At 36.0% G+C, this 243,793-nt stretch overlaps 2 protein-coding genes and 1 long non-coding RNA gene across 3 annotated transcripts; all 3 read right to left on the minus strand.

Moving 5' to 3' along the window:
- Positions 1–27,159: 27,159 nt before the first annotated feature.
- On the minus strand, positions 27,160–28,510 carry LOC123553338 (uncharacterized). Its single transcript, XR_006686710.2, has 2 exons — positions 27,934–28,510; positions 27,160–27,546 (listed from the first exon to the last, which is right to left on the minus strand). It is a non-coding gene; the product is annotated as an uncharacterized LOC123553338 (long non-coding RNA).
- A 50,058-nt stretch (positions 28,511–78,568) lies between these two features.
- On the minus strand, positions 78,569–79,456 carry LOC123552809 (craniofacial development protein 2-like). Its single transcript, XM_045342551.2, has one exon. The coding sequence runs from the start codon at positions 79,454–79,456 to the stop codon at positions 78,569–78,571; it is 888 nt and encodes a 295-aa protein (XP_045198486.2).
- Positions 79,457–114,386: 34,930 nt separating this feature from the next.
- LOC123551443 (ras-related protein R-Ras2-like) lies at positions 114,387–242,915 on the minus strand. The gene is made up of 6 exons (XM_045340383.2): positions 242,749–242,915; positions 199,359–199,446; positions 179,244–179,346; positions 139,763–139,871; positions 139,005–139,123; positions 114,387–114,525 (listed from the first exon to the last, which is right to left on the minus strand). The coding sequence occupies exons 1-6, from the start codon at positions 242,854–242,856 to the stop codon at positions 114,453–114,455; spliced, it is 600 nt and encodes a 199-aa protein (XP_045196318.1). The 5' UTR covers positions 242,857–242,915; the 3' UTR covers positions 114,387–114,452.
- Between the last annotated feature and the right edge of the window lie 878 nt (positions 242,916–243,793).

A 243,793-nucleotide genomic window follows, 5' to 3' on the forward strand; every position in this document is an offset into this window, starting at 1 on the left:
TTGTTTTTTCTTATAGTCTCGTCTGATAACTTTTTCTATTCTAAAAACTTCTTGTGTAGTAGGTAAAAGTTCTTGTTCGTAAAATGAACCTTGAACAATTTCATTATTTAAATCTTTAATAGAGTATGTTCTTGGATTTGTATTATTAATTTTATAAATTATAAATATCTCCTCTGTCCAGCTTGGTGTATATCCTTTTTTCAAAATGTCTTTTAAGTTTGCTTAAGCGAACTCGATCACCAATTTTAAATTTTGCTTTACTCTTTGGTATCTTTAAACGACCATATAAATTAAAGTAAACAGTACCTTTATTTAAGTTTTTACTAGCTTCGGTTGGTGTCATTTTTATACTAGAATGTTTTGTTTTGTTATATTTATCAACCATATCCTGCAAATTATCTAAATAAGTATAAGTATTATTTGCTGTAAAATATTTCCACATTATTCTTTTTAAACTTCTGTTAAATCTTTCAATAACTACAGCCTTTCCTTCATTAAATGTATGGTACATATTAATCTTATATTTATTTAAAAATGACTCAAACTTTTTATTATAAAATTCTTTTCCTTCATCTACCCATAAATTTACTGGTAATCGTCCTTCTAAAATTATTTTTTCAAATGCTTCAGTAACAGATTCTCCAGTTTTATTCTTTAATGGAATAACCCAAGCATATTTACTAAATATATCAATAACGGTTAACAAGTACTTTACTCCTTTATTGTATTTTGAAAAAGCTTGCATATCAACTAAATCGGCAGACCAAGTATCATCAATGTCATGAACAATCACTCTTCGTTTAGGAAATTTTCTTTTAATTGGTTTGTGTAATTCTTCTGCTAATTCATCACTCTAATTTATTTCGGGGGCAGAGATACCCCCTTTTCCCGTTTTTTGACTTTCGTTTTTGTCTGGGCGTTAAGCCCATAGGGAACTGTTGTTCCTGTCCGAGACCAAGTTTGTATTTCGTTTTGATTGTGGGTTTTACAACTAAATGTTTTGCAATCTTTTCCCCAAATGTTTTTGATTTAGTATTCTTTAAATTTGATAGCATTTCTTTGTCACATTCGTTTTTACTTAGTCCACTATCATAACAATAATCATGATTCATACATACTGCATCCAGTTCGTTGACAGGAGGTCCATTATCTAAAGGATTTCCTGGCCCACAATAGTTATATCCTGGAAGTGTTAACACTTTTTTAGGTAATAAAGGAAACATTGCTTTATGGATATCTAAATTACCTGCTGTCATAGTAGTTTTAACAAACTTTGATTTCATTCTTCCACAAGACGCACAAGTAGCCCTTATCATTTTTCTCCCGTTTTTTGTTATAACATAATGGGGGTTTATATTATCAGTAAAACTTCTTTCTTTCAAACAATATATTTTATTTTGTAAACTCATCTATATTATATGTATTTTAATTTAAACCAAGACAAAACAAGTGCGCTCTGCGGTTACTATTGTTTATTTTTCATAAAAATGTTACAAGACAAAGTACCGTTGTACGATTTATTGTATAAAATACTAAAAGTTAACAATCAAAGAGCAAACGAACAAACAATTATAAATTATTTTAATAGGTTTGTTTTAAAATTAAAAAGTTGTTTTGAAAAAAATATATAATTTATAAAAATTGTTGATTTTAAATTAAAAAGTTGTTTTAATAAAATATACGTTTTAATAGTAGTATAGTTTATAGGCTGTCTGGTATACTTTTTAAATTTAATTAAAAAAAAATAATTTATGAAAATTGTTGATTTTTATAAATTATTTTTTTAATTAAATTTAAAAAGTGCATCAGACAGCCTATATACTATACTACTTTTAGTTTACAAAGTTCGGAAGAAATGTAGGTAGGTAGGTTTTACTTCTGCCCTTTGGTTCTTTATGAATGCAGAGAGCAAGGCCATAATTTTTAAGAGTTGGAGCTTAATTTCTGTCCGGTTAAATCATTTTATTCGAGGCTCTCCAGGAAAATTGTTATCGACAATGTTTTTAATTTGTGTTTTATTGTTTTAACGCAATACTTTGAGGTTTCATTTAGAAAAAATATTTGGTAAAATGAATTCTCTGTAATCGTTTTGCGCAATGGTTATCACTTTGAAATTTGTCTCTGTTTCAGCTGGAGGAAACAAAAGACATAATTTATATAAAAAAAAACAAATATAAAAACAAACAAACAACAACGATACGGTAAAAGTCGTTTAAAGATGAATCACAGTGCGAAAATATGTTAACTCCAGGACTGTATCAAGTTAATGCAATTGTTAAACATTACCAATACGGGTCCACGATCTTAATATAACCTGAAAACAGTTGAAACAAAACTCGCTTACATCTACGCCCCGGCCCTTTAAGCAAATTGGTGGCAAAGCACTTTTTACATTATATCTTTCAGTATTCGTCAGAATATTTAAAACGAATTTAGTATAAAAATAGCCTAAAAATAGGTATAAAATGGTCATTTGTTTCTTCTCACCGTTACTGTGGCAATTCCACGCAGCGATTACGTCCAGTAGTACTTATAGCAATTGATCTGAAAGAATAGATTCTTAAAACTTAAGCCCTAAATATAAGACCTGACATAACTTGTATCACTTTAAGGGGACGCATACTTTGAAATTAGAAAAAAGTGGGTGGGGTATTATAAAATTTACCTGCAAAAAAGTACAAGGTTTTGGTAAATGAAATGAATACTGTTTCAACTGTTATAAGTACACAAAGGCTTGCTCACTAAAATAAAAATGAGAAAAACTGAAACAAGAAAGTTATTGTTGAATTACATAAGACTTCTTGTGTACATTCAAAGTCAACAATTAAGACTTTTTGGTGCGAAAATAATAGTGCTTCACTTTGTCCAAACATTTATCAATGTCCTACAGATTCTAATTTAAAGAAAGAATGTGAAATAAGTTCACTGCCTTGCTTTTCATTTCCCATATGTGAGCTAAAACACATTATTTAGTTTGTTTACAAAGTAGTGCATAAGAAAAGATACGGTGGTCAAGGAATGCAACATTACAAAACTTAAAGAGTATATTCCCCTTAATACATTAAACATTTATCGTTACAGAAGTCTAGTGGCTTACAATAAAGGCCTAGAAATGTTGCAATTATTAATTTTTAACTTGGTATTCATGAACTACAATGCACTTAAATATCAAAACACATTCAACAAACTTTTGAATTGTATTGTCTTAAAAATCCCTAAAATAAGGTATGAAATTTGGTTGAGAGGTCCAATCAATGTGTATATGTGCAAAAGCAACATTCTAATCTTGTTCACAAAAGTTACTAATAAACAGCAGGAATGTCAATGATCAAAACTGGACGAATATACAGTTATCCTCACTTTAATGTCATTTATAATTTGTCCTTGAATTCTCCACCATACTTTTCATAATTCTGTTTGCACGAGTTGCACGAGAATGCTGTCATTCACGTAAAAAACGGGGTGTAAGTTGTAAATGCAATATCATCTAAACGTAATTAATGGATTATGCAGTTCAAGATAAACTTTATCTCATAACGTAACGAACATGTATAATGTTGTAACAACAATTTTACTTACACTGATTTAAGTAGCAGTCGGTTTATAAGTGACTTTATTGATTCATTTTGAGTTTTGTTATTGTTGTCAAAAAGTATAACGGAAGTGCCTCACAACTGAAGCGGAAACCAGTTTGATGCGCAAAGTAGTCCACTGTAAGTAATATTATTTGACAAATGTCCACAGAAATTAATCATTTTCTAATATCAAAGACGAATATCTGAATAGGATTCATTATTTGATAAGAAATTATAATCATCGACATGTTTTTTTTTTAAAAAATAGAACACGTGCTGACACCTAAGTTGTCTCCCGTTGTTTATTAGAGTTACCTTTCGTCCGGCGCAGTAATACAATTGCAGTGAATCGCCGAGAAGTCGTCGGAAAATTAAAAACCATGTAAACAAACTAAAATTAACCACCTTTTCAAGATGAATTTCAAGTGATCGACATTATGCATTTAACCCGCCTGACCTGTGTAGCATCTTAGATATCTGTTCTAAGGTATTCATTGTGTAGAATGTCATGTTATGCCCTTGCAATGCTAATCCCACTCTGATTTTTTTGTTTACATTTTTTATCAATGAGAAATATGGCGTCCATCCCGAGATGAAAAGACGTGGCGTTAAATTTTTACATGTTTAAGCAAACCTGGTCTGTTAGAAAGAAAATCTCATCCCTTCAACATTATTTGGAACACTGTTATTGTAAAAAACCTGTATTTTCCTTATACAAAAGCTGAATATTTGTGTTGAATGTACTTCACAAAGACCTCTGTTTTCCTATTACATTCATAGTACCACATCTTATCCACAAAATACTGAATATTACAGGTGTCCATCAGTATTATATCAGTTTAGGAATATGTTTTTTATTTTCCCACCATCGATTTCTTGAATATGCACCCCTTCCGCATTGCTGTATGAACTGTGAATGTAGCAATATGCGTCCCCTTAAGTTCATTTTAATTGATATTTCATATTTTCTTATTTTCCATGTTATATCAGGTCGTTCAATAATGCGCAGTATAACTCATACCGACGATTGTTTCTCGGAACCAGCGTTTGTTTAATTAGCTACATATAGACCCGGGTCATAATCTATAAAGAAGCGGTCAACAGTGTTGAGTTACGGAAAGTTCCATTCATACAGACATTTCATTCATAGTGGCGAATTAATTTACTATAATAATGTAATATTTTCTAATGTTTTCTTTCAAGTATTTACCGTTAGAAAAATAAAACATTATTATAACATGTTTGAGCAAATAGATCTATTGAAACAGGTAAGTTTAACAATCGTTATACAACTCGATGGCAAAATTGATAAACGTGGCGGACTATCTGAATTGCGCATGAAATTATATTTTGTGTTGTCAGTCTCAGCACCTGTTGAACTTTGCGGAAACTCCATATATGGTTATAAGGCATGAAGGGGGCAATTAGCCGGATATGCCTCTGTGGTCCACTCGAATGTAGTCCATATCAATATATAGTGCAATTTTCCCGCCTAGTAAAGGCCATTTTCATGCCATATATAAGCTTTATTTGTGCTTGATTGTAAAAAGGAATGTCCGCAGATGATTTTAAGCTACGTTATATGCTTCAGAAGATGATTGGAAGCTACCTTGTAAAATGAAAGTGAAAGTAGGTATTTCCTGATGTCTACCTACGCAATATTAACGTTTTCATCACGTGTCTCAGTCATGTGACCATGGTTTCACTGCATTATGGTCAACCCCATATTTTCTTGGTATATTTTGATTGCCTAAAGACAGACCTTCAAGACAAGGGTAGTCTCGCAGGAAGTGAAAGGCTAGAAATCTTGATAAAAATATGTTATAAGTTGTTAATTTTATATAGAAAATAGCAGCGGATGCATTTAATACCTTCATACCTAAAATTAAAAATTCGCACTTCGTGAAAATTGCTTCAAACCGATGTAAAACTGGTATTTTCTGATCAGAATTGAGCAATAAGCACCATTTTAAGACAAACATGGCATATTATTTGCATATTTTGGGCAAATTTGAGATTTTTTCGGAAAGTAGGCAAAATTCTGATTTTTAAGGTCATTCCCCACATCTCAGTTTTGCATCAGCGTCACCATTTTAGATAAGAAGGACAGAAATCGATTATTTTTCGTGTACTTCTAGCTGTTTCTTGCAAACAAATAATAGAAATAAGATAAGTAAGGCCGTATGATACTATATTTAATGAAAAATTGGTATCATCTATGCCCCTGACACGTTTTTTGCAGGTGTGGACTGTCTGTCTGAATGGGGCATAATTCCAACAGTAGCCATTCTTTCAAACTGAAAGTTGGCAAAATTGTTGACAATTGACTTACGTACAATAATTGACTGCAACAGAACGATTTTGAAAACTTTGATATTTCTTATAATTAAAAATTCGCACTTCGTGAAAATTGCTTCAACCGATGTAAAACTGGTATTTTCTGATAAGAATTGAGCAATAAGCACCATTTTAAGACAAACATGGCATATTATTTGCATATTTTGGGCAAATTTGAGATTTTTTCGGAAAGTAGGCAAAATTCTGATTTTTAAGGTCATTCCCCACATCTCAGTTTTGCATCAGCGTCACCATTTTAGGTAAGAAGGACAGAAATCGATTATTTTTCGTGTACTTCTAGCTGTTTCTTGCAAACAAATAATAGAAATAAGAGAAGTAAGGCCGTATGATACTATATTTAATGAAAAATTGGTATTATCTATGCCCCTGACACGTTTTTTGCAGGTGTGGACTGTCTGTCTGAATGGGGCATAATTCCAACAGTAGCCATTCTTTCAAACTGAAAGTTGGCAAAATTGTTGACAATTGACTTACGTACAATAATTGACTGCAACAGAACGATTTTGAAAACTTTGATATTTCTTATAATTAAAAATTCGCACTTCGTGAAAATTGCTTCAACCGATGTAAAACTGTATTTTCTGATCAGAATTGAGCAATAAGCACCATTTTAAGACAAACATGGCATATTATTTGCATATTTTGGGCAAATTTGAGATTTTTTCGGAAAGTAGGCAAAATTCTGATTTTTAAGGTCATCCCCACATCTCAGTTTTGCATCAGCGTCACCATTTTAGGTAAAAGGACAGAAATCGATTTATTTTCGTGTACTTCTAGCTGTTTCTTGCAAACAAATAATAGAAATAAAATAAGTAAGCCGTATGATACTATATTTAATGAAAAATTGGTAATTATCTATGCCCCTGACACGTTTTTGCAGGTGTGGACTGTCTGTCTGAATGAGGCATAATTCCAACAGTAGCCATTCTTTCAAACTGAAAGTTGGCAAAATTGTTGACAATTGACTTACGTACAATAATTGACTGCAACAGAACGATTTTGAAAACTTTGATATTTCTTATAGGCATGAAGGGGGCAATTAGCCGGATATTCCTCCGTGGTCCTCTCGAATGTAGTCCATATCAATATATAGTGCAATTTTCCCGCCTAGTAAAGGCCATTTTCATGCCAGATATAAGCTTTATTTGTGCTTGATTGTAAAAAGGAATGTCCGCAGATGATTTTAAGCTACGTTATATGCTTCAGAAGATGATTGGAAGCTACCTTGTAAAATGAAAGTGAAAGTAGGTATTTCCTGATGTCTACCTACGCAATATTAACGTTTTCATCACGTGTCTCAGTCATGTGACCATGGTTTCACTGCATTATGGTCAACCCCATATTTTCTTGGTATATTTTGATTGCCTAAAGACAGACCTTCAAGACAAGGGTAGTCTCGCAGGAAGTGAAAGGCTAGAAATCTTGATAAAAATATGTTATAAGTTGTTAATTTTATATAGAAAATAGCAGCGGATGCATTTAATACCTTCATACCATAATAGTCTGGCGAATATCGCCAGCCTAAAAAGTGTGCAACATTGAATAAATGTAAATAATGTGAGAGAAGGAGAACATACAACTAATAAGATGATATACAAATCGTTATTTGGGTATAAACAACATGGTCTTGTGTAAAGTAATGCTGGAGGCGCATTATTTCACATTTAAAACTGCTAACTGCGATAACTGTTATAATCAAAGCACTGAGAGGACTGATGTGGGCAGCGGTTGACAGCTTATCTGTAGGAATGCTGATCATTACATTTAGTTAAGCGCGGATATTTGAAATCATTGTGCAGTTCGACGCGATACGAATGCTGGGCCAGCAAATTGGTGGGCCTATAGGATAATGTTCATGTGTAGCAGAGAATGAGGTTACGTAAATATCAAAATCCAATGGGCATGTTTACATCACTTGTAGATAGTCTAAAACACACATAGAAGCTACAACACTATTGAAGTATGATGATATTCTTATATTTTAATGGTATAGCTTATACGAAACAAATACATTCAACAAGAAAATAATCTGTGAAAATAAAGTGGGTGGGGTAAAATATATTTTGATTATTTTACTCGTGCGAAAAATCGATGGGTTTAATTCTTCCATATGGGTCAAATTGGGAATTTTCTACAAGGTAAATTGTCAAAAAAAATTAATAAGATATACTCAATCATGGACCTTCGCTTTATGTCATGGAATGTAAACGGGGTATACACTGGTATACCATATATGTTAGAACAATTTGGTAGTAAGCAAATTTCAAGTTGTGGCTTATCAGAGCACTGGTTATTAGAATGTAATTCATCGGTTTTAGAGAAAATACACAGATATTATGAATCGCGCGTTGTCTGCTGAAAAACTCCGTACACCCTAAACGGGCGAGAATTCGGCAAAGGTGGAGTAGCGCTCATTTGGCACAAGTCTCTTAGTCAGAAGATTCAAACTATAGAAACAAACAGTGACCGTATCGCCATGTTAAAACTTATTCTACCAACACAGTCGCTGTATGTTATTCAAGTGTATCTCCCATGTAGTAGTGAAAGTTTAGATTACTTTAAAGAAGAAGTTAATAAAATGAATGATTTAATCTCGATGATGGATAACGATTCGGGATTGGTGTTAATGGGAGACTTTAACTCCAACATCCTAACTGAAAGTGACAGACAACGTGATAAATTCATATCAAACTTAGTGCGATCTCATTACCTGAAAGTAGTAACAGGAACTAGTACGTGTACCGGAAGTAGGTTCTCATTTATACCGGGAACTAACATGTCGCCAAGCCTAATCGATCATTTCGTTGTGTCAAATAACTTATACAGGGTTATAAAGTCGTGTTTTATTGAAGATGATGCCCCACTAAATGTATCACGCCACTTGCCGCTACATATGTACATATATTTCAGTGCAATAAAAGTGTGCACATTTTCGACAAACAAATTTTGCAAAAGCTCTTATAAATGGACATCAGAGAATCAAGTTGACGCCTATCGCAACGAACTAGAAAACCTACTTTAAGAGACAAAGTTCAACTTTGAAAATATTGAAGACTGCTATAATGAAATTATTTCATGGATTAACTCAGCTTCAAATAAAAACTTACCAGTGCGATCATTTAAACCATACCTTAAACCATATTGGTCCACTGACTTAAAATCCTTTCACCGGAAGATGAAAGAGGCGCGTGCGCAATGGCTTAGAGCTGGCCGTCCACGAACAGGCGATTCATTCTCAAGCTATAAAGAGGAGAAACGTACGTTCAGGCGTGTTCAAAGAAAAGTAGAATCAACATATGAGAGAAACGAATATGACCGAATCGATAGACTTGCTGAAATAGATCAGAAAGCTTTCTGGGAAGTCGTTAGTTCGAAAAAAGGAAAGAAATCAAAACAGAACGGTACAGAACTTGTGTTTAACGGCGGGAGTGCGAAAGAGCCAGAACAAATTCTGCTCGGTTGGCAAACATATTTTACTGATTTGTATTCATTTTCAACCGATAACGGATCTGACAGCCAATTTGGACAACATGTTGAACAATGTGTTAATTAAATCATTCTCTTCGCAAAACCAAACAAATTCGCTTTCTAGAGAAATAACTAAGAAAATGTCTACAAATGAAATACATAATGTGATAAAAAGTATGCCAGATGGTAAAAGTGCGTCGTACGATAACGTAACATACGAGCATATCAAAAATGGCGGCGAGACATTAGTTGACTGTACAACTATTCTTTTCAATGAAATATTAACACAAGAACATGTTCTTAAGCAGTTTAAAGAAAGCCTTACAATAACTCTTCATAAACGTAATGGGAAAAGTAAAACAGACCCGAACAACTACAGAGCCACTTCTCTTCTGCCAGTGATACCGAAATTGTTTGAAAAAACATTACTTACTCGAAATGAAAAGACTGAATTCAACAGTAAACTTAACCCCCTTCAACACGGGTTCCAGAAGGGAAAGTCGTGTAAAATGGCCTCGTTTATCTATCAGGAAGCCGTTAACTATTGCCAAGAATGTGGAGACGTCACGTATACATGCTTTATGGACGCCATGAAAGCATTTGACATGACATGGATCGATGGTGTAATATACAAGCTATTCAACTTTGGAATACAAGGATAAGCTCTCAGAATATTTCAAAATTTACTGAATGGAGCATCAAGTCGAGTTCTCGCGTTCCAACACGTGTCGCAACCATTCAACATCATGCAGGGCACCAGACAAGGTAGTATATGTGCTCCGTTTCTGTACACCGTTTTCCTTGATGAACTTCTGAATCAATTAAGCGAATCTTCTGGTGGATTGAAAACTCAGTAAAAAGGAACTGTCTGATCTTCTAAACGTGTGTTATAGATACGCGAACAAATAGCGGTATATTTATAACCCGAGGAAATGTGCAGTACTTATCCATAATCAGAAACAACGTATGCGTCACGAAGAGACAATCATGATGTATGGAAAATCACCGTTACAAGTATCTACAGAGTATAAACATCTCGGCATTACCCAAAGCAAAACTCGTAAAACACCCACTAGCGTAGACAATGTACGCCAAGTCGCTAGAGGCACTCTCTTCAGTTTTAATTGTATACATAAACACGGGGTGAATCCAATCACATCTGCGCGACTGTTCACGTCGACAGTTCTTCCGAAAGCTTTTTTTTGGCTGTGAGTTATGGAACAATATCAACATAAGCGACATGCGTCATATGGAGGCAACGCACCATTTTTGCCCTAAACGTATACAGTCGCTGCCAGACAGAACACGTTCAGACATGGTGAAGGGCCTCCTAGGATTCACATCCATAGAAACGTACATAGACCAACAGAAACTGAATTTCCTCGGATCACTCTGTAGAATGAAATCGACAGACATTGTATTAAAATTGTTATTAAACAGATTATTTCAATATCGTAATAACTGTTCGTTGAAACATACGGGTTTTGTGTCCTGTCCAAATATAACTTAGAACACTATTTGATTGAATTTGAACATTCAATGTGCTTTCCGTCGTAAATATCTTGGGAAAAAAACCTGCAAACACTCACTGATTTCGTATGAACAATCGAAATGGATGGAGCGTATGAATATATGTTCAGATTTCAGCAGATTCCGAGAAGTGCATTCTGAACTGACACCTTTAAACATTTGGCGAGTCGCGCTTATGAAACCAGACAGTATCGAACTCATGACATTCCTGGCAAAATTATGTTGTACACCAGTTACAAATATAGAAACTACTTGTTTTGTTTGTGATACAGCATATAAGGACTATATCTCTCATGTAGTGTTTCATTGTCAAAATTCTGGTCTTAAAGCCATACGTGATACATTCTTAAGACAAATTTCAGTTCTTTCCGGAGAATTTCATAAACTGTTCACAGACAATATAACCAGATCGTTACAATTACAGTATCTACTTTGATATGTCGACAATAGACTGACAAATGTTGTTACTCCGAAAAATACGCAGATATCATGTGTGCTGTAGCATCATATTTAAAACATTTATTTAATACGTACACTGTTTTACAGTCATGAATCTGTATGAATGACAATATAAGCAAAATAGCTAAAACATGTGAGGTAATAATCCTGTATCATAGCTTCGCTTTCGTCCATATTTCGCTCTTTTTGAAGCTAATGTCAATGGGTTTTATTGCTTTATTGTAGTTAACGAAGAATGTACATTAGTATTTAGCCTTAAAATGTGTGTATTTTTAAGGAAATGCTATGAAACATATATATCTTGATGTATGATATGATAACCACGTTAAATAATTTTGTAAATAACACCGAGGCTATGTACTCTGTCTTTATAAATTGATTTGCTTTTCCTTTATAAATGCAAAAACAGTTCCTCTATATTTATACTGATATTTTTGTATTTGTATTATCATATGTGACTCTTCATTAATCTGGAGGAAATAAAGCTGTATATATACTATACATTGTAACACTATTTTTTCAATGTAAATAGTTGTAGACGTTATAATGTAGATAATACAATGTATACATGAACTCATCATTAACCAAATGGATCAAATGATACATGGATTTCCACAGAGACTCGGCCAGTAAGTATCATACAAAGAAGTGGAAATAGCAGTTAATTTTTGCGGATTCAAATACAAAAGTTTAAAAGGTAACAGGGATTCATCTTAAAAATCATTATGCCATGATAAAGGCAAACTTTGTTATTTATCCATATATATATATCAAGGAATGACAATAAATTATTATCAAAATAATGCAACATTTTCAAAAAGTGTACATAATTATAGTAGTAAGTAAAAAAGTATCGACAAATAATAAACTGTGAGTTTTTAGCATTTAATTATATTATTTTAAAAGTTTATTTTCAAGATTTATGATAGGCATTCAAATGAATTACAAACCTAGAGAAATTTAGCGAATTCATTTTTCGGGATTTTTCCAAGTTGCTGATTCTATACAGACCTTGCAAAAAAGAATTACTCCTTATTTGTCATGTTTAAACTTTAGTTTACACTCAGTAAGTTTTCACCACAATAACAACTGCATTTTCTAAAAAGTAGTGTGTGTTGTGTGTGTTCGAGTGAAAAATTCGGGTAGCGAAAATATGTGGCATTCGATTTTAATGGTGTAGACCCTATCTGTCAACACATCTTTGGTACCTTATTCAATATTATATATGAATAAATGTTATTTATGTGTTTTGAGAGGTTTTTACTTACAAAATATATAATTTTCTGACAGAATCATGTATTTAATTTTTGCCGAGGTGCGACAGTCATGTTACTAAAATAGAAACAAGCTGGTTTGTGTGATTTCTTTAGCAACAAAACTTACTAAACTTTTCTTTAAATAATCAAAAATTTATTTCAGTTGGGATTTTTTCTTTGGATTGGGAATTTTTGCTTCAAACTGGAAAAATTGGAGCATATTTTGCACTGGGGATGGTGCCGATATTTGGCCCCGGAATAAAGGTGGAAAGAAACCTGATAGCCCAAGTAAATTATTCTGTACTGTTTAAATATAGACCTTTTTGCGATGCTATTGGTTGCTATGTTTTTACAGGATGCTTGATTTAATGCGCAGCGCTCTTTAGTCTGCAAAAGACCCACACAATATAATAAACCCTACAAAAAAATAATCATTTTATTACGAATTGTTTTCCATTTTTAGGCACTGGACTCTTTGACAGATAATACAATGTGTTCGCCTTGTGTCTTTCGTTTGTTGTGGTAATGTTTGAGGCTTTTTTTCGCAAAAATACATGGCGCTGAGGAAGCCCGTGTCATTGTCGTCCACTAAATATATGTAAATGCATGGACGCTCGTCAGAACTGGGACTTGTAATGAATTTGTTGCCCAGCATAGCTCTAACCACAATCACGCGCACTTCCATGACTTCTTCAAACGCCGTTATATCTTCTGAACTCGCTGGTCTATCCATTAGTTATTCTTCGTCTCGGTCCACCGCTTCCTTTTGGTAAATCAATGGAAGCTATAGAAATGTCTAAACTTCCATCAGTACAAAGATCTTAATTGCTGTCTAGTACTTTTTCTATAGTTCCCATTACTATGTCTGCGTTTAACTGGTCCCACAGCTGGAGGGGAACAACAATGGGCTTCCCGGGCTTCCTCCATCACGTTGTCAAACATCTGGTGAAGACTATATCGCACATCTGATAAATTTTGTCCTTTATACTGCTTATCCACTTTAACTTGGTAAGTGCAATCCACCGCCGCAGTTTTCGCATCAGTCTTTCTGATTTTTTTTCTGATGGTATATTGGAGTCCCTGGGCATCGGGCCCATTTGACGGACACGGCTGGGGCTCTTCTCCTCTCCCTGTCTGTATCCCTGTTGACTGAGAACTGCATTCTTTATCTTGAATACAAGTAGCTACCTTTTTCTTCCATGTCTTTGTCAAACAGTAACGCCTTAATGGATTCCTAGACCTCCTCTTGCTCCGTTACGTACTTCAGGGCCATTTCTAGATCGTCCACGTTATTATCCACTGTTTCTCTATTGTTCAGTGGCTCTCCCATATGTTGAAGTATCAAATCAAATTCTTCCTCGACAAACACATCTCCTTACTGGTGTTTTCTTAACTTGGACAACTGTATCCCCCATGTTGCCGCAAAATTCATAAGTTCATCTGCGTCGGTGAATGTATTCACTATAATCTCAAACTTTACTGCGATATTTTCGATGTTGCATGTTTAAATTCTAAAATTAGAATGACGTACAGATGCGCTGCGCTTTCTTATATACTCTCTACGGGACCGTACTTTATGGTCAATAGTTTTGAATACACAAAGAATCGTTACATCTTTTGTTCAGTATAAAGGACCATTCAATTTCAATGGGACAAAGGATTCCTTCAGATACAAAATAAAATAATGATGCCCTGTAGCATCTGGTACTTCAGACAGTTGTACAGAGATCACTTACCTCACTGTAGGACGGTGGTAATTCTACTAAGTATGTTATTTTCAAGGAAATATACAATTATCTGTGTTGAATGCAGTTTAGATACTGAATGTATTGCTGAACATCTGTTCATGTATTGTTCACAAAAATGTCGTATAAGATATAGTTTATGGTTAACGTTACAAAATGTTTAGGTAACGTAAATTACGAACGTTTCTGTGCAAAAAAAAAACAAAAAAAAAAAACACCACGGGACCAGATCATTGAAATGATATCGGGACTCATTTCATTTGAAATGGACGATACTCAGAGAGTAAAATGTTTCAAGTCTACCTTAAGGCACTTACATACAATGGCAAAAAGACTCTCTTACGCTTGTCGTAATAAATTGTTCATATAATTGACGGAGGCCGTTGTGACTGTTCTGTGTGTACTTTAATGCATAAAGGCATGAAACAATTATATTAACGGATTTTATAAGTAACACGAATATGTTTTGTATATGTATATCACGATTTGTTGATTACATCCGAAAGGAAGTGTTATGTCAAATTTTATATATAATAGTACATTGGAATATATATTGTTATTGCTTTTGCATCATAATTTTCTGCAGTTGATCTTGTATTTTAATTTTGCAGGATCATATCTTACGGGAATTAATATAACGTTTAAGATTCGATTAAATACAGTATTATTAGATATTCTCTGTTTTTCCATTTGTCTACCTTGTTTACTTTCATTTCGACCAAGATAGACTTCTTTTGGACAAAACACATACGCATTTATTCGGAATTAAACTTATCTCGCACCTTTTTTTTTATCATTTTAATTGAACAACATTTGTTATCACTAAAATGATCATGACTACTTATTTCGTCTTGTAAACGAATTATATCTTGCATGTGATTGGATTGTAGGACATTTGCCCCCCAGGACATTTGCCCCCTAATGAAAAAATGTACTACAGGACATTTGCCCCCCAGTTGAAATGGCAGATAGGACATTTGCCCCCCATTTCTTATTTTTAGAATGGACATTTGCCCCCCCAATATTTTTGTCCTATGTGCCAGTAGATATACTGTGTTTCATGTTGTTTTATTATCAAAATTACTCTAAAAGGCAATATTCAGTCAAAAAAAACTATTTTATTGATAAAAATTTGATAGGTCTAGAGTGCGCATGCGTAGCAATGGCGGGTTGAAAATTTTCGTAGTGATGTAAAACATGAAAAAATGGAATAATATTGGTAAAAGGATATTAATTCAGCAATATATTGGATGTAATAAGTGATTTGACTTTTGTTGTTAAAATGAGAAGGAATTCTGTGGTCTATGGGTAACAAAAACGTAAGAAAAGTAAGGAGTCACCACATCACCGCAGAACAAAGACAGTCAAACAAATCAAAAAAACGCGCAAATTGGATCAGGACGCAGACGTGGTTGGAAGTACTCTAAATGGACAATTGCAGCAAAATGGTATGAGCTATAATATAATCAGGCAGGTCAGTGTTTTTAAAACCCTGTGCAGAATTTGAATCCAATGTTTTCTTCACCTGTTATCATACACCTGTCGGAAATCAGGGGTCACCAATATGGCACAGCCTTACTTTCCGAAAAACGATAAATACAAACAGTGATCAGCTCTCAGTGATTATTCAACGTTTAAAAATATTGACAGTAAGCTGTCCCAGTTAGACACTATACAAATACCGTAACAAAAAAAAAACAGGCCGTCTAGACAAATAGATCAAAGGGTGATCAAAAGGAGACGAAAATACAGGACATTAAAAAAAAGCAAGAATTTGATTCTAAAATTTTGGAAGAAATTAAATCAAAACAAGAAGAAAATTTTTTTTTAACGTTTGAAAAAAAGAACGACAGGATATTAATCTATGAAAACAAAAGTGCAAAGAATTTCAGAACGATCTGGTCGTAAATAGTTAAAAAGGGAAGGGTAATAGACTGAAAAGTGAATATGGGAAAATTTTATTTTTTCTTTGGAATACCAGAAGAAGAGAAAAACTAGTGCAACTGTGCTATAAGTTTTAGATTTAAATAGAAACCAAGTTTTTGAAATAGACAATGCAAAACAAGACATAAAAATACATCGCGCCCCATAGAATCGGAAAATACGATCCGCGGAAAACAGTCCAATCTTTAGAAAAATTTCGTGGTTTTACCCCGATGGGGAAAAAAAATGCGGTTAATGCCAACAAACTTTCAAGGCCCTAGGGAAATAAGTAAACCCAGTACCCCCCTGAAATCAGGGAAACCAGGAAGAGGACTCGTTCCAATTATGTTAGAAGCTGGAAAACAACACAAGGGGGCATACCTGGTGGGAGAAAAACTCTACATTGACGGACAGTTTTACCGGGATACAGAACCACGAAGCGCAGCCACCGGAAGTCATTAGGACGGGAGCGGGAGTGTCGTAAAATGTTTGACTTGAATGTTAAGGTCTTTTGAAACAAAAAACAGAAATTGTGATTTTGCTGATTTTATAAGTGGATATGATTTATTTTTCTGAGTGAAACAATGGACAAATAAAAATTCGAAAGTTAATTTAAACGGATATAAACTTTTCCATTCATATCTTGGTTCCAAAACAGCGCGCGAAAAAGGAACAGTGGAGGCATTTTAGTGTATGTTAGAAATACACTCACAAAAGGTGTTAAGAGGGAAAAAAATGATACAGATTGATCTTTTGGGTTTGAAGTTAGACGGGCAATATTTTCAGACAGTAAAGAATATTTATCTGTGTTTTACTTACATTGCTCCAAAAAATTCACCTAACTATGACATATACAATATTGACATATTTAATGAACTGGAAAACAGATAAAAATTATTTCCACAATAAAGGTACTGTATATTGCTTTGGAATCTGAATTCTAGAACGCCGTAAAACCTACTATGTTAAATATGATGATCTTTGTTGGTCAATTAAAATTTTGACGTTGATATTCCTCTCCCAAGGACATCGTGTGACCCGCGGAACGAACCGTTTTGGCGATAACTTGTTAATTTAGTAAACCGCGGTTTAAGAATATGCAATGGTCGCTTAGGGCACGGACAAAAACTTGGAAAGTCAACCTGTTTCACACATAACGGCGGAAAGCGTGGTGGATTATTTATTGACCAAGTCGTATAATTTTGACAACATCGCGAATTTCAACGTGCACGAGTCAGTGTTTTATTCAAACCATGCCCCGGGTAACGTTCGATTTGAAAATCATGACTTTGCCGGGGAGTAATATCCAGCAAGAACGCGTACGCATAAATGGAGCGCGAGTCAAGACGCATTTATGAATGATTTTGCGCGTGACGCGGATTCTTTGTGCGATGATCTTTTGAAATGTAAACAAGATAATCACGACCCTGACCAAATGGTCTCCATATTCACAGAGTTTTTAAATGTTAGAGGTAACCTATATTTTGAGAAACGAACAAAAACGAAAATTGAAACATATTTTGTTGATAGCAGTAACAGGCGAAAGAAATGGTTTGACGCCGAATGCAAGAGAAAATATGATTTGTATATTGACTCTGTACAGCAATTTAATTCAAAAAAAAATTATGTTAATAGGCCCAACACTTTAAGCTGCAAAAAAGATTATAATACATTGTAGAAAAGCGAAAAGGAAATATCAGCAAAAGAAGCATCTAAATTAAGCGAAATGAAAAATAAAACCCACGTGAATTTTGGAAACTATTTAAACAAAATAAAAATTTCTGAAAATGATGAGAATATAAATTTGAATGAATTTACAGCATTTTAAAATTTTAATTTCAGAAGTTGTTATTGAGGAAGATACAGAGGTCCGGAATTTTTTGGACAATTTCGAATTAAATGATGGGCAATCAACATTTGATGAGCTAGATTTGCCATTACTAGAAGAAATCAGATGTGCAGTCAGATTATTAAATGTAAATAAATCATGTATTTATTTATATTGTTGTTATGTTGATCTTATGAAATGTTTTGATACTATATATAGAAATGGCTTATGGTTTTAAAAATGATAAAGTCAGGGGTAGATGGCGCCTTTTCAGAGTAATTAGGTCTTATATGATGATGGTCAAATTATGTGTTAAACCTTTAAATACGTTGTCCGATTTTTAGAATGTGATATTGGATTATTGCAAGGGGGATAAATGTCGCCGATTTTATTTTTACTGTTTATTAATGATATGAGATACACCTTCAAAAAAATGATAGTTCTTTAACATTAATCGCTTTCCCATATATTTACTGTTTTTTGCTGACGACGCAGTTAATTTTTTCAGATTCAGCAAAAGGATTGCAGAAAACTTTAGATAGCTTACATTCATACTGTGAAAAATGGAAACTTAAAGTCAATGTTGAAAAAACAAAAAATCATGATCTTCAAAAAGGAAGACGTGGTAATCAAAATTATCAATTCTATTATAATGGTGTCCAATTAGAAATAGTCACATCATTTAATTATCTTGGATTTGGTTCTATCAAATGGTGGATCATTTAGGACTGCAACGCAAACACTAGTTGGAAAAGCCTTGAAAGCTATGGGATCTTTATTTTCTGTAACCAAATTTTTGAAGTACCTGTTAAAAAAAATTTAATGTTAAATCTGTTTGATTTCATATGTAGCATCTATATACACTATTCATGTGAGTTTGGGGTTTTTCCCAGGGTGAAAATATAGAAAAAGTACATAGAAAATTTTTGAAAAGATTATTAGGAGTAAAGATGTCGACATGTAATTCCGCTTATACGGTTTAATTAGGAAGATTCCCTTTATATATAGTTAGAAATGTTAGGATATTGAAATTTTCTTGAAATTGCACTCAGAGAAAAACAACAATGGATTTTTAAAAACAATGATTATGACAATGAGACAAATATAGACGAAACGTTAACTGTAATAACGGGCCACACAAGTAAACAGATGTTTCAAAAAGCCGGCTTTCCTGATGTATGGTTATTCCCAGAATCTGTAAATGTTAATATTTTATTCCTTTATTTAGAAACAGACTTGTTGATATATATATTAGAACTGGGAGAAATGATATTGCATTAAGAAGTTTAATGATATTGTTTAAAGAATTAAAAACTACTGACAGCTTTGATATATCAGTAATCTGGAAAGATAAATGTTATAAACTTAGAAACATGATAGCCAAAGTTAGATTATCGTCACACAACTAAACATTGAAACAGGGAAAACATCAAAACATCACAAGAATAGATAAGAAAATGTATTTTATCACAAAAAAATGACATTGAAGATGAATATCACCTTGTATTGATATGTGAAACCTATAATTCCTTTTAAAGGGGTAAATATATATCTAGATTTTTACTACGAACGACCAAGCATGTATAAATTTATACAACTATTAAATCCACAAAGAAAAAGAATTATATAAGTTAGCATTTATTGTAAAAACGCTTTTAGACAGAGATTGGAATTGTTGAATAATACAACTTAACTTTGTATTGTATGGAAATACTCTGATGCAAAACTTTTTGTTATTGCTAAAAAATGTGTGACCGGGCCGTGAGGATTTGCGCATTTTAAAAATTTTATAATATTTTTACCTCTTTAAAAGAAACGTTGTGTTTAGTTACTGTATACTTTTGAATATTCTTAAATACAATTGCAAAATGTACATACAAAAAAAGCTCTATTTTTAGTGAATGCTTTTCGGCATGTTCAAGTCTTTAAAATAAACCTTGTGTTTCTTTCGGGAAGGTTTATAAATGATTTAAATTGTTCGTGTCAACCAGTATTGTTCGTGTCAACCAAAATTGCGCGTTTAAAGTAATCCTTGCATTAGGTAAGGTTTAAACCCAAAATTCTGCATAACTTTTACTTTATAATTAATACAGACTACAGGCACCACGAAGTGACAAACAGTATGTCTCGCGCGCTTTTTACATTCAATGAATGTGTACATTTTATCCTTCGTATAATTTTCTCCCTATTGTACAGTCGCTGAAGAAAGATTATCCCCGAGGGAATACTATCTAAAAATATTACATATATGTCTTTGGTTCCATGGCAGGGCACACTGCAAATAATAATATTGAATGAATTTTAACTGAGTGTTCTTTTGTTTTGTTCACTCTCGCAGTGCTATGCATGTTTAGTATATTTTGTTCTTATAACGATGAACTGTACATGTTCAAGTTACATCAATAAATTACTGTTCTGTTCTGTTCTGTTCTGATAAAAATTTGATGAATATGTTAATTACATTCAGGTGTTAAGGTAAATAATAGCCTATTATTGAGTTATAAAAGTGCTCATAACAATGTTATAATAATTTTTATTTGGCAAGTTTTTAACATTCAAACTTGTTAATTTGGCAATTAAACTACTAGAAAGATTGTAAAGAACAAAAACATTGTTCATTCTAAAAATAAATTGACTAATGCGCAATTACAATACAATACAAAGATTTTATTAGCATTAAACATGTTATAGTGTTTATAGCCACAATATGTTATACATATATATATAGCCACATATGTTGGTGAGAGTTAATACAGAGGCATTGATAGATCATTTTAACATTCACAGTGATGCACATCCCTAAACATGTATGAATTGTATTTTCACTAGCGTTCAAGTTACAGTGTTTTTTCTTTTTTCCCCCAGCAAAGTAATGTATTTTGCTAAATGAACTGAACCAACTTTTGTTCTGAAGACATCAAAATATCAAATTTATTCATAGTTGGCCAGTGACAAAAAAAATGGCCGAAGAAAACCTTCTCCTAAGGTCTCTATAAAAAGGACACACCACAAAAAATGGGTACTCTGTTTCAACTACATTTATCGAGCAACAACGGGGATTTGCGCTCCCGACTGTGGTATATTTTAATATCTTCCCGTTTTTATTGATAAATTCATGTGAAGAAACTCTAAACTTTGAAAGTGCTATTCTAAATTTAGGTATAGCTATATATCCAAGTAACTTTCAAAATTAAAGTCGTGTTAAAATACACAGTATGTTTTCAGTTTACTGGAGTTATTTATACAAACATACCATTGTTGATGATACATATCAAATATTCTCTGTTTATCATGAGAAAATTTATACCCTCATGTACATTGCTGTCCCAAACATGCTGAACCCATGTTCCTGCAATAGTTTTTTTATCTGAAAGGGCCCCGTTTCTACCATTATAAGTCTTGACGCATTGCATCTAACCTTAACATTTCATAGGTTTTATATATTAAACTATCATGTGGTGACTTAGAATTTTGAGCCAGTACTTGATCATTCTAACCTTACGGATAATAACAAGCGGTAAACCCCACCTAATTCACCATACAAAGCCGCGGGATTTTGAACGCTTCACTAATAAGATTCTTCTTAGAAATTTATGTGAACAAGTTCCAAGTCTGTGCATGGGTAGAACCAATCAGTTCACCTCCAAAATGTAGAATAGAAGACACTATTTCATCAAAAGCTTGCATTTTTTGTGAATTTGGTTTAAATTCAATTGATTTGAAATATTTGAATAAACCATTAATGCATATGATGCATGTTTAGCTATGTCTTTCTGACTCCTATACCAGTTACCATTTCTATACAGGCTAACACCCAATACTTGAAACTGTTTACTACCTCCAAGCTAGAACCATCTAAATAAAAGTCATGATGGTTAATCTCCCCTTCTCAAATATCATTTATTTTAGTTTTTTGCTGTATTAATTCAAGCCCCCGGCATTGCAATAATTTTCAATATCATTCAACAACTTTTGCAGACTGTCGGAGACCTAGCAAATACTGCCTGATCGTCAGCATAGAGTAGAAGGAATAACTTCATTTCCTCTATAGTAAATATATCATTTAAATCCGAGTTTATATTTTCATTAGATCATTCACAAAGAACATAAAAAGTAAGGAGATGACGGGTCGCCTTGTTCAAACCGAATGTGACTCAAAGAAATCTGACTGCGAATGATTATATCGCACACATGATTTTACAGTTGAATACATTGCCTTTAAGGCTTTAACCATTTTGCAGTGAAAAATTTTCTGCAAGCAATTTATACATCAGCAGACTTCTGTCCACTTATCGAAACAACGTTCGTAATCAATGAAACAGCAAATAAATTGCCACCTGAATCCAACACCTTGTTTATAACAGAATGCAAAATAAAAATACAATCCATAATTGATTTCCCCTTTGGAATCCAAACTGGTTTTACTAACTTGTCATACTTAATTGACCATTTGGTGAGTCTGTTTAGAAGTATTTGTGAGTAAATTTTCCCCAGAATAGGTATTAAAGATATACCGCGGTAATTACCCGCTAAATTTGGGTCACCCTTTTTAGCTCGACTATTCGAAGAATAGTCTAGCTATTCTACTCACCCTGGCGTCGGCGTCGGCGTCGGCGTCACGCCTTGGTTAAGTTTTTGCATGCAAGTACATACAGCTATCATTTAAAGGCATATAGCTTGAAACTTAAATTTATTCTTTTTCTAGGTCAATTACCAACCTCACTGGGTCAAGTTCCATAACTCTAACATGTAATTGAGCAAATTATGCCCCCTTTTGGACTTAGAAAATTCGGTTAAGTTTTACATGCAAATTACTATCTCCAAAACTAATGCAGATATTTTTAATTGAAACTTCACATGTGTCTTCGGGTTATAAAACTAGTTGATAGCACCAGTCCCATAACTCTGACCTTCATTTTGGCCAAATTATGCCCCCTTTTGGACTTAGAAAATTCTGGTAAAGTTTGCGTGCAAGTACATACAGCTATTACTAAAAGGCATATTAGATTTGAAACTTAATTTTTCTTTTTCAGATCAATTACCTTACCTCACCTGGGTCAAGTCCCCATAACTCTGGCATGTATTTTGGGCCCAAAATTTTGCCCCCTTTTGGACTTAGAAAATTCTGGTTAAAGTTTTGCGTGCAAGTACATACAGCTATTACTAAAGGCATAAAGATTGGAACTTATTATTCTTTTTCTAGAATCAATTACCTACCTCACTGGGTCAAGTTCCATAACTCTTAACTTATTTTGAGCAATTATGCCCCCTTTTGGACTTAGAAAATTCTGGTTAAAGTTTTACATGCAAGTTACTATCCCCAAAAATAATGCAGATATTTAATTGAAACTTAACATGTTTCTTCGGGGTTATAAAACTAGTTGATAGCACAAGTCCCATAACTCTGATATGTCCCCTTTGAACTTAAAACCTTTGATATTTAACATTTTTGGGGAATAATTTCCAGCTTCTGTGACAATATTTCGAATAGTCGAGCTTGGCTGTCTTAATGGACAGCTCTTGTTAAAAATAGGAGTTATAATACTTTTTTTCCCCATGGGAAAATGGTTTCTCGCAATTATTATACATTCTGTTGTATAATTTCAACAAAAAAGGGCGAATATAATCAAATGATGACTTTAAAAAATTCAGCAGGTAAAACCATCATTCCTGGCGATTTGTATTATTCTGAGTAATACTGCACTGTGTAACTCATCATATGTAATATCAATAATTAAAATTTTTCATCAAAAAAGTCATTATTATTGGGATTTTCCAGGGATCAAAATCATTTTGATTAGCATTTCTCCAAATAAAAGACTAAAATGTCCTGTAAATCTTCCAATGTCAAGTATCAGGTTATTTATTTTTTATTAATAGACCTTTTCACATTTTTCCCCAAAACTTCCGGGGCTCAGACTTAGCCAAATTATTAATTCTTTGTCCCTCACTTTTTTTTATAAGCCTTCTTTGACTTTTCTTTAATTTTATTATATTTTGTTCTGGCATCAACAAAATTAATGCGGTTTACCTCCGTTTTATTACGAACAAATATGTTTCTTACACGTCTAAACTCAATTCTTGCTTCGAAACACTGTTTGTCAAACCATTTCTGACTCACGCGCTTTGATTGATTGCTTTTACTATGGTTTCCTTTTATGGAAGAGTCGCGCGCTTTTCCATTCATAAAATTGGAAAACCCCGTGACTACGTCGTCAGTGGAAACATCACTCTCTGACATTTCATTGGTCAACTGATCTAAAACGTCACGACTACCATTTACACTTGCGCAAAAATGCTGCGCATCAATATCAGACCATACGATTTTATTTATGGGGGGTACCGATTCGCGGGTGGAGTTTTCGTCCGCCTGATTACGCGACATTTTTAAAACGAAATGCAGTGCCGAGTGATCAGAAAATTACAACTAGTATATTAATCATTAGAGTCATTTTGTCGCGGGACTTTGAGGGGTGAATACGATAAATAATTTCATAGTTTATTTTCTACTGGGGAGAATCTGCTTATTTCAAACATGTTTCTTTATCTGAAATAATTTCTGCTTATTTTATACATGTATATTTATCTAAGGTAAAGGCTTATACTTTTTTCATTAATACATATTGTATTATTATGTATATCTAACCATTTTAAGAAACACAATTTTCATTGATGAAATTAATATATAAATATTAATTATTGAATAATGTCTTTATACAAATGTTTTCTATACTCCCCGTCTCGGGCCGGGGACCTGACGCTAAATGTCCACCAACATGCCCGAGATAGTGTATACGAGTCAGCTCCGGGAGAATCTCATTTTCTATAAATATGAGGTCATTATAAAGTTTGTCATTCTAAAAAATAGATTCCTAACCTTCGTTTCTTTTTATAACATTGTGAGGTCATTCTTAAGATAGAAAGATGATGTCATTCTAGAAAAGATTCCAAAATGGACTCCACGCACTTGCGCATGCGCAGTTGTGCCCCCAAACCAAGAAATACAGTACTAATAAAGACTATTTATTCATTATGCCTTTTAAATCTTATGGTAAAACACTGATTGCAGCGGAAATGCCATTTGCATGCTTATTTGTGTCAAAATATCAGTTGGAAAATCAAAAGGTATTTTGCAGGAAAAAAAACTACAGGTGATCAAATCAGATATCTTTTTTTATATAATTTTAGTCATTAAAAAAACCCAAACAAATCACTCGCATATCCATAAACCTTGTCTCTTCTGTTTGTAGCAGTTTTGGCCACAAACGTGCCTTAAAGGGCAAGGAATGCCTCACAATACGTTATCTTATATGAAAGCCGTCCTCAAGCCTTTCATAACGCTGAAAGAATTTTTAAAATCGGACCACTATTTAAGAAGATATGACAGTTTGAAAATTGCTAATCATGGATGCAGCCATTTTAGTGTGTTTATGACGTCATTTACACACTGCTGAATTATTTATCTAGCAAATGACCTTTTAAATAGATATTCATTTCCTACGTTTCTTGATTGTTACACGTAAAACAGTGTAAGTTCTTCCATTATAGGTGGAAAAAGAAGAGAAATTTTTATACAGGAATAAAAAAATACAGACAAATATGTATCTAGATATTCAATAAATGCGCCATTTTGTTTTTTTTTTTGTTGTCATGTAAACAAAATGGCAACCATTTTGATCAAATATTTGAATGATCATAACTTTCTCATTTCTAGGTCGATTTTGAAAATCCATTCATATCTTTAAATGATCAAAGAAATCCTTGCAGACAAAATTGCCTTTCCAGCATCAAAATTAAACAAGGGAGTGCCGAAAGAACTTAACAACAATTGCTTCATAACATGCAATATTGATACTGCATTTTAAGGTTAACACACCAATGACAGAGTTCTTAGCAACAACAAAATTGCAATTTCCAGAAATATATCATAACTGTTCCTCATTAGAAAGAATTAAGATACATCTAGGGTTTTTAATTTTGAAATAGATATGATTATCTTACTGTTTAAAGATGCAACTTAACATACGCTTGTTTTTAATGTTTTTTTTAAATATAAGAATACGTGAACATACATAACTATGGACGGTAACGGGAACAAGGCAACGGCGTCCCTAAGAACATTATGAGAGTTACTGGTATATTGAGCGGATATGTATGTCTGCATGTCACACATTTTAACGGATATGTATGTCTGCATGTCACACATTATAACGGATATGTATGTCTGCATGTCACACATTATAACTAATATATGGTTCCAGATTTTCAATTCAAAGTCAAATGTTTGATTCTGACACAATCATACCTCCTAATAACCCTTTTAAATTAGGTAGTAACAATGTTTTTTATCTTATAATGACTAATTCTTGAATAAAGTATTTAATTTTAACCAAGCGCCATTCTACATTTAACACTAAAATCGTGCTTGGTACAACACCAGTTTTCATTTTTTCTTCGATTTGTCGTAGAACTTTAAATTAACGGTTTGCGCATTAATGAAATACTATGTTGGACGAAATTGTCAAAGATTTGAAATAAAACCCAGTTTCAATACCAAGTAATTCGCTTAAGTGTATATCGTGTGAATATTAGTTCAGATTGTTTCATGTAGAATTAAGTGGTATCTGCGAGACAGTCGGACTTACCTGATGATTGATTATAGAATAAATGACCATTATCTGTATTGATTCATGTTTTCAAATATTGCCAATTCGTTCTGGTTTTATCAGACAATATAGATCGAATGGCATTTTAACCATTTTGACCTTGTACACAAACAGAGGAGTGCACTAAAAGTTTACAAAAGCCAACTTATGGAAACCCGGTGCCCTTGGCTAATTGTTAAATACCGAATTCTAACTGCTAAATGCTTATTTAAATAAAGAGCCAAAGGGCTATATATATTCATAGACAATACTCCAACACTCATTGAGTACACTCAAATAAATTACCTAACGGTCACGTCCTGGGGACACTTTAGTGGTTCTCAAGGTCTCATAATGTAAGTTTAGATGATAAATTTAGAAAATTTAATTAATTTGAAGGTAAGATAACAGTGTCATGTTAAACTCTTCCACGCGTTTATACTACATATTAACTTGCTAGACAGATCAAGTGTCATGTATGTATTTAGAGCGAAATGTCATATTTGTGCAAGGTATTTTGGAAAAAATATATTAATATAACATGTTCTTTTTTAATACATGTTGTTGAGGACGACGAAAACGCAAAAGACCCAACAAATTAATTGACAGTAAATTAATGCAAACAGTTAGAATAGATATAGGGAATCAAATATACATCTGCCAAACCTAGCCTAACGGCGCTCATCAGTCACTCCCAGAAACACACGTCGTAGTAACAAATATTTACACCTCATAAGCCTAGATACTGGTTAATTCATACTGAAAAATACAAACATTCCCTCAAATTAAATGTCATGAAGAAAACCTATATTTATTAAATCTCATTGTTTAAATGACAACGGAAACAATTATTTTATAAAAAAAGATATGCTTTTAGTAATTGGAATTTTAAAAATTACGCGAGATGGCATTTGGGAATACAAACAATTAATGGCAGAGTTAAAAATTCAGTTGTTATAATAAATTTCAATTTCAGCGAAAATTAAAGTCATGTATTTTTAAGTATAAATTTCATTCTACTAATGCAGATGAGTAGACTGACTGACGGACAGACGAACGGACGTATTATAAAACAAACAGATGGGCGGACGGACAAACATACATCCAAGCAATAATACAAAAATAATGATCAACACTTTTGCATACCTTTGATGTTACTGTCATTTAAACCGTTATAATCCGCTAAATCCATTGTGCACACTGAAACCATTACTCGAGCTGTCCTTCCGAAAGTTAAGATTGAGTGGAATATATGAATATGAGTTTCGAACTTCACTCACACTCCCGCAAGGTCTACTAGTGATACTTATCCAAGTTTGAGTCAAGTGTGAGTTTGAGTAACGACTATGAATATAGCCCAAACAACATGTCAATCCATTTATCACTTAACATTTAGCATCATGTAAGTGCAGGACTATACGTTCTAATTGGGATTGGGGTACACGAGCAGTTATCTCCATTTTCCATTTAAAATGATGAGCGAAGTTCACTTATAAACCCTTTGAAACAGGATTCTGCATTTATTCTTGAAAATCAAATACTTTTCATATTCCTTGTTGTCTGAATTAATGTTCGCCAACACATACTTCCGGAATATAAACTGGTCAAGTTTACTGTTTTTCTTTCCGTCTGTAAAACTCTTTGGACTTGAGTAAATACTCTATTCAATGAAACAAACACTTCATCTGTGACTTCTGTTTTGCGCCTATAGGCCTATCGCTTTTATTGCTGAAACTGATATCAATTTAGTATCTTAACAATTTAAGTGTAAATAACTAATCTAAACAGAATGTATTAATAAAACAATGTCGCTAGTTAGAATGCTTTAATCCAAGTTTGATGAAGATCCATTAAGTACTTCATTAGAAGTTGTTTAAACGTATTTCTATTTTTAGCTCTAGTGGCCCGAAATGGAAATAAGTGCTCCAGCTTGAACAAAATGAAAACAGGACCTTACAATGATGTTACAGACCAAGTCTGATCCACTCAGCAGTTCGACAGCAGAAGTTGTTTAAGGTAGAACGCGACACTTCGCGAACTTTCCAGTAGCGTCTTGAAATTTTGCATGTGTAAAGTTGACCATATTTCAAACAAGATGCAGTTTATTTTATACCAATAGAGCCAACCAGTTGTTGTACACGAGACGTCAAAGTTGACCACCAAACCCCGTTTTTGAAACTGACGTTGCCGCGTATCCTTGGCAACTGTTACGGGTACTGCAACGGCAACAGCCAACAAATTTTCTTAAATTATACATTATTCGACGAGAATTAATTTTTCCTTTATGGTGATGTAAAAATCATTGTTTTACACCGACAAATATTTGAAAAATGGAAAGAAAATCGCCGTTTTTGACTAAAAATTGACGTTCAGTTTCGCAGCATTTTTCGGCTTTAAATCAACATATTACAAAATCCCTGAATTAAATTTTTGAATTTTTTCAATAAACGGTGTTTAAAATGTATACCGAATCCAAATGACAAATAAAACTGGGGGGTCACCGACTTAGTTTTTTCGGTGCATGTGATTTTATTTCCCCCACCCCCATGCGTAAATTTTGTACCATAATTCGACGTCTGCAGTTACGTTTGAGACATAATGATTTGGCCATTGTGTTTAGCTTATCAGCTGCACCATTTAGTGTTTTACTGGTTCTTAAAGAACTTTATACAAAACAAAAACAAACATTTTGTTCCATGGTGAGACGTTTATATATAAACAATGATGAAAACGTATTAAAAAGTGAAATCTTATTACATTTCAATATATTATATAACGTGCCACTGGTGCAAAAAAAAAAAAAATCCGAAGCGTTTGGTATCTTGAAATGCGTCAAGTGGACATAATTTGCTATAAGTAAGGAGGAATGCGTCTAAATTCAGAAGTTATTGGGTTCTGTTTCGACATTTTGTTTAATTTAAAATCCAGCATATTCCTCATATAATGCGTATTTTACATTTTTGATATTCCTGTAACTTTTTTCTCCGCAAACCTTAGACGTCCATTTTTGATGAACCGTGATTTCTCGTCCGTCGGACTGTTTTCGTAAATCGTTCTGTTCAGTCAACAAATATCTGCATTTAAAATGGTATATAATTTGTGGAGATCACTTAACCTTAGACCCGATATTTACGTTAAAGTTACGTCAGAGCGACAAATATGACGTTGAGTTTTGAATAAAAAATATGCTTTAATCTTGTCTAATGTAAAACCCAATCCATATAATTTGACTAAAAAGTAATATGATGATGAGAACTTATTTAATTGCAATGAGTATATTTGTTTCTGTAAATCTTCATTTCAAGATAAACTCTACTTTTAGATCAAAATAGCCTTTAAAACACGGTTACCATGGGCGAAATTATTACGCTGAATTATATTACTCTACCCCTACCCCAGATACAAATACGTAATTAAACGGGTTCTCATATGTCTTGTGATCAATTCTTAACATATTTTAAGAAGAATTTAGTCAACAGAGTCCTTTACAACTTTGTAAGGATTTCTTGAATTTCCTCTTAAGTTCATGATTACACATAATTGATACACACGACCTTGCAAACATTTACAAAAATAATAAGAAAAAAAAACCTAATATCGTTGGAATAAACATCACAAATTTATTTAACTTTATTATAAATTTTACGTTTTGTTTCGACTGTTTTGAGAGTAGTTAGACACCCCGATTTCAAATAAAGTGCAGCCACGGGGAAACAGAATGTATATCCATTGTACGGAGGCTGTTGCTCTGAAAAGGTTAATTTATTAACAACGCTAGATAGAAACACCATCCTTTACAAAGAGGTTTTAGCTCTCCAGTGTTTAAAGAAAGGTTATCCTTGTATTCATAGACACATAATAGAAACATATTCCATATATAATATTTTTCCTAATATTAGAGACCTATCAGACATAACAAGTACGAGTACATACTCTGCTAAAAATAATAAATATTCCATAAAATAAAAAAGAAAGAAAACTGTTGTTTTAGGTTTAGCGCTGTTTTCTGTTACGATAGGCGGTTAACCTAACCAGTGTTCCTCAACAAGTAACTTTTAACTTCACCACATAAAATCGGAGGTGGAGGACAAATACCTTCTACCAAATTGTCACGCCCTACCCAGGGATCGGAAAAGCGATTCATAGAACTGAGCTAAGCGGATGGGGTAAAAGAATGAAACACAGAAAACAGTGGTTGTGATGGAAAATCGCTGTAACTCATCAGCGGTTAAACATGTATAATTCTATGTTGTAATTATCTATATGAGCGCCTCAAGAATCGTAACATTGTACATAGGACCGACGGCTCAAACTTGCTAGTCCTGGTTTCGTATGTACGAGATACTAGGATTTGTACCAGTATATATGTGTAAGATTTTATATTTTATTTATTTTTATTTTAATAAGCGTCTGAGATATCAACATTCAGAATGTAACAATTTTCAAACATTTTAGCAGTTTACTCATCAGAATTTTATAAAGCTACGCTTATGCGTTAATGTAACTTTAGGATAGTATTCAAAGCGATACCTCTTATTGAGCCGTGCCATGGGAAAACCAACATAGTGCATTTACGACCAGCATATATGACACTGGGATGTGCGGGCGTGCGTGCGTGTGTGCTTATGGAGGAAAAGGGATAATATCAAGAAAAACTTTACTCTCGTGGAGGGCAAACTTAAAACTATATGAAACTGCTGTATAATACTGATCTATGATATTTTACAATAATTATGCTTTAACTTTTGTTTCAAATGTGAAATCTCCGAACTATCTACACAATTGCATATGTATGAATTCTTCATTTTAGCAGTGTATTCGTGACAACGGAAAACTTGTTAATTTGGTTCTTTGAATAAGAAAAAGATTTTAAAAAATCATTATTATATAGAAAATATATTAAAAGCGGTTTTCAAAATGACAGAATTATGATGTCTCGAACGTATCTGCAGACGTCGAATTATGGTACAAAATTTACGCATGGGGGTGGGGGGAATAAAATCACATGCACCGAAAAATCTAAGTCGGTGACCCCCCAGTTTTAGTTGTCATTTGGACTTGGTATACATTTTAAACACCGTTTATTGAAAAAAATCAAAAATTTAATTCAGGGATTTTGTAATACGCTGATTTAAAGCCGAAAGTGCTGCGAAACTGAACGTCAATTTTTAGTCAAAAATGGCGATTTTCTTTCCATTTTTCAAATATTTGTCGGTGTAAAACAATGATTTTTAAATCACCATAAAGGAAATACTAATTCTCGTCGAATAATGTATAGTTTAAGAAAATTTGTTTGCTGGTGTCGTCACAGTACCCTTAACAGTGTTGACAAGGATACGCGGCGACGTCATTTTACGCATGGGGGTGGGGGAAATAAAATCACATGTACCAAAAAAACTAAGTCGGTGACCCCCCAGTTTTATTTGTCTGTTGGAGTCGGTATACATTTTAAACACCGTTTATGGAAAAAAATCAAAAATTTAATTCAGGGATTTTATAATATGCTGATTTAAAGCCGAAAAATGCTGCGAAACTGAACGTCAATTTTTAGTCAAAAACGGCGATTTTCTTTCCATTTTCTCAAATATTTGTCGGTGTAAAACAATGATTTTACATCACCATAAAGGAAAAATTAATTCTCGTCGAATAATGTATAATATAAGAAAATTTGTTGGCTGTTGCCGTTGCAGTACCCGTAACAGTTGCCAAGGATACGCGGCAACTTCAGTTTCAAAAACGGGGTTTGGTGGTCAACTTTGACATCTCGTGTACAAAAACTGGTTGGCTCTATTGGTATAAAATAAACTGCATCTTGTTTGAAATATGGTCAATATTACACATGCAAAATTTCAAGACGCTACTCGAAAGTTCGCAAAGTGTCGCGTTCTACCTTAAAGTTTTTCTTCTAATTAATCTCTAGCGGCTCCTACAAAGGGCAATACGCTCCATTTTGAAAAAAGAGAGTCCCTTTACGTGAGGGTATGCATCAAGTTTGATGAAGATCCAGCAAGCGGTTCATGATTAGAATTTGCATAAAAGTGTTGTTGTTTTTTCTATTTTTATCTGGAACGGCCCCTTAAAGGTGCTAAGTACCCCCATCTACTCTGAGAGGGGACCTTAAAATTATGCTATAAGTAAGGTTTGACGAAGATCATTCAAGTGGTTCATGAGAAGTCGTCCAAAGGGTTTTCTACTTTAAGCTCTAGCAGCCCCTAACAGGGGCTAAATGCCCCAGTTTAAATAAATTTGAGAAAGACCTCACAATGAATTTACAGACCAAGATAATCAAGCAATTTATCAGAAGTAGTCGTCTATTTTTTTTCTAATTTTAGCTCTATCGGCCCCCAACAAGGGGCATAACAAGGGGCATAAAGCCCTAATTAAAAATATAGGAGGGAGACCTTATAATGATGCTATAGACCAAGTTAAATGAGGATCTATCAAGCGTTTCATGAGAAGAAGTTGTTTAAATGGTTTCTCTATCTTTAGCTGTAGCGTCCACTAAAAGGCACGAAGTGCCCCCATTTGAAAAAAATCGGGAGGAACTTAAAATGACGTCACAGACCAAGTTTGATGAAGATCCAACAACCTGTTCATGAGAAGAAGTTGTTTAAAGATATTTCCATTTTAAGCTGTAGTGTCCCCTAAAATGGGGATGGGGCAATGCCCCCAATTGAACAAATTATTATTATTATTATACCAGATTTATATAGCGCCCTTTTCATGATAAACACGTTCAAAGGCGCTTTACATATTAGCAAACGCAGCCATACAGGGCGCGAAATTTATCCTCTACTAGTACAGACACAGAGCGATCTGACCGGACAGACAGAGAAAACAGAGAGAGATACAGGCCTGTCCGGCTAACTTAGCCTAGCTCTTTGCGAATAGACAGTCAGGTTCTTCAACGTGCCCGATGTATAGCACCGATATACGCGAAGCCGTCTTTCCTGGGAAGAACCAGTACAGGCCTCTTAAATTCGGGAGAGGAACTTATAATAATGTTTCAGACAAAGTTTGATGTAAATTCATTGAACAGCATTTGAAAAGACCTCTGAGTCTGACCTTATTTGATGCAGATCGATCAAACGATTCACAAGATGAAGTCGTTTAAACAATGCATTTCTAATTTTAGCTTTTGTGGCCCTTAAAACGTGCTGGGTGGAACCTTTTCAATCAGAATGTGGAGAGGACCTTATGACAATAATGCTACAGACCAAGCTTGATAAAGATCTATTGAGTGGTTTATGAGGAGAAGCTGTTTAGAAATATTAGTATTTTTCTCTCCTCCAAGCGGCCCTTTAAGGGACCAATTGCCTCCAACTGGGAGAAGACCCTTTAATTATGCTACATACAAGCATGTAGCATAATTAAAAGGTCTTTTTTGCTTGTTTGTTTATATTTCGCGAACATAGCTTTACGTGCTTGATCAACTAAATGAGCCTTAGTTCTACAAAACTTGCCATCGGATGAAAATTGAATACCCAGGTATGAAAAGTGGTCAACAATTTCTAAAATATAACCCTCAAATTGAAATACTGGAGCATTACGTATACCTCTCTTATTTTTCTAGAATATAACAACTCAAGTTAGTGTTTGCGGTATGTCGTATACAGTTCCGGTAAGATGGCGACCATAGTACACTGAATTGTTTTTACTACATGGAAAAAATGAACTTTAGATTAGATAATATGACATGAAAACTGTTAAAAGTGGCTAAGCTTGGAAATAAAATAGTTATGTATAATTTAATGAACATTCGAGTAGATATTTCGTCTGTTTTATAGTGTAATAGTGGACTTTATTTCTTAACCGGACTAAACAAAGAAATCCGCCATCTCATTCTTATTCAGAAGTTTGTACGGTTAGTGAGGACTGGTCAGAATTCATCATAACGGGAGACAAAAGTGAAAATAACGGATTCAGCACACCCTACATCAGTAACAAGAAGTATCTTTAAAAAAGATACACGGCCGCATTAATTAGTCAATGCACACTTTAAGCTACAAAACGTGTATGCACTCTGCACTTTTACATACGATCGGGTATTTATAAAAGCAAAACAAAATGTAGTTTTTAAAATAAATTTTCATGTTTTTTATGCAGAACATATTTTACAGAACACATATTTTACATCATAATTATATATGTATTAACCGTATTTGTATTCAGTGTTGTTATATTTTCTGGTCCTTTGGGATCATAGAGTCCATTCAATATTTGTGAAATAGAGTTCCGCTTAATCCGGTGCTAGGGGGCGTGAGAGATGTTGTACATTTCATTACCTCTCATAAACAGACTCAATCAAACCGAGTCTGTTATTATTCTGCTTGGTTGCATTCTATGCTTCCAAAGGATCTTTTTACAGATTTTATACTAGTAATCTAAGAAACTTTGACAAAAAACAGGACTAAAAGGAGGGACCGAAAAGTGGGTGATGACTGTAAATCTTTTACGGGAGATCACTCCGTATCAAAGTGGCAGGTTTGTAGTTGAACTCTTCTGCAGTTTCATCACCGTGGGGATTCAGGTGTATGACGTAAGCTATTTCCACAGAAGTCTTGTGACGTATTATACTAACAAAACAGCTTAGAGCACCTGCACATCCCTTAAAAAATACTATCTATTCCACTCGAAAACCTGTGGAAATTATCATTCACCAATCAAAATGTACAGTTTTAACCAGCTGTTAAATGACCTTCAACCCAGATACTTACAGGAAGGTAAAATCAATACCGGCCTGCGGCCGGAAAAGCGGACTATTGACAAAGCGGTAAGTTCTTCTGATTGTCCTGCTGGTGAACAAGTCAATGCTTAAGATGTGTCATAGTTTGGGATCAAAATAAATAATCATATAAACTATATTGCTGATAGATACATACTGTCTATTGTTTCATTGTCCATCTTAAATACCATCTAATAAACACCTCTGGTTCGTAAATGTAGTGTTACAGTATTTCAACAGTAGCTTTTACTATAGTTTAGTAAAATTAGTACTTGCTTCCTCTTGACCATAAACGGACACGTACTGTTGACAGTTAAATCACATGACCTAAACTGAATATTCACATTCGCACTCGCCATTTTTACAAAACATCAGTGTAACGCCATATTTTTGTGCTAACAAGTATTCCAACATTCTGTTTGTTTGTTTGTTTGTTTTGGGTTTAACGCCGTTTTTCAACAGTATTTCAGTTATGTAAAGGCGGGCAGTTAACCTAACCAGTGTTCCTAAATTCTGTACCAGTACAAAGCTGTTCTCCGCAAGTAACTGCCAACTTCCCCACATGAATTAGCAGAGGTGGAGGACGAATGATTTCAGACACAATGTCTTTTATCAAATCGTCACGGAGAACATACGCCCCGCCCGAGGATCGAACTCGCGACCCCGCGATCCGTAGACCAACGCTCTCCCTACTGAGCTAAGCGGGCGGGTCTCCAACATTCTGTAGACATATATACATATCTGCAGGTATTTATTATAAACTTGTACCGCTAAGTTTTATCTACAACTACATGTACTTATTTGTCGATTGATGTATTGTTAATTATAGCAATGGTGCGATGAATTGTTGGCATTATTTCAGCTGTCCACGTAAAAAGGTATTTATCGCGATCCCTGTGACAGGATATGGACGAACTGGGGACAGCAACTATCGGAACAACTTAACACTCATCACAATATTTACAAGTTTATTTACAGAAAATGATTATTTACAATGAATGAAGAAAAAAAATCTTATTAGAAGAAAAGAACGAACAGAAAAAATCAAAAAAAAAAAAAATCTGAATTCCGTATCTGTTTTCTAGAAGATGTACAGTCCTATAAATTATAGTTCATTTCTAGCGTGACGTATCACAGGTGTTTCCTTTTACTTCAAACTTAAAGTAGCACAAAGAACTAATCTTAAAATAATATCCCGTTAAACCGTGAAAACGTCGACTCCTTTTTGGCTCCCCAATCAGCGTCTTGGCGGTTAAGGCACAACCATGGGACGAAGGATCTCTGCGCTGGGAAATTCACATCCAGGCGAGTAAAATCAAGTGAACCTTGGGTAAAATACTTCCAGGTCGTGACATCATCACCAGGTAAAAAGTCGTCTGGTGGAAGAAGCTCGATCGAGCAAAATTTCTACCAAGAAAATCAAAGTGACATAATTTTGTCTGACTGTCAAAAATATTGTGCACTAAAGATATCTAGTCCAGTCTATTTGTAGGGTTATGTCCTGCCAAATATTGGATTTCACGGGACTCACGGCATATGCGTGAACTCGTGCTATTTCGATTTTCACGGGAATCACGACATAGCCATGAAATCCGATTACTCTGGCGCGAATTTAAGGCCCGTTATAGCGGTTTTGGGGATAAAAACATAAATTACTGACGTTTAGAAAATATCAACTTTCTTATTACTGAACCGAATTTAATAAAATTTACATGGAAATTTAAGTTATGAAATACAGAAAAACATGAGAGGTATTTTATGCGTAAAACAAAACCTCAAATTTACAAAAAGATGATGCAATACCTGCATTTAAACTACAGATACATTGAGGCCCGTATGTCAGGTTATGACAATCCCGTTATCGCTTGACCATTAATATGTTTCAAGTATTGCCCAATACAGTACTTTTAGATCAGTAGCTGTTTATTTATTATGGTATTTTGTATATGTTTCAGTTGATTTATATACTGAGTTGAGACAATACATGACACAACAAATATGAGGTGTCCTCTTCTTATGTCACGTCCAACCCCCGACCAACCCCCGACCAAAACATTAACTGGCAGCCGGCGACAAATGGCGACCAGCGTGATTGACAATGCCTCAACCGATTGGCGGATATACAGCACATGCAGGATGAATCATTGGTAGGACCTACTCTCAACATCCAAGGTACCATATGGCCAAAACATACAGCTATATTCAGCTGAACTTGTTTACGGACACCAGGGTTATAAACTTTAGCATGCATGCATTTGGTTAATCAGGGCCTCTATATCGTTAGAAATTAATAGAAAGTCGCAACTAGAGACATTATCAGGGTGCCTCGACGCTGTGTGTATTTTTTTTCAGTGGCAGGTATTCATAAATTGTTAATACCAAATTATTGTCAAGACATACAAAATGTAGGACAACATCACATTACATATTAAACAATCGACATATACATGAACGCAGGTGACATGTTTCCCCAGTTATACAGTAAAGTCAAAAGCAAGGTACCGTTAGACGTCAGGTGTTTAGTGCATACATAGGTGTATTATTTAGAGATAGGCCCTAAAATTTTCAATGATAGAATTACATTAAATAAAGTCTAGAAATTAATTTCCAAGTCCTTGAAATAACCAAAAATGATTTCACAAATGTGAAGTTTATGATAGTTTTGTTAATATCAATAAAAGAAGTTTTAATTTTTAATTTAAAGTTGTGATCCACAAAGAATGACAACTCTTGCCTTGGGCTAGTACTTATAAGTAGAGATCTATTAGTTTACTTCCCTTGCAATTACACAATTGAGTGGAAAATGAAAACTGTTTAAGACACAATATCATACTTTTTTGCACAACAAAATCATTAAGGATTTATTCATTTGTGTTTGATTTACCCCTCAAGACATGGTTCCTATGATTCTGTCAACTTACATGGTAAAAAATTAACTTTTAACAAGCCAATAATAAAACGAAGTACCAGTAGGTAAATAATAGTGCAGATAATACAGTTTTGCTTGTATCAAAATGTCACAATAGATCCACTTTTGTAATACAGAACACCTGGTAGGATTAGTAAAGGTGCAATTATATTGATCTCTATTTCCTATACCTATATTATTATTGAACTAGTTTTTTGTCCAGATATTGGGGACAGCCTCAAAATTATACTTGTTGTGACATTAATAAAATATTTTTGCCATCTTTTTAATTATCTGGTGTTGTTCAAAGATTAAAAAAAATGTTTTGCGTAAGTTTATGACATTGTGAAACTGATACACTCGCACTGCGTAACTTGTGTATTGAATACAGCGTGAAATAGAATTACACTTCACGTTGTCCTAAGTTGGGTACCCTCATAAATTTGTAAAGCCTGGTTAATAGTAAAGGCCATTTATGGCCAAAATGCCAAATAAAGGAAAAAACTCGCAAAGAATTGATTTTTTGTGTAAGTATTATACAAGATGTATGCAACAACATATAAAAAGTATAGAAAAATATCATGATGCAAAATGTCTATTTTTGGGGTTAAAATGTTTAAAATATTAATGAAACTGCGGATTTCTGGAACTGGCTCATAACAACATATTTATGCATCTAACGAGGTCCAACTTTGGCACAACATTAGATTACTGTATTGTGCAAAATGTAAACTAATTAGAAATTTAGAAGAAAACAAAATGGCGTCTTAAATCCAATATGGCCGCCATAAAAACGACATTTAAACCAGAATTGTCGTCGATTTTATGTCAAATTGTCTCATATCATTGCTTTTACATAATTTTATAATAAGCTGGTTATTGTTAGTTACAGTATGCAGTTTACCTAAGATGGAAAACATTCTGCCAGCAGATTCAATACGGGGCAATAGTGAAGTACAGAGATAAAATTGCCGAGTCATTCGGCAGTAGAAATTGTCGTAAAGCAGCAATAAGTTGAATAACTTTCTTATTTATTAACAAAATATACAAGTATGGGTACTTTTCTTTCTTAGTAAGATCATTTCCCATATGATAATCATGGTTTTGAGGCAAAATTACATTAAAAAGTGTTTTCAGTTAATTTTTAACTCGACTATTCGAAGAACAGGGGAGCTATCCTACTCGCCCCGGTGTCGGCGTGAGCGTGTGTGAGCATCACACAAATGTTAAAGTTTGCGTACCATCCCAAATATTTTCAAAGTCCATTGAGATATTGCTTTGATATTTTGCATACTTGTTGATCATCATGGCCCCAGTCTGTAAAAAGGAGGCGGCAACTCTATCAAGCATTTTGACTGAATTATGGCCCCTTTTCGACTTAGAATATGCTTATTGTAACGTAAAATTTGCGTACCATCCCAAATATTTTCAAAGTCCATTGAGATATTGCTTTCATATTTTGCATACTTGTTTACCATCATGACCACATTCTGTAAAAAAGGAGGAGGCAACTCTATCAAGCATTTTGACTCAATTATGGCCCCTTTTCAACTAAGAATATGCTTATTGTAATGTTAAAGTTTTACTCATAGCTTATATTATACTATCAAGCACTGAGAATAGTCGAGCGTGCTGTTCACTGACAGCTCTTGTCTTCTTCATTAAATAGGAAAATGGCATGAAAAATATGGTAGATACAAATAGTCCTCTTCCTTTTTTTCCTTTTTTTTTTTTGCTATGTAGAGCTATTTTCCTTATATTTTGCAATTATATTTCTGAAATGACATGAAAGATCTATGCTTGACATGTACTTAGCATTTTCACAATGAAATAATAATATGACAGAATTTGTCATGGAAATTTATATAATACACCACCACTACAATCTAGGGTCTCATTTTCAGCTATTTTTGCAATTTGTGTGTTTGACTGAAAATATTTTTCTTGCATCAAACATCACCCCCGCTTTTCTTTTGATTTTTATTCAGCACTGATAATATTCTTCAATAAATTGTAAGTTACAGACATTCTAAATTGGTCCTGATGTGTGTGCTGCAGCCATTGAAAATATGTCAATTTTATATAGTGTAAAGACGAACAGATATTTAGTGTGTTATAACCTTATGAACGACTTGGGTTAATAACAGTCATAGCTGGATCTCAGCATCGCACATTATGTTATATACAGTCATAACCAACTATTTGTTAGATCATGTACTCGTGTATTCAATGTAAAATATGTTCGAATTTGGGCCAATCAGAAACAAGTTTCATAAATAGCACCAGTCAAAGCACACCTCTGCTAGGGTATAGATGAGTGGATGAATTACAATGAAGTCATTATGTATCCACACATCAATGATTCAACTTATAATTTATCCCAGTACCTTGAAAAAAAAAGCGGTTGCAGCTACACTGTCAGGGCAGATAAATTATATAAAAAAGACGTTTGAGACTAAAGAAGAGTTGCAGTATTGTAACTAGGTCTCGAGCGTTAATGCCAGCGCATAGAAATTAAACCTTTACGGGATAGATGATAGAAAATACAGGCTGATCATTGGAAATCTGAGACAGAGACGTTTGGTTTGGTAATCGTCTGAGTCAGTAAGAGAACGAGGTTCAACGTTATCGGTAAAGTACAGCCAAGGCATTTTGGTCATTTTAATGCTATATTTTAAAGCATATAAGCGCTGAGCATCCAGGAGCATCATACTGAGTTGCAGCTTCATATAAGAGAACACCGGCTGAACATCTATGCGAAAGGACCATCGTATGTTGTCAATTCAAAGACATTGGCGGACAGGAACTTCAAAAAAAAAAAGGGTTAAACACAGTATTCCCAGCCTATAGGAGTTTGAGCTGATTATCATTAGTTTAAGGTTGTTAGTTTGAAACATTGAGTGATTCGTCTGATCCCTGAAATCATTACAGTCATGAATCATTAAGGCGAGGTAGCCAGAGAAAAAAAATTTATAAGGTACTGTATATGGTCTCACCAGCTCTACGTTTTAACATAGCACAGTCTCCATAGCGATTGGACACATTACATTGTTCAAGATGTTAAAGGCGTAAGCATTTTCCTGTGTCATATAACTCGTATCCCGATATTTACATATGTTATGTGGAAGTGTTGTTATGATATAGATTTCTATGCTATTGCGAATCGTACTTTAGTAAAATGTATTCAGTTAATGTTTTTTTAAGGTAATGACACATTTAATAGCTGTTCTTTTTTTATTCTTTATAACATTCACATATTCCCAATGACTGCAGCGCACATCAGGACCTATTTAAAATGTCTGTAAGTTATATTTTCTTGCAGAATATTGCCAATACTGAATAAAATGAAAAAGAAAAGCAGGGTTCATGCTTGATGCAGAAAAATATTTTCAGTCAAACACACAAACTGCAAAATTAGCTAACCAATGAGATCCCATACTACAGTGGTAGTGTATGATCTAAGTCAACATGACACATTCTGTAGAGTTATTATTTTATTATGAAAATGCTACCTACATGTCAAGCATAGATCTATCATTTGATTTCAGCAAATATTGCAAAGAAAATAAGGAAAATAGCTCTAAAGAGCCACAAATGAGGACTATATGAATCCGTTATTATACGACTACGATTTTTGACCATTTTCCTATTAAGTGTATGTATGCCTATAAGATCAACGTTTTCTCTAAGATTGTGCCAGTTTCATTTGAAATGTACAAACAACCTAAATACAAGGTTTCAGTTTATACCAACAATTTCTCAGGTTTTATGGCAATTTCAGTAACATGTGACAACTCGTCAAATTTTGGCAAAAATAATTTTCAATCAATTACCATAACTGTAGCCTACTTTTGCCCTGTTTTGTCATTTTCTACTGCGATCTGCTACACTGCTAGGGCAAATTACACATTTAAACTGTAAAATATGTTCAACTTTACCTCTAACTACTAGAAATTAGCAATCGTTAGAACACCAAAATGCAGTTTGAGAAAAAATACTGTGCACACACACAAATACATTGAAAATGTGGTCTTTTTATGTTTATCAATATTTAAAGCAAAATTGCAATACATTTGTCATCTTCTATCAACATGATCAAATTCTAGTCAAATTAGACCTTTCCCATCCTGATCTGGCCAGATTTCAATTTTTGCCAATGTTCCCTTGTATGTTACAGCAGACTAAATAGCTGTTCTTCGTTATTCTATATACAATTAACATATTTCCAATGGCTGCAGCACACATCAGGACCTACTTTAAATGTCTTTATCTTACATTCTCTTGACGACCATTGTCAGTGCTAAATAAAAATCAGAAAAAATGGGGGTCATGTTTGATGCAAGAAAAATATTTTCAAACCATTTTTAGAGCCATTTCTTTATTCATGATCTGTATTGTCTAAATGACCGTATGGCGGCCATTTTGGAATTGAGAAGCCATCTTGAATTTTTTAAGACTGAAGTTTGTGTGTTTTGAAATAAACTGTTTGTATCTTCTATGATGCTGGTCATTTTTCACACTATTTGAACTTTGTGAAATGCTTAAACGGTTTTCCTGTGTAATGAGATTTAATGGCGGCCATCTTGGATTTTGGCAGCCATCTTGGATTTTTTTTCAAATAGTCATGAGCTTAATTTTTTTGTGTTATAATTTTCTACTACTATGCAAAATTTCGCTTTCTTAATAAACAAGAGCTGTCCGTAAGACAGCCAAGCTCGACTATTCGAAATATTGACCCAGAAGCAGGAAAATATTACCCAAAAAAGTTAAATATCAAAAGAGTTTTAAGTTCAAAAGGGGGAATAATTTGACCAAAATGCATATCAGTTATGGGACTTGCTGCTATCAACTAGTTTTATAACCCCGAAGGCACATGAGAAGTTTCAATTCAATATCTGCATTAGTTTTGGAGATAGTAACTTGCATGTAAAACTTTAACCAGAATTTTCAAAGTCCAAAAGGGGGCATAATTTGCCCAAAATACATGCCAGAGTTTTGGGACTTGATCCAGTGAGGTTAGTAATTGATCTAGAAAAAGAAAAAATAAGTTTCAAATCTATATGCCTTTTAGTAATAGCTGTATGTACTTGCACGCAAAACTTCAACCAGAATTTTCTAAGTCCAAAAGGGGGCATAATTTGGCCAAAATGAAAGTCAGAATTATGGGACTTGATCCTATCAACTAGTTTTATAACCCCGAAGACACATGTGAAGTTTCAAATCAATATCTGCATTATTTTTGGAGATAATAACTTGCATGTAAAACTTTAACCAAAATTTTCTAAGTCTAAAAGGGGGCATAATTTGCTCAAAAAACATGTCAGAGTTATGGGACTTGACCCAGTGAGGTTGGTAATTGATCTAGAAAAAGAAAAAATAAGTTTTAAATCTATATGCCTTTTAGAAATAGTTGTATGTACTTGCACGCAAAACTTTAACCAGAATTTTCTAAGTCCAAAAGGGGGCATAATTTGGCCAAAATGAAAGTCAGAGTTATGGGACTTGCTGCTATCAACTAGTTTTATAACCCCGAAGACACATGTGAAGTTTCAAATCAATATCTGCATTATTTTTGGAGATAATAACTTGCATGTAAAACTTTAACCAAAATTTTCTAAGTCTAAAAGGGGGCATAATTTGCTCAAAAAACATGTCAGAGTTATGGGACTTGACCCAGTGAGGTTGGTAATTGATCTAGAAAAAGAAAAAATAAGTTTTAAATCTATATGCCTTTTAGAAATAGTTGTATGTACTTGCACGCAAAACTTTAACCAGAATTTTCTAAGTCCAAAAGGGGGCATAATTTGCTCAAAATACATGTCAGAGTTATGGGACTTGACCCAGAGAGGTTGGTAATTGACCTAGAAAAAGAAGAAATAAGTTTCAAAGCTATATGCCTTTCACTGATGGCTGTATGTACTTGCATGCAAAAACTTAACCAAGGTGTGACGCCGACGCCGACGCCGACGCCGACGCCAGGGTGAGTAGAATAGCTAGACTATTCTTCGAATAGTCGAGCTAAAAACTTGACATCATTATGGACCGATTCCAGAAATTCACAGTTCCAATCATATTTTTTAACTTTTTACCCCAAAACATGCATTTTGCACCATGATAACATTCTATACTTTTAGTATGCTGTTAGATACATATTGTATAATGCTTTCACCAAAAATCAATTCTTTGCGAGTTTTTTTCCCCTTTTTTTCATAAATGGCCTTTTCTATAAGACCACAGGTGGCGGTATCATTGATTGGTCCGCCCCGCCCCCCCCCCTCCCCGCCTAAGACCCCTGATACAACCCTGAAAAAAATCTGACATTCTCAGGTGTTTTTTAACATCCCCACCGTACAAGACCCATGATATAACCTTGATTTTTTTTTCAACTATCAAAACAGTACTAAGTACTGAAGTTGAAAAAAAAAATTTCAGGGTTGTATCAAGGGTCTTGTACGGTAGGGATATTAAGGAACACCTGAGAATGTCAGAATTTTTTTCAGGGTTGTATCAGGAGTCTTAGGGTGGGGAGGGGGTGACCAATCAATGATACTGCCACCTGTGGTTAAGACTTTACAAATACCTTAGTTCGCGAATTTCGCCGATCAGGAACAAAATAAACCGTGCTAAATTACACGTATCTCGTGTCAAAACGTGGAAATAAAACGGTGTATTTGTATTCCATAGCATTTTTAATAGGTAGTAAAATGTGATAGTTGTTTTAAATACACTACCGATACAAATCAATTGAATATCCTCGGCTTTCCTTTCATTCTAAAATAAAAGTTAAAGTTCCCTAGCCAGTTACACTGAAATCGGGTATCGTTAAATGCTTGTTTATCAGTACTCGAAAAATAGATAGTATAATAAAGCGGACTGCGGATAGCGCGTTAGACGTGAAAACTTTATAGCGTGATAGGCGTTGGTTTGAATCCTGCCTTTGACCAATATTTTTTTCCTTTTTTCTTCATTCAGAATTGAAATATATTATTTCAATACTGGATATAGATATATACATTTTTTCACTGCTTTATAGGACAGTTGCAGTATCCTTATTAAATATAATATGAGAGTGTATTAGTTGTCTTTATTCAGTTACAGTATTTTTATTTACTAAAATATAATACTGTCGCACTTTTCTTTATTCAATAAAATGTGCACATACTGTTATATACAAACAGAACAGAACAGTTTTAATTAAACTGTTGTGTGATGTTTCAGATATAAAAGTGAATTATTGTGTTTATTTGTGAAACTTCAATTGAAAAATGTTGAAGTTATTTTTTGTAGCTTAGTTTTATATGGTGTATAGTACAGATATTGTGTACTGTGTATAATTGTGAAAGAAGACTATTGAGATATGAATATTCACTATGGCTGACTATATATCTGCAAGAGAATTAAGGAGACAAAACAGAGAGAGGTTAGCTTTAGAGGAGGAGGAAAGACAAAGAATAGAAAGGGAGAGAAGAGAAAAAGAAGCATTAGAAAGAGAAAAGTCTACTGTTGATAAGGAAAGAGAAATACAAGAAATAAACAGAAGATATAGTCAGACAGACTACGGAGATACATACCCTGGGGACCGAGAGAACATACACTATCAGACACATCCACAAAGTAGAAGTCAGGAACAAGGCTTAACAGAGCAGGATAGGAGATAGGAAAGTATGGCTCAAGTTGAACTTGTAGATTTGAGGCTACCAAGTCAAAACACTGCAGTTAGAGACAGGGATAGAAGAAATAGTGCTTTAAAACGGGAAAAGCAAATGATTGAACTTGAAATGAAAAGGCTTAAAGAAAGAAAACAACAGTTGCTGATTAAAGCAGGAAAAGGAGATATCAGTGACATTGATAGTGAATATGAGGATCAGTTAGGTGATTATGAAACAAGAGATGTGACAGGTAACCTAACTCATGTAAACACAAGAAAGGATAAACAAAGAGTTAGTTATGCAAAAAGACAAACTGGAGATAATATTGATGGTGTACAGAGAGATGGAGAAAATGGCTTTGAATTTAAACAAGAATTAGAATGGATTGAAAAGAAAGCTGCAGAATATGATAATTCACTAGCTCTGTTAAGCAGTACAAGAAGAGATGGAAATGAAGATTATGCCTTGCAAAGTAAACAAAATCGCCTAACAGGAAGCCAAGATACAGACTTTTATTTAAAACAAGGAGGTTCTGAAGCTCATTTCGACAAGGATAAAATTAGATATAAGACAGAAAGAAAGTATAGTGACAAGTATACATATGGTGATGACCTTGATACTGTAAGGCGTTTGAAAAGAAATAACGCTTTTGTAGAGAATGATTTTGATAGAGATAAAGCAGACGATGAGAAGGAAACTGAAATAAAAAGAAGAATACAAAAACTTCAATCACAGGAGAAGACAGCGGAGTTGAAGCTAAGGAGTAAGCAAATATTAAAAGAGATGAACGCAAAGAAAAAGAAGTTAAAAGATTACTGAGAGAAAGGCAAGAGAAAAAGCGGCTTAAAGAAAAGGGATTAAACGATCTCAAAGAACAAGAGAGAACTCTAGAAAAGAGTCTGCATGAAAAGGAAAAGGCCTTGAAAGTAACTGATAAAGAAATGAGCAACGATGATGAATACGCAGGAATTCAGCCTACAGTTAAGAAAACTATACACAGAAATCAGTGGCGTAGCCCTATATTTGAAGATGAAGATAAAATAGTAGATATCGTTGAAAAACAGATTACAGAAAGAGAGAAAATAAAGTCACATATATATAAACCAACAGTACCGAAGTTCGTTGAAAGTTCTTTCGAAGAGTGGAAGATAGAGGTCGAAGTGATGATGAAATCTGGCCTGTATCAGGAGGATATACTGGGGCAATCTGTTAGAAATTCCTCGAGTCGAACTATAAGAAGGATACTTCTAACATTAGGTACAGATGTGTCTACAAGAGAATGTGTTAATAAATTAGAAACTATATACGGCAGTGTAAGATCTGGAGAATCAGTCTTAGGTGAATTCTACCAATCCAAACAAAGAAAAGATGAAACCCTAGCAGAATAGGGAATTAGATTAGGAAGTATGCTACAGATAGCACTTGAGAAAAATCAGATATACAAAAGTCAGAAAGATGAAATGTTTAGAAGCAGATTTTGGAGATACTTGTACAGTGATTATCTCAAGAATGCGACTAGACTTGGCTATGAAACAGCCAAAGATTTCGAAGACCTTCAAAAGGAATAAGTTTGACAAAAGATGCGTAAGTTACAGATACTCCAAAACAAGTAAATAGCCAGCAAGCAACTTACAAAGAACAAGTTACTATACTGAAGGACTCAGCTGATAAAATGAAAAAATGGAGACAAAGCTTGAAGAATTAACAAGAGACAGAAATCGAAGTAGACAAAATTCTGAAAGTAGATCATCTAATAGAGGATATCAAGAATCATGGAACCAATACAAAGGTAGAGGTACAGCTCCTTTTAGATCTAGAATATATGGTTACAGAGGAAGAGGATACAGGGATGATAGCAGAAGATCTGATACTAGAAAGCATTGTAAAAGAATAACGAAAGACCCGAAGATGCAAAGGCTGACACCAAGAAGGAAGAAACAAATGTTAAAGAGTGTTAGGAATGTATGTATGGAATAACTGTAAAAACTGATGTATCTAACCAAATGAAACTGACACAACTAGCGGATGATACCACCCTTTTTCTAAATCAAAGTACTGAGAGGACTGATGAGGGCAGTGCTTTGCAGTTTCAAGACTTGAAGTAACACATTCATGTCAGGGAAGTACATACAGGCATTGTGTAATACACTGGTGTGTGGCAAGAAATGGAGTGGTCACAACTTTTAAGGTGAACAACAATAAACAGAAACAAGTTCTTGTTTCAATAAATTTATTAACTTTGTGTTGTATACACTTCTATGTTTTGTTCAAAAGGTAAAGATAAAAAAAATCTAGTCTTTTTTAATAGCAATTGTTCATCGACAAACAAAAAACTTTCATTGCCAGGTATGATAAAATGAAAAAGATAAAGCTAAACAATGTATTTCAATTTCTTCAATACTTCTGTTTGCACTCTATGTCTTGACATCATGTGTTCCTGACAGTCTAACAAAAGACAGGCATATTAAAAGTTCCATTTTTCAAAGTAATATGCAAGCCCAATTTTTTTTTTAAAAAAAGCTGAGGAAATGATACAAATGGTGTTGTTGCACATGACACATCATCTTATTGAGGCAAACATTTGTGCAAAAGTATTTAAGAATCTCTCAATACATTGCTGAATATGGCCAAGACAAGCACAACAGCACAGAGATTTGACCCTTGACTTCAGATTATTATCCTCACCTTTAAGCTACCAACTTGGTTCTGACACATAGTATCATTAAGGCAAGTTATTTAAGAATCTCTTGATCTATGGATAAATTACAGCCCTAATAAACTCAGACAGACGCATGCACAGATGTACACACATCGGACAGCTATTGTGACAACTACGTCAAGCTCACCGCCAGCAGGCTCATCAACAAGAGCTGTCACAGGAGACAGCGCGTTCGACTATTTTGATGCTGGATAGTCAAACTGGGCAAATCCGAGAAAACTGGAGCTGTCTATTGAGTGTTTAATGACTCCAATGGTGGATGAAGATATTGCACGATAGCTTTCAAAGAGTCTGTGTCAAAAATATTAATAAGAGAGATAATTTAAAAGATAAAGTGTGTCAGAACTCTATATAATTATAATTCTAAGCAAAAAGGGGGCATAATTAATAAAATATTGGTGCAAGAGTTATGCACCTTATATCATATGATGTGGGCGTTGATATGGAACAACTACTTCAAGTTTGAATCAAAAGCATTTCGTAATAACTGAAATGTATTGAAAATGCATCAAAATTAACCTCAAATTCTAAGTGAAGGTGGCATAATTCATGAAAAAAATGGTGCCAGAGTTAAGCACCTTGTGTCATATGATGTGGGTGATAATGCTGAACAGTTGTTTTAAGTTCGAATCAAATCCATTAATTAATGACAGAGATAGAGTGAAAGTGCATCAGAACTTTAACACCTAAAATTCTAAGTAAAACGCGAAAATAATTCATTAAGAATTTTGTACCGGAGTTATGCACTTTGTGTCATATGATGTGGGTGATGATGTTGAACAACGATTTTAAGTAGGAACCAAATCCATTCAGTTATAATAGAGCGAAAGTGCATCAAAACTTTAACCTGAAATTCTAAGTATTCTAATTCTAAGAGGGAATAACTCATGAAGTATTTGTTATAAACCTTGATTTTTTACATGGATCAATCATCTGGCTGACACAGAATGAATCCTTAATGCATTTTTCAAAATACCTTATAAGCATTTTAACAATCATAGTTTTCAAAAAGATAACATTCATACAAAGAACAAAATATCAATAAAAAGCTTCACATTAATTAAAGACATTTCTAAAGATTTTTTACTCTTGAAATTCTAACAAACAGTTTCTTGAAATTTTGCCCATTTATAGAGATCCCAAAAAACTAAATACAATCACGAATTAGGACGGTCCGACAAAGTACATAAATATGCCTTTAAGCTTTAAAATGTTCTTAATAGTTGGTGTAAAACAGAAGTAGGCCTAATCTGTTCATAGTTGATTTTACGAATTTAAACAATTAGAGAAAAAATCTACTGCCAATTATTAGATTAGATGATATGATAATTATAAAAGATCAAACTGTCAAATTAATTCTCGCACCCCCCCCCCCCCCCCCCCCCCCCCCCCCCCCAAATAAGTCATAGATTCAATCAGACGAATAAGTCATGATTTTTTCAAACCTATTCTATTTCAAGAAAACACTGTTGTTGTTTTTTTGGTGTTTTTTTATAGTATTAATTTTTATAAATAACATGTCTATTGAAAATATTTTCTTAGACATGCTAAAAGTATTTCATTTCAGCACTGTATTTTCTGAATTAATATTTTAGAAATAACACCTGCACGGAAAAATATTTTACAGAATGCGAATCGGGATCTAGGCTACAAGTAGTCCAAATATAAATAGTACTAATCTTTTTTTCCTTTCCTAGTGCATTTTCTCGACAGCAACGTGCTTACTTCTACCCTACCGCGTTTCAGTATGTATCACTTTGCATTCTATTGAAATCGGCATGTTCCAATCGCATGCTAGGTAAAAATAGCGGCGTAAGAATTTAATGTCTCGAAAAAGAGAAACTGAAAGAAGCGAAAAGTAGTAAATTCAGCGGGTTGTATTTAATGAACTGTAGTTTTCTTATATAAAAGTTAACAACCCCTTCTCTTTTTGTTTTTCTAAAGTAGCGATCTAGTTCTTTATGGGAATATAAGTCTCTGAAAATCTGATATGCTAGAAAATGTCGTAAAACCGTTATGAAGTAAGTGGATTTTATATGAAATAAAGAACAGCTGGATTTAGTGGTGTTCAGCCTATAAGGGACAATACATGTTTTTTTTCTGAAACTCCTCGAAAATGAATGGAAATGCCATTAATCTATACTTTATGATGTCAAACGGTAACAAATGGCTGAAAACTTAAATTTCTCGTGTTTTTGGAATTTAGATCGAATTTTCGACCAGGTGACTCTATTTTAGTCCGTTTAAGGACCTAGGAAATGTCTTTTCTCGCATTTTAGCACTACAATTGTCTAAATATTATTGAAATTAGCATGTTTCTGATTGAAAATGACAAACATCGTAACGATTAAATGGATCTTAAATGAAAATTCCACGAATAAGGTAAAATAAACTGAAATATTACTTGCACAGTGCTAAACTTCGCGTATTTTTAGGGATGGGGGTGACCTGTAATGGACTGTGATTACTCTATATTTTCTCAATATTTTGCACCAAAACTAAGCAGAATCATTGTAAAATAGGTGTACCTTGAGAATGAATGCAAATTCATGGAAAAATCAAACATTTTTTTCCTTATAATAGGATGTTGCTGCATATCTACAAACTCCAACGCAGTGATCTCCCTTGCCGCTTTGCTCATTGATCACTGCCAACACAACATTCACGTGACCATTGTTCATCACGTGATGATCGGTTTTAAAATAAACTTATATGTTGATATTATACAGAAATCTACCAAACTTTTGACAATAACATATCTTGGCCAGCAGGAAAATATTCAAAAGCCTCTATCTGTTTCGGCTTGGGGTCAATGGTAGCATGATTATCGTGAATGGCATCAAGATTAACGTCGACATACTCGTTTGTTTACTTTACTTTCAGTTTCGTTTCAGGATACTTAGCAGTCGTGTAAATAATTACCCATTTTCATTCATAATCGTTATTTTTTATTATGGAACATTCGCCTGTGCTATAAGAAGTGTAAACTTCGAAAACATTGGGGTAAAATTAACTAAATAATCATATCATTAAAAGAAGTCCACTTAGCTGAATTTTAGTTAAAAACATTGTGTTAGCAGTGATCAATGAGCGAAGCGGCAAAGGAGATCATTGCGTTGGAGTTTGGCATATTTATAGATTCGTCTACTGATAAATTGTACTGATCGCTGCAAACTGATAAAGTTTCCCGATTATACACTTCCACAACGGTGTCGAGGCACGGCAATGAAAAATCAATAATCTATCGGCTTATCGGTGGCGTTCCTAGTAGTTGCTGTTTTCACACAGAATCAAGAACACATTTTTGGGATTATTAGGTTTCAGGATAGGTCACATGATCAAAACAAATGTCGGTTTCAGAATCGATCACGTGATCAAATCAAGCGTCTTTATATTCTTACGCTTAAGTAGATCTATTATCATTTATATTTACAATGCATTTTAGTTTTCTTCAGGAATAAGGTCAGTAATTCGGTCGAAAATGTGCTTCCGTGGTGTAGTCGAAAGAAGTCCATAATAAATAGATCCTAATTTTCCCATTTTCTGCGTAAATTCGTGTAGAACGAGTGCTTTCATCACACTTTTTCGCTACTAGAATACATTCTGCATGAAATGGGACGGTTTTCATGTTCATACAACCCACATGGCAAGTTTTGCAGATCGAAACCGGAAGTAGGTGTTTATTGCGCGGAGGAGAGCAAATATGCGCCATTTTTAGGGTAGCAGACCACAACTGACTGGCATTTCACTAGGAACTATTCAACCCCCTATTTTCTTTTCATTTTTTCGTTAGTTTGTGATAGAACTTTCATGAAAAATTGGTGTAGGAAAAAGTGATGTTCTCTAAAGATACGTAAAGACGACATGAAGTTGTCGTTTTTTATATGAAACAAAGAAGGCTTTGAATTACTGACCTTTAACCTTCAGATACTGTTGTTAATATAAAATGTGTAGATCTATTTAATCATATCTGGATAAAAAATGTAATGCAAAACGTCAAAAATGAAGTTATGTTAGGTCAAAACTTTGGAACTTGTTTTGCTTGTGTTGTCAGGTTGGTCATAAGCTCGACAAGGAAATTGACAGACGGTTTGTTAAATCTGGTGGCACTGTCCCCAAAAATCACAATGAAATTCCTACTGCAATCGCCGAGATTGAAGAATTTGGCAAATATTCACGTTTGGAATTAAATAAAAGAAAAAACAGAAGGTCCTTGGATAGGAAAACAGAAGAAAAATACATGCACAAATATTTACGGTGTAAATTTTAAAAATAATTACGTGAAAGCATTAGGAATGTATTTTGGTAACAAAAAAGACGAATGTAATAACCTTAACTGGAATGAAAAACTTCTGCAATTCCAAAAACTTCTCTCAAATTGGAGCAAAAGAAGTTGACATTTTATGGGAAAATTCTTGTACTGAAATCTTTAACTTTACCAAAGTTCACATATCTATTGCAAAATTTAGAAGTACCTAAAGATATCATTAATCAGATTAACGCCATATTTTTTAAGTTTCTCTGGAATGGTTAAAATGATAAAATAAGTCGTTCAATTATAATTAGCCATGACAGTGATGGAGGCCTTGATATGGTAGATATGGATTCTTTTTCTAAAACAATGAAAATTAAATGGGTAAAAAATTTAACTTCTGCTGAAAACGCGAATTGGAAGGTTATCCCTGCTTTTTTCCTAAATCAATATGGAAGGAATTTCTTAGTTTTTAGGATGAATTTAGATTCTATTAAATCACTACCACAGTCAGAACTTTTATCTCTACCTTCATTTTATAAAAATGTGTTACAAATATGGATAGAGTTCAACAGATCTCTCCACAACAATAGTAAACTAGAAACTTTTGATAAAATAAGACAAAAGTTCATATGGGGTAATAGCTTTATTAAGCATAAAGGAAAATGTATTATACTCAAAAAGTGGATGGATTCTAATATACTTTTTGTTGATGATTTATTGTCAGAGAAAGGTGAACTTGATATAAATCGAATACTCAATAGTCTCAAGGTAAAAAATAACTGGATATCAGAAATAAACAAACTGAAAAACGCAATTCCTAAGGAATGGAAAATAATTTTAAAATCAAAAGACTCCTATTTGTCTAAAGTTAGAACAAATTTAACCTTCCCTGATGTAAAAAGGAAACCATTTACTGAAGTTACCAATAAGAATATATACATGGTACTTGTTAGTAAGATAACTGAATCTCCGTATATTCATAGGTATTGGGAAACACAACTTGGTCATCAAATAAACTGGAATGCATTTTACTATTTTTTAAACAAATTTATTCCTTATAATAAAATCAAACAGCTAAAATATAAATTGATTCATCGTATTGTTGCTACAAACTTAAATCTTTTTACTTGGAAAATAATAGATAGCACGAACTGCCATCATTGTAATTGCATTGAAGACAGTTGTCATTTCTTCATTAATTGCAGTTATTTATCAGATTTCTGGAAGATCGTTCATAAAGTATTTAGTAAATGTGGTTTAAATAAATCGGTGAAAAATATGAATAACATAGTAATTGGTTACAAAATTGATTATAAAGAATACCAGGATATTAATATTTTACTCAGCGTAATAACATACTGTATTTACAAGACATATTTCTTTAGTGAACGAAGAAAGAAATTTATTAATATGATCGAAATATCACACACTGATATATTAACTGTGGTTAAATATTTGTCAAGAAATAAAAATTATAAATTACTATTTCATAATAAATTTCTGAATGCATTAAAATACTACTGCCAAAGAAATATGTAATGTTATATGACTTTGTAATGATTATCATTGTCAGGATACGAGTTATATGACCCAGGGAAGTGCCTACGCCTTTAGTATCTTGAACAATGAAATGGGTCCTACCGCTAAGGTGACTATGTGTCTAAGGTAAACTAGCTGACAAACGATGTAGAATGTCCTTTGTTAAAACGTATAGCTGGTGAGACCAATTAACTCGTATATAAAATTTTCCTCTGGCTACCTTGCCTAAATGATTCGTGAACTAATGATTCGTAAATGATTTCAATTATGAGCTAGATAATTTCAGGGATCAGGCAAAAATTATTCAATGTTTCAACAATCAACCTTCAGCTCAAAATCAGCAGCTTAAACTCCTATAGGCTGGAGGCACTATACTTGACTGGTCTTTGTGTCGAAGTTCCCTTCAGACAATGTCTTTGAACAACAATGTACAAGTCGCATAGATGCTCAGCCTATGTCCTCTTAATTGAAGTTGCAACTCTATATGATTGCCCGATACCATATAGGTATATCCCCGATGCCTTGGCTGTATTTCGCCAATAACGCTGAACCGTCTATAAGCTGGAACTCTCCTACTATCTATTAGATTACCAAACTCTGGGTCTCTGCCTCAGCTTTCCAATGCTCAGCACGTCGCTTATGCGGCATTGCGGCCACTTTTTGTGGAAAAAATTGCTTATTCGTGCGTCTCAATATATCTGGATTGATACAAATATATGTATAAAAACTAAAACGGTTTCGTTTCGCCAATTACATATTTTTCGACGTTTTTCTCGGTCTGACTAAAATTGTAAGTTTGTCTGACTTAATGTCCAGCATTTTTGCGAAGCCTGCTGTTAAGTCTAGCGAACTTTTGAGTATAACAGATGGAGTGATAATGCACTTCTAAAATACACTGGCTGCAGAACTGACATTCTGAGGTGCATTTGTGGTGCATGTTTGTGTTGTTTTCTTTCACAAAAGTCTCATGAAAACCACAGCTATCTGATACGGCCTAAATCAGTGTGTATAATAATTCATGACAGACACTGCCCAAAAGCTTTAAAAAGAAATCATAAAAGCTGAATGATTTGGAGAAAAAAGCTTGTATTATTTATTCATAGTAAAACATCTTCGATGTAATTTATGTTGTAGTTTTCGTCACAAATAATCAAAAAGGATCAAAACTATTCGTTAAAGACTGAATCAGTGTGTATGTAAACAATGACTGGCAGTGAAAAAGGATTAATTTTGAAACCAAAGCCGAAGATAAAAAAAAAATGCAAAAAAAAAAAAGTTCTTATGGTTTATATTAACAATTCCCCAGCTGTCGCTTTCTTTGTAATATTTTAAACATTGATTAGCAGCCACCATCAGCGCTTTGAGCGCTTTGATTTAATAATGTTTTAGCATATTTAAATATGTTCCCAGCTGTAATTTCTCTTCAGTTGTTATAATAAGAATAACTGAAATGAGTTGATTCCTTGTCGTCCTCTTGGCAATAGAACAAGGAGTTAAAGGTCTCTTATAATATGTTTGATTGGCGCTGTGACAGTTTTCACAGGAGAATGAAATTTGTGTCTATCATTTATTGTAACATTTCTTTCTGCTTGTCTGTTGTTAATTGCTTGTACATGTACTCTGTTTCTCCGTTTATCTTTCAATATTAAACTTAGCCTTAGAATCATCAAGATAAACATTACTGAATGATCAGGTCGGCGTGACGTCACATCCGGAGCAATCGATTATGCAAATTACCTTGGAGGTGAAAGCAGGACCTCGCAATTCGTAGCGAATTAACTAGCGGTATGGGTTGTGATGTTTTAATTCTCAAATAAAACAAATCAAGAGTCATCTTTTTTATCATCTGCAGTCCTTACGCTATGGTACAATCTATATATTTTTTTAAAAAAGTAGGGTTTTTGTGATAATTGATTTTGTGGCATTTTAAAAACGGTCTGGAAAAAGTGACAGGTTATGTATTGTCTGCTCTTCGGCGCTACGGATCAGATATGATTAAAACAAGTTCCCAAGCTTATTCAACATTTTCTCAGTTTGCTATATATATATTAATCTAAACTAAATATCTGAGAACAAAACATTTTTTTTATTCAACTTCTTTGCTTGAAATCGTAGCAGTTGTTTCTTTCATCTCTTTCAAGTGTCTTGAAATTTATTTTTTTTTCTTTTTAAGAAAGAACAGATCAAATAAACAGTAAATTAATTTTCTGATATTTTATGTCTTTTTTAAATAAGCTGATTTTCTACATGTTTTAATGCTCTGAAATAATTATATTGTTGCCATTTTCTGAAATGTACTTTGTGCGATATATTTTATTTAGTTAATGTAAAATGCTATAATGTCGAAGTACATTAAGTATGAAAGTCATTTAAATAAAGTTGAAAACTTATACTTTATTCTATATGTAATCTTATTGCAGACATTTTTTTTTTTTTTTTTTTTTTTTTTTTTGAAGAAATGTCCTTCCAGCCAAAAAATAGTTTGGTGAATTAATTTTAAAGTTTCAAATGAACTAAATGTTCGGGCATGTGTATTGGTTAAAGTTTTTTTATGTAGTAGCTCTATTAATCCCTTTGTCAATTGACACGCAAATAACAATAATGTGCACCTTCCAAATATCATAAGACCCTGAAGGCATACATCAAACGGATAAGACAGGAAATTACCATAAGGCCCCGAAGGGGTACATTAGAGGGATAAAACAAACAGGAAATCAATCTATTAATAAGTGATAGTCATTAGGAACTGGTCAAAACTGATTTTCATCAATATACCACATACTGATTGGTTTCCATAGTGATTTATGACTGGAATGAATGCTTTAATTTTGTGGTATGTGGAAGCAGTCAATTGTGACAGTCTAACAATTAACAAAAAAAAAAAAATGGATATTGAAAACTACAAGATATGACTAACATTATTCTAGACAAAGAGCTATAAAAATAAATAGATTAGCAACTTGAAAGGTATATAGAGCAAATCTCGCCAACCTCCCGTGACAAAAGAACGAGATCTCGTTTACCGGAAGTGGCGCTTTCTCCACGCGCCATTCTGTATGCGAAAGCAATTATTCATCGGTAAAATAATTATCACCATATGACCACGCTTCTTTCGATGGCCAAAAAAAAACGTGTACTTCGTGTCTTAAGACCATTTCAAATTAAACTAATTTTGTTTTAAAAGCTAACATGTATTTTAAATGTAGTTTTAAAGGTACAAATTGTAACTCCATGCTCGCCGATGTTTGTTTTTAGTAAGATAACGCCGAATCACGCTCTGACACGAGCTCCCGCGAGATTACAGCCAGTTGCCATTCTGTGAATTTTATACTTCTTTGTTCTAGACAAAGCGTGCAAATTATCGTTCTCAGTTTTAAATAATTGACAAAACAGAGATCAGTATTTTTTTTAGTATTTTCGTAATTGGAAGTCATCAATTTATTGATACGTCCTGGCTTTTCGTAAAAAAGAAACTAGCATGCAGTTATTATATATATCATTTTATCTCCGCGTGTAACACAGTAGCTCTAGATGTCATATTACATTTAAAACAATTGTAACATATAAAAAACCGCTTTGTGTTATAAATGCTATTGTGATCCTGATACCCTTCGAGGGAGAAAAAAATCCCTTCTCCAATATTTACGCATAATGTGGCATAAGCTTTAAATTATGACACCCCTCATTAAATTTCATACGAATGAGAATTTAGGTAAGAGGTGTTGATTTGATTAAATCTGGAGTGACTGAATCACTTTTGACACCATAGTATAAGCTATCTGGCTTTCAGAACTATTTTAATGGCAGGCTACTAAATAGAACGAGAAAAGTGAAACGAATGGAGAAACCTAATCAGATGAAATAGATTTTCTGTTTTATTTACTTTAAAAAGACCTCCGATTTTTTAAATTATAATTTTCATCCAGTCCGTCACAAATATGAGACCTTGCAGCTTACACGGATCAATGATGAATATCACGTCTGAAACCTAAAAAAGAAAGGTTTCTTTCTCGGGAGTGATTTCTGGAACATCAAGCTACATTATAAATTCACTGACTTATTAATATTGCCCAAAATTTTACTTTAAGCAAATGAAAACAACCAGCACTAGTGAAACATGAAACGCTTTTCAATTACAATTTAGCGTTTGCTGTCACCTCTGCTTGTTGCTACGCAACGCGATACGCTGAAGTGCCCGGATATCCGACCTGATCAATTCAATAGACTTGCACATTGAGCGCATACTATCGAAAGTGGTTGAACAGGAATAGCGTTAAAACGAGAAGGTTTCGGCGGGACAATTGTTGTACCGTGGGTAACACTTTCAAATAGGTTTCGAATGATGTACATGATATATACACAATATATTGAATAACAAAACTTATGCCCTGATTTATAATTTTTGTTTACGTTTCCACTTTCATTTTCGGGCTCAAAACGACGTAGCGCGATCATGAGTTTGGGCACACATATGCAAGTTTGTATCAAATCCAAGCATAAATGAAATCTTATATGGCTGAGAGGGTCAGAATAGAAAATTTGCCCCTTTCATGGGTAGTATCTCTTGAACATATGAATGATGGAATCTAGCTTGTTTTCAATAGGAACCGAGACCTTATTGTGACTTAATTTGTGTGTAAGTGTGGTAAAAGTCGAAAGTAAAATGTCACTGCTATCATGTTCATAAGGTGAACATTTTGGCTCCTTCAGGGATTAAAATATGTTGAAAAATGAGGTCTCTATCGTGTTCAGAAGAAATTGTGGACGGACGACGGACGAAGGGCAATCAAATAATCTCGTCTTGTTACTAAGAAAAAATCTAATTTTTTTCCTTGACACTTTGAGATTCTGTGGTAAACGTCTAAAAATAAAAGGATATTGTTGAAGAAGAGGTAAATTAGCCTATTGTAAAAAGTCTTAACTCCAGTAACACAGCTGCTCAATGGCATTTTGTTAAGATATGCTAAGTATTAGTAATTGTATTGTACTTTAGTCAAGTTGGTTTATCATACGATGCAGAAGTAGCATGTGGTAAAATCAGAAAATTAATAGTGTCACTTGATATTATGTATTTACGGATGTGCAAATCAATGTCATATTTATTCTAAACTTTCAGTTTCTGTTGCTATCTAATGTCATAGTGATTTCATGGCCCTACCCAATCAAAATTTTGGGAAAATGCTGTTTACTCCAATTTAAAGTCAACAGCGAACATTAAAGAAACAAGACCCACCGTAATGCGTTGCAACTGTACCCACCGCACACTGCGTTGGAATGATTTTTGATTGATCATTTTGTATGCTTGCAATGAAAAATCACCGATTATGGAGAAAAAGTTTCTGCTTGACATTGTCAGACTTACATTTTGAAGCGAACGTGCTCAGGGGTCGTTTTGTACAAGATTTTACCATTTCTGACAGAAATTCTACAAAAACGGAAGTCCCTCGTCAAACTGTACAGAAGTGTTTACATTAATGACAAAGAATTGCACTGAACAAGTGTTTGTGGCTGGAAGAATAAACATGTGGGCTCCTTTCTCACTGGTTGTTTTCAGTCAAACGTGAAACACTCGTTAGAAAAAGTACTGAAGAGAGCGTAAATATAGTCAGTCGGCCATATTTCTCCACCGCTTCTGCGACGAATCCTCCACCGCCGTGGTGTTGGAACCACCGCTTCTGCGAAAGCTATGGCCAGTGTGATAACCTTTTAACCAGTTTTTATTTAACATAGCAACAGTCTTTTTATTAATTTAAACATAACATTTTCACATGACTTTGCCCTAACGGATCTCTCCCTATCTCTCTCCCATCTGTCTACATCAAAATATTTTACGACATATATTCAACCAGCAGTCTGGCCGCTATCTAAAATTATGCAATTTGTCGTGCCTTTTTCCTTAAACATAATTACTTTCCCCCGAGTAAATGAAGTATATAAACAAGTTAAAGCATACCAAACGTTCCTTCTAAGTGCACATCTATATAAATATATAATGATCATCTTGTAAAATTTTGGTTGCAATGTCTGTTTTATACTGCCAAAAAATGTCAAGTAGGTATTTACGCTAGTTATTATTTAACATAAATTGTTAAATCCAACAACAAATTAAATCTGTTACCTCTTTCAGTTGAGTAAATACGGCAATAAGACACTGACCCGGTCAATCCGTTATAATTCGATGCGTGAATTTGTTACACATGATTAGAGGGTCGCAATGGGGTTTGTTTTCACATATTAAAAATGCATTTGAAGACAACGATAATATTTAGTTGTTAACATGTAAATTTGTTTGTACATATGTTATGTTCTTCAAGAATGGAGGAAATAAAAGAATCAGTCAACCATCCTCGGGTTTAGTAATATGTAATCCATGGACGCGTTCAGTCAGAGAGTCGCCTCAGTTAGGAAAGAATAGTTTTAACATCAGAGGTTATTGGAATAAGGTCAGTAATTCGGTCAAAAATGTGCTTCCGGGGGTGTAGTCGAAAGAAGTCCATAATAAATAGATCCCAATTTTCCGTTTTCTGCGCCAATTCGTGTAGAACGAGGTTTTTAATCACACTTTTTCGTTTACTAGAATACTTTTCTGCATGAAATGAGACGGTTTTCATGTTCATACAACTCACATGGCAAGTTTTGCAGATCAAAACCGGAAGTAGGTGTTTATTGCGCGGAGGAGAGCAAATATGCGCCATTTTTTGGGTAGCAGACCACAACTGACTGGCATTTCACTAGGAACTATCCAACCCCCTATTTTCTTTTCATTTTTTCGTTAATCTGTAATCACGGTGGCGATACCCTGGGTATGCAGGGGTGCAAAATGGCGGCGGAATCTCTCGATTCAGGTAACATTTTTCATTATAACTGTCTTAATACTTAACCAATTTTAACGAAATAAAGACGAGTGCCCGCTCATAAGAATACTACACCCTCGGCTATAAAGCTTGGGCTGCTGAGTTTCGTAGTTTTTGTGAGAAGTGCAACGGCGCATTCTGATGCAAAAAATGCAACTGCTATGTAGGGGGGCATTTTTAAGAAAATGCCCTAAAACCAACTATCCCGTGTGTTTCGAAAAACGGCTTAGGGCGGAACTGGGCTTGACATGTTCAAAAGCTGTTGTAAAACTTTAGCAAGTGAAATCGCCAGTTTTCGGCAATTCCGGGCGATTGAAAGGAAATGCTATGTGGGGGGGTGTTTTCATTATGTTATGTGGGAGTGCTTTTGACATTGGGGGTGACTCAAGTTAACTGGCTGCTGGGCGCTAGAGGCACGCAGTGATATGATCATTTGATATATAAAGTATATATAATAGGGGATAGAAATTATCTCAGTGGAAAAAAAACTTATCAAAAGTTTTCTTTTTGAAGGTGGATGTGAAGTAAACATTAAATGCCTTCTACGGACACATTTAGGTAATATCTCTGGAACAGATTGTAAACTCCGCCCGTTCAGATTCGTACTTGATTTTGATAATATTCCCTGTGTTTTTAGCCCCGTATCCGTTAAATCGGGGAACAGTATCTTTGTTGCTCTCTCTCTCTCTCCTCTCTCTCTCCAAACGTAAAAAATCATATAAATAATTCATTTCTTAATTGATGTGTTTGAAACTCACTACTTTACTCATTGTCATATTGCCTTTACATTGATATAAGACATGTTACAATGACCTTCAGGATAACTTTTTCATGGTAAGACACTTGGCAATTTTCCAATTTATCAAATTAAATGCTAAGAATGATTCATTTCTTTATATATAAAGAGAGGAGATCTGAAGATCCGCGTTGAACGGGTGAAACCGGTTATTTATTTTTTGTTTTTTATTGATTTTTAAATGTTTATAGACAATATTAATATTAAAGACTTGAGCATCTCCCCCCCCCCCCCCCCCCCCCCCCCCCCCCCATATTATATTCTAGATAACTTTTTCGGGGCCCAAACCACTTAGCAATTTTTTTAAGTTTTACCTTTTACTTTTTCATTTTTTTATGAAATCCTTCCATATTCAACACATCCCATTCTTTGGTACATGCCATTACATTGGTAAATAAACATTTGACATTGGTATTCTTTTTGACATATTTACACGTCAAGCACAATAGCTCTTTTTCCAGCTTCATATTTCTACGGGGGCATTGTGCTTCAAAAAACACATCTTTTTTTTTTCTTAGTTTTCACGTATTTATAGCGTTAGCGTATTTCCATGCCCCACTACCAATATTTGTTTTGTTTGTTTTGGGTGCTACGAGTGCCGTGGCAGCAATGTTTCCTTACCTAATTTTTCGTTTAACTGTTTTTACTTTTGAAAAAAAAAAAAGAAAAAACGTGTTAGTAGAAATATATAGTGAAAGTAAAAATCGTAGCACGATATTTCAAACCGAATTTTTTGTATATTTGAAATTTAGCCTGTGTATGTGAACGAGTTTGACCCATCAAAATATTGTTCGAACGGCCAATATTTCTCTATGTACTAGCAGTAAATTTATACGGGCCAACACGGTTCTTGCAATTAAAAAAAAAAGAATTGAAAGGTTCTATGCAATAATATTATGTTTTACGTACAGTTTCTTTTTAAAATAAGGAGAAAGATAGTGATACCGAAAATGTTTAAAATCGTTATTTAGGCAACTGCTTTACCACTTAGAACCATAGAATATTTTAAGTTTCAACTGTCATGACTATTTTTCAGTACAATACAATTTCTAATGCCCCCTTTAATATTTTTTCCAATTTCTTTAAAAGAGTTTTTATGAATGTTACCATCGCTGTTCCTGGTTGTGGAGATGCAGCCGATCAACTGATATAAACCCCGTCGCAAAAATTCGCAAATAATCCAAAGCGGCAACGGAGAGATATGTTTTTAGTAATATACGTCGGGGTTGGTCTTACTGAAACAGCATTTGTATTTCAAATTAAATTTTACTATTCTCACATGACATATGCACCGGTGGTAAACGAGATCGTGAAGCGTTTTTCTTCATTAATAAAGACAATCTTTGTCGTATAATAGCAATACTGAAACAGAATTGCATTCATTTGGAAAAGTGAAGTGATTACAACTTTTTATATATAGTATTGAATGTAACATTACAATAAATGACTTTTCTATTGGTAATTGCAGTTTTATTGACCTGCCTAAAAGTAATATGTGTTTTCGTCCGCTGCCACAATGTGAAGGGCTACAATAAATCACTAGAATTTGTCAAATGATACCATCGCGTATATACGCCGCTTTTTTTTTGCATGGATTGTTCAGTTTACATTACAGCCAAGTTGGTTATAAAATCTGACAAAGGTTATGGGGATTTTAATTATTTCGATTTTTAAACGCAAAAATCAAAGTAAATGAAGGACATTGTCATACTTAAATACATCAAAGTGAACTCTTGTCACAAGAATTGGTATTTGTGAATAGAGTCAAATGTGTGAAGTAAAAAAAAAAAAACATTACAGCAAAACTAACTGTTTTTAGCGTTTAAACAGTAGATGTCAAATATCAGATGGACATCAAAATGACTATGGTCCCACTTTTAAAAGTAAAGGTGAAAAGTCAAATATAGGTAAAAGGGCAAATATTAAAGAATATAATTTAAATCTTGTCAACAAGGTGTTATTTGATTATTAAAACCCAAAATTTTTCAAGTACAAATTTAGAACAAGTTATGGCCAAATTTAATATAATAGATCCAGGCCCCTTATGACACCTAAAGCTTTATATCTAGGTGTCGTATGAAAATGCACTCTCCAAAAGGGCCCTAGAGTTATCGTGATCAAGTTTCAAGTTTTAGTGCCAAAGATGTTGAGAAGAAACTGCAAAGACGAAACGGACGGACATCATCACAATATATATTGACATATAATATGCCCTAACAGTTAAAAGTATTTTTCGCTGGCTTTATTTGTCCGTATTTTTGCGTGTCTTTAGCAGGCAGTTAACTCGAGTCACCACCACATGTCAAAGCACCCCCACATAACATAATGAAAACACCTCCCCACATGCATTTCCTTTCAATCGCCCGGAATTGCCGAAAACTGGCGATTTCACTTGCTAAAGTTCTACAACAGCTTTGGAACATGTCAAGCCGGTTTCCCCCTACAAGCCGTTTTTCGAAACACACGGGGATAGTTGGTTTATTCATTTTCTTAAAAATGCCCCCTACATAGCAGTTGCATTTTTGCATCAGAATGCGCCGTTGCACTTTTCACAAAAACTACGAAACTCACAGCCCAAGCTTTATAGCCGAGGGTTTGTAGTATTCTTATGAGCGGGCACTCGTCTTTATTTCGTTAAAATTGGTTAAGTATTAAGACGGTAATAATGAAAAATGTTACCTGAATCGAGAGATTCTGCCGCCATTTTGCACCCCTGCATACCCAGGGTATCGCCACCGTGGTAATAGAACTTTCATATAAAATTGGTGTAGGAAAAAGTGACGTTCTCCAAAGATACGTAAAGACGACATGAAGTTGTCGTTTTTTATATAAAACAAAGAAGGATTTGAATTACTGACCTTTAACCTATAAGAGCTGAAATAAGACTCTTCTTGAAACACATCGCAATTAGTCTTTATAGTCATAAATCGGTTGTATATGATATAAAAGAGTGTTTCCAATGCAAAACAATAATGAAATTTGAAAAATTTTGAATTTTGACCTTATTTTATGTAGATGCGCCTATTTCAGCAGCGATTTCTGGGATTTAAAAGCCAATACTTTGTCTCCAGAATGTCAGAAAATGCACAAAATGTATCCTTCTGTGTCTTATTCATGACGGAATGAATGATATTTCAGAATCCCAGTGAAAATTAATGCAAAACACTGAAACTTTTACCAAAATATACAATAAAGGACCATAGGGCCAAAAAATTTTGCCTGTAAATTTGGGGAGGGGGGTGGCTTCAATTAAATGCCTATATTTCTATAAAATCTCGAAATTTCACAATGAAACTTGGCAATATGTTTGGTATTACATCTTTCTTGGAAATAGAGATGAAAATGGTGTGAAATTTGATAAGAAACATTTCTTATAGGAATAAGGTCAGTAATTCGGTCGAAAATGTGCTTCCGTGGTGTAGTCGAAAGAAGTCCATAATAAATAGATCCTAATTTTCCCATTTTCTGCGCAAATTCGTGTAGAACGAGTGCTTTAATCACAATTTTTCGCTACTAGAATATATTCTGCATGAAATGAGACGGTTTTCATGTTCATACAACCCACATGGCAAGTTTTGCAGATCGAAACCGGAAGTAGGTGTTTATTGCGCGGAGGAGAGCAAATATGCGCCATTTTTTGGGTAGCAGACCACACTGACTGGCATTTCACTAGGAACTATTCTACCCCCTATTTTCTTTTCATTTTTTCGTTAATTTGTGATAGAACTTTCATGAAAAATTGGTGTAGGAAAAAGTGATGTTCTCCAAAGATACGTAAAGACAACATGAAGTTGTCGTTTTTTTATATGAAACAAAGAAGGATTTGAATTGCTGACCTTTAACCTATAAGGTCACGGAGTTTGACTGGCCAGCTTGTAATGACAACAGCTTTCGATATCAGTAGCTCAGTCAAGTGTGACTAACCAAACTATAATATTCCTTCTCAAGAGAAGAAATAATGATCAAGTATACAGGCTTAACCCTTGGACTACATGTGTTGTGACAGGTTTGACAATGAAGACCTGTACAGAAAACTGTATACACCTTTTCTTTGCCATAACTCTGGAACCCATAATGGGATCTGGCCAGTTCAAGAAAGGAACCGTGACCTTATGGTGATACAAGTTGTGTGCAAGTTTGGTTAAAATAAAATCATAAATGAAACCACTATCGTGCAGACAAGGAATTATTGACGGACGCACGGACGCACGGACGACGGACGAAGGGTGATCACAAAAGCTCACCTTGTCACTATGTGACAGGTGAGCTAAAAACAGGAGTCAAGATTAACAACACTAGAAGAAAAGGTCAAAAGAATAGATTTTGGTGCTAAAGACACAATTAAAGAAGAGATGAAAGGAGTGAAGTCTGATATAATGGACGACATTGAGGAAAAAATCAACAAAATCGTTGACACCAGAACAAAGGAACTAGATGAAAGAAGAAGGCGGGAACTAAATATAGCGGTGTTCAACCTAATAGATGGTACAAAAAAAAAACTGGTAAAGAAAACAAGGAATATGATGAAGAAAATCTGAAAGAAATAGCTGAAGCAATTGGTGTACCTAATTTACTTACTGAAACGACATACAGACTTGGAAAAAAAGACAACAAAAAAACTCGTGTACTCAAGGTCATCTTAAAGGACAGGAAGCAAAGAAAGGCACTTTTAGATAACTCTTCAAACATCGGAAGTAAAGCAGGGGGCAAATATGTAACATCGGAAGTAAAGCAGGGGGCAAATATGTAAAAGTAGTCATCTTTAAAGACCTTACAATGGAGCAACGAAGTGACCTCAAAAACCGAAGAGAGAGAAACAAAGAAGAAAATGAAAACAACGTAAAAACAAACCTTCTATTAGTACCACCAACTGGAGGTAACAGTCCCATGGAGTTATCTTCTAACATCTTCAGCCAACAAGTACGTGATGTTTTCAGTGATGAAACTATAATGAATATTAGTCAAAACCGTGAGAGCAATGATGTAACTATTCAAGGGGGATTCAGGCCGGTGGTCACTATAACTTAGGAGCTCCAGTTGAAGCACGTGTGACTGACTGCAGTACCGTGCATAAACTGCAGCCAAACTGACTAATGTTTTAACTGTGAATAAGAATGAAAATGTTTTTTACTGATTGTATCTTGAGTTGTCACAGGAGTGACGAATTATACCCCCACAATATGGCCTTATCACAGAACTAAGCCAATGTCAAAGCCGAACTTGCTTGACCTTTGACCTACTGACCACAAATCAATAGAGGTCATCTGCTAGTCATGATCAACCTCCCTATGAAGTTTCATGACCCTCTGCCCAAGCATTCTCAAGTTATCCGTAAAAGGTTTAAATAACCTTTGGAACTCAAAATCAATATGGGTCATCTGCTGGACATGACCAACCTCCAGATTAAGTTTCCTGATCCTAGTCCCAAGCATTCTCAAGTTATTGTCTGCAAACTGTTTAAATGTTCCGGGTCACTGTGACCTTGACCTGTGACCTACTGACCTCAAAATCATTAGGGGTCATCTGCTAGTCATAACCAACCTCCCTATCAATTTTCATGATCCTAGGCCCAAGCATTCTCAAGTTATCATCCGGAAACCGTTTAACTGTTCCAAGTCACTGTGACCTTGACCTTTGACTTACTGACCTCAAAGTAGAACTTGACCTATATTTCATGATGTTACACCTGTGTACCAAAATTTATGATCCTAGGCCAAAGTGTTCTTAAGTTATCATCCGGAAACCATTTAACTGTTCCAAGCCACAGTGACCTTGATCTTTGACCTACAGACCTCAAAGTCAAACTTGACCTGCATTTCATGATGTTACACCTGTGTATCAAAATTAATGATCCTAGGCCCAAGCGTTCTCAAGTTATCATCCGGAAACCATTTAACTGTTCCAAGTCCCTGTGACCTTGACCTACAGACCTCAAAGTCAAAGTCAAACTTGACCTGCATTTCATGATGTTACACCTGTGTACCAAAATTTATGATCCTAGGCCCAAGCGTTCTCAAGTTATCATCCGGAAACCATTTAACTGTTCCGAGTCCCTGTGACCTTGACCTTTGACCCACAGACCTCAAAGTCGAACTTGACCTGCATTTCATGATGTTACACCTGTGTACCAAAATTTATGATCCTAGGCCCAAACGTTCTCAAGTTATCATCCGGAAACCGTTTAACTGTTCAGGGTCCCTGTGACCTTGACCTTTGACCTACTGACCCCAAATTCAAACTTGACCTGTATTTTCTGATGTTACACTTGTGTACCAAAAATTATTTAAATTGGTCTAGCCTTTCTTGAGTTATCATCCGGAAACCATGCAAAACCAATGGACCGACCGACCAACCATCCACCAAGCTCACTCCTATATACCCCCCCCACAAACTTCGTTTTGTGGGGGTATAATGAAGGGAATAAACGCACTTCAAAAATTGATTTGTAATTTTATGTAAAGAGCATGTTAAATGTCTTATATACTAATGCAGATTGTCTCACGAAAGAAAAGCAGCTAGAATTAACAACAATTTTGTCTGAAAAGAGATGTGATATTTTGGCAATAACTGAAGTATATCCGAAAAACTCTATTATTGACTGTACCCAGGAAGAATTATACAAAATAAATGGATATGATGCATTTTTTGGTGAAAATGGTAAAAGTGGAACAGTGATCTATGTAAAACAAGAACTTCGTGCCATTAGGATTGAAAAAGTTAACAATTTTAATGAATCTGTATGGGTAGAAATTGATCTTGAAAGAAATGATAAGGTTTTGATTGGCTGTATATATAAAAGTCCAAATAGCGACAGAATAAATCAGGACAAAATGTATGAAATGTTAAACCATATGTGTGCGTTGAACTATTCCCACCTCTTAGTGATAGGTGATTTTAACTTCAAAAACATTGACTGGGATTTACTTGCAACAAGTACAAGTGAACATCATCCTGAAACTGAATTTATAGAGGTTAAGGATTTGTTTTTATAACAACATGTGAAGGAGCCAACAAGATACCATCCAGGAAATGAACCGTCCATTCTAGACTTGATCTTCACAAATGAGGAAGACATGGTTGCAGAACTCACATACAATCCAGGGGTAGGAAAAAGTGATCACTTGACATTGATTTTTGATTTTATCTGTTTTAAAGAGATAAAGACCAATAATGCACCAAGATTTGACTATAATAAAGCTAACATTTCCGCTATAAAAAGAGGACATCAAAACGACAGATTGGACAGTTATTGACAATGTGGGGATTCAGATGTCTTGTTGCGGGCCTAAGAAGCGACAACATTTAACATCTAAGGATGTTCTGGCTTCTACTCTACATGAACTACATGAAAGAGCCCTTTGCAATATTTTGCGTGACCGATGAAACCATAATCCGCCATCATTATTAGTTATTGCATTCAGCGGAAGATGTAGTCCCTGAAATAATTTCTGTTCCGTTTTGAAAACGTTTCAGCATTTTATAAAAGTGTTATCTAATCTAAGTTAGTTTGACTTAGAATATTACACCACCTTCAGCTAATTTGTAAACATTCTCACCTTTGTAAAACTTCCATTGTTCAAACTGTCATTGCTTTTTTTCCTGTTCTATAATGTTCTTAAATTCCAAAATTCACATTTTTTTCACTGACCGAAATTTACATGTATGTCCATCATAGATCCGGTGACCATTCATCTAGGCTCATTCTATTTTTTTTAGAAACCCCCAATCTGACTGAAGGATACCTCCTATGCTTTGGATCTGAAGACGTGCTATTGATAGACTCGTTCTGACAACCCTTCCGCTAGCCAATCAGAGCCTTGCTTTCAACATTTTGAAAGTGAAAGTAGAAGTTTAAAAAATCTATACATTGTATTTAGCCTGGGTTTTTCATGTTTAGAATTCTCATGACGACCACACCATGACTGCGCCCTCATGTTTTGAGAGATAGTATATGTCACAGTACGGACTTGGTCACGTAAGGTGTCAGGCAGCCGGTGTCCCGGGTGAAAAATAGCAATATCGGAAATCCAAATATACAGAAAGATAAATGTGAATGGGTCATACTCAGATCTTTATTTAGAAGATCAAGTACTTTAGTCAGATTGAGAAACCCCTGTCCCCCGACTTGAAGTATTTTTTTCTTATTATTTTAATGACAAAATTGAATAGAAAGTGTTGACCTTTAACCTACTGACCTTAAAATCGATAGGGGTCATCTGCTGGTCATGACCAACCTCCCTGTCAACTTTCATGATCCTAGGCCCAAGCATTCTCGAGTTATCATCCGGAAACCATTTAACTGTTCTGTGACACTGTGACCTTGACCATTGACCTATTGATCTCAAAATCGATAGGGGTCATCTGATGGTCATAATCAACCTTCCTGTCAATTTTCATGATCCTAGGCTTAAGCGTTCTTGAGTATCATCCGGAAACCATTTAACTGTTCTTGGTCACTGTGACCTTGACCTTTGACCTACTGATCTCAAAATCAATAAGGCTCATCTGCTGGTTATGACCAATCTCCCTATCAATATTCATGATACTAGGCCTAAGCGTTCTTGAGTTATCATCCGGAAATGGAGTGGTCTACATACCGACCGACATCTGCAAAACAATATACCCCTCCTTCTTCGAAGTGGGGCATAAAAAGAGATAAAATATACCTAGTTAAGGTAGTTCTGCACGTTTGGATCGAAATTTTTCAGAATATACCTAGAAAATTCAACAAATAAAAAAGATAGGGTCGTGTGCTTGATTTTTTGCTAGACTGATTTGAAAAATTTGGACCTTATGTAATATTTCATAATGGGAGTCTATGTAAAAATCATAAATTTCATAACATTTTCGCGAATAGAATTTTTTCTACAATGTAGATTTTTATGAAACTTCTTACGGTTGTTGATAAACACATGGACTATAATTTGGTGAAATAAAACGTATAGGTCCGTGTGCTTACTTTTGAGATATTTGACCATGATTAAAGTGAAGCGGACATTTCACGCTAATTTTAATACATTATTTTGAATTTTTTAACGTGCCGTATGTTTTAATATCATATTTTAACTTTAGAAATATAGCAACAGTGCCATGGTAATAAATTTACTCATAGGTTTTGATTAGTTTATAAATTGATTTTCATTTCCGTACGCCGTATCCAGGCTTTATTCTACGTTTTCCGGATAAACAACGTTACCCCATCACTTCCGGTTTTTCAAACGTGCAGAACTACCTTAATGTTGGATATGATGTTGATATTGTTGTGTTTAGGTTGAAACTGCGAAGCTGTTGAGACCTATCACTACTGTATTTCAGAGATTGCAAGAATATCATACTGACAGTTTTCACTGAAAGGCAGATTAATCCGCCGTAATGTTTTTACCCGATTTTCGGGCTAATCGACAGATATTTTTATTGATATAAACTGTTCTCTGAACATTGTTCTACAGTCCATTGATATTTTAATACATATGTAAAGACAGAAAGGTTAACCGTTAAAGAATGCGTCATTTCGCATGAAAAATATGTTTTTAGGTCTGTTGACCCATCAATCATGGCTAATTTGAAAAGTGAACAGTGTATTCCTTTAAAACATTTCAGAAAACCCCGGATATGACCGAAGCGCATGAAAATATGCCGATAAAAATAGTTAGAAACGTATTATAAAGATTTCTCTAATTTAGCCTTTGCTATATAAGTAAGTGTTTGATTTCGTCTAAAAATATATTGGATTTTTGAATTACTTCCCTTTATTCTTATTTTTTTTCCTATTTTTGTACAGCTTTTATAATGACCGATTCAAATTATTTATTTCCTATATCTAATTCTATCTTTTTAATATTTTTTCACGATTGATGTAAAATTGAGTAAAAATATTTGTTTAAGATTTCCAATTTTTATGTACATTTGTAAATACAGCTGTAGGATATATATTGCTACGGACAATTATTAAACTTAAACATTGACTGACTGTTAATGTAGCATTATATGTACTATGTTATGCATGCAATCGTGCTGCATCTGCACGTTTTTTATGTTAAATATTTGTTTCAATATGTAATGTTACAAGACCTATTTCATTATTTACAAAATTGGCATTTCCGGTAAGTCAAGATTTGTATTACAATTGTAAAATGCCATGATGTAGAAATTTACTCGAAATTTGTCATTTTGATAAAGGCCATAAGGACGAAACGTTAATAAAATAGAGTAACAACTACAGAGTCTTTAAAATAGATCATTAAGCAAAATAGAATCAAAGCAGTACATAACGAGTGATTAGTTATGTAGGATATCACATGGGGGCGTTTGCATGATGATGTGAAGTTTCTCGATGTCGGCCTTCGTATGTTTCCCCGATTAATGAAACTGTTTGATTTCATTTATGCAAGATAGAATCAAAGCATCACAAGGGAGCATTTGCGTCTTCTCTCGATGTAACCCTACATTCCATTCATGTGACCCGCCAGTGCTTTGCTTAATGACTTGCAGCTTATATAAGTTCGATATATATCTTCTAAAAAAAACCAAAAAAAACAGGGAAAAGATCCGTATTCCTTAATTGTAAAAACATTCATAACACGATTTTTATGTATATAGTTCTTTTTTTTTTCATGTGTGGAAGTCGAAACAGCAGGATTTTCGGGAAGATAGGTCAAGTTTCTAGTTTGGTGGACCCCACCGACTTCTACAGTTGTTTTAGCAGGGTCGGTCGTTTGTAGAAACTTATTTTTAACAAAGTAGCGGAGTTTAAAGGCAACAGCCCATGAATTAAAGAAGTGGGGTTGCAACATGTTTAATGTATAGGTGTCACGATTAATTTAAGTCGTGACATCAATACATTGTATTTCTAGGGTCAGCTAAACTAGAAGTTGATTTCACAGAAATGTGTTGAATTATAGAATTATACAACCCGTGCTCCAAGAATTGTGAAAGTTGGTGTATTATGTGATATTGTGTTGAATTTTGAAAAATAATTGGATTTTTCTATTCTACTCGATACTTTTAACCTAGCTACATGGAAATACATTTAAATTTATGTCTTCTAGCTTATAGTTAAGAATAAGAGAAGGGACCCATGATCCTTATTTGTCAAAACATTATTCTATATATCTGAAAATTGTGTTTTTGTTTTGTGGAAGTCGACACAATGGCTATTCTTAACAAGAGCTCGTCGAACACGAAATGCCCCCCTTGATGCATTCAGTAATTGCACAAGGAACAGAAATTATTTGCTCACTGTAAACAAAAATTCTACTGTTCTGGTTCAATGTGACATTTGACCTATTGACCTCGAAATCAACAGGGGTCAACTGATGGTCATGATCAACCTCCCTATTAAGTTTAGTGATCCTAGGCCCAAGCGTTCTCAAGGTATCATCCGGAAAGGGTTTACTGTTCCGGGTCAATGTGACCTTGACCTTTAGCTTACAGACCTAAAAATCTATAGGGGTCATCTACAGGTCATGACCAACCTCCCTATCAAGTTTTATGATCCTAGGCCCAAGCGTTCTCAAGTTATTGTCTGGAAACGGTTTAAATGTTCCGGGTCACTGTAACCTTGACCTTTGACCTACTGACCTCAAAATCAATAGGGGTCATCTGCTGGTCATGACCAACCTTCCTATTAACTTTCATGATCCTAGGCCCAAGCGTTCTTGAGTTATCATCCGGAAACCGTTTAACTGTTCAGGATCACTGTGGCCTTGACCTCTGACATACAGATCTCAAAATCAATAGGGGTCATCTGCTGGTCAAGACCAATTATACAACCCGTGCTCCAAGAATTGTGAAAGTTGGTGTATTATGTGATATCCTGTTGAATTTTGAAAAATAATTGGATTTTTCTATTCTACTCAATACTTTTAACCTAGCTACATGGAAATACATTTAAATTTATGTCTTCTAGCTAATAGTTAAGAATAAATGAAGGGACCCGTGATCCTTATTTCTCAAAACATTATTCTATATATCTGAAAATTGTGTCTTTGTTTTGTGGAAGTAGACACAATGCCTAGGCCCAAGCGTTCTCAAGGTATCGTCCGGAAAGGGTTTACTGTTCCGGGTCAATGTGACCTTGACCTTTAGCTTACAGACCTAAAAATCTATAGGGGTCATATACAGGTCATGACCAACCTCCCTATCAAGTTTTATGATCCTAGGCCCAAGCGTTCTCAAGTTATTGTCTGGAAACGGTTTAAATGTTCTGGGTCACTGTAACCTTGACCTTTGACCTACTGACCTTAAAATCAATAGGGGTCATCTGCTGGTCATGATGAACCCCTCTATCATCTTTCATGACCCTTGGCCCAAGCGTTTTCAAGTTATTGTCCAGAAACTGTTTAACTGTTCCTGGCCAATCTGACCTTGAACTTAAACCAAATGACCTCAAAATCAATAGGGGTCATCTGCTGGTCATGATCAATCTCCCAATCAATTTTCCTGATCCTAGGTCCAATCGTTCTTGAGTTATCGCCCGGAAACCGTTTTACTGTTCCTGGTCACTGTGACCTTGACCTACTGACCTCAAAATCAATAGGGGTCATCTGCTGGTCATGACCAACCTCCCTTTCAACTTTCACGATCCTAGGCCCAAGCAATCTTGAGTTATCATCCGGAAATCATTTAACTGTTCCAGGTCACTGTGACCTTGAACTTTGAAATACTGACCTCAAAATCAATAAGGGTCATCTGCTGGTCATGACCAACCTCCCTATCAACTTTCATGATCCTAGGCCCAAGCGTTCTTGAGTTATCATCCGGAAACCGTTTAACTGTTCAGGGTCACTGTGGCCTTGACCTTTGACATACAGATCTCAAAATCAATAGTGGTAATCTGCTGGTCAAGACCAACCTCCTATCAACTTTCACAATCCTAGGCCCAAGCAATCTTGAGTTATCATCCGGAAATCATGACCCCACCGACTTCTACTGTTGTTTTAGCAGGGTCGGTCGTTTGTAGAAACTTATTTTTAACAAGGTAGCGGAGTTTAAAGGCAACAGCCCATGAATTAAAGAAGTGGGGTTGCAACACGTTCAATGTATAGGTGTCACGATTAATTTATTCAAGTCGTGACATCAATACATTGTATTTCTAGGGTCAGCTAAACTAGAAGTTGATTTCGCAGAAATGTGTTGAATTATACAACCCGTGCTCCAAGAATTGTGAAAGTTGGTGTATTATGTGATATCGTGTTGAATTTTGAAAAATAATTGGATTTTTCTATTCTACTCGATACTTTTAACCTAGCTACATGGAAATACATTTAAATTTATGTCTTCTAGCTTATAGTTAAGAATAAGAGAAGGGACCCATGGTCCTTATTTGTCAAAACATTATATATCTGAAAATTGTGTTTTTGTTTTGTGGAAGTCGACACAATGGCTATTCTTAACAAGAGCTCGTCGAACACGAAATGCCCCCCTTGATGCATTCAGTAATTGCACAAGAAACAGAAATTATTTGCTCACTGTAAACAAAAGTTCTACTGTTCTGGTTCAATGTGACATTTGACCTATTGACCTCGAAATCAACAGGGGTCAACTGCTGGTCATGATCAACCTCCCTATTAAGTTTAGTGATCCTAGGCCCAAGCGTTCTCAAGGTATCATCTGGAAAGGGTTTACTGTTCCGGGTCAATGTGACCTTGACCTTTAGCTTACAGACCTAAAAATCTATAGGGGTCATCTACAGGTCATGACCAACCTCCCTATCAAGTTTTATGATCCTAGGCCCAAGCGTTCTCAAGTTATTGTCTGGAAACGGTTTAAATGTTCTGGGTCACTGTAACCTTGACCTTTGACCTACTGACCTTAAAATCAATAGGGGTCATCTGCTGGTCATGATGAACCCCTCTATCATCTGTCATGACCCTTGGCCCAAGCATTCTCAAGTTATCGTCCTGGCCAATGTGACCTTAAACTTTGACCAAATGACCTCAAAATCAATAGGGGTCATCTGCTGGTCATTATCAATCTCCCAATCAATTTTCCTGATCCTAGGTCCAATCATTCTTGAGTTATCGCCCAGAAACCGTTTTACTGTTCCTGGTCATTGTGACCTTGACCTACTGACCTCAAAATCAATAGGGGTCATCTGCTGGTCATGACCAACCTCCCTATCAACTTTCATGATCCTAGGCCCAAGCGTTCTTGAGTTATCATCCGGAAACCGTTTAACTGTTCAGGGTCACTGTGGCCTTGACCTTTGACATACAGATCTCAAAATCAATAGTGGTCATCTGCTGGTCATGACCAACCTCCCTATCAACTTTCACGATCCTAGGCCCAAGCAATCTTGAGTTATCATCCGGAAATCATTTAACTGTTCCGGGTCACTGTGACCTTGAACTTTGAAATACTGACCGCAAAATCAATAGGGGTCATCTGCTGGTCATGAACAACCTCCCTATCAACTTTCACGATCCTAGGCCCAAGCAATCGTGAGTTATCATTCGGAAATCATTTAACTGTTCCTGGTCACTGTGACCTTGAACTTTGACATTTACTTACTTACTTAGTCCTCTTCATCCCTGGAGGGACATAGGGCCTTCACAACAGCTCTCCATCTGGTATGGTCCATGGCAACCTGTTTAGCTTCTCCCCAAGACATCTGGATTTTTTGTAGCTCAGAGTCTAGGGTCCTCCGCCATGTCTGCACGGGACGACCTCTTCTGCGACTTCCTTGCGGGTTCCAGTCCAGAGACTGATGGGCTGTGCATGATTAGCCTTTTCTAATGGTGTGGCCAATCCATCTCCATTTCTTCATCTGGATTTCTTCTGCAATTGGCCTTTGGTTGGTTCTTTGCCACAACTCCTGGTTTGAGATTCGTTCCGGCCATCTGATGCGGAGGATTCTTCTCAGGCTTGTATTGATGAAGACCTGGAGTTTCTTGTCTAGTGCTTTTGTGTATCTCCAGGTCTCTGAGCCGTATAACAGAACTGTTTTAACATTGGTGTTAAACAGTCTGATCTTTGTCCGGAGGTGTATGGCCCTGTTGTCCCAGATTGGCTTTAAGGTGATGAAAGCGTACCTAGCTTTTCCTATTCTGGACCTTATATCTTCTTCTGTGCCTCCTGTGTTACTGACTTCACTGCCGAGGTATGTGAACTGGGGTACATCTTCTATAGGTTCCCCTTCTATGAGGATAGCTGTATCCTGGGCCGCATTGATCCGCAGGCTTTTTGTCTTATTTCTGTTCACTTCCAGGCCAGTTCGTCTTCCTACAGCTTGTAAATGCTTTACTTCTCTTGCATCTGTCTGTGGGTGTGAGACCGGAGACCGATGTCGTCTGCAAAGTCCAAGTCTTCGAGTTGTTTGGTAAGTGTCCATTGGATCCCTCTAGGTTGCTCCATTGTTGCTTTCATCACCCAGTCAATCACCAGTGAGAAGATGAGAGGAGACAGTAGACATCCTTGTTGTACTCCGTTATTGACAGCAAAGGGATCTGTAAGGTTCATGTCATGGATGACTTGACAGGTGTTGTTGTTGTACATGCTCCGAATAATGTTGACGATCTTGTCTGGGATACCGTAGTGTGCGAGTATGCTCCAGATTGCAGTCCTGTCTATCATGTCGAAGGCCTTCTTGAAGTCAATGAAGGTGACATAAAGTGGGGATCGCCATTCTATAGACTGTTCTATGATTATATGGAGAGTAGCTATCTGGTCTGTTCAAGATCTTCCAGGTCTGAAGCCTGTTTGTTCTTCCCTCAGTTGTGAGTCTACTGCCTTCTTCATCCTCTCTAGGATAGTGCGAGTGAGGACTTTACTAGGTATGGAGAGCAGCTGGATTCCACGCCAGTTCTGACAATCGCTGAGGTCACCTTTCTTTGGCAGCTTGACAATGTACCCATTCTGCCATTCAGCTGGTACTGTCTCTTCATCCCAGATAGTCTGTAGTAGGCCCTAAATGATGTCAGCTGTAGCTGCTGCTGATGTCTTTAGTGCCTCTGGTGGGATGCTGTCAGGTCCAGGAGCCTTTCCGTTCTTCAGCTTATTGATGGCTGAGATAACTTCTTTCCTGGTTATGGGTCCTATGTCTATCTCCAGCACTTCTCCAGCCTCTAACTGTGGTGGATCTATAACTGGTGTACCACTTAGAAGAGAGTCAAAGTGCTCTCTCCATCGGTCCATCTGTTCCGCTGGTTTGGATAGGACGTTTCCATCTTTATCCTTTACTGGCTTGTTGTTGGTTCCTCCTCCCTTCCTGCCTGTCAGCTGTCTGGTGATAGTATACAGTGTCTTCATGTCGTTTCTATGGGCTGCTGTCTGTGCCTCTTCTGCCAGTTTATCTACCTGGGTTCTCTTGTCAGCCCTGGCGCTTCTTTTTACCTGTCTATTTAAGATGGAGTACTCTTGTTGGATGGCGTGTTTTTGTGCCCTTGTTTTTGGTTTGGAGCAGACGCTGTCTAACTGTCTGCCTTTCTTCTATCTTTATGATGGTGCCATCTGAAAGCCAGGTCTTGTATGTCCGTTTTCTGTGCCCTAGTTCTTCCCTACAGGTGTCGGTGAACGTACATCTAACCCTCTCCCACTTCTTTTCCATTGAGCCATCCTCTAGGTCTGCCAAGGCCTGGTACCTGTTCTTGAGGGATATCTTGAAGGAGTTTTTCACCTCTTCTCGTCGTAGCTTGGTAGTGTCAAATCTGGGTTGGCGTTGCTGTTCTGACTTCTTAACGCGGGCAATGCGTACTTGCAGCTTCGCTATTACCAGTTGGTGGTCTGACCCAGCATCTGCACTGCGGTAGGCCCTGACATCTGTGAGGGTTCTTCTCCATCTGCGTGAGATCGTCACGTGATCAATCTGGTTATTCACTGTATGATCTGGGGAAGTCCAAGTTGACTTATGGATATTCTTGTGGGGGAAGATGGATCCTCCTATCACAAGGTCATTCTGTCCGCAGAAGTCAGTGAATAACTCTCCATTGTCATTCATCTCCCCGAGTCCTTCTTTCCCCATTATAACCTCATTTCCTACGTTGTTGTTACCAACCTTCGCATTCATATCACCCATGACGATCTTAATATCTCTGTTTGGAGTCTTGTCGATGACGCTCTGTAGGTTGCTGTAGAAGTCCTCCTTCTCCTCCTGGTCTGCAGCATTGGTAGGGGCGTAGCACTGTATAATAGTGACTTCTTGGAATTTGGACTTGAACCTAACAGTAATGATCCTTTCATTGATGGGCTCCCATTCTAGAAGACTTCTAGAGGCTGTCTTGTTCATCAGGATGCCTACTCCATTTCTGTGAGCATCGTTCTCGCCTGGAACTTTGACATACTGACCTCAAAATCAATAAGGGCCATCTGCTGGTCATGACCAACCTCCCTATCAACTTTCATGATTATAGGCCCAAGCGTTCTTGAGTTATCATCCGGAAACCGTTTAACTGTTCAGGGTCACTGTGGCCTTGACCTTTGACATGCAGATCTCAAAATCAATAGGGGTCATCTGCAGGTGATGACCAACCTTCCTATCAACTTTCATGATTCTAAGCCCAAGCGTTCTTGAGTTATCATCAAGAAACGGATTGGTCTACATACAGACCGACCGACAGACCGACATCTGCAAAACAATATACCCCTCCTTCTTTGAAGGGGGGCATAATAAGTAGCCTTATTTATATAATACATAACAATTTGTCAAGAAAACATTCACTCAAATATTATATGTACAATAGACTGGTGATCATAGAAAGTAGTATTGATTACGTCAAGACTATATATTATTTGTTGTTGATGTAGCCCGCTGCCAAATGTAGATTTGTTCGTAAGTTTTCGAAACTCTCTAACATACTGTCATCCAAAGACCAACACGCAGAGGTACATCCTTGATGGTATACATGTGTAGCTTTTGAACCTTTCTAGAACAGTCCTCCCTTATATGCCAACTGATAACCCTCGTTTAATTTACCTATTAAGCCTCATAATTTAGCTATTGTACAAAAAAAAAGTTGAAATTAGTCTGAAATTGGGTCAGCATTTTCTGACAAGAATTTTTTTTAAAGAACCCGTTATATGCATATAGGAAATACTGCATACATATATGAAAAAATGATTGCAAGTGTTATGTAAATCAGGTAGATCATTAACCAAGCTTTTCAATGAAATGACCTTATGACCTAGTTTTATCATAGATTTTAATTAGTCAAGCATTCTGACCAAGCATCACACAGATCAGGTAAACAATGTTACCTTTCCAATGTTAATTAGGTCTCTTTCTATGATTTGACTTAGTGACCTAGTCCTGACCTAGATAATCCAGTTTCAAATCTGACCTAATGACAAACATTCTGACAAAGTTTAATAAAGTTCAAGTAGAAAATGTGGCCTCCTCTATAGAGGGTAAACAAGTTTTTCTATGATTTAACCTTGTTACCAAGTTTTGGAATTTTGGTATTTGTCTAAGTTTCATGATGATCAAGTAGACAAACGTTTTTTCTATCATTTGACCATGTGACCTATTTAAAGAACTCTATAATCCAGGGTTAAATCTTACCTAAATTTCATAGAGGCAAACATTCTATAGTTTTTTTTGAAGATAAAGGAGAAAATGTGGCCTTTGGAATCTAATAATGATATTTTATGACCTTACCTAGTGCTTAGGGAACCCAGTTTTAAATTAGTTCTAAAGGGCCTGGTATGCTTCCCTATACAAATTGGCCTAAAATAATGGGAAAAAATAAAATTAAATATTTTGATAAACAAGTATTGCCAATACATCTACAGTCATATATTGAACACCGTGGCGAAAAGAACGTTACCAGTTGTGACGTTACTGATGACGTCATTTGTGTGGGAAAAGCTATATAACGCAAGAAAAACAGTGATATTTGGTATATAATTAAGAAATAAACGATATCCGCAAAGGATAAACTTTTAACTTTTTACATGGTCATGTAGATAAATGAATATCCTTTATCATGTAACAAATTTTGTAAAGTTTACTGTTTGCAGATGAGGAGTATTTTGCGAAGATCTGACCTCATATAAGCGTTCTCTGAACATTTTAACAAGCTGTATCTTTTCTTCAGGCTTTAAAATTTTATTTATCTTAAAGAAAATTCCATTTGCTCTTTAAGAAAAATGCTCTAAATATTTAGAAAAATTATCTCTACACAATGCATTAATCGAATAATACAAAACAGCTGTTTTTATCAAACACCGATTCTTAAAAGGACTACAGGTGTCGGGAGTCATATTTATTTCTGAGGAGTAAACAAGAAAACCTAATTTAAAAACGTTTTTAGAGCTAGTGCACTATACATTTTGTGTCGCTTGATCTGAATACATGTATTTGTGATGTCACATAGGTAGACTGTAAGAATTTTTTCACTGGTTGAAGGTGCCGAAGGAACATCTGGCTTGAAGTTAACTGTTTAGGTGGTAACGAGTCTCGGCCGATTTACTGCGGAACAGTTGCCCGAGAGCGAGATATTTTCATTTGCATCTTCAGCTATAATAGACTCTTTTTCTTGCATAAAGTATTCTTCAATCAATAGAAAAAATAAGATAAAATAAATGTTTTTCTTTTAAGCACTTTAAGAGGGGCGTTCAATATGTAATGTTACTCTGTAAGTAGTTCTGTAACCGCTTGTTAGTTTTAGATGCGGTTTTCGGCACATTTTAGAGCAATTTATTGGGAACATAATGCTACATAAATTATAAAAATCGGTAGATTCACAGTAAAAATATAATCATTTGAGTGAGGTGTACTCGGGTATACTGGACAATTTTATGTCCAAAACATTGATATTTTAATATGCAATTCCTTGATTCTACTATTCAACAACTAGATCTACAGTTCAATTTTCAGTTTAAACAGATAAAACAAATCATGATCTTCACAAAAACATTTGAAAACTAAAATAAAAAAGTTTGTAACAGTTGTAAATTGAGTGTGTATATTTTTACTCAAAAAATGATAAGTTGAGTACAATAAGCCTCTGCAATTTTGTCAGGCACGATAATCATCATTAAAAAAATTCTTGTATCAGGGACCACCTTAGCCTGGAAAATTAGGGAGAAGTGACTTCTCCCTTCAGGAGAAATAGGGAGAAGTTTTGCGAACGTGAAACAGGACCTTGCTTACATAGCAATGACATTGTGTATTCAGTTTCATTTTTAGTATTATACTATTATCTGTTTATGACATATAAATAAAAACAGTGCAATGTTTCAGCAGTACAGTACACATAAAATTTTGCACTGTTTTTACTGTAAAATGTTTGACAACTTGTTACAACACATGTTTCCTCATACCACCAGTACCCACATACAACCAGTACTTATTATTTCTCGGATTTCATCCGTCCCAGAGCAGCATTTTCAATGAACCTATTCAATGTGGCATTGTTCACGTATGTGAGCTTTTCGGGTTTAAAAATTAAATATATACTTCCTTTAATTTGACAAACTACACAGTTTATAAAACTCTCGAACTTTCAATGAAATGTTGTTTGTATTGATCAGTAGATAAAGACTTAAAACTCAGGGGTAATATTTTAAAAAAACAACGTATTTTGACATAAAAATGTAATAATTGGTTAAATGTATTACCTCCCTTTTATACATATCAAATATGAACTAAAGAGTCATCTGCTATTTTTATCAAACAACCAATTTAATAGTTTGTCAACGGCATTATATTTAACTTTATATGTTTTTAATGAAAGAAATACAGACCGAGAAGTAAAGATAAAGCAGATCCCGATGGAGAAAATGTGAAATAAACGTCGGGAGTAACGGGTAGTCTACATTGTGTTCTAGATCCATACCCGGCAACCAAAATTTCGAAACGACTTTTTTCCGAAACTGTGATAAGCGTTCGGTTGACTCGAGGTTCCGGGTTTTGACCCGTGAAAATCGAGAAAAACTCGTTTTTGACCCGCACACAAAATGCCCCGTGCGTCGGCTTGACCCGTGAGAATTTTCTTTGATGCTTCTCGAGTTCGAAAGTTCTCCCCTTGTCAATAAAAATCTCGTGAATTTCAATATTGTTAGCCGCCACAAACGGAAGTATGGCAGTAGGCTGACTGACATGTAATTAAGTACTGAGTCTGACACGCTGTTTTACGAATTTTTCGGGCTCACTAATCTCCGATTTTGGTCAACTTCAATTATTACTTTTTATTCTTTTATCATCGTTTACTGCAATCACATTAACTGCAAACAATTAGCAGCTAATTCAGCGGCGTCAACCTGAAATTGAGTGATAATCTTTTGTTGTCATGGACACGTTTTGCCGTGCGTGCCTCCCGGTGAGATTCCGTGTATTGCGTATTGTGTTACAGACTTTACATAACCGAGACGTATAATCTTGGCGCACTTTATTGCTGATTATATTTTTCTTTCATCCAATTTTAGGGCGACTGGAACTTTGCTCTTTTGGGCGGGAAGGGCGAAGTGAAATATTTTAAGGCAAAGTTATCGCTCAACTTCTCCCAAAACGCAGTCCCAGTTGTATCTTAAGTTGATACTAGTATCTTAATTCTCGATTGTGTAACTAGTTCTTACAACTTTGATTAATCGCTCTCAACACCCATTCCAGACGGAATCAACCTCAAGTTTAGAATTTTAGTTGTGTTGTAAAATTAACAAGAGCTCGTCGAACACGAAATGCCCCCCTTGATGCATTCAGTAATTGCACAAGGAACAGAAATTATATGCTCACTGCAAACAAAAGTTCTACCATTCTGGTTTAATCTGACCTTGACCTTTAACCTATTAACCCAACAAGAGATTACAGAGTGATCTTAACGCCATACACAGCCATTTTTGAATGTTCCACATTTCATGCAAGTGGTCCAAATTTGAAGCCTGTAGCTTGAGAAATGTGAAAGTAGGTCACTAGGTCAAAATCAAGGTCAAATTCTATTTGGAACAAAAACCTATGCATGCGGTCCAAATTTGAAGGTTGTAGCTACAGAAATGTGAAAGTAGGTCATTAGGTCAAGATCAAGGTCAACTCATGTCAAGGTTCATCTTGCCACTCAAAACTATACATGTGGTCCAAATCTGAATGATGTAAGTTATGGACATGAAGATTCTAAGTTTTTCCCTATATAAGTCTATATGAACCATATGACCCCTGAGGCAGGGCCATATTTGACCCTAGAGGGATAATTGAACAAATTTGGTAGAGAACCACTAGATGATGCTACATTACAAAATATCAAAGCCATAGTCTTTGTGGTTTGGACAAGAAGATTTTCAAAGTTTTTCCCTATATAAGTCTATGTAAACCATGTGACCCCCAGGACGGAGCCATATTTGACCCTAGGGGAATAATTTGAACAATCTTAGTAGAGGACCACTAGATGATGTCATATACAAAATATCAAAGCCCTAGGCCCTGTGGTTTTGGACAAGAGTTTTTCAAAGTTTTTTCCTGTATAAGTCTATATAAACTATGTGACCCCCGGGGTTGGGCCATATTTGACCCCAGGGAAATAATCTGAACAATCTTGCTAGAGGACCACTAGATTTTGCTACATACCAAATATCAAAGCCCTAGGCCCTATGGTTTTGGACAAGAAGATCAGAAACCGTTTAACTGTTCCTGGGCAATGTGACCTTGACCTTAGACCTAAAAATCAATAGGGGTCATCTGCTGGTCATGGCCAACCTAACTATCAATTTTCCTGATACTAGGCCCAAGTGTTCTTGAGTTATTTCCCGGAAACCAATTTACTGTTCCTGGTCACTGCGACCTTGACCTTTGACATACTGACCTCAAAATCAATAGGGGTCATCTGCTGGTCATGACAAACCTCCCTATCAACTATCATGATCCTAGGCCCAAGTGTTCTTGAGTTATCATCTGGAATCCGTTTTACTATTCAGGGTTACTGTGGCCTTGACCTTTGACATACAGACCTCAAAATCAATAGGGGTCGTCTGCTGGTGATGACCAACCTCCCTATCAACTTTCATTATCCTAGGCCCAAGCATTCTTTAGTTATCATCCGGAAACGGATTGGTCTACATTCCGACCGACCGACATCTGCAAAACAATATACCCCTCCTTCTTCGAAGGGGGGCATAAAAATGCAATAAATAGTTTAAAACAAAAGCAAACTCATCACAAATTGCGGTACTTCGTAGAAAAATGATAGAATTTTGTGATTTTACAAGTTATTCTTTTTTTCTGAGAATCTGGATGCCCAGGACAAACCTAAATTATGATTATGGTCCAGTATACCTGAGAACACCTCACTCAAATGATTATATTTTTACTTTAAACCTGCCGATTTTTTATAATTTATATAGCATTGTGTTCCCAATAAATTGCTCTATCATGTGCCAAAAAACTGCATCTAAAAATAACCAGCGGTTATATGGAGTAACATTACATATTGAACGCCCCTCGTATTATTATGGTAGTGTATGAATTAACGCATTCATTCATAAACTACAGCACATGAGTAATCTTACTCCTCGGGGTGTAAGACGAATTATTCCATAACTGGCAAAAACACGGGAAAATCTTGTCTGACAGGCAAGAAAATAACTTCAGCAACGTACCAAATTAATTTCATAAACGGATATTTTCAAGGTATTGAAACACGTACTTCTTAGAGTAATATACCGTTAAGAGCTAACTTGTAGTTTTATAAAGAATCAACAACTTATAATTATTTCGTATCCATATTTTTCATCAATCTTTCCTTGATTCTGCTTATTCTTTCCATATAAATGAACATAATGTTAAAAACCATTCAAATGAGTTCTTGCTACTTGATTTTTAAGACATGTAATGTTTATAGTCATATGAGAAACATATGTAATGGGTAATCGTTTTGTTCATTTTTAAATTGTCAAAAAACAAAACAAAAAAAAAAACACTTTAAATTTTGTTGCACGTTACTGTTATTCTTTTTTATTCTAAAACAGGTCTGCACAATTATGCCGACATGCAAACGCAGGTAATGTATAGTACATGTATAACTTTAGGAAATGGTTCCCTTTATTTAACTGAGCATGGCAAACAGATACCTTAATAATAAATGATATACAGAGGAAAGAGATATTTATGCAGTGTATTTCCTTACTTAATCTAGAAATTAAAGATTATGTGAAGGAAAAAGCAAATACAAAAGCGGTGCGGCGGAGGATGACATCATTATTATACATCATCTTAATATGCATTTATGATAAATATTCTTTATATAGGTTCAACGAATCAAGAACATAACTTATTTTCTTTATTGTTATCTTATTATCCACTTTAGTATTAGAATGTTATATGAATGTACATCTAGAGGAACACAAACAAATCTGAGATAAATCTGCTGCTTATCTAATGATATGTGATATTTTGGCAGGAAAAAAGAGCACATGTTCCATCCATTTTCAATGAAAACAAACTGTTTATGTCAACCATTCAGACTAAAATTTATAAAAGACATCATCTTTATATGCAAAATGCTATAGAAATATGGAGTTGCGTAAAGTTCGATGATAATTTTGTGTCTTCAATATACAAGATTTCCAGTTTTGTAGTGTAAGGTCACGTATGAAAAATACAAATTATTATTTATGAATCTAATGTGAACATACTGGATCAATTGATCCCTATGTGTATCTTTTCTATGTGAGAACGCAACATTCTATTGTGTCGATTTTCCCACGATACTGTACTGAGCTACAAAAAAAGATCGCTTTTTATATTTTGCAACATCACACAATCACTATTAGGTTTTTTTTCAAACGTGATAATGGTTTGACATCTGAATTCGCATAATCCAGTACCCTTGCTGAATATTCTGAGGAAACTTGATAGAAAACTGATAGCAACTGCGCGCCCCCCCCCCCCCCCCCCCCCCCCCGTCAATGCTCCAATCCCTCGGATACAAATAGAACAAACTCGATCATCCGCAGGAAAAGTGATATGGCGACATTATTCGGTCAGTCTGGGATGAAATGATGACGGTTGTGATAACGTTGATAAAACCTGCTCTATTTGTTTTCCTGTCTTTTAAACTTTTATCAGCTGAATTAACTCTAAAACTAAACATTTACTACCATCTATGAATCACATGTTTAGTAAAGATTTCACGGAAAAACAGTTCCTCATCCGGGAGTAAAACCTGTGACCTGTAATTTGAAGTGTTGTACTTTACCAAGCGAGCTAACGTAAATGATCGCAACACTTCTGCAGAAATATTGATCGAAATGCAAGTTAACTTGGACATTCCACACATTAAAGTCTGCTTGTTAATTCTTAACGCTATCAAACGTAATAAAATTGTTTTTTAACTAATAGGAAAGACTGTAAGTTATTCTTTAGATGGTAAAAGTTTTCCTTGAAAATTGTTCTTTCCAATCATTTATATTTTATGAATAACCAAAACACTGCTTGCGCATCTGACATTCTTCGGTGGTTACTTTAAAAGAAAATGTTGAAATCATGTCTATAAACTAAATGAAAAACAAGTTTCTTTACTGTTCTTAAAGGTGATTTTTTTTCTTACAGAAATTCATGCATTCTTAAATAGATAAAACGAATCTGCTAATCTTTGTCTGAAAGAAATAAAATCAAGTATCTCCCTATGCGTAAATTATTTTGTTTTAAAATAACATATTATATGCCTAAATGATGTTTCTGACACCTAAGATGCTTATATATGTTTTATATAGTAGATTTATATTTACACAGAAATACATGTCAGTCGTATCGACTTTTGCATGACAGTAATGCACAGCCGTGAATATACCATCAACATCATAAATAACTTTTTATATTTTATATTCTTATCGGAATCAAAGAAGGGATTTGTTTTTCTGCATTAATCACGGTGTGTTTAGTAAAGTAATAAATAAAATATTTAAGAACACTAACATGTTCGCCTGCGTAATATAATTTTGTTAAAAGTGCCGGTTACTTCTTTTATCTATACAAAGGGTTGAATAACGTTTCACGTAACGTCAAAATGACGCATAAAGGTATATTTTTGTTCGGATAGTCGGGTTAAATATTGGCGTATAAAAGAAGCAATTTTTAAGATTTCGTAATATTTTTCTAAGATTTATCATTTAAAAGGATGATACTTTTTGCCATTTTAATTTAAGCAATTTGCATGAAAGGCCATTTTTCAATGCAAACCGTATCGAGCCCTTTCATACAGACAAACATTCTGACAAAGTTGTAAAAATATCAAGTAGAAAAGGTGGCCTCTAGAGAGTTTACAAGGCGTTTTCTATGAAGTGACCTTGCAACCTAGTTTTCAACCTCCTGTAACTTAATTTTAATCTTACCTACTTTTCATGGAGACAAAAGTTCTGACAAAGATTTATGATGATCAATATGAAAATGTATTTATATGGCTTTTCTATAATCTGACCTAATGACCTAGTTTAACACCTCGGGTAACCGAATTTCAGAACAGAAATAGCTTTTATAAAGACAAATATTCTAAGTTTTATGAAAATGAGATAGAAAATGTGGCCTCTACAATGTTAAAAAGGTTTCCCTATTTACCTAGTTTTTGAACCCACATGACCTGGCATGGAATTCCCAGAATTTCTTGAGGATAACAATCATGCTGATAAACTTTTGGTAAAATTTGGCCAAAATTGTGACCTCTAGAGTGTTAAAGGTCAAACTGTTGATGACAAGTGACAGATGGCAGACAAAGGACTATCACAGTAGCTCACCTTGAGCTAAAAAGTACAGTAAAAGGGCCATAGCCCTGCTAGAAAATAATAAAACTGACATGAAACAAATCTTGATTTGTACACCTTCATTTTTTATACATGTAATTAAAATGATTGAGTTATTTATAAGCATACAAGGTTTGGAAAACAAATCCAAAGAAACTTGTAAAACAATTGCACTGCAACATAAAATACATGAAAAATAAATATGCAAAATTTGAATAAATAAAACTGACATATGTACATGACATGGAAACTGATTCCTAACTCACGAACATTACGTACAACTAAATACATGCTAAATTACACAGATGTGATTAAAAATATGCATGAGCAAACTGCATGATACATTCTACTTGCATATGTGCATACTCTAGATAAAGTGTTAATGCTTGAAAAGTTACTCTCACAAAATATGTAACTTACACCAGAAGCTTGATTACTCGTAGCAAATACTGACAGATAAGGACAGCCTTGTAGTTGTTAGATATTTCTATCTATCGTGATGGGGGTACTATTAAATGTGTAAATTAAGAACTGACATACTTTTTTTGCAGTATTCATAAAGCATTGCGAGCCTTTAATAATAATATTTATACTAATATACTTTCATAAACATTTTTAGTGCAATTTCAGCCACACTTCTGTCCATTTGACATAAGCAGCTCTCCTGAGCATGAAGGGTGATTTATTACTGCCTGTCCTACATCTGTCTGCAGTTTTCTTTAAATGATATCTCTCCAAAACCAATTAGTGGAAGCTGATACAACATGGCATAGATGTTCCTTGAAGGTCCTCTACCAATTGTTCAAAGAATTTTATTCCAACGTTGTTGTGGCAATGTTAAAGAAAAAAATAAACAACAGCAGTTTATAAAACACATATGCCCTCACAATGGCCTGTCCAATATTCCGTCCTGTGATCACTATGACCTGACCTTTGACCTGCTAAACCCGCTTAACAATAGGGGTCATCAATTCATAAGCCAAATCATGCTATCAAATTTGAAAATACTGGGTCAAGTGGTAGTCAAGTTATTGCATGGAAATGTTTTTCAAGGATCAGGTCCCTGTGACCTTGACCTTTGACCTAATGACCTCCAAAACAATAAGGGTCATCTTCTTTATAAGCCCAATCATGCTATCAAGTTTATGCTACCTGGTTTGAAGGTTCTTGGTCAAATGGATCTTTAAGTTATTGAGCAGAAACCATTTTCAAGGTTCTGGCCCAAGTGACCATGACCTTTGACTTACTGACCCAAATAACAATATGGTATAATCAAGATGTCAAATTTAAAGGCTCTTGGTTAAGTGGTTCTAAAGTTGCACTGAAACCATTTTTAAGGTTCAGGTCCCTGTGACTTTGACCTTTGACCTCAAAAACAACAGGGGTAATCTACTTTATAGCCAAACCATGCTGTCAAGTTTAAAGCTTCTAGGTGGAGTGGTTCTCAAGTTATCAAGTGGAAACAGTTTTCAAGGTCCAGGCCCCAGTGACCTTGACCTTTGACTTACTAATCCCCAAAACAATAGGGGTCATCTAAATTGTAAGCCCAATCATACTTCAAATTCAAAGGTTCTGGGTCAATTGATTCTCAGGTTATCGGGCGAAAACATTTTCACGGTCAAAGCCCCAGTGAAAAATATATTTGGGGCGTTCCATGAGAAAACCTGTATTAGTGACAAAAATTTCAAAATTGAGATAACAAAATATTCATCAAGAACAGTCTTTTACTTTTCAAATCTGTAAATTTGAAGTGATTATCTTCACTATTTGAAGAGATACAATGCTTTTAAGTAAGTCACCGAAAGCATTTTGAGATTGGGCGTTAAGGTGGAATGCGCCCCAAAATTTTTTGCCGAATTTCGTCCTGAAATTTATACTGTATAAAATTCAATTTATATGCGATTGAGCTCCGGTTTTACTTTGTCGTCATATTTATCGTGTTTTTTGCTATTGTGTCACAAACATGGCCCGTGACGTCACTTTTTGTGCAACACCCAGTTCCGGGTTCTTTCGGTATTTTTCCTTTCCTGCACTCTGAATGTCATATCAATGAAAAATACAAAATATTTGTCATTTTGCATTCAGAAAATGCTACTTAATGGTATAAAGAGGGCCATGATGGCCCTATATCGCTCACCTGTTATCATTGCCCTTGCGGACAAGAAGGTCCTCAGAAAAAAACAAAGGGAAGAAATTTAACCAAAAAGAGAAAAAAAATTCTTACAAGGTATAGATATGTCAAAATACACCTAAAAATTGGAGGTACCATCCATGTTGTACCACAGAAAAGTGGTCTCGGTTTTTCCATACGGCCAATAATAAAAAAGTTACTAAAAATAAGCTATTTATAGTAACGTTAAAGGAAGTAATAAAAAAAAATATTGTAAGTGAACAAAAGAAGGATCTGCCAAATAAATCTGTTGACATAAATGAAATTTCAGATCAGTATCTTCATTAGTTATGGAGATATACCCATTTTAATTTGAAATAAAGGGAGGTAATTTGACATAAAAATCAGTCCATAGTTATCTACCCTGATTGTCTCAGTCCAACTAATAACAATAATGAAATTTCAAATAAGTCCTATAAGTACTTACTGATATAAATCCATTTTGATTACAATCAGGGGAGGTAATCAGATATAAAATAACTCTGGAACCTATGATTGGATCTGATTTGTCATGGAATCCAAGATTTATTGTTGTTGAAGATATTTTGGAAGTTTGTATCAAATAAAACCATAAATGAAGTCTCTATATGGCTGCAAAAGCCAAAATAGCCAATTTTGGACCTTTAAGGGGCCATAACTCTGGAACCCATGATGGAATCTGGCCAGTTGAAGAAAGGAAGCAAGATCTTGTGGTGATACAAGTTGTGTGCAAGTTTTGTTAAAATCAAATCATAAATGAAGCTGCTATTGTGCAGACAAGGTCAAAATAGCTAATTCTGGCCCTTTCAGGGGCCATCACTTTGGAACCCATGAAGGAATCTGGCCAGTTGAAGAAAGGAAGCAAGATCTTGTGGTGATACAAGTTGTGTGCAAGTTTTGTTAAAATCAAATCATAAATGAAGCTGCTATTGTGCAGACAAGGTCAAAATAGCTAATTCTGGCCCTTTCAGGGGCCATCACTCTGGACCCCATGAAGGAATCTGGCCAGTTGAAGAAAGGAAGCAAGATCTTGTGGTGATACAAGTTGTGTGCAAGTTTGGTTAAAATCAAATCATAAATGAAGATGCTATTGTGCAGACAAGGTCAAAATAGCTAATTCTGGACCTTTCAGGGGCCATCACTCTGGAACCCATAACGGAATCTCGCCAGTTCAAGAAAGGAACCAAGATCTTATGGTGATACAAGTTGTGTGCCAGTTTGGTAAAAATTAAATTATAAATAAAGCTGCTATTGTGCAGACAAGGTCAAAATAGCTAATTTTGGCCCTTTCAGGGGCCATAACTCTGGAACCCATAATGGGATCTGGCCAATTCAAGAAAGGAACCGTGATCTTATGGTGATACAAGTTGTGTGCAAGTTTGGTTAAAATAAAATCATAAATGAAACCACTATCGTGCAGACAAGAAATTGTTGACGCACGGACTGACGACGGGTGATCACAAAAGCTCACCTTGTCACTATGTGACAGGTGAGCTAAAAATTCAGCGAATTAAGGTTTACGCTTAGGACGTCAGAGACGATATTGTGACATGAGAAGGGAAAAACTCACATCAAGTTTTGTTACAAATTTTGCCTTAAAATCCTGTTTATAAAAATTCGACTCGATAAAAAACCGTAAAATTTTGGTATGTTGTTTCGCAGTGTATGTACGTCTAGTAGACACATAAATACTTAGGGGTCACCAACTTTAATTTTTCAATATTTGACGATATTTTACCCCTACCCCATTAAGACATGACACGTTTAATCGTCATTTTTTTTTAACAAAATAATCTAAAGAATATGCGAAGCTGCATGTATTAACGGTAAATTCGGAATGAATTGATGAAATGAATTGGCATGAAAGTATTGAGAGACATATGGTGACATTTGCTAAGAAAGTGTTAAAGAAAAATGTCGATTTTTTTAAACATGTAATAACATTCAAGTGATTACGGAGCTGAAATATCTTAATGAGATATTTGATACAGGGTGTAAATTATGTAAATGACATTTCGCATCTAAGGATATTATCGAAAAAGACTTTTGATCATTGGTTAATCAATATGTATTATGTGTGTTGATTCCTTGAAATGACTTATAATTATTTACATTTAAGTGTTCAGATTGTGAACACGAAACTACAGTTTCTACATCTATATCCAGGGCATCCGGAGAAACAGAAATGGCTTTTACTTTTTCCGTACTTCTCAAAATCTGAAAGCTGCAACTGGTGAGGGTTTTATGAAATATTTTCTAGCATTCATTATTAAGAGCTTGTAACTGCACTTGATCAGAAGGTTCCCGCCAAGAAATAAATTATTTACATCGGACCAGCATTTGTGCTTGATTGTAATAAAAAGACACCGTCTCAAGAATAAATTCTCTGCGTCTGACCAGCTGCAATACTTTATTAATAGTCATTTGAAGATCTTTTTCTAAGAATAAAGTCTGTTCGCTGGACTAGCTACTCTGCCTTACTATGACCTCACTGTCTTTGTCTCTTTGTCTGTCTCGTGCGGATGGTCGAGGCTTTGATCTCTAGTCATTTACCTAGGATATAAAAAAGTGATACCAGTTGCTCAGCATTATGCGTATAGAACAAACTCTTCTCTCAACTCGTAATCTCGTGGAGATTGGTGTCTAAATTTGTAGAATTTGTTTCATGATTTACAATAAATTAATCCATGTAAAAAATAGTAATTTCATATCAGATACAGGATCTGGTATACTGTTTTCGTGCTGATAATACATGTGAACTGGAGCAACAGTCCGACATGCGTCGATGAATATTTCTGGTAAAATCAGGCAAACCCTCATGTCATAAAATTACATAAGAACGAAAATTCTAAATGTTTAAAACATGTTTAAGTACCTATTTTCACGAAATTAAATCATCAACTGACCGCATACTAGCTTTTTTACAAAGCAAAATTAGCATTTTGCCTTAGACTGGGAAAATAAGTAACATCTTTTCTTCATCTTTTTTGAATCTGCATTTTGAAACCATCAATAGGGATAACAAATGGATGATTAAAGTGGATATATTGTCCATTAGTATTGACCTGGCCCTCAATAGAGAAATAACTACTGCGTAAGTATTCTTTATAGGATTTAAAAAATATCGCATGTGCAAGTAGCTGCGGGGACAAAATGATTAGCAATCAATCTCGGAGTTGTGGGTTGTAGTCCTCAGTCTATCATCTTTTTTTTTTTAAATTTTATCTCCAAATTTTACAGGACGGAAAATTAATACACTTATCTATTTCTTTTTTATGGTTCATTTATTGAAAGAAATATACTTGTATTCAAGATATTTTGTAGTAAGTGTCGAGTAAAATCTTTAAAGGTATCTAAGATAAAAAGAGAAATTACTCCCGAAAATAGAAACTACAAGAGAAATCAATTAGAATTTGTGAAAATCCTCGCAAAAGATTGTAAGAATAAAAGCAAATACGGTAACACTTCATTATACTGAATTCAAACAAGAGGACCATGATGGTTCTGAATCGCTTACCTATCCCCACATGACCCAGTGTTGAACTGAGTATGACATCGTTATTTCTATTATTTGACACAGTGACCTAGTTTTTGAGCACATATGACCTAGATATCATCAAGATAAAAAATTCTGACCAATTTTCATGAAGATCCATTGAAAAATATGACCTCTAGAGAGGTCACAAGGTTTTTCTATTATTTGACCTAATGACCTAGTTTTTGAAGGCACGTGACCCACTTTTGAAGACCTAGATATCATCAAGATGAACATTCTCACCAATTTTCATGAAGATCTCATGAAAAATATGGCCTCTAGAGAGGTCACAAGGTTTTTCTATTTTTCGACCTATTGACCTAGTTTTTGGCCGCACATGACCCAGTTACGAACTTGACCTAGGTATCATCAAGCTGAACATTCTCACCAATTTTTATGAAGATCCATTGAGAAATATGGCCTCTAGAGACGTCACAAGGTTTTTCTATTTTCAGACCTACTGACCTAGTTTTTGACCGCACGTGACCCAGTTTCAAACTTGATCTAGATATCATCAAGATGAACATTCAGACCAATTTTCATGAAGATCTCTTGCAAAATATGGCCTCTAGAGAGGTCACAAGGTTTTTCTATTTTTAGACCTACTGACCTAGTTATTGACCACAAGTGACCCAGTTTCGAAACTGACCTAGATATCATCAAGGTGAACATTCTGACTAATTTTCATAAAGATCCCATGAAAAATATGGCCTCTAGAGAGGTCACAAAGTTTTACTATTTTCAGACCTACTGACCTAGTTTTTGACCGCACGTGACCCAGTTTCAAACTTGACCTAGATATCATCAAGGTGACATTCTGACCAATTTTCATGAAGATCTCTTGAGAAATATGGCCTCTAGAGAGGTCACAAGGTTTTTCTATTTTTAGACCTACTGACCTAGTTTTTGACCCCACGTGACCCAGTTTTGAACTTGACCTAGATATCATTAAGGTGAACATTCCGACCAATTTTCATGAAAATCCATTGAAAAATATGGCCTCTAGAGAGGTCACAAGGTTTTTCTATTTTTAGACCTACTGACCTAGTTTTTGATGGCACGTGACCCAGTTTTGAACTTGACCTAGATATCATCAAGATGAACATTCTGACCAATTTTCATGAAGATCTCATGAAAAATATGGCCTCTAGAGAGGTCACAAGGTTTTTCTATTTTTAGACCTACTGACCTAGTTTTTGACCGCACGTGACCCAGTTTCGAACTTGACCTAGATATCATCAAGATGAACATTCTGACCAACTTTCATAAAGATCCCATGAAAAATGTGACCTCTAGAGTGGTCACAAGCAAAGTTTACGGACGGACGGACGGACGACGGACGCCACGCGATCACAAAAGCTCACCTTGTCACTTTGTGACAGGTGCGCTAAAAATGGTCTGCCGTAATTTCGTACCTGTGGTAACCTGCATGGAAGTCAGACGGTTAACTATAAAGGTTATTTGTATAATTTTAGATCTTTTCAGGGTACAATATTGTGTAAAGGAACGAAAACGTCCGAAAATATTAGCGAAGATTGATGAGTGTCAGGTCAAATACTTACGGACAATTGTATAAGATATACATTTTGTCAAAGGTGTTTCCTTTCACTAGTACATGACATCTGAAGTTGAGATCGAATATATCGTGAACATTTCTTATAATAAATACATCTCGTTTTTAACACGAACGTGAGTTGTGTAAGTTGAAACACATTCCTTTTTACTCTAACGTCATATAGCCACAAACCATGTGGGGTGAGGGTAAAGTTATGCTATATTGCAAAAAATTAAAGTCGGTGACCCCTAAGTATTTATGTGTCTGCTAGACATACACACATTGCGAAACAACATACCAAAATTTTACGGTTTTTTATCGAGCCGATTTTTTATAAACTGAGTTTTACGGCAAAATTTTTAGCAAAACTTGATGTGATTTTTTCCATTCTGACGTCACAAAATCGTCACTGACGTCCTAAGCGTCAATTTCATTTCACTGAATTTTATACCATTGAGTAGTATTTTCTGTTTGCAAAATGAACATTATTTTGTATTTTTCATTTATATGACATTCAGAGCACAGGAAAGGAAGAATGCCGAAAACACTCGGAACTCGGCGTTGCAGGAAAAGTGACGTCAGGGGCCATGTTTGTGACACAATAGCAAAAAACATGAACCATATGGCGAAAAAGAAAAACCGGAACTCAATCACATATATCCTGAATTTTGTACAGTATAAATTTCAGGACAATATTCGGCAAAAAAATTTGGGGCGCATTCCACCTTAAGAACGTCACGAAAGCAGTATGATGACGTCGTAAATGGCGTGTATATTTCAAGTCATTAATGGAACAAATTATGCGTATCACTTACCAAATATCAAGCTTATGAATATTTAGTAACAGTTTAAAGTGATTTTACTCATAAATAACTTATCCGTATATTTTTGGTTTCATCACGGGCCTTTTAACTATACACCTCTATATTTTCATGATGAATGGATGCTTTGGAATTTCCATTGCCATGACAACACAAATAACATTTATATGAAAAATATGGTGGAATTTGCTTTGCCTTAGATAACTGAATTACAATGTTTCTGCAACAACATAAGACAAGAGGGTCATGATGACCCTGAATCGTTCACCTGAGTAATATGAGCTACATGTTTCAAATGTCAAACTGATGATAAAATATTAAGAAAGTCAGTAGGTCACATTAATGGTCAATAAAATTCAGTTTTACGATTTGTGTGCAAAACTGTGTATGTCATCAAAATTTCAAGACTGTATCTTAAAAAACAAGAAAGTAGGTCAGTAGGTCAAGGTCACAGTCAAGTGACATCATATTACTTGGGGTCATCAGGTAATTATAATTAAACAGTCTTGGAAATAGGATCAGATGATTTTTTAAGTATTTTTCCTATATAACTCACATAATAACTAAGTGACCCCTGGGCGGGGCCTCTTTTAACCCCAGGGGCATAATTTGAACAATTCTGGTAGAGGACTACTAGACAATGCATCATACCATATATCAAAAGCCTAGGTTGTATGGTTTCAGACAAGAAGATTTTTTAAAGCTTTTTTCCTATATAAGTGTATATAAAACTTGGGACCCCCAGGGCAGGGCCTCTTTTCACCCAAGGGGTACAATTTGAACAATTTTGGTTGAGGACCATAAGACAATGCTACAAACCAAATATCAAAGGTCTAAGTGTTGTGGTTTCAGACAAGAACATTTTTAAACTTTTATTCCTATATAAGTCTATGTAAAACTTGGGACCCCCGGGGCAGGGCCATATTTGACCCTAGGGTGATAACTTGAACAATCTTGGTAGAGGACCACTAGATGATGCTACATACCAAATATCAAAGCCCTAGGCCATGTGGTTTTGTACAAGAAGATTTTCAAAGTTTTCCCTATATAAGTCTATATAAACTATGTGACCCCCGGGGCGGGGCCATATTTGACCCTAGGGAGATAATTTGAATAATTTTGGTAGAGGACGACTAGATGATGCTACATACCAAATATCAAAGCCCTAGGCCATGTGGTTTTGTACAAGAAGATTTTCAAAGTTTTCCCTATATAAGTCTATATAAACCATGTGACCCCTGGGGCAGGGCCATATTTGACCCTAGGGGGATAATTTGAACAATTTTGGTAGAGGACCACTAGATGATGCTACACACCAGATACCAAAGCCCTAGGCCCTGTGGTTTTGGACAAGAAGATTTTTAAAGTTTTCCTTTTGGTTGCCATGGCAACCAGAGTTCTGCATGGAATTCAATTCTTTGAAAAATTTTGAAAGGGGGCCACCCAAGGATCATTCCTGTGAAGTTTGGTGTAATTCTGCCCAGTGGTTTTCAAGAACAAGATTTTTTTAGAAATTGTTGACCGACGACGGACATCAAGTGGTCACAATAGCTCACCTTGTCACTTCGTGACAGGTGAGCTAAACAAGAGCTGTCGGAGGACAGCAACACTCGACTATTCAACAGCCTTGTCAATTGAAAGGATACAAAAGTTGAAAAAAGGGCATAATTTTGTAAAATGAAAAGTAGAGGTATTGAACCTCTGTACTGCATGTCATATCATGACAGTGAACAAGTGTGTGAAGTTTCAATCCTTTCCAATTTGTGGATACTGAGATACCAGCTTACAATACATACAAAAACTTAATAAAAAACTGCTAAGTCAAAGGGGCATAATTTTGTAAAAATGCCAAGTAGAGTTATGGGACCTTCACAGTGCATGTTAGATCATAACAGTGAACAAGTGTGTGAAGTTTCAATCCATTCCAATTAGTGGATACTGAGATATCAGATTACATACAAAAATTTAACCAAAAACTGCTAAGTCGAAAAAGGGGCATAATTTTGAAAAAAAAGAGAGTAGAGTTATGGGACTTGCTTAGTGCATGTCAGATCATGACAGTGAACAAGTATGTGAAGTTTCAATCCATTCCCATTAGTTAGTACTGAGATACCAGCTTACATACAAAACCTTAACCAAAAATTTCTAAGTCGAAAAAGGGGCATAATTTTGTAAAAAAGCAAAATAGAGTTATGGAACCTGTGCAGTGTAGATCAGTTCATCACAGTGAATAAGTGTGTGAAGTTTCAATCCATTCCCACAAGTAGTTACTGAGTTACCAGCTTACATACAAAACCTTAACTAAAAATTTCTAAGTCGAAAAAGGGGTATAATTTTGTAAAAAAGCAAAACAGAGTTATGGAACCTGTGCAATGTAAGTCAGTTTGTCACAGTGAATAAGTGTGTGAAGTTTCAATCCATTCCCACAAGTGGTTACTGAGATACCAGCTTACATACAAAACCTTAACCAAAATCGGGACGCGGACGCTGACGCATGGGCGAGTCCAATAGCTCACTATTCTTTGAATAGTCGAGCTAAAAAGGTTACTTCCCTTTGGCTCTAAGCCAATCAGAATGATATATAGTGAAAATGCATCAAAGTTAACCTTAATTTCTAAGTAAAAGGGGGCATAATTCATGAAAAATTGGTGTCAGAGTTATGCACCTTGTGTCACATGATGTGGGTGATGAGGTGGAATATCTATTTTAAGTCTGAATCAATTCCATTTAATAATTACTGAGATATAGTGAAAATGCATCAAAATTAACCTTAAATTCTAAGTAAAAGGGGGTATTATTCATGAAAAGTTGGTGTCAGAGTTATGCACCTTGGGTCACATGATGTGGGTGATAAGGTAGAACATTTATTAAAGTCTAAATCAAATCCATTTAGAAATAACTGAGATATAGTGAAAATGCATCAAAATTAACCTTAGATTCTAAATAAAAGGGGGCATAATTCATGAAACGTTGGTGTCACAGTTATGCACCTTGTGTCACATGATGTGGTTGATAAAGTAGAACATCTATTTTTAATTTGAATCAAATCCATTTAGTAACAAGAGGACCATGATGGTCCTGAATCGCTCACCTCTTCCCACATGACCCAGTTATGAGTATGAAGTTTTTTCTATTATTTGACATAGTGACCTAGTTTTTGAGCTCATGTGACCCAGTTTTGAACTTGACCTAGATATTATCAAGATAAAATTCTGACCAATTTTCATGAAGATCCATTGAAAAATATGGTCTCTAGAGAGGTCACAAGGTTTTTCTATTATTTGACCTATTGACCTAGTTTTCGAAGGTACGTGACCCTGTTTTGAACTTTATCTAGATATCATCAAGGTGAACATTCTTACTAATTTTCATGAAGATCCCATGAAAGGTATGGCCTCTAGAGAGGTCACAAGGTTTTTTATTATTTGACCTACTGACCTAGTTTTTTTAGGCACGTGACCCAGTTTCAAACTTGACCTAGATATCATCAAGGTGAACATTCTGACCAATTTTCATGAAGATCCATTCAAGGGTATGACCTCTAGAGAGGTCACAAGGTTTTTCTATTTCAAGACCTACTGACCTAGTTTTTGATCGCAGTTGACCCAGTTTCAAATTTGACCTATATATCATCAAGATAAACATTCAGACCAACTTTCATACAGATCCCATGAAAAATATGGCCTCTAGAGAGGTCACAACGTTTTTTCATTATTTGACCTACTGACCTACTTTTTGAAGGCACATGACCCTGTTTCGAACTTGACCTAGATATCATCAAGATAAACATTCGGACCAATTTTCATACAGATCCCATGAAAAATATGGCCTCTAGAGAGGTCACAACATTTTTTCATTATTTGACCTACTGACCTAGTTTTTGAAGGCACGTGACCCACTTTCAAACTTGACCTAGATATCATCAAGACGAATATTCTGACCAATTTTTATGGAGATCAATTCACAAGTATGGCCTCTAGAGAGGTCACAAGGTTTTTCTATTTTTAGACCTACTGACCTAGTTTTTGACTGCACATGACCTTGTTTCGAACTTGACCTAGATATCATCAAGATAAACATTCAGACCAACTTTCATACAGATCCCATGAAAAATATGGCCTTCAGAGAGGTCACAAGGTTTTTCTATAATTTGACCTACTGACCTAGTTTTTGATGGCACGTGACCAATTTTTGAACTTGACCTAGATATCATCAAGATGAACATTCAGACCAACTTTCATACAGATCCCATGAACACTATGGCCTCTAGAGAGGTCACAAGGTTTTTCTTTTATTTGACCTACTGACCTAGTTTTTGAAGGCACGTGACCCATTTTCGAACATGACCTAGATATCATCAAGGTGAACATTCTGACCAATTTTCATGAAGATCTCATGAAATATATGGCCTCTAGAGAGGTCACAAGGTTTTTCTATTTTTAAACCTACTGACCTAGTTTTTGACGCACATGACCCAGTTTCGAACTTGACCTAGATTTAATCAAGATGAACATTCAGACCAACTTTCATACAGATCCCATGAAAAATATGGCCTTTAGAGAGGTCACAAGGTTTTTCTATTATTTGACCTACTGACCTAGTTTTTGACGGCACGTGACCCAGTTTCGAACCTGACCTAGATATCATCAAGGTGAACATTCTGACCAATTTTCATGAAGATCTTTTGAAATATATGGCCTCTAGAGAGGTCACAAGGTTTTTCTATTTTTAGACCTACTGACCTAGTTTTTGATGGCACGTGACCCAGTTTTGAACTTGACCTAGATATCATCAAGGTGAACATTCTGACCAATTTTCATGACGATCTTTTGAAATATATGGCCTCTAGGGAGGTCACAAGGTTTTTCTATTTTTAGACCTACTGACCTAGTTTCTATCGGCATGTGACCCAGTTTGGAACTTGACCTAGATATCATCAAGGTGAACATTCTGACCAACTTTCATAAAGATCCCATGAAAAATGTGACCTCTAGAGTGGTCACAAGCAAAAGTTTACGGACTGACGCACGCACGCACGGACGGACGACGGACACCGCGTGATCACAGAAGCTCAACTTGTCACTTTGTGACAGGTGAGCTAATAATTGAGATAATAGATTTCGCGACACGACATGACGGGACAGGACGCGTCAAAACTGACTCCTATATAGCCCCCCCCCCCAAACATGTTTGGTGGGGGTATAAACAAGAGGGCCATGAAGGCCCTGTATCGCTCACCTGACCTATTGACCTAAAGATCATCAAGATCAACATTCTGACCAAGTTTCATTAAGATATGGTCATAAATGTAGCCTCTAAAGTGTTAACTAGCTTTTCCTTTGATTTGACCTGGTGACCTAGTTTTTGCCCCCACATGACCCAGATTCGAACTTGACCTAAAGATCATCAAGATTAACATTCTGATGAAGTTTCATGAAGATACAGTCATAAATCTGGCCTCTAGAGTCTTAACAAGCTTTTCCTTTGATTTGACCTAGTGACCTAGTTTTTTAACACACCTGACCCAGATTTAAACTTGACCTATAGATCATCAAGATTAACATTCTGACCAAGTTTCATTAAGATATGGTCATAAATGTGGCCTCTAAAGTGTTAACTAACTATTCCTTTTATTTGACCCCCGTGACCTAGTTTTTGACCCGACATGACCCAGATTCAAACTTGACCTAAAGACCATCAAGTTTAACATTCTGACTAAGTTTCATGAAGATATAGTCAAAAATGTGGCCCTCTAGAGTGTTAACAAGCTTTTCCTTTGATATGACCTAGTGACCTAGTTTTTGACTCCATCTGACCCAGATTTAAACTTGACCTAAAGATTATCAAGATTAACATTCTGACCAAGTTTCATTAAGATATGGTCATAAACGTGGCCTCTACAGTGTTAATTAGCTTTTCCTTTGATTTGACCCGGTGACCTAGTTTTTGACCCGACATGACCCAGATTCAAAATTGCCCTAAAGATCATCAGTTTAACATTCTGACTAAGTTTCATGAAGATATAGTCATAAATGTGGCCTCTAGAGTGTTAACAAGCTTTTCCTTTGATATGACCTAGTGACCTAGTTTTTGACCCCACCTAACCCAGATTTGAACTTGAGCTATAGATCATCAAGATTTGACCAAGTTTCATTAAGGTATGGTCATAAATGTGGCCTCTAGTGTCAACTAGCTTTTCATTTGATTTGGCTTGGTGACCTAGTTTTTTATCCTACATGACCCAGATTCAAACTGGACCTTAAGATCATCAATATTAACAATCTGACCAAGTTTCATGAAGATACAGTCATAAATGCGGCTTCAACAGTGTTAACAAGCTTTTCCTTTGATTTGACCTGGTGACCTAGTTTATGATCCCAGATAACCAAATATCGAACTCGTCCAAGATTTTATTAAGGGTAACATTCTGACCAAGTTTCATTAAGATTGGGCCAAAAATGTGACCTCTAGAGTGTTAACAAGCTTTTTCTTTGATTTGACCTGGTGACCTAGTTTTTGACCCCAGATGACCCAATATCGAACTCGTCCAAGATTTTATTGAGGGTAACATCCTGACCAAGTTTCATTAAGATTGGGCCAAAATTGTGACCTCTAGAGTGTTAACAAGCTTTTCCTTTGATTTGACCTGATGACCTAGTTTTTGACCCCAGATGACTTAATATCGAACTCATCCAAGATTTTATTGAGGGTAACATTCTGACCAAGTTTCATTAAGATTGGGCCAAAAATGTGACCTCTAGAGTGTTAACAAGCTTTTCCTTTGATTTGACCTGATGACCTAGTTTTTGATCCCAGATGACCCAATATCGAACTCGTCCAAGATTTTATTGAGGGTAACATTCTGACCAAGTTTCATTAAGATTGGGTCAAAAATGTGACCTCTAGAGTGTTAACAGTCAAATTGTTGACGACGGACGGACGGACGACGGACGACGACGGACGCCGGACACAGGGTGATCACTAAAGCTCACCTTTGAGCACTTCGTGCTCAGGTGAGCTAAAAACTGACTCCTATATAGCCCCCACACCCCAAACATGTTTGGTGGGGGTATAATTTAAGAGACCAAAGAACAGACATATTTGATTCCGATAAAGCCCCATATTCTTTGTATCTGGAGGTAGATAAATGGCCCCCACAGGGTTTGGTCACCAGCTGCAAGAGCTTAAAACAGAAATACCTTACAACAACTTAATTTCATGAATCACTTGTTGATCTCCCATCACATTTGGTCTGTGTATCATTGTAAGGGGCTCTCCCAAGTTTGTTCAAATGGTAGCACTTGGCCTCTTTTAGGGATTGCAAGAGATAAAAATGGGAAAACCTTTAAACAACTTCCTCTCATGAACAGCTCGATGGATCTTCATCAAACTTAGTCTGTAGCATCACTGTAAGATCCTCCCTGAATCTTTTTCAAATTGGGGCACTTGGCCCCTTTAAGAAGCTGCCAGAGCAAACAAGAGGACCCTATAATAGATTTCTGCTTAAGCTGGTGCTAGGGGACATGAGAGGTGTTGTACATTTCATTACCTCTCACGAACAGACTCAATCAAACTGAGTGTGCTATTATTCGGCTTGGTTGCATTCTATGGTTCCAAAGGATCTTTATACAGGTTTTATAGCTGATCTTTCAGCAAGGGGCCTGAATGTTGTGCATGACAAATTGTCCTATTTTAGGGAAGATTTGTGCAAAAAAGACCCACTAAAATTCCTTAATGAACGGCAAAGTTAAGGCGCACACAGAAAAAAGCCTATTGAACTTTGACCTCCAAGTGTGACCATGAACCTTTAGTAAGGAATCTGGGTTTTACACATCACAAATTGTCTTAATATGAGGAAAATTCAAATAAAGTAATATCAAAATCCCTTGATGGATGAAAGAGTTATGAGCCAAACAGGAAAAAAATTATTGATAACTGACCCGGAGAGTGACCTTGTGACTAAGGGTCTGGTTTAGCCCATGAAATGTCATTTTATTATGGGATAGAGTTCATTAAAATCCCTTCAAGGTTATAACACACTAAATAGTTGTTGTTCTTTATTCTATATAAAATTGATCTATTTCCAATGGCCACAGCACACATCAGGACCCATTCTAAATGTCTGTAACCTACATTTTCTTGAAGAATATTGTCATTGCTAAAGAAAAATCAAAAGAAAAGTGGAGGTCATGTCTGATGCAAGAAAAATAATTTCAGTCAAACACACAAACTGCAAAATCAGCTAAAAAATGAGACCTCAAATTATACTGGTGGTGTATGATCTAAGTTTCCATGAAAATATTTGTCATGTTGTTATTTCAGTATGAAAATGCTACCTACATGTCAAGCATAGATCTGTCATGTGATTTTAGCAAAAAAATTGCAAAGAAAATAAGGAAAATAGCTCTACAGAGCAAAAAAACTGAGGACTATTTGTATCCGCCATTATGCGACTACCATTTTTTTCGCGCCATTTTTCTATTTAGTGTCTGTATGCCTATAAGAAAAACTTTTTTCTCTGACACTGTGCCAGTTTCATTTGAAATGTACAAGAAACCTAAATGCGTGAAAAAATACAAGGTTTTAACTTGATATCAACAGTTTCTAAGGTTTTATGGCATTTTCAGTACCATAAGACAAAGCGTCAGATTTCGTCAAAAATAGCTGTCGCGACATAATTTTGAAGCAGTTACCCTAAATGCAGCCTTGTTTAGCCCTGTTTTGACATTTTCTACTCTGATCTGCATACAAATTACTCATCTGAACTGTTAAATATGTTCACTTTTACCTCTGATGACCAAAAATTAGCAATCAGCAGGCTATAGATATGCAGTTTCTGAAAAAAAAAAAAACACTCAAAACAGTGAAAATGTGATATTTTGGGGTTTTATCCTCATTTTCAACAAAATTGCAATAAATTTGTCATTTTCTATTAAATTCTAATCAAAGTAGCCCATTTCCGCCATCATCTGGCCAGATTTCAATTTTTACCAATGTCATCTTATAGGTTATAACACACTAAATAGTTGTTGTTCTTTATTCTATATAAAATTGATCTATTTCCAATGGCCACAGCACACATCAGGACACATTTTAAATGTCTGTAACCTACATTTTCTTGAAGAATATTGTCATTGCTAAAGAAAAATCAAAAGAAAAGTGGGGGTCATGTTTGATGCAAGAAAAATAATTTCAGTCAAACACACAAACTGCAAAATCAGCTAAAAAATGAGACCTCAAATTATACTGGTGGTGTATGATCTAAGTTTCCATGAAAAAATTTGTCATGTTGTTATTTCAGTATGAAAATGCTACCTACATGTCAAGCATAGATCTGTCATGTGATTTTAGCAAAAAAATTGCAAAGAAAATAAGGAAAATAGCTCTACAGAGCAAAAAAACTGAGGACTATTTGTATCCGCCATTATGCGACTACCATTTTTTTCGCACCATTTTTCTATTTAGTGTCTGTATGCCTCAAGGATGATGGAGTTATGGACTGGACAGGAAAAATGCTATCAACCTTTGACATACAAGTGTGGCTTGATCTTTGAGGTAGGGGATCTAGGTGTTGTGCAAGAAATTTCACCTCATAATAAGATACATTTGTGATTAGTAAAATTAAAATCCCTTCAAAGATGAGTTATGGCCTGGACAGGAAAAATAAACTATTGATATCTGACCTCTGTGTGTAACCTCGATGTTTGGGCTAGGGGTCTGGGTGTTATGCATTACATATCCTCTCATTATGGGATAATCTGTACAAGTAATACAATGTATTTAAATTCCTTTAAGAATAACATAGTTATGTACAGACAGGAAAAAACAAACACTATTGATCTTTGATTTCCAAGTGCAACCTTGACCTCTGACCTAGGGTTTTGGGTGTTGGGCATGACACACTGTCTGAGTTTTGGGAACTTTTTAGCCAAGTAATGTTGCAAGATGGCACAGTTCTGGACAGTGCACGAAACAGACCCTGATAATACAAGACGTCTAAGCTAGGGGTCTGAAAATTGTGCACGGCACATTGTCTTATTATGGGGACCATTTGTGCCAAGTATCATTAAAATCCTCTGATGGATAATTGAGTTAGAGACTGGACATGGATTGAGTTAGAGACCTAACAGCAAAAAACAAGAGGGCCATGATGGCCCTATATCTCTCACCTGAGTTTAATTGCTTCGTTGAACAAATTTCTTTGCTAATGCTTCAAAAACAAACAAAAAATACGTGAGAAGGTCATGGTAAAGATTCTTAAAGATAAGTACTGAAATCTGTTAAAAAATTACACAGGTGGTCCAAATCTCTTTGCTGTAGCTTCAAAAACAACAAAGTAGGTCAGTGGGTCAGGGTTTATAATATTTAAGATGAGTATTGAAATCTGTATCAAAAGTTCTACATGTGGTCCAAATTTCCATGCTGTATCTTCAAAAACAAGAAAGTAGGTCAGAAGGTCACAACTCAGACTATTCAATATGAGTATTGAAATCTGTATAAAAATATACAGGTGGTCCAAATTTCTATACTGTAACTTCAAAAAAGAAAAAGTAGGTCAGTAGGTCACAATTAAGACTATTCAAGATTATTGAAATCTGTATCAAACATTATACATGTGGTCCAAATCCTTTTGCTGTAGCTTCAAAAACAAGAAAGTAGGTCAGTAGGTCTGGGATAAGAATATTAAAGATAAGTATTGAAATCTTTATCGAAAGTTATTGACTGGTCCAAATTTCTATGCTGTTAAGATCAGTGTGCAAAACTGTATATGTCATCCAAATTTCAAGGCTGTATCTTAAAAACAAAACAAGAGGACCATGATGGTCCTGAATCGCTCACCTCTTCCCACATGACCCAGTTTTGAGTATGACGTCGTTTTTTCTATTATTTTACATAGTGACCTAGTTTTTGAGCTCATGTGACCCAGTTTTGAACTTGACCTAGATATTATCAAGATAAAAATTCTGACCAATTTTCATGAAGATCCATTGAAAAATATGGTCTCTAGAGAGGTCACAAGGTTTTTCTTTTATTTGACCTATTGACCTAGTTTTCAAAGGTACGTGACCCTGTTTCGACCTTTATCTAGATATCATCAAGGTGAACATTCTCACTAATTTTCATGAAGATCTCATGAAAAACATGGCCTCTAGAGAGGTCACAAGGTTTTTCTATTTTTATACCTACTGGCCTAGTTTTTGACCGCATGTGACCCAGTTTCGAAACTGACCTAGATATCATCAAGGTGAACATTCAGATCAATTTTCATGAAGATCCATTGAAAAATATGGCCTCTAGAGAGGTCAAAAGATTTTAATAATTTTAGACCTACTGACCTAGTTTTTGACCGCAGTTGACCCAGTTTCAAACTTGACCTAGATATCATCAAGATGAACATTCAGACCAACTTTCATACAGATCCCATGAAAAGTATGGCCTCTAGAGAGGTCACAAGGTTTTTTTTATTATTTGACCTACTGACCTAGTTTTTTAAGGCACGTGACCCAGTTTCAAACTTGATCTAGATATCATCAAGGTGAACATACTGACCAATTTTTATGGAGATCCATTCACAAGTATGGCCTCTAGAGGGGTCACAAGGTTTTTCTATTTTTAGACCTACTGACCTAGTTTTTGACTGCACATGACCCTGTTTCGAACTTGACCTAGATATCATCAAGATGAACATTCAGACCAATTTTCATACAGATCCCATGAAAAATATGGCCTTTAGAGAGGTCACAAAGTTTTTCAATTATCTGACCTACTGACCTAGTTTTTGACGGCACATGACCCACTTTCGAACTTGACCTAGATATCCTCAAGACGAACATTCAGACCAACTTTCATACAGATCCCATGAAAAATATGGCCTCTAGAGAGGTTACAAGGTTTTTCTATTATTTGACCTACTGACCTAGTTTTTGAAGGCACGTGACCCACTTTCGAACTTGACCTAGATATCATCAAGGTGAATATTCTGACCAACTTTCATGAAGATCTCATGAAATATATGGCCTCTAGAGAGGTCACAAAGTTTTTCTATTTTTAGACCTACTGACCTAGTTTTTGACCGGACGTGACCCAGTTTCAAACTTGAACTAGATATCATCAAGATGAACATTCAGACCAACTTTCATACAGATCCCATGAAAAATATGGCCTTTAGAGAGGTCACAAGGTTTTTCTATTATTTGACCTACTGACCTAGTTTTTGATGGCACGTGAGCCAGTTTCGAACTTGACCTAGATATCATCAAGGTGAATGTTCTGACCAATTTTCATGAAGATCCCATGAAAAATATGGCCTCTAGAGAGGTCACAAGGTTTTTCTATTTTTAGACCTACTGACCTAGTTTTTGACGGCACGTGACCCAGTTTCGAACTTGACCTAGATATCATCAAGGTGAATGTTCTGACCAATTTTCATGAAGATCTTGTGAAATATATGGCCTCTAGAGAGGTCACAAGGTTTTTCTATTTTTAGACCTACTGACCTAGTTTTTGATGGCACGTGACCCAGTTTCAAACTTGACCTAGATATCATCAAGATGAACATTCTGACCAATTTTCATGAAGATCTTTTAAATATATGGCCTCTACAGAGGTCACAAGATTTTTCTATTTTTAGACCTACTGACCTAGTTTTTGATGGCACGTGACCCAGTTTCGAACTTGACCTAGATATCATCAAGATGAACATTCTGACCAATTTTCAGAAAGATCCCATGAAAAACGGACGGACGCATGGACGACGGACACCGCGCGATCACAAAAGCTCACCTTGTCACTTTGTGACAGGTGAGCTAAAAAGTAGGTCAGTAGGTCAAGGTCACAGTCAAATGACCCCTGATTACTTGGGGTCATCAGGTAATTATAATTAAACAGTCGAGGAAATATGATCAGATAATTTTTAAAGAAAATTTTTCCTATATAACTCATACAAGTGACCCCTGGGGCTGGGCCTCTTTTCACCCCAGGGGCATAATTTGAACAATCTTGTTAGAGAACAACTAGGCAATGCTACATACCAAATATCAAAAGCTTAAACCTTGAACTTTCAGACAAGAAGATTTTTTTCCTATATAAACTTGGGACCCCTGGGGCATGGCCTCTTTTCATCCTAGGGTAAAATTTTGAACAATCTTGGTAGAGGACCACAAGGCAATGCTACATACCAAATATCAAAGGCCTAGGTCTTGTGGTTTCAGACAAGAAGATTTTTAAAGTTTTTTCCTATATAAATCTATGTAAAACTTGGGACCCCCTGGGTGGGGCCTCTTTTCACCCCAGGGTCATAATTTGAATAATCTTGGTAGAGGACCAATAGGCCATGCAACATGCCAAATATCAAAAGCCTAGGCCTTGCAGTTTCAGACAAGAAGATTTTTAAAGTTTTTTCCTATTCAAGTCTATGTAAAACTTGGGACCCCCGGGGCAGGGCCTCTTTTCACCCCAGGGTGGTAATTTGAGCAATCTTGGTAGAGGACCACAAGGCAATGCTACATGCCAAATATCAAAGGCCTAGATCTTGTGGTTTCAGACAAGAATATTATTAAAGTTTTTTTCCTTGATAACTCTATGTAAAATTTGGGATCCCCAGGGTGGGGGCTCTTTTCATCCCAGGGGCATAATTTGAACAAACGTCACAGAGGACCATTAGATGATGTTACATGCCAAATATTGAGACTCTAAGCTTTGTGGTTTTGGACAAGAAGATTTTCTCTAAGTTTTCCCTATATAAGTCAATGTAAACCATGTGACCCCCAGGGCGGGGCCATATTTGACCCTAGGAGGATAATTTGAACAAACTTGGTAGAGGACCACTAGATGTTGCTACATGCCAAATATTAAAGCCCTATGACCTGTGGTTTTGGGCAAGAAGATTTTTTTAATTTTTACTTTCGGTTGCCATGGCAACTACAGTTCTGTATGGAATTCAATTCTTTGAACAATTGTTAAAGAAGACCATCCAAGGAACATCCCTGTGAAGTTTCATCAAAATTGGCCTGGTGGTTTAGGAGGAGATGTTGTTTAAAGGAAAGTGTGGATGGATGCCGGATGCTGGACAGACGAACAGACGCCGGATGGTGAGCGATCACAATAGCTCACGCTCAGGTGAGCTAAAAACCTGCTGACTTTGACCTTAGAGTAAAGGGTCCAAATCTTGTGCATGACATGCTGTCTCATTATGGGAAACATTTGTGCTAAGTAATATTGAAATCCCTTGATGGATGACAAGAGTTATGGACTGGACATGAAAATGTGGACAACAGATGTAATGACAGACAGAAAAGTGCAATCCTATTGTCCCTGACACTGGTTATTAACCAGCAGAGGACTAATTAAATTTTAATACAGAATTTTCACTTTGTCACTTTAACTTCAGCAGCTAACAGGAAATACACATGCAAACCATGAGTGCTGGCCACACCAGGTTAATTGTTTTATTGCCAACAGCATTGAGACTTTTAGCCCCTCAATCAATTTTCAATACAATGCACTATTTAAGATTTACTGGCTTGAAGTTGGCAGAGTAATAGATGTAAACAACATCTAAAAGGAATCATGATATTTGAATGGGGGAAAATAAAAACATTCAACTTGAGCTTGTTTTTCACAAACAAAAAACAAGGAACCAAAAAAACTGAATGATGCTCCCCAATGCATGTGCTTGTCCCAATATGGGGAGTAACGTATTAGAAACAAGAAAAAACAAGAGGACCATGATGGTCCTGAATTGCTCACCTCTTCCCACATGACCCAGTTTTGAGTATGACCTCGTTTTTTCTATTATTTGACATAGTGACCTAGTTTTTGGCACATGTGACCCAGTTTTGAACTTGACCTAGATTTATCAAGATAAAATTCTGACCAATTTCATGAACATCCATTAAAAAATATGGGCTCTAGAGAGGGCACAAGGCTTTTTTTATTATTTGACCTATTGACCTAGTTTTCGAAGGTACGTGACCCTGTTTTGAACTTATCTAGATATCATCAAGGTGAACATTCTCACTAAATTTTTTATGAAGATCTCATGTAAAATATGGCCTCTAGAGAGGTCAAAAGGTTTTTCTATTTTATACCTACTGGCCTAGTTTTTGACCGCACGTGACCCAGTTTCAAAACTGACCTAGATATCATCAAGATGAAAATTCAGACCAACTTTCATGAAGATCCATTGAAAAATATGGCCTCTAGAGAGGAAAAAAATTTTTTTTTAATTAATTTTTTAAACCCCCCTTTCAAATTAAAATTATCAAAAAAAAATTAAAAATTTTAAAATAAAAACCCAGAAAAGTAGGTAACAGGGGGTTTTTTTTTTTGCCTCCCCCTTTTTTTTGGCCCCTGACCCATTTTAAATTTGCCCAAACATCATAACATTTGCCTTTTAGGGACTTCAAAAGTTCCTTAAGGGGACTTTTTTTAAGCCATGACCTTTTTTCCCAAAACCCCTTTTAAACTTGCCAATTCATCAAATGAAAAGCCTTTAAAGCCCAGTTTTTTTTAAAGGACGGGTTTTTTAATTTTTTGACCACTGACCTGGGGGGCCGAACTTTCGAACTTCCTAGTTTCCAAAAATTGCCAACAAAGATCCCTAAAAATATGCCTTGGGAAAATTTTTTTTTTTCCCTTTTTTTTAAGGACTGCCCCATTTTCGAACCTAAAATAGGTTCAAAGGAAAAAATTTCCATTTTAAAAATCCTAAAAAATTTTTCCCAAAAAAGGTAAAATTTTTCTTTTTTTCCCTATAAAGGGGGGGGGCGGACCATTTCAACTTCCTAAACCCTTTTAAGAGAACACGGCCCTTTATGACCCATAAAAATATGGTTAAGGAGGCCCATTTTTTTCTTTTATTTCCCTTGACCTTTTTTAAACCCCAAATTTTTAAATTGCCCAAATTCACGGGGGTTTTTTTTTTAAAAAATTTTTTCTATTTTTGGGGGTTTTGCCCGAATACAAGTTTTCTATTTTTGACCTTAAGTTTTTGAACCTGCCCGGGGTTTCAACAATTATTGGGGAAATTAACCAATTTTTAAAAACTTTTAAAAATTTTGGCCTTAAAAATTTAAAGGGGTTTTTTTTTTTTTTAATAGACCTTTTTTGAAAAGTAACCTTTAAAATTGACCAATTACAAAAAACCCCCAAACCAAAAGACCCCATAAAAGTCCCTCTAATGGTCAAAGCAAAATTTAGGAAGAGGAAGGAAAGGGAAAAAGAATAAAAATTTTGTCATTTTTTTTTTAAGCTAAAAAATTTTAAAAAAAGAAGTTTAAAAAAGGGGGAAAATTTTAAAAATAGTTTTAAGTTATGATTTTTTCCGACAGCCTTATCTCCTTTAAAAAGCAATAAACCTTTAAAATTTTAAGTTACCCCGAAAACCCTTATTTCTATATGGGAAATTAAAAAATAAAATTTTTAAGTTTTTGACCCCATTTGTTAAAAAAATTTCAAAATTTTTAAAATTTTCTCTGCCTCCTTTTTTAAGGGTTAAAAGGGGGCAAGCAAATTTTAAAAAAAAAAACCCCAAAAAAAAATTTTACTTCTTTACATATTTTCAATCCTTATTTTTTTTAAAAACAAAAATCTTTAAATTTTTTTCAATAATCCCAAACCAAACAAAAAACAAAAAAAAAAAAACACACCCCAAAACCCTTCATTTTAAAAAAAACCTTAACCTTTTCACACTCCAAAACTTTTTAACAAACACAACCCCCCCCCCAACCAAAAAATTGAAAACCCCCCCAACCCCATCCCAAAACTTTCCAAACCCCAAAAAAAACCCCTTTAAAAATACCCCAAAACCCCCCCCAAAAATTTTAAATTTTCCCCTTTTTCCCCCCCCCCCCCCCCCCCCCAAAAACAAAACCCAAAATTCCCCCCCCCCAAAAAAAAATAGCCACTTTTCCCCCCCCGGCCCTTTGGAAAAGGGGCCTTTTGGTAAAGAACGAGGTACGAATTTTTAATTTCTTAATAAAAAAGGAAATAAAAAAAAGCAAAAAATTCTCAAACTGGAAACCCCAAAGAATTTTTTTTATAAACCTTTTTTTTAAACCCCCACCCCAAACCCCTCTTTTTTTTGTTTTGGGTTTTTTTTTCCCCAAAAAAATTTTGGGGTTTTTTTCCTTGCATGTAACTTTCTGTTTAATTCACATATTCTTTTTAGAGAATGACATTTTTCAAGGGGATACATTAATACCCGCTCACTTTACAACATAATTTCATTTACTTTTTCAACGGAGTAATAAAATGTTAACTTAATTAAATTTGGGCTTGTGCCGGTGTACACTATGTTAATAGAATATATTTTTAAATGAAAACACGCTGTCTGGAATACATCATGTATGTATCCTCAAAAACTTTTCAGATACAAAAATAGAATCCAATAGGCATAAAAGTTTTAAAAGGATGTTTTCAGACTTGATGGTCCTCAGTAACAGACACATTGTTCAACTTACTGGCACTTCCAAGGCAGAACACTAAAATAATACAGTGTCATAAAATTGTACATCTAGGTTTGGATTTGTGTTTTGTCTTTGGTGGTGGTCTTTCATTTAATTCAAATATCCTGAAAGAAGAAAAGTAACAGACATGAATAGCTTTTAAAAATGTACCCTTTAAAACATATAAGTAACATTAAAAAGATGACCCTCACAATATATGTTTGTCACAGCAAAACTTATTTACTAAAGATAAATTTTTCTGGGAGAAAGGTTGTTAATTTTTCCCAATTTTTTACAAATTAAAATAGAGAGATATAAACTGAATTGATTTTTTATCAAATTTGTGAGATATAATCCCGTATTAATTTTTTTTTCCCAAGAAAAAAAGGGAACTGATATATAATTTTCCCCATGATGGCACTTGATCTTCTTCTGAATTTTTCACCTTTTTATCTAATTTCTAAAAAAAACAATCTATGGTGAATAATCCTTTATCATACAAAAATTCATACCCTTGTTAGAGGATGAAACGATATACACTATTTTTTACTATTGTATGTGGTAAGTACCGCTTGTCACACGGGAGACTGGGGGTTCGATTCCCCTCGGGGAGCCAAAAGTCAATATCAAATGTTTCAGACAAATTAGACTTTGTATTTAACTAGATGCCCCCGGGCAAAATGCCGAGCCCCCCAGCTGCAAAAGGGCTGGGAGTTGCACAAAACATCCCGCCTCATTTTTCAATAAAAAAAGAGATTGCAAAAAATTTTCAATTAAGTTATTAAAGTAACACAAAGGGACGAATTTTTAAAAAAAATTTTAAATCCAACACAAAAAATCCTCACCAGCAGAGATGGTAAAATTCACCTGAAAATTGGATGTAACACTGTTGTACTACAAAAAAGTGGGCTGATTTTCCCTACGACCAGTAATAAAAAAAATTCGAATATAAACTATTTTATAACAACAAAGGAAGTATTCTAAAATTTGGCTGACACTCCCCTTCTGATAATGAACAACTGGCCAAATTACATAAATCCCTCTTGCATCAAAAAGAAAAGCTCCAGACAAAGTCATTTAATATCTGAATTTTGACCCCCTAAGTGTGACCTTGGGCCTTGACCCAGGACCTGGGGTTTTTGCCCCCCACAATTTGACCTCATGGGGAAATTTATGCCAAGCGACATCAAAAAACCCTCCATGCTAAGAAGAAAAGTCCGGACAAAATTGTCATTCTTGTATCCTTTGACTCTAAGTGTACTTGACCCTTTGATTGGACCGTTCTTGCGCTGACACTCCATTCTGATGGTGAACAAATTTTGCCAAGTTACATAAAATCCCTCCATGCTGAAGAAGAAATGCTCCGGACAGTCATTTTTGAATTTGACTTTGCCTGAATTGTGCCTTGACCTTGAGATAGGAACCGGGGTTGCGCATGCACTCCGTCTCAGAGGTTAACATTTATGCCCAAAAATAAACAAGATTGCTCATGCATGCAAAGTTTGGGTCCCCGGGCAAAAAATCTGGACGGCGACGCCCACTGCAAACCCCCACACACACAACACCGCATGCCATTTGGACACGTTACTTGTCTCCCCTTCCCCGAGCGGGGTCGAAAAAAAAATTTGGGCTTAATGCCTCAGACTTTTTCAATCTTATTCAGGAGGGTTTTACAACATTGTTTTTCAGTTAGAAATTTCCCCGCTGATCCATTCAACCATGGGAGATGGCGCTCTGATGATATAAGAGATATATTCAAAATTCCTTACGCAAATAAAAATTTCCCTTTTATTGCAGAAAAATTTGATAGACTCAGGGAAAAATTCAGTAAAAATTTGTTACTAAAATTTTCGTAGTTGTTTCACAAGTTTTTGTCCATCCGTTGGTTGGTTGCATAATACCGGGCATTTCATCTTAACCAAGAAAATTTTTGTTTTCGGTTAGACTTTTGACTTTCCGGGCGAATTTTTAAACCCCCGGGTGGTGACGGGTTTGGGGTATGAAAATAAAATACGTTTATCTTTTCATGGGCTAATTTCTTGCAGACTTTTCGTTCAGTTTAAGATATGTTGTTAGGATAATCTTTCTACAAGTTTTTTTGCTATGATTTACATAAGTTAAGGTTCAACTTATAATATGGTAATTTTAAGCCTTGATTTCTGTGGTGATTTGTTCTTACATTATTATTTATTGTTACAGACGTTTGACGAGTTTGCATAATAGGAGATTCTTTCATTAAGAATCTTCCTTCCATTGAAGGTGTTGCAGAATATGCGTTTCCGGGTGCAATGATCAGATAATTATCTTTTTTGGTTGGCTCAGTGGCAGTTCCGCTGGAAGTCTTCAATTTTGTTATTATACATATTGGTACTAATAACATTTTAAACGGTCATTCTTTACAAAATATGTCCTCTGACTTTACTAATCTAATTGCTGCCATTCGCAAAATTAACAGGGACATTTCTATTATTGTCTCCTCCATTTTACCCAGGCCTGTGGATAGTAAGCCCACTGATTCAGCAATATGTCAGTTCAATTTTTATCTTCAGCACGTATTGACTGCTGATTTAAATTTCAAATTCGTACATTCGTATAGACCATTTTGTTTCAAGGGTGGAATAAAAAGGTACTTATTTGCCAAACTGGACGGAGGTCTTCATCTGAACACTGAAGGCTTAAATAATCTAAGATTCTTTTTTCTTAGAGTGATATCAACTTTGTCTTGAAATACTCCTCATTGCTTTTGGCTGGAGTAATCTAAATCAGCAGGTAATAGTCACTTACCGTTCATCTATAGCTACATGTACATATGCATACTTTACGTTATTTCTTAAATTACAGAATTTACAGTCTTCTGTAAGGTAGGGTTTTGTTCAGTTTTGTTATATATATATGTCTTTTGTTTTCTTTGTTTGCTTCATTACAATTTCCTGTTAGTCTTTGCTTAGTTTGGCTGAGGGTTGGCGGGTATTTCAGTTTTCAACTGGATTAATAATTAGTTTTTACCCCGTTTTCAAAAATTGATTTCGTTGTCATTCTTACATGCCTTATGTGACACTTATGCTGACATTAAATCAATTTAATTATTACCTTTTCGTGTTCTTTACCCTTAAGTCTAAATACTTGGGCTTTAATTGGTTTATTTTACATTTGTTTAAAATATTTAATTCAAGAACACCCACTTTAGCCCTATAAATGCACAAATTTCGCCGTAGTCGACCAGTAACCAGTTTTATATCAATTGTCATAGGTTATTGATTATTGTTAATACAGTTTATTTGACTGGATATTTATAATCCTTTATACGGAAAACTGCGAAATTTAACGTCACTTAGCGCTTGTTTCTTTGTTGTGTCATGACGTATTTCAAAATTACCCGCCCTCCCATGGTCAATACCCTTAAATTTTGTTTGTATACTGTATATTGATTATGTTATGCATTGTTCCGTCTTTATGTGTTGTATTGCTTTATATTTTATTTTTTAATTTGATTATTGCTTCTTTTAGTTGTGTTTCATAGTTGTGCTTAAGCAAATGATATTTGGTTGATAAAGTATTGTATGTTGAAAGTGTACATACATTTAGCTTAAGTGTTTGGTAATTGAATAGTAATTCATTGTGTTCTGGAGGTGTGCAAATAGTCAACTTTCTTTTAAAAGCGAAAGTAAGAAGAAATTCTAGGTCATTATACAAGTGACCCGCGGGGCGGGGCCTCTTTTCACCCCAAGGGCATAATTGAACAATTTTGTTAGAGAACCACTAGGCAATGCTACATACCAAATATCAAAGGCTTAAGCCTTGAACATTCAGACAAGAAGATTTTTAAAAAAAATTCCTATATGTCTATGTAAAACTTGGGGCCCCGGGACAGGGCGTCTTCTCACCCCAGGGGCATAATTTGAACAATTATGGTAGAGGACCACTAGGCAATGCAACATACCAAATATCAAAAGCCTAGGCCTTGCAGTTTCAGGCAAGAAGATTTTTGAAGTTTTTTCCTATATAAGTTTATGTAAAACTTGCGACCCCGAGTGGGGCCTCTTTTCACCTCAGGGGCATAATTTGAATAATCTTGCTAAAGGACCACTGGGCAATGCTATTTACCAAATATCAAAAGCCTAGGCCTTGCAGTTTCAGACAAAAAGATTTTTAAAGTTTTTCCTATATGTCTATGTAAAACTTGGTATCCCCGGGGCGGGGCCTCTTTTCATCCTAGGGGCATAATTTGAAAAACCTTAGTAGAGGACCACAAGGCAATGCTACATACAAAATATCAAAGGCCTAGGTCTTGTGGTTTCAGATGAGAAGATTTTTAAAGTTTTTTCCTATATAAGTCTATATAAACCATGTGACACCCCGGGGTGGGGCCATATTTGACCCTAGGGGGATAATTTGAACAATCTTGGTAGAGGACCACTATATGATGCTACATATCAAATATCAAAGCCCTAGGCCCTGTGGGATTTGACAAGGTTGCCATGGCAACCAGAGTTATGCATGGAATTCAATTCTTTTAACAATTTTTAAAGAAGACCATCCTAGGAAAATCCCTGTGAAGTTTCATCAAAATTGACCTGTTGGTTAAGGAGATGTTGTTTAAAGGAAAGTGTGGACAGACGGACGGACGCCGGGCCTTTGGCTCAGGTGAGCTGAAAATTAAATGTTAACCATACGAAATACATTTATTTGTCATATCAATTTGATAATCTGATCTACATCAAAAATTATGCATCACATTTGACTTGTTTTCTATACTTTTCGGCATTTTTCTTTACTCAAATACATCTTTTATCGACTTTGAAATCCCTTAAAATTTCCTAAAGGTAAGCACTTAGCGGTACTATCTACAGGGTATACTGTCATCACCATAGCAATGTAAAATCCTGGCATGCTAATATACAAATTGACACGTCTTACAAAGATAGAAGCCATTTTCGCGCAAATTTATATTGAAAGCGGGTTTTGGCAAATTAGATAAACGAACATTTTTGGTTATTTCATTTGGCTTTTATCTATTTTTCATGACTTTATATTTTTTCCGAATATTCAAATAGTGAAACAGTATTCGAATGTTATGTAATGAATGAATATTCGAATATTCGTTGCCATTCCTACTCTAAAGCAAATACTTTTTGAGACACATGTGACACAAACTTATATCCCAATTATGTATATTTTTGACAATCAAGGACCATAACTCTTATCCGACTGGGAGAAATCTGAAACAAATTCTCAGGTGCACATTCTGAATAATAATCCTATCATGTTTCATAAACCTAGATCAAATACTTTTCGAGATTTGTGTGACACAACTTTCATGCCTTTATATGCATATTTTTGACTAAGTCAACGGCCGTAACTTTTATCTGAGTATTATCTCAAACAAAACCCTAGCTGTACAATTTCACATGCTGAATAATATTCCTGTCACGTTGCATAATACTGGGTCAAATACTTCTTGAGATACATGCCACTCAAATTTGGCCCTTTTTATGCATATTTTTGACTAAATCAAGGACCTTAACTCTGGTCTGGCCGTGTGAGTTACATGTTAAAACCCCTGGTGCATAACCTGCATAACTTCCCATGCTGAATAACAATCCTGCGAGGTTTGATGACTCTAAGTCAAATACTTTTTGAGATATGAATGACACAAATTCGGACGGACAGGGCAACTCTATGTGCGTTTCTGCTTGATAACTTTAGATAGGACTAACTTGTGTCAATGAAACTTGTGGTTTGTTGGTAGCCTACATGAAGACAAAGTCTGGGATTGCATTATGGGGTCACCAGGGTCAAAGCCACTTCCTTTAGCATAGTTATGGACGTATCCGAATGATGGCGGTTGTGTCACTGAAATCGAAAGTAACATTTTTATATCCGTCTCCATCGGCGGAATCTATCAATTTACAAGTAAATTTATCCAGCCAATGTCTTTGTGAACGGAAGTTTTACACGTTGCTGTAGAAACATGACCTTCCTATTACATTCCCTACGGAATCTTATCTGGCCAGGCTTATAACTTTAAAGATTTTATGTCAATTTTGAAGGCCCTTACATACAGTCAAGAAGAATCATTTGAACAAACTTGAAGGAGGTCTATGCCAGGATGCTACAGACCAAGTCTGGTGTAATTCTGTCCAGTTGATTAAGTCAAATGCTGACTCCAATAGATTAACAGATGGACAGCTGTAGACATAGAGTGATCACAAAAACAGACTTAAGCAAAATTCTAAGATGATCTAAAATACCAACACTGTGAATTTTTTGATTTTTTTTGTAACTCCTGAGTGACTAAAAAACAAGGACAAAAGTCAAACAAGAACAGCCACATTCAAAGAACACAGCCACCCGTACAGCACTCCACATGGAAATATGGATAATACAAAATGTGTAATCTTATTTCCAGACATAAATTGGGGGAATCAGAGAAGAAATATCAAGAATTAGGGACAAAGAAATATTTGTCATGCATGAAGAACTTGCTTTTTATTAATTTACAAAATACTTTGAAGCCTCACAACTGTTAATGCCATTATGAATATGGAAGTTTAGGAGCCTGCATTTTGATAAATCATCTACTGGCACAGTATTTTTTTTCAATTCTCTGAGCATAGTTCTACATAAAAATTGTAACTTTATAATATAGTCTTGTAGAAAAAGTGCAAGTCTTTCATACTTGTTTTATAGAAAGCATTTCATGATGTTTCAATGTAAATTTGCTAGACCCAGACCCCTAGCTCCAAGGTGAAGGTTACACTTAGATGTCAAAGGTTAAAAGGGTCTGTTTCGTGTCTGGTCCATAACATAACATAAGTTTGGCATAAATGTTCATCATAATTTAAGAGACAACATGTCATGCTCAAGACCCAGACCCCTTGCTCTAAGGGCAAGGTCACACTTTGAGGTCAAAGGTTAACCGAGTCTTTTCCGTGTCCGGTCAATAACTCTGCGATCCATGAAGGGATATTTAGATAACTTGGTATAAATGTTCACTGTAATGAAACGACGTGTCAAGTGCAAGACCAAGACCCCTAGCTCTAAGGTCAAGGTCACACTTAGAGACCAAGTCAGATACAGAAATTACTTTGTCCGTAGCATTTCTTCTTCATGCATGGAGGGATTTTGATGGAAAATGGCAAAAAAGTTCATCATCATGAGATTGAGTGTCATGTGCAAGAACCAGACCCCTAAATTAGAATTACCTTCCTTTGCTGTTACTATAAATAGCTATTATTGTAACTATTTTATTATTAGCCATAGGGGAAAATTGGGACAACTTTTCTGTAGTACAACACGCATGTTACATACAATTTTAGATGTATTTTGACCTATGGCTACCTGATAAGGACTTTTGTGTGGACTTAGATTTTTTTTAGATTAACTTCTCTTTGTTGTCACTATAGATAATATATATATGGTAACTTTTTATAATTGACCGTAGCGAAAAATCAAGACCATTTTTCTGAGTTACTTTCAAATTTTAGGTGTATTTTAAGGTACCTCTTCCTGGTAAGGAGTTTTTTTGTGGACTTAAAAAAGCAGAACTTACTTCCCTTTGTTGCTACTATAAAATGATTATCCTTGAAACTTTTTATCCTGGTTGTTAGAATTGGATATGCTTTTGTTTTCGCTTACTGTCTACCAAACTTACAGTTTTGTACAGAAAATGTTTTATTGTAACATCTACATGACGGGCATATATTTAACATCCTGGCACTCTTGTTATATTTTGTTCATGCCAAGATGCTGTATTGGCATACAGTATGTATAATGAAAATGTCCTTATGCGGTGGACGTTGCTAACTGTTACAAATTCTTGTTTTTTTTTGTGGAGTTGTTGCCCTATTTGACCTCGAACTAATTCATCACATCGTGAACTTAAGTCCTACAGATCCATCAAACTGAATTGAAACTTGGTATACATCAACAGCACGAAGTGAATATGTACATTTTGGCCTGACTTTTATGATAGATTATTTTGTCTGGAGTTGTGGCCCTTCTTTAATGACGAATGACAACTACATTGTAGTTTCCTACATTTCTCTTTATTTCAAATAAAACTTGTTAAGCATCATAAACATTATTAGATATGCGCATTTGTTTTGTGTTCAGTTGTTTAAGTTATATATTTTTTTAATAAATAACATTATTTAGCCGTCGTTATACTAAATTATAGAATGAAATATTTTTTGTCAACACCATTCTAGTTCACTTTGCAACCTCTGTGAAGGAATATTGTCAAACTGTACTGATAAGGGGAAGAGTTTGCTTCCTTCTGTAGCACAACTTTCTACGCATAATTGTGTATTGATCATATATATAATACTTTTATTTGTGTGAACATGCATGAATATGTTATACTGCAAAATAAAACAGTCATTATTAATTACTTAACTTGTTGTCCCTTTCATCCTTTTTACCGTTAATAGCACAGTCATTCACAGAGGATGCTGTATATTAACACATTTTGTTGTGAATATGTTCTACTTAATTATTTAATATAAACAAGAGGACCATGATGGTCCTGAATCGCTCACCTCTTCCCACATGACCCAGTTTTGAGTATGACATCGTTTTTTCTATTATTTGACATAGTGACCTAGTTTTTGAGCTCATGTGACCCAGTTTTGAACCTGACCTAGATATTATCAAGATAAAATTCTGACCAATTTTCATGAAGATCCATTGAAAAATATGGTCTCTAGAGAGGTCACAAGGTTTTTCTATTATTTGACCTATTGACCTAGTTTTCGAAGGTACGTGACCCTGTTTTGAACTTTACCTAGATATCATCAAGGTGAACATTCTTACTAATTTTCATGAAGATCTCATGAAAAATATGGCCTCTAGAGAGGTCACAACTTTTTTCTATTTTTATACCTACTGGCCTAGTTTTTGACCGCATGTGACCCAGTTTAAAAAATGACCTAGATATCATCAAGGTGAATATTCAGATCAATTTTCATGAAGATCCATTGAAAAATATGGCCTCTAGAGAGGTCAAAAGATTTTTCTAATTTTAGACCTACTGGCCTAGTTTTTGACTGCAGTTGACCCAGTTTCAAACCTGACCTAGATATCATCAAGATGAACATTCAGACCAACTTTCATACAGATCCCATGAAAAGTATGGCCTCTAGAGAGGTCACAAGGTTTTTTCATTATTTGACCTACTGACCTACTTTTTGACAGCACGTGACCCACTTTCGAACTTGACCTAGATATCATCAAGATGAACATTCTGACCAATTTTTATGGAGATCCATCCATAAGTATGGCCTCTAGAGAGGTCACAAGGTTTTTCTATTTTTAGACCTACTGACCTAGTTTTTGACCGCACATGACCCTGTTTCGAACCTGACCTAGATATCATCAAGATGAACATTCAGACCAACTTTCATACAGATCCCATGAAAAATATGGCCTCTAGATGGGTCACAAGGTTTTCCTACTATCTGACCTACTGACCTAGTTTTTGACGGCACGTGACCCACTTTCAAACTTGACCTAGATATCATCAAGATGAACATTCAGACCAACTTTCATACAGATCCCATGAAAAATATGGCCTCTAAAGAGGTCACAAGGTTTTTCTATTATTTGACCTACTGACCTAGTTATTGATGGCACATGACCCACTTTCAAACCTGACCTAGATATCATCAAGATGAACATTCTGACCAATTTTCATGAAGATCTCATGAAATATATGGCCTCTAGAGAGGTCATAAGGTTTTTCTATTTTTAGACCTACTGACCTAGTTTTTGACCGCACATGACCCACTTTCGAACTTGACCTAGATATCATCAAGATGAACATTCAGACCAACTTTCGTACAGATCCCATGAAAAATATGGCCTCTAGAAAGGTCACAAGGTTTTTCTATTATTTGACCTACTGACCTAGTTTTTGAGGCTACGTGACCCACTTTCAAACTTGACCTAGATATCATCAAGGTGAACATTCTGACCAATTTTCATGAAGATCTTATGAAATATATGGCCTCTAGAGAGGTCACAAGGTTTTTCTATTTTTAGACCTACTGACCTAGTTTTTGACCGCACGTGACCCAGTTTTGAACTTGACCTAGATATCATCAAGGGGAACATTCTGACCAATTTTCATAAAGATCCCATGAAAAATGTGACGTCTAAGAGTGGTCACAAGGAAAAGTTTACGCACGCATGGACTGACGGACGGACGACGGATGCTGCGCAATCACAAAAGCTCACCTTGTCACTTTGTGACAGGTGAGCTAAAAAGTTAATCTTGGAATTTGTGTAAACAGAAATCCTTCATCCATTTGTCTATCATCAGTCTTATACAGAAATGCAAAGTATTACAAGTTCACAAAGAGGAACACAGCTAGGCATTCACACAAAAAGTACTTTCAGTTTCAGTTGGCGGTGTTTTTTGTAAACAATTTCATGAATTCTTGACAGTACTTGTTTATTAAAGCACTTGATGAATATGTACATTATGTAGAGGAAGAGCTAAACAATAAATGATATTGGTTCCACAGACATATCCTGATATGTTTTTCAAAACATTCTGATTTAACCCGAAGGCCTTGAAAAGTCGTCCAAAGTAATGCATGTTTTACCCGCCGATTGTCCTATACTCATCAAGGTTGCACCCAACTAATTAGGCAATAATATTTTCTCAAAATTCAGACCAAAAAATCCATCAGATGCCACCATTACATACCTATATTTCAAACTTTTGCAGGGGGAGAACACCCTGACTCCTACTCACGCTGGGAGCTATGCATCTCGCTGGTGACACCTTCTTCCTAAACTGTTGCCTCGCTACATCAAATAAAGGTATTTCTGGATCCGGACTAGCCTGGGAAGCCGTTGATAATAATTGTGCTTTGTCAGAAGAAATCTTACCTACATTAAAGATCCCACTTAATTTGCGCTAATTAGTGTTAATTGGCATTCATCGAGTTTCTGACATTGTCAATTCGCAGGTAGAAAAAAGTTAGAAATTGTCAGACTGGATTCCCAGGCTAGATCCGGACCTGCCCTTAAGTATGATTACGGCCTTTAAGGTCGATGTCGGAGGAGGGATCTAGCAAAGTTTTACAACATTTAAACTTATCAACGATGTCGGCAGAGGTCATGCAGTTGTTCTGTTGTCAGGCTTAAGAGGCAGGCATACTTAAACTCCAAAACGACCGCCGTTTTTGGCATATTGACTTTTATTTTATACAACAGAGCTCCATCAGGTTTGTATAGTTCAAATGGCCGCGATATGAATTTTGTACAGTAAACATTTCTGCATACAGACTGAAGCATTACAACTAGTGGATTCATAGCGGGGGGTGGGGCGCACCTGGCCCACCCCCCCTACTAAAATCGCCGGAGCATAGGTAATTTATCTTATGTTCTGGGTAAAATAATTGCAAAATATACATTTTTTTCTCGCTCACTACGCTTGCATACATAATTTGTCTTTTATTCTGACTGAAGAACATAAAATATGCATTTTTTCTCGCTCGCTACGCTCGCATTAATAATTTCTTTTGTTCTGGCTGAAAAATATGCATTTTTTTCACACTTGCTATGCTCGAAAACGTAACTTGTCTTCTGTCTTTTATGTTAGTCCTAGGTAAACCCTCCCCATAAAAATCCTCAGGAAACGGGCTAAGAAATTCCGAGATACTCGCGTAAGAATAAGTCTGACAATTCATAAGACGTGACTATAATTAGCAAGTTATTTGTGTTGATTTTGTCACAAAACCTGTCCTTTGTCAATAACAAATAAAGTACCCAGGTGAAACGGTCAGATTTTTCCCCAGTCAGTTTTTCCCTGGGGAAAAAACCAACCGGTTGATTTCTTCCAGTTGGTTTTTTCTCCCACTGCTTGGTTTTTCCCCCCTAGTTTTTGTGCAGAAACAAGGCAGAAAAAAACCGGTTGTTTTTTTTCTCCCCTAATAACTAAGTTTTTGTGCATAAACAAGGGAGAAATACCAACTGTTTGTTTTTTTTCATACCCCTGAATGTTGTTGTTGGTTTTTTCTCCCCACCTGGTTGTTTTTTTTCCACTAGTTTTTGTGCATTAACAAGGGAGAACAAGAGGGTCATGATGACCCTGAATCGCTCACCTGAGTATACTGAACCAGGTTTCAAATGGCAAACTGATGCTAAAATATTAGAAAGTAGATCAGCAGGTCACATTTATGGTCACTGAAAGACAGTTTAAAGATTGGTGTGCAAAACTGTACATGTCATCCAAATTTCAAGGCTGGATCTTAAACTAAAGTGGTCACAAGCAAAAGTTTACGCACAGACACACGGACGACGTAGACCTACTGACCTAGTTTTTGACCGCAGTTGACCCAGTTTCGAACAAGACCCAGACACCTAGCTCCAAGGTCAAGGTCACACTTAGAGGTCAAATGTTAACAGGGTCTGTTTCATGTCCGGTCCAAAACAAAGGAGTCAGTTTCTTCCCCCCTTCACTGTATGTTATTCAGAAATGCTGATACAAACCTACTAAGATACTAGGGGGGTAGGGGGGAAAGAACCAATTAGTCAGTTTCTTCACCCTACACTGTCTATTCTTCACACATGCAGATACGTATATATCGGGGGGTGTGGGGAAGATTTAGAAACAACTAGACAGTTCCTTCCCAATTCACCATGTATTAGTCATATATAGATATTTACATACTAGTGGGTAAAGTGTATCATTCACACATGTAGATACATACATACTAGGGAAAGAACCAACTAGTCAGTTTCTACCCACTTCACCGTCTATTATTCATACATGCTGATACATACACACTAGGGGGAAAGAACCAAATAGTCAGTTTCTTCCCCCTGCACTGTGTATTATTCAGACAGGTAGATACATACATACTAGGGGGAAAGAACCAACCAGTCTTATTCTTCCCACTTCACTGCCTGTTATTCATACATGCTGATACATACACAATAGGGGGAAAGGACCAGCTAGTCAGTTTCTTTCCCATGCACTGTGTATTATTGAGACATGTAGATACATACATACTGGGGGAAAGAACCAACCAGTCTTATTCTTCCCCCTTCACAGCCTGTTATTCATACATGCTGATACATACACAATAGGGGGAAAGGACCAACTAGTCAGTTTCTTCAACCTGCACTGTGTATTATTCAGCCAGTCATTTTCTTCTCATTATTCACATATGTAGACACATACATACTTGGTGGGGGGGGGGGGGGGGAAATAAACCAGTCAGTTTCTTCCCCCTGCACTGTGTTATTATTCAGACATGTAGATACATATATACTAGAGGGAAGGAACCAATCAGTCTTATTCGTCCCCTTCACTGCCGGTTACTCATACATGCTGATACATACACAATACGGGGAAAGGAGCAGCTAGTCAGTTTCTTCCCCCCTGCACTGTAAATTATTCAGCCAGTCATTTTCTTCTCATTATTTACATATGTAGACACATACATACTTGGGGGGAAAGAATAAACCAGTCAGTTTCTTCCCCCTTCACCGCCTATTATTCACACATGTAGACACATACATTCTAAGGGGGAAAGAACCAACCAGTCAGTTTCTTCCCCCTACACCATCTATTATTCACACATACAGATATATACTAGGGGGGAAAGAACCAACCAGTCAGTTTCCTCCCCCTTCACCGCCTATTATTCACACATGTAGACACATACAAACTAGCGGGGGAAATAATAAACCAGTCAGTTTCTTCCCCCTTCACCACCTATTATCCACACATGTAGACACATACATACTTGGGGGGAAAGAATAAACCAGTCAGTTTCTTCCCCCTTCACCGCCTATTATACACACATGTAGACACATACATTCTAAGGGGGAAAGAACCAACCAGTCAGTTTCTTCCCCCTTCACCATCTATTATTCACACATACAGACACATACATACTAGGGGGGAAAGAACCAACCAGTCAGTTTAGAACCAACCAGTCAGTTTCCTCCCCCTTTACTGTACATTATTCACACATGTAGACACATACATACTTAGGGGAAAGAATAAACCAGTCAGTTTCTTCCACCTTCACCGCCTATTATTCACACATGTAGACACATACATTCTAGGAGGGAAAAAAACAACCAGTCAGTTTCTACCCCCTTCACCATCTTATTCACACATACAGACACATACATACTAGGGGGAAAGAACCAACCTGTCAGTTTCTTCCCCCTTCACCGCCTATTATTCACACATGTAGACACATACATTCTAAGGGGCAAAGAACCAACCAGTCAGTTTCTTCCCTCTTCACCGCCTATTATTCAAACATTTAGACACATATATACTACGGGGGAAAGAATAAACCAGTCAGTTTCTTCCCCCTTCACCACCTATTATTCACACATGTGGACACATACATTCTAGGGTGGAAAGAACCAACCAGTCAGTTTCTTCCCCCTTAACCGCCTATTACTCACACATGTAGACACACATACTTGGGGGGGGGGGGGGGGAAAGAAAAAACCAGTCAGTTTCTTCCCCCTTCACCGCCTATTATTCACACATGTAGACACATACATTCTAAGGGGGAAAGAACCAACCAGTCAGTTTCTTCCCCCTTCACCATCTATTTACACATACAGACACATACATACTAGGGGGGAAAGAACCAACCAGTCAGTTTCTTCCCCCTTTACTGTACATTATTCACACATATAGACACATCATATTTGGGGGGAAAAGAGAAAAACCAGCCCATTTTCTTCCCCCTTCAGCCAAAATTTCAAAACATGTAGATAAATTTATTTGGGGGAAGGGAACCCAAAACCCAGTAGTTTTTTCCCCCTTTACGACATTATTCACATATGAAAAGACACATACATACTTGGGTGGAAAGAAAAACCCCAAGTCATTTCCTATCCCTTCACTGGGGTATTATTCAGAATGCAGATTTTACCCCATCCCCGGGGGTGGAAAAAACCATAGTCAGTTTTTCCCTTTGCACTGTGTATTTTCGACATGCAGATACATGCACACAAGGGGGGGAAAGGGAAACCAACTAGTCCATTTTCTTCCTCCTTCACCATTTTTTAATATTCAAAATTTTAGGATCCCATGCACACTGAGGGAGAAAAAAACCAACTAGTCGTTTTTTCCCCCCTTCCCATGTATTTTTTCAGCCATAAAGATACATGCACAAAGGGGGGAAAGAACCAACTGGTCAGTTTTTTTTTCCTTCGCTTTGTTTTATTTTTCTGGTTTGTAAAAGTATGAATACCCCAGTTTCTTTGTAACTGGGTTGCCCAAAGTCCGGGACAAGTAGATCCTTGTTTGGGGGCAAGCCAAATTTTTTCAAGTGGTGGGGCCCAAACGGCAAGTGTTTTTTTCCAAAATTTAAACCCCTTAATTTTCGCAAAAATTCCCAAAAAAAATTCAAAATTCTAAAAAGAATTTCCTTAACTAGTTTTCGTATTTTTTTGCGGGGAATTGTTTGATTTCCCAAAATTCCCAAATATATAATTTAACTTTAACAAAATTCAAAAAAATATCCCTAAAAATTACCGGGTTTACGGAAATTTTTTAACCCCGCAAAATTTTAAAGAAATAAAAAACTTTCATGCAGAAATTTTTTTCCTTTCCCACGACACGTGGGGACCTATCGTATCCCCAAAATTTTGTTTATCCCCCCAATTACACAAAAAACACTTTGTATGCATTCATTTTTAGCTCATTTGGAAATTTGTCATTGAGTTTTTTTCTAAACCCCTCAATGCCCCGCGCCCCGGCGTCTTCTTTCCGTCAACTTTTTAGCTTGTGTTTGCGATAGGGGCTGTATTTTTAACTATCTTCATAAAACTTGGTCAAAAAGGAAAAATTACCTTTATGAAATCTAGGCGGGGTTTGAAAATGGGTCAACTGGGGGGTAAAAAAACAAAGGTCACTATTTCAAATAAAAAAAAAAAACCTTGTGTGGCTAGAGGCTTTTTTTTTTTAAATTTAAACTTCATGAATTTTTGGGTCAAAATGTTAACCGGATGAATCGGGGCTGATTTCGAAAAGGGGTATCTGGGGTAAAAAAGGCCCTTTTCAAATAAAAAAAAAACTTGTGTATCGATAGAGGCGTTTTTTTCAATTGATTTAAAGAAAATTGGTCAGAATGATTCCCTTGTGAATTTCCTGGGCCCGAGTTCAAAAATGGGACACTGGGTGGTAAAAAAACTAGGTCACTGGTCAAATAAAAGAAAAACCTTGTGTATGCGTGGGGCCCTGTATTTTCAATTTTTCTTCTAATTTTGGGTCAGAATGATAACTTGATGAAAATCTGGGCCCGATTTTCCGAAAATGGGCCCATCTGGGGTCAAAAACCTAGGTCAAATAAAAGAAAACCTTTTGTGAAAGAAATTTGAGGTCTGTTTTTTTTCATTTTTATCTTAAAAAATATTATCGGGAATAAATTGCATTGATAAAATTCGGGCCCGAGTTTGAAAATGGGTCATTTTGGCAAAAACTAGGCCCACAGGTAAAACCCAAAAAAAAAAACCTTGTTCTCGATAGGGGGCGGTTTTTTTTAATTGATTTTTCAAAAAAATTTTTACCCAGAATGTTTTACCTTTAAAAAAATTTCAAGGTGATTCAAAAATTGGGTTTTGGGGTAAAAAACTGGGTCTTTAGATCAAATCGAAAGAAAAACATTGGTTGCAATAGAGGATGATTTTTCAATTGATCTTCATAAAATTTTGGTCGAGTGACCCCCTTGATGAAACCTGGTCGATTTTTGAATATGGGTTATCGAGATAAAAAAAAGGGGTCCTGGGTTAAAATTAAAGAAAAATCTTGGTATGCGTTTAAGACTGTTTTTTTTAAATTTGGGTTTTTAAATGAAATTTTGTCGGGGATGATTCCCTTTAAATGAAATCTGGGTTTGGGGAATTTGAAAAAGGGTAAATTTTGAGGAAAAAAAACTGGGTCACTTGGTCAATTCAAAGAAAAAAACTTGTTTTATTGATTGGGGTGAAATTTTTCAATTGATCTTCATAATTTTGGTCGAATGATTGCCTTGATAAAAATCTGGGTCGATTTTAAAACAGGGGTCATTTAGGGTCAAAAAACTAGGTCATATCAAAGAAAATGCTTTTTTTTATCGCAGAGCCCAAAATTTTTTTTTTCCAAAAAAATTAAAAGGTCAAACTTGTTTTACACTTTTTAATGGTGGTTTTTTAGGAAGGACCTGGGGCCATTTTTGGCCCCCTTTTGTTTAATAAAAACGTTTCCCAAATTTTCAAAAACCGCTTGAGAAGTAATACATTTTTAAATTCTATAAAGTTTTTAATAAGTATCGACAGAAATGTGGGAAAAATTTCAAAAAACAAAAATCACAGTTTCTTAAAATTTTTTTGAAAAATTTTTAAACCCAGCGCGTTCAAAATTATTTATTTATTTCAAAAAAGTAAATAAATAAAAATTTACTAGGGCCAAAAAATTTTAAAAACTTTGACAAGAAAGAAACAAACAAGGGGAAACCTGAGGTCCGAAACGCCACCCGTCCCCCCATGACCCCGTTTTGAACTGAGTATGATGTTTTTTTTTCTATTATTTTGGGCATAGTGACCTAGTTTTTTAGCTCATGTACCCATTTTTAACCTAACCCCAGATATATCAATTAAAAATTCTGACCAATTTTTATGAAATTCCATTCAAAAAAATTTTCCTCTATTTAAAGGGAACTTGGTTTTTATAATTTTTACCCCACTGGCCTAGTTATTGACGGCACCTGACCCAAATTTCGAATCGGGCCTAAAAATCATCAAGGTGAAAAAATTCTGAACCCAATTTTTTAAAGAAGAGCCCCTTCGAAAGTTTTGGCCTCTAAGAGGGACAGGTTTTACTATTTTTGACCTACTTTACCTAGTTTTTTGCTGCCGTTTACCAAGTTTCGAAATTGATCTTTGGGTATCATCAAGAAACATTCAGACCAAACTTTCCCAAAGATCCCATGAAAAATATGGCCTCTTGAGAGGTCCCCAAGGTTTTTTTTTTTTTTTTTGACCTACTGACCTAGTTATTTATGGGAAAGTGACCCGGTTTTGGAAAATGACCTAGAAATTACAAAAGGATATTTTGGGCCAATTGTCATGAAGGGCCCTTCAAAAGTATGGCCTTTAAAAGGGTTTACAAAAGGTTTTTTTTTTTTTAGAACCCACTGACCTAGTTTTTTTATCGCAGTTTTACCCCGTTTTTGAACTTGACCTAGATATCATAAGATGAACAACAGACAAAAATTTCAAACAAAATCCCAGAAAAATATGGCCCCTAGAGAGGGGCCCAAGGTTTTTTTTTTATTTAACCCACTGACCCCCGTTATTGATGGCACAAAGACCCAAATTTCAAACTTAAATAGTTTTATCAAGGTGAACATTCTGACCGATTTTTTTTGAAGATCCCCTTCATAAGTATGGCTCTAAGAGGTCACAAGGTTTTTTCTATTTTTTTGACCCCAGTTTTTGACCACATGTGACCCAGTTTCAAATTTACCTAGAAAACATCAAGGTTTAACATTAGACCCAAATTTCTACAATCCCCCCGAAAAATTGGCCCCTTTAAAAGGTCATCTAGTTTTGGAAAGGGGGTTTATCCGGGTTTTAAAATTTTACTAGAACTCAAGGGAACATTTGACCAATTTTCATGAAGAACTTTTTAAAATATGGCCTTAAAGAGGTCACAAGGTTTTTTTTTTATTTTAAGACCCACTGGGCCCAGTTTTTTTACCCCATGTGACCCCCTTTTTGAACTTTACATAATATCACCCAAGGGGAAATTTTTGACCAATTTTCATTAAAAACCCCCCTGGGGAAAAAAGTAACCCCTAAAAAGTGGGCACAAGCAAAATTTTACGCCTGCACGCACGCACCACGACGGACGTGCGCAATCACAAAAGCTTTACCTTGTCACTTTGTGACAGTAGCTAAAAACTGAATTAAACTAAATGTGTCTGTTGGACACAGGGGGGTGCCCCCCCATGGTACAATTTTTTACAAAAAGGGGAAATCATTCAAATGTTTGCATTTTTAAGGGGGGATGCCCTTCCCCAAAAAAAAATTTTTTGAAAAGGATTTTATTATTCTATAAAAAATTAAAATTTTTTTAAACATGGGGCCTTTAAAAAACAAAAAAACCACTAATTTTTGGGATTTCAAGGGCCAAAAAACTCTGTAAAAAAACGCCTTTAAAAACTCAAGCAAAAGGGTTTTTTGAATTTAAATTTTAAAAACTTTTTTTAGGAGGAAAATATTTGGTGAAAAAAAAGTGCTTTTTGACTTTTCAGGGGCCCTAACTCTGAAAATAGGGGTGGGCCCAGACGAAAAATAGGGGGGGGCGCAAAATTCATACCATGATAAAGACTCAACAAGGTTTTATGAATTTTTCAAATTAAAAAACTTTTTGAAGGGAAAGGGACTTTAAATTTTGGGGGAAAATGTGCCCCAAATTTTTTTTATTTTTGGGGGGGCCCTAACTTGGAAATAGGGGGGGGCCCAGACCAAAAAAAAGGAGGTGCGCAAGGTTTTTTTTCCATGCAAAAACTCATGAAGGTTTTATTTAATTTTTAAACAAATATTTTTGAGCTAGGTGTGTCCAAGGTTTAAATGTCCCTTTTTTACTATTTTAGGGGCCCTAACTCTAGAAATAGGGGGCGGACCCAGAAGAAAAATGGGGGTGCGCCAAATTCATATATGATTTAAAAAATGCAAGGGTTTTTTTGAATCTATATTAAATACTTTTTTAGCTAGGGTGCTGAAGGTGAAAATGTGCATTTTTTGACTTAACAGGGGAAAAACCCCAAAAATTAGGGGGGGGGCCCCGACAAAATAGAAAAGGGGCAAAAAGTTATATATGATAAAGACCATTTCAAGGTTTCATTAATTTATATCAAATATTTTTTGGGGGAGGGGCACAACCCCTTTGGGCGGACAACAGGGTGCCCCGGATGGCAAGAGGGAAATCTATATGCCCCAACCTCTTGGGGGGACAAAAAAAAATTAATAAAGAAAAAGCTTTCAAACAATTTAAATTTTAAACGAGGGGAAAAACGATTTTTTGGGAAACAGATTTTGCAATGGGGGAGAAAAGGTTTGGGGGCCCCCGGAATGTAAAAAAAACAAAAGGGTGTTCCCAAAATGAAAACATGCCCCCCATGGCACTTTTTAAAGAATATATATTACGGCCGATGTTTTGAGGTTTTTGGACCTTTTACACGTTTTTATGGGTTACCCAAAAATTTCCCCAAAAGGGTAGTTATTTTAAAAATCCAAGCAAAATGACAAAGTATGGACCGGACACGCCCAAAACAATGCACTATCATTAAAAAAAGTTTCCCTTTTAAAGTTTAAGTGGGACCTTTACCTTTGAGTAAAGGACCTGGGTCCCTTTTGTGCGACAGTCGTTTACGGGGACACCCTTTTATTTCCAAATTTTTTTAAAATTCCCCCACGATGACAAAGAAAATGGGGCCGGGCCCCCCCCTCAATGCCTATCCTTTAATGTCTAAGTGTGACCTTGACCTTTTTAGTACGGGTGGGTCTTGCCCCGGGCACGTGTCTTTCGTTGGGTAACATTCATGCCAAATTTTTTTTGGGAAAATTTCCCTCCATCGTGACAAAGATTGGACCGGGCACGGGGCCCTCAATGCCCATCCTTTAAAGTCTAAGGTTTACCTTGACCTTTGGCTTTGGGAAACCCGGGTTTTTGGCGCGACAAAAAGTCGTCTTAAGGGGGTACATATTTTTGCCAAATTTATTTGTAAAACCATCCATCGATGACAAAGATATTGGGCCCGGGCAACCAAAAAATTTCGGGCAGACTGACAGAAAAGCGAGGTTTAAAAACTAAAGCCTCCCCCGGGGGCAAAAAAAAAATTTTTTAAAAATTTAAAACATATGAGTCGTGTGGTTTTTTAATAAAAAAAAGAAACTTTGTACGCTTTTTTTACTCGACACAAATTTTAGAATTTTTTTTTCAAAAAATTTAAAATAAAATTTCCTTTAGGGCCAAAAAGGGCCAGAGGTAGGATACTTTTTCTTATCGTTTGCCAATTTTTCCTGTCAGTTTTTACAGGGTATTGCACCTTTTGCTTTTTTTAAAAAAAATTTAAGAAATACTTTTTTTTTGAAATTTTTTCTCAGCAATTTAAAAAAACCCCAGGCGGTTTTTATCCCGACAGTGATGTGTCACATTTGGGGTGAGAAAACATAATCAATTTTCTTTTGGGTTTAAAGGGGGGGGGGGCCCCCAAACCGGTTATCCCTTATTGCTGTTTTTAAAAAAACAACTACACATATTTTTAAAGGGCCCCTTCCCAAAAAAAATAAATTTGAAGGGTTTGTGCAAATTTGAACCCCACACCCGGCATATAAAAGGAAATGGTATAAGTCTTACTTTTTTCCCACAGTTTTTCCCCTAATTTTTGCTGTAGTTACTTAATATTTTCAAATTTGGGTTTTCCCCCTTTCTTGGCTTAGGGCCCCGGATAGTGTGGGTAGGTTTCTGAATACCAAATTTAAAAAAATGAATGTTGAATTAAGCATAAACCAAAAAATCATAAATTTTTAAACCCAAAAAGAAAAACGGGCAAGTAAAAAAGTTTTCGGGCAAGTGTTTTCCCTTTCCCCTTTCTTGCCCCAAAAAAAAAAAGACTTTGTGCTGAAAAAAAAATTAAAGGGGGAAGACTGGGGAAATAGGGGGGGAAAGGGGGCCCCATAATTTTCTTGTTTTTTAAAAATAATTTCTTTTAAGGGGGGGGAAAAGGGCCCAAATTTGTTTGTCATCCTGTTTTTTTACCCCGAAGGGACGTAATTTTGTTTACCCCCCGGGGGGGTTTTCCGGCTGTCGTCCGGGCCCCCCGTTTAAAATTTTGCTTTTGACCCCTCTAGGGCACATTTTTTTATGGGGGCCTTTTTTAAAAATTGGTCCCGAAGTTTATCTTGAAAGAAAAACTTGGTCAAAATTCGAAAAATGGGGGCAGTAGGCTAAAATTTAAAAAAACCTGTGACCTCCCCAAGGCCATATTTTCAAAGGATCTTCAAAAATTTGGGCAGAAGGGTTTTAAATTGATGATATCTAGGTCAAGTTCAAAAAATTGGGGCAAGTGCGGTCCAAAAAAATAGGTTTAGTAGGTCTAAAAAAAGGGGAAAACCCTTTTGACCTCTCTAGAGGCCATTTTTTTTCAATGGATTTTTCATGAAAACTGTCAGGGAATTGTTTCTTCTTATGATAAACTATTCAAGTTTGAAAATGGGGGCCCGTGCCATCAAAAATAGGGGCATTAGGGAAATAATAGAAAAACCTTGTGAACCCTCTAAGGGGGATATTTTTCATGGGAAACTGGGATGAAAGTTTTTTCTGAATTTCATCTTGTTTTATCTAGGGGCAAGTTTTCCCAAACCCGTGTCAAAAGGGGGCAAAAAATAGGGCAGAAATTCAAAAATAGAAAAAATTGTGACCTCCCTAGAGGCCATATTTTTAATGGATCTTCATGAAAATTGGTCATAATGTTCACCTTGATGATATCTAGATCAAGTTCGAAACTGGGTCATGTGCGGTCAAAAACTAGGTCAGTAGATCTAAAAATAGAAAAACCTTGTGACCTCTCTAGAGTCCATACTTTTCAATGGAACTTCATGAAAATTGGTCAGAATGTTCACTGACTAGCTGCTCCTTTCCCCGTATCAGCATGTATGAGTAACAGGCAGGGGGAAGAGGGAAGAATAAGACTGGTTGGTTCTTTCCCTCTAGTATGTATGTATCTACATGTCTGAATAATACACAGTACAGGGGGAGGAAACTGACTGGTTAAGTCTCTCTCCACCCCCCCCCCCCCCCCCAAAGTATGTATGTGTCTACATATGTGAATATAGTATGTGTCTACATATGTGAATAATGAGAAGAAAATGACTGGCTGAATAATACTCAGTGCAGGTTGAAGAAACTGACTAGTTGGTCCTTTCCCCCTATTGTGTATGTATCAGCATGTATGAATAACAGGCGGTGAAGGTGGAAGAATAAGACTGGTTGGTTCTTTCCCCCTAGTATGTATGTATCTACATGTCTCAATAATACACAGTGCAGGGGGAAGAAACTGACTAGTTGGTTCTTTCCCCCTAGTGTGTATGTATCAGCATGTATGAATAATAGATGGTGAAGGGGGTAGAAACTGACTAGTTGGTTCTTTCCCTAGTATGTATGTATCTACATGTCTGAATCATACACTTTACCCACTAGTATGTAAATATCTATATATGACTAATACATTGTGAATTGGGAAGGAACTGTCTACTTGTTTCTAAATCCCCCCCCCGCGATATATAAGTATCTGCATGTGTGAAGAATAGACAGTGTAGGGTGAAGAAACTGACTAATTGGTTCTTTCCCCCCTAGTATCTTAGTAGGTTTGTGTCAGCATTTCTGAATAACATACAGTGAAGGGGGGAAGAAACTGACTCCTTTGTTATGGACCGGACATGAAACAGACCCTGTTAACATTAGACCTCTGTGACCTTGACCTTGGAGCTAGGTGTCTGGGTCTTGCTCATATCACAGTGTCGCATTATGGTTAACATTTCTGCAAAGTTATTTCAAAATCCCTTTAAGGATGGCAGAGTTACAGCCCGGACAAGAATTAACACATGAATGTACAGACACACGGACGGACAGTGCAATTTTATTTAAATATTAAATATGGGGGGGAGGCATAAAAATAATCATGACGGAGAAAAAACCAACTGGGGGTGGGGGGGCTAAAAACCAAACGGTTGATTTTTTTCCCGGGGAAAAATTCAACCGGTTGGTTTTTTCCCCAGGGAAAAAACTGACTGGACGCAATAAGGCCATATCTACATATAGTTATTATATGTAGATACGCCCTTATTGCGTTGAACCCTCGTGGTGGAAAAACTGGGCTGTTACACCGGAACCCCCAGAATGCACCAGATGGATCCATTTTTTCATAGTTTTCCGGGGGATCATGTCCCTGGACCCCCCTATTTGCTCTACACTTCAAATATTTTACGCCCACTCTTACACCAAATCCTGTATCCGCCCCTGATTACAATGACAAGTCTGGTAGTCAAATTATTCAAAAGACATAATGGAAGTAAGATTTTTTTATAAAGTTTGGAACGATAATGGTTTTATCATATTAAATAGACCGTTTGAAAAAAGTAAGATAGTTCAATGAAGCAGATAATTTAGATTTCATTTCAGGTTGTAGAATATTTTGAAAAAAAAAAAAAAAACAACTGTTGATTATTCTTGGAATACTTTTTGACTGTACTATTAGAATAGTGTTATTGGATCTATAAAAAAGTTTGGGTAATTTACTATGCTTTGTGGCCAACCCTACCTATCTGCAGTATAATCTCTCTTAACAACACCTCTCTACAGCAAATTTCTCCATGTAAACACAGATACATTGTACTTAATTTCCTATTAGATGAAGCTGCTAGTAAATAAACCTCTTTAGAGCAACAACTCCTGTACAACACATTTTAGTATAATACAGATGCTGCACTGTATATTAATATATATCCCAGAGGCAAATCTAGAGACCTTTTCTGCAAATGAGAAATATGTAAACAAGAATATAGTTACCTCACTTTTCTTACAAGATCATAAAAAGCTTGGTCTACATTCATACGTATTTTGGCACTTGCTTCTATGTGTGTGATTTTAAGTTGTCTGGATAACTCCTGACCTTCTTCTCGTGAGATCTGAAACAATGCAAAACACTGAAAAATATGACATACCAATAGCAAATGATTGTTTCACTGAGTAACCAGAGATCTACTGGTAGCCCAATTTTGAAATTAGGGAAGACTAGAACAGGTTTGAAAAAAATGTGTTAAGTACATTCCACAGAAATGAAAACAGTACGCATATATCTGGATTTGCTTTGTGGGGTTATTTTAGTGTTTTTCAATACTTCTTACAGGTTCTACTTTTAAAATAAAATGATCAACTGTACCATGCACAAAGGAATCAGGGAAAGAAACATTCAGAAATAGCCTTCTTTGGAAACTGAAAGTGTCCAAGTATTTATAGTTTGTCTATTTGTTTGATACTAATTAAATAGTATTTTTAAACAGTTTCTCGGTGTTTTTTTATCAGTGCTCAGTTATCCAGTAATCTTGGTTTCTGTGACATATCTAGATTGTGTTCTGCAAGTTACAAACTCACAACTTTCCTCCAAAATCAAAAGTGGCGGAATGACTTCACCAGTCAAACGTTTTTAAGAAAAAAATGTTGCCCATGGATTGAACCTGTGAACAGTTAATCAACAGTTATGTGTTCTACTTTCTGAGTTTACCTGGCTGACTCTAGCATTTTTCACATATATTTTTTTCTCTCACCTGTCTTTGATGTTCAAGGTCAGATTTATTGCCGACTAGAATCATTGGAAATTCATCCCTGTCTTTCACACGTAAAATTTGCTTATGGAACTTGTAAATTTCATCAAAACTGAAAAGTAAACTTAATGCATTACTGCTGACTTGAACAGATAAACTAGGTATTCAACTCCCAGGTTACTTCAACTTGTGACATTTAACTTCTGAATTTTACATTTCAATCAGTATGACATTGTATCATATATATAACAAAGAACAAGAGGGTCATTGACCCTAAAGTGCTCACCTATGTACAAGGCTTCAAGTGTGTTTGTATAATATAATGGTACAATAATAGAGTTAGATTTCTTCTATGTTATAGTAGTCGCAACTTGACCGCGATGGTTGACCTTAGGCTGATTATTCATATCGATTATTTCATTGTAAAAATAAGAGGTGCTTAGGGTGGCCGTGTGTATTTATAGGTAATGAGTTTGTATACAGCGTTTCACGTACACACCTTTTCTATAATAGGTTATGCTTCATTATGTATTATAATACAAAGGTCAACCATCGGGGTCAAGTTGCGTCCACTATAGCCTATATTATATACATATCACAAACATTTTTGAACCTAGGGCAGTAATTTGAACAATTATGATAGACAGTACAAGTCTGATATTACATGCCAAATATAGTGGACGCAACTTGACCCCGATGGTTGACCTTTGCATTATAATACATAATAAGGCACAACCTATTATTGAAAAGGAGTGTACGTAAAACACGAGCTGCACGAGAAAAAGGAAATATAATTTTGTGTAAATATAAATTAGTGTATTGGAAAGTTTTAATTGATCAAATGAAAGTATATATACTTTGATACTGCACTGTATACAAACTAATTCCATATAAATATACACGGCTACCCTAAACACCCTTGATTTCTATAATGAAATAACCGATATGAATAATCAGCCTAAGGTCAACCATCGCGGTCAAGTTGCGTCTACTATATCAAGGCTCTAGCTATTATTGATATTATTGATTCAGAGAAGAAGATTTTCAAAATTTCTTAAACACAAGAGGGCCATGATGGCCCTATATTGCTCACCTGAGTTTAGTTGCTTGCTTAAACAAATCTTTTGCTTAAAGCCACTCGCTACAGTTTTTCCGGACGGGTCGATATTTACCCCAACACCGTGCCAATTTGGTTGTGTTTCTAATCTATGTAGCTCACTGCAGAGTTGGAGCGGTCTTCTGCGCATGCCCGGAAGTGATTATGTAATGTCTAATGGTTACAAAATATATACATTTAAAGTACTTTTACTTCAAATTGCTTCAATCCGACATATACTGCAGTCTGTAATTTATACCGGCGCTCCAACTCTGCATTGAGTCACAGCTGTTTCTAATCCCATGCCGTACCCATTCTGTACATCCGTATTCGTAAACTATAGATTTTGTTCGGAGAAAGGCTGAAACTTTCATCGTTCTATGACATCAAAATGCTTCAGAAACACCTTAAATCCGCTTATTAAGAAATCTGCCATTTCATAATTTGATATATCACTAAGTCATTTGCTCAAACACTGAAAGAGTATTTCGTACCAACCTGCGTTGTATAAATTCCCGCCACACCCCACCTTGTTGTAATTTGATTTAAGCAAAATCTAATATGGTGACCTATCAATTTTCTTTTTGTTTTAGATTAGGTAGACATAACCAAAGGTATGTGCAGAGTTTGATTAAATTCTATTATGTGAAACTCGATGAAATAGCAGAAGTACCAGCTTAAAATTGACAAAAATATGCAAAAATAGCCCTTGGGTCTGCTGAACAAGTATTCCTTTTTTTACACAAGAGATCTCAGAGTGATCTTGGCGCCCACCAATGTGCCATTTTTGAGTGTTCCAAATCTCAAGACTTATTGACTAACTCAAGGTCAAATTTTCATTTCCGTACACAACACTGTGCATGTGGTCCAAATTCAAAAGCTGTAGCTTGAGAAATGTGAAAGTAGGTCACTAGATCAATTTCAAGGACAAAGTTCTTTGTACACAAAACTATGCATGTGCATCAAGTTTGAAGGCTGTAGTTTGAGAAATTTGAAAGTAGGTCACTAGGTCAATCTTAAGGTCAAAGTTTATTTCGGTACAAAAAACTATGCAAGTGGTCCAAATTTGAAGGCTGTAGCTTGAGAAATGTGAAAGTAGGTCACTAGGTCAAAATCAAAGCAAATTTCACTTCAGAACACAAATCTGTGCATGTGGTCTAAATTTGAAGCCTGTACCTTCAAAAATGTGAAAGAAGATCACTAGGTCAGTATCAAAGTCAAAGTTTGTTTCGGTACATGATCCTATGTATGTGGTCTAAATTTGAAGACTGTAGCTACAGAAATGTGAAAGTAGGTCACTAGGTAAATCTCAAGGTCAAAGTTCATTTCGGTACACAAAACTATGCATGTGGTCCAAATTTGAAGGCTATAGCTTGCGAAATGTGAAAGTAGGTCAAAATCAAGGTCAAATTTCATTTCGGAACACAAAACTATGCAAGTTGTCCAAATTTGAAGCCTGTACCTTAAAAAATATGAAAGTAGGTCACTAGGTCAATGTCAAGGTCAAAGTTTGTTTCGGTACACAAACCTATGCATGTGGTCCAAATTTGAAGGCTGTAGCTACAGAAATGTGAAAGTAGGTCACTAGGTCAAGATCAAGGTCAACTCGTGTCAAGGTTCATCTTGCCACTCAAAACTATACATGTGCACACTGGCCATAGCTTTATCAGATCAAGTGGTTCCAACGTTGTTTGAGCGGTGAATTTTACGCCGATCAGATGGAGAAATATGGCCGATACCTCAAATTTCCGGAATTGTAAGTATGAGTTAAAGGAATTTGTACCCGTTAGATAACGAATCAAATGAAAACGATGGGTGCACCTGGAGCGCAAATGTGTCTATATTTTAGCACATGTGTCTATTTAGCTGAGATTTGTGCCGTTTATTTAAACACTTCTGTACAGTCCGGCGGGGGAAGGAGATTTTTGACAGTTTTTGACAATATCGCCTCAAATTTAGTGTTTTTCGGGAGCAAGTAACTGTTAAAACACTTTTTATGTAAAGGGCTACCTCTTAAAACAAAGCGTGTGTATTTTCATAGAATTATTCAGGGTTGTTTCTGAACAATCGGCCGAAAACCTAATACAACGCCATTTTGAGTGGGTCGCTATGCAACGCAATCAAGTGGATACCGGTCTGTGTCTTACTTGCGAAGTCTTATTCGTCTTAAAAACAGTCAATATTTTCAAAGCCTAACAATGAATAAATTAATTTGGAGAGTTTTATATCATCATAATGATCCCGCCATTTCTAATATATTGTACTTTTACATTTTTATGCTCACTCAACATTTCACATATTTTTGCGGACATTGTCAAAAAACATCAACACATTTATAAACATAAAGCAAGGATGAACATCGAACAATATCATTAAGTAAATAATAGTATTAGTTCGTTAAAACAAGAACCAGTTCACAGATATTTTTCTCCTCCACGAATGGCACTGAACAGCATGCCGAAATCGGGTTGACTCTTTAAATCAGTATAGTTACAGTTGGTCACTTTTAATCCCTTAAAACCAATACATTGTGATTTCATTACTGATTTGTTGTGCATTTAAGCTGTTCATACAAAATAAATAAAGTTTGGTCCATGATAAAAGTATTGATCAGTTGTTTGTATATATTTTCATTCATATTACTGGTGAAAAATTCATTTATTTTCAGAGAGATAAATCACAGAGACCGTTAAAATTGGCCAGGGAAAAGGCAAGGTTTTATTTGTCCTCCATAAAACAGAAACGATGTAATAAAACTCTATGGCCGCCGTTTGAAAATGAAAATACAAATGAAATACAGACACCAATGAAAAAAAAAAAGTTTTGTTGGAGACAGTTAAATAGTACAACTGTAACACGTCTCTCTTAGTATTGCTAGTCCGTTTATTTTCTTTCATTGGTGTCTGTATTTCATTTGTACATTTATACATTGATACCACACCCATTAAAATCCGTTCACTTTAGCTGTGTCTATCCCTCGCTAACATTGCCTACTCGTGTATACTAATACAAAAATGGTTGGAAGAAGGTTGGCGTACGCCGTTGAAATACGGTCCTATATTAAGAATCGTTGTACTCTTGGCATAGGGTGTAAAGACATTTTTGATGATATATGTTCTGTTTATGGGCATAATGAAATATCTTTTTCGACAGTTCAGTCCGTTGTTAAGAAATTCAAATGTGTGGTTAGTTTTCACACTAGAGTCTGACCACATGGCCGTCGGCCGTAAACGCAACGTTTGCCAAGATGGTTGCTAGAGTAAAAGAAATAGTTGCTTCTGATGCAAGATACTCGTAGGCAAATAGCTAGATGATTGGCATCCATAGACAGCTCATACAATTCTGAACGTAATGATTCCCCATCTTTGCCACGATGAGGCAGAAAAAGGTCAACTGTGAAAGCGCAAAACCTGGGTTGCTTAAATAGTTTCCAAATTACAATTGAACGGATCTTTCGCAATGTCGTCACTGGTGACGAGACATGAGTTCACTTTTTCGAGCCCAAACGAAAGATTCAGAACAAAAAATATGGGCAACAAAGTCTGGCAAAAGACCATGCATTGCAAAGCGGACCATGAGTGTCAAGAATGTAATGTATGCCATATTCTTCACAACTCTGGGTCCTGCCATTCAGGTTGCTGTTCCTAAAGGCAAATCCGTAAATTCGAAGTTTAACAAGACTAAAGTTTTTCGAAAACTGAAGAAATATTTCAAAACAAGAAGACCCGTAACTGGTTTGGCCAATGTCAGATTGCTACATGAAAATGCGTCATCGCACAAGGCGTCTATTGTACAAGACTTTCTGAAGCAGGAAAAGGTTGTTGTGCTCCCTTCATCACCCTCCTTATTCGCCTGACCTTGCCCCGTGTGGGTTCTTTTTGTTCCTAAGGCTCAAGAATACCTTTCTGGTCGAAACTTTGTGCAGCGCAAACACCTCGGTTCTGCAATATTCCAGTGTCTTCATAGTATACCTAGAAAATACTACGAGAAAGGCTTCAAGGATTGGATTAGAAGACTGAAATTTTGCAAATCTGTTGGAGGTGAATACTTCGAGGGGACCAAATAAAATTTTCATTGAAATCTATCAAGGATACATTTTTATGTGCTCAGATGCATTCATATTTGAACAATCCTCATAAAGAGTCAACCCGCTTTTGGCATGCTGTTCAGTATACCATTCGTAGAGGAGATAAATGTCCTTGAACTGGTTCTTGTTTTTACAAACTATTACTATCATTAACTTAATGATATTGTTCGATGTTCACCCTTGCTTTAAGTTTTTGTGTTGATGTTTTTGACAATGTCTGCAAAAATATATTAAATGTTAAGCGAGCATAAAAATGTATTATATATATTTAGTACAAGATATTAGAAATGGCGGGATCATTATAATGATATAAAACTCACTAAATTTATTCATTGTTAGGCTTTAATGACTGTTTTTATGACGGATAAGACTTCGCAAGTAAGACACAGAACGGTATCCACTTGATTGCGTTGCATAGCGACCCACTCGAAACGGCGTTGTATTAGGTTTTCGGCCAATTGTTCAGAAACAACCCTGAATAATTCAATGAAAATACACATGCTTTGTTTTAAGAGGTAGCCCTTTACATAAAAAGTGTTTTAACAGTTACTTGCTCCCGAAAAACACCATGTTTGAGGCGATATTGTCAAAAACTGTCAAAAATCTCCTTCCCCCGCCGGACTGTACAGAAGTGTTTAAATAAACGGCACAAACCTCAGCTAAATAGACACATGCGCTAAAATATAGACACATTTGCGCTCCAGGTGCACCCATCGGTTTCATTTGATTCGTTATTTAACAGGTAGAAATTCCTTTAAATCATACTTACAATTCCGGAAATTTGTAGTATCGGCCATATTTCTCCATCTGATCGGCGTAAAATTCACCGCTCAAACAACGTTGGAACCACTTGATCTGATAAAGCTATGGCCAGTGTGATGTGGTCCAAATTTGAATGATGTAGGTTATTCATGCTGCAAATATGGCCAAATAATTAGCTTAAAACTGGTAGTAGGTAGCTATGAATGTGCACATCAACTTCCGCATACCAAAATGTTCGTCAGAATCTGTAGCTTTCAGAACTGCCTGATGCCAGTTTCTAGTCACTGCGCAAAGTCCTCAAATTCAAGATGGCCGCCAAGATGGCAGCTGATACATGAAAATGACATCCGATATATAGAATTGCAAACTAAAAGCATTTAAATGTTGTAAATTCATTTGGAATTATTATCACATTTTTAATGTTATAGATCTGCAAAATTATATGCAAAAATCGATATGAACTAAAACTTTTTGACACATTTTATACCAATTTTATATGGACTAAAATGTGATAAATATTATTTTCTTGAACATACTGTCAATATACTTGATTTAACCATATTTCATTGATCGTATATACATGCAAGTAGATACATAGAATTACAAAAATACAAAAGCAAATGGGTTGGGCAACAAGTTCTAACAACATTAAATTAAGCCCTTCCCAGTCGTCAATATACTTTGTTTGTGAGCTTCCATTTACTGTTGTATCTTACTCTATGCAATCCCGAGTTTATTAAGTGATAATAAAATGTAATAGCATTATTGTTTTGTTAAAGGGTACATCTAAATTATTGATAACATATATATTTTAGTAGGTGGGGTAATTCAATATAAATGTATTTAATGATAGGTGAAATCAGAAACAAATTAATAATCATCTTTTGCAATGTATACATCCTACTATATATTATCATTATCAAAACAATGTAAAGTATGAAATATACATTTAGACGAAAATGTAAAACTATCAAGTTTATTTTAACAAGAGCTCGTCGAACACGAAATGCCCCCCTTGATGCATTCAGTAATTGCACAAGGAACAGAAATTATAAGCTCACTGTAAACAAAAGTTCTACCAATCTGGTTTAATCTGACCTTAACCTTTAACCTAACAAGAGATTACAGAGTGATCTTGGCGCCATCCACTGAGCCATTTTTGAATGTTCCAAATTTCAAATCTAGCTCAAGTTCAAAATCAAGGTCAAATTTCATTTCGGTACAAAACAATGTGTATGTTGTCCAAATTTGAAAGCGGTGGCTTGAGAAATGTGAAAGTAGGTCACTAGATCAATTTCAAGGTCAAAGTTCATTTCGGTAGACAGAACTATGCTTGTGCTTCAGATATGGAGGCTGTAGCTTGAGAAATGTGAAATAAGGTACTAGGTCAAAATCGAAGTCAAATTTCAATTCTGAACACAAAAATATGCATGCTGTCCAAATTTGAAGCCTGTAGCTTCAGAAATGTGAAAGTAGGTCACTAGGTCAATCTCAAGATCAAAGTTCATTTCAGTACACAAAACTATGCATATGGTTCAAATTTGAAGGCTGTAGCTTGAAAAATGTGAAAGTAGGTCACTAGGTCAGAATCAAGGTCAAATTTTATTTCGGAACACAAAACTATGCAAGTGGTCCAAATTTGAAGCCTGTACCTTCAGAAATGTGAAAGTAGGTCACTAGGTCAATCTCAAGATCAAAGTTCATTTCAGTTCACAAAACTATTCTTGTGGTTCAAATTTGTAGGCTGTAGCTTGAGAAACGTGGAAGTAGGTCACTAGGTCAAAATCAGGGTCAAATTTTATTTCTGAACAAAAAACTATGCGTGTGGTCCAAATTTGAAGCCTGTACCTTAAAAAAAGTGAAAGTAGGTCACAATGTCAAAGTTTTTTTCGGTACACAAACCTATGCATGTGGTCCAAATTTGAAGGCTGTAGCTACAGAAATGTGAAAGTAGGTCACTAGGTCAAGATCAAGGTCAACTCATGTCAACGTTCATCTTGCCACTCACAACTATATATGTAGTCCAAATTTGAATGATGCAGGTTATGGACATGAAGATTCTTAAGTTTTTCGCTATATAAGTCTATATAAACCATGTGACCCCTGGGGCGGGGCCATATTTGACCCTAGAGGAATAATTTGAACAAACTTGGTAGAGAACCACTAGATGATGCTACATTACAAAATATCAAAACCATAGTCTTTGTGGTTTGGACAAGAAGATTTTCAAAGTTTTTCCCTATACAAGTCTTTGTAAACCATGTGACCCCCAGGGCGGAGCCATATTTGACCCTAGGGGAATAATTTGAACAATCTTAGTAGAGGACCACTAGTTGATGTCACATACAAAATATCAAAGCCCTAGGCCTTGTGCTTTTGGACAAGAGGTTTTTCAATTTTTTTTTCCTATGTAAGTCTATATAAACCATGTGACCCCCGGGGCGGGGCCATATCCGACCTCAGGGATATAATCTGAACAATCTTGGTAAAGGACCACTAGATTTTGCTACATACCAAATATCAAAGCCCTAGGCCCTATGGTTTTGGACAAGAAGATCGGAAACCGTTTAACTGTTCCTGGCCAATGTGACCTTGACCTAATGACCTCAAAATCAATACGGGTCATCTGCTGGTCATGGCCAAGCTAACTATCAATTTTCCTGACACTAGGCCTAAGCGTTCTTGAGTTATCATCCGGAAACCGTTTAACTGTTCAGGGTCACTGTGTCCTTGACCTTTGACATACTGACCTCAATATCAATAGGGCTCATCTGCTGGTCATGACCAATCTCCCTATCAAATTTTGTGACCCTAGGCCTAAGCGTTCTCGAGTTATCATCCGGAAACCGTTTAACTGTTCAGGGTCACTGTGTCCTTGACCTTTGACATACTGACCTCAATATCAATAGGGGTCATCTGCTGGTCATGACCAATCTCCCTATCAAATTTCATGATCCTAGGCCCAAGTGTTCTTGAGTTATCATCCGGAAACCGTTTTACTATTCAGGGTCACTGTGACCTTGACCTTTGACATACAGACCTCAAAATCAATAGGGGCCATCTGCTGGTGGTGATCAACCTCCCTATCAACTTTCATGATCCTAGGCCCAAGCGTTCTTGAGTTATCATCCAGAAACGGATTGGTCTACATTCCGACCGACCGACTGACCGACCGACCGACCGACATCTGCAAAACAATATACCCCTCCTTCTTCGAAGGGGGGCATAAAAATGGCCACCAAGATGGCTGCCACAATGTTTTTGAACTGACTAATATTATATACTGGCAACAACTCCTTTGAAGAATATGCTTCAGCTTGTTGATTACTTTACGCCATACCAGTCGTACATAAGTTTATTATTCGAATGCATTGTGATTTACAGAGAAAATTGTAATATTTCTTTGAAATTTATAAAATAAATGAAACAGCATATTGGTGTATACATGCATACCAGGTTGTAAATATAAATATTTATATACATATCTAATGAACAGTTAATTATCAAAAGTAACATGTTATCATTTTAGCTCATCTCAGCACAAAGTGCTCAGGTTGAGCTATTGTGATCGCTCACTGGCCGGCGTCTGTCTGTCCACACTTTCCTATAAACAACATCTTCTCCTAAACCAACGGGTCAATTTTGATGAAATTTCATAGGGATGTCCCTTGGATAGTATTCTATAACATCATTTAACGAATTGAATTCCACATACAGAAGTCTTGTTGCCATGGCAACCGAAAGGAAAAACTTTAAAAATCTTCTCGTCCAAAACCACAGGTCTTAGGGCTTTGATATTTGGTATGTAGCATTATCTAGTGGTCCTCTACCAAGATTGATAAAATTATTCCCCTATGGTCAAATATGGGCCTGCCCTGGGGATCACTTTATATTGACTTACATAGGGAAAAACTTTGAAAATCTTATTGTCCAAAACCAAAGGACCCTAGGCTTTGACATTTAAAATGTAGCATAATCTAGTGGTTCTCTACCAAGATTGTTCAAATTATATCCATAGGATCAAATATGGCCCCGCCCTTGGAATCAATATTGTTAGAAGACCACTAGATGATGCTTCATGCAAAATATCAAAGCCCAAAATTGTTCAAATCATGACCTTGGGTTCACTATATGCAATGCCCAGGGGGTCCCTTGTTTTCAAATATGGTCTTGCCATTCGGGTCACATGGTTTATATAGACTTATATAGAGGAAAAACTTTGAAAATCGTATTGTCCAAAACCACAGGGTATAAGGTTTTGATATTTGGTATGTACCATCATCTATTTGGGCCTCTACCAAGATTGTTCAACTATATTACTAGGGTCAAATATGACATCGGGGGTCACATGGTTCATACAGACTTATATAGAGAAAACTATGTAAATCTTCGTGTACAAAACCACAGGGCCTTGGGAAAATTATGAAAATCTTTTGGTACAAAATCACATGACCTAGGACTTCGATATTTGGTATGTAGCACATTATCTAGTGGTTCTCTACCAAGATTGTTCAAATCATGACCTTGGGTTCAATATATACGCCCAGGGGTTCCCTTGTTTTCAAATATGGTCCCGCCATTGGGGTCACATGGATTATATAGACTTATATAATGGAAAAACTTTGAAAATCGTATTGTCCAAAAGCACAGGGTATAAGGCTTTGATATTTGGTATGTACCATCATCTATAAAATTGGGCCTCTACCAAGATTGTTCAACTATATTACTAGGGTCAAATATGACCTCCATGGTTCATACAGACTTATATAGAGAAAACTATGTAAATCTTTGTGTACAAAATCACAGGGCCTTGGGCTTTGATATTTTGTATGAAGCATCATCTAGTGGTCTTCTAACAATATTGGGTGTCACACGGTATATATAGACTTGTTTAGGGAAAACTTTGAAAATCTTCTGGTACAAAATCACATGACCTAGGACTTCGATAGTTGGTGTGTAGCATTATCTAGGGGTTCTCTACCAATATTGTTCAAATCATGACCCTGGGTTCAATATATGCAACGCCCAGGGGGTCCCTTGTTTTCAAATATGGTCCCGCCATTGGGGTCACATGGTTTATATAGAGGAAAACTTTGAAAATCGTATTGTCCAAAACCACAGGGTATAAGGCTTTGATATTTGGTATGTACCATCATCTAGTTGGCCTCTACCAAGATTGTTCAATCATATCACTTGGGTCAAATATGCCCCCAGGGGTCACATGGTTCATACAGACTTACGTAGAGAAAACTGTAAATTTTCGTGTACAAAAACATAGGGCCTTGGGCTTTGATATTTTGTATGAAGCATCATCCAGTGGTCTTCTAACAATATTGTTCAAATTATCTCCTAGGGTCACATATGGCCCCGCCCTGGGTGTCAAATGCTTTATTTATACTTGTTTAGAGAAAACTTTGAAAATCCTTTGGTACAAAATCACATGGCCTAGGGCTTTGATATTAGTTATGTAGAATCGTGTTGTAGTCCTTTACCAAGATTGTTCAAATTATACATTTGGGGTTAAAACTGGCCCCAACTAGGAGCACATGAAAACTTCTATAGAGAAAAAAGTTAAAACAAATATTGTCTTAAACCATACGGCCTAGATCAAAGATATTTAGTATGTGGCATGCTCTTGTGGTTCTTTACCAAGATAGTTTCAAATCATGACCTTGGGTTCAATATATGCAATGCCCAGGGGGTCCCTTGTTTTTCATTGATATGGGAAAAATCTTCTTGTCCAAAACCATAAGGCCATTTGGTGTTTGGTATTGTCTACTATAAAGTTTGTTCAAATCATAACTCTGGGGTCAAAATTGACTGCACTCCGGGGTCAACTGTTTTTACTTTGGCTTATATAGGTATAAGCCTTTAAAAATCTTTTTTGAAGCCATAAGTCCCAGAGCTTATATATTTGGTATGTGGCATGCTCTAGTCGTTCTCTACCAAGATTGTTCAAATCGTGCCCCTGGGGTCAATATTGGCCACGCCCGGGTGGTCCCTTGTTTTTCATAGACTTGTTTCATTTTTAGCAATCGCATAGAAACTTGGACCACAAGTATAATGTTTGATACAGATTTCAATATTCATGAATAAGAAAGAAAGAAAGAAGTCCGATTGGAAACTCTACAAGGTAACCATGTTACGTCTCTTGAAAGTGCCGACTGCATTTTATTAACGGTATGGCAGTTTTTTTAATGCTTGGAGCACCAGTTTTGTAACCTACATTCTATGATATAGCAAAGATATTCCTTGAACATATATTGGTAAAGTCAAGATGTATAACTGGAGTGAAGCAGATACATATCATTTTTAATAGATACAATTGCAAGCACCAGAATGAAAAGAGGTGACATACACACATCTAAAAATGTATATGTACAAGGACACTAACGAGTCCTTAAAGATTTGAAAAGTTTTCTCCTTAAATGGACAACACAAAGAAAACCTTGTTGCTCGTTCAATTATACAGATTATATACTGCAAAATGCAAGGAACAGTCTCACTAACAATGGAGTATTAATAAAATCTTGACGGGCAAGGTGATAAAGCAATCACATCCCTAACATAGGCAGAGGACTGATTGTGTAAAGCCTTTAAGGTGTAGGTCAGAACCTTGTACTGCACCCTGTATTTCACTGGCAACGAATGGAACTCCTTCGAAATCGGTGTTATATGATTGTGACATGGTGTCTTAGTAATGACGCGAGCTGCTGTGTTCTGGACATGTTGCAGCTTGTTAATATAGATATAAGTTACTGCAGAGCAGAACATGTATTTTATTTCTACAGAAACAGCTTATGTTTTACAAGTTATTCTTCATTATATATTGGAATATTTACCATACCAAGATGTCATAAAACATAATGTTCACTACTTTAAATTGCATATTATGCATGATTGTGTGTATTTGACGTATACAAAGATACCCTATTAAAAAGTTTCCAGATAGCTTCCTACATATGATCTCAAAGGCCTTTTTCAATCTTAGGATTTTCTACATTTTGTACTGCTATAATTACCTCATACTTTTGTAGTATGAGGTAATTATAGCAGTATAATATGTAGAAACATGTTTCCTTAATTAACAAATAAATAAAATTAAAAGTTTGGTTTTTCCGGTGTACAGGAGATAAGGAACTGAAATGTGTAAAAATGTACACAAAATACACATCGTGTATGCTAGTGACTTAGATTACTTAAATCATATTATGCCAGTTTGTATCAATCAACATTTGTTCAATGTATGTTGTTTTGTAATTTAGAATTAACATTCTAAAGGTTATTCATTCACATTTTAAAAAGATGTCATTGCAGAGCAGTATTCCATCTTTTACTGATGTTATAATATCTCACAAACTTACAAGTAAACTTAAAATGTCGAAGACATTATTACGTATGTTGTATCTGAATCATTTTTATGCCCCCGAAGGGAGGCATATAGTTTTTGAACCGTCTGTCTGTCTGTCGGTCTGTCAGTCTGTCGGTCTGTCCGCAATTTTCGTGTCCGGTCCATATCTTTGTCATCGATGGATGGATTTTCAAATAACTTGGCATGAATGTGTACCACAGTAAGACGACATGCAGTGCGCAAGACCCAGGTCCGTAGCTCAAAGGTCAAGGTCACACTTAGACGTTAAAGGATAGTGCATTGATGGGCGTGTATGGTCCATATCTTTGTCATCGATGGATGGATTTTCAAATAACTTGGCATGAATGTGTACCACAGTAAGACGAAGTGCAGTGCGCAAGACCCAGGTCCGTAGCTCAAAGGTCAAGGTCAAACTTAGACGTTAAAGGATAGTGCATTGATGGGCGTGTTCGGTCCATATCTTTGTCATCAATGATGGATTTTCAAATAACTTGGCATGAATGTGTACCACATAAGACGAAGTGCACGCAAGACCCAGGTCCGTAGCTCAAAGGTCAAGGTCACACTTAACTTAAAGGATATTCATGATGGGTGCTTGATGCTTCGGTCCATATCTTTGTCATCATGCATGGATTTTCAAATAACTATGCATGAATGTGTACCACAATAAGACGACGTGTCGCACGCAAGACCCAGTTCCGTAGCTCAAAGGTCAAGGTCTACATCGTAACATTCAAAGAGTGCATTTTGTCATGAGAAGTTGCATTTATTGCATGATCCGGTCCATATCTTTGTCATTCATGCATGGATTTTAAAATAACTATGCATGAATGTGTGACACAGTAAGACGATGTGTCGCGCGCAAGACCCAGTTCCGTAGGTCAAAGGTCCTAAACTCTAACATCGGCCGTAACTATTCATTCAAAGTGCCATCGGGGGCATGTGTCATCCTACGGAGACAGCTCTTGTTTACATTCTATTTTCACAAGACAAGAGATCACAGAGTGATCTTGGCGCCCACCAATGTGCCATTTTTGAGTGTTCCAAATTTCAAGACTTATTGACTAGCTCAAGGTCAAATTTCATTTCCATACACAACACTGTGCATGTGGTCCAAATTCGAAAGCTGTAGCTTGAGAAATGTGAAAGTAGGCCACTAGATCAATTTCAAGGACAAAGTTCTTTGTACACAAAACTATGCGTGTGAATCAATGATCTTGGAAGGCCTTTAGTTTCAAATTTGAAGATAGTTCACTAGGTCATCTAAGGTCAAATTTATTTCGTATACAAAACTATGCAGTGGTCCAAATTGAAGCTGTAGCTTGAGAAATGTGAAAGTAGGTCCACTAGGTCAAATATCAAGGTCAAATTACCCTTCAGAACACAAATCTATGCATGTGGTCCAAATTTAAAGCCTGTACCTTCAAAAATGTGAAAGTAGGTCACTAGGTCAATGTCAAGGTCAAAGTTTGTTTCAGAACACAATCATATGCATGTGGTCTAAATTTGAAGCCTGTAGCTAAAGAAATGTGAAAGTAGGTCACTAGGTCAATCTTAAGGTCAAAGTTCATTTCGGTACACAAAACTATGCAAGTGGTCCAAATTTAAAGCCTGTACCTTCAAAAATGTGAATGTAGGTCACTAGGTCAATGTCAAGGTCAAAGTTTGTTTCGGTACACAATCCTATGCATGTGGTCTAAATTTGAAGCCTGTAGCTACAGAAATGTGGAAGTAGGTCACTAGGTCAATTTTAAGGTCAAATTTCATTTCGGAACATGAAACTATACATGTGGTCCAAATTTGAAGCCTGTACCAAATTTGAAGTAGGTCACTAGATCAATTTCAAGGACAAAGTTCTTTGTACACAAAACTACTCATGTGCATCAAGTTTGAAGGCTGTAGTTTGAGAAATTTGAAAGTAGGTCACTAGGTCAATCTTAAGGTCAAAGTTTATTTCGGTATACAAAAACTAAGCAAGTGGTCCAAATTTGAAGGCTGTAGCTTGAGAAATGTGAAAGTAGGTCACTAGGTCAAAATCAAGGTCAAATTTCACTTCAGAACACAAATCTATGCATGTGGTCCAAATCTGAAGCCTGTACCTTCAAAAATGTGAAAGTAGGTCACTAGGTCAATGTCAAGGTCAGTTTGTTTCGGTACACAATCTTATGCATGTGGTCTAAATTTGAAGCCTGTAGCTACAGAAATGTGAAAGTAGGTCACTAGGTCAATCTTAAGGTCAAAGTTCATTTCGGTACACAAAACTATGCAAGTGGTCCAAATTTGAAGGCTGTAGCTTGAGAAATGTGAATGTAGGTCACTAGGTCAAAATCAAGGTCAAATTTTATTTCGGAACACAGAACTATGCATGTGGTCCAAATTTGAAGCCTGTACTTCCAAAAAGGTGAAAGTAGGTCACTAGGTCAATGTAAAGGTCAAAGTTTGTTTCGGTACACAAAACCATGCATGTGGTCCAAATTTGAAGGCTGTAGCTTGAGAAATGTGAAAGTAGGTCACTGGGTCAAAATCAAGGTCAAATTTCATTTAGGAACACGAAACTATGCATGTGGTCCAAATTTGAAGCCTGTACCTTCAAAAATGTGAAAGAAGGTCACTAGGTCAATGTCAAGGTCAAAGTTTTTTTCAGTGCACAAAACTATGCATGTGGTCCAAATTTGAAGGCTGTAGCTACAGAAATGTGAAAGTAGGTCACTAGGTTAAAATCAAGGTCAACTCATGTCAAGGTTCATCTTGCCGCTCCATACATGTGGTCCAAATTGAATGCTGTAGGTTATTGACAAGAAGATTTTAAAAGCTTTTCCCTATATAAGTCTATATGAACCATGTGAACCCCAGGGCGGGGCCATATTTGACCCTAGGGGGATAATTTTAACAAACTTGGTAGAGAACCACTAGATGATGCTACATTACAAATATCTAAGCCCTAGGCTTTGTGGTTTGGACAAGAAGATTTTCAAAGTTTTTCCCTACATAATTAAGTCTATGTAAACCATGTGACCCCCGGGGCGGGGCCACATTTGACCCTAGGGGGATAATTTGAACAATCTTAGTAGAAGACCACTAGATGATGTCACATACAAAATATCAAAGCCCTAGGCCCTGTGGTTTTGGACAAGAGGTTTTTCAAAGTTTTTCCCTATATAAGTCTATATAAACTATGTGACCCCCGGGGCGGGGCCATATTAGACCCCAGGGAAATAATTTGAATCGTCTTGGTAGAGGACCACTAGATGATGCTTCATACCAAATATCAAAGCCCTAGGCTCTGTGGTTTTGGACAAGAAGATTTTCAAAGTTTTTCCCTATAGTCCAGTCAATTTATATTTTGACCTAAAACTAATTGCAAAAGTAATGCTCACTGTGAAAATACATCAAGTATGCTTCAACATTTACAGAACAAAAAGTCTAGGAAAATCTAATAAGTGGAAAGCAAAAAATAAGACATTTTATTTCACTGAAAATTTTGCACAAAATTTTGACCCGTTCGGCTTGCCATATCATACGAAGCGTTTGACTTACACGGATTGATCATGAATGTGCGTCTGTAGTTTATATTGTAAACACGGCCGAAAATCGAAAGATAACCGACATACTTGCTATTGTTAAGGTAAGTAAGCAATAAATACGATTATTCATTTAAAAAACTTAAAAAAGACATGCTTCCAGGTTTTTAAAATAAACCCTCTTGTACTTGTTTACCTGTTATAATACGTTTTCGCGAAGTATACGGCAGATCAAGAAGGCTGCCAAATAAATGGTCATTAATCAAAACGATCATAAAATTACACTTTATTAAATCATTTTTATAAAAGGTTTTATCTTTCTGTATCGTCAAAATGATACACAAGATTTATATACCGCCCCGAGAGTTTGACAATTTTTCAAACTATGGAACGCCGTTTACGCAAAAATTACGTATTTTCTCTGTACATGTATGTTCATGAAAACGGATTATGATTCTGTTTAAATATCAAATATGTACGTTGCTGAGAATTTCAGGTGGCAAATTATTTGTCAGAGGGTTAACCCTAATTCCATCCGTTTGTTTATCTGTCCTGTCAGTCTCGAAATCTGAATCTTATTCTGAATGTGAAGTTCACTCAAAACACATTGGAGCTATGTTTATGAAATCTGGCAGTAAAAGAGAAGTGACTTCTGACATTATTATTAAAAGAAAAACCCCTTAGTTAATATCTATTTTCGTGAGAAATTTAATTGTATATTAAATAAACAATGATTATCTTAAACTAGAAACTTAAAAAACTTTATTAGAATATTAAAAAGTGACATTTTAACAAAGAATTAATTTCAGTATTTTTTCATTTCAGAATGGATTCAGCAACTGGGCTATGCATAATTTGTAACCACACCCTAGATGACGGCACAAAAACAGTTCAACTCACACAAAAGGGAAACGATGGCATAAACACCGCCAGTGAAAAACGCAAAGATTCAATATCTACTATACCTGGTCAATTCGTGCATGTTGAATGTAGAAAAAAGTACTGTAATCCAAATATAATTGCTCGTGATGTCAAAGAACAACAACAAACAAATTATTCAAGATCTTTAAGATCGAAAAATGAGACATTTATATTTAAAGAAAACTGTTTATTTTGTGGTCAATTTGCCAAGTGTGACGGTAAAAAACGGGGCTATGATGTGTATCCTGTCAGAACATTAGCATACATGTCAAGTTTCCCGGATAGTCCGGGAGTTTCCCGGATTCAGACCCAATTTCCCGGATGTACGGAAAACTTAAATATCTCCCGGAAAATCATTTTTCCATAATAAACATACCTTTAGTGTAATTTTGGACAGATGCCAGCATTAGCCAGACAGTTTTTACATTCCAGTGGTCAAAATTCCAAGCATCAAATATCAAATCACTAATTACACACTGTGGCTGACGTAATTTATCACTCTGTCGATAAAAGTTTAACAAGGTCACGCTCTGATGACATCAGTAGACAGGTGTATGTATGGGCTATTTTTAGATTGTGTTAATTGGCGAGTTTACATAATGTCATGATATGGAAATTTTAGATGGGAAAAGATTTGAATACATTTGAAATTGAGTAGATAAATTGGAGAGATGGGAATCATTACCACCGATGGCAGAAGTGTCAACAACTTGAAATAGGTTTAAATATTTTTAACAGCTATGATTTTGTATCTTTATTTTCATTTTTATTGAGTAAAAATTTTAAAACTATATAAAGTCAAAATGGTGAAATAGATTCATTTCCAATCTATTTTAGCTACTGCTCATGGGCTTAAATTCTAGGAATGTCAAAAAGACCTGCAGATTATTCACTGGACACTATTTTCCTCTGCTTATTAAAAGATAATAATTGAATAAATTTAAATCAATTCTTTTTTGAAAAAAAAGTTTAAACCCTTACCCTGCTAAATTTCTATAATGAACTTGCCCATCTTTCAATTTGGACAGTACCATTAACTGTTAAAAGAGGTGACTGACTGAATGGCATACAGTGCAGATCATGATCAGACTTCAGGTATGTGCAGGCTGATCATGATCTGCACTGGTCGCAAAGGCAGAATTAATAGTGTCCAGCATAATAAGGATAAAATGCAAATTACAACCCCTGAAACCTTACCAAATCAATTAATCAAGTCAGAAAGGATATGGTTTAGATCTAATCTGTTTTACAGTTTTATGTTCGACCTACAATTTCCTAAAAAATGCCGGTCGATAAAACTCCTGGATTTTCATCAAATCTCCTGGATTTTCAACTGATATCTCCTGGAAAATTGTCCTGGGAACTTGACATGTATGCATTAGATTTTCAAAAAACAATCTTAGACATTTGTTCACTAGAGGAGATGCTTGGGCTCAAAAAGTGTCCCCTAGAATAGAATTTGCTGCAGACTTACCCACAGCAGATGCTGTATACCACCAGACTTGCAATGTCAATTTCAGGACAAATAAAGACGTTCCAAAGTATTTTCAACCTGATGTTGAAAAAACACAGGCACGTGGTAGACCAACAGACCAGGATGCATGCACAGCTTTTATGAATGTAATAGAATACTTAAAGGAAAATGACAATGAACAAATTACCATTACAGATCTGGTGGACAAAATGAAGGAGATGTGTGAAGAAAGGGCTTATAGTGCTTCATACACAAAACAAAAGTTAGTGGAACACTTTGGTGATTCTGTAATAATCACAGAAATAAACGGCAAGCAAAATGTTGTTACTCTTAGATGGACTGCATCTTCTATCTTGCATGACTTTTATTGTCAGTGTAAATCAGACAACCCAGAGAATGAGAAAGTTAAATTAATAAAGACTGCAGCAAAACTGATAAAGAATGATATCAAATCAGTAAATACAAATAAAAACTTATATCCGAATTCACATGACATTTCGTCTGCTGAAGCCAATAAACAGTTTATGCCAGATAGTTTAGTGCAATTGTTGCGAGATCTGTTCAATGAAAAAGATGCTGATACTAAAGTGTGCTCCATAGGTCAAGCAATAATGCAGGCCTCACGTCCAAGAATGATAATTGCTCCTTTACAGTTAGGACTTGCAGTACAATTACACCATCACTTCGCCTCAAAATACCTTATTGATGTATTGAACAGCTTAGGATTTTGTGTTTCTTACTCTGAAGTCCAAATGTTTGAATCTTGTGCGGCTGTTTCAAACAGAACAAATATTGAAAATTTTCAGAATGACATGTTCATCCAGTATGTTGCAGATAATGTAGATCATAATCTTCGAACTCTTGATGGGCACAATACATTCCATGGTATGGGCATGATTGCATGTGTAACCCCTGGAAACTTCGGTAATAAACCTATTATGCGGCAAGTTGTTTCTTCAGATGATCTCATCTCTGCTCGAAGAATAGATATTTCATTCTATCGTCGACCAGAAGCTGCAAAGTTGTCAATTAACCTGTCTGATCTAAACAGATTTAATGTGTCAGACAACATCATCAAATTAACTTTCCTTGCTCAGGTGACTTGGCCTCTTAGAAAGCCAGGCCCAGAATGGTCAGGCCTTATGCAGATGGTAAGAAAGGGGGACTACACTGGAAAATCTTCTGTTGTATTCCTACCCATGATTGATATGGACCCAGGTGATATGTCCTGCATATACACAACTCTTAAATACATCAGTAGCCATGCTTGCCAGTACAGACAAACCGCTATTGTAACATTTGACCAGCCATTGTATTGGAAAGCAGTGACAGTGATTTCAAGTGAAAATGACAATAGTTCAATCAAAGACATAGTGGTGCGAATGGGTGGTTTTCATTGCATTATGAGCTACCTCGGGTGTATTGGTCAGCTTATGTCGGGCTCAGGATTAAGTGATTTGTTAGAAACAGTTTATGCACCAAATGTAATTCCTCACATAATGGGTGGAAAAGCTGTTGCAAGAGCAGTAAGGGGACATTCACTTGCAACCAATGCTTTAAATATTCTGTTGATGCGTCATTGTTCAGAGACCTCCCCACTTGTTGATGCCAACAATAATGATGAAGTCAAGGAAACAGGAGTTGAATGTGAAAATAGTACAATGAATGGGTTTTTAGATCTGTATTCAAAGTTATCTTCTGGTAAAATTACTGTTGAGGATGTATACAAGAATGATCTTCTTGATGACTTCTATAAATCATGGTTAACTACAAAGCAGAGACTCTTACAATATCCAACTGCAGCATTGTGGATTCAGTATCTAGAAATGATGGATATACTACGCAAGTTTATAACAGCAGAACGAACTGGGGACTGGGAGCTGAGTTTGCAATCGTTGAGTGAAATGCTGCCTTTCTTTGCAGCTGCGGGCCACAACCTGTACCTAAAGTCGGTGTATTTTTATTTGCAATGTATGCAAGCCCTTCATGAAAACCACCCTGATGTATATCAAGCATTCATGAAAGGTCACCATGTAGTACGCCGAAGTGACAGATACTGGGCGGGATTATCACCAGACCTTGTCATAGAGCAAGCTTTGATGCGGTCAGTCAAAACTACAGGAGGAATGACTCGTGGAAAGGGACTGTCAGAAAGTCAACGTGCACAATGGTTATTGTCGATGCCTTCATGTGTTGAAATTAACAACGCCATGCAGTTATTTTGTGGGAAAGAATTTCAGACCAGTCCACAGCATAAAGAACTAGGCAAATCTCGAAATGAAAGAGATTTCAAAGATACCCAGATTTTCTTATCATTCTTAGAAGAACGGAATCCTTTTCGTGAAGATCCTCTTCTGTTCAACATCGAAACTGGCGTTACAACAGATTCAACGGTGAATGCGCATCAGGCAAAGATGGTTGGAAACAAAGTTGTAGAATCAATGATAGGACAAAATGTTTTTGAAGTTAGTTTCAAAAAAAGTCAGAAAGCAGTCACTTTGGATGCAGCACAACAGCTCAAAGTTGATAATGATACAATAAAAGTTGACCCACAGTTACTTTTTCAAAGACTGTCAGCAGCAGCACAGAGGTTTATAGAAGATATGCCAACTGTGTTTTCTTATGAACTTTGCAGTGTACCGTCCTCTTTGTTTGATACAACAGGACTGATTAGAAAGTCACAGAAGTCACTGCTGGCGGATGCTATATGGGCACTTGGAGATTGTAGTGTTGTTGAAATACTCGAGACGAACAAATACATGTATGTCATTGACGGTGGTTCCCTTCTGCATCATGTTCCATGGAAATCAGGGATGTTGTTTCAAGAAATATGTGATGCTTACATTCACTATATCTCTTCTAAATATCCTAATGCTTTAATTGTATTTGATGGATACCAGTCTGGTCCAACTACTAAGGACACAGCACATGTGAGACGTAACCATGGTGTTACCAGTACAAAAGTTTACTTTACAAAGTCTACACCACTTGCAACAAGGAAAGAGAAGTTTCTAAGTAATTCAGAAAACAAACAAAACTTTATTTTCATGCTAGGAAAAGAACTTGAAGAGAAAGGGTATGGTGTCGTTTATGCAGATAGTGATGCTGATGTTTTGATTGTAAAGTCTGCTATAGACTTAGCTGACACAAGAGATGTTGTAATTATAGGTGAAGATACAGATATTCTTGTGCTTTTGTTGTACTACATAAACTCCGATCACAAACATGTAATATTCAAATCAGCCCTGAAGCAAAAAGCATCTAAATCACAACGAGTATGGGATATAAACAAAACCAAATATGTTCTTGGTCAGGCACAGTGTAGAATGTTGCCTGTTATACATGCATTAACTGGGTGTGATACAACTTCACAGTTGTTTGGAATAGGCAAGGGATCAGCACTGAAGAAATTTAGATCTGATGAGCGACTTGTTGCCCTTGCTGTCGTGTTTCTAACACAATCCAACAAGGAAGATGTAATCAGTTGTGGAGAGCAAATTCTTGTTGTTCTGTATGGTGGATCACCGTTGGAAGGTCTAGACGTGCTACGTTTCCGGAAATTTACCACGAAAGTGATGTCAAGTTCTACCCATGTGCAGGTGCAGACATTACCACCCACATCTGCAGCTGCCAAGTATCACAGTTTACGTGTGTATTATCAGGTACATGAATGGATAGACAGTGGGACCAATCTTTTGCCAATTGAATGGGCTGGGCACTGACACATAACATGCTCATGCCTTTGAAAACTGACCTTAAAGCTGCACCTGATAATCTGCTTAATATGGTCAGATGTAAATGTAAACAGAACTGTGACTCGAGAAGGTGTACTTGCAGAAAAAATGGACTAGAGTGTTCCTCAGGATGTGCTGAATGTAGGGGTTTAAGTTGCACAAATGTTTCAAAGCTCACAGACTTGGACTCGGACTTGGACAGTGATTAAGTCTTCATGACAAAATATACATGCAACTGAGTTTAGGTAAAACTGTAATATCACGTTACGTATTTAAATGACAAATTGTGATTATTTCATGATATACTTTTAATATACATGGTTGCAGTCATTTCTGAAAACAAAATCAAACATTTTTTTAATTGATCAACATTTTTTAGCTTCATCATACGAAACCCATACTAATTGCGACCAGTATGGATCCATATCAGCCTGCACATCCTAGCAGTCTGATGAGGATCCATACTTTCGCTGAACATCCCATGATCTCTATACTGACTGAAAAGCGAACAGTATGGATCCTGATCAGACTGCACGGATATGCAGGCTGATCTGGATCCATACTGGTCGCGATGGGCATAAGGCTGGTTTTTGCATGACGCGGCTCATTTATGGAGATTTTAAAATTGCATACTGATAAGAGATTAGTGATCAGCCAGATGTACTTCTTAGATTTAAGTGAATATGACTGCTTTGAACATTACATTCAATTTATCTGCATTTTCCAATATACGATACGTAATACTGATATTTTTCAATAAATATGTTGTGTTACCCCACCCACTTTTGCTCTTTTTGTTCTGAAAAACAACATTTATTACACTTAAATATCAAAAATATACTTGTTTTGATTAACTTTCTGTTGTAAAACGAAATTACAGTACAGTGCATATTTTAAAATGAAACTATTGGTTGCTTTTAACACTCATATGTCAATTTTTTGGAAAATGACTGCCCCAAAATATTTAAATAGTCGCCGGATTCATGTATTTTTTCCGAATTTTCCCCATATTAGATTTTTCTAGACTTTTGATATTTTGTCAAAGACAGTATCTAGATTTCAAATCAGTGATTTTCGATTCTTTTGCAATTAGTTGAAGGTCAAGGGTCATTTTGCTACAGATTGACTGGACTACTATATAAATCTATGTAAATTATAGAAATAAACAAAGGGCCATAACTTACTAAAAAATTCTTGAACCAGTCTGATTTTCAGAGGGACACAACTAGGGTACCAATACATCATTCTTGTTAAACTTGTTTAAATCCCGAAAGGTATTTGTGCTTGAACTTACCATTCTATGTTAGAAAATCACTTGCAAGATTTAGATGTTCTTAGCTAGCCATAAATTTGCTATTGAGACTGGTCGCCATTTTGCAATTCCAAGAGAAGATCGAATATGTAGATACTGTTTCATTAATTTTGATATTGAATGCATAGAAGATGAATTCCACGTATTTTTTAAATGTTACAAATATAGGCAAGAAAGACAAATTTTTATATGTTCCTGGTATGCTGGTGGAAATGAATTCCCTCATTTTATTAATCTCATGCAATCTTTAAATGATGATAGAATTAAATACATTGCTTTTTATGTTAACGCTATTATGAAGCTAAAGGATAATGAATAGTTACATTTCTGTGCACAACTCATATCATTATATTTGTTTTATTGTAATATTGTATTATGGGCCGGAGGCCTTTATTTACAAAATAAACTTTGTTCTTGTTCTTGTTCTATTCTGACAAAGTTTGGTCAAAATCCCCCTGGTAGTTTCTGAGGAGATGCGATAACGAGAAATTGTTAACGGACGGAAGGATGGACGGAAGGACGACGGACCACGGACGCAGAGTGATTTGAATAGCCCACCATCTGATGATGGTGGGCTAGAAAAAAATATTACAGGTGGTCCAAATCCTTTTGCTGTAGCTTAGAAAACTAGAGGGTCATGATGACCCTGGATCGCTCAACTGAGTAATATTAGCTACATGTTTCAAATGTCAAACTGATGCTAAAATTTTAACAAAGTAGGTCAGTAGGTCACATTCATGGTCACTGAAAGTCAGTTTTAAGATCGGTGTGCAAAACTGTACGTCATCCAAATTTCAAGGCTGTATCTTAAAAAACAAGAAAGTAGGTCAGTAGGTCAATGTCACAGTTGGGTGACCCTTATCACTTAGGTTCATCATGTAAATATAATTAAACAGTCTAGGAAATATGATAAGATAATTTTTGAAGTATTTTTTCCTATATAACTCATATATCAAGTGACCCCTGGGGCGGGGCCTCTTTTCACACCAGGGGCATAATTCGAACAATCTTGTTAGAGATCAACTAGGCAATGATACATACAAAATATCAAAGGCATAGGCCTTGAACTTTCAGACAAGAAGATTTTTAAAGTTTTTTCCTATATAAGTCTATGTAAAACTTGGGACCCCCAAGGCAGAGCCTCTTTCACTCCAGGGGCATAATTTTAACAATTTTGGTAGTAGACCACTAGGCAATGCAACATACCAAATATCAAAAGCATAGGCCTTGCAGTTTCAGGAGATTTTTAAAGTTTTTTCCAATATATGTCTATGTAAAACTAGGGAACACCGTGGCAGGGCCTCTTTTCACCCCGGTGGAATAATTTGAACAATCTCGGTAGAGGACCACAAGGCAATGCTACATACCAAATATCAAAAGCCTATGTCTTGTGGTTTCAGACAAGAAGATTTTTAAAGTTTTTTTTCCTATACAAAAGATAATAGGTAAGGGTAGAATTCTCGGAAGACAGAGCACCTAAAACACAGCCTCAGAGCCATGCATTAGCAAAGTAGGCCCACAACAAAAAGAAGCTGTAATGGAACAAGAGGGTCATGATGACCCTGGATCGCTCACCTGAGTAATATGAGCTACATGTTTTAAATGTCAAACTGATGATAAAATATTAAGAAAGTCAGTAGGTCACATTAATGGTCAATGAAATTCAGTTTTACGATTTGTGTGCAAAACTGTGTATGTCATCAAAATTTCAAGGCTGTATCTTAAAAAACAAGAAAGTAGGTCAGTAGGTCAAGGTCACAGTCAAGTGACATCATATTACTTGGGGTCATCAGGTAATTATAATTAAACAGTCTTGGAAATAGGATCAGATGATATTTTAAGTATTTTTCCTGTATAACTCACATAATAACTAAGTGACCCCAGGGCGGGGCCTCTTTTAACCCCAGGGGCATAATTTGAATAATTTTGGTAGAGGACTACTAGACAATGCATCATACCAAATATCAAAAGCCTAGGTTGTATGGTTTCAGACAAGAAGATTTTTAAAGCTTTTTCCTATATAAGTCTATATAAAACCTGGGACCCTCAGGGCAGGGCCTCTTTTCACCCAAGGGGTACAATTTGAACAATTTTGGTTGAGGAACATAAGACAATGCCACAAACCAAATATCAAAGGTCTAAGTGTTGTAGACAAGAAGATTTTTAAACTTTTCCTATATAAGTCTATGTAAAACTTGGGACCCCCGGGGCGGGGCCACATTTGACCCTAGGGGGATAATTTGAACAATCTTGGTAGAGGACCACTAGATGATGCTACATACCAAATATCAAAGCCCTAGGCCATGTGGTTTTGTACAAGATTTTCAAAGTTTTCCCTATATAAGTCTATATAAACCATGTGACCCCCGGGGCAGGGCCATATTTGACCCTAGGGGGATAATTTGAACAACCTTGGTAGAGGACCACTAGATGATGCCACACACCAAATATCAAAGCCCTAGGCCATGTGGTTTTGTACAAGAAGATTTTCAAAGTTTTCCCTATATAAGTCTATATAAACCATATGACCCCCGGGGCGGGGCCATATTTGACCCTAGGGGGATAATTTGAACAATTTTGGTAGAGGACCACTAGATGATGCTACATACCAGATATCAAAGCCCAATGCCCTGTGGTTTTGGACAAGAAGATTTTTAAAGTTTTTCCTTTCGGTTGCCATGGCAACCGGAGTTCTGCATGGAATTCAATTCTTTGAACAATTTTGAAAGGGGGCCACCCAAGGATCATTCCTGTGAAGTTTGGTGTAATTCTGCCCAGAGGTTTTCAAGAAGATTTTTTTCGAAATTGTTGAGGCCAGCATTCATTTATTTTCTGGTTTACGGGAGATTTTTTAAAAAAATTGGGTCAGAGGGGGGGGGGGAACAAATAAAAATAAAAATAAAAATCCCAATTTTGAGCAGTCGACCAAATAAATAAAAATAAAACGTCCAAAAGGATACAATTTTTTTATTTTTTGTACACCACAAAAAACAAAAGCTTGCAAGCTTAAATTGCATACACACTCACAAATAAACTATTCTGAACTGATTTATATCTCATCATCTCAGTATACTGTTGTTTTCTTAATGTGTAGCTTGTATGAATATTGCCATTTTCTAAGTCACCAAGGATATGTATTATTTGTGTTTTTGTATGTATCTATTTTGCAATAAAAATAGACTTGTGGAAACATTTTTCATAATAAAATATACAGATACCACAGTTGACATATCATAAGAACACTGCCTAATGTTTATTACTTAAACATGATTTGAAACATGAATAAAAACTACTATTAAAATGGGGATATGTAAGAACTACTTGAGGTCTTCATACTGCATACATGCATATCAATTGGCCGGAGACGCAAAGTCTTAAAAGACAGGCATTGTCATACTAGAAAGTAAAAATTACGAATTGATAAAAATTATGCACACTGGCTTTAAAATTAAATTTATTGCTTTGGTTAAGTTTCAGCGACTTGAATATTGTTTTATATTTTGTCGATTGTCAGTGCCACCTATATTGTACAACAAGTGGAAACAATCTGAATTTTGGTTCAGCTAAAATGTGTACAAAATAACCTTATTGGCTGATGTTCAAACAACAGTATCGGAGATTTATAAGACTCTTCACTGAGATGGGACTTGGACATAGTAAATTATGAGTCCGAAAAAACATTTATTACTGGATATATCATTATGTGTTCCTCAGTGTCAAAGGCACATGTGACATATAGTGTCTGAATGTCTGTCCCAAACATACTTTCAAAGGGTCTTCTTACAGATTTTATTGGCTATAATTTAAGTGAACATGGGAATGTTGCTGGGAGTTTCATGTTTGATAATTATCTTTTGAGTTACAGTACCTGGCTAGAATTTTAGTCAAACTAATTTGACGCGATCCTGATTAGATTGCCTGTCAAACATATTAAACAACCATTAATCTGACTGTCCAATTATTTTGACTACATCATGTAGTTTGAATTTTTTATCACATGTATCTTTGTCAAGCATTTGCATGGACATGTGTCATTTTACATTGAAATTGCACTATGTTTTAAAAAGAGCTACTGAAAATTGTGGTATTAATTATTTTATCTTCTCTAACCCCACAAGACTTCAAAGTAAAAAAAATGTGTTTAGCAAGTTGATACTCACTTTTGCTCCTCCATTTTGCCATTTCTTTGGTTTCTTTCTTTTTTATCAATTGTGGTATTTTTCTGACAGTCCCACATGAATTTGATCGTAGTCCAATTATAATATACAGACAACAAATCTCGTACATGTGATACGCCAGAATTTTCAACATCTGGACAGCGTTGATAGTGAAGGTCATTTTTCCTACGTGATTATTCCTAATGTTGAGCTTTAGATGCTGTAATTTCTACTCAGATCCAATTTCTTTACAAACTTGTTATCTCTGCCAACTTATTCCAAAAATTATTGTCTGTTAACTTGTATATTTTTCCTATTAATTTCACATAATTTACATTCATGGAGGCCACCATTTTTCATGCGTCTGTTGATCTTGATTAAAAAACCTCTACCTTAAGTTAAACTTTTATTTTTGGCAGCAGCAATTATGGACGGTCGGCGGGTAAAATGAAAATAAAAGTACTGAAAATGACTTTTATTTTTATTTTGTTTTGTCAAAAAATAGGGTCGGCGCTCCCGTAAACCAGAAAATTAAAAAATGCTGGCCTTATTGACCTTAAAGTGCTCACCTGTGTAAACGGCTTCAAGTGTGTTTGTATAAGTACAACAGCCTATAATTAGTACATGTCTGATACGGGGGTGTGGCCATTTTTTTTTTACCTTAGTGCAATAATTTGGACAAGTATGGTATACATAAAGGGAAAAGTGACCATGCCCCCTGGCAGCCATGCTTTTTGACAAATCGGAATAATCTGAACAAACTTGGTAGAGGGTCACACAAGAACCATTTGTGTAAAATTATATTTAAATCGGGCCAGCAGTTTCACACAAAAAGATTTTTAAAGTGTCCACTATATACATATAGGGAAAAGTGACCATGCCCTCTGGCGGCCATGTATTTTGACAAATCAAAATAATTTGAACAATCTTGGTAGAGGGTCACACAAGGACCATTTGTGTAACATTATTCTAAAATCGGCCCAGCAGTTTCACAAAAGAAGATTTTTAAAGTGTCCACTATATACATATAGAGGAAAGTGACCACGTCCTCTGGCGGCCATGTTTTTTGACGAATCGGAATAATTTGAGCAATCTTGGTAGAGGGTCACACAAGGATCATTTTTGTAAAATTATTCTAAAATCAGGCCAGCAGTCTCACACAAGAAGATTTTTAAAGTGTTTTTAAAGTTTCCACTATATACATATAGGGAAAAGTGACCACGTCCTCTAGCGGCCATGTTTTTTGACGAATCAGAATAATTTGAACAATCTTGGTAGAGGGTCACACAAGGATCATTTGTGTAAAATTATTCTAAAATTGGGCCAGCAGATTCACACAAGAAGATTTTTAAAGTTTCCACTATATACATATAGGGAAAAGTGACCAAGCCCTCTGGCGGCCATGTTTTTTAAAGAATCGGAATAATCTGAACAATCTTGGTAGAGGGTCACACAAGGACCATTTGTGTAAAATTATTTCAAATTCGGGCCAGCAGTTTTATACAAGAAGATTTTTAAAGTTTCTACTATATACATATAGAGAAAAGTGATCACGTTTTTTTGAGGAATCGGTATAATTTGAACATTCTTGGTAGAGGGTAACATAAGGACCATTTGTGTGAAAATATTTCAAAATTTGACCATCGGTTTTGGAGGAGATGTCGTTTGAAATTTTTTCTATTTTTAGCTCTGGCAGCCCTTATGTGCAACCAAGCGGAACCGTTTGAACAACTTTGGTAGAGGACCAACCAAGGAACATCATGGCCAAGTTTCATCAAAATCCATTTATTGGTTTTGGAGAAGATGTCGTTTAAACACAAATGTTAACAACGGACAGACGCACGACAGACGCCGGACACAGCGTGATCACAATACCTCACCATGAGCACTTTGTGCTCAGGTGATCTAAAAATCCACTCGAGCCGAATACAGCATCCCAGATCGAGTTACTGTTATAATAACTTTATTATATCTTTATTATATGGAGAGAAGGTTTATGCAAGAGTCATGTGTGTGTTTTAAATTAAATACTTAACGACATAGATCTTATGTAAATTATGCAAGACGGAATCAGAAATCCAAGGACAGATGACTTTGTCTAAATAACTATGAAACTTGTTGTGAAATATATTTAACAGGTATCTTTTTTGGCATACACTTATGCAATTATTGTTCTTTTCTATATTAAAACAAACAAAATGTAGTTAAAAGTGTTTTAATTCCTCGTGTTCCATATTTTTTTTAAAACTCCCTTTGGCTGTCGAATTTACGGCCCCCTGTCGAATTAGTGAACCCAACGTGGACAAAAGTCAGTCACGTATTGCACTGTGAAACTGAACTTGTATAACAGCTACAATAGATGAAATACGTGGGAAATAATTATTTTCTCTAATGCCATGTCAAAGTTGGGGCACACACAGACTGTAATAATTATTACCAAGATTTTGTCTTAACCTGTTGAAATATGGGTCCTTTGCCCTATCTTTATATTAATCTTAAGATTTTGGAATAAACTGAGGGAGTTCAGGATACAGCTCCTTTAAACAAATTTTTATTTATATTAACTCACAAAATGTATATTTTTCCTTTTATTCTGAAAATGTACGTACCGTATTTTCCCCCAAGTGTTGGGACAGCATAAAATAATAATTTTTTTCACTGTCCCAAGACTTATTTCCCGAAAAATAATTATTTTGAAAAATGTCCCAAAAATATGGACATAATAATCGTCATCAGGTAACATCCCCCACCCACCCGTGTTGAAGGCAAATAAAAAACGATAACGATTATCAGTAATTATTCTGTTGATAAACTAAGTCATTGGCCTTGTTTTCATCATCAAGTAACACCCCCTCAAAGAGCTAAAAGAAGTGTGTTAGTATCATGACATCTGAAGTGGAGATCAAAGCGGTATAGTTTCCCCAAGATTTTCATGGCATTATGTCATGTTTTCGCGCCATGTGGCACATCACTGTTTGATCGTACCGCCTCGGTTCTTTGAAGTGCTGAGAAGTAGATCTAGTGTTGTAAAAAATCAGTAAAATAGTTAAAGCGAATGTGCAATATCCTGTATAAATTGACAGGTAAACGTGTCAAACTATAATAGCGGATATCCTACCTCTGTGACCTATTTGCCCTCAAGGAAATTACATAATGGTTTCAGAAGAATATCTTATTATAAGTGTCGTGTAAAAAAATACATGTATAAAGATTAATTCAAAATTTATTAAAAAAACGCAACGACATCATTATTGTTTTTTTGTTTTTTTTAAACCGCATTTTCTATTTACGTTCACAAGGTCACGTAACCTATTCACTAACAGAAATCTAACAGAAATCTGTTCGCCAAAAATCGTTTTACTCCATGTTTTTAAATTGCTGCCGCTTTTTCATTATTTAAGATTTTTCTATTCTGTTTTTTTTGTAATTTCACATCAAAAGTCTTAATTTTATGCCCATAGTATGTATCAGCTATTTACTTTTAGAAAGAAATAAGTATTTAGGATCGCGCTGTTTGAAATTTTGCAAGTAATTTTATGAAAATTTGACCGTTTTTATAGAATTTTGCCTACATTTCTGTCGATATCTTTTTAAAATCGTTTTAGAATTCAAACTACTTCTCAATTGGTGTTGAAAATTTGAAGCTATATTATTAAACAAGAGATCACAGAGTGATCTTGGCGACCACCATTAAGCCATTTTTGAATGTTCCAAATTTCAAGACTAGCTCAAGGTCAAAATCAAGGTCAAAGTTCATTTCAGTACACAAAACTGAGCATGTGGTTCATGCATGTGGTCCAAATTTGAAAGCTGCTGTAGCTTGAGAAATGTGAAAGTAGGTCACTAGATCAATTTCAAGGTCAAAGTTCATTTTGGTACACAAGACTATGCATGTGCTTCAAATTTGAAGGCTGTAGCTTGAGAAATGTGAAAGTAGGTACTGGGTAAAAGTCAAGGTCAAATTTCAATTCAGAACACAAAACTATCCAAGTGGTCCTAATTTGAAGCATGTAGCTTCAGAAATGTGAAAGTAGGTCACTAGGTCAATTTTAAGGTCAAAGTTCATTTCTGTACACAAAACTAAGCATGTGGTCAAAATTTGAAGGCTGTAGCTTGAGAAATGTAAAAGTAGGTCACTAGGTCAAAATCAAGGTCAGACTTCATTCAGTACACAAAACTATGCATGTGGTCCAAATTTGAAGCCTGTACCTTCAAAAATGTGAAAGTAGGTCACTAGGTCAATGTCAAGGTCAAAGTTTGTATCGGTACACAAACCTATGCATGTGGTCCAAATTTGAAGGCTATAGCTACAGAAATGTGAAAGTAGGTCACTAGGTCGAGATCAAGGTCAACTCATGCCAAGGTTCATTTTGCCACTCAAAATTATACATGTGGTCCAAATTTGAATGTTGTAGGTTATGGACAAGAAGATTTTAAAAGTTTTTCCCTATATAAGTCTATACGAACCAAGAGACCCCCTGGGCGGGGCCATATTTGACCCTAGGGGGATAATTTTGAACAAGGCAGTCTGAAAGACAGCTAAATCCCCCGCCACTGCTATGGATAGTGAAAGGGTAAACCTTTGATTTTAGCTGTGACCTTGACCTTAAACTGACATGGCTGACTCATGAATTCTGCATAACGTCTTGATGAGGTGATCATTATACCAAAGTTTCTTGAAAATCCTTCAAGGGGTTTAGGAGATACAGAGCTGAAACCTTTGACCTTCAGTGTGACCTTGACCTTGAGCTGACATGGCTGACTCATGAGTTCTTGATGAGGTGATCATTTGACCCAAGTTTGATGAAAATCCTTCAAGGGGTTTAGGAGATACAGAGTGGACACAAAATGGAAGGCTCAAACCTTCGACCCTTAGTTGTGACCTTGACCTTGAGCTGGCATGGTTGACTCATAATTTCTGCACATCGTTTTGATGAGGTTATCATTTGACCCAAGTTTTATAAAATTCCTTCAAGGGGTTTAGGAGATATAGAGCGGACACGAAATGGAAGGCTCAAACCTTTGACCTTCAGTTGTGACCTTGACCTTGAGCCGACATGGCTGACTCATAAGTTCTGCACATCGCCTTGATGAGGTGATCGTTTGACCCAAGTTTGATGAAAATCCTTCAAGGAGTTTGGGAGATATAGAGCAGACACAAAATGGAAGGCTCAAACCTTTGACCCTAAGTTGTGACCTTGACCTTGAGCCGGCATGACTGACTCATGGGTTCTGCACATCGTCTTGATGAGGTGATCATTTGACCCAAGTTTGATAAAATTCCTTCAAGGGGTTTAGGTGATATAGAGCGGACACAAAATGGAAGGCTCAAACCTTTGACCTCGAGTTGTGACCTTGACGTTGAGCCGACAAGGCTGACCCATGGGTTCTGCACATCGTCTTGATGAGGTGATCATTTGACCCAAGTTTCATGAAAATCCTTCAAGGAGTTTAGAAGATATAGAGCGGACACAAAATGGAAGGCTCAAAACCTTTGACCCTAAGTTGTGACCTTGACCTTGAGCCGGCATGGCTGACTCATGGGTTCTGCACATCGTCTTGATGAGGTGATCATTTGACCCAAGTTTTATAAAATTTATAAAATTCCTTCAAGGGGTTTATGAGATATAGAGCGGACACAAAATGGCAGGCTCAAACCTATGACCTTGAGTTGTGACCTTGACCTTGAACCGACAAGGCTGACTCATGGGTTCTGCACATCGTCTTGATGAGGTGATCATTTGACCCAAGTTTCATGAAAATCCTTCAAGGGGTTTAGGAGATATGGACAGGACACGATTTTGTTACGGACGGAAGGACGGACGGACGGAAGGACGGATGGACGCAGACCATTCCTTTAATAAATTTGATATCAAAGCTCTAGGCTTTGTGGTTTGGACAAGAGGTTTTTCAAAGTTTTTCCCTATATAAGTCTATGTAAACCATGTGACCCCACAGGGCGGGGTCATATTTGACTCTAGGGGAATAATTTGAACAATCTTAATAGAGGACCACTAGATGTCACATACAAAATATCAATGGCCTAGGCCCTGTGGTTTTGGACAAGAAGTGTTTCAAAGCTTTTCCCTATATAAATGTATGTAAATTATAAAAATAAACAAAGGGCCATAACCCACTCAAAAATTGTTGAACAAGTTTAATTTTTAGAGGGATACAACTAGGGTACCAATACGAGGGCTTGGCGCAAAACTATTGTATCTTGTTCTTTATTTATATACACTTACAATAGTTTTGCACCAAGCCCTCGACTGATTATACATCATTCTGACAAAGTTTGGTCAAAATCCCCCCAGTAGTTTCAGAGGAGATGCGATAACGAAAAATTGTTAACGGACGGACGGACGACGGACCATGGATGCAGTGATTTGAATAGCCCACCATCTGATGATGGTGGGCTAAAAATGAATGCACGACGCGTGTTTTTTGTATACGAGTCGATAAACAAAAGTAACTGCGATGTAAATTAGACCAAATTTGAAGGCTATAGCTACAGAAATTACAAAAAAAAAACAGATACGTCGCACGTGCTCATGGAATGGAAAATTACCAGCATGGTGTTTTAATATCTGTACAATTCGCGGGTAAATTTCAGTCAGTGATTTACAAATAACAAGAGGACCATGATGGTCCTGAATCGCTCACCTATCTCCACATGACCCAGTGTTCAACTGAGTATGACATTGTTATTTCTATTATTTGACATAATGACCTAGTTTTTGAGCACATGTGACCTAGATATCATCAAGATAAAAAATTCTGACCAATTTTCATGAAGATCCATTGAAAAACATGGCCTCTAGAGAGGTGACAAGGTTTTTCTATTATTTGACCTAATGACCTAGTTTTTGAAGGCACGTGACCCACTTTTAAACTTGACCTAGATATCATCAAGGTGAACATTCTCACCAATTTTCATGAACATCTCGTGAAAAATATGGCCTCTAGAGAGGTCACAAGGTTTTTCTATTTTTCGACCTACTGACCTAGTTTTTGACCGCACATGACCCAGTTACGAACCTGACCTAGATATCATCAAGCTGAACATTCTCACCATTTTTCATGAAGATCCATTGAGAAATATGGCCTCTAGAGAGGTCACAAGGTTTTTTCTATTTTTAGATCTACTGACCTAGTTTTTGACCCCACGTGACCCAGTTTTGAATCTGACTTAGATATCATCAAGATGAACATTCTGACCAATATTCATGAAGATCTCATGAAAAATATGGCCTCTAGAGAGGTCACAAGGTTTTTCTATTTTTAGATCTACTGACCTAGTTTTTAACCCCATGTGACCCAGTTTCAAACTTGACCTAGATATCTTCAAGGTAAACATTCTGACCAATTTTCATGAAGATCCATTGAAAAATATCGCCTCTAGAGAGGTCACAAGGTTTTCCTATTTTTAGACCTACTGACCTAGTTTTTGAACGCACATGACCCAGTTTCGAACTTGACCTAGATATCATCAAGGTGAACATTCTGACCAATTTTCATGAAGATCCATTGAGAAATATGGCCACTAGAGAGGTCACAAGGTGTTTCTATTTTTAGATCTACTGACCTAGTTTTTGACCCCACATGACCCAGTTTCGAACTTGACCTAGATATCATCAAGGTGAACATTCTGACCAATATTCATGAAGATCTCATGAAAAATATGGCCTCTAGAGAGGTCACAAGGTTTTTCTATTTTTAGATCTACTGACCTAGTTTTTAACCCCATGTGACCCAGTTTCGAACTTGACCTAGATATCATCAAGGTAAACATTCTGACCAATTTTCATGAAGATGCATTGAGAAATATGGCCTCTAGAGAGGTCACAAGGTTTTTCTATTTTTAGACCTAATGACCTAGTTTTTGACCCTACGTGACCCAGTTTCGAACTTGACCTAGATATCATCAAGATAAACATTCTGACCAATATTCATGAAGATCTCATGGAAAATATGGCCTCTAGAGAGGTCAAAAGGTTTTTCTATTTTTAGACCTACTGACCTAGTTTTTGACCCCACGTGACCCAGTTTCGAACTTGACCTAGAAATCATCAAGATGAACATTCTGACCAACTTTCATAAAGATCCCATGAAAAATGTGACCTCTAGAGTGGTCACAAGCAAAAGTTTACGGACGCACGGACGCACTGACGCACGACGGACACAGCGCGATCACAAAAGCTCACCTTGTCACTTTGTGACAGGTGAGCTAAAAATAAATAACCACAGAAAACGGACTTCCTGGCTGCAGCAAAAAAATATACAACACTTAACTGGTATGGTTACTGTCAAGGAATATCAACTAAAAACACGACCAGAAAATGTTACAAAAATATTCTTTGGTTCTTATAATTATTTGATATTTTGATCGAAACAACACCATACAATGTATAACAAGCAAATTCGATGAATTGGAATCCCCCGCCGAAAGGGTCAGAGTTGAGGAACGGCAAAAAAATATATCCAGCAAAAAGTTAAAAGAAAATAAATGGTTTGTTTGGACAGGGGGGGGGTGAGGATACAAAAGTTTACATGTTGATTATAAATATTGGTAGAAAACGGAAAAAAAAAAAAAAAAAAAAAAAAAAAAAATGGGGGGGGGTGACCAAGGTAGGTACACAACATCACATGTTTTTAATAAATGTTCATGGAAAAGAATGGAAGAAGTTTAATGAAATTCTTCCAGTTGGTTGGTTTGTTATGTACAGATCTGTGGATTTTTAAACAATTAAAGGGCAATAACTAAATGGAAAATTGACCAATCGAAAAAAAACTTGAAGGGCATCGTCGCAGTATCTTGGTTCATGTCTATTTCAAGTCTGATGAATTCTACCTGTTAGTTACTGAGAAATGGCTGCAGACAGACATTTTTTATTAAATCAAGGGCAATAACTCTGAGGGAAATTGACCTATCAAAAAAAAAACTTGACGGGCATCAGCGCAGTATCTTGGTTCATGTCTATTTCAAATTTGATGAAATTCTACCTGTTAGTTACTGAGAAATGGCTGCAGACAGACATTTTTTATTAAATCAAGGGCAATAACTCTGAGGGAAATTGACCAATCAAAAAAAAAACTTGACTGGCATAATCGCAGTATGTTGGTTCATGTTTATTTCAAGTTTCATGAAATTCTACCAAGTAGTTACTGAGAAATGGCTGCGGACGGACGGACGGACTGACGGACGGACAACGCCATTTCAATACCCCCCTCCTGATTTCATCGGCGGGGGATAATAACGGTATTTGAGTTACATCATGAATCAGTACACAACCTTAGTCCCAACACTTAGGGACGAAAAATACATTTAGAAAATACATGTCCAAAAAATTAGGGACAAGAAAAATAATTATTTTTCCAGATTTTAGGGGTGTCCCAAGATTAAGTGTGTCCCAAGACTTAGGGAAAATATGGTAGTCTGCCAATGGACCCATTGTCACCAAATACTGGTCACACATAAAATTTATGTGAATTTCAAAGTGCAAGGATCTCTTTTCATTACCATGATAAAGCTGGTTTCTGTACTTGCATGCCACCAATTAAAACATACTTGAAGTACTTACTTCTTAGGAATTAGGAAACTATTTAATGATCAGGCTTCATAACTATATCAAAAACACAGTCAGACTTTCTGTGAACAAAGACCAACTGATTTTGAAGACAATAATTATTGTAAAACAAGATTTAGCTTACCAAAAGGATCCTTCTAGCGCATATTAAATATTCTTTTTAAGGGATTTGTTTTTTGCATTCTGTTACAGATGTTTAATAAAACAATTATGAAAAATGTTAGTTTACGGGCATTCTTATCTATTTAAGAATATTTAAAGTTATTTCACACAAACATTTATTTAACTTATAATAATAATCAAACGCCTTTAGATGAGCGATTCTACCTAAATATTATCAGCAGACAATAAATAATAAAGACCATCATTTTATCAAAATTTCGGGAACCACTGTCGAAACCTTCCATAGTGGTACAGATTAGAATTTAGCCGTATGTTTGCTCTTTATAAATTTAAAGTTTCACACAGCAATACAATGACAGAAAGTGCTGCCAAACACCCTTAATTGCATTGCATGATTGATACTTTCAGCTCCAGAATGATTAAGCCAGAAGAAATACGACTTATATATAAGTCGACACCAACAAACTAATGGGTTTGAAAAATTGCCTATAAAAAGTTCACACCTTGAATGTTACAAAACAACTTATCAAAAGGCATGAAATTATAAAGTTCAAAACATTTTATAGCTCAAAAAAGTGAAAAAAAATATGCATTATTCAGTTCTGGATAAAAACAAGAGAAGTAATTGAAATGTTTTTATACAGTGATGATGCGTAGCGTGCAAATAGCATTAAAAGACAAGTTAAGCGAAAAAATCTCAAATTACTTTATAAGTACAGTATGTTTTGATTGTAATACTTAATGTCAAAGTAATATAGTTGGTATGAAATAAAATCTGTAAAAAGATCCCTTGGAAGCAAAGAATGCAACCAAGAATAATAGCAGACAATCTTTTTGGGCGGGAGTCTATTTTCTGATGATGCATATTCATTTAGTTAATCTCTATTCTATATTATTAGGAGTTAGATGATTTAAACTATACTATTGTTTCTTGTAGGTCTGTTATAACGTAGTTGTATTTCATTAAAGATTGACTTAAAGATGCGTAAAAACACATTGGCAAAGAGGCTATTTGTAATGAATATGCACGAGTCAAAAATGGCGGCGCCCTACTGGAATTCGGATGCCTTTGATGATACCCTTGTATCTATCACCTGCTTAGTCAAGTGTGACATGTTCTCCTTAAGTGTTCCTTCCCTTGAGATGGAACAATCAGAAAAAAATTATCTCGCAGAAGATGCGTTGTTCTACAAATTTGCCCTAAGACTTACCTGAAAATAGTATTATGTATGGGCACTTAGTATAGTTCTTTTTTCATGATTAAAGCTGGAATGTTTCTATAATTATATGACCATCTAATTGCAGCTGAGTAAAACAAAAACTTTTACTAGTGAATACCTGCTTCTGTCAGTAACTGAATACACCAATAGAAACCCCATTCCAGATCTCATATATTGTTCCCTCATTGCACTGAATTCTTCCTGACCTGCTGTGTCCAAAACTGAAAACATACAGTCATATTAAAAGGTACAGGAAAACATTATCAATATAACCACTTAAAACACAGTAGGGGTACAGGAAAACATTATCAATATAACCACTTAAAACACAGTAGGGAAATGATATCAACTTCTTGCAAATTTTATTAACTTCACACTGTAAAAATTCTGTACAGTAGTACATGCTAACATTGAGCAGACAGGATCATCCAATAAAAGATCTGGGTGCTTTTCATAATAATGAGATTTTTTCTTTTATCTCAACACATTTTAATTCAGTTCAGTTTCAAGAAGTGTTTTGTGCACTTTACACCAAATCAATGTAGTCAATTTCAGTTTAATGGCTCAAGCTGTTTTGAATTCTTATTAAGGTAGTTTTGCATGTTTGATAAGCTGGGAGTCGACTAGAGCTGCTTTTGAGAAAAGCGCATGTCTCCCACAACTGCCTAATCATCTAAATAGTAAGTCAGTCTTTATAAACTGTTTACTCACTACATTTATACCTTTGAATAGTAAAAAGGCTGATTCTGGGTAATTCAAGGGCCATAATTCCGAAGTGCCTGTGGCGATTTGGCTAGTGAATGAACTTGGCTGAGGAGTTATGGTCAAAAACATTTGGTTCAAGTTTGGTAAAGATCGGATGAGAAATGTGCGACAAGAGTAAAAAAGCCGATTTTTGGTAATTCAAGGGCCATAATTTCAAAGTGCCTGTGGCGATTTGGCTAGTTATCGAATTTGGCTGAGGATTTATGGTCAAACACATTTTGTTCAAGTTTGGTGAAGATCGGATGAGAAATGTTCGACCTAGAGACAGACAAAAGTAAAAAGGTTGATTTTCGGTAATTCAAGGGCCATAATTCCAAAGTGCCTGGGCCGATTTGGCTAGTTATCGAACTTGGCCAATGATTTATGGTCAAACACATTTTGTTCAAGTTTGGTGAAGATCGGATGAGAAATGTTCGACTTAGATTTGTGACAGACACACAGGCACAGACAGGAGGAAATCAATATGTCTCCCACACCACTGTGTGGTGGGAGACATAATAATGTAGAATAAAGCCTAGATTCGGCGTACGAAAATAAAAATCATTTTATGAATTAAATAATGGCAATCCGTGACTAAATTTATTACAACGGCAATGTTACTATCTTTCTAAAGTTAAAATATGATATTAAAACATTCGACACGTTAAATGATTCCAAATTATGTCTTAAAATAAGCTTGTAATGTGTGGAGCTCTTTAATGATGCGTAAATATCTCAGAAAACAAGCACATAGACCTATGCATTTTATTTCACCATAATATAGGCCAACTATATGTATTTACAACTGCGGGAAGTTTCATTAAAATCTACACTGAAGAAAAAAATCTTTTCACAAAAATGTTATCAAGGTTGTGATCTTCCCATAGTCTCCCATTATGAAAATTTGTGTGATGTCCAAATTTTTCAAATCAGTCTAGTAAACAAGAGCTGTCTGTAAGACAGCGCGCTCCGCTATTCGACAATTTGACAGTAAAATAAATTTATGTCTCAATAAGAGACCTCTACTTTACAAGGAAGATACACCAAGATATAAAAAGACCCTACTATTCAGAGGGGTTAAAGGTCAAGTACGGAAGGGGTACTGACATACTTTATTTTGATGGAATTAAATTATATCAGAAAAAAAAAACAGTCCAAGAAACTACATGCACATAATGTTTAAAGATTTTTCTAAACTTAAATTGTATTTCATTTTATTTATTTTATTTTATTTATTTATTTTATTTATTACTATAGCAGATGATGATGATAAAGACACATTTTAAGTTTCAAGTCATTATCTTATATTGTACTAAAGTTATATCCAGAAAGCGAAAATTGCCAAAAAACTTTTAAGTATGAAAGGGGCAAAATTCTGTCAACAAGAGATCACAGAGTGATCTTGGCGCCCACCATTCAGCCATTTTTGGATGTTCCAAATTCAAGACTAGCTCAAGGTCAAAATCAAGGTCAAAGTTCAATTCGGTACACAAAACTGTGCATGTACACAAAGCTTTCAGAAACCTGATGGGGCGGAGCAGTTGTTTTGCTATGGTTATGCAGGTGAAACAATATTTTTAAATGTTATATTCGTGAATTTTGTGTAAACTGACTTGAACACTAGCGAATTTGCATTTCTTTTTTCTAGTTTTTTTCTACAGACAAATTTATTGTTGATTTAGGGTTTATTATTCCTGAAATACAGCTTTCTGAAAGACTGAAATTGTCCTGTGGATACGGAAAAACGTTTCAACGGCTTACCAACAGCATATAGGACTGATTACACCAAACAGGAAGTGACTTCTCAGTGCTACATGAAGAAGTCCAAAATGTAGTGCCATGCTGTTCATGAAATCTGGTATAACGAGTCATATGAGGATGTGGCTATTATATTTTTGGCTTAGTGTTATTGCTTATTGTATTGAGAAAAGATCTTGACCATTTTCATTGTGCATTTCCAGGTATTAGTTTTGTTCTTTGAGAAAATGTCTACATACGTGTAATTGGTAAACATCTATTTTCATGGGAGCATTTTCAGAGGGTGATGTTTTTCAGAACAGATTAATTTTCTTATATGTAACATAGCATGCCAATATTTTTCTATTTTTGATAAGAAGACATGTCATACTAAATGACAATATATGGTTTTCATATCAGTGAAATGCTCTAAAGTACTGGAAATGAGGTCTTAAGATTTTTGTTTATATAAAACAAGAGATCACAGAGTGATCTTGGCGCCCACCATTGAGCCATTTTTGAATGTTCCAAATTTCAAGACTAGCTCAAGGTCAAAATCAAGGTCAAATTTCATTTCGGTACACAACACTGTGCATGTGGTTCATGCATGTGGCCTAAATTTGAAAGCTGCAGCTTGAGAAATGTGAAAGTAGGTCACTAGATCAATTTCAAGGTCAAAGTTCATTTTGGTACACAAAACTATGCATGTGCTTCTAATTTGGAGGCTGTAGCCTGAGAAATGTGAAAGTAGATACTAGGCAAAAATCAATGTCAAATTTCGATCAATTCAGAACACAAAAGTATGTACATGGACCAAATTTGAAGCGTGTAGCTTCAGAAATGTGAAAGAAGGTCACTGGGTCAATCTCAAGATCAAAGTTCATTTCGGTACACAAAACTATGCATGTGGTTCAAATTTGAAGGCTGTAGCTTGAGAAATGTGAAAGTAGGTCACTAGGTCAAAATCAAGGTCAAATTTTATTTCGGAACACAATTCGAAAACTATGCAAGTGGTCCAAATTTGAAGGCTGTAGCTTGAGAAATGTGAAAATAGGTCACTAGGTCAAAATCAAGGTCAAATTTTATTTCGGAACACAAAACAATGCATGTGGTCCAAATTTGAAGCCTGTACCTTCAAAAATGTGAAAGTAGGTCACTAGATCAATGTCAAGGTCAAAGTTTTTTCCGGTACACAAAACTATGCATGTGGTCCAAATTTGAAGGCTGTAGCTACAGAAATGTGAAAGTAGGTCACTAGGTCAATCCCAAGGTCAACTCATGTCAAGGTTCATCTTGCCACTCAAAACTGTACATGTGGTCCAAATTTGAATGTTGTAGGTTATGGACAAGAAGATTTTAAAAGTTTTTCCCTATACAAGTCTATATGAACCGTGTGACCCCCGGGGAGGGGCCATATTTGACCCTAGGGGGATAATTTGAACAAACTTGGTAAAGACCCACTAGATGATGCTACATTACAAATATCAAAGCCCTAAGCTTTGTGGTTTGGACAGAAAGATTTTCAAAGTTTTTCCCTATATAAGTCTATGTAAACCCTGTGACCCCCAGGGCGGGGCCATATTTGACCCTAGGGGAATAAGTTGAACTAGAAATTGCTTTCGTAAACAAGAGATCACAGAGTGATCTTGGCGCCCACCAATGTGCCATTTTTGAGTGTTCCAAATTTCAAGAATTATTGGCTAGCTCAAGGTCAAATTTCATTTCCGTACACAACACTGTGTATGTGGTCCAAATTCAAAAGCTGTAGCTTGAGAAATGTGAAAGTAGGACACTAGATCAATTTCAAGGACAAAGTTCTTTGTACACAAAACTATGCATGTGCATCAATTTTGAAGGCTGTAGTTTGAGAAATTTGAAAATAGGTCACTACGTCAATCTTAAGGTCAAAGCTTATTTCGGTACACAAAACTATGCAAGTGGTCCAAATTTGAAGGCTGTAGCTTGAGAAATGTGAAAGTAGGTCACTAAGTCAAAATCAAGGTTAAATTACACTTCAGAACACAAATCTATGCATGTGGTCTAAATTTAAAGTCTGTACCTTCAAAAATGTGAAAGTAGGTCACTAGGTCAATGTCAAGGTCAAAGTTTGTTTCGGTACACAATCCTATGCATGTGGTCTAAATTTGAAGCCTGTAGCTACAGAAATGTGAAAGTAGGTCACTACATCAATCTTGAGGTCAAAGTTCATTTCGGTAAAATATAATAACCTGTCTGTAGTAAATTTAAACTAAATATTCTTAGATATGTACGGGTCATGAAGGTCATGCGTGATTTATGTAATCAACAAGTTGGTTGCAGCTTGTTTATACGACAGCTTGTGTACTTTATGGCCTTAGATCAGGGGAATTGCCCCTGAAAACAGAAGGACCGCGGCTTCCGAATATTTTATGACACCCCAATATTTTTATTGCAGCGGAAGTCTGCTGCGATGTGCCGACCTTTGATCAGCAATAAATTACGTAAATCTGATTTAATTATTATGTAAGAGGGGACTCGGGTTGGCACGGGTCGGGCAATAAAACCACAGATGGACAGACGGTTCTGCATTGGTCAATTGTTTTAGCCAATGCGACCACCGGGTTCCGTTTTTATGAATATTAATTTCTACAATGGCCAATGAAAATGTTTATGAAAAATCATGAAAAATTCTTAGTAAAAATTTCCCTTAGATCGTACCCTCAGTTCGTTTGAGAACACCTGCCGATTAGCATCTTTTCACATTTGTTATATCGTTAGCACTTTCGTATTACAAGAATGTCTGATTCTGATTCTGAAAGCTCTGCTTTTGAGTTTAATTTTGATAGTGATGACTCCGAGTTTTCTGGGTTTTCTTCATTTGAAGACTCCACTTCCGAGTCTGATAATGAGCCGGAACCCGTTGGGGACTGGTTCAGTAACTTTAGACAACCGACGGTGCGTTTATTTTCATAAATGAAAAATATTTTTGGGGTTTCAACAAACTTCAGTCATAAAAATTTATCGAGGCAGTACTTTTTGGGTTCGCTAGCATGGGTGGCAAGGAAAAAAAAGACTGTAGTTTAGGAAGTTTTATTTTGCAATAAATAAATGAAAACATTATAATAAAGTAATTTGACAACATAAAAAATAAATAAAAGATTAATATATAATAAATTATAAAGAATAATAAAATTAAATACATTTATTTTTATTCATAAAACGGACTTTATTTATTTATTTTTCATTCATTTTTATACAGAATAAAAATGGATGAAAAGTAGATAAAGGAGAATATTGTTTATTTTTTATTCATTTTATGAAAAATAAAATGTGTGAAAAAGACATATTATTCTTTTTTATTTATTCTTCAGCCATTTTTATACATAATAAAAACGGATGAAAAAATAAATAAAGGAGAATATTATTTATTTATTCATATGTTTTATATTTCATAAAATAAACAAGCAAATTCGATGAATTGGTATCCCCCGCCGAAAGGGTTTGTGGTGAGGAATGGCAAAAAGATATATTCGGCAAAAAGTTAAGGATGTTAATAAGAAGCAAATAATTTCATTAGTCAAAATCAATTTAACAGAAAACACACGTTTAATTAAAGAGTACATAATAAATGTATGATACTTTGATCCTGACTAAAGAATTTATTTTGATTGGGATATGCTTACTGTAATAAGCTTAGCTTTTAAAGGTGTTTTTCACAATTATTTCTAGCGGACAGAATTTTTTTTAACTTTGCATATTTATAGATTGATGTATGGCTAGTTAAAATAAAAAATAAAAATGATAGGTACCCGTGCTTCTTTTTTCAATATTTAAAGTTTATTAAGAACACCAAATCGGTATTTTTGTCTTAAGAAACAATACATACATGTCATAATAAAACTACTGCAAACAATTATTTATTCAAAGTTTCACTCTGATGTTACTGTTTATGCATCACAATTAATGAAACCACTATAGCTATGCATAAAATGTCAACATATAGATATATTAACTCAGAAAAAAATACTCTTGATAGATGTCGAAAGTATCTGGAACTGAGAAAATCACGAAGTATTTCTTAATGATATGAAAAATCTAGCGGACAGAATTTTACCAAATTTTATATTATGTAAGCTAAAACTAAGACAAAAAAATCTAAACCAAAAAAATAATATCAACCCGTGCTTGTTTTCAAGAAAAATTAAAAAATATTCACTCCACCCACAAAAGTATTTTTTCATTACCCCACCCACCTAAAAATTATGAACATTTTTTTCTTACAAAACAAATTACACAATCTTATTATCAGTTTCTTAACCAATTTTCTTAATCACATGCGGAACAATGCTCCTTTAAGGTTGCATGCCTCTAGGTCAAATACTTTTTGGGATACGTGCTACACAAGCTTTCACATGCCATTTACGTATATATTTGACCACGTCAAGGGACATAAATCTGTTTTTACTAAGTGAAACCTCAAATAAAAGCACTGGTGCACAACTTCGCATGCTGAATTTAATTCTTGTTTGGTTTCATGACTCTTGGCGCATATACTTTTGAGGTACATGCGGCACACATGTTTAGACCCTTTATGTACAATTTGACTGTCAAGGGCCATAACTCTGGTCTTACTATGCGAAATGCGAGATGGGGCACATAAGTATAACAACATTTTTAGGAAGTCACATTTGAACTTGAAGGAGATATGTCTACGTTAAGATTTTCTGAAATTTTATTTGACTTGGAGTCGGCTGCATCATTACTGGACGAAATAGTTTACTTTCAAATTGGCTGTCCACAATGTATTCGATTCGAGCACTTCCTACAACTACTCCTCCAATAAAACACCATCACTTTTAAAGGTAAAATATGGATGCACGACCTATATTGTCAGTACATACGATATATTTTGCGTGAGTGCCCTCATATCCGACAATTATGCACTTTCGACCGCGAATTCTGAACTTTACAGTGGATATCGCTTGCTGCGCGATTGAGCTGCGCACAAAATATTGTGATGAACTCCTTTAAAATTAAATGCAGTTAATTGAAATATGAGCTTGAAGTTTAACTGGAATGAAATATTGTCTTTGAGTGGTTTGGCACCAGGTGTTGCTGTTTTACATGTACATTTGAACTTAAAAGATCAGATGTCCTTAAGAGAACACAGGTAAGATATCTTGAACATGGCTGAGGGCAAGGTTTGTGCAGTCACAACTTAACATGTTGAAGGTTTGAACATTTAAAAAAAAAAAAAAAAAAAAGGAATGGAAATATATATTTCTATATATAGATATATGTATATATTTATTTTTTTAGGGGGTGGGGGTGCAGGGGAACGGGAGAGGAAACAAAATTTCACATGCTGATTATAAATATTGATTGAAAATTAAAAATGAAAAAAAAGAAAAAAGGTAAAAGGGTGAAGTTGGAGGGGGGAGGGGGGGGAGGCAGAGGATGCATGATCAGTGGTGGGCATGACTGGGTGGAGAAGTGAGGTGGGGGAATGGTACAACTTGGAAGGTTTAAAAATAAATCTAAAATAAGAAATGAAAAAAAAAAAATTTTGGGAGGGGGTTGGGAGGGGGGTTGGGAGGGGGAGGGGGTGTAACCAAGGCAAGTGGGTGACCAGGTGTGGGTGCGCAACTTCACATGTTTATAATAAATGTAAGAAAAGAATGAAAGAAATTTAATGAAATTCTGCCAAATGGTAAGTTTGTTATGTACAAATATGTGGATTTTTAGACAATTAAAGGGCAATAACTCTGAAGTTACAAGAAGAAATCCATACAAAATTATCTGTGCACAACCACATTATAGTGCTCTAAATTCTGTTAAAGTTTCATAGTTCTAGGTCAAATATATCAAAAGTTATGATGCAGAAATTGGCATATCTATAGATCTATAGTACCCTATATAGTTAACACTAGAAACTTCTAAGGGCCATAACTCTGGTGTTACTTGGGCAATCTGTCTGAAACTTGATGGGCCCCATAACCTCATAGTGGTGAACATGTATATGAAGTTTGTTTGGAAAAAATCTAAAATAAGAAATGAATTTTTTTTTTTTTTTTTTTTTTTGGAGGGGGGGGGGGGGGGGGGGGGGGGGGGGGGGGTGATCAAGCTAAGGGGGTGACCAGCTGTGGGTACACAACTTCACATGTTTACAATAAATGTTCATGGAAAAGAATGAAAGAAATTTAATGAAATTCTACCAAATGGTAAGTTTGTTATGTACAAATATGTGGATTTTTATACAATTAAAGGGCAATAACTCTTAATTTACAAATAAATCCAAATGAAATTGTGTGTACACAACCACATTATGGTGATCTAAATTCTGTTTAAGTTTCATAGTTCTAGGTCAAATATATCAAAAGTTATGATGCAGAAATTGCCATATTTATAGTACCCTATATAGTTAACACTAGAAACTTCTAAGGGCCATAACTCTGGTGTTACTTGGGCAATCTGACTGAAACTTGAAGGGCCACTAGAACTCATTGTGGTGAACATGTATATGAAGTTTAAAATAAATATTCCCAACCATTTCCTAAATATGGCTCCGGACGGACGGACGGACGGAAAGACGGAAGGACGGACGGACGGAAAGACGGACGGAAGGACGGACAATGCCAAAACTATATCCCTCCGACTTTCGTCGGGGGATAATAATAAATAAATAATATTCTCCCTTATTTATTTTTCATTCGTTTTTATTCTTTATAAAAATAAATGAAAAATAAATAAATAAAGTCCGTTTTATGAATAAAAAGAAATAACAGACAATTGAAAGAAGTGTTATTTTCTCTCATTTCAGATAGAGCCATTCACCGAGACACCAGGTCCGAACCTCCCTCCAGACTTCGATCCTGACACCGCCTCACCCCTACAGTACTTCTGGCTCTTGTTTCCGGTGCAGCTGTTGGCACAGCTGGTGGAGCATACCAATGCCTACGCCGTCTGGAAGATGAGCCAACCAGAAGAAGGGCCAGACGAGAACTGGCATGATGTGACCCTGACTGAGATGCGGGCGTTCATCGGGATGATATCCTCATGGGGATCAACCAGCTGCCAAGCCTGGATTTGTACTGGTCGTCTGATAGGTTGGTAGGGAATGCTGGAGTGGCTGCCATCATGACCTGCAACAGATTCAGAAAGATACTACAGTACTTTCATGCCGCAGATTGAGCGTCCGAGCCACAGAGAGGGGAGCCTGGCTACGACAAGCTCTTCAAGGTGAGGCCTGTGATCGACGTTGTATCCGATACTTTCCGGGACTACTACACTCTACCACGTGAAGTTTCCTTGGACGAGGCCATGGTAGCATTCACAGGGAGGTTATCGTTTTGCCAGTACATGCCGGCAAAGCCCATCGAGCGAGGTGTGAAGGTCTGGGTCTTGTCTGACGCACGAAATGGTTTCATGTCTCGCTTCGACATCTATCTCGGGTGTCAGAACAACACCACAGAACATGAGCTGAGATACAACATCATAACCAGATTGTCCGACCACCTGCAGGGTACCTTTTGCTGGCTTTTCTTCGACAACTTTTTTACAGGGATCAAACTGATGGAAGATCTGTTAGCCAAGGGATTGTACGCCTGCGGTACAGTATGAACTGGCAGGAAGGGCTTCCCTACTGAGTTGAAGAAACAGGCAGGTGTCAAACAACGCGGGGACTTCAACGTTCTACAGAAGGGCACCACCAACCTGACAGCCAGTGTGTGGCGGGATAAGAGGCTTGTCCACCATCTTTCCACCCTCAGTGACCCGAGGCAAGTCATGGATGCACAGCGACGCATTGGACCAACCATTTTGAACCTTCGACAGCCACACAGTGTGAACGTTTATAACAAGTACATGGGTGGTGTGGACCTTCATGACTAGCTCCGCATGAAGTACAGTGTTGGGTGAAATGGGAAGAAAGCTTGGCGGTACATCTTCTGGTTCTTACTGAATGCGTCTATCGTCAACGCCTTCATTCTTTACAAGACTGCATCCAGACGTCTGGTCAAGAAGAAGAGGTTTCGCCCACCTGGACTTTCGCATGGAGTTGGTCAGGGAGCTCATTGGAGGTTTCGCAAAGAGGAAGCGTTTACCACAGCCGGAGATGCGAGATCAGCCAGTGAATGTTGATGGTGAGAACATGAAAGCCCACATCAGCTGCAGATTACCTGGCAAAGTGAAGACCTGCAAGTACCACACTCGAGTCCTGAAGAAGAGGCGAGAGACAGTGTACGGCTGTGCTGTGTGCAATGTTCATCTTTGTCAGGAGGGTTGCCATGCTCGATACCACAACATGTAACGACGACAACAGAACTGTTTTACTGACTACGACACAGAATTTAGCGACTATAGAAGATGGGGGTGCGGGGGCCATGATAAGGGCGCCTCCTCGTGGTGTGGCCAGGATATGGCTGGATAATTTCAAAATTCTAAAAAATACAATTTTTTTAATTTGTTTTTCATTTCAAAAATAAAAAGAAAAGAAAAAGAAAACTGAAATAAAAAAGAATATTTTCAAAAATTACCAAACATGGTATTTAGAATCTACAATAATTATCCAGCCATAACTGAATGCTCTTGTAATGATATATGTAAAAAATATTATTTGTTCTGTCTTCATTTCACCCCTGACCATTTTTAAATTTATTTCAAAATACAAAATCATTGAAACATATACTGTGCAATACTAGTTATAATAGTTTGATCTTTCACCTTATTGTCTTGCCTGAATGCGGCTTGATAATTTCTAAATTCTAGTAAATAAAAACTTTTTCTAATTTTTCTTTTAAATATATATACAAAAATCTTTCTTTCAAAAATAGACATAATTTTTCAAAAAATAAACAAACATAATTTTAAAAATCATTGTCCCCAATACATGCCATATTTTCAGACGGTCAATAAGGGAGTTTTGCCTCAGCAGGGCTTTTTTTAAGGGAGATTTGGGTAAAAATAAGGGAGACTTTTATCCGCTCACTTTTTATGCGCTAAATAGCCATTTTCATGAAAAAATCATCAAGTTTTTTTTACGTTGAATTGATAAGTGGAGCCAACAGTTGTGTACAGAATGCATGATTATTACTTATAGCACTTAACTTAATCCAAGGAAATTCAGAATTCAATGAAAGATTGAACCAGGAACTTTGTTTTTGCTTTATGTGTTGATGCTTCTGCATCTGGGGAGAGTGATCTTTTTGACATGTTTAAGCATACAATACTCAAAAGATTGCGGAGATATCATGTCAAAACAGTCTTTTAAGGGCAGTCATTTCTTTACATGTATTTAACCTGGGAATTGTTCTCCTGTTAATTATTGCAACATGACAATATCACAAAGGAATGGCAGTCAATTATTTGGGCAATATGAATTGCAATTTATTTCATAAAATTCACTTAACCGAATTCATGTTTGTCCGAAATTCTGTGTAGTGTGACATTAACTCGCCAATTTTGTTAAGTTGTTGTCGATTTTTTGCATGTTGTGCAAGAATTTAAATTGAGAAACATAAACTCGGTGTTAGCACTAACCTGTCTCATCCTCTGATGGCTCGATAAATACGGGAAAAGAGTGTTTCCCGATAAATATTAAGGTCAGCGAAAACGAAAGTACACTTTGGCAGATGGCGGTAAAATGACGTAATTTTAAGACTGGTTTACATATTGTTTTGAAAAATTACGGATCAGTGGCTTTGATGTTATTGAATCAGTCTAAAATCTCGCATGTTTACAATTGCCTACGGGTAAGATTAAATGGTTAATTGTTTGCAGATGGTGACAGTAGGTGGTAAGATAATTAATGCCTCAGGCGTGTATCTCTCGATAAACAAGCTAGGGATTATAGACAAATACGAAAATTATGTTTGAAGTGTATTTCCGGGCTACTCGATATTGAATTTCAAGTATTTTCTAAAGGTCTACATTGGGTCCGAGATACGATTTTTCAACAGAGGGCTTTTTTTCTGAATTTATTTTTTTACGGGAGGTTTTCATGTCCCGGCGGGAGACCGGGAGATATACTGAAAATACAGGAGAAAAAGCCTCCCGGCAGGAGATATGGCATGTATGGTCCCCTCATATCTGAAGGCTCTGGCAATAATATATAAAAAAGATATTATCTATTGTGTCTTCATTTCACTTATGACTTTTACCAAATTCATTTAAAAATAAAATTATAAAAATATTGATACTTAACTGTTGAATTATTACAACAGTTTAAAATATTTAATATTACAGCCTAAGAAATAATTTGAAACCAATACAAAACAAAAAAATATGCCCCAAAAATACATTTCACTCACTTTAGCTCCCTATATGCTTGCAACATAGAGAGATACAGTTATGAATTTAGTACCATTGGAAAGAGAATTTAATTTCCAAAAATCTTTACATTGACATCAAAACTGTCAAACTAATAGAAAATACTAAAATAATCATATTTTTAACATAGGTGTGTGTAATCACATAAAAATGCCAACTCCCCTGTTCAGATAAGACTGTCAGGCTATTATATAACAATAGGGGTCGTCTCCTCCATAAGCCCTGCCATCCTATGAAGTTTTAAGGTTCTAGGTCAAACGGTTCTCCAGATATTGATCGGAAATGAAGTGTGACGTACGGACAGACGGACGGACAGCACAAAAACAATATGTCTCCCCCAGAGAGGGGGGAGGGGGAGACATAATAATGGCTACTAATTCTGGCACTTTTGGCTATAAAATTTTTTTGCAATTGGCTAAAGTCATGGCTACAAGGGAGGCTTCAAATGACATCTCTTAAACTAGCCTTACTCATTTGGTTTATTGGGATGACTTATTTTATAATCTGATATTTTATAGTTGTCATCCCTGTGACAGAGACAGCGACAGTCAAAAGTTATCATGCTTTCCCGAAACGTCCTATTATTTGGACAACTCTTAAACCACTTGGCCAATTTGATCAAACTTCACAGGAATGTTTCTTGAATAGTTCCCTTTCAGAATTGCTCAAAAAGCCTACCTACTCTATTTTTTTACCAATGTTACCTGAACCACACATCTGTTTTAGCCTCATAAATGGGTTTTCTTATTGGATGATCGCGTGAAATACTTCAAAGCGCCAGGAGGCATTGCTTGCATGTTGAGAGTATATTCACTGCGGGGTGGGGAGTCTAAGGGTAATATAAAGAAAAAGAAATATTTGACTTAACTTATGTCTCTTTGTCTGAAAACTGAGTATTGATTTAAAAAATAAAAGTCAACCATACGAAATCAATTTATTCATCATTTCAATCAGATAATCCGATTTACATCAACAAGAGATCACAGAGTGATCTTGGCGCCCACCAATGTGCCATTTTTGAGTGTTCCAAATTTCAAGACTTACTGACTAGCTCAAGGTCAAATTTCATTTCCGTACACAACACTGTGCATGTGGTCCAAATTCGAAAGCTGTAGCTTGAGAAATGTGAAATAGGTCACTAGATCAATCTTAAGGTCAAAGTTTAATTCAATACACAAAACTATGCAAGTGGTCCAAATTTGAAAGCTGTAGCTTGAGAAATGTGAAAGTAGGTCACTAAGTCAAAATCAAGGTCAAATTTCACTTCAGAAACAAATCTATGCATGTAGTCCAAAATTGAAGCCTGTACCTTCAAAAATGTGAAATATAGGTCACTAGGTCAATGTCAAGGTCAAAGTTTGTTTCGGTACACAATCCTATTCATGTGGTCTAAATTTGAAGCCTGTAGCTACAGAAATGTGAAAGTAGGTCACTAGGTCAATCTTAAGGTCAAAGTTCATTTCGGTACACAAAACTACGCAAGTGGTCCAAATTTGAAGGCTGTAGCTTGAGAAATGTGGAAGTAGGTCACTAGGTCAATGTAAAGGTCAAAGTTTGTTTCGGTACACAAAACCATGCATGTGGTCTAAATTTGAAGCCTGTAGCTACAGAAATGTGAAAGTAGGTCACTAGGTCAATCTTAAGGTCAAAGTTCATTTCGGTACACAAAACTAGGTCCAAATTTGAAGGCTGTAGCTTGAGAAATGTGAAAGTAGGTCACTAGGTCAAAATCAAGGTCAAATTTTATTTTGGAATACAGAACTATGCATGTGGTCCAAATCTGAAGCCTGTACCTTCAAAAATGTGAAAGTAGGTCACTAGGTCAATGTAAAGGTCAAAGTATGTTTCGGTACATAAAACCATGCATGTGGTCCAAATTTGAAGGCTGTAGCTTGAGAAATGTGAAAGTAGGTCACTGGGTCAAAATCAAGGTCAAATTTTGTTTCGGAACACTAAATTATGCATGTGGTCCAAATTTGAAGCCTGTACCTTCAAAAATGTGAAAGTAGGTCACTAGGTCAATGTCAAGGTCAAAGTTTATTTCAGTGCACAAAACTATGCAAGTGGTCCAAATTTGAAGGTTGTAGCTACAGAAATGTGAAAGTAGGTCACTAGGTCAAAATCAAGGTCAATTCATGTCAAGGTTCATCTTGCCACTCAAAACCACACATGTAGTCCAAATTTGAATGTTATAGGTTATTGACAAGAAGTTTTTAAAAGCTTTTCCCTATATAAGTCTATATAAACCATGTGACCCCAGGGCGGGGCCATATTTGACCCTAGGGGGATAATTTTAACAAACTTGGTAGAGAACCACCAGGCGATGCTACATTACAAATATCAAAGCCCTAGGCTTTGTGGTTTGGACAAGAAGATTTTCAAAGTTTTTCCCTATATAAGTCTATGTAAACCATGTGACCCCCGGGGCGGGGCCATATTTGACCCTAGGGGGATAATTTGAACAATCTTAGTAGAAGACCACTAGATGATGTCACTTACAAAATATCAAAGCCCTAGGCCCTGTGGCTTTGGACAAGAGGTTTTTCAAAGTTTTTCCCTATATAAGTCTATATAAACCATGTGACCCCCGGGGCGGGGCCATTTTAGACCCCAGGGAAATAATTTCAATCATCTTGGTAGAGGACCACTAGATGATGTTTCATACCAAATATCAAAGCCCTAGGCTCTGTGGTTTTGGGCAAGAAGATTTTCAAAGTTTTTCCCTATATAAATCTATGTAAATTATAGAAATAAACAAAGGGCCATAACTCACTCAAAAATTGTTGAACCAGTCTGATTTTCAGGGGGACACAACTAGGGTACCAATACATCATTCTGACAAAGTTTGGTCAAAATCCCCCTGGTAGTTTCTGAGGAGATGCGATAACGAGAAATTGTTAACGGAAGGACGGACGGACGGACGGACGGACGGACGGAAGGACGCCGGACCACGGACGCAGAGTGATTTGAATAGCCCACCATCTGATGATGGTGGGCTAAAAATGATATGCATCCCATTTGACTTGTTTTCTATACTTTTCGGCATTTTTCTTTGCTCAAATGCATCTTTTTATCAACTTTGATTGAAATCCGAGTAATTAGTTCAAGTGATGTCTGATCATTTTTAATTACATGCGGTTTGCACCTACTGAAAACAAGGCGAGTTGTAAAGGATTTAAATCAATTAGCGTAAGCAATTAGCGGTATTAACTACAGGGTACACTGTCATCACCAAAGCGATGTACGATCTAGGTACGCTAATATACATAATGACACGTCTGACAAAGACAGAAGCTATTTCCGCGCGAATTTATAATGAAAGCGGGTTTTGGCAAATTAGATAAACAAACATTTTTTGATCTTTCATTTGGCTTTTATTTATTTTTCTTGATCTTATATTTTTTCCGAATATTCGAATAGTGAAACAGTATTCAAATATTCGCTATAAACTATCAAAACTTCATACTACGACTTTACTGAAATTCAATACGGCAGAATGAAAGGACTTCGGACACTATCATATGCTTCTAGCCTACATTTTGAAGGCAAAATTCCCATTAAGTATTTAAACAATACCCAAATCGTTTCGAGTCAATGATAAACCAATGTATTAGTTAACTTATTACAGCAGAAACTGGATTGTATCTGTTCCTATCAAGATGTTTTTCTTATTTTATCTAGGCCAGGGTATATTTTCTTGAAAAAAAAAATGTTTAATTTCCGTAAAAATATAATGTCATCACTTTACGGAAGTTTTAAATATGAATTCCAGTCGAATAAAGTGACAAAATCATTTTATTTAAGGAAAAAATAACATTTTAAGATTAAAATCCTATAAATAAATAAAAAATAGAACGATATTTTTGCAAACAACCTGTACTTGATTTATCTATACACTGTTCGTAAGTAAAGTTATTGATGCATTACATGTGTGAATAGGTATACATGTATAAGTGACCGGTCAGTTTTATTACAGTGGTTCAGGTAGTTATTTAAGTACATGTACATGTCTGTATAGTTCTGTTATAAGTGCTGGCAGATAGTTAGTTGTGTGCTGCATAACATTAATACTAAGAAAAGGCAGTCATCTTATCAAGGCCGTAGGGTTGGTTCTTGTTTGGGATAAGTACCAGTGGTACAGATAACATTTGAGCCGCGCCATGAGAAAACCAACAGATGGCATATATAAATATGGCTAGACGCGAAAACAAACTAAAAGGTCCAGCCGAGTTTCGGGATTTTTTATGCAGCGACCTGGATACTTTTTTATTACATGTTTAAGCCAAATGAGCCGTGCCATGAGAAAACCAACATAGTGCAACTGCGACCAGCATGGATCCAGACCAGCCTGCACATCTGCGCAGACTAGTCTGGAACCATGCTGGTCGCAAAGCACAGAAGAAGATGATAAAATAAAGAAATGAAAAATATATAAGAAATACAAAAAAATAATAAAAACAAAATGGAAAACAAATTACATCCTCGTCGCTAGTGGCATGCGCGATGGCTGTGCGCAAGTGATATGCAAATTCAAACATTGGAAAACAAAACAGCGCGTGTTCATGAGCAAATCCAACTTAAAACATCACAAATCTGCTGAATTTAAAGTGTTTGTCACAGAGGATTTAACTAGAAAGAGGCAATTTATTGTGCAACAACTAGAACAGGCAAGGAAAGACAACAGAAAAGACAGTTTCTGGACATCCGATGGCCGCATTCTTTATAAAATCATGAGATTACCTGGTGTGTTGCAAGTATGTTAAAGCACATATTTGTCAATCTACTAAAACAAACAACCAGGATAAGCCAATGAAAATTTAACCCAACGAATAATAATGAATTCACAGTATTTGCTTCTTTCACTACTTTACATGTATAACATGCCTATGTGTACCCTTTTAAACATTTGTATAGTATTTGAGTTACAAACAGATGTAAAAATATGTGACTATCAATTTATTAACAAGAGCACCGCCTTGCGGGTGCTGACGCTCATCTGATTTTTTTTGTGTAATAGAAATATTGTCCTACCCATGATTTTCTAAGTCTAAAAAGGGCCATCATTCTTGCAAAAAGCAGGATAGAGTTATGTTTCTTGATGTACAGTGTCCACTTATGATGGTGAAAAACTGTTGCAAGTTTTAAAGAAATAGCTTTGATAGTTTATGAGAAAAGTTGACTTAAACATAATACTCAACCAAGAAAATGATTTTCTAAGTCCAAAAGGGGCAATAATTATTGCAAAAAGCAGGATGGAGTTATGTTGCTTGCTGTACAGGGTCAGCTTATGATGGTGAACAAGAGTTGCAAGTTTCAAAGCAATAGCTTTGATAGTTTAAGAGAAAAAGTTGACCTAAACATAAAACTTAACCAAGAAATCTGATATTTTCTAAGTCCAAAAGGGGCCATAAATCTTGCAAAAAGCAGGACAGAGTTATGTTTCTTGCTGTACAGGGTCAACTTATGATGGTGAACAAGTGTTGCAAGTTTTAAAGCAATAGCTTTGATAGTTTAGGATAAAAGCTGACCTATACATAAAACTTAACCAAGAAAACTGATTTTCTAAGTCCAAAAGGGGCAATTAATCTTGCAAAAAGCAAGATGGAGTTATGTTTCTTGATGTACAGGGTCTGCTTATGATAGTGAACAAGTATTCCAAGTCTCAAAGCAATAGCTTTGATAGTTTAGGATAAAAGCTGACCTATACATAAAACTTAACCAAGAAAACTGATTTTCTAAGTACAAAAGGGGCCATAAATCTTGCAAAAAGCAAGATGGAGTTATGTTTCTTGCTATACAGGGTCAGCTTATGATGGTGAACAAGTATTCCAAGTTTCAAAGCAATAGCTTTGATAGTTTAGGAGAAAAGCTGACCTAAACATAAAACTTAACCAGGCGACGCCGACGCCGACAACCGCTCAAGTGATGACAATAACTCATCATTTTTTTTCAAAAAATCAGATGAGCTTAAAATAAATATAAGAAGTATTGGTTACTTTACATTAGGGAACACCCTGTAGTTATATTTTTTGTTTAAAAGTACTGTTCCACCCCTTGCATCAACACAATAGTCACAGAAAATGTGTATAATTAATATCTACATATGCTGGCCAAATATGGTTTTGATGCACGGGTGGGAACAATGTTGTATAAAGCAAAACACTTTTTATATCTATATAACAGGGTACGTAATTCTATTTAGAAGAAAAATCACTGTTCTATGAAACAAATATTGAAAATTTGACTTTAAGAAATAATCTCAAATATGTATTTTGATGGCATATGTAATTAAATACTTTTTTCTTAGTAGTTTATTTTTCACTCTTGGAGTAGGCAAATTCATATAGAAAGTGTCCGAAGTCCTTTGAACAAGAGCTGTTTGTAAAACACGTATGCCCCCAATGGTAGCTCGTCCCACTTTCAGTTTCGTGATCATTATGACCTTGACCTTTGACCCACAAACCCCAAAAATGTTAGGGGTCATCAACTACATTAGCCAAATCATGCTATCGTATTTGAAGATACTAGGTCAAAAGGTTCTCAAGTTATTCAATGAAACGGACAATCTACTTCATTTGCAAAATCATGCAACCAAGTTTGCATGTTCTGGGTAGATCGGTTCTCAGGTTATTGAAGGAAAACCGTTTCTATGTTCAGGTCCATCTGACCTTAATCTTTGACCTACTGACCCCAAACACTATTCCAGTCATCTACGTTAAAAGCCCAATCATGCTATGAAGTTTTAAGGTCCTGGATCGAGTGATTCTCAAGTTATTGAGCGGAAACCGTTTTTTCAAGGTCCAGGCTCCTTTGACATACTGACCAAAACACAAAAGGGATATCTAATTTATAAGCCTAATCATGCTACCTAGTTTGAAAATTCTGGTTAAAATGGTTCTGAAGTTATTGGGCGGAAACAGTTCAAGTTCAGGACCCTGTGACCTTCACCTCTGACCTACTGACCCCAAAAATAATAGGCTCATCTACCTCATAACCCAGTCATGCTTTCAAGTTTGAAGTTTCTTGGTCAAATGGTTCTCAAGTTTTTGAGCCAAAACCATCTTCAAGGTTCAGGATCCTGTGACCTTGACCTTTGACCTGCTGACCCCAACAACTAATGACTAATTAGTCATTTACTTCATAAGCCAAATCATACTTTCAAATTTGAAGGTATTAAGGCATGTGGTTCTCAAGTTATTGGGCGGAAACCATTTTCAAGGTTCAGACCCCCTGTGAACTTGACCTTTGACCTATTTAACCTCAAAAACGTTTGCAGTCATCTGCTTCATAAGTCTAATCATGCTACCAAATTTGAAGGTTCTGGGTCAAGTGATTCTCAAGTTATTGGGCAGAAACTGTTCACTCTATGGACGTACCGATCAACAGGTGCAAAGCAATATATCCCACTTCCGTGAAGGGAGGCATAAATATAACAATGCTTTCTTACTATCAAGTCTTGCCACCTCATCATCAATGACACACTGCTTAGCATACGAGTCTTCAATAGTTGGATCGTAGTCTGTGACGAAGTATGACTGAAAAGAAACAAGTGTCACTTTATTTACAAAAGAATGATGGCAACATTATAGAACATATCACTGTCCCCTGAAAATGTTTGACAGAATAATAAAACATATGATGGCCCTAAGTTGCCCACCTCACCTTGACTATTTGATATTGAATATATGTATGACACACTGAATCATGAATGGTAAATGTCTGTGTTCTGCATACACTGGGGTCATTATGGCCCTAGATCACTCACCTGAGTTTCAGAGCTTAAGCAGAGTGAGAGAGGAACAATCTTGGTAGAGGACCACAAGGCAATGGTACATACCAAATATCAAAAGCCTAGGTCTTGTGGTTTCAGACAAGAAGATTTTTAAAGTTTTTTCCCCATACAAGTCTATATAAACCATGTGATCCCCCTGGGCAGGGCCACATTTCATCCTAGAGGGATAATTTGAACAATCTTGGTAGAGGCCCACTATATTATGCTACATACGAAATATCAAAGCCCTAGGCCCTTTTGTTTTTGGCAAGAAGATTTTCAAAGTTTTTCCCTATATAAATCTATAGAAACAATGTGACCCCCCAGGGCGGGGCCATATTACATCCTATGGGGATAATTTGAACAATCTTGGTAGAGGCCCACTAGATGATGCTACATACTAAATATCAAAGCCTTACGGTTTTGGACAAGAAGATTTTCAAAGCTTTTCCCTATGTAAGTCTATATAAACCATGTGACCCCCGGGGTGGGGCCATATTTGACCCTAGAGGGATAATTTGAAAAATCTTGGTAGAGGCCCACTAGATGATGCTACATACCAAATATCAAAGCCCTAGGCCTTGTTTTGGACAAGAAGATTTTTAAATTTTTTCCTTTCAGTTGCCATGGCAACCAGAGTTCTGTACGGAATTCAGTTCTTTGAACAATTTTTAAAGAAGACCATCCAAGGATCATCCTTGTGAAGTTTCATGAAAATTGGCTTGGTGGTTTAGGAGGAGATGTTGTTTAAGGAAAGTGTGGACGGATGACAGATGGACGCCAGACGGTGAGCGATCACAATAGCTCACTCTGAGCCTTTTGCTCAGGTGAGCTAAAAATCAGCTTACTATAAAAAATATCAGCATTTTTTTTTTGATCTGGTGTTTCAAGACACATAAAAATTTCTCTGAAAGATAAAAGAAATAGCCACTACGATTATAATAGGCAATAAGTTTTATAGATAGTTATAAACAAGAGTGCCAGAATGTCACAATATACGCCTGTCACAGCGAATTTCTTTACACTAGCACCTGTATTTGCAAATGGAATTTTAATTTTGTGGTTGTTTATTAATTATTGTAATTCTTTTGTTTTTCTAAATCCACATAAAAACTCCTTACCAGGTAGAGATACCTTAAAATGCACCTAAAATTGGAAAGTAACATCTATGTTGTACCACAGAAAAGGGGTCTTGGTTTTTCCCTACGGTCAATTATAAAAAGGTTACAATTTAAGTTATTTATAGTAACAACTAAGGGAAGATAATCTTAAAAAAAAAAAAAAAAAAAAAAAAATACAAAAAAAAATTGTAAGTCCACATAAAAATCTTTACCAGCTAGAGATTGGTCAAAATACACCTCAAAATTGGATGTAGCATGCATGTTGTACTACAGAAAAATGGTCTTGATTTTTCCCTACTACTAGTAATGAAAAAGTTACAATATAAGCTATTTATAGTAACAACAAAGGGAAGTAATTCTAAAGAAGGGAACTGCGCACAACACTTCGTCTCATGATGGTGTATAATTGTGTAAAGTTACATCAAAATCCCTCCATGCATGAAGAACAAATGCTTCGGACAAAGTCATTCTTGTATCTGACATTTGGCCTCTAAGTGTGACCTTGACCTTAGACCTAGGGACCTGGTTCTTGCGCAGGACACTCCGTCTCGTGGTGGTGAACATTTGTGCCAAGTTATATCAAAATCCCTCTATGCATGAAGAAGAAATGCTCCGGACAAGGTTTTCATTCTTGTATCCTTTGACCTCTAAGTGTGACCTTGACCTTAGACCTAGGGACCTGGTTCTTGCGGCTGACACTCCGTCTCATGATGGTGAACAACTGTGCCAAGTTTCATCAAAATCCCTCCATGCATGTAGAAGATATGCCCCGGACAAAGTCTGTGGACGCCACCCGCCTGCCCATCTGCCCGCCAAGGGCGGTCCCATAAAACGTCACGTTTTTCAAACGGGCGTATAAAACGTTACAATATAAGCTATTTAGAGTAACAACAAAGGGAAGTAATTCTAAAGGAGGGACCTACGCATGACACTTTGTCTCATGATGGTGTACAACTGTGCCAAGTTGCATCAAAATCCCTCCATGCATGAAGAAGAAATGCTTCGGACAAAGTTATTCTTATACCTGACCTTTGGCCTCTAAGTGTGACCTTGACCTTAGACCTAGGGACCTGGTTCTTGCGCATGACACTCCGTCTTGGTGTGGTGAACATTTGTGCCAAGTTATATCAAAATCCCTCCATGCATGAAGAAGAAATGCTCCGGACAAAATTATTATTCTTGTATCCTTTGACCTCGCAGTGTGACCTTGACCTTAGACCCAGGGACCTGGTTCTTGCGCATGACATTCCGTCACATGATGGTGAACAATTGTGCCAAGTTACATCAAAACCCCTCAATGCATGAAGAAGATATGCTCCGGACAAAGTCATTCTTGAATTTGACCTTTGATCTCTAAGTGTGACCTTGACCTTAGACCTAGGGACCTGGTTTTTGCGCAAGACACTCCGTCTTATGATGGTGAACAATTGTGCCAAGTTTCATCAAAATCCCTCCATGCATGAAGAAGATATGCTCCGGACAAAGTCTGTGGATGCCGCCCGCCCACCAGGAGCGTTCCCATAATACGTACCGTTTTTCAAATGGGCGTATAAAAATGTTATGTTGTCAGATATTTGATGAGATCTAGTGGAGCTAGATGTCTGTATTCCTCGTGTTGCGCTTATATTTGAGTGACAAAATCAAATAATTTCTGTAAAATTTATTATGTATTATTCCTATGATTTAATATGTATATGTATAGGTTATAGATCATTTACTGACTTTCTAATGCAATTAAGTTTGCCAAAACAGAGCGCAGCATTAATGCATTAGAATGTCAATAAGTGGATCTATAACCGACTAATCTCTAGCTATAACTATGTTAAAACGCCCCTTTTCATCAATCAGCAACATCTCCGTCTCACATAGGGAACCCTACTTCGAAATTACATTAAATCAGTAGAAAGATATTCTTTGAATTTGCACATTTGTACATAGTAACTTTTTACAAACATCTTAATAAAGGTTCAGTTTCTGTTTTATTTTGCAAAGGTGACTTTGTGAAACAAGAGGACCATGATGGTCCTGAATCGCTCACCTCTTCCCACATGACCCAGTTTTGAGTATGACGTTGTTTCTTTTATCATTTGACATAGTGACCTAGTTTTTGAGCTCATGCGACCCAGTTTTGAACTTGACCTAGATATTATCAAGATAAAAATTCTGATCAATTTTCATGAAGATCCATTGAAAAATATGGTCTCTACAGAGGTCACAAGGTTTTTCTATTATTTGACCTATTGACCTAGTTTTCGAAGGTACATGACCCTGTTTTGAATTTTATCTAGATATCATCAAGGTGAACATTCTCACTAATTTTCATGAAGATCTCATGAAAAATATGGCCTCTAGAGAGGTCACAAGGTTTTTCTATTTTTATACCTACTGGCCTAGGTTTTGACCGCACGTGACCCAGTTTTGAAACTGACCTAGATATCATCAAGATGAACATTCAGATCAATTTTCATGAAGATCCATTGAAAAATATGGCCTCTAGAGAGGTCAAAAGATTTTCCTAATTTTAGACCTACTGACCTAGTTTTTGACCACAGTTGACCCAGTTTCAAACCTGACCTAGATATCATCAAGATGAACATTCAGACCAACTTTCATACAGATCCTATGGCCTCTAGAGAGGTCACAAGGTTTTTTTTATTATTTGACCTGCTGACCTAGTTTTTTATGGCATGTGACCCAGTTTCAAACTTGACCTAGATATCATTAAGGTGAACATTCTGACCAATTTTCATGAAGATCAATTCAAGGGTATGGCCTCTAGAGAGGTCACAAAGTTTTTCTATTTCAAGACCTACTGACCTAGTTTTTGATCGCAGTTGACCCAGTTTCGAACTTGACCTATATATCATCAAGATAAACATTCAGACCAACTTTCATACAGATCCCATGAAAAATATGGCCACTAGAGAGGTCACAACGTTTTTTCATTATTTGACCTACTGACCTACTTTTTGACGGCACGTGACCCACTTTCGAACTTGACCTAGATATCATCAAGATGAACATTCTGACCAATTTTTATGGAGATCCATTCACAAGTATGGCCTCTAGAGAGGTCACAAGGTTTTTCTATTTTTAGACCTACTGACCTAGTTTTTGATCGCACATGACCCTGTTTCAAACTTGACCTAGATATCATCAAGATGAACATTCAGACCAACTTTAATACAGATCCCATGAAAAATATGGCCTTTAGAGAGGTCACAAGGTTTTTCTATTATTTGACCTACTGACCTAGTTTTTGAAGGCACGTGTCCCACTTTTGAACTTGACCTAGATATCATCAAGATGAACATTCAGACCAACTTTCATACAGATCCCATGAAAAATATGGCCTCTAGATAGGTCACAAGGTTTTTCTATTATTTGTCCTACTGACCTAGTTTTTGACCGCACGTGACCCAGTTTCGAACTTGACCTAGATATCATCAAGGTGAACATTCCGACCAATTTTCATGAAGATCTCATGAAATATATGGCCTCTAGAGAGGTCACAAGGTTTTTCTATTTTTAGACCTACTGACCTAGTTTTTGACCGCATGTGACCCAGTTTCGAACTTGACCTAGATATCATCAAGATGAACAATCAGACCAACTTTCATACAGATCCCATGAAAAATATGGCCTTTAGAGGGCACATGACCCAGTTTCGAACTTGACCTAGATATCATCAAGGTGAACGTTCTGACCAATTTTCATGAAGATCTTGTGAAATATATGGCCTCTAGAGAGGTCACAAGGTTTTTCTATTTTTAGACCTACTGACCTAGTTTTTGATGGCACGTAACCCAGTTTCGAACTTGACCTAGATATCATCAAGATGAACATTCTGACCAATTTTCATGAAGATCTTGTGAAATATATGGCCTCTAGAGTGGTCACAAGGTTTTTCTATTATTTGACCTACTGACCTAGTTTTTGAAGGCATGTGACCCAGTTTCGAACTTGACCTAGATATCATCAAGATGAACATTCTGACCAACTTTCATAAAGATCCCACGAAAAATGTGACCTCTAGAGTGGTTACAAGCAAAAGTTTACGGAGGGACGGACGGACGCATGGACGACGGACGTTGCGTGATCACAAAAGCTCACCTTGTCACTATGTGACAGGTGAGCTAAAAAACTTTAGCCAACATTGTCTGTACACAAAATTATACAGGTATGTCAAAAAACACTTAAAAATTGGAAGTACCATCCATGTTGTACCACAGAAAAGTGGTCTCGGTTTTCCCTACGGCCAATAATAAAAAAGTTTCAAAATAAGCTATTTATAGTAATATGAAAGGGAAGTAATTCAAAAATAATTATTGTAAGTGAACAAAACAAGAGCTCCGCCAAGCAGGGCAATATACCCCCGAAGGGTTACATCATAGGATGGGAGCAAAATTTAAAGAACTTGACTGTTGTGCCCAAAGGACTGGAACAACAAAAGGAAAATTTCAAAAAACAAATCTAAGTCAACAAAAAAAATATTCAAAGTCCACAAAAAAAAAAAATCCTTATCAGGTACAGGTATGTAAAAATACACCTAAAAATTGGAGGAACCATCCATGTTGTTCCACAGAAAAGTGGTCTCGGTTTTTCTCTATGGCCAATAATAAAAAAGTTTCAAAATAAGCTATTTATAGTAACATAAAAGGGAAGTACAGTCAAACTTGTGCTAGCGACCACCCGTGAATAGCGACCACCTGTTGACAACGACCGGTCTCTGGTCCCCCCGTAGAAAAATGCTCATAAAAAGGCCGTGAATAGCGACCACCTGGCGACCGCGACCAGCCTAATTCATTCCTAAGGGCCATATTTTCCCCCCAATAACGACCAAGCTGGACCGTTCCGGCATGAAAATATTTGAAATCCGCCTAAATTTCACGATTTTCGCATTATAGCAAACATAACTAGAGCTATCACTAAAGGTGATGAATGTACCCCCGCATGCACTGACACAGTACATTGCAATTTGACACACACAAGATTGCATAATTATGTGGACTGTATGTATATAGACTGTATGTATACAGTATAGTATATAGTATAGTAACAAAAACAAAGTCCCATAACTATGCAGAATATTTATCTAAAAGAATGTAACATGCAGCATGCACAACTAGGGTTGGTACTGATCACTTGTGTGAAGTTTCATTAAATTGTGTGTAAGGGTTTGGTAGATTAGGCACGCACAAGACTGCATATGCAGACTGTAGGTACATAGTATGTTAACAAGAAACAAAGTCCCATAACTCTGCAACTTTTGTCGCTGAAAGAACCTAACATGCCCCATGCACAACTACTGTTGTTACTGATCACTTGTGTGAAGTTTCATTAAATTGTGTCAAGGGGATGAGGAGAGATGGTGCACACAAGATTGTGTCTATGTATATAGTATAGTAACAAAAAAAACAAAGTCCCATAACTCTGCAAAATTTTTTTCTGAAAGAACCTAACATGCCCCATGCACAACTACTCTTGTTACTGATCACTTGTGTGAAGTTTCATTAAATTGTGTCAAGGGGATGAGGAGAGACGGTGCGCACAAGATTGTGTCTATGTATATAGTATAGTAACCAAAAAACAAAGTCCCATAACTCTGCAAATTTTTTTTCTAAAAGAACCTAACATGCCCCATGCACAACTGCTGTTGGTACTGGTCACTTGTGTGAAGTTTCATTAAATTGTGTCAAGGGGATGAGGAGAGATTGTGCGCACAAGATTGTGTCTATGTATATAGTAACAAAAAAACAAAGTCCCATAACTCTGCAATTTTTTTATCTAAAAGAACCTAACATGCCCCATGCACAACTACTGTTGGTACTGATCACTTGTGTGAAGTTTCATTAAATTCTGTCAAGGGGATAAGGAGAGATGGTGCGCACAAGATTGCGTCTACGGACAGACGACCAGACGGACAGACAGACAGACAGACAGACAGACAGACAACCTGAAACCAGTATACCCCCCCTTACAACTTTGTTGTCGGGGGGTACAATAATTACTGTGTGATTGATGTTTGCAAGTTTGCACTGGCCGAATTAATACATAGAACATAAAGAAAGCAAGAAGCTGTAAAAATACTTTTTATCAGCATGATAATGGCTAACTGAGAAGTGACCCTTTCCCCAGAATAAAGACCACCTGAGACCACTTTTGCTTGTTCCGAAGAGTGGTCTTTGTTCACAGGTTTGACTGTAATTCAAAAAAAATTTTTATTGTAAGTGAACAAAAAAGAGATCTGCCAAGGCCAGAGTTTTTTTATTTTTTGTTTTACGGGAGCGCCGTACCTAAATATTGTAAAACCCAAATAAGAAAAAGATTCAAATTCTTAACTTTATTTTTATTTTTCCGCCGGTCGTTGCTTGGATCTCCAATTGAAAATAAAATTTAGTGTTGTTTAACCTAACGCTAATTTCACAACAACGTAAACAACGCGCGCCGAGTTGCAGACTGGTTTATTGATCGCCCTTTTTTATCGGCAGGCCTCGATCTTGACGGTAGCCCGAGGCTACCAGTTTTTCAGACGGACTACCGAATTTCCCAAGCTGGGTAGTCCGTCAGGCTTCTAAGTTTTCAAACATGTTAATAATAAAAGCGTGAAATTTCACCGATTTATCTGATGTTTCCTTTTAAATGACAACGATATTTCCGGTCCGCATAACACCGGTCGGCCATTTTTCCGAAATTTAAATTCCTTAATTTTCACAATAATTACAAAAAGAACTTCATGAATCTGAAATGAACATCCTAAATACTAGCTTTTGTACATTTATGCATGAATTGATGACTTCAGATTTGAAATATATAAAGTAACTTCACAAAATTCAGAAATAACATCCCTAAAAATTACCTGGATTGACTGGAATTTACCCGCGAATCGTAAAGATATCAAAACGTCATGCCAGTAATTTTCCATTCCACAAGCACGTGCGACCTATCGTATTGCCGTTACTTAAAGGTTTATCGACACGTACACAAAAAACGCTTGTAGTACATTCATTTTTTAATATAATCGCTTCAAATTTTCAGCAACGCTTTAGAAGTAATACAGTTTGAATTCTATAACGATTTTAATAAGATGTCGACAGAAATGTAGGCAAAATTCTATAAAAACGATCAAAGTTTCATACAATTATTTGTAAAATTTCAAACAGCGCGATCTTAATTATTTATTTATTTCTAAAAGTAAATAAATAATACATACTATGGTCTTAAAATTCAGACTTTTGACAAGAAAGTACAAAAAAAAGAATTCAAAAATCTCAAATAATGAAAAAGAGGCAGCAATTTAAATACACCGAGTAAAACGATTTTTGGCAAACAGATTTCTGCAAGTGCGGATGAATAGGTTACGGGACCTCGTGAATGTAAATAAAAACAATGATTGTTTTAAAATAAAGCAGTATGATGTCGCTGTGGTTTTTAATAAGTAAATGAATCTTTGTACATGTCTTTTTTGACTCGACACTATGTCAGATATTCTTTTCAAACAATAATGTACCATAAAAACTCGAATATATGACGCAGTTTTTTTACGATTTTTTTTCATTTTCTCGAAGGGATGCTTAATATAAACCAAGGTAGAGCTTCAAACATTTTTTTCCCAGCTTGAAAACCCGAAAATATCGGCGAAAATCGGACAATTTTATCAACTGTCATGTGTTTACATTTTGGGACCTCCTTTTTTAACCTCCTTTTGAAGGTTATAACGCACTAAATAGCCACCACTATATATTCTATATAAAATGACAAGTTTTCACAATGCTGCAATACACACCTAGACCCATTTTAAATTTCTTTAACTTACATTTTCTTGTAGAGCAACATTTATACTGTAAAAATATCCAAAGAAAAGTAGGGGTCATGTTTGATGCAAGAAAAATATTTCTGGTCAAACGGACACACCATAATTTTTACACTGAAATGACAATCACAATTTAGGGTAGGGGTGTATGAATAAATTTCACATGTTAAATCAGTTTGGAGTCTTTTTTCAACAAGCAAATGCTACCAGTATGTCAAGTATAGGCATGCAATATGATTTCAACCAATATACAGCAATGATTTCAAGGAAAAATCCTTCTTACAGCAAAAAAACTGAGAACTATTTGAATCCGCCATTATGCGACTACCATTTTTTCATAGGTGCTCAGGCTATTTAGTGTCTGTATGCCTTGAAGAGCGTTTTATTGGGTGGGTCTAAAAACACGTACGGAACCGAACCTCTGAAGATATATGGCAAAGTTGGTTTTGATTGTGAATTTAAATTTGTGTATTTGTGCACCAAATAATGTGTCTGTTCATTTTAATTAGGCAAAATACAAAATTTCGTGGTTCCGGGTTATAGGTGTTTGATCATTAAAATCATTATCTTTCAAGGTTGCTCAATTAAATTGCAATTAAAACAGATTGCTTGTTATTTCTTTATTTTCCAGTCAACTATTACTGATAACTACAGCCTCTTGTATATTGTTAAAAAACATTGTAATTAACGGTGATTTTCTCGTTTGATGTGCCCATAATTATGAGATGTTTGTTCGCACGTCTGTTAAAGCGTGCTAAGGTGTTGACAGGTTGAGACAGGTTCTCAAAGTTCTCAAAGTATCTTTAAATACTGATGACATTTTTGAGATGCTCATACCAATCTTAGATTGCCTCGAATATTGTCATATCAGAATACCTTTCGTATTGTCTACTTAAATTACCTTCTCATATTGTCTCAGATATTGTCATTAGAATGGGACGTATACGTGCGTCATACATGGCGAAAGAGAAACTGACTGCTGTAGCGTACGCTGAAGAACATGGCAACAGGGCTGCTGGTCGGCAATTTAGCGTAAACGAAGCTTGTGTTCGTCACTGGCAAAGACAGAAGGATGTCCTAATGAACTGGCGAAGACAGAAGGATGTCCTAATGAAACAAAACAAGACGAGACGTGCCAATCGTGGGCGTATTGCACAGTATCCAGGAAAAGAAAGAGAACTGATGAAGCTGGTCACCGACCGTCGTAGCAAAGGAATCGCCGTATCTTCCGTCGAACTACACCTGGAGGTCATAAAAGTCGTCAAATCAAGCAGCCAGCCAGATTTCAAGGGCTCTCAAACATGGGTTTACAATTTCCTGCGCAGAAACCAGCTATCAATTCGTCGCCGAACGCATATTTCACAGAAGCTGCCCGAGGACTTTGAAGACAAGATCGTTGAGTTCCAGAGGTACATCATAACTGCATGAATATGACCTCAGCCAGCTAGGAAACGCCGACCAGACACCACTCTCGTTCGACTTGCCTGCCAACACCAAGATCGCTGCAACTGGGTCGAAGTCCGTCTCCATAACAACCACAGTGAACGAGAAGAACCGGTTTACCGTCATGTTATCGTGCACTGCCGATGGTGGAAAGCTGCCTCCATATATCATCTTTAAGAGAAAAACTCTGCCAAAAGGGGTCAAGTGGCCGAATGGAGTCGTAGTCAGGGCTCAGGAGAAGGGCTGTATGGACCAAGGCTTGGTGTTAGACTGGGTAAAGACAGTGTGGCAAAGGCGTCCTGGTGCTTTGACAAAGAAATCGCTACTGGTGTTGGATGCGTTTCGGGCCCACACATCTTCTGAAGTGAAGACGATCCTAAAAGATGGAAAAACAGATATTGCCATCATCTCTGGTGGCATGACTTCGATCCTGCAACCGCTAGACGTGAGCATCAATAAACCGATGAAAGTACTACTTCAGCGCAGATGGAACAACTGGTACATGAATGGTAATCACAGCTTCACGGCCGGTGGGAGAATGCGAAAGCCGGAACTAGAGGAAATTTGTGCCTGGATCGTCGACGCCTGGAACGAACTTGACCCGTCCATCATCGTCCGCGCATTCAAGAAGTGTTGCATCAGCAACAACATGGATGGTACAGAAGACGACATTCTGTGGGAGGAATACGTCAAGGAAAGAGAGGGTACTGAAATCGCCGACGACGATGAGGGGGACCGGTACGATGATTACTACACCGATGCATCGACTACGGGCATGACTGAAGAAGATCTCCGTCGATTTTTCGACAGTGACGACGATGAAAGTGACTTTGAGGGTTTCTAGACATGCCAGTCCATTTATTGGACACCAAATGTCCTTTTAAGGACAAACCCGGGCCCTTCTGGGGTCCACAAATACTTCAGAAAGAATTTGTCTCTCAGATATTGTCACTGTTGTCTGTAACCGATAATGCAGCAATTGCGATTATCACGAGTAATTGTTTTTACGCATGCCGCTAATGGCCGATTTCGAGTTTGTAAACAACGTTTTCTGACTGATATTTTGGTGCGTATTGTATTCCAATGTAAGCATTTGTCCCACGATTTTGAAACTAGATCGGGGATGCGTAATATACACGCTAGCGTCATATATTTGAGTTTTTACTGTAAATTCCTTGAGGGCAAATAGGTCACAGAGGTAGGATATCTACTATTATCGTTTGACACATTTACCTGTCAGTTTATACGGGATATTGCACATTCGCTTTTAAAAAAATAAAGAAGATACTTTTTTACTGATTTCTTCTCAGCAATTAAAAGAACCGAGGCCGTACGATCAGACAGTGATGTGCCACATGGCGCGAAAACATGACATAATGCCATGACAATCTCGGGCAACTAAACCGCTTTGATCTCCACTTCAGATGCCATGATACGACACACTTCTTTTAGCTCTTTGAGGGGGTTTTAATTGATGATGAGAACAAGGCCAATTACTTGTTTATCAACAGAATAATTACCGATAATTGTTAATGTTTTTTTTTTTCACTTTAAACATGGGTGGGTTGATGATGATTATTGTGTCCATGTCGCCCCGGACTGTGGTAACAGGCTACATTTACTTGATAATAATGCTTAAAAAAAAAATACTGACCTACCGACCCTACTTTTTTTGGCCATGCCACCATAAACACAACATAATTTGGGGGTTGGGGGGTGGTGGTGGGGGGCTAATCAGGCTGATCCATTATTGCAGTTAAATTTGAACAGCTACACTTTATTTTAAAGGCCCTGGCTAAAAAAGTAAGTTTTAGAAGGGAAGTGCAAATTTGAACCCCACGCCTGGCATATAACTAGATACTGGCATAGGTCTTACTTTTTTCTACAGTTTTCTCCCATAATTTCTGTCTGCTAGTTACTTGAATATTGCAACATGGTTATCCACTTACCGTTGGCTTAGCCTGCCCATGGATGGTGTGGTTAGGTTAGTTGACTACCATTTAAATAACTGAATGTTGAACCAAGCATAAACTAAAATACATCAAAGAACTATAAAATACACCAACAACACTACTAAACTACTTTATACCAGGCGTGTTTGGTCTCTACTATAGTCACTGAAATTTGCTTTACGTGTGCCTATAGCTTTATGTCTTTTATGAAAAACCATGTCAAAAATTCTTTCACTTTTTTATATGTATTATAAAGTGATTGTATACATTTGAACAGAATAGTTAAAGCTGGATTTGCGAGTGCATGTTTCAGTGACTATTTAAAGGACTACAAAAGCATAGGAGATCAAAATCATGCATATAAAATGAAAGAACTGAGTAATCTGGTTACAGTTTTGCATGCAACAGCTTTCAAGGCCATATCCCAGTATCCATTGCTTGCACTGAATTGAAGCTTCTCACAAGACATCTATACCATCAAACTTCTTGAAAAGTGATTGAATACATTTGAACAGAGTAGTTACAAACTGGTTTTGCCAGTGCGAGTTTCAGTGACTATTAAAAGCACTACAAAAGCATAGAATCATGCATATAAAATAACAGAATTGATCTAATAATCATTTTGTGAAAATGACAGCTTGTTTTGCCTTTATAATACAAAACTATTATACAACAGGCAGTATAGAGTACAAAACAAGTGTGCACAACCTCAAAACACACTTTCTATAAAGATTTCCGAATTCTTATTCTTTTTTCTCGACACTCATTTTTGGACATCTTTTTCTTATTTTTATTCCCTCCTCCTGGTGCTTATTTTTGAAAAAATTCCCGTAAAACAAAAAATAAAAAAACTCTGGCCCAAATAAAAACAATGCAGAGCAATATACACAAAGCAAAGTCATATATGACCTTTGACCCTTAAGTGTGACCTTGACCTTGAAGCGAGTCATCCGGAACATGCGCTCTGCATTGTCTCCGTGTGGTGAACATTTCTGCTAAATTTCTTTGAAATCCTTCCAGCAGTTCAAGAGTTATAGAGCGGACACGAAACAAACTGATATGACTTTTGACTCCTAAGTGTGACCTTGACCTTGAAGTGAGTCGTCCGGAACATGTGCTCTGCATGTCGTCTTGGTGTGGTGAACATTTGTGTCAAGTTACTTTGAAATCCTTCAAGGGGTTCAAGAGTTACAGAGCGGACACGAAACAAACTGATATGACCTTTGACTCCTAAGTGTGACATTGACCTTGAAGTGAGACATCCAAAACATGTGCTCTGCACGTTGTCTCGGTGTAGTGAACATTTGTGTCAAGTTTCCTTGAAATCCTTCAAGGGGTTCAAGAGTTACAGAGCGGACACAAAATTACTAATGGACAGACGGACGGAAGTGCCAACATATGGTGTTTATGCGGCATTTTCTTTGATCTTTAGGGGCTAATTTCCACATAAATTAGGTGGTTTTCTTCTAATTTCATATAAAACATGGACGGAATGAAGCACATAGACCCCAAGGATGTTATTCTGATATTTATATTGATATATAGACATAGTATTTCTTGAATGCAGTCCCTGTTTTGGCAGTTGCTCTGCCTCCCTGAATGTGGAAAATCCATTGTAGGTGGAACAATGAATACTCATTAATTTTATACCACTTCATGATTAAGTGGAACATTTTTTTCAGTTATGAAATAATATGAACATAAGTTGGTTACATTTTTGAAAATCGGTGGCCTGTCATTGGATAAAAAAGATGTTTGAACTATAAGTGCAAACTGAGAAAATGTTGAATAAACTTGGAAATTTATTTTAAACATTACTGATCTGTAGCACTGAAGAGTTCACAATACACAACTTGTCACTTCTTCTAGAGCGTTTTGAAATGTTACAAAATCAGTCATTACAAAACCTTATGGACTGCAGATTATAAAAACAACTAAATGGACAAAAAATCTTGAACTGTTTTATTTGAAAAAATAAACATCACAACCAACACCGTTAATTTGCTATGATTCACAGCGTTCTGCTTTCACCTCCTCGGTAATTTGCATAATCGATTGCTCCAGAAGTGACGTCATGCAGACCTGATCAATTATTTGGACTACAGTCTAAACAGAAGTCCTTTTCAGTAGAATTAAAAGATGGCCACGCCTATGTATTTAACTGCAGCTGATTTTGTTGACATTTTATATTGGATTAAAGGAGGTAAGTTGCTTTGATCAAATTTGTCTTTAGAAACATCATTGATTGTGTATTCATTTAGTTATCTGCCTGTGCCATGTGTGCATTCTTATCACTTGTGACTCAGAGCAAAGAAGTATAAAATACACAGAATGGCAACTGGCTGTAATCTCGCATGATCTCATGTCAGAGCGTGAATCAGCATTATCTTAGTAAAAACAAACATCGGCGAGCATGGAGTTACAATCTGTACCTTTAAAACTGCATTTAAAATACATGTTAGCTTCTAAAACAACATTAGTTTAATGTGAAATAGTCTTAAGACACAAAGTACACATTTCTTGCCATCAAAAGAAGCGTGGTCATAAGGTGATAATTAATTTACCGATGAATAATTGCTTTCACATACAAAATGGCGCTCGGAGAAAGCATCACTTCCGGTAAACGAGATCTCATTGTTATCACGGGGTGTTGGCGAGATTTGTTCTATATGCCTCTGTGCCTTTCAAGTTGCCGATCTATTTATTTTTATAGCTCTTTGCTCAGAGGTAATTTTCTACAAAATTAAAGATGTAAAAAAAAACACAATATCTAGAAAACGGAGGTCCGTACCCATCGACAACCCCTAACAGGTTTTTCTTGTGGTACGAATTAGATTCTAGAGGTACGGATCCGTACCCCTAGACACTCAGGTTGGGGAAGGTATTAAATTTAGCTAATTTAGCTATTTATAGCTAATATAGCTACATATGGCTAAAAAGTGAACAAATGAAATGTATATTTTTCTCACCCTTGCTCATATTTTTAACACGAGCATCCTGTCACTGTGTCCATCTATTTCACACAATTTTCTATACAGAATTGATCAATCAAGTACAACCTTTACCGATGCAGTTGTTGTTAATTGCTTTGTTTAATTGGAGGATTAAGCCCAGTTGTGTCAGTAACCACAGTAGCCTGTATTAAACACCTAGAGTGACTTTAAGGCCAATGTAAATTGAATCAAAGTTTAACATCCTCTGAATGGTAGTTGTCTGCCCACTGCTAGATCTATTTCGAAGTATTTTGTTATTACATAAAATTTTGATAGTTTAGCTTATGCTACAAGTATGCACAATTTTGTTTAATTGCAATTAATGTCAGTTAGTTATTGTTGACACAAACACTGAACATAAAAACAACTGGTCTTGGCCTAACAACAGTGTGATGACCATGCAGTGTTTATATATGACATTAAGCTGGTAGGAGGAAATCATGTGTAAAGGTAAAGGTAAGTTTTATTTACCGTCGCTTGGTGAAACAATTAACATAAGCTCTATAGAGCTTTTTCTGCGACCCTATATTAAGAACATTTAAAACCAATTATACCTCACCCCCAGCAATTTGCTGGTACCAATTTACAGCTGGGTCGACTGAGGCTATCGTGATAAAGTGCCTTGCCCAAGGACACACCGCAATGGGAGTAGCCAGGTTTCGAACCAGGGGCCTTCACCTCCGTAGGAAAGCGTCTTAGCCCTCTCGACCAATGCGGAACGGTATTATTGCATGGAATTTCCATGAAAAATGTGCTAGTTTAAATCTTCATTAAATTCTTTTCACCTCCCTTGGATTGGTTACACATTATACATGCCAGCTATATAAAACATGTTATGTGATATCACAGATCTTTCACAAATCACAACTTTCTGAACATATTTTCATAGATGTGTTAAGAGTGCTTAGGAAAGAAGAGCTGAAAATTAGCAAAATTGTGAAAAATAATGTTTGTTTTGTGTACTTATCAGATGATTTACTTTGTGTGATGCAAGGATAAATTGAAATTATTTCTGAAAAAACGCATCGGTAAATAATTTATTTTATTTCTCTAAAATATTACAAATAGCCTCGAGTTACCAGAATTGGTGGGGATAAGGATTCATCTCCTACACATCTGTCTACACTTGGGTTAAATATATCAAAATTAGAATGTGTCTGTAGGACACAGGGTCTGCCCCCCACTGGTACGGGGCATAAGGGGCAATAATTCAAATGTTTACAGTCTTAATGGGGTATAGCCTCATCAAACATTTTATGAAAAGGATTCATTATTCTAGGCCCTATACTTCTTAAGCTAAGAGCATCACAAAACAAACAAGAGGGCCAAGATGGCCCTAGGTCGCTCACCTAAGAAACACTCCATAACAGTGTAAAACATGTTTGACCTAGTGATTTCATGGAAACAAATATTCTGACCAATTTTCATTAAGATTGGACCAAAAAATTGGTCTCTTGCGATAAAACAAGCATTTTCTTAGATATGACCTAGTTTTTGACCCTAGATGACCCATGTTCAAACTCGACCTAGATTTTATCAAGGCAATCATTCTGACCAAAATTCATGAAGATCAACTGAAAAATACAGCCTCTATCACATACAGAAGTTTTTTCTTTGATTTGACCAAGTGACCTAGTTTTTGACCTCAGATGACCCATATTCAAATTCGACCTAGATTTCATTAAGGCAATCAACCTGACCAAATTTCATAAAAATCGATTGAAAAAAACACTCTCTATCGCATACACAAGATTTTTCTTTAACTTGACCGTGACCTAGTTTTTGACCTCAGATAACCCATATTCAAAATCGACCTAGATTTCATCAAGGCAATCACTCTGCCCAAATTCCATGAAGATCAATTGAAAAATACATCCTCTATTGCATACACAATGTTTTTCTTCGATTTGACCTAGTGACCTAGTTTTTGACCCCAGATGACCCATTTTCGAACTTGGCCTAGATTTTATCAAGGTAATCATTCTGGCTAAATTTCATGAAGATCAGTTGAAAAATACCGCCTCTATTGCATACACAAGGTTTTTCTTTGATTTGACCTAGTGACCTAGTTTTTGACCCCAGATGACCCATTTTCGAACTTGGTCTAAATTTCATCAAGGTAATCATTCTGACCAAAATTCATGAAGATCAATTGAAAAATACAGCCTCTATCGCATACACAAGGTTTTAACGTGAAATGACCTAGTGACCTAGTTTTTGACCCCAGATGACCCATTTTAGAACTCGGCCTAGATTTCATCAAGATAATCATTCTGACCAAAATTCATGAAGATCAATTGAAAATACCGCCTCTATTGCATTACACAAGGTTTTTCTTTGATTTGACCTAGTGACCTAGTTTTTGACCGAGATGACCCATTGTTTCGAACTCGGCCTAGATTTCATCAAGGCAATCATTCTGACCAAAATTCATGAAGATCAATTGAAAAATACAGCCTCTATCGCATACACAAGGTTTTTCTTTGATTTGACCTAGTGACCTAGTTTTTGACCCGAGATGACCCATTTTCGGACTCGGCTTAGAATTCATCAAGGTTATCATTCTGACCAACATTCATGAAGATTAATTGAAAAATACCGCCTCTATCGCATACACAAGGTTTTTCTTTGATTTGACCTAGTGACCTAGTTTTTGACCCTAGATGACCAATTTTCGAACTCGGCCTAGATTTCATCAAAGTTATCATTCTGACCAATATTCATGAAGATTAAATGAACAAGAGGGCCAAGATGGCCCTAGGTCGCTCACCTAAGAAACACTCCATAACAGTGTAAAACATGTTTGACCTAGTGATTTCATGGAAACAAATATTCTGATCAATTTTCATTAAGATTGGACCAAAAAATTGGTCCTTGCGATTAAAACAAGCATTTTTCTTAGATATGACCTAGTTTTATGACCCTAGATGAACCCATGTTCAAACTCGACCTAGATTTTATCAAGGCAATCATTCTGACCAAAATTCATGAAGATCAACTGAAAAATACAGCCTCTATCACATACAGATGTTTTTTGTTTGATTTGACAAGTGACCTAGTTTTTGACCTCAGATGACCCATATTCAAATTCGAAACCTAGATTTTCATTAAGGCAATCACTGACCAAATTTCATAAAAATCAATTGAAAAAAACAGTCTCTATCGCATACACAAGATTTTTCTTTAATTTGACCTAGTGACCTAATTTTTGACCTCAGATAACCCATATTCAAAATCGACCTAGATTTCATCAAGGCAATCACTCTGACCAAATTTCATGAAGATCAATTGAAAAATACATCCTCTATTGCATCCACAATGTTTTTCTTCGATTTGACCTAGTGACCTAGTTTTTGACCCCAGATGACCCATTTTTGAACTCGGCCTAGATTTTATCAAGGTTATCATTCTGGCTAAATTTCATGAAAATCAGTTGAAAAATATCGCCTCTATTGCATACACAAGGTTATTCTTTGATTTGACCTAGTGACCTAGTTTTTGACCCGAGATGACCCATTTTCGAACTTGGTCTAAATTTCATCAAGTTAATCATTCTGACCAAAATTCATGAAGATCAATTGAAAAATACAGCCTCTATCGCATACACAAGGTTTTTACGTGATATGACCTAGTGACCTAGTTTTTGACCCAAGATGACCCATTTTCAAACTCAGCCTAGATTTCATCAAGGCAATCATTCTGACCAAAATTCATGAAGATCAATGGAAAAATACAGCCTCTATCGCATACACAAAGTTTTTCTTTGATTTGACCTAGTGACCTAGTTTTTGACCCGAGATGACCCATTTTCGAACTCAGCCTAGATTTCATCAAGGCAATCATTCTGACCAAAATTCATGAAGATCAATTGAAAAATACAGCCTCTATCGCATACACAAGGTTTTTCTTTGATTTGACCTAGTGACCTAGTTTTTGACCCGAGATGACCCATTTTCGAACTCAGCCTAGATTTTATCAAGGTTATCATTCTGACCAATATTCATGAAGAAGAATTGAAAAATACAGCCTCTATCGCATACACAAGGTTTTTCTTTGATTTGACCTAGTGACCTAGTTTTTGACCCGAGATGACCCATTTTCGAACTCGGCCTAGATTTCATCAAGGTTATCATTCTGACTAATATTCATGAAGATTAATTGAAAAATACCGCCTCTATCGCATACACAAGGTTTTTCTTTGATTTGACCTAGTGACCTAGTTTTTGACCCGAGATGACCCATTTTCGAACTCGGCCTAGATTTCATCAAAGTTATCATTCTGACCAATATTCATGAAGATTAAATGAAAAATACAGCCTCTATTGCATACACAAGGTTTTTCTTTGATTTGACCTAGTGACCTAGTTTTTGACCCAAGATGACCCATTTTCGAACTCGGCCTAGATTTCATCAAGGTTATCATTCTGACCAATATTCATGAAGATTAATTGAAAAATACAGCCTCTATTGCATACACAAGCTAAATGTTGACAGACGACAGACGACAGACGACAGACGACGGACGACAGACGCCGGACATCGAGCGATCAGAAAAACTCACCTGAGCATTGCTCAGGTGAGCTAAAAATACAGCCTCTATCGCATACACAAGGTTTTTCTTTGATTTGACCTAGTGACCTAGTTTTTGACCCGAGATGACCCATTTTCGAACTCGGCCTAGATTTCATCAAGGTTATCATTCTGACCAATATTCATGAAGATTAATTGAAAAATACAGCCTCTATCGCATACACAAGCTAAATGTTGACAGACGACGGACGACAGACGACAGACGACGGACGACGGACGCCGGACATCGAGCAATCAGAAAAACTCACCTGAGCTAAAAATCCACTATTCTGGCTATTTCAAGGGCCATAACTCTGAAATAAGAGCTAAGATTTTCAAAAAGAATGCCAAGTGTGCAAGGTCACATCAAGATAAAGACTCCAGCAAGGTTTCCTGAATTTAAATCTAATACTTTTTTAAGCTAGGCACATAATTAGGTGAAAAAGTGATATTTTTTACTATTTCAGGGGCCATAACTTTAAAAACAGGGGGTGGAGCCAGCCAAAAAATTAGAGGTGTGCAAGTTTATATCATGATAAAGACTTATGCAAGTTTTCAACCATTTATATTAAATACTTTTTGAGCTAGGTGCGTCACAAGGTGAAAATGTACATTTTTTACTATTTCAGGGGCCATAACTCTAAAAATAAGGGGCGGACCCAAATGAAAAATAGGAGGTGCACAAGTTCATATCATGATTAAGACTCATGCAAGGTTTCATGAATCTATATCAAATACTTTTTGAGCTAGGCATGTCACAAGGGGAAAATGTGCATTTTTGACTATTTCAGGGGCCATAACTCTGAAACAAGAGGGCCATGATGGCCCTATATCGCTCACCTGTTATCATTGCACTTGAGGACGAGAAGGTCCTCAGAAAAAATATCTAAGTCCAAAGGACAGGAACAACAAAGGGAAGAAATTTAACCAAAAAGAAAAAAAAATTCTTACAAGGTACAGATATGTCAAAATACACCTAAAAATTGGAGGTACCATCCATGTTGTACCACAGAAAAGTGGTCTCGGTTTTTCCCTACGGCCAATAATAAAAAAATTACTAAAAATAAGCTATTTATAGTAACATAAAAGGGAAGTAATTAAAAAAAAAAAATTATTGTAAGTGAACAAAAGAAGGATCTGCCAAATAAATCTGTTGACATAAATGAAATTTCAGATCAGTATCTTCATTAGTTACGAAGATATACCCGTTTTAATTTGAAATAAAGGGAGGTAATTTGACATAAAATCAGTCCATAGTTATCTACCCTGATTGGCTCAGTCCAACTAATGACAATAATGAAATTTCAAATAAGTCCTATAAGTACTTACTGATATAAATCCATTTTGATTACAATCAGGGGAGGTAATCAGATATAAAATAACTCTGGAACTTATGATTGGATCTGATTTGTCATGGAATCCAAGATTTATTGTTGTTGAAGATATTTTGGAAGTTTGTATCAAATAAAACCATAAACGAAGTATCTATATGGCTGCAAAACCCAAAATAGGCAATTTTGGACCTTTAACCCTTTACTCCATATACATTTAGCCTAATTAGGCTTATCATATCCATACAGCTTTACTGATAATCAGTACACTATCTCCATACAGGCAGGAAGGTCTAATACGGGGAGTAGAAACCCCGTATAAATCAATACATTTATCTGTATTATGCTGTTGTCCATAACTGTAAATATAGACCAGTCGTTAGCGATCGATATTTTGTTTTCGCCTCTATCGATTAGCATGTAATTAGCATATTACCTCATGTTAATCATGGAGCTATAACACTTATTGTTCAAAGGGTTTACCAGTCACATGTTAAGTGGCGATAATTAGATGATCAGAGATTGATCTAAAGGGATTCTGAAGCAAAAACAGCATGCGACTGCATGTGGTGATATGCTTAATTATTATGAATTAACTCGAGCTCACTTCCCTGAAGAAATATTTTACCACTTAACTTCAAACCTTTATCAAAGGGCCGATTTTTGTTTGATTTGAATATAAAAAAATGGAAAATAACAGAAAGCTGACACTTTTCTTAATCTTGTAGAGCCATAATTATAATTATTGTTTATAATGTCAGATTTCTACATACAGAAACAAACATTCTTCTTGAACGTAGGGAATGTTTCAAACGAAATTGTTGTTTAAACTCCAAAAATTAGTTCAATAAATTTAATCTTAAAACTAAATTTTACTAATGTGTGAAAAATACAATGTATTTAAATTAAAATAACAATATTTTTTTTTAAAAAAAGGCCGACAACGAAGTTACATTTAGTATTCCGAACTTTTAGATAAAACTGCAGAAAATCATCTAGGTTTAACACGCATTTAAATGGTGAAGAACAGAGCAATATCATAAACAAATATTTTCAGGCAACAGTTTACAGTTTTGACTTGCTATTTTCATTAAAATATGTCCTAATTTTTTTGTTCTAAATACTCTGAATCAACAAGGCAAATATCAAGTAAAAAACGACATCTTTCTCTCTGGGTAAGACAAGTCTAGATTTAGCCATTTTCACAGAGCAAAAAGTAACATTAATGTAGATATTTTCCATTTAAAAACAGATGCAGGCAATAATTTCATGGCAGAACTTTTGTTTTCAACAAAAAATTCAACAACTGCTTTCCCAGATTTTCACTGAAAGGACGAGTTAAACTGTAAGGCGTAAGTGTTTGAGTAATAGCAGAATAACCTACGGCATACGCTTCGATTGGACGACAGCATAAGATAAGATAAATGCCGGTTTCCAGTCCCCGTATCAGTTGTTCCAGATACAGGATATTGGGGAAAAATTGCAGAATTTATACCTGTGTTATTCAATTCAATATTACTATATTTAATATTGTTTTAAACACTTAGAAGCCAACATAAAGTTTTTTCACAATTAAATTTTCTTTCTAATGGTACATTTTACATAGAAGTGTGATAAATATTTCGAAACTGACCTGGATATCATCAAGGTGAACATTCAGATCAATTTTCATGAAGATCTCATGAAAAATATGGCCTCTAGAGAGGTCAAAAGATTTTATTAATTTTAGACCTACTGACCTAGTTTTTGACCGCAGTTGACCCAGTTTCGAACTTGACCTAGATATCATCAAGACGAACATTCAGACCAACTTTCATACAGATCCCATGAAAAGTATGGCCTCAAGAGAGGTCACAAGGTTTTTTTTATTATTTGACCTACTGACCTAGTTTTTTATGGCATGTGACCCAGTTTCGAACTTGACCTAGATATCATCAAGGTGAACATTCTGACCAATATTTATGGAGATCCATTCACAAGTATGGCCTCTAGAGAGGTCACAAGGTTTTTCTATTTTTAGACCTACTGACCTAGTTTTTGACCGCACATGACCCTGTTTCGAACTTCACCTAGATATCATCAAGATGATTCATTGAACATTCAGACCAATTTTCATACAGATACCATGAAAAATATGGCCTTTAGAGAGGTCACAAGGTTTTTCTATTATTTGACCTACTGACCTAGTTTTCGAAGGCACGTGACCCACTTTCGAACTTGACCTAGATATCATCAAGATGAACATTCAGACCAACTTTCATACAGATCCCATGAAAAATATGGCCTCTAGAGAGGTCACAAGGTTTTTCTATTATTTGACCTACTGACCTAGTTTTTTAAGGCATGTGACCCATTTTCGAACCTGACCTAGATATCATCAAGGTGAACATTCTGACCAATTTTCATGAAGATCTCATGAAATATATGGCCTCTAGAGAGGTCACAAGGTTTTTCCATTTTTAGACCTACTGACCTAGTTTTTGACCGCACGTGACCCAGTTTCGAACTTGACCTAGATATCATCAAGATGAACGTTCAGACCAACTTTCATACAGATCCCATGAAAAATATGGCCTTTAGAGAGGTCACAAGGTTTTTCTATTATTTGACCTACTGACCTAGTTTTTGATGGCATGTGACCCACTTTCGAACTTGACCTAGATATCATCAAGACGAACATTCAGACCAACTTTCATACAGATCCCATGAAAAGTATGGCCTCAAGAGAGGTCACAAGGTTTTTTTATTATTTGACCTACTGACCTAGTTTTTTATGGCATGTGACCCAGTTTCGAACTTGACCTAGATATCATCAAGGTGAACATTCTGACCAATTTTTATGGAGATCCATTCACAAGTATGGCCTCTAGAGAGGTCACAAGGTTTTTCTATTTTTAGACCTACTGACCTAGTTTTTGACCGCACATGACCCTGTTTCGAACTTCACCTAGATATCATCAAGATGAACATTCAGACCAATTTTCATACAGATACCATGAAAAATATGGCCTTTAGAGAGGTCACAAGGTTTTTCTATTATTTGACCTACTGACCTAGTTTTTGATGGCATGTGACCCACTTTCAAACTTGACCTAGATATCATCAAGATGAACATTCAGACCAACTTTCATACAGATCCCATGAAAAATATGGCCTCTAGAGAGGTCACAAGGTTTTTCTATTATTTGACCTGCTGACCTAGTTTTTTAAGGCATGTGACCCATTTTCGAACCTGACCTAGATATCATCAAGGTGAACATTCTGACCAATTTTCATGAAGATCTCATGAAATATATGGCCTCTAGAGAGGTCACAAGGTTTTTCTATTTTTAGACCTACTGACCTAGTTTTTGACCGCATGTGACCCAGTTTCGAACTTGACATAGATATCATCAAGATGAACGTTCAGACCAACTTTCATACAGATCCCATGAAAAATATGGCCTTTAGAGAGGTCACAAGGTTTTTCTATTATTTGACCTACTGACCTAGTTTTTGATGGCATGTGACCCACTTTCGAACCTGACCTAGATATCATCAAGGTGAACGTTCTGACCAATTTTCATGAAGATCGTATGAAATATATGGCCTCTAGAGAGGTCACAAGGTTTTTCTATTTTTAGACGTACTGACCTAGTTTTTGATGGCAGGTGACCCAGTTTCAAACTTGACCTAGATATCATCAAGGTGAACATTCTGACCAATTTTCATGAAGATCTTTTGAATATATGGCCTCTAGAGAGGTCACAAGGTTTTTCTATTTTTAGACCTACTGACCTAGTTTTTGATGGCACGTGACTTAGTTTCGAACTTAATCTAGATATCATCAAGGTGAACATTCTGACCAATTTTCATGAAGATCTTGTGAAATATATGGCCTCTAGAGAGGTCACAAGGTTCTTCTATTTTAAGACCTACTGACCTAGTTTTTTAAGGCATGTGACCCAGTTTCGAACTTGACCTAGATATCATCAAGATGAACATTCTGACCAACTTTCATAAAGATCCCATGAAAAATGTGACCTCTAGAGTGGTCACAAGCAAAAGTTTACGGACGGACGCACGGACGGACGACGGACACCGCGCGATCACAAAAGCTCACCTTGTCACTTTGTGACAGGTGAGCTAAAAAATAAGTTCATGTTGCATTTGTCATGTTTTTTTCCAGGCCTGTATATGATGTTATGACCGAGACAGTGCTAGAGGACCGAGACGTGACTTATACTATTGTTGAAGGGGTGTCACAGAAACGCACTTAGCTTCTCATCACCAGCAACGGTTACTCATGTGGAATTAAGGTATGATATGATTGTCTTTGATGATAGTCGTATGTGTATGGCAATTCAACAATAAAATATATAATATTTCACAGTAAAATACACTTAAAAAACGAAAAAGGACATTCTATATTTAAAGTGTTTAAATTTAAGAAATAGATTATAGCAAAAATGTAATTTTACACTTATTCTTATGGTTTTGGTATAAATTATTTCAATTTGAATAAACCCTTAAGCATAAAACAGTAGACAAAATATAGTAGCACTAACTATTCACGATGGACCGTTACACAAAAAAATGTGTAATGTTCAACAAAATGTTTTTATCAATTAATTTCAGAGGGAGAACAAATCTGGAACTGTGATATGGCGATGTACGACGCGATCCAGGAAGTGTTACTGTCATGCTACCATGCGTCAGAGTGGAGACAAGTTTGTCGCCGGTCCAGCAAATCACGTCCATCCAGCCGTTCCTGACAACCAGCTGAAGAAAGAAGTATACGCAAAGGTAATTGCTAAGAGCAACAGTAGTAATTATTTGACGTCATGTCACAGAGGCTTCTTATTTATTTAACGTAAAAGATAATATTTTAGCATGGCTAGGACAACGATCTTATGTTGACGTCATGACGACGTGATATTTAGTGCCATGCATGTGACGGCCTACTTATTTGCCACCTTACATGCATGAATTCTCAATGTTCGCAAACAACATACGCAAAGGCTTATGGATATTATAACGACATGTCAACAGAAAAGAAATATGTTATGACAAACATGTGAAGTATCAATAAAACTTTTTTACAGGTCCGCCAGGTGTCCTCCATGAACATCTTTCGTTCAGCGCAGACGATAGCCGAATAGATTGTTCGTGAGAACGTTGGTCCAGACAACGCCTCCATTCCTAAGAAGAAATTACTTAAACGAGTCGCCAATCGCACACGTGCGAAACATCGCCCAGAAGAGCCAAAGACACTCGACTTTGAGGTAGGCAATAGTTTGTTATTCATTTTAAATTACTTTATAATACTTCTTAAAACAAGAGATCACAGAGTGATCTTGGCGCCCACCAATGTGCCATTTTTGAGTGTTCCAAATTTCAAGACTTACTGACTAGCTCAAGGTCAAATTTCATTTCCATACACAACTGTGCATGTGGTCTAAATTCGAAAGCTGTAGCTTGAGAAATGTGAAAGTAGGTCACTAGGTCAATGTCAAGGACAAAGTTCATTTCGGTACACAAAACTATGCATGTGGTCCAAATTTGAAGGCTGTAGCTTGAGAAATGTAAAAGTAGGTCACTAGGTCAAAATCAAGGTCAAATTTTATTTTGGAATACAAAACTATGCATGTGGTCCAAATTTGAAGCCTGTACCTTCAAAAACGTGAAAGTAGGTCACTAGGTCAATGTGAAGGTCAAAGTTTTTTTCGGTACATAAAACTATGCATGTGGTCCAAATTTGAAGGCTGTAGCTTGAGAAATGTGAAAGTAGGTCACTAGGTCAAAATCAATGTCAAATTTCATTTTGAAACACGGAACTATGCATATGGTCCAAATTTGACGCCTGTACCTTCAAAAATGTGAAAGTAGGTCACTAGGTCAAAATCAAGGTCAAAGTTTTTTCCAGTGCACAAAACTATGCATGTGGTCCAAATTTGAAGGCTGTAGCTACAGAAATGTGAAAGTAGGTCACTAGGTCAAAATCAAGGTCAACTCATGTCAAGGTTCATCTTGCCACTCAAAAATATATATGTGGTCCAAATTTGAATGTTGTAGTTATTGACAAGAACATTTTAAAAGCTTTTCCCTATATGTCTATATGAACCATGTGACCACCAGGGCGTGGCCATTTTTGACCCTAGGGGGATAATTTGAACTAACTTGGTAGAGAACCACTAGATGATGCTACATTACAAGTATCAAAGCCCTAGGCTTTGTGGTTTGGACAAGAAGATTTTCAAAGTTTTTCCTTATATGTCTATGTAAACCACATATGACCCCCAGGGCGGGGCCATATTTGACCCTAGGGGTATAATTTGAACAATCTTAGTTGAAGACCACTAGATGATGTCACATACAAAATATCAAAGCCCTAGGCCCTGTGGTTTTGGACAAGAGGTAATTCAAAGTTTTTCCCTATATAAGTCTATATAAACCCTGTGACCCCCAGGGCGGGGCCATATTTGACCCTAGAGAAATAATTTGAATCATCTTGGTAGAGGACCACTAGATGATGCTTCAAACCAAATATCAAAGCCCTAGGCTCTGTGGTTTTGGACAAGAAGGTTTTCAAAGCTTTTCCCTATATAAATCTATGTAAAATATAGAAATAAACAAAGGGCCATCACTCACTCATAAATTGTTGAACCAGTCTGATTTTCAGGGGGACACAACTAGGGTACCAATACATCATTCTGACAAAGTTTGGTCAAAATCCCCCCAGTAGTTTCTGAGGAGATGCGATAACGAGAAATTGTTAACGGACGGACGGACGGAATGACGGACGGACGGACCACAGACGCAGAGTGATTTTAATAGCCCACCATCTGATGATGGTGGGCTAAAAATAAGCTTCCATATAGATACATTTGTCCGGTTCGAATCAGCAATCTCCGTCATCTAATGTTGAGTACTCATTACACACAGTTATCATCACCATCATCTTCATCATCATCATTTGTATATGTATATATAAACATTTGTTGTAGGTTAACCTAGAGTACCTGCAGTGTGATGATTTCCTTGTGGACGACATTACGTTTGAGGGGCAGCGTCACTTCGTGTTTTCTACGCCTTACCAGCTGAAATTACTACGCAATGCTAGTCGATGGTATATGGACGGTACATTTAAGGTAAATTTTGTAAACTATATTAAGGATACTTCCTCTTATGGTATTCATATTCATATTCTTATTGTAAGTTTGTCGCTTAAGTGGTAACAAAAGAGTTCTTGTACACACTGGACGCACTTTGTGGATTTCAATTACAAGTCCATTCAATACAAAATAAAAATACCAGAAATTTGCTTAACACGACGAAATGTCAACAATTCATGTTAAAGAGTTCCTTTTGCATGATATGTGAAAATGTGTTTTCATTCAGGTCTTGAGCGCACCTTTCAAAAGACAGAGCCAGCTGATGTCAATCCATGCTTTCATGGAGAAGGACGGGGATACACAACAATTTCCGCTAGCATTTGTCCTTATGTCTAGGAAAACCAAAGACGATTACCTACAGGTCTTCGAGGCTCTGAAACGAAGCGTTGGTCAGGTTCGGGTCAAGGGTTTTGTACTTGACTTTGAGACAGGTAAGACATTAACTTAAAAGCTTACTGAAGTGCAGTTAAAGTTATAATTATAGAACCTCAGAATTTTGAAGCTGTCCAGATTTCCACATGTCATTAACAGTCAGTGATTAACCAGGTTGTAAGAAAACACTTCACTGTAAAAACGGGCGTTTCACTTTTAAACACTTTTTGAAACACTTTTCCTGTAACACTTTTGACATACGTTAAAACGAAACATGTCACGTGTTTACATTAGGAACACAGTGTTGCTGTGGTTAAAAAACACTTATGTTCCAACTTTAAACATGTCACGTGTTTAAAATGGAACATGTGACGCGTTTCAAAGCAGAACACTTCTTTTGTTACAGTTTTGAAACACCTAAACACTTAGGTAAACACATAAAGTGAAAATCAAATGTACAAACTATTCAGCAAACAAATAATAATTCATTAATATCTGTTACTGTTTCAGTACATATTTCTTAATAAATAAATGGACATACCTTTCACCTTATGTTCATTTAATTTATACGGATTTCAATTATCTAACTATTTAAACTTTCAGCGGCATGGTTAGCGGTACGGGAAGCGTTTCCTGGTGTGAAGATCAAGGGATGTGCTTTCCATTGGTCCCAAGCGGTTTGGCGTCGGGTCGTAGATGTCGGTCTGGCCGAAACATACCAGCGTAGAACAGGTGTCCACTCATTTATACGCCAGATCCTGTCCCGTCAGTTCCTGCCGTCATCGCATTTCCGTCGGGCATTCGACGCTCTTCAAGGACAGGCAACTACATATGCAATGCAGCGTTTAGTGGAATATGTCGAACGCCAGTAGATACACAGCTCTGTGTTCCCCGTTGAGTCTTGGTCTGTCTTCAGACAGACTGTGAGAACCAACAACGACGTTGAGGGTAGGTAGAAAACATACAAATATAACATAATTAAATAGAGGATATTACATGAGTGTCTTTTCATATTGAATTTCTTAAACGAGTTGAATAAAATAACAAGAGATCACAGAGTGATCTTGGCGCCCACCAATGTGCCATTTTTGAGTGTTCCAAATTTCAAGACTTATTGACTAGCTCAAGGTCAAATTTCATTTCCATACACAACACAAATCTATGTATGTGGTCCAAATTTGAAGCCTGTACCTTCAAAAATGTGAAAGTAGGTCACTAGGTCAATGTCAAGGTCTAAGTTTATTTCGGTACACAAAACTATGCATGTGGTCCTAAATTTGAAGCCTGTAGCTACAGAAATGTGAAAGTAGGTCACTAGGTCCATCTTAAGGTCAAAGTTCATTTCTGTACACAAAACTATGCAAGTGGTCCAAATTTGAAGGCTGTAGCTTGAGAAATGTAAAAGTAGGTCACTAGGTCAAAATCCAGGTCAAATTTTACTTCGGAATACAAAACTATGCATGTGGTTCAAATTTGAAGCCTGTACCTTCAAAAATGTGAAAGTAGGTCACTAGGTCAATGTAAAGGTCAAAGTTTGTTTCGGTACATAAAACTATGCATGTGGTCAAATTTGAAGGCTGTAGCTTGAGAAATGTAAAAGTAGGTCACTAGGTCATAATCAAGGTCAAATTTTATTTCGGAATACAAAACTATGCATGTGGTCCAAATTTGAAGCCTGTACCTTAAAAATGTGAAAGTAGGTCACTAGGTCAATGTAAAGGTCAAAGGTCATTTCAGTACACAAAACTATGCAAGTGGTCCAAATTTGAAGGCTGTAGCTTGAGAAATGTAAAAGTAGGTCACTAGGTCAAAATCAAGGTCAAATTTTATTTTAGAATACAACTATGCACGTGGTCCAAATTTGAAGCCTGTACCTTCAAAAATGTGAAAGTAGGTCACTAGGTCAATGTCAAGCTCAAAGTTTTTTTCGGTACACAAAACTATGCATGTAGTCCAAATCTGAAGGCTGTAGCTTGAGAAATGTGAAAGTAGGTCACTAGGTCAAAATCAATGTCAAATTTCATTTTGAGACATGAAACTACGCATATGGTCCAAATTTGATGCCTGTACCTTAAAAAATGTGAAAGTAGGTCAAAATAAAGGTCAAAGTTTTTTCCAGTGCACAAAATTATGTATGTGGTCCAAATTTGAAGGCTGTAGCTACAGAAATGTGAAAGTAGGTCACTAGGTCAAAATCAAGGTCAACTCATGTCAAGGTTCATCTTGTCACTCAAAAATATACATGTGGTCCAAGTTTGAATGTTGTAGTTACTGACAAGAACATTTTAAAAGCTTTTCCCTATTTAAGTCTATATGAACCATGTGACCCCCGGGGCGGGGCCATATTTAACCCTAGGAGGATAATTTGAACAAAATCGGTAGAGAACCACTAGATGATGCTACATTACAAGTACCGGTATCAAAGCCCTAGGCTTTGTGGTTTGGACAAGAAGATTTTCAAAGTTTTTCCCTATATAAGTCTATGTAAACCATATGACCCCCTGGGCGGGGCCATATTTGACCCTAGGGGTATAATTTGAACAAACTTAGTTGAAGACCACTAGATGATGTCACATACAAAATATCAAAGCCCTAGGCCCTGTGGTTTTGGACAAGAGGTTATTCAAAGTTTTTCCCTATGTAAGTCTATATAAACCATGTGACCCCCAGGGCGGGGCCATATTTATTGACCCCAGAGAAATAATTTGAATCATCTTGGTAGAGGACCACTAGATGATGCTTCATACCAAATATCAAAGCCCTAGGCTCTGTGGTTTTGGACAAGAAGGTTTTCAAAGTTTTTCCCTATATAAATCTATATAAATTATAGAAATAAACAAACGGCCATAACTCACTCATAAATTGTTGAACCAGTCTGATTTTCAGGGGGACACAACTAGGGTACCAATACATCATTCTGACAAAGTTTGGTCAAAATCCCCCCAGTAGTTTCTGAGGAGATGCGATAACGAGAAATTGTTAACGGACGGACGGACGGACGGAATGACGGATGGACGGACCACGGAAGCAGAGTGATTTTAATAGCCCACCATCTGATGATGGCGGGCTAATAAAATACGGGGCTCTGCCGATGTCTCCTACACTATAAATGACGTCGACGTCAAAGCTTTATTACACTAGTGTATTATCATTTTTATTTAATGGCTTTATTTCACTCCCGCGACGTCAAACTTGTCAGTGATAAAAGTGCTAGTAAAATAGTATATGTCTGTATAAAAGACAAGAGATCACAGAGTGATCTTGGCGCCCACCAATGTGCCATTTTTGAGTGTTCCAAATTTCAAGACTTATTGACTAGCTCTAGGTCAAATTTCATTTCCGTACACAACACTGTGCATGTGGTCCATGTATGTGGTCCAAATTTGAAAGCTGTAGCTTGAGAAATGTGAAAGTATGTCACTAGATCAATTTCAAAGACAAAGTTCTTTGTCAGGGTTTTTATTCTATAGCAGAGGCCGAATATCGGCCTTGTCCCCCAGCCGAGGATTTCCCCCACAGCCAAGGATTTCCCCTACCGCAGTCGAAATTCCCCTACGTCCGAAATTCCCCCCTCCAAAATGGTAAACAAAGCAATGGAGATTACTCCCAGCGATTTTCCCGACCGAATATCGGACTCGTTCACAATTGCAGACGGTCTTTCACAATTTTCAATGGGTGTGAAAACCTTTAGAAATAGTAGAAAAATGTTAGAAGAACGTTCAGTGGACCCTAGGTTCCGGTTTTGACCAGCGAAAATCGATAAAAACTCGTATCTGACCCGCACATAATATGCCGTGGGCGTCTGCTTGTCTCGCGGTAATACTCTCTGATGCGTAACGAGTTCGAAAGCTCTGCCCCTTGTCAATCAAAATCCCAGTGAACTTCATACTGTTTGTCGACACCAGCGTAAGTATGACAGTAGGTGGAGCGTCGTATGTTAATTAGCTACTGACAGATGTCAATCACGCCACGCGCCGACTGACACGTGGTTATCATCAGTATGTAATATAGATGATTGATAAACAATGCAGCGTCAGATTATCGTGTTTGTACCTCTTGTTAATTAGCGGTAACAGCTTATGCTGTATTGTGTAATATGTGTTGTTAATTTAAAGTAATTATTTTATGTGCTTGATTCGATTAAATAAGCCGGTCGGCCGTTACGCAAATTTATTATCTTTGCCGAGGTATTTTGCTAGAGCAAAATAAAATATAAATGTTTTAAGTAATCAGATATTATAAGTATGGAATAGTTCTGGTGAAAAGATGAAATTTAAAACGGGTATTTTATCAAGAATTTTTAATGTTTGCTTTCGTTTTTTCATATTTGTCACACGTTTTCACGATCGTGATTTTCAGACTTTTTTATCCTTTCTTACAAGATTTTCTAGTACAATTGAAATAAAAAGCCAACAAAAGTATGCATTTAATAATAATATGATGACTCTTGCAAAAGCAACTCTTATTTTAAAACATTTTTTGTGAATAAAAGCATGTGACCTTTAAATATTCAATGATTTGAGCATTTCAACTCTCCCCACCCACCTTGTTACAATGATAAGTGAACATTAGTGCAAGTCCATCTATTGCTAAGTGACAGTGTGTATAGTTGCTTAAAGTTGCAAGAATATGTAATAAAAACATAGTTTAAAGTGTTTATTATGCATAATTGTAATTTCCCCCCTGAGTGAAAAAATCCCCCAAAACTGCTCGTCGCGCGATATTTTCTTCCCCCAAAGACAGGCTGGGGCCTTTTCCCCCAGTCGTAAAAAAAAACCCCTGTTTGTACACAAAACTATGCATGTGCATCAAGTTTGAAGGCTGTAGCTTGAGAAATGCGAAAGTAGGTCACTAGGTCAAAATCAAGGTCAAATTTCATTTCAGAACAAAAATCTATGCATGTGGTCCAAATTTGAAGCCTGTACCTTCAAAAACGTGAAAGTAGGTCACTAGGTCAATGTCAAGGTCAAAGTTTGTTTTGTTACACAATCCTATGCATGTGGTCTAAATTTGAAACCTGTAGCTTCAAAAAATGTGAAAGTAGGTCACTAGGTCAATCTTAAGGTCAAAGTTCATTTCAATACACGAAACTATGCAAGTGGTCCAACTTTGAAGCCTGTAGCTTGAGAAATGTGGAAGTAGGTCACTAGGTCAAAATCAAGGTCAAATTTTATTTCGGAACACAGAACTATGCATGTGGTCCAAATTTGAAGCCTGTATCTTCAAAAATGTGAAAGTAGGTCACTAGGTCAATGTCAAGGTCAAAGTTTGTTTCGGTACACAAAACTATGCATGTGGTCCAAATTTGAAGGCTGTAGCTTGAGAAATGTGAAAGTAGGTCACTAGGTCAAAATCAAGGTCAAATTTCATTTCGGAACACGAAACTATGCAAGTGGTCCAAATTTGATGCCTGTACCTTCAAAAATGTGAAAGTAGGTCACTAGGTCAATGTCAAAGTTTTTTTCAGTGCACAAAATTATGCACGTGGTCCAAATTTGAAAGCTGTAGCTACAGAAATGTGAAAGCAGGGGTCCTGAAATATTTTCAGAGTCTGCTTGTCCACGGACAAGTTGGGCCCACAAATCCACTTGTCCGTACCAAAGAAGAACTTGTCCGTACTTTTTAGTTTAAAAAGGAAAGGATCAGCATTATCATTACTGAATAAACAAATAATACAAACATCCACTTCTGTTGACTTCTATTTTAACTTATATAAAGTTTTTATGTTATGACTAGAACCATCCTTTTGAAAATATGTTATAACTAGCAAGCTTAGTGACTAGAACATCTACTTGAAAATATGTTATGACTAGCAAGTTTAGTGAGTAGAGAATAATTAAGAACACTTGAACACATGCCATTGACAAAAATAATCTCAGTATGCCTAGAACTTCTACCCTCACTGAATACTGCACTGGTCTTTCAGGGGTCCTGAAATAAGCTGTCCGAGTTGTTAAATGTCAAAACAATCAACTCGCAAAAATTAAGCCACAAATTTTGGCTACTAAACTTTTTTACATAGCGTAACCTAGCTAATGGATTTTCTGGCCCCGTGTTCACAAAACATTTTTCGGTCTCAGCTGAGTTTGAGCTTGAAATTTTCATATTGATTTTACAAAAACTTCAAGACTTAATTCCAACTGAACTTGACCATTAATACTGAATAGTCATCTGAAAATAGTTATTAACTTAAAATTTAGTTTTAAACATGCTATTTAGATATAAATGACAAATAAAGTTTCATTATCAAACTCAGCTGAGACTGAAAATGTTTTGTGAACACGGGGCCTGAAAATCAAAAATGAAAGTAGATAACGGGAATCCCCAGACTGGCACTCATTTTCAACTTCACAGTTTAATTTTCCAATAATGATCATTAAATGTAGTAAACCAGTCCCTGTGTCTATAAATGGCTGCATACATTTTTGTTTTGATAATTTAAGGGTCATACATGATCACAAACAGATTAGATATTGCCTTTAGGCATGCGGAAATCACAGATGACGCCGATTAGTTTCATTTTTATAAAATGTATTCCACGGAAATTTTACTTGTCCCCAGACAAGCCAGCTTCTAAAAACTGCTTGTCCGGACCGAGGAATGCACGAATTGGACAACTCGGACAGCTATTTCAGGACCCCCGGAAAGTAGGTCACTAGGTCAAAATCAAGGTCAACTTATGTCAAGGTTCATCTTGCCACTCAAAAATAACATATGAGTCCATATTGTAAGTGTCGTGTGTTATTGCAAGTTGCAGATTTTAAAAGCTTTCCTAATACAAAGTCATATTGACAATTTGACCCAGAGCGGGACATTATTTACCCTAGTGGATATAAATTTTTAACAAACTTGTAAAAACCATTAGGGGCTGATGCTATACATTTTACCAAAATCATGTAAGCCCTATGCTTTGTTTTGGAAGATAGAATTGCAATGTAAATTTACCGAATTGTAAAGGCATTTGCTCAAGAACATGTTGAATGGAAACAAGAGCGTGGTAAGACTAGACAAAGGGAAATTTGAAATAATTTCCAAAGCATAGGTAAACATTATTGACCAAAACTTTAACCAGGATTTTAAGTCTGAAAGGGGCATAATTTGCCAAAATCAATCAGAGTTATGGGACTTGATTCTATCAACTAGTTTTATAACCCGAAGACACATGTGAAGTTTCAATTTAATATCTGCATTAGTTTTGGAGATAGTAACTTGCATGTAAAACTTTAACCAGATTTTCTAAGTCCAAAAAGGGGCATAATTTGCTCAAAATACATGTCAGAGTTATGGGACTTGCCATGTGGTAGTATTATTAGAAAAAGAAAATAAGTTTCAATCAATATCCTGTTAGTTTGGTATGTACTTGCACGCAAAACTTTAACCAGAATTTTCTAAGTCCAAAAGGGGGCATAATTTGCCAAAATACATGTCAGAGTTATGGGACTTGACCCAGTGAGGTAGGTAATTGATCTAGAAAAAGAAAAAAATAAGTTTCAAATCATATGCCTTTTAGTAATAGCTGTATGTACTTGCACGCAAAACTTTAACCAGAATTTTCTAAGTCCAAAAGGGGGCATAATTTGGCCAAAATACATGTCAGAGTTATGGGACTTGACCCAGTGAGGTAGGTAATTGATCTAGAAAAAGAAAAAATAAGTTTCAAATCTATATGCCTTTTAGTAATAGCTGTATGTACTTGCACGCAAAACTTTAACCAAAATTTTCTAAGTACAAAAGGGGGCATAATTTGGCCAAAATGAAGGTCAGAGTTATGGGACTTGTGCTATCGAACTAGTTTTATAACCCCGAAGACACATGTCAAGTTTCAATTCAATATCTGCATTAGTTTTGGAGATAGTAACTTGCATTGTAAAACTTTAACCAGAATTTTCTAAGTCCAAAAGGGGGCATAATTTGCTCAAAATACATGTTAGGTTATGGAACTTGACCCAGTGAGGTTGGTAATTGACTAGAAAAAGAATAAATAAGTTTCAAAGCTATATGCCTTTAAATGATAGCTGTATGTACTTGCATGCAAAAACTTAACCAAGGTGTGACGCCGACGCCGACGCCGACGCCAGGGTGAGTAGAATAGCTAGACTATTCTTCGAATAGTCGAGCTAAAACATAGAAGTGTTATTAGCATATTGTAATCCCCCGTTGAATGGAAAAATCCCCAAACTGCTTCGCGCGTATTTTCTTCCCCCAAAGAAGGCTGGCCTTTTCCCCCAGTCGTAAAAAAAATACTGTTTGTACACAAAACTATGCATGTGCATCAAGTTTGAAGGCTGTAGCTTGAGAAATGCGAAAGTAGGTCACTAGGTCAAAATCAAGGTCAAATTTCATTTCAGAACAAAAAACTGTCATGTGGTCAAAATTAAGTCTGTACTCAAAAATCGTTGGAAGTGTACTAGGTCAATGTCAAGGTAAAAGTTTTGTTGTTAACAATCTCTAAGCATGTGGTATAAATTTTAACCTGTAGCTTCAAAATGTGAAAGTAGGTCACTAGTTCAATTTAAGGTCAAAGTCTTTCAATACACGAAAATGCAAGTGGTCCAAACTTGAAGACTGTACCTGAGAAATGTGAATAGTACTTAGGTCAAATCAAGGTTCCAAAATTTATTGCGGAACACAGAACTATGCATGGGGTCCAAATTGAAGCCTGTATTTCAAAAATGGAAAGTAGGCACTAGGTCAAGCAGGTCAAAGTTTGTTCGGTACACAAAACTATGCTGTGGTCAAATTTGAAGGCTGGCTGAGATGTGAAATAGTCACAGTCAAACAGTCTATTTCATTTCGGACACGAAAATGCCAAGTGGTCAAATTGATGCTGTACTTCAAACATGTAAATAGTCCCCTAGTCATGTCAAAGTCTCAGTGAAAACATTTGCACGGGTCCAATTGAAGCTGTGCTACAGAAATGTGAACAGGGGCTGAAATTTACAAGTTGCTTGTCACGGACAAGTTGAGCCCACAATCCATTGTCCGTACAAAGATAAATTGTCCTAGCTTTTAGTTTGAAAAAGGAAGGTATCAGCATTATCATTACTATAAACAATTAATACAAACCATTCCACTTCTGTTGCTTCTATTACTTGATATAAGTTTTTATGTTTGACAGAACATCCTTTGAAATATGTTATAATAGCAAGCTTAGTGATAGACTCATACTTGAAAATATGTATGACTAGCACTGTTTAGTGAGTAAGAATATTTAAAGTTACACTTTGAAACATGCCATTGACAAAAATAAATCCATATGGCCTAGAACTTCTACCCTCACTGAACCAGCACTGGTCTTCAGGGGCTGACAAAGCTGTCGAGTGGTTAATTCAAAACATCAACTCGCAAAAGTTTAAGCCACAAATCCTGGTACTAACTTTTTACATGAGCGTATCCTAGTAACTGAGAATTTCTGAAATCAAAATGAAAGTGATAACGGGAATCCGACTGGACTCATTCACGGTGCAGAGTTTATTTCCAATAAGATCATTATGATGTGGGTAAACAAGTACAGTGTCATTTAATGGTGCATAATTTGTTTTTTTGATAATTTAGGTCATACATGATCACAAACAGATTAGATATTGCCTTTAGGCATGCGGAAATCACAGATGACGCCGATTAGTTTCATTTTTATGAAATGTATTCCACGGAAATTTTACTTGTCCCCAGACAAGCCAGCTTCTAAAAACTGCTTGTCCGGACCGAGGAATGCACGAATTGGACAACTCGGACAGCTTATTTCAGGACCCCTGGAAAGTAGGTCACTAGGTCAAAATCAAGGTCAACTCATGTCAAGGTTCATCTTGCCACTCAAAACCATACATATGGTCCAAATATGAATGTTGTAGGTTATTGACAAGAAGATTTTAAAAGCTTTTACCCTATATAAGTCTATATGAACAATGTGACCCCCAGGGCGGGGCCATATTTGACCCTAGGGGGATAATTTGAACAAACTTGGTAGAAAACCACTAGATGATGCTACATTACAAATATCAAAGCCCTAGGCTTTGTGGTTTGGACAAGAAGATTTTCAAAGTTTTCCCGATTGTAGGACATTTGCCCCCCAGGACATTTGCCCCCCAATGAAAAAATGAACTGCTGGACATTTGCCCCCCAGTTGAAATGGCAGATAGGACATTTGCCCCCCATGGCTTATTTTTGGAATGGACATTTGCCCCCCAATATTTTTGTCCAATATGCCAGTATATATAACTGAATTTTTTGTTGTTTTATTATCAAAATTACTCAAAAAGGCAATTTTCAGTAAAAAAAACTGTTTTATTAATAATAATTTGATAAATATGTTAATTACTTTTAGGTGTTAAGGTAAATAATAGCATATTATTGAGTAATAAAAGTGCTCATAACAACGTTATAATTTCTTAATTAGTGCAATGTTTTTAACACTCAAACTTGTTAATTTGGCTATTTTCTACTACAAAATTGTATAAAACAAAGATATTGTACCCTAGAATATGATGAATGTCTTGTACGAAGTTCCTAAAAAGTCACTGGGGGACAAAAATATTGGGGGGCAAATGTCCGTTTCAAAAATAAGCACTGGGGGGCAAATGTCCTATCTATCATTTCAACTGGGGGGCAAATGTCCAGCAGTCCACTTTTTCATTGGGGAGCAAATGTCCTGGGGGGCAAATGTCTGGATCCCAGTTTTCCCCTATATAAGTCTATGTAAACCATGTGACCCCCGGGGCGGGGCCATATTTGACCCTAGGGGGATAATTTGAACAATCTTAGAAGAAGACCACTAGATGATGTCACATACAAAATATCAAAGCCCTAGGCCCTGTGGTTTTGGACAAGAGGTTTTTCAATGTTTTTCCCTATACAAGTCTATATAAACCATGTGACCCCCGGGGCGGGGCCATACTTGACCCCAGGGAAATAATTTGAACAATCGTAGTAGAGGACCACTAGATGATGCTTCATACCAAATATGAAAGCCCTAGGCACTGTTGTTTTGAACAAGAAGATTTTTAAAGTTTTTCCCTATATAAATCTATGTAAATTATAAAAATAAACAAAGGGCCATAACTCACTCAAAAATTGTTGAACCAGTCTGATTCTCAGGGGGACACAACTAGGGTACCAATACATCATTCTGACAAAGTTTGGTCAAAATCCCCCTGGTAGTTTTTGAGGAGATGCGATAACGAGAAATTGTTAACGGACGGAAGGACGGACGGAAGGACTGACGGAAGAACGACGGACCACGGATGCAGAGTGATTTGAATAGCCCACCATCTGATGATGGTGGGCTAATAACAAAGAAAAGTGCATTTATATGTTATATATGTTATTATATTGTAAATAGTTTCGTTTTTTGTTTTGTAAAAAAAAAATATGTGTTTTGTTGTGTGATAAGCGTTTATTGTCTTGATTATGATTACATTGTTATGTACGGTTATCTAATTCCACATGTTTAATTTCAGGCTGGCATCACCATCTAAACAGTAAAGCAGGGAACATGGGGCTGCAATTCTACAGACTGGTGCCGCTACTACAAACCGAGGTGATCTGGGAAGAAACATGAGAGGACGGTCCAAGACGCTGGAGAAAAGTCTAAGCTCCATCTGGGACCAATATGAAGAGGGTAACATCACAACATCTAAATTCCTCAAGAGATGTGGCGAGCTCTACAGAGTCAGAGTGTAACTGAAGTGTAGTACAAAGACTTAAAAACTAGACTGAAAAATGAGTGTGTGATTATATATGTTATTCAGGGTTTTCCCTCGGGTTTTTTATTTGGGAGTCCATGGACTCCCATGGCTGCTAATTTAAGGGTCCCTAATAATTTTTTGGGGTCCACAAATTATTGATCTTGAAAATAGACATTATTACTATAAAAATTTACCCTAAAACCAAATGAACTTAATTGTATCTTTTTAATTTAGATAGCAGTTGATTCAATATTTCGGAATGGTATCTTTCAAAATGGCATGAGCTTCTCAATTCAGGCTGATTACAAAAGGTGTGATAGTCTTTTTGTTATGATCAAATAGCCAGTAATTACCGGCAATTAACGTGTCAACTCGTGTCAATTATGTTGTTCAAAGTTTTATCTCGGTTAAAGATAATACTCGATCCTTAATTAGTATCATAATTTCTGTGATTTATTAATATTTTTTCATCAAAATACTTTAAATTTATATGAAATTAATGTTGTTTAATAAAAAAATAAACCATTCGATCTTTTACGGAACGTAACGGCAATCTTAGATTTTAGCGGTGACAATTAGCGCGGAGAGTAGTTTCCCTTTACCAAAATGGCGAACATCGATAACAAAACTTGTTTTGAAGTTGGAAAATCGACTATACCTGTGTATAATGAGCACCCACGATTCAGTGATGGTCCCGGTGGTAAAAAACTGCGCATTTTACATGGGTATCTGCGCAAAGGAGGCTTCAGTGCAAAGGAGTTTCGTGACCGATTTTGCGGGTCCAGTGGGACGCAGAGGCACTAAAAAATGCGAGTTCAAAGCAGTAAAAGCGCGTCAGGGACGCAGAAAACCTGCATCCGGGAAAACCCTGTTATTATAATGTAAATACTTCTGTTTTTGTTTTGTATTATATTAAGTGTTTTCTTGTATGTTGTTCGTTTCTTGTCTTTATTATGATTATCTTGAAGTTACTTTGAATATGTTTAAATTATTGTGTTGTTTTATCTGTTCTTGTATAAAGTGTGTTTGTGTCCTGTTTCGTTTTACATATTCAGTTTTGTATAGTATTGATTATCAGCATTTCCAATATATATGTATTATCGTATTCAGTCATACTGATAATATTTAATGTTCATGTTCATTTTATGTTTAAGTATGTTTTCGTGTCCTGTCCAGTTATCAAGTTATTTGTATAATAAAATTTGTTGTCATTTTTGCTATGTAAATAAATAAAAATAATTATTTAAAATTATTTGAAATTCTTTACTTCTTTGGCGATTTTGACGCTCACATAATAAATAATTGCTCTTCATTTAATCATTTTTGGTACAATATCAATCATTTTTCTATACGAGTATTGGCAAAAAAAGAAATCTTTAAAGTAACATAAAGTACAGTATTAATCCTAATTGTTGGACTAAAATCATTAATTTTTGCTGTATAAGTGTATAATGCTCGTTTCTGTATGATGGTATGAAATAAATTTAATTTAGATATAAATGAAAAAAAAAAGAGCTTATTTTCCCATATAAAAAGTTATATTCTTTAGCAATTTTGACAAATGTTAATAATAATCGCTATTCACTTCTTAATTGCTAGAATAAAATAATTTATTTTTGCTTTTTAAGTGTCTAATGATCGTATCTATATAATGATATAAAATAAATTGAAATAAGATATAAAAGTTAAAAAAAAAATATGGCTTATTTTCGTACTTCCTATCCATATTTATTTATCTTTTATGGGCATTTAATTGCTTTAAAAATTAATTAATGTTCATTTTATAGATGTTTTTTTTCGTGTCCTGCCGTGTTGTCCAATTATATGAATTAAAATTTGTTGTCATTTTTGCTATGTAAATAAATAAAACATAAATAAAAAGAATTATTTGAAATTCTTGGTTATTAATGAAAACTGGTCCGTCATGGTAAGGGCCGTCTTGGTTATGGGCCGTTTTGGTTATGGACCGTCATGGATTTGGGCCGTTTTGACCCGTCACCCTTTACATACCAACTTCAGTTATTAATATGCAAGTAACATGCACCTATTTACAGTTTATGAGGAATTAATGGAAACATGCAGTTCTTTTGTTCAATTTTTAGCCATATATAGCTATACAAAGAGCTATAAAAATAAATAGATTGGCAACTTGAAAGGCATATAGAGCAAATCTCGCCAACCTCCCGTGACAAAAAAACGAGATCTCGTTACCGGAAGTGGCGCTTTCTCCACGCGCCATTTTGTATGCGAAAGCAATTATTCATCGGTAAAATAATTATCACCGTATGACCACGCTTCTTTCGATGGCAAAAAAACCCCTGTACTTCGTGTCTTAAGACCATTTCTCATTGAACTAATTTTGTTTTAGAAGCTAACATGTATTTTAAATGTAGTTTTAAAGGTACAAATTGTAACTCCATGCTCGCCGATGTTTGATTTTAGTAAGATAACGCCGAATCACGCTCTGACACGAGCTCAGGCAAGATTACAGCCAGTTGCCATTCTGTGTATTTTATACTTCTTTGAGCTATATTAGCTAAATTTAATACCTTCCCCAACCGGACACTTCCTACTTTTTAACCTTTTCCAGCAATTTTTCTCGCTTCTACTACCCAGATAACGCAAGGCAATTACCTGAATAAACTGTATTGTGAGGGCACTTTTACCAACTCCGCCACCACCTACAACAACAAGTTTGTAATTCTGGTTGACACTGTTATTTTCTCGATGATTTCGAGACATTATTGTTTACTTTTACGGACATCACAATTTTTTTGTGATTCGAATATTTCGCTGGGTCATTTAGTATTTATAGGAAGCGGCTATGTGTCCGGGAACCGGGACTCTTTTGTCTAGTTACAGGTCACAACCAGTTAAATAGTTTTCCCTATATATTCTATAGAAAACCTCGAACAACTGATACGGGGCGTATTAGACCTTCCTGAGAAAACTGACATTTTTTAAAGAGCTACCAAACATAGCTAGACCCATTTCAGAGAACAAATCCTTACCTCATTTTGAAGAGTTATGATAAAACTGATATAAAATGAAGAGAAAAGTAGGGGTCATTTATCTTCTAAGAGAGATTTCTCCGGTCACATTTGCTTTCTGTAAACTGACATCATAATCACACTGCTGTGACCTGGAAGTACTACAATTGAGATTCACTTCACCAAATACAACCTGATCTCCCATCTTTCCTACCAAAATGTCACAAATACATCCACAATAAAATTTAAACAGAAACTAGCTTTAATTTAGACCCCTGTTGCCATGCCAAGTGAAAAATTAGTGTTCAAATACCTGGCAGCCATAAGTGGGCAAGGGACAGTTAATTTAAAAATTCCACAAATCTGCGCTGATACAAGTGCGAAAAAATTCATGAAAAATCCAATTTTGATAAATTCAAGGCAAGCGTGAGCGAATGTATTGCATAGACTTAGCACTTCATTGTGTGACATTTTCAGCCTGCCGATTCTGTTGCTTCTGTGATAAAAACGTGTAAAACGCAGGTTTCAGGACACTAAATTTTCAGGCAAAAATGACCCAAAATGCACACCTTGCGCGACCTGTACCGTATTATCTGCAAATGACTGACCTAAAACACATGCATATATTTAAAGCATGTGGCCAGACGAAAATAATGGTGGGAAGAAAAGTGTCTCATAACCGTTTACTT

This window comes from Mercenaria mercenaria, chromosome 4, assembly GCF_021730395.1.
Source record: "Mercenaria mercenaria strain notata chromosome 4, MADL_Memer_1, whole genome shotgun sequence".
Taxonomy (NCBI): domain Eukaryota; kingdom Metazoa; phylum Mollusca; class Bivalvia; order Venerida; family Veneridae; genus Mercenaria; species Mercenaria mercenaria.

Coding starts and splice junctions, on each gene's coding strand:
- LOC123552809 (XM_045342551.2), bottom strand. CDS start 79,456: ATGAACAAGACAGCCTCTAGAAGTCTTCTAGAATGGGAGCCCATCAAT.
- LOC123551443 (XM_045340383.2), bottom strand. CDS start 242,856: ATGTCTCGAAATCATCGAGAAAATAACAGTGTCAACCAGAATTACAAA. Junction 179,347..199,358: donor TGAGGTGGCAAGACTTGATA/GTAAGAAAGCAT, acceptor GTATGTTTTCAG/TTTTGGACACAGCAGGTCAG. Junction 114,526..139,004: donor GATCTTGTAAGAAAAGTGAG/GTAACTATATTC, acceptor TTCTTCTTTCAG/GATATTTGAATTAAATGAAA.